This window comes from Neodiprion fabricii, chromosome 7, assembly GCF_021155785.1.
Source record: "Neodiprion fabricii isolate iyNeoFabr1 chromosome 7, iyNeoFabr1.1, whole genome shotgun sequence".
Taxonomy (NCBI): domain Eukaryota; kingdom Metazoa; phylum Arthropoda; class Insecta; order Hymenoptera; family Diprionidae; genus Neodiprion; species Neodiprion fabricii.
Window position 1 is genome coordinate 5,119,562 of NC_060245.1, and position 223,959 is coordinate 5,343,520.

The window sequence follows — 223,959 nt, forward strand, 5'->3', positions numbered from 1 at the left end:
AGGTGCTCTCGTTAAAGGTACACAGCCAAGATTGAGCGTTGTTAATTTTGACTCTCCCGGTCGGATGATCAAGAATGCAAATATTAATCAAGGCTGAAGACTGGTATCTGCATCCATTCGAATAAACAATTTTTCTCATTTTTCAATCTTGGATATCAGTCAACGTTCCGTCGACCCGTTTGCTATTTTTCGTTGATGATCGATCCGCAATTCATACCGTAATTGTACAGGTGATATTCTTCTGCCGCTTAGATAGGTATCGAATTTATCCCAACTCAGTGTATGGCAATAAACGGATTGGCCGAAAGGGATCAAGTGCATGGAATTAACAATGCTTTCGAGTACTTCTAGGGTGGTTTTTATTTAGATTGTTGATGAAATTTATCCACTCCATCCCCCCAAATTAACTTCGACTAATTCAAACACAATTTTCTAATTTTTTTCAGATTTAGACCACAATTTTAAGATAGTCCGCTTTGTGGTCGAAGTTTCTTGTGGAAATGAAATGGGAAAAACTTTTTTTTCTCAAAGTATATATTTTATTGTAAGAGTAATAATGTTCCGAAAAATCTGTAACTTCGAGGTCTTAGTAGGTATTAGTGCTGCTATATGAAAAAAAATACACATCATCGTATCAGGCTATCTTCACGAATTGCACAACCTGGAATTTAAGTTTTTTTTTTTTTTTTTTGTACTTAGAGGGTATTTTTCCCATGTTATTTCCACAAGAAACGTCGATCACAAAGCCGACTATCTTAAAGTTGAGGTAAAAATAAGGACCACCCTAGTGTACGTCATAACTGCAGTGATTTGTTAACGACTGGATGGTCCGTCGTCTGCCACAATTTAATGCGCATGCACGACAATTGCCAGGGTTACCAACCGCCGGGAATATAACTTCAAAAATTGTCACTGTTGTGCTCTAGATCGACAGGTGTAAAATTTTTTGAGGTTACGTTCGCGACGGTTGGTCACCCTGGCAAACAACTGCTTTCGAATTTCAGCGCGTGCGCGTTAAATTTTAGCAGACGACGGGCCATTCGGTCGTTAGAAGTTCATCCTGTATATTTACAGGTATACGCATCACCCAGTGTTATTTCCGTAAAGCCAATCGAACAGTTCCCGATCTCGTAGCTATGACAACGCAATCAAAATACTAGGTACCTGTTAATACTGCGCTACAAGGGAGCTTTGTAGTCTTAGAGTAAATGTCTAGAACGAATCAGTGTCGGATTTCAAGTGATTTATCTTCGGTTTGAGTAGGTACGATTATTTTTACGGCGTCGAAGAGTTTCGCAGCAAATTCGCATCGTCTGTGACAACGCCGTGCATTCTGTGATTTCGAATACTAATCGTGAGCATTTTCAACCTTTATTCGTTGACTGTAAAATTCGGTGATATTTTTATCAGGAAATTTTCGCAACGCGTGTTGCTTATTTTCCAATACCGAATAACGCGACAATTACCGACTGACGAATGGCTCGTAATATCTACTTTTACTTTTATTTGTACTAAGGCGTATAACCCTGTGGTACCAAAATTGCATCCTCAACATTCTATCTGGTCTCGCCTTTGTGATTTGAAAGAAATCCGTGTGTTAGTTAAGTGTTAGGATTTGTCAAAACAGTGTAAATTTCCTGTAAATAAAAAGAAAAAAATTCTATCAAGTATATTACATTATTCACATTATATATAAAGTTAGAATGAAATCGAATCGGTTGAAATAGTTTGAAAACTTCTGTATCGTATTTGTTATACGATATTAGCTATAGTATTATAAATAGGTAATAATCAATTATGCTTAGTAAACTGCTTGTCAATTTAGTCTTTTTCTATAAACGGTATACGTGAGTAAACGCGAGTGAATGATAAATAGGCGAATCAATATATTACACGAGATGTGTAAACTTATGTAGTTAAAATTAGGGCATTTTTCGACCAATAATTGTGTATCCTGTATAAATTATTCTAGAAATAAACAAATGAAATCTTTGCATCATAAGATTGTCCTGATTATGGGATATTATACTTTTATCGATGACGTAGTTAATTCTCTAGAGCTGGCGTACATATATCTATACTATATTAGGGTGTTCTGAAAATGAAAAGTTTTTTTTTGTCTTCAAACTTTCATCAAAATTTTGATAGAATATCGCAAATTAAATATCTTAACCAAACGTGAGCTTTTAATATTGATATTTAGAAGTGCTTATTTTATTTCTTTCATTTCCCATTTAAGTAATGCGTGAAAAAAGAAAATCGGCAAGCTTCTGAATTTTTTTTTCCTCTTCAACAGCTTTACTCATAAACCATCTAAATACACGTTCTTGTAGCAAATTTTACGCTCTATTAAAAAATATAGAGATAGAATTTTCCTAACTCTAACTAATTAACAGATATTTAAGACGACTCAATGTTTACAGGCGAATATCTCTTAAATCGATTAAAGTCAGAAAAATTCTATCTCGGTACTTTTTTATACAGTGTAAAATTTTCTATAAGAATCTATATTTAAATAGTTTGCGAGTCAAGCAGTTTACATAAAAAAAAAAGTCTAAAATTTCCCTTAAGTTTCTTAAATGAAATACGAAAAAAATAAAATAGGAACCTCCAAATATCAATATTAAGAGGTCATATTTGTACGAGATATTCTACTTGAGATGTTCTACCGGAATTTTGGTGCCCGTTTGGAAAAAGAAGATTGTTTTTTTTTTTTTTTTCTATATATATATATATATATAGTGTACACGTATAAAATATATAAATCATTCCTCAAAAGACAATCATTTCGACACTCGTTTTAGTAGTTATTGCATAGTTACATTCCAACAACTTATTAAGCTTGCTGGATACAAGTCGATAGAATTTTAACGCTATTACGATAATAATAGAAACGGTGGTTATAATAACAATAACAATAATAATAATAATAACAATATTATTAATAATAATAATAACAACAATAATCGACAAAAAAAAAATAATAAAACGGCATTTGAGAGGCATTTTTGCTATACATAAGTACTATTGCATACGGAGTATATTGTATAATAACAACACCTTGGCCATCCGGTAAGTTATTGTATTCTGCTGACAATGAGGCGCAATTTCTTCTCGTAGAGGGGCTTGCCTGGGTATTATTATCGTTGCGCGTGCATGATTTACAACTTCGCATCCAACGCTGGGACGACGGTGTTCTCATAGCTGATTATACGATCCTGATGGGGTTGCGGGTGAGAATCCCTGAGAGATGGAGGAATTTCTACGATGCAAAGTTAGCTGAATCGCGGCTTTTGGCATCGTTGAAACTTCAAAGTCTCAAAATTCGAGCCTAATTTAGAACAATTTACGTTTTGTCACCTCGTTCATTACGATTTGTTGAGATTAATTGGGTCAAACTTTTCACATTTGGATTGTACGGAAACAAATTAACGACACCCGAAAATAACACACGTCTCGATTAAACATTGTTTTTCATTATTCCAATTTTTACAATTACCTTAGTTCGCCTTATCGTTCGGATTCCGAGGGTGGTGGTTGAAAAAAAAAAAAAAAACGAAAACAAATTGTAACGGATATTCCACCCTCAGGCAGCGAAAAAGTTGTTGGGATCACTTTAGTATTCATATAGATTTTGGTTACCAATTTTATTTTATTTTTTACTGTATAATAAGCAGAAGTTACTGAACAAAGTTTGAACAGAACTGTTTGTTATTGGCGAATAAACGCTTCGGTTGTATTTGCGTTGTTACAAATTGGATGAATTCTCTTTTAATCTCGTTTAATAATGATAAATTCGGCATGATTTTCATGTCACTTATTAGGTATACCTTTTCTCAGATTCTGTTGTAAATTGACACGAAATTCCGTATTTTATGCATAACCGCAAAATTTTACAAGATCTTTGAAAAGAAAATTTAAGGAAAGAATTAAAGGGATGCAAGTGTCGTTTTTTTCAATATAATTTTAGAAACACCGAGAGCGCACAAATAACAGTGTTCCAGTTTGGTTTTTTCTGAAACGTTTTGTCGACAATAGTCGATATATCATTTTGAAAATTCAATGGCTTGCTTTTTACAACCGAAATCAGCTTCTTCTTCGTTCAAATTCCTGCATATATAGCAATATTTTCTCATATATATTCAAAATCGAAACTTTGTTAATCAGGTTCAGTTATAGTTTTTTTAAACGAAGGAACGTCTTCCATGTTTTTTCAGGTATGTCACGCAGCTCAAATACATATTCATAGCAAACGAGCATTCAATCATTATATACATACAATACTGTAAATTTATGTTAGTCAATTTGATGAAATAATTGCACCGAACGTCTGGACTATTAAAAAATTTCACGTCATGTGAATAATTTTTTTTTTCTTTTAATTTATGACACGGCCTTTGATAATCCCAATCTCTGTTTACCTGTATAATTTTTACTTGATCAACTCGTGAGGAGGAGCTCATAAATTCAATTTTTATTCAAGTTTGTAGAATAGTCTCCGAAAAAATCGTTGAGAAATACATTAACAGATTTCTTTACAACCCATGTTATACGATTTGACTTTGCTTTCGAAAAGTACTGTAAGTAAAAGAAATGTACAACGAGCATAAATACCCGTTCGTTCATAATTTCCCTCTATGGATTTTAGGTAGTTTTGAGCATAGTAATTAAAAAAAATCTGTGTTAGCTTGCAACGTGATTCTAGGTCTTATACGTAGCAAATGACACCTATTACCTATCCTAGCCAAAAGGTAAGAGATCTTTTTTTATTCAAGTTACGAAGCGAGAGAAAAATCGTCCCTTACAGTTTTGAACCGAATTAAAATGCTGCGTTATGTAATTGTTATGGGAAATTTTTATGGGAATGTGCAAAGGAAAGTTTAACTTTTTATTTCTTTGTTTTTTTTTGCCTCTTTTTCTTTACAATGATCGATGCTAGTAAAAATAACCAAAAAAAAAAACAATTTCAAGTCGGTTTAGTTGGTACCACAATTATTGACCCGCGGTACAATTATTACTCGAATGGAAATAATTGTTTACCTGTAACTGACAGTGAGAGAGGCTATCTTACTTCGGAAGATGAAATTCAATGTTAATTAATTAATTATCCTATAAAAAATTGTATTTAAGGACTATTTATTTTCATAGAAGCTATTAGATATTAACGATTACTGTACATAGTATAATAATAATAATAATAATAATAATAATAATAATATTAATAATAGTAAGGTCAGACATGAACAATATCTTGACTCGAGTTGTAATCGAATATAAGCCATGTATAAAAGTGGCTTTTACAGGTGAGATCGTCAAAAATGCCCTAGCTTGCAAATAAGAAATACGTATCTCTGTATATCAGTATGATGAAAATAAAAATGGACATCGAACGTCTAGCCAATTCTAAATTTATCTACCGTTCACTACTCGGCATTCCTTCAAATCCTTGAATATCCTGTGATCGGTAAAGAAACCAACTAGCATTAATAAATGCTTTTAAATTCCTGCCAACATTTTTTTTTTTTTTTTACATTGTTACGTAAACCTGGTGGTGATATTTTCGTCTTGCTTTTAGCAGAATATTGTAAACGAAGTTCTTCACGGTTGTTGTCTTGAAAAAAAAAAAAAGAAAAGTAATTGAAACATTGGGAAGTATATCCTTCCCGATGATAGATATTGATTTACACGCTGGTAGTTGACTGAAAATTTTTGCTACCGATTTTATCACGTTGTCAGGATTATATTTACACCGAATAAATCTTTCGGCAGAATCATTAATCGGTGTTTGGGTACCGGCCAATAAGTGCCACATTTTGTTTTTATTTATTTTTTGTTTTCTTCACGAGCCGACCAGAGATAACACTTAGTACGAAATTGTGATAAATTATTCGAGCGTTCTCGGGTAAGTGCATTTCATATTTTTATTTCGCTACGAGACTTGTCAAGATTCAAGACCGACGCGGCAAAATTTCGACACATGATCCTGAAAAGCCCTGCATAGAGTTTTTGGACTAGATTCAATCGAATTGCAATTTTTGAAATCTGATTTTAACAATAAAAACCCTAGAATACCGTCTTGTTATAAATGTTGGCTCAGCACAATAGCGTGTGACTCAAAGGGTTGAGTCGAATGACGCGGCTAACTTGGCCAGCAGCGACGATTATTTAAATAGATCGTCGACCAGAGTTGAAAAATTATCATCGACAGCGAATTCTGCACGAGTAGAATAACCGGAGGTAGAAATTAACGGCGGTGGCAGTGGATCCATTTTTCTGAACCTTTGACATGTTGTACGTTATATACGACAAAGGATACGTGACTGGCTGTAAGGAATTTACGAGACCCAGAGGCATGTAATTCAGACATTAATTGTAGCGCAGTGACACAGCCCCGAAATTTCCTCGTTAAGCATTTAGTAGGATAATAAATTGTATACGTATATTATAATTTCAAGTTTATCATTTGCGAAGAAAAGAAGAATGAGAAAGTCTAGCCTCGTTTGTTCCCACCTCAAGGCCCATGACAGACACTCTGATAAATCTTTTCCTGCAAGAATTTAAATCAACTTCTTTGCACGATTTCACCGACAATGCGTTGGGTCGGTAATATTTGAATGATACTTTGTAACGTGCGTGCAATGACGATATTTATTACAGTTTTATCGCAAAATCGAGGAAAATAATGGTGATACCATTAGCTTCTTGAGTGATTGAAATTTCTTCGTACCAAAATCTTTTCAGAACTTCACCAACTTCCGATGGCAGACTTTGATCGATCCCTGTGTTTGATGGACGTGAAAATTCAGTCTTCCAATAGTTCATAAATAATCTGAAAGAATTATGTCACCGTGATACGAATCTCATATTTTTTTTTATTAAAATATACTTTCACAATTTGCGTGGCGATGTGAAATTAATATTGTACGGTTTCAATTGTGAGTTCAGTTTTCATGCTTAGAAACCATTTTGTGAAATATCACGATGAGAAGAAAATATAAATAAATGGTTCAATCTTTGCAGCTTAAAAGCAGCTGCAATTCTTAGTCAGAATAACGAAAATTTACCGACCTTGTGAACTTTATTAAACATCGTATAATTTTTTGCAAACACATTGATTATGACGGCGGTGAATTGCCGTCGGTTTGAAGCTCCGATTGCTATTTTATACGGTACAAAGAGCAATTTTCACTGTTGGTTTATACAATTCGACATCCCTCCGGTGTTTTATTGATAATGACAAAGACAATATCTGCTATGTGCGTGTGTTGTATAGGACATGCGTAACCCGACAAGCATTTCACAATCCGATTATTCACGCTCAGGCTAATGTGAATCGATTCGCTTGGATTTACGTTACTTTCACGGAAGGTTTAACGGTCGGTGTAGGAGTAATTTCATTTCGGTTCTCCCTTGATACACTTGAACTTTGATCAAATAACGTATGAAAAAGTTAATCCCTGATACGCGGAAAAACGAGTTAGAGTAATTAAATTGACGAAATACTCTGAACGACCATTTTTAGCTAACAAAAATCGTTACCGTTTTATCTGTCGATATTATAAATAACAAATGTATAGTGACAATAGAACGGAAGACTGTTATTCCCTAATTTTCGCCTAGAATAATTCAAACAATCTATTGGAAAATATCCTCTCATTAATTGGAACACATAAATTATAAATTATGATTTACAATCCGAATCAGTAAGTGTACCCAGTCTAATTGTGAGAACGAATTGGGCAATGGTAAAAAAAGTGAATTTAATTTTCTCGCTTTAACCAAGTAACGAATACTTTCAAATGAATTTCTTTCCTCGCAATTTCCGTCAGCCTGAGACGCGCGATGTATACAAGTAATGTATAGATCCGCTTTCCAGGATAGGCACCTGCTTCTTCTTTATGCATATTTGATCCGTCTGCACATTTCCGAATAATAATGGTCGGTTCTTGGCAAGAACGAAGCGTCGATAAAATATACAATACCTGTGGAATCGTAAATCATTCGTAGAGCTAGACGCCACCCTAACGTAACCATTCTTCAGCTCAGAGTTTGGAATCGATGGATGGAGTGTGCGGAAAAAATGGAAAAAGGAAACCGAGCGGATTTGTGACGCGTGTTGACGATTACCGCTGTTCATCGACTTTGGTGACGCAAGAAGAGTATTGGTTTCGGTCAAAAATCACTTTCTTCGAATTTCAACGAATCTTTACGTCTTCAAACCTCTAGAATCCGAAGAATAAGTTTTTAGAAAAATTTTGGCTTCGATGTTTGACTGTCGGTCTGTACGACAAACTCTCCGTGCTCGCAACAAAGAAATGACGGATTGACTTTTTTTTTTCTTTGGAAAAAACAAGTTTTATCGGGACCTAAACGTATTACATACCTGATTTATTTGGCAGGAGGAAGCAAGTTTCATTCGATAAGATTCAAATTCATTCGGATAGGTAAAGTTTTATTCGGGCGAATAAGTTTTATACTAAATTTGTAATAAATTCAAGACTTTTCCTGGATGAGAAGCAGGAAAAAATCTTGGATTTTCTTGAGTGAGTCAATTCGTAACTAATCTGGAACTATGGTTAGATGAATCCGGTTGTAATTAAAGTTTTGAGAAATTCAGGTGAATGAACTTAATCTAATGATATTTCCTGTGAGGGGTGATTATCGGTTTCCCTTCCATAGTTCGTATTTCACGTTTGAACATGGCACGCGAATACTGCAGAAATTATCGCAAATGATTTTGCGATAAATCTGCGAATGGCGCAAAATGAGAATGAATTAAAAAGCAGTGTTTTTTGAAAACATTTGAAATATGCCGTGTTTTCTCATACGGAATATCTTCATTCGGAGGGGATAAGAATATCACGCGTGAATGTAGCACATCCATGGACTTACGATAAGATGCAATCCTTCTCATATCCATAAATCCCAGCCTGTCATCTTATCTGATCACACGTGTATGTGCTTTGTCAACTTGAGTTTCCCAAGTAAGACTTTCTCGGAGAGGTTAGCTAAGAAATAAACAAAAACTTTCTCGTACTAGATTGGCACTCTCAGCAGCTCAAGAGATTTGCACTTCAGGAGAAGAGGAATCGAACTTGACTTCCTGAAATATTCGCGCCAACTGAACCATTATTTTCATGCAGACACACTTGGCGTGAAAACAATGTACACGTATCGTTTTCTAAAGTGGATATACATACGTTCACGAAAAACACGTAAGTTTGGATGTGTTGGTTCTGATATGTGTGAAAAGTAGTAATGAAGTATGTTTCTCAGCTTTCCCAAGGAAAGATGTGTGATTGGTCAACCAAAGATTGATACGTACTAAATAATAAAAAGCTAAACGACACAAGAAAGTATTTGGGAAAGCTAAGAAATCGTTGTTGTTATACTTACCATTGTACTTATCATCAAATCCTGTAGATGATATTTTACCTTTGCATCACTGACTTTGAAACAATGTATAGTATTAATTGATGAGTATCAGATGAAAATAGTAGAGTTAACTTTTGAAATGTCCTACCATTTCCGAACACCTCCAACCATCCTATTTACCTATATTACTAGATTAGCTATTATATGAAAAGAGAAGAATTATTCACTTCGAAATGGGATTCTATTCGACGCGCGCTCGATGTATTCCATAACATTAGTATTCCTAATTATTTCAACAACTTTTCATTTGCTCTCTCGATCTTGAATTTTCGTAGGCATATAACCAAAACGCTGTTCTAGCTAGTCGAGAGTGAAGTATCTACGTTGGGTAGAGAAGCAAAATTGTTTTTCGAAAAGTATTCGGATGGAAAAAAATTCAGAGTAACTGTAATACATCACGGATGCGCTAATTTTGAACGAGATGAAATGGATGCTTCGTATATGAGATAGTATTTAACGCTGCGTAATGATTTAAAGACCTAAAAAGGTGATAGGAAGAGAAAGAACGAAGCTTCTTAACACTTCGAGTGTATTTTAACACACATTTGAAAGATACGAGCAAAATTTTTCATCATCCAACTGTCGCAGAACGGCAGCGTTATCGGCTGACCCGTTAAGTAAAGGATATATCTTCAGTCAACGGCTGACCATCGAAGGGCCTGGCCGCTTGAGTCTGGAATCGGCAGGACAGATAAGGTGTGTATTTCTTGTATGAAATGTGAACACTAGAATCATTATACATCATATCATATCATCATACATCATACATCATCATACCTAGTATTACAGTTCGAAACCAAAGTTTGAATTTTCGGATGTTCGGAAAGTGACGTCACCAAACTAAAATCGGCTAGCCGAGTTCCTCAGTCTGGTAACAACCGCGCAGTAGAGCGGACGGTTGAGAGTCGCGCTCCGCAAACTTCGAGTACCGTGTTCTCAACCTCCCGGATCCCGCGCTTCGGGTCCGCTACGCGGTGAAACTCGACTTCCAGGATAAGCGCTCCGTGGTTCCTGGTTCACGTTTACAATAAATTATTTCAATTCGTTTTTCGCGCAAGCTGAAATTCAGTAGCTGTCGGTCCGCTAATAAAATTTCTCGACTTCCAGGATAAGCGCTCCGTGGTTCCTGGTTCACGTTTACAATAAATTATTTCAATTCGTTTTTCGCGCAAGCTGAAATTCAGTAGCTGTCGGTGCGCTAATAAAATTTCTCGACTTCCAGGATAAGCGCTCCGTGGTTCCTGGTTCACGTTTACAATAAATTATTTCAATTCGTTTTTCGCGCAAGCTGAAATTCAGTAGCTGTCGGTGCGCTAATAAAATTTCTCGACTTCCAGGATAAGCGCTCCGTGGTTCCTGGTTCACGTTTACAATAAATTATTTCAATTCGTTTTTCGCGCAAGCTGAAATTCAGTAGCTGTCGGTGCGCTAATAAAATTTCTCGACTTCCAGGATAAGCGCTCCGTGGTTCCTGGTTCACGTTTACAATAAATTATTTCAATTCGTTTTTCGCGCAAGCTGAAATTCAGTAGCTGTCGGTCCGCTAATAAAATTTCTCGACTTCCAGGATAAGCGCTCCGTGGTTCCTGGTTCACGTTTACAATAAATTATTTCAATTCGTTTTTCGCGCAAGCTGAAATTCAGTAGCTGTCGGTCCGCTAATAAAATTTCTCGACTTCCAGGATAAGCGCTCCGTGGTTCCTGGTTCACGTTTACAATAAATTATTTCAATTCGTTTTTCGCGCAAGCTGAAATTCAGTAGCTGTCGGTCCGCTAATAAAATTTCTCGACTTCCAGGATAAGCGCTCCGTGGTTCCTGGTTCACGTTTACAATAAATTATTTCAATTCGTTTTTCGCGCAAGCTGAAATTCAGTAGCTGTCGGTGCGCTAATAAAATTTCTCGACTTCCAGGATAAGCGCTCCGTGGTTCCTGGTTCACGTTTACAATAAATTATTTCAATTCGTTTTTCGCGCAAGCTGAAATTCAGTAGCTGTCGGTCCGCTAATAAAATTTCTCGACTTCCAGGATAAGCGCTCCGTGGTTCCTGGTTCACGTTTACAATAAATTATTTCAATTCGTTTTTCGCGCAAGCTGAAATTCAGTAGCTGTCGGTGCGCTAATAAAATTTCTCGACTTCCAGGATAAGCGCTCCGTGGTTCCTGGTTCACGTTTACAATAAATTATTTCAATTCGTTTTTCGCGCAAGCTGAAATTCAGTAGCTGTCGGTGCGCTAATAAAATTTCTCGACTTCCAGGATAAGCGCTCCGTGGTTCCTGGTTCACGTTTACAATAAATTATTTCAATTCGTTTTTCGCGCAAGCTGAAATTCAGTAGCTGTCGGTGCGCTAATAAAATTTCTCGACTTCCAGGATAAGCGCTCCGTGGTTCCTGGTTCACGTTTACAATAAATTATTTCAATTCGTTTTTCGCGCAAGCTGAAATTCAGTAGCTGTCGGTCCGCTAATAAAATTTCTCGACTTCCAGGATAAGCGCTCCGTGGTTCCTGGTTCACGTTTACAATAAATTATTTCAATTCGTTTTTCGCGCAAGCTGAAATTCAGTAGCTGTCGGTCCGCTAATAAAATTTCTCGACTTCCAGGATAAGCGCTCCGTGGTTCCTGGTTCACGTTTACAATAAATTATTTCAATTCGTTTTTCGCGCAAGCTGAAATTCAGTAGCTGTCGGTCCGCTAATAAAATTTCTCGACTTCCAGGATAAGCGCTCCGTGGTTCCTGGTTCACGTTTACAATAAATTATTTCAATTCGTTTTTCGCGCAAGCTGAAATTCAGTAGCTGTCGGTGCGCTAATAAAATTTCTCGACTTCCAGGATAAGCGCTCCGTGGTTCCTGGTTCACGTTTACAATAAATTATTTCAATTCGTTTTTCGCGCAAGCTGAAATTCAGTAGCTGTCGGTGCGCTAATAAAATTTCTCGACTTCCAGGATAAGCGCTCCGTGGTTCCTGGTTCACGTTTACAATAAATTATTTCAATTCGTTTTTCGCGCAAGCTGAAATTCAGTAGCTGTCGGTCCGCTAATAAAATTTCTCGACTTCCAGGATAAGCGCTCCGTGGTTCCTGGTTCACGTTTACAATAAATTATTTCAATTCGTTTTTCGCGCAAGCTGAAATTCAGTAGCTGTCGGTCCGCTAATAAAATTTCTCGACTTCCAGGATAAGCGCTCCGTGGTTCCTGGTTCACGTTTACAATAAATTATTTCAATTCGTTTTTCGCGCAAGCTGAAATTCAGTAGCTGTCAGTACGCTAATAAAATTTCGGTAACTTTACAATCTTCTCATAATCTTTCTGGTAGATAATATCGATAAAAAAATTATATCAAACCTTACACATTATTTTTGATTTGTTCTCATGCTGAAAATATTTATTAGTATTCGTGGTACAACTCGAGGTGGTTGGCGGTGGTCGGAGGTGGACGAGGAGGAGGACGAGGAGGACGAGGATTTGTGCTGGGTGAGTAAAACACTTTTATAATATTTGATGGCAATTGTAATTATATTTCATCTGAAATATTACAAACTTGTCACGTTTACAATAAATCATTTCAATTCATTTTTCGTGCAAGCATATATTCAGTAGCTATGAATAATCTTATACAATTTATTATATTATTAATTAATTAATTAATATTCTTATAATATTTGATGGCAATTGTAATTATATTTCATCTGAAATATTACAAACTTGTCACGTTTACAATAAATTATTTCAATTCATTTTTCGTGCAAGCACATATTCAGTAGCTATGAATAATCTTATACAATTTATTACATTATTAATTAATTGATTAATTACATTAATCCTTACACAATATTTTTGATATGTTCCTATACTAAAAATATTCATTACTATTCCAGGTATTACCCCAGCTGGTCGGAGCCGGACGAGGAGGAGGACCAGGTGGACGAGGAGGAGGACGAGGTGGACGAGGAGCAGGCGGGGTGGGTCGTGGGAGAGGACCTCTCCTCTCCTCAGAGGAGGGGAGGGGGAGGGGCAGGGAAGGGCGAGGTGGGCGGGGAGGGGGAAGGGACGGGAAGGGAAGGGAAGGGAAGGGAAGGGGTGGGGCGAGGAGGGGGAGGGGGACGGGGCGGGGGAGGGGGAGGGAGAGGGTGGGAGGGCGGGAGGGCGGGAGAGAGGGAGGGCGGGAGGGCGGGAGGGAGGGAGGGAGGGAGGGAGGGAAGGAGGGTGGGAGGGCGGGCGGGCGTGTAGGGGGGCGGTACTGCTCTATTAACTCTAACGGGCTTGCATCGACATCAGTCCTCCACTCTCTCCCTCCCGCCCACCCTCCCACCCTCCCTCCCTCCCTCCCTCCCTCCCTCCCTCCCGCCCTCCCGCCCTCCCGCCCTCCCGCCCTCCCGCCCTCCCGCCCTCCCGCCCGCTCCCTCCCCCTCCCCCGCCCCGTCCCCCTCCCCCTCCTCGCCCCACCCCTTCCCTTCCCTTCCCGTCCCTTCCCCCTCCCCGCCCACCTCGCCCTTCCCTGCCCCTCCCCCTCCCCTCCTCTGAGGAGAGGAGAGGTCCTCTCCCACGACCCACCCCGCCTGCTCCTCGTCCACCTCGTCCTCCTCCTCGTCCACCTGGTCCTCCTCCTCGTCCGGCTCCGACCAGCTGGGGTAATACCTGGAATAGTAATGAATATTTTTAGTATAGGAACATATCAAAAATATTGTGTAAGGATTAATGTAATTAATCAATTAATTAATAATGTAATAAATTGTATAAGATTATTCATAGCTACTGAATATGTGCTTGCACGAAAAATGAATTGAAATAATTTATTGTAAACGTGACAAGTTTGTAATATTTCAGATGAAATATAATTACAATTGCCATCAAATATTATAAGAATATTAATTAATTAATTAATAATATAATAAATTGTATAAGATTATTCATAGCTACTGAATATATGCTTGCACGAAAAATGAATTGAAATGATTTATTGTAAACGTGACAAGTTTGTAATATTTCAGATGAAATATAATTACAATTGCCATCAAATATTATAAGAATATTAATTAATTAATTAATAATATAATAAATTGTATAAGATTATTCATAGCTACTGAATATATGCTTGCACGAAAAATGAATTGAAATGATTTATTGTAAACGTGACAAGTTTGTAATATTTCAGATGAAATATAATTACAATTGCCATCAAATATTATAAGAATATTAATTAATTAATTAATAATATAATAAATTGTATAAGATTATTCATAGCTACTGAATATATGCTTGCACGAAAAATGAATTGAAATGATTTATTGTAAACGTGACAAGTTTGTAATATTTCAGATGAAATATAATTACAATTGCCATCAAATATTATAAGAATATTAATTAATTAATTAATAATATAATAAATTGTATAAGATTATTCATAGCTACTGAATATATGCTTGCACGAAAAATGAATTGAAATGATTTATTGTAAACGTGACAAGTTTGTAATATTTCAGATGAAATATAATTACAATTGCCATCAAATATTATAAAAGTGTTTTACTCACCCAGCACAAATCCTCGTCCTCCTCGTCCTCCTCCTCGTCCACCTCCGACCACCGCCAACCACCTCGAGTTGTACCACGAATACTAATAAATATTTTCAGCATGAGAACAAATCAAAAATAATGTGTAAGGTTTGATATAATTTTTTTATCGATATTATCTACCAGAAAGATTATGAGAAGATTGTAAAGTTACCGAAATTTTATTAGCGTACTGACAGCTACTGAATTTCAGCTTGCGCGAAAAACGAATTGAAATAATTTATTGTAAACGTGAACCAGGAACCACGGAGCGCTTATCCTGGAAGTCGAGAAATTTTATTAGCGGACCGACAGCTACTGAATTTCAGCTTGCGCGAAAAACGAATTGAAATAATTTATTGTAAACGTGAATCAGGAACCACGGAGCGCTTATCCTGGAAGTCGAGAAATTTTATTAGCGGACCGACAGCTACTGAATTTCAGCTTGCGCGAAAAACGAATTGAAATAATTTATTGTAAACGTGAACCAGGAACCACGGAGCGCTTATCCTGGAAGTCGAGAAATTTTATTAGCGGACCGACAGCTACTGAATTTCAGCTTGCGCGAAAAACGAATTGAAATAATTTATTGTAAACGTGAATCAGGAACCACGGAGCGCTTATCCTGGAAGTCGAGAAATTTTATTAGCGGACCGACAGCTACTGAATTTCAGCTTGCGCGAAAAACGAATTGAAATAATTTATTGTAAACGTGAATCAGGAACCACGGAGCGCTTATCCTGGAAGTCGAGAAATTTTATTAGCTCACTGACAGCTACTGAATTTCAGCTTGCGCGAAAAACGAATTGAAATAATTTATTGTAAACGTGAACCAGGAACCACGGAGCGCTTATCCTGGAAGTCGAGAAATTTTATTAGCGCACCGACAGCTACTGAATTTCAGCTTGCGCGAAAAACGAATTGAAATAATTTATTGTAAACGTGAACCAGGAACCACGGAGCGCTTATCCTGGAAGTCGAGAAATTTTATTAGCGCACCGACAGCTACTGAATTTCAGCTTGCGCGAAAAACGAATTGAAATAATTTATTGTAAACGTGAACCAGGAACCACGGAGCGCTTATCCTGGAAGTCGAGAAATTTTATTAGCGCACCGACAGCTACTGAATTTCAGCTTGCGCGAAAAACGAATTGAAATAATTTATTGTAAACGTGAACCAGGAACCACGGAGCGCTTATCCTGGAAGTCGAGAAATTTTATTAGCGGACCGACAGCTACTGAATTTCAGCTTGCGCGAAAAACGAATTGAAATAATTTATTGTAAACGTGAACCAGGAACCACGGAGCGCTTATCCTGGAAGTCGAGAAATTTTATTAGCGGACCGACAGCTACTGAATTTCAGCTTGCGCGAAAAACGAATTGAAATAATTTATTGTAAACGTGAACCAGGAACCACGGAGCGCTTATCCTGGAAGTCGAGAAATTTTATTAGCGCACCGACAGCTACTGAATTTCAGCTTGCGCGAAAAACGAATTGAAATAATTTATTGTAAACGTGAACCAGGAACCACGGAGCGCTTATCCTGGAAGTCGAGAAATTTTATTAGCGCACCGACAGCTACTGAATTTCAGCTTGCGCGAAAAACGAATTGAAATAATTTATTGTAAACGTGAACCAGGAACCACGGAGCGCTTATCCTGGAAGTCGAGAAATTTTATTAGCGCACCGACAGCTACTGAATTTCAGCTTGCGCGAAAAACGAATTGAAATAATTTATTGTAAACGTGAACCAGGAACCACGGAGCGCTTATCCTGGAAGTCGAGAAATTTTATTAGCGGACCGACAGCTACTGAATTTCAGCTTGCGCGAAAAACGAATTGAAATAATTTATTGTAAACGTGAACCAGGAACCACGGAGCGCTTATCCTGGAAGTCGAGAAATTTTATTAGCGGACCGACAGCTACTGAATTTCAGCTTGCGCGAAAAACGAATTGAAATAATTTATTGTAAACGTGAACCAGGAACCACGGAGCGCTTATCCTGGAAGTCGAGTTTCACCGCGTAGCGGACCCGAAGCGCGGGATCCGGGAGGTTGAGAACACGGTACTCGAAGTTTGCGGAGCGCGACTCTCAACCGTCCGCTCTACTGCGCGGTTGTTACCAGACTGAGGAACTCGGCTAGCCGATTTTAGTTTGGTGACGTCACTTTCCGAACATCCGAAAATTCAAACTTTGGTTTCGAACTGTAATACTAGGTATGATGATGTATGATGTATGATGATATGATATGATGTATAATGATTCTAGTGTTCACATTTCATACAAGAAATACACACCTTATCTGTCCTGCCGATTCCAGACTCAAGCGGCCAGGCCCTTCGATGGTCAGCCGTTGACTGAAGATATATCCTTTACTTAACGGGTCAGCCGATAACGCTGCCGTTCTGCGACAGTTGGATGATGAAAAATTTTGCTCGTATCTTTCAAATGTGTGTTAAAATACACTCGAAGTGTTAAGAAGCTTCGTTCTTTCTCTTCCTATCACCTTTTTAGGTCTTTAAATCATTACGCAGCGTTAAATACTATCTCATATACGAAGCATCCATTTCATCTCGTTCAAAATTAGCGCATCCGTGATGTATTACAGTTACTCTGAATTTTTTTCCATCCGAATACTTTTCGAAAAACAATTTTGCTTCTCTACCCAACGTAGATACTTCACTCTCGACTAGCTAGAACAGCGTTTCGGTTATATGCCTACGAAAATTCAAGATCGAGAGAGCAAATGAAAAGTTGTTGAAATAATTGTGAATACTAATGTTATGGAATACATCGAGCGCGCGTCGAATAGAATCCCATTTCGAAGTGAATAATTCTTCTCTTTTCATATAATAGCTAATCTAGTAATATAGGTAAATAGGATGGTTGCCATTTTCTGTAAGACCTAAGCGAATCGGAGAAATTTCAGCGAAAATGACTCCTGGTATCAGGAGCACAGGAGAACCGAGGAGCTCTTTCAAAAACAGGGACACATTGATTGAAAGGGCTCGTGAGCGCTTGCTGAGCGAACCACGGATCAAGAGTAACGGTTGAAAAGAAGAAAATATGCACCCGAATTATTGAAGAGGAGAGGAAAATCAATTACAACAGATAGGTTTCAAGTTTCAGTTTCAGTTTATTCAATGTTTCTATCGTAGTGCAATTGTTTTTGTGTCGGTGTATAGTACTTTAAGAAGTTGCGAAATTGTAGTATCATGGTCCAAGTCAACAAGAAATGGAAAAGAGTGATCCATTACATAAGAAATTCAACAATTATATGCTAAAGAAGAAGTGCAATACACACAGCCTCAGGCAGAATATGAAATAAGTTATACGAGATATTTATCATTGTAGTTTGTAAGAAGAGATTATGCTCTGGTCTGCGTGCAGGTGTACTGAAAGGCTATCTGTAGGATATGGTACGTATAATAGTATACTGTTACTATCTGATGTAACCTGTTATAAAACAAATCAATCTAGAATGAATTGATTTCTCTGTATTATCTTTGTTTTTCCTGAGGTGTTTGTCGCACGATTTCTGAAATCCGTTGTTTGCTATGCGCTGAATTTAATTGTTCCAATAAGGGTCATGTGAATCGATATTAAGGTGAATAGCGTTTTATTACAAGATGAAAGAAAAAGCAAGGCTTGCCCCTCTGGATTACTGGTGAAAGTTCTAATGATTTTGAATAATGCTTAGATGCACTATTGCGACCTTACTTGCCGAGAGAAATCGTTTGCGCGCAATGGATGAAAATCACAGCCAAAGAACTGAAGATTTCCCTCGTAATTTCTCTGCTGTTGGTCCTAAGCGTTTCTTGACGTCTTTAAGTCTCATAAGACTCAAACTTATCTATGTTTGAAATTGACCCAAGGTCAACGTACTTATTTTTATTTCTACTATTCAGCTCAACGAAATATCACAGTTATTTCTAAATTTAATCATCGTACATATTCTTAGTATACGTGGATTTTGTAATACGATAGTATTATTTTACAATGTTTATAGCATAAATCTTACATCAAATTCTATCAATAGCATCACATGGTAAGGTGTAACCGTTCATTGTATTTACATCTTGTAACGATTCGGAAGAACAAACTTACAAATGGAATTACAGTATCTACGGGATAAAGCTTATAACAAACACTATCAATATTATCACCTAATACGGGATGCAATCATTTATTGAATTCACATCTTTCAACGAAACAGAAATACAATTTTTTTATGACCAAGTCAATAACAAATAAAATCAATATCATCTCATAAATATACCATTAATCTTAAATCAAAAAAATATATCTCATAAACTTATCATTTCTTCAAAAATAGAAACTCATAGCAGGGTAAAAAATTCCCACTTCCGTCAATCTATCAAAATTACTGATCTCAGCTCCACTTGCATGGAACTTGCGCAATGAACTTTGGTGTAAAAAGAAATAATCCTCAACTTTACAGATCAATTTTCGATCAGTGAGATACTTATATTCATTATGTTAATCATTCAGATTGAGATATAAACACAAAGCAATGTTCATAATTGTTAGTCTTCCGTTTCAGAATATTTTAAGTTCATTTTTATATCCACTGTTATAAGCCTTCTGTCTTCTAATGTCGCAGCAATTCCTTTCAGTTCGACTTTCCTTTTGCGATTAATGTGTGTATGTGTGTGTGTGGTCGAAGAGCTCTAAATCATCTGCAAGCATGCAATACGTCGGCCATCATCGTTAGAATTTAATGGAAATTCCATGAACTCTGTGTGAGTTCCGGGCAACAGACGTATTGCTGGCTAGAGGAATGCGATTATCCTATACCAGCGAACGGTCCGGCATTATATGCAGTGTGTATGTTCGATTCCTATATCTTACGGAAGTTTGGTCGAGGTATCCAGGAAACTTATTTCTGAAAAGTAGAAAATACATACGACTTTAATCTCGTGGTCGACTACTTAACCCTTCGACTGTTCCAGTGCCAGACATGTCAACAGAAAGAAGTCGTGCCACTTTTGTGTCATGTCACATATGTTGGAATTTTAAAGAAACAAATGTTTTTACTACATCGATTTGACTCTAATTTGGTAAAAGATCGTTTTTAAGCTCGCTAAATTATAGAATAAATCTATGAAATGTTTTTTTCAACACAAAAGTGGCACGAAAATCACATTTTCGTCTGACTGATAAGGGGTCGATGACGGAATCAAAATATCGATATGAGTACGTATATTAATTCACACGATTGTTCCCATAGACCAATGAGCATTGGTGCGTAGAAATACCTGCTCATTACGTGACGTCATTAGTTTAGCTGTGACACTCCATAACTTCCGGCGCTCGGACTCCGTGGGGCGAAGCTTTTCTAGGATTCGGGAAGCTAGGACTGGTTTCCAAATGCGCCAATCAGGCAATCGCTCGTTATGCTGCGCTGATTTGGTGTGAAGGCTGATGTAATCCTGTGCTGATGCAATATGGATTCACACGTATATAATATACACCAAGGCGTGTGACGAGATGGCGCGGTCTGAGGTAGAAGTTAGCGCACCAGAAGTTATGGAGAGAATCCATCGTACTAACTTTTGATTAAATTAGTCCGCAAATGAATAGAGTCAGCGAAGTAGCGATCTGATCAGTCTGCCAGCAGTCTGTGCGCAGATCTTTCTGAGGTCACTCATAGTAGGTAGATAGGTACATTAGATTCTTCGATGTAGGATGTTGAGTAGATTACCATCAGACCTTCGCAGTAATTACCTATAGCTGACATACCGTCTGGGAAGAACCAGTTTTAATTGGAGAGATGGGGAATTTGTAGTCTCTGGTTTTTTTGCTGGAACGTGAATGAAGGGTTTTTAAAGTAGAAACGACAGACTGATCAGACATCTGTATAATGTATTTCGAATACGACGTTGGAATCAAGTATTCAAGGGTTAAACACGGGATTACGTGTAACCTGATGAAGCATGAATCGCCATCCATTCAAATGTTTGTTAAATATTCACGAGGCGTTTCCCAGAACATGCATAACGTGTTTCTGACTGACCTCCTCATGGCACCCCACCATTATATATCCGTTTTAAATAACGCGAACAGAAAAACGCGAATTTGTACCAACAATGAGTGTAACGAGTGACGTCTGAAATCCCCTTTCCGAGTTACCCGAAAATACGTTCGGAAATTCCTTTACTGATCTTTCTCAATTCCTTTCCAATTAGCGATACTTGATTGATTACACCTTGTTAGGAAAACCATTGATAGTCGATACAGGTGGCGTTGAGAAGTTATTGCTTTGAAGATAATTACTCATTTATCAGTCGAGATGACTGTCATCTTTTCACAAGATCCAATAAGGCCTGGAGTGTAATGCGACTTTCGTAATTGCAGATCATATTTGGACAGTTAATCGATTCGATAAGGTGAATCTTCTGTTGCACGGTATAATAATGATTGTGAAACGTTGCGTCCCGTAACGAGCTCACAAGTTATAAAAGACTTCCTTGTGAAATGTACCACGACTTTATAATTTTAATAAATTTCTATCATGCGCCCCATTTCTCCCTTCCTTTACATATACGCTAATTGTATTTTATTCGTGGACAGAATGTGTTTTCTTTTTTTTTTTCAACAACAATCTTCCGACCCTAGGTAAAATAAGTAGGTAGACAACAACAATGGAGAAGTATGAGAAATCAGTTACCTCTCTGATTTTCCCGAAGTATTTCACTTGGCAAGTTCCTCTTTCATTCTATTTTGTGTCATGACGTGGCTGCCCAAATTCAATACTTGCCGAACGCGTAGAATTTTCTTCGTCTTAGATAAAAAAAAAAGGAAAAAAATTATTTTCGTTTCCTTGCTAAGCATACAGGTGTCTATATATATATATACATGATAGACGGAGGATCTTCGCAGAAGCACGGATGAAAGTATGAAACAGCCCGGGGAGTGTGAATGACTTCCCAGGATTGAATTTAGTGAATTATAAAAACGAGCCGCGTGGCTAGCAATCTCGGAAGTGAAAGCCACGCGAGTTGAGGTTACATAGAAGGTATGGGGGTGACGGAAAAAGTAGAGGGACGGAAAATAGAAGCTTACTCAGGGAGAAATGAATGAAGGAAAAAAATCGATTCAATTCCTTCCAGTGAGAAATGAAAGTGGTAAAGTCACCCGTCGTTGATTACTGTCCAATTTATTTTACGTGCCTGTAAAGTCGAAGTTGAAGTAATCAACAATTCTGTCACTGAATATTTTTTCAGTTTCCAGTCAACGTTTTTAAATGTTTTTAAACACCTGATGAAAAGTACGAACTAGAGAACAAAACAACATAAATCATGCCTTGAGCGGACAAGTTAGATTAATAATGGAACCAATCAATCCCTGGAAATGGTCAGAGGTACATGAGTGTCGAGAGAAAGGAAGTGGATGAATGAAAGGAAAAGAAGTGGAGAGGCTTAACGGCCCTTTTTGATTAGCCTCGACCCGGTTGACAAGCTTTTTGCGTGGGCGAAGCTTCCATATCATGCTTCTTATAGCGTTCATTTACGTTTTTTCAGTTTGTTAATTTTTTCCTTCCCCGTTTGCCTGCTTTCTTTGTCGACTTATCTTTTCACTCTATTCATGCCAACGTGAATATTACAGATTCGTGTGCCGATACAACTTCGTTATTTGTTTTCCGACGTGTCTTTCACCTCGTCAAGTGACGTAGTCATGGAAATTTTTTCGTCATTTTGAACTCACTCTTAGCTGAAGGGACAGAGAAGTTCGACAACTCGCATCGTGCGTCGTTCTTAGCCAATAGTTTGACTTTCCTTAACCTCCAAGATGGCGGTGCTGTCGATTGGACAACGTGACGTGGAATGATGATATACCTCGGATTGCGAGGATGGGCTGAAACAAAGGATAATATTGTCAAACAACTAACTCATCAAATTTAGAAGTTATCTCAAGGACGGAAAACGCGAGGCAGAAAGCTACGTGATTAATTAAACCTTAGCGCGTTTTCCCCGGTTCCAAATTTCAAACGGTCATCGCCTCACCGGATTCTCCTCAACAAAATTTACTTATTTTCAAGCTTACCGAATTTCATCGCAAATGAATAAGCACATAAACACATGAACGAAAAAGTTTCCAGTTGTTTGTATGAAAGTTGCCAAAATTAATAGCAAAAACAAGTAATATTGGATTAAAAAATCGAGCGCATAGAACAGAATTGAAACCCAATTAAAAAAGGCACCTCTGCGCAAAATTGTACCATTTTATTGTCCCTCAGCAGGATATTTCCATTGTTTGCGTCAAACTGGTTTTAAGCTTTTGCAGTACAGTGTAAACCTAATGTCATTGCTGGTAGTGAATTTTTTACCGGAATATCGTCAAGACCGTACGATATCCTTCGTAAAATATGGAACCGAGTAAAGACGCATATCATAAGCACCGTGTTACGAAGACTCTGTGATTGTATGCTGAAATGATATTCGACGTTGTTGTAAAATTCCGGGAATAGCCTACTTTCCTTTCAAACGTTCGCGTCATGGTACGATGGATAAAAAATGTACCATCAACCGTTCCCTTTCTTATACGAATGTATCCGATAGGCCGCCCATCGCTGTCACGTGTCAATTCAAGGCTCCCTGTTCGGCGGCCATCTTACTTTCACTCCAAGGGCTAACGGACGGGGTTGATTGATGCCAAGAGTCCTATAACGTCACTTTGACAAACGAGGACCGCGCGGAAATGCCCGTGCCGAAGAGAGAAAATCCACGTGGTGAAACCGATATAATTCTCATATATAAGTTATAGAGGTATAAAGGAAGCTATCGGTAATGTCCGATTCAATGAATTCAACACATTCGGTAAGCACGAAAAATTGCACAGAGTTTGATAATCCGGAAAACCTTGTTCAAGGTATCGGAAATAATGTGTTGTTCAAGTTGATTGAGAAAAAACCCGATAATACATATTGTTAAACCTTACTTGCCAAACTTCTGTAAAATCACCTACTTGCCGGACTGGCAAAAATTGTTATAAAAAATAAACTGTTCAACATTTTTAGTTGAAATTTTTTTTAGAACATATTGAAAGTTTACTTAGGATCACGTAGTTAATATAGTCAAAGATTAAATTTAAGAATACTAAAAATAATGCAATATAATTCTATAGGAAGAAAAAGAAAAATAGTAATTTTGACACAAAAATTGACAATTTTTTTATTGTTCAATATTATGAGCTGAAATTCTAACTGGGCCGTTTAGGTACTTAAAATTAAGAAAAAAAAGCTTGGGTTGGTCTGTACCCCGAGGTGGCAAGTAACGGTTAATTTTAGCAGATTGGTTATAAAAATACACAAGTAGAAAATACTGAAAGTATAAACACAAAACTTCATGATACCGATACTTCCTTTCGTATGGTTTTAGAATGGTCAAATCGTGTTAAATTTGTCCAGTTTCATTCTGCGATGGTTAACTTCATTCCGAAAACTACTTTTTCTACAAATTTACTGCAACGCTTTTCTTTCCTTTTTTTTGTCGCTTTGTAAAAACATTCGGCATTGTTGTTCTACTCAGCAATATGACTTCACGTGTTCCTGCAGAATTAAGCTGGTGGGTTTTTCGCTTCATTGAGGAAAAGTTACACAGATAGTTCTGATAAGTAAACACGCCAAAGAGCCAATATACGATTCCAATGAAAGCGCGAGGCGAGAATAAGGATGGCGTACTTACACAAGCAGATACAACGGCGTCAAATCTCCTATCCGAATGAGACTGAGGTGCCAATCGATAGGGCAGAACCTCGCGATTGAACTTTACGCTTGGAATTTATTCTCTGTAATAAAAGCAATACTTAGAAATTTGTATGGAATTAGTGGTAAAATTTTGGAAAAATTCAATTTTTCGAAATCATTATAACATTCTAGGCAATGTGGTTTCAGGTTTCGTACGAAATAAAATCTGGCAATGCCGATTAATTTTTTTCACAAAATCAAGTCCATCAAGTCAAGGTAGTCGTTTGAAATTTTTAAACCTTATAATTTTCGATTGTATGAAATCGCGAAATCGACGAGAATCATCCTCTTTAGGCAAAGTATAAATTAAACTTTACCTGTCTAAAATAGCACTAGTTAAACTTGGACCGTCTGCAAACTTTGCATACGGGTTTTATCGACTGGCATATCTTGAGAACAATTGAAGATAATATCTCAACGCGGTCTGGTTTTCTATTCGAAACCATGAACAAGAGAATTTCGACTTGGCATCGAGAAAATAGTTTATAACATGCAGTATATAGAATGAGTAGTTAAGGGTGGAATGAATGGCCTAACGCGCATGCGCTAAAATTCTAGCGCAAAAGCTGTTGTTTTGTCAGGTTGACCAACCGTCATAAGTTCGAACGACAGGTCGCCGCGATGTACGTAACCTCAAAAATTTTTACAGCTGTCGTTGGCAGTTGTGCTCAACTTCGGTCATTCCCCGATTAATAATTTTTACGAATAAAAACATTCGCAATCCGCTCATTCGATCTTCAAAAACAGTTCCATCGACCAAAATGTTTTATCTATTACAGATGCCGTAAATATTTTTGAGGTTATATACATCGCGGCTACCTGGCATCCGAACTTACGACGGTTGGTCAACCTGACAAAACAACTGAATTTGCGCTAGAATTTTAGCGCATGCGCGTTAGATCACTCGATCGTTAAGTTATTCGCTCTGTAGAAATGTAGCTTTTCCGAAATGCATCAAGACTTGAGAAAACTGCAGAGGATCAGGTTGACTCACTTGAGGTAACTTGAGCTGAAAAATAGACGCTTCTCATCGACTGTCAACGCCTTACGTTTGCCTCGTAAATCGAGCCCGCAACACGTCGGATTGATGCAGCGTTTAACGAGCACTGCAGTATAAGTTACGATGTTCCATCAACGGAGGTGTAAATCGTCAAGTAAACATTATGGATTACCTTGCTAGTAGATTACGGTGAAAAATTGTTTGGTTCCGAATGAGAAACTATGCGACAATAATTTCGTAGATCGAATCGAACAATGTTTAACAGAGGGTAAAATTATTCGATGTATCGTGCTAATTCTAGGATAATTCAGAAGTGAGTATAATAATTATCGTCGTTGTCAGGGAAACTGATTCTGTTCAGAATCATACATTGCCACAGCTGAGAAAACAAACGTAGCTTGCCTCGAACTCTATATCAGTTAACATTATTGATAGTGATTTTACCAACGTTTAATCAAGTCAAAGTTACTATCACCCGTTGATAGTCCATTAGAGAAACGATGTTGTAGGGACAAATTTAAATCTTCAAAGAACTGGGAAATAGATGATCTCTTTTCAGAATAATCAATGATTGGATGTTTTTCATTCGTTTCATGGGGAATGTATTGGTTAAATACTGTTAACATACAATTATGATTAAAAAATAAACCAAGATGTAGAAAAAGCGTTTGACTGGGTGTAATTTAGCAAAATCTCTTTTGATGTGAAGAAAAAAAAAAAAAACTTTTCATTTTCACTTTGGCGCTATTTGCATGAAGGAATTAATACACGGGTCTCGCGATAATGCATAAGCCATGTAGATTTTGAAGCGCCACGCCGGCATAAGAGATGATAATTAATTCTGCCTCACACTCGCCACATCTGTAGTGGTTATATTACGATTATTATAAATTTAATATTATTTCATATAATTGTGGTGCCGTTTCATTTTCACCACCCACATCACCGTGACAAGTATAAAAAAAAACACACACGTAGTAGTTGTGGAGTTAAACAGAGATAATCAGATCATCTGCTTTGTATCCTTCATACTCGCTTTCTCAAACTAAGACGCGTAATGATCCATCGTTGTAGTACAGTAATGGATATATTTATCAACAACGTATCTTTTACAAGTTATGAAATGATTTTCACTGTTTCGTTTGATCTTGACACGCTTAACTGGCCCATCTTTTGATCTGATATACCTCTGACAAACACACGAGCTTCGCAGCTACGATCAATCATGCGCATCTATCTTTAACTGAACGACTTTAATGAACATTTTAATAAAACACGAATAAACCAAGCTAGTTCGACGTGGTAAATCGATGCTTACGACACCACGATTCTTACACCATTATTCCTGACTGACTGCAATCACCCAAACCAGAGTTGTCGAAATCAATCGAACAAGGAGTATTTGATGGATCCGTCGAATAGTGGAATTGGAGATTGTAGAGGCATCAGTAGCGAAATAGAGAAAAAAGTTAATTTCTTCAAAAACGATTCACTGCCCGTAGACGAACATGGCTGAACACTCTGATAATATCCGGGTATTGCACACTTTTCAAGAACCGAAGAATAGATCACTCTAGAATTATTGGGACCCGCAGTCTTGATCAAATGTTAGAAAATGGACAAAATCCAATCCAAAATATCTCCATCAATGTTTACCAAATTTGTACCAAGGATAGTAAACAGGGATGAAACGGAAGTAAAATGTTCAAAGTGATTAAACTCTGCAGTGTTTCCGATTCGGTTCCAACATTTTTGGACGCGGTTTGAAATGAAGGTGCATTTTCAACGATCACCCAAAACTAGTGCATGCCAAATCGTCACTTGACATGCCTTACTTCGGAGGTTGGTTTCACTCCGTCAATTGGCAATGTACGCCCTCGGTGTGAAGGTTTTGCGAGTGGCGGCGGTTGGCGGAGCTTAAACTGGGGAAGGACGAGAAGGCCGACGGCTCGTTTGTTTGACGCCTGAGGAAAGGTCGAAGGTCAAAGGTAGCTGGCTGACCGGGAAATTCTCTGCTTCAAAGTCGCAAACGGGGGAGATGAACCCGGCCACATTTGTAGGGTAAACGCTTCATATAATCTCGATCCCTTCATAACAGCCTCAGATATAACTATGAACACTCCTTAACTCTTAACCCCAACAATTACAAATTTCTTCTATTGGCATGCCGTTGTACCAACGTTCAGTACACGAAAACTATATCTCATGTCTTTGGTCGGATGAGTCTTGTCCTTTAATGACTTACAGTTTCGATTTTGAGAACTGAATACAACTGTTGTCGATGTAGTTGGGACAAATGAGACGTTGATTCATGCTGTATCCGCCGACTAACATTCACGGTTAATGTAATGGTGCCTGTTAGTCGGTACAACATGAAGAGAATAAGAACGATTTGAAACGAAGTTGTTCCTTGCCAGAAGCGGAGCTGTTGAAATGCCTGGAAACACAGGAATAACTTTCGCACTTTACGATTGTGTTTTCGTGATAAAATTTTTACAGTTGTGGTCGCCGTGCAGAGAAGTTTATGCCATATCGACTTTTGCGGTAAAGACATGCAGTTGCCCATTACAAAAGAAGAAACATTCAAACATGTGCCTTTCGCTGCGACGTCAACGTTACTCAAGATAATATAGCCCCGAGTTTATTGACTCGATTATGATTTGAAAAACGTCATGGCGAGGGGTTAAACACTCATCAGTTTGCGCGTACATTTAATTTCACATGATTTCAATAAGACTTCAGAGATTTCAAGTAGTATTAAAAAATTTCAAAAAATGTCACAGGGTTTGACAAGATTTCAAAGAATTACAAAGGATTTCGAAATAATTCATGGGCTTCAAGAATTCCAATGTGCTTCCAACAGAACCTCAGAGATTTCAAATGATTTCACAAAATTTCAAAAGATGTTACAGGGTTTCAAAAGATTTCAAAGAATTACAAAGGATTTCAAAATACTTCATAGGTTTCAAGAATTCCAATGTGCTTCCAATAAGAATCCAGAGATTTGAAGTAATGTAACAAAATTTCAAAAGATATTACAGTATTTGAAAAGATGTCAAAGAATTACAAAGGATTTGAAAATATTTCATAGGGTTCAAAGATCCCAATGTGCTTGCAATAAGACTTCCGAAATAACAAACGATTTCATGAAATTTCAAAAGAAGTTACATGATTTCAGGATTCAAAGTGTTCTAAAAATTCCATGTAATTTCAAAGATTTCCGAGATTTCCGATGATTTCACGAGGTTTCCTATTATTTCAAAGGATTTCATAAAATTTCACGAACAATGCGGAGCATATTTCGAAGCGAGCCAACCTCTCGCCGTGCATCGCACTGAACATGCAGCACAGAAGCCGAGCATATGCCGCCAGGCAAAACCCTGGTAGTCACCAGCTTCCTTTTATAATTAACGAAAGCGTGAGTAGATACGTATACGACGAACCGTGTTCCACATCCTTGCTACGATGACATTTACGAGGAGAGCATTTGTCTCGTCGGTTTTATTTGAAAGGTATTACTTGTGCCGAGGTATGGCATCGCGTTTCTACTTCATTAATAATTGTTTCATCCAGGGCATGCCACAGAATTGCCTCATTCCAACCTCTGACGTAGGGTAAGTGTGTGTATTGCAGCATATCTCGCGACACGGAGAGTAACGAATACATGTAATATCACAAAAGCCATTCGCTTGTTCTTGGATCACCGCGACTTGGGTCACACACTGTTTTCCATTTCGACAAAATTGCAGGGTTATTGCACGACACTGTTCACGTGCCGTAAGTTGTTTCGACCTTGTTGACCATGGAAAGGGAGACAGAAAACGAGAGAGAGCGGTTTCTGTACTTTATAAAAGAACCCGATCTATTCACCCGTGCAGAAAAAGCCTGTATTTCATCCCCGGATGGAGGCAACTCTGCTAACCCGACGTGACGTAGGAGAAAAATTCATATTTCACCACGGCAGCCAAGCGGCATGGACAAATTGTGGAGACCCATTCGGCTCCGTGTTGTGCAATGGACATATGCTCACCGGGCGAAACGACCGCGGTTCACAGAACAAGAAAAACGATTCGTTGGAAACGGGAATGTAGTGTATAACCTGACTTGCACTATCAACCTTTCATATATGTATTGCGAAAAATCTGCACCCAAGTAACGTACACTGTGGACTTATTGTCGTCAGGAAATGGACTCAATTTGTCCGAGGATGTTGATGAAACTCTCCTATCTGGAACCAATCCATGGTATCCAGTAAAAAATCCGTAACAAATTCGAGGACATTGAAAATAACATTTTTGCGGGACACAAGAAAAATTCAAGATCATTTCCAAGACCACTGGGCGCCATGCAATCGATCCGACTGTACGTCAAATTTTGGACACTGGTGAGTGTACATTAACTATCAGCTAGTCTTCGTTTTGAATTTGTCTGGATTTCGATGTTTTCAAGAACATTCGTCAACTTATTGAGGGATGTTTGAGGACGACAATCATGGATGCGTGTAAGAGATACCGTTTCCCGCAGGGCGGGCTGGATTATTCATGTAGAAAAGGCTCTCGAGGCACTTAGGGGAAATCTGAGATAGGTACGCGATGTGACACGGGGTAACTCACAGTCCGTATCGACAACACCGAAACATTGAACATAATAGATTGCTCGATTCAAGGATCGTCGATCCATTCTTCTACATTTGACGCCTCTGATAATAAGCTTCGAGGAAATTCCTTTCACGACTTTGCGATGTCGGGGGAAATTATATTCGCCAGGGGTGAAACAATATTCCCTATCGACCGCCTTTACATGAGACTTAAGTGATCATCCCGTCCTCTCGTTTCGCAGTGGTCGTTCATAGCCTGCGGATTTCTAGTGCATATGGGGTAATTGATACGCTGATCCGAAATATTCCTATGAGGATTCGGTCCGACTTGGAACACCAGTCTTAAACGGTTACATACCGGGACAATCTCTCGAAACTTGAAAATCAACAGCGCATGCGCCAAATAAATCAATCTCATTGGTCGGCGAAATCTTCTCGCAGCGATATTCTTGTCTGCGATGCAGGCCGGCCAACGTACGAAAAATGCGTAAGTTTGAATTTTCAAAGAGCATGAGCATTGAATTCCGACCGTTCTTTGAAGAATCAACTTTTCGACTCGACAACAAATGCTTCCCGAACCTTTCCGAGTCGCTATCTCAATTATTTGAGATTTTGACCTCGAAAATTCGTATCAGCAATATTCAATCGTTCGCCTATTTTAATCCAAAGACTACCATTATCCGAAAAAATAGAATTTTTAAATTCCTCGGCTCGACAAGTACTAGTCTATCTACTTTAAGAAAGAAAATTTTCTTTCTTTTTTCAGATAAAAAATGGCGCAGGCACGTCTGGTACCGCAAACGCTATCAATAACAACATGTCCTAGGAAAACGACTGCGACTTTTTTACCGTTTCAAATCTTTTGTCGTACTTTAAAAGATGTATAATAGTTGTTCAATAAAATTCAGTTTTATGGACGAAAAAAATTCTTAAACATGACCCTAGTTTTAGCCGTTCCTGCAGGTAAACGTAACTCCTTAAGCATTATCTTGTTTTATGTTAAATCTTTACCCGTTCCATCACGTTTGTATCATTCCAATCCGGTTGTGTAATTTAACACAAGCCACAAGCATCTTACAATAAATGGTCGACGTTACCCAAGATAATCATTTCAATTTAATGTATTTTTTGGGGATCTTGTTCTGGCGATGTATTCAAGTTACACGAAAGAATATAGTAAAAGTTCTCTTCTTGGAAAAGCTCATATGCCTCCAAGATTTTCTCACCGATAATATTATCCTCTTGCCTGATAAATAGTCTAGAAAAATAGTTGATAGTAAGATCTAGTAAATGAAGTTTCAACTTGGAGGTCGTGCTTCTACTTCCTTGCCTTGAGGCAACAGCGTGACGAGTAAAGAAGTTTGAATAAGTAGCAGCTTGATAATTTATTTCGATAAAAGTTACTACATCAAGGCACATGATATTCCGATATTGAGTAAATTGAATCAGCGCGTCGCTTCAGAAACGCGATACACATGTCATTTTCACATGGCGTTTCTATTTCAGGCGGTATTTTATACCCGATTCGTACAAAATATACATATTCCATAAGCAATTTAGCCTCTCGAGCGGTACATTATTCGATATCGAATATTTGCTGGACAATGGTATAAAACAAATTGAAACATACCTGCGCGAACAACCAAAGTTTCATTTTTCACATAAGCACAGTAAGGAAAAAAAAAAGCACCACAATATTCCCTCCCTACTAACAGCAGCTGATGGAAAAAATTGGCTATCGCACGTCAAGTTCTATTACAACAGAACTTTGCCACGTAGCTCGGACAAAAGGGATCGTATTAGTTCAGTCATTCCGAATGGTTTATTATCATACGTATAACTACACGTGTATTCTCAAATTGGTTTCACCAATGTGCCCAAGAACCCGGCTCATATTGCCCACCGAATGAGCAACTGAGTCTGACAGCTTATTTTATACAGCCTGACAGTTGGATATAACTGAGAATACAAAAAATAAAAATGAAGAAAAAAAAAGGCACAATTTCTAATTCCCGAATCGACTGTTGGACGAAAATTCAGACGTTTGAAATTGGGAAATTTTTCTCCCATATACGGAAAAGGGAAAACAGCGTTACATATTTATCCAAAAGGATGTTCTCAAGTTTGCAGAGATTCGAGGAAATTTTTGTCCAGAATTAAGGCAAAGCTTTTTATTTTTATACACTTTATCATTATTCTAGAGGTACTGAGAGAAATTTTTCGTTACGGTTATCGCTCAGTATTTAACTATTTTCATTTTTTACCACAATCGAAAAATATAGTTCTTGGTAGAAAATGAAAATTAGTTTTCCAACCGTTACCGGAAAGTCTATTATCCGTTGCTATTCTTTCTCATCACGATCACTGTTGCTAGATTTTCTTGCAACTGTTGGGAAAATTTAATGCTCGTGCAAGAATAAATTGAAAAATCACAATGTTTAGACGTACCTCGTTTTTCGTCCGTTCCAAAAATATTCAAACAGTATTTTTAACGATACATGTTTTACTGAACTTTTCTAGTTACTGCAACAAATGAAATTTTTCTCAATGGAGGGAAAAAAGAAATAAATCGTATAACTTGTTCTGGAAAAGCTGATCAGAACCGCGAACTAAGGGTGAAAAATCCTACATTTTTCATGAAAATTTATCGGAGCAAGGTTCCAGGTGCCCATCTATCAAGTATATAATCACGCAAAACATCACTTACGTCAGGTGAAAAATGGCGTCGCTATCTTGCGAGGAGGCGGAACGTAGAGCCGCTTTCAAGGAACCGAGTATATCGTAGCTGGTGTAAAGAAGTTCGAAGGGTTCAACGAAGGCTCGCGACAGTCGTCGAGGCCTTAAATAAGCTTCGCAAAATCTCCAGGGTCAGACGACTCCGGTCTTAATTTTGAAGACAAGTAATGTCCGCCTAACGACATTCGTAACAAAAAACCGGACGAAGTTAATTACGTTAGCGGTAAAACCGAAAGGCGACTGTTTCCTAAACACTGCCTTTGAAAACCGCAGACAGGAGACGCGTTGTTTTACGCGTACGTAAGAGGCGAGGCAAATATATCGCTGTCTGTAATTTCGCCTGTATTAAACGCCAGATTTACAGTCCTGTAAATTCGTGAAAAAGATTTCAATGTTTCACGAGACGTGTATATTTTATTTCATTGAATTTAAAGCATTGAAATAGAAATTTTTTGTCCGTAATTGTGATGTGCGATTAATCGATTAATGAAAAATGGCGTCATAGAATAATTCAATTTTTTGGTGTCTCGGGTGAATATTTACTTTTGACAACAAATGAAATTTTTCTCAGTGTAGCTACTAGGGAAATTATTTTTGTCTATTTGTTAAATTAATTTTTACACAAATTTTCGCGTTTTGTACATAGATTTCGGATTCTATCGCTGTCGCATAATTCACCAAGTCTTTTTTGACACGTGGTGACCCGGCGTATCACCGCGTACGGAATTATTTGCGTCCATGATTTTCACCGCCACGCCGGTATCGTGAAACGGACAAAAAATTAGAGCTAGCCGCGTGACTTCCGATATTTGTCTGACAATCAGACAAGTTTCGAGTGTCAGACACACACCGCCTGAAAATTCACACCTGCGTATCTCAAAGTAGGTCACGTGGGCGAGGAACTGCGAGAATTAGACCGATATAACAGAGCCGGAAATTGCGGCTCTCTCTATTTCTGTATTTCGAACGTGAAACCGATCTCTCTGGTTTACCCGACGATTTGATTAAAATTCTTCGTCAAAGACTGAATATCGTGTGACAAGTTGGCTCGAAGTTCAACGCGCGTGTTAAAATTCATCTCGTCAAAAAAATCCATCCAACGTACGGAGATCGACGATTCTCCTCCTGCGAAGTGTTTCGAGTTGTTACTGAAGGTGAAATGACCTGTCAAGAGACAAATTGTCAGAGGTACTTAAATACTTGAGGGAGATTTATGGCCAGACAAAAGCGCATCTCCGTCGAAGCCAAACCGTGGCTAATTCTAAATGAAAAATATAACCTTAACAGTTTGATTATTTTTTACTTCCGTGATAGCTCAGAATTGCCTCGAGTTGTTTTCTGCTCTTTTTCGCTCAGCCACGCGCGAATAAGTGAATTTTGGCTTTAATCATGGAATCAACAAAAATTTATCTATTAAACTACTTTTTTGGAAACAACTACCGAGTTTTTTGGTTCCACATGGTCCCTGAAATATTTTCTAAGTGTTAAAAAAATAAAAAATTCATTTATTTATTGAAAAAATAGCATATGTAATCAAATGGTCGAAATTCGAGCTTTTCCTGTCATGAAAATCACACACCAAAAATTTTTACCGACCTATTTCACGATCTTTCTTCTTGTTGTTTTTGTTTTTCCGCCATATTGGATCCACCATTTTGAATTTTCGATTTTCGACTTCAGATTCGTAATCAGCGATCCTAAAAACCCATTTATGTAAAATTTCAACCGAATCGCAGGCAAGGAAAAATATATGCATAAAATAGTTATACAGAGAATTTTATAACGAATTTCAAATCTTCTAGAAACCTCTTTCATTAATTAAAACGTAATTCATTCAAAGGTGAATTGAACTTGTAACGTTAAATTCAAACTCACAGCTGGTCCGTATGAGAGAGAAAAGTTCAGCCGTATTTAACGATAATTATGCTCCTAAAATTAGCGATATTCAAACACTGTTTTGAATATTGACATAAAAATCTATTTTCTAGTCACGTCTTGATTTTATTACTTTTTCTTTTTTTTATCGAGACGTTAAACATTTATAATTGCCTTGAATCAGGCGATATGGGCATTTCCTTAGCCAGAGCATCTTGAGCTGGTCTTAAACAAATCTTAAAACTAACCACGTGCACCCTCCACTCTTACGTAACTTTAAGCTCCCACATTGCCTCCCGAAAATATCGGATACTCTTTCATATTTTCATTTAATCAAGTCTCTAACGTCAATTTATGGTTAAACTAACGTCGAATTATCTCAATAGTTACACGAAAATATGTTATCTCGTAATTTGTTGCTAAAAATTTGACATCCGAACAGTTAGTTGGAGATATCGAACGCATAGATTAAACCAGACGTCCATGTTTTCGCAATAAAAATGAATTTCGAAAGAGTCGAGAGGTTTCAAGCTACCAGATATTATAGGTATTATAATAATAATTTACCGCTTTTGATTCGAAGTCCGATAGCAAACCTCGCAATGCTTGTCTAGAGAAATTTACGACAGTTCAGAATTTGATTCAAGATATTCTCCCCCGCTTGCGCTCAATCGGATCGTAAAATATAAACCAATCGTTCTTCACGTTCATATATATATATATATGCCTGAATGTCGAGGTACGTATCTTGGGTAGTAAAAAAAAAAAAGATAATACGATCAAAACCGATTCTAAAAGAAATTATCGATCGCAAACTCTGACTGGGGTGACGAAATTTTTTTTTCAACTTTCAACGTGACGAGAATCTCAGATAATATTCTCAGAGTAAATTTTTGAATCGTTGAGAATATTTGGTCAATGTTTAAAACTTATGATTATTGCAATTCGTCACGTTTCTTCAGTCTGCGAAATATATTAACGAAGAATTAACGAACGATCGGTCAGTTTGAATAAACTTTGTTCGCAAAATAAGTTACGTTCGATTTTCAAAGTATCGAAGAAACGCTCGAACAGTTGGAGCGTCTGAAAATTGAAAATGAGCGGCTAACTACTGCTGAGTGACTTTTTATTTTCTTTTTTTCTCTTTTTTAACAATGGAGCAAAACTTTTTTACGTTCACCAGTAATGGGGGGAAAAAAAAAAACTGTAATTTGGAATTCTCGAGATATGAAAATGAAATTGAGGTCGCCTGCTCTCCGAGACTGAATTCGAAATTCTATGCCTCGAGAATGGACAAGACAAACATGTTTAAATTCAAGCCTGGCCCTTGTGATGCATAAACAAACAATATTATAGAGCTTTGTGAACTTTATGGCGTTTCACCTGACACGTGAAACTTCTGAAACATACTCTAACCGCAGGAAGAGATGATTATACATGCGTTCTCGACGTTTGCTTTTTCCTTCGGTGGAACGAAAATCAGGTCGCCATGGATTTTCCGAAAGTTAAAAAACATGTTGATGAAAAATTTGAAAATTCGTTGGGAAAAAGTCGGTGAATTTTCAAAATTTATGTTCGATCGGGGTTTGTCTTATTCAAAAATTACGTAGGCTGAGCCTCGTTAAAATACTGGTTTCATTAAAATCAGTTAATTTGAAGTATCGTTAACCTTTTGAAGCATACATTTTTCCATGCAATTAAATTACTTGAAACTGGGTATTTATAAAAGTTCTCGAGCTCGGTGATTTCGAAAATCGAGTTGGATCTGAGAAATTTTTAAAAATCAAAAAACTCGGATCTTACATGAGTGAATTGAGTCAATTTTTTTTATTTTCAGTTCGTCACAGCGGATCCGCCATTTTGAATTTTGAAATACAGACGTCAGATTCGTTTTCAGCGATCCCAAAAACCTTCATACGAACAAACTTCATACAAATCTGATCAAATTTTATATTCTGGGTCAGCCATTTTGGATCCACTATTTTGTAGGGATCCAAAAACCCAAGATTACCGAGTTTCACTTTTCCAGTCCCCGTAAACTTCCCACAATTACATCTATTCTGTAAAAACAGGCATTTTCAACACTCATCAACATTGACATCTTAGAAGTCCAAATATGCAAAAAAAAAAAAAAAAAAAAAAAAAAAAACTACAGGGATAATATGTCATAAATGGAATCTAAATCATGAATAACCGAATGGAAAAATATGTCTCGTATATGAGACGCTGTCAATTCATTTATTAAGGATTCGAAATCGATGTACGACTTCCTAAAATTTAGCCACTTTTTAATTCGTCTACTCGTTTGTTATTTTCTAGTCTTACCAAAGCTTGACCCTGACGGTAATGTATAAGAAAATTTAGGGCAGTCAGTCTGATGGATTTTACTGTTCTCCTAAGTGTAAAGACACGATTTACCGAAGCGATTTTCAACCGACGTGACCTACTCCAAAATGTGATCGATTCTCACGGGGCAACGGCTGCAGGTTCTATGATAATTCGATTAAAGTTAGAAGCAAGCAAGAAGACTGTATAACAGTTTGAATTTCCCACCGCGTATCACGAGCCCAAAATAGAAGGGAGTTCTTCAAGTTCGAGGTCGCGGCTTCACGTGATCACGGGTGATTCCCAAGTATAAACTGCGAAGTAACTTTCTATATAAAAGGGGCGCCTAAGAGTTCACGCAGCCTGCTGAGTGCTTTCTGACAATAAAATTTTATAACTTTTTTTTACAACTTTTTAGTAAAAACTGTTTGGCATACTTTGCAAGGCTTCTTAAAGAATTCCAGTTTTCGATCTTCGATCGAACGATACACCTGAGAGAAATTTTTAGTTCCGGTTAACGCTGAGTTCTTGACTATTTTCATTTTTTACCACAATCGAAAAATATAGTTCCAGGTAGAAAATGAAAATTAGTTTTCTAGCCGTTACCGGAAAGTCCAGTATCCGTTGCTATTCTTTCTCATTAAGATCGCTGTTGCTATATTTTCTTGCAACTGTTGCGAAAATTTAATGCTCGTGTAAGAATGAATTGACGTTAAAGCCTTATTTAACTAATAAAGTACAGTAAACCGAACACACTGATTTTGCGTTGCAATTAGCAAAAAAGGATCGACAATGTAACTTTGCCAATCGGTTTGAAATATTCTTCAAGAATAACTTCGAACCAGGTGTTTCAACACTTTTGTCGATGGACGTATAAGACAGCTGTGATAAGATCTTGTGTAATGAAACATTTAACGCAAGATATGAAAAGTTGACTTGAGAGTACCTTTGAAATCGTTTAAACAAATCTAGTCGAAAAATTCATACCAGCGTGCAAAATTGCACGGGAAACTCTGTAGCTGATTTCCCGTAAGAACTTCGTTTTTCAACTCAGTGAACGTGAAATATCTTGAACGAATCTTGAAATTTTTTCCCAGCCCGGTCTGCTCCGTCTCTCATATTCACACTGTCTCGATTTTCATACATCAAAAGATTCCAATTACGAATAAAATATAAAGTCTGTCTGCGTTGAATACTTTGGTAAAAACCGTTTGTAACCATATCTTGGAATGTCCTTTGGAATATTGGTTGCAATCAAACGTCACTCGCGCGTGATTTTCTTTGACTCTTGAAATTGTACTTGGTTGCATATCGCGTCTCGCAGCGATTGTTCGTTTAAAAATAGAAGAAAACATCGGCTTCGTTCGTTCTTAAAGTAATAAAATTCGAAATAAGAGATCCGTTTTTCATCGTCAAAGAAGTAGGGATAGATATACCAACTCCCAGAGTCAGGTTCAGGTGTCACATTGATTCGCGATCAGGATAAACTCACCCCATCGAACGTCTCGTCAATCAAATTCCAATTTTCGAATACCTTCGATCAGGCCTCGAGTTTTTATGCCTGAGAAGAAAGCTACCGCATGTGATTTTTCATCCCTAGGCAATTGCAGTGGGAATGGCGTGACCGACGGTGATGTAAAGCGTTTATCATCCTTGCGGAACGTTCAGGGTCTTCGCTTAGCGTCCTACGTTGCAAAGGTCATGCAAGAGATAACCGTCGAAACAGTTTCTCCGTTAAGGGAATACTCACGGCTTGGGAAATCAAGCCTCTAACCAACGATTATGAATAAAATATCATCGACTCTTTCGCCCGAAAGAGACCATATTCGAAATACCACTGCGTTGGATCGAGGAGACATACCAGCTGGGGAATCCTACGTTGAATTACTCTGCAACACGAGTGCTCCGTATTGTCCACATGCAATTATGACGAGGATTTCCTCTCGAGCATTCCATTTCCATACTTTAAGCATTATACTAGTCACCAATCATCTCTGAGATACCTACCAGAAAAGGTAAGAGAAACTTGATATTCTTTCAGTCCTGACGACATCTTGTTAAAAGGAACCTGACCAGCAGTGAATACCTACGTAGGATATCTAAGTAGAAAGAAACTCGATACTGCCATCCAATTATTCGAGCAGGAATCCAGACGTGGTACTTTCAATGTCTGCATAGTTCACAATGTTGCATTTCCTTCTATGCTGCTACAGCTAATCACAAGTCTCGTTGAGAGTCTGTTCACAGTCCAGCTGAACTTTTCAATCTTCGGAAAGACCATTGCACCGAATGGTCATGAAAAATGGTAGCGTTTTGAGTTTTGATCTTTCAAATTTTGACCATTCGGTGTAATGGTCTGTCCGAACTTTGACGCGCGTCCGTTAAATGAATGTCAGACGGTGTTATACTGACATCAGACAGTGTTGGGGTGACACTAAATTGTAGTGTACAGAGTCGAAACTACATTTTTCCAACAGTATATCAACTTTTCGAACTGTGACAGATCTTTCTTGGTATCAAAGACCGATGATAAAAAACATCCATAGATGTTAACGTTTCAGTCCTTTGGTGCGAGAGCCTCCTCAAAACGGTGAAAATTTTATTGAACATGACTTACGTTATCCGTGATCCATTTGACAACAATCAAAAACAAAGAAAACTACTTTGGCCATATGGCACAACAATTCTCAAGAACCAATAGGCGTTACAGATAAAATAAACAATTAAAAAACCAATGGTATACTTACTAGTTTTGACATAAAAGGACCATTTAAGGTCAATCGCTGAACCTACTATTGCATTCTTACATGTAAACAAAACCAACATCCTGAAGTTATGATCTTTGATCTTGGATACCAAGAAAAGTCTATCGTATAAATAAAGATGGTCGATCGATTCGTCCATATCTTCAAACTGTCATCGAATAACTAATACATGGCAATGGTTGACCTCTGGTACCCTTTCCAACGTTTTCAAAATTCAGAGACGTTTGAAAGTCGTCCAAGACATGGAAGAGTTGGGAAATATGGAAACATTTCCGTGGTTACAGTGACGGTATTTCCATAAGATATGGATCAGCATCCCTTGCTGTGTGCCAAGTAGTGTTAATAAGAAATGGTCGGATACACTTCGTTGCATTCGCGTTCACTCCCGGTGGAATAGAGCAGGTACGTACCGCGATAACGTGTAGCCTCGACAGGTTGGTAAGAGGTTCGTAAAGTGTATCACGTCCAGAGGGAGGAGGTCGGCAGTGGAAGCTCCTGGAGCAGTTGGCGATACTTTGAAAAAGTCTTCGAGAAAGGCAATCGGTATTCGGAACTTAGTTTCCCCGTTCGAGTAGAGAAAGAACTTTGTGTGTCTGGTGCAACTGTTTCCAGTATAACAAATTTAGGATTCAGTATTTTGTTTTTCTTGCAGAGTCATGTGACGCCCGCTTTCCTGATCTCCTTATAATTCCTCCGAAGCCCCAATGGTTCGATTCGTGAGTTTTCCCCTCAGGTTCGGGGTAACAAATGGCGGGGCAAACGTTTCGCCGACACCTTTTAAATTGCATGTAGATCGGACGCGTGGAGGAGAGTGACAATACCCTCGATCGTACATTAAACTTAATCTTGATGAATTACCAACTACTGGCCATAAACCATCCGGAGTCACGACGACGGAACTGTTGTTGGTGAGGAGGGGAGGGTGTTGAGCTTAAAAACCCATTTTCACTATACCGAGAACCCTGGAGCCCTTTATAAAGAAGGAAGAAAACGCGGGTGTCGGAGATAAATTGAAGGTGATGGAGAGAAAAAAAAAAAATGGTAAATTCCAGACTCCCGGGATACTTACGGTATTATTCGCAATTTTAGACGAGCTTGGGGAAAGTATAAATATTAAAAAAATATACATATATACATATACATGTATACATTTATAAAGAAAAATTACGAACGCCGAGGCATCTTGAGACGGGTTTAATCGATACCGCGCGAATCTGTGCGGGTCGTAATTTTTCGTCAATTCAACTAGCCGATTGCATAATTGGCTTGATGCCTTTAGCCTGGCTCTAATTCAAAGATTAATGCGTTGCGCGGTCTGAATCGAGAATTGTATCGATAAAAAAAAGAAAAGAAAACAATCAAGACGAAGTTTTCGTACTCAGAATGTTCGAAGTGATTAAGCTTTGGTCTTTTTCATCCGATTACAATGTTTTTCGGCTCACTTTAATCGTTGACAAAATTTCCACAAATTTTCTGAAAAAATTCAGAAACATGGGTTGCATCGTGCTAACACTAATCTAATTTTACTATTTCTCTCCTTCTCTCTGGAGATAAATATTTGTAAAATTTCTATCGCACAGTTACAGGAATGTTCTTTCATTTCTACTCACTGCCATCAGTGGAAGTAAATAGATTGCTGAAGATTTTTCGAACAGTTCTTTATCTCTTCCTAACTTTTGATTCCGTCGGTCCGGTCGATTCGCCCTTGAAGCACAGCAGAAACCTTGGGAAATAAATCAGGCGTTTCCTGTTAACTCAGCCTCCGATTGATAAACAATTCGAATCTGAGACGGCCATGGTTTTTTTAAACCGCAACTCCATTCGTTCGACTCGTGCCTCGGCTTTCGATGAGGTAGACATTTTTTTTCGACCATTCGACATCGAAGAGATGAGAAAAATTCAAACGAGCAGAAAAATTATCGTCGAGTGTTTTTTACTCCCATTTTAATGGGGGTCAAGGGTCAAGTTAGCCCGGAGAATCCTCTTCCGTCCAAACGAGAAATAAATTCTGACGACGTTGTTTTACAGGCACAAATACGGTGACTACCGGATCATCCAACGTCCATGAAACGTCCATTGCTGCAGGGTTTTCAATGGGATTCGCGAACGATATGCTTCCCTTTCCGAAATACCGGAAATTGAATTACCTACCATGCGGAGAGAGGAAATGGCGGTCCGGTCGTCAAGTTACGATGTAAACAGAAGTTATTCAACTACTCGAGTCAAACACGCCGATTGTTTAAATTTGATCGCCACGATCGGCATAGTGCTAAAATTAATTCAGAATACTTCCCGCAACTACGTGCAGTTACATGTGCACTCGGAAAAGTATTTTGCCACTTTAAAAATAAATTATGTAGACTTACGATGCAACGTATTATTTGATGGCGGTAATCGATTTGTAGCTCTTGTAATTTCGTAAATTTGACTAATCTTTATCCACCGAATAAATTTAGCGAACTGTACAAAGCGATTTAGTTCAATTTACCAGAAGATATTCGATATTTTGATAATAACATGGAAAAAAGTATCACCTCATTAAATTGACTAAACAAAAATCTAGACTTCGTATTTATAAGTATATTTTATTCAATAATTTTTTTTTTTTTCGTTTCTGAAACAATCGCTTCGTTAATTTTGGCATGTGGAACAAGAAATTGTCTTCTCGCGAGAAAATTTTCTACAAAATGCGTCTAAGAATAGATTTTTTCTTAAAAAAAAAGGAAATATTTTATCTCCGAGCGTGATTTTACCGATGACGATTATTCATCTTGTCGCAGTTTCTATTTATGTCTACGTTCACTGTTTTACCAGGGAATATTCCATGCTCGTTTTAGACATGAATTCACAAAATCTGGCTGAAACAAGAAGAAGTTCGTCTCGATGAAAGAAAGACCGTATCCTCACGGGGATAGAAAGCTCAACACCGAAGCACTCGACATTATATTCCTGCGCTTCAGGGGAAAACTTTTCTTTATTTTTTTCTCTCTCTCCTCCCCCGTCCCTCCGCTCCGTGTTTTTTGTGGGTGTAGAAATCTCTCGCAGTGATTTTATACAAATGGTTTTCATTTCAGCTCGCAGTTGAAGATTACATTTCGTCGGTTGGGAGAAGAATAAAACCATTTCAAGGCACCGTTAACCGTTCGATGCCCGTATTGAAATAGTGTAATCGTCGAATTAAGCCCAACGCAGTTCCTTGATCAAGATGGCGAAAAGCCGGAAGTATGCTCACCGCTGAAGAAAGTCACTTCAAAGCGTCATTGCAAGAACTTCCGTAGTTCCGAGCTTCATTATTCTCGTTCAAGCTTTCTCCGACGTTAAGGTTCGAGCATCCGAATAAGGTCTTTGCTTTCCATTCGCGTCGGCGGTAATATCCAACAGCAAAAAGCGTGTAGCTCATATCCCGCGGAGCCTGGAATTTTCCACTAGGGAATAACTTTTATATTTACGACTCTTGAGTGATTTTCAATATAACCGAAAGTCGAGTAGATCCAAATTATTCATACTACGACGTATTTTTAACGGATTTGGCAACGTCCCTTCGGTACAAAATGTCGAAAATATTGCGTCGTATGCTGAGAAAAATTTCATTGCCTACAGTAACTAGAAAAATTGAGTAAGACAGGTATCGTTAAAAAAAAAAAAACTGTTTGAATATTGTTGGAATCGCGAAAAACGAGGTACGCGTAAACATTTTGCGCTATCGTCGATCCTTTTTTGGTTATTGCAACGCAAAGTCAGTTTCTGAGGTTTACTCCACTTTTTTAGTTAAACAAGGCTTTAACGTCAATTTATTCTTGCACGAGCGTTAAATTTTCGCAACGGTTGCAAGAAAATATAGCAACAGTGATCGTAAATGAGAAAGAATAGCAACGGATACTAGACTTTCCGGTAACGGCTAGAAAACTAATTTTCATTGTCTACCTATAACTATATTTTGTCGATTGTGGTAAAAAATGAAAATAGTCAAGGACCGAGCGGTAACCGGAACTAAAAATTTCTCTCAGTGTATGCATAATTTTACCGATTTTATTCACGTAACCCAAAACTGTTTGGGTACACTAGGATTCGGATTTCGTTTTAAAGTTCGGATATCAGTTTGACCCGCTTCCAAGTGGACAGATGGCTGGATAACATTGAGAAAAAATGCCCGTTCGTTTGAAGTATCAACCTAAAACTCGGTCCTTGCAAAAGTTTTCCAGATGGTTCCCATGGGGGTAATCAGAATTGAAAATAAGCAAAAAAGTTGGGGAGAGAAAAAAATGGCAAAGATTCAACAGCTCGCAAAGTTTGATCGTCTGGGTCCATTCAAGTATCAGCTAACGCTAAAACAGGTGTGGACCATTCTGAAAAACGTTATCAAATGTTAGCCTATAGTAGCAGGCATTTCAGTCAAACATTAGCTAATACTTGAATGGCTCCGGAAATCGTTCGAACAAACTTTTGAAAACAAGGCCAAGTTAACTAATAATCTTCGATGTACGTGGTTTGAATAATTCGATACAAGAAAAAAAAAGAAAACGGTGATAGAATATTTGTAGATCGGTATGACAGAGCGGTTTTTAATGTACCGTGTCTACCCTTCGGACTAGAAACTCGGGAATACGTGGTTGGATTACTCGGTGAACATTTTTTTACAACCCCTAAAAATATGGCCGAAGTTAAAGCTTGGGTTTAGCACGCATCGCAGTGCTCAATTTGGAAAGGTCCTAAAGTCGGCTGTCATGTCAGCTTATCGTCAGCGCCAAGACGTGCGGCTCTCACAGAGTGTCTGAACCTCGCCTCAACCATCTCACCTAAAGCGGATGACGAGCCGTGATCGATCAGCCCAATATGGCCCGAGTATAATGTCTTTGAAATTGGATTTCTCACACACGATGCTTTGATTCGTCTCGATTTTATTACCGAAAACACGATCGGCTCCGGCCGTTTGTACAAAAGTATAAAGACACGTCACACATCTATATACTGTTTCAAATCGATGTACAAATAACAAACTAAATTTTTCTCAGTGTAGCTAATTGTCGAATGATCTAACGCGCATGCGCTAAAATTCTAGCGCAAATTCAGTTGTTTTGTCAGGTTGACCAACCGTCGTAAGTTCGGATGCCAGGTAGCCGCGATGTATATAACCTCAAAAATATTTGCGGCATCTTTAATAGATAAAACATTTTTGTCGTTGGAACTGTTTTTGAAGATCGAATGAGCGGATTGCGAATGTTTTTATTCGTAAAAATAATTAATCGGGGAATGACCGAAGTTGAGCACAACTGCCAACGACAGCTGTAAAAATTTTTGAGGTTACGTACATCGCGGCGACCTGTCGTCCGAACTTGTGACGGTTGGTCAACCTGACAAAACAACTGCTTTTGCTCTAGAATTTCAGCGCATGCGCGTTAGACCATTCATTCGACCGTCAGCTAACCACTCTGTGCATTAATACCCGATCCACATTTCCTATACACTGTAAAATTAAAAATCAGTTTGCAATAATTTGGTTTTATCGATAGAAAGGATTGTCATCTGTTATTTCATCGAGATTATCGTATCAGTTGAAATTTGGGGTTTGCAATAAAGGTTTTTAAACTATTCGTTTCCACGATCGAAGGAATCAGCGCGACTTCCGGACACATAAAATGAGGGGAAAAACAGTGATCATTATACTCATACACGTGAAATAGATTCTCCTCTTTAATTTCCATACAGGAATAAGCTTTCAGCCTCGTGACATTGATGAACCGTACCTACTCGTTTTTCAGGTATTCGAGAAAATTTACGTCACATTGACGATCGGCTTGGTCATAGGAGCCTCAGTTTACTCCGGTGTATCAACGTCAAACGCAGACCGTGACTTGCAAAACGTATTAAATTGATATAATTTCACCATGAAATTTTTGCCAAGATTCTGGATATTCTCCGGACAACGCGAGAAATCAAATTCAAATACACGCGAACGAATTAATCACACGAGTTGAAAGAACGAAAGAAGAAAGAAAATAAAAAATATGCCAAGTCCGGAAAATAAATGATAATGAAATTGCGTGGCAACTATGCCAATGACGAAAGTCATTCACTCTGTTCACTTACAATAAAGACCTAACTTAAACCGAATCTAAATTATCCTGATATAATGATTGCTAATTATGCATACTAAATATTACTGCGCTGTTTTTTTTTGTTTTTTTATTTCAATACATACTACGAGACTCGATTAATTATTAAATTATAACAAAGGAAGGTACGTTAAATTCCATATTATATTGCATCCGTGGCTTGCATATTGATCCACTTATGATAAATATCGTTTATAATATGAAAGCCACGCGTTTCAACCAAGCACGTATATGTATAATGTATTATAAATAACGTAAGAATAAACTATCAGCATCGCGATAAGAATTTTCATCGCTTCTAATGACCTGTGTGTTCAAATTGTGACTTAATATAAATACATCACTTGATTCACGACGGTTTGTGATGAATTCAAAACCTCTGTGAAGTTAGCTAGTCGTAAAATTCTCGGGTGCAGAATATGCGAGAATGAATATCGAGGGAATTATATTTCCCGCGTAACAGTTCCAGTCTTGATAAAATATCGATTCTATGCTTATACGATACACTAACACAGTTCGTATAGTTTGACTAAAATATTTCATCAGGCTGAATATATCTGGAAAAAAAGGGAAGGGCCTGAATCGATTTAGGTATCCTGTTTCCATCCATCCCCTTAAGGATAGATCGGGGGAACGTCTTGATCAAAAGTTAGCGTAAATCAAAAATAACTTTTCAAAAAGTTTTCATTATTTTTTTATACCTGCGCAAATGACAATATAATAACCACGAATGAAACAACATTCTCAATATGTACTAGAAACGAGTCTGAACTGGTCCGGATAATATAAGCTTATAAAATATCAAAAATTTCGTTACTGTTTTGGTTTTATATAATTACAACGTCAAAAATGATGAGACTCTGGTCATTTTCATCGTATATAATATAAATGATATTTTTAGGCTTACTCTGATCACTGACCAGATGACCGTAAATTATCTGAAAGGAATTGTAAAAAATTTCACACTATAGTTTAGTTATAATCCGCAAATGGAATCCCTGACGAACAACGTTTGTTGTAACGTAGTTGTAAGAATCTATTTTTCTTCACTCTTGAGATATCTTATTTCGAAGAACAAAAACAAAAAAAAAAAAAACAATTTTAAACGATCTCAAGAGATGTTTATTGTGAAGAAATTAAGTTCAAAAATACTAAATTCTGATTAAAAACGCCAGGGTTTTAATGATTTTTAAATTTTTAATTGTAAAACCTTTTATAAAACAGTCTACATCTTATCTTGTCTTATTCGCATTTACTCAGATTCGATCCCGTCATATCATTGAGATGTCTTTCCATCCGTTTTTACTGCGACTAAAGCAATTTTTAAAACGGTTTTATCACTCTTCCTAACTTTTTACTCAGACTTCCCACCCCGATATATCCTTAATTTGATATTGCAGAACAACCTTAGGTGTAGCTTTTCAAGGCCAGGTGCCGACGTAAATTTTAGCATCCCCTTTCAGCGTATCCATTGAGCTGTGACATCGAGGAAAAAGACTGGCATAAATTGGAAATCGTACGCCTAAACCGGAGAGCACGCACAATAAGACACCTCGACTGGAAAGCGTGACAAGCATTTTGGGCAAAGACGCAAAAAGAGAGAAAAAAAAAAAAAAAAAACCACAATTCGCCACCGTCTATGAGGATTCAGACCTACTTTTGGCGTAGTTCAAGTGTAGCGATGAGAAGAATCCCTGATAAAAATAACTTCTACGCCAATGTGCAATAAAGTGGACTTCGTTGAAAATCGTAGGAAATTTTCCAAAAGCATGGAACATTGTGGAAAATCGTCGAAAATTGTATTGTTTTGCATAGAAAATTACAAATTTCTACTAAGAATTATAAAAATTTACAATTTTTTGTAAAAGATTGATTACAATTTCCGACACGGACAAGATGCGTTTTGTTTTTTTTTTTTTTCTACGTAGAAATTCGTAGAATTTTGTTAAAAGAAAAGTACCAGCTTTGATGAAAAAAAAAAAATTACAAAAATCTGCAATTTTCTGTTGCAATTTCGAAAAAAGACGACAGAAATTTTTTTATTCCGCAGTATTGTAAGAATTTCATTGAAAAGTACAAGATTTTATGAATTCCTGCGAAAAAATTGGATTGATCGACAATGTTAGAATTCGATTTAGATCGATGAGATTACGAATATGTACAAGAAAGTACAAAATGCTATTTTTGAACCACCGTCAGACGTCGCATTTCTATGATAAGGAAAACTTATTAGAGACAAGTTAAGTATCGAGAAGAATTCCGGTCTTCACTCAAAGAGTAATTTTCTCATCTTTTGAGTATAATCTATTCGAATTTAAATAATCCATCGTAGATTTTTGAGCTCATCTTGTATCAATACGCGATTCTTATGAAAAACCTAAGGTTTGTGATTTGATTAAACCAGGAATTTTACGACATTCTACAACAAATTATAATTATTTCATCATATGATATGAGAAAAACGATCATACAAATGCAAGCTATTCTACAGGTATCTATAATATACGAAAATAATTTTTGCAAAAAAAGTACAATAGTTACTATATTTTTCGATTATGGTGAAAATTGAAAACAGTTAAGGACTGAGCGGTAACCGAAACTAAAAATTTCTCTCAGCATAATTAATCGTAAAATCAAATTCGTAGTCACGCGTAGAAATCATTTCCACGAGGGATAAGACTCGCCAATTTACAGGGTTGGTCCAAATTCGCATAATGATTTTCAGACTCGAATACCGCCTACGTGGAGAGAGCGAATAACGCCCACACTTCGGGTAAATATTATCATTTAAGGTTACTCGAGCAGCTGGGTCGAAGTTACCGTTCATTATTAAGTTTGATGCGTGATCCTCATGCCTCAGCAGCAAATTCGACGCACATGCCAGATTCAATACTTCTACTTCGATGGTACCACAGGGTGAAAAGAAAGGGAGAGAGTGAGAGGAAATAAAACGGGAGTCAAGCCTCAGCATTAAAAGCTTTGTACTTTTCAGCAATTTTTACTTTGAGACCTATCGCTGCGAGCGTGTTTTCTCCCCACTTTATAAAAGTTTCCGTAGATAAAAAGACCAAAAACGAAAAAGAAAAGAGAGAAAGAACAGCAAAGAATCAATTAGCCATGTTAGGAGTGAAATTTGATATAAGGATAATGCGTACAACAATATTTTCTTCGATTATATTCTTGTTTAACGAAACTCTCTCCAGATGAGATTAAAACGAACACTTTACAACGTAGGTACAAGAATGGAGGTCGCAAGGAATTGAAATATCAATTTACATCCCCTCTTTCCGTCTCACCCATCCCATCAATTTTCCTGTTCACCTAATGCACTGTGAAATTATAATATATAATAACAAAGCTGGTTCCAGTTCACAATTCCGATCACGCGTCTGCGACACCTCAAGTTATTCTCATCGAGGTTTGACAGGCAAACATAATTCATCGGGAGCCCGATTTACGCCACAGCTGTTCATTTACCTATTAACTATTACTGAATTTTTCTACTTACTGTAACAAATGAAATTCGTTAAATTAGACGTGAAATTAGACGTTAGACCGCCTCGTTATAAAATAAATAATACGCATCGATATTTGGTTCAACGTCCTCTTCAACAGTGGTTATACTGGGTACCATAACGACCCAGACAAGGCCGTGCAAGCACTCAAAACGCGACACGCCTGTTTTCCACACACGATTTCCATTATTTGCAAGCGTTAAAATTTGCATCGCGGAACGAAAGTAACTTTGTTAGCATATATTACCTTGATCCTCACGCTAACCAGGCACTCGTACATCACCCAATCAATCTTCCACACCATGGCAGCCGTAGGATCTCTGATGTGGCCAGCAAGTAGCCGGAAACAAAGGCTGCCTGATCCACGTCTTACCTGGTGGTTTAATCTGGAATGGTTAAACGGCAGTTGAATCAAACACAAGTTTAACACCATCAGCATCGAATACCGGGAAATGAATTCTCTGTCTTGGTATGCCAATAGTCAAAGTAGAATGAATTTCGTATGAGATGTGGAATCGCAGTCAAGATTTAACAAACTGTTGGGTATATTTCACCGGTGAATATAAGTATAATAATAGTAATAATAATAATAATGTAAGAGGCATCAACAGTTCTAAAGAAATATCAAATGGGTAGGAATGATACCGAGAAAGCGATGGAACTAAAATCGAATTCATTGTTGCGTCGCTTTTTGTGATACGCGTAGGTATATCGAGTGGTTGAAGAAAGTGACACAATCTTGAAATGAAACTTGAAGCAATCGATTTGAGCTGACTGGTAATTGAATTCTATGTATATACATTTTCATTCAGAGTTATAGTCGACGGTGGAATGAAAAAGTTGCGAAATATAGAACGTTGGCGAAGTTTCCTGAAACGAGTTTCGAACGTGAGTAAATATCCGGAACCTTAGCTACTTCGTATTTGGCATGTACCGAAGGTCTTCCAATTCGAAGAAAGTAGTTATAAACGCGTATCACGATGAGGTTTAGCTTGAAGTCTTTCAAGATGAGAAAGTCTTTGAAGATACTGGTAAAGGATAGCAACGTTAAGCTTCTTCTACCAATGTGCAATTACGGTAGAAACGACAATCGGACAAAAAAGAATCACCCTCGTTTCGGCATCGAGTACCTTATGGTGTAGGTAAGATTCGTGTAAAACGCTGAGCCGAAGCCTGAATGAGAATAGGTTTCAGCAATGGACGGTTAATGTTATACCATTGCGAAAGAAGATACATCACCCAGAGTTCCATTTAGACGGACAGTGGCGTAGGTAGGTTTAATTGAAAACAAGGTGTCACTCGGTATAATATATCAGAGTTTCTAGGTCTTCGAGGTAAAATATGACCGTCCAAAAGGCCGGACGAAAAAAGCATGACAAACTGTTAAGAAGACATCGTTACCAAGGTTTGGAGTGAAATAATAGCTGATTGAAACTGTCTGACTGGGGAAAAAAATTTAATGTATAAATTTCGGAACAAGGATGGAAGGCTGAAGACTTGGATCCACTCTCAGTATAGTTGGAACAAATCAAGTGACATCAGGTCGACACTGTGCAAGATTTTGAAAATGAGTCGCCATTTTGACAGGCTGTAAACTTCATTCAGGGATTTGTCGTTAATCGAGCATAATTCATGAAAACGCGAGTATATTTGCATTTTAGGTCAAATTCTGGAGAGGTAGGTACCGATAATGAGTGGTATTGAGAAACATTAGAGTGGGAAAATATAAAAACCAAGCAGTATCGATATAATTTCACTTGGGAAATACTGCTGAAATATCTGAATCTCACTTTAACATTTGCTGAATTCTTCTGGGATTCTCTGAATACCTTTTTCCGAGTTAGGCGGAGCTTTTTTCACTCCTGAATCTATTCAGACTTTTCCAAGAAATATTACACATACCATGCGTAACTTGGATTAACCAACATCGACTTAGTTGTGATATTTTACTACCGCGTCTTTATCCATCTTGGAATTTGGAAAAAAAGCATCTTCTTTACAAAACCAGTGTTTGCAGTTAACATCTCGTTGGATTTTGTAGCTTCGCTGAGCTATGTAACGTATTGTTGTAATTACTTAGGGTTCAATGTAATACAGGGGCGAGTTCTTTCTCTCTCTCTCTCTCTCTCTCTCCCTCCCTCTCTCTCTCTCTTTCTCTCTTTCTCTCTTTCCCTCCTTCTCACTTCGGTTGAAACGTCAATACGCATTGTTTGAATGACCCAGATTTCCAAGAAAGCAACAATGTAAACTCTGCAAGTAAAACCGAGACGCCTCCCGCACTTTGTAAGTGATATCGCTCTGCAAGTTCAACACGCAACCCAAGTTCTCGTTTAAGTAAACTGTTGTACAGAAGCCAGACCCATAATTGAAGTTATATACAAGCTCAAAACCTGATTAAAAGTGCTAAAAATATGAAATTTCAAACTTGGAATAATTAACGGTGTTCATTTTCACATTATCGTCTCATTTTTACAGTTTGTTTTTATTGTTCCGTTTTTTATTTCAAATTCAACTAGCAGTCAATTATTCAAACGATGAATTGGAATTTCTTTCAAATGCAAAACGTCGTGTTCAATACGGCGGTCAAAATTGAAAATTTATTCTTCTTACAATTAGTGCAAGTTTTGAAATTCAAAAACGAGTAATTTTTGTTCTCGAAAAACACTTATTGCGCATATATTGTGCAACTCATTGAATCGATTCATTCGACTGATTTTACCGGAACTTTAAATTCTGGGGAAGATTGCAATTAATACAATATAGATTTCTCTGTAATCTTAAAGCATATCATTTTCTAAATATTATTAAACCTTTGAAATAAATGTACGTCAGCTTGACTTGTACAGTAAGATTTAAGTGGCGTGAGATTTTTCAACGCCTTAATTTGTCTCCGCAATTGCGAAAGCAATTTGTTCGAAAAGAATTGAACCGCAAATTTTCCAAACGTATCCGGATGAAATAGGTAATCGAATCGAGTACAGAGATCCAGCTTCCCACACTGGTATTCTCAATTCCTGCAAAGGACAACGCAGCAGACTTTTACGATTAAGCTTGAGCTGATCCAAGCGAAGCACTTTTACGGTATAGAAGTAAAAGAAAAAGAAGAAAAAGAAGAAGAAGAAGAAGAAAACGAAAAGGACATTTTAGTCATACATTATAATAAATTCCAAGTGGATACGAAAAGCGGGCAAATCCCAATATTATTTCACTCAGAAACAATGCGACTGTCTGGAAATGCAAATGTTTTTCATCTGAGCCATCGAGTGGCGTGACCACGTTCATCTCACGCCAATTCATTGTGTAGACCTTACACCCAATGCACTTGAATTTTTCATCTCTTGATTTCAACACGTCCTGATGCTGCTCGTGTAATATTTCAATAAAAGTGCGATCATTCTTTTCATGAAAAACTCCTGACTCAATCGCCACTTTGATTAGGTATGCGATTATATTTCACGAATGATAATCGATCATCATATTGCGAATCAATGAAGAAAACATTGAAAGACCAATTTGAATGTTCGAAAATTCTCGCATAAGCAATATAGAAAAGTTTTGTTTGGAGTCGCGTTTTGGCCACGTTTCAGAGGCCATTTCTCAAGCTTCATCCACCTTCATCTCTCGGCAATTAATCAGGTTCCGTCAACTCACTGTCTGATCCTTTCAAGGTCCATTTCCACCCACACTCCGACGTATCAATTCCCATGCCTGAGTCCTATACCCATGTGTACGTCTAGCCCGCTTCTATTCGGCATTTCGGAAGTCGATCTCACCGGAGACCAAATCAGTCTTAACAGTGGACAGCTGGTTAAGTTCAAACACATACGACCGTCCTAGCACCGTTTATTTACTTCCGTCCTGCGGCGCCCAAGCTGTTGCTACTTTGTGACCCAAGGAGGTGAAGCGAAAATCAACTTTCCAGGTCGAGAGGCTATGGAAGTACATGACCAAAAGCCACGCAAATCTTCGTCTCATTATGCTTTTAGGAAACAAAGTCTCTCCAAGATGATAAATTTCAAAGTTCATTCCATTCTTTGGGGCCAGTTTTCGTCTCCAAACTTTCACCGATCATATCAAAAGCCTTTGTGTCAGAGCTCCGCACCTCCCATGGGAAAAGACTAACGCAACGAGCTGGCGCCGGTCGACCAGAAAGAGGACCCAGCTTAATTTCCCTCCCATCACTGCAGACCTGCTCGAGAATATCCCGTATAGGTAGTAGCAGGAAACGGCCGTCTGTCTTGGGAATCGATAAACTGGCAAGTGCACCGTGATCGTCTCATTTCGACTTCCACATCATCTTCTTCTTCGCTGGTTTTTATACTCCCCCATAACATTCCTTCGGCAGTAGTTTCTTATCGATGTTCACAATTGCACTTCCAAAGATTTGATCGAACCGTTTACTTCCGTCATCCAAACTCTCTCTCTATTACTCTGTTTCACTCTCGCTCTCTACCTCTCCCTATCTCTCCGACTTTATTCGATGTTCAGTGACCGTGGGGCGTTTGATTTCCTTCACGTCGTCATTGGCAAATGCTCACTTTCACGCTTGTTTGCATCGATGATCGTGGCACGGTATCAATTCCTCCGCTTCGAGTATTTCATCTGCAGCCAACCTCTTCCTCATGGTCTTGAAACTTTCACCATTTCCATGACGTGTGTTCGTCCGTATGCATCAACCCCAAAATATATTTTCCCTCGCTCAGCCCTTGTCTTCAGAGATATCGAGAATCGCCATCGAGGCAGGGGATCAGAACGTTTTCCCTGTGCCTTCTGTTTTCGCATTTTTTATCACTATCATTCTTTATTCTGTTTTTTTTTTTCGTTTCACTTTTTCCCTTCCACTTTTCCTCGAGGACTGAGGATCAAGATTGGGAAAACTGTGCGGCTTGGAAAGCATTTCTTCCTCACCCTCTCGACGCCGTTGAAAAATTCCGTAGAAGTCAGAAGTCTTCCGGTCGGCCCTGACATCGTTCTCGGTTTCCTTATGGCCGCTCAGTTTTCTCCACGCAACGATTTTACAGCTTAAACCCTTTCTCCCCATCGCGCAAACTGCCCTTCGTCGTATTATCGAACGCCATTTGCCACCCTCGCGTAAAGGACACACAATTCGCCGTCTGTTTATCCTCACTGACAAAATATTGTACCAATCTAGGTCTGCTGGTAAGCTCGCGAACACTAGGATACGCCTTTGTCCGTGGATCCAGGTTAACCACATTACGACGGTGTATGATCAGTAATTGCCCAGATCTAGTGGATGTCAAGTTGTGGCGTGAGGGTAACTCTCAGGTAATGACATGGCGCTAACGATCGCGTTCAACCAAGGTACCTTAGTTGGTAAGACAGGTGGCTTAGTTGATAAAACAGGTATCTTAATTGGTAAAACAGACGGCTTGATCGGTAAGACAGGTGGCTTAATTGGTCATATAAATGACTTTTTTTATCTTATTAACTCACTTGCCTCCGCTGTATCATGCAAACTAGTGCTGAACCAAGATATCCGGAGCGATAATTCCAGCTTCTTGGTTCAATGCATAGTTAGTATAAATTGTCGAATGTTGTCGTGTCTGAACTTCTCACGGAAACATGATGATACCATTATTCGTATCTTATATTTAGGGATATTGATCTCACTTCGAAGTCAGTGAGATAAAGCTGCAGGTTCCACAATTTGTTTTGTTTCGTTACTACGACGCATGTCTCGCGATTTTGTATTGTGTTACGAAATTGAACTCCTGTACCCGTTCGAGCTATAAGAATAACTCTCCAATTTTTCTCATCCATACGGTTACGCCGCGAGGCTGTTTTTCCATTTATCGAAGGGAAAATCCAACGAAGTCTTCTTCGTAAACAAAATACAGAGATATTTGGGGTAAAGTATAAGAGGCACTACGACCAAGTTGAACGTCTTTAACCTCGTCCAATATCTGATTGATTTTTTCTTTCGATACGGCCAAAATCAATGTCAGTAAAATGAATTCCGTTAATAACCTACTGTGGAAAACTTCAAATTCAGGACTATTGAACGGATATGGTATTCCGAGTGTCAAGTGACGACAAATCAAGGTTTCACAGCACGTATAGGTCTTACAATTTTAATGGTCTTGGTCGATATTCTTGAAGCCACAAGGTGCGTTGTTATTTCTTCCAACTTCTGCAGTGAAAAGGCTATACCGCCATCTCCTTTAAATTCGCGAGTCAGCAGATCGTGAATTATACGATAAGCAGGATAAAAGACTTCACTTGCCCCAAGTTCCAGAAACACTGACGAATAGCATTAAAATTATTACCAACCTTAAAGACTCGGTCCGTAACGTTCATTTGAAGAATTCTTGTCTTTCGTTTCTTTATTCACGTTCTTGATATTTCACAATTCGCGTACATTGTGAGTGGAACAAAACTCATTGCGCTTCATCCATCTATGTTCAATCCCTCAATTTGAGACAAGAAAATATAATAAACCTGCTAATATTCGATTGCACTTGATCAAATACATTGAAAAGGTACACCTTACGTCCGACCGTCATAAAAAATTCTTTCAAATCAAAATTCACACAATTTCTCTGACCAATGGTTGACCATTCCTAACAGTAATGCTGTATCTTTGATATCGTCTCTTAAACATCGTACAAACGGCATAATTTCTAACTAGACTATACAAGTTGAACTCCCTTATAACAATTTCCTCTGCATGTTAGCATTGAACCGTCCGTTTCGCCTCAGGCTGATCTCACGCATACACGCACAGTAAACGTTGCAGGTACGTTTACGCTTCATGGATGGTGTGCGTCAGACTCGAGAGTATTGTAAATAACAAATTCTGACGTCAATTTCTACAGCAGCGTGTCAACCGGGTGCATGGCTGGTTAACCGCGGGGTGAGATCAACCACATTAGGTTGAACTTGGAGCCCGGCTGTATTTACCCTCTCTGGTTTTGAGGGAGGGCGCCGATTGGTAAACACGAAGCATACCGCCCCACAAGTCAGATGAGCAATTTGTTGGCACAGTTTACGCCGGGCAAAGTTATTACGGCTTATAATAAATTCGGATTAGTTCTCTGCTAAGATTCCAAAACAATTTTGGAAAATGGAGAGTTTAGGATACCGGAACAGTGTTCGGATGGATATTTATTTCGTTTTCACAGCACGCAGCCAATGCAATTGGACGTACCACTTGAAGTTTGTAGAATTCCTAGGAAACTTTGACAATTCAAGCTTGAAGCTTGAAGTATTTGAATCGTATTTATCTATTTATCCATTTTATCATTTCACGCAACGAGTATATTTCTGTCGTTCTCAACGTCTTAATCACATCGGAATTTCAGAGGCTTTCCCACAATTAACGCACACCCACGATTTTCTGATGAAATACACTTCGACGGATGAATGAAAGTAATAACAGCGTGAGTTAATTTTATTCCGTGAAATTTGTGGCGGCATAAATTGTGTTGGACTAAAGTTGCAGGTTTCTCTTGGCTAAACGACGTTCAAAATTAAATCCTGCGTTACGATCTAACGCCTACATATTTACGTTGGTTGAGTTAGAAATAAATTTAGAATTTCGTTAAACGGTGCCTAAGACTTAGAAAAATTCAAGTTTGGCACGAGATGATTGAAAAAATGCTAATTTTAGATTAATTATCGACGTATTAATTCTTCGAACAAGCTGCTAAAAATTCTTTAATAGAACTCACCAAACCGTTGCGAAGAAAAAAGTCTCACATCAGCAGGCTACGTACATAATTATACATTATATATATATATATATATATATATAAACTTTTTTTGGATCGGATGTAGGAAAAAATTGTGCAACTTTTTCATTACTGGTGCGGTATCGAAAAAAGTTACGTTATGTAAGGATTATAGTGAGAACTCTGTGAAGCTGTTACAAAACTCTTTCCAGAACTCATCTCGCTGCTTCATCCGGAAGAAATTCAACCAGCTAAGGAACTTTGGAATTGTGTAATATAATGTTTAAAAGTTTGAACTATCTCATTCTAAATGTGATTGACAGTGAAAACTGTTTGGCCGCGAATCGATACAATTTGCATTAATTTTATTACAAAATAGCCTTACATTTTTTGGGGTAAAAAAATATAAGGTATAGGAATTATAAACAAAATTTTCGTTTCAAATCGCTTCAAGATTATTAGGAATCTAGCAGATTCTTTCGATTTCATTCTGCGATGAATGGTTTTATTCACATGATTACTTTGGAAAAATTCACTGAAACCTGCCGAAAATGAATTTCAGGGAAATTTCACTCCGTACAATTATGAGAGATGAACCGGAATTCATGGAGAGAAAACCACGCCAACCGATTCAACGATGAACAACGACGAGAGTACGAAGCCTTTTTTGGTTTAATTGATCTTGAACATTAACGGAGATAAAAAGGTGGTTTTATAGCGCAGTAACATCAAAGAGACAGAGTTGAAACAAAAAAAAGGTACGGCACTTTTTGTTTGAACGTTGAATAATAATTTACAATTAGATATTTCTTCTGTATTTTTTTTTCAGCCTCAAAAAGATACGCAAAAAGTAATTTTCATAAGATTCGCTTGCATATTAATTGTCGAAAGAAGCAAGAATCCTTTTTAATGAAACACGACCGTCAGTATTATACGTCTTTATTTATTTTTTTCGTGCAATAACTTCCGCCACTTGAACATATATTTCCTATCCGCTGACGTTTCTTCTTACTTTTTTAATATTTCACTCCATTTTTTTCTCCCCCGTCGGTATCGTTTCTTTCTTTTTTCGCCTTTCTCTGCATGGGTGGGTATACCCACATCGTGACTCAATCTCCGTGATACCGAAATTACAATAATTCTCTTTTTTCCATAGCTGCGCAGCGAGCGGGGTGGTGGGAATCTCAGTCCATTCGTAAGACGGTGAAACGGCTCGAGTTACGCTTCGCGGGAGCTCATTTCTTGGGAAAAGTAAATTTCAAGAAAATCTACTTCAGTCCGGGAAAAGACGACAAGTTTCCAAACTCTTGCACCGTCAAAGTGCATGAGATCCAAAGTTACCGTCCGTATGCAAAGTTTACTTCTACGCTGCAAATCTTACATATTATATTAAGCTGCACGCGGCGGCGTTCATTACACAAACTGGTTCAAATATTCATTAAGAGTTTTGCAAGCTTCGAGGACGGTTGAGAAAACTGCCGTAGAAATTTTGAAAAACTACTAAAATTATGCACCTCTCTGAGATAAGAGATTTGCAGTTGATTGGATGCCTCGACGTTATTTGAACAAGTTTCATGAAATTCGATTTCATCAACTTGCAAATATAATTATCATACGAAGTATCGACGACTCGATACTCTGAAATGGATGGCCAATGTTTTCAACGCTTGAAAAAAATGTCTGCGAATGTTTCAAGATAATAAGAAATATCCATATACATATAATATGAACATAAAATATATCACAAATATATTATCATGCTTGCAGGATAAATTAATAAAAACTTTGCAATTACAGTTTGAATTTCAATGAGAATATTGTGCTTCAATTTCACTGAGTTTTAGTTTTTTTTAACCATATTTTACTACTACCAAAAACACAAACACTCAATTTTCGAATGAATTTAAGGCTTAATGGATTGACATTAAATTTTTCTCGTCAATTTTTTAATTAATAAGAAAAATTTTTGGACAAAGATAGAAAAGCGGGCAACTTCTTGGTTTAAAAGCTACAAGCGAATCAAAGGATTGAAAAGTGAGAAAAATCGAATTGAATATAAATTTGAAAAATACAAATTCACGTTCAATTTAATTTTTCTCGCTACTGTGCTTTTGGTTTAGAAGCTACAGGACAAACAAGTTATCGTAAAGTAAGAAACAAACGTATAAAATATAAATTAGTATATTGACGTCAAAATTTTGGTTTTTCAACAAAGAATTCATGAAATTTTTTTTAAGTTAATCGTCTCGCGCTGTTTATTCTGGGAGCAGTTGAAATAAAATCCGTGGTCTAAAAATTCTAAAACTCGGTAAAAAGATGATTATTTCTACACTCTATACCACAGTTGAAAATTTTTCAAATCGCCGATGGTGAGGATCATACGTAGGTCGGTTAAGTGTGGAATACCTCATACGCATAAATCAATCGAAACGAACTAGGAATCAGTTCTTTCAGCCGATACTCGATTATTAGTATCGTGACATTTTCTTCTCTTAGTACCGGATTCACGGCGGATATTCGGATCCCCGGATTGGATAAAATTTCTCCGCTGCAACTGGTAATTTCAACTAATGCTGCGCCATATATTGCAAATCTTCAGAGCACGCTTTGAACATCAAGGATTTTGAATAAAAGATCTTGAAGCAGGTAGGGAAATTCAATTCACGGTGAATATACCTAAATAGAAGTACCCTGCACGTAATTTCTCTCGGAAGTTACATTTACTCTTTTACTTTTCATACGATCCAAAGAAACTGTAGATTTTTTTTTCCTTCAAATAACCGTTACATCAAATTTAGTTACATATAGACATTTTTCAGAACGGGCAAAAGTAAACAAGCGATTATCAAGTACCTAATTCGTTTAAACTACATATCCGAGTGAAGTAATAAAACTTACTGGAAAGATTTGGCTACTAGGTTGTCAATCAATGAAATGGAATGAAATGAAAAAAAAAAAAAAACTCCGCAAGCTCAGACAAAGTGTAGAAAAGAATTTATTTTTTCATCGTCTTCGAAGTTGCGTCGTAAATAAATTTTCGCACTACTTGTGTGTTTTCTTTTTGGTCGATTTTTCTTCTGCCGACTTTCGTCATTTTCGAAAGTATTAAATCAATTTTACTCTATTTACGTAATTCGAAAAAAGAATCTCTTTATTTCTTGGAATATAAGTTCACTCCGTTGCGTTACTTTGGTTGGGCCAAAACTAGAAGAGAATTGTACAAAAGAAGGAGTGGAAAAAAAAAAAAGAAAACAGACGAAAACAACGAAATTGAACTGCACAAGACGCGAAAAGTCTTTCTTCGTTCAGTTGCAATAACGGCGGCATATTTGAACCCCCTGCAGAGGAGCAATATTACGTTTCAATGGAAAAATCGTTTTTTTTTTTTTTTTTGGCGGGGCGGGGGGGGGACTTTTTCTTCCCTTGTGTATAAGTTGAAATAAAGCAGAGCCGCATGTGCTGCACCGCAAAAGTTGGAGAAAGGCAGGCTGGGATTTCAGTCCTGCAGACGGGATCAATTTGGACTTGAAAAGCTAAAGTGCTTTACACCCCATGACCCGCTGAAACTTCGCTTTGTACAGCTCGTAGAATAAAGTTGAATTCATACATATCCGTCGGCAGACGCAATTTCACACGATATCATCTTGCTCCATCGGCGTAACCGAATATATGTATATAAACGTATATGAAAAGAGAAAAGGAGGAAGTAAAAAAAGAAAGAAAAAAAACAAAAATTAAAAATGAAAAATAGGGGGGCATTTGTCGAGCTCGCGGATCGTCGGACTCTAAAAATACGCCAATTAGTGTATTCAAAAAGTGATCGAGTCGATTCTTTCCAATTCTCGAATCTCTGCACTTTTGAAATTGTATTTACATTATATGTATGTGTGTGTGTGTGTGTGTGCGGGTATGTAATAGGCAAAAAACGTGCGATACCTCTTCGGAATATCAAGTAGAACGAAACAGTGACAACTTTTCTCCGAAAATATGCAGCGTGGTTCACTGAGTTCAGTCTAGAATTATACTATAACATAAAAGAACATTGTTGAGAGACTCTATATTCATAAAACGTGCTGACTTTAATTACTTCGCAGCGATGAAACAATTGAAAAAGTATATTAAAATATATATACCTATGGAGGTATATCGAAATGCAATTCGAGTGTTCTTTTTTTTACCTTTTTTTTTCTTTTTTTATCATAGGATGTTTCTGAACGGGGAATTTCGGCTATCCTAATTGCGTGGCATGCTGATTATACGTACAGGTTACCCTGAAATTTCTTAACGCCAGATTAAGAGTGACACACCAAGGCTAATCGGCGCTCATTAGTGGGATTCACAGGCCCGTAACTCGCGATGCCTCAACCCTTTGTGCCCCAGAAAAATATTTCACGAGAACTTAAACGACACGTGATTTTATCACGCAAAAATGCTGTGTGAATTCTGTACAACCCAAAAACGAGTGTTTTTCTGAAGAAGAAAAAGAAAATTCATGTATCCAACCTTTTGCAAGAAGAACGAAGAAACAGACGACTATAGTTGATATTTAAAGGTTGCAACTCATTTGATGCCAGTAGAATGGCAAAGCCGGTTCTGAACGCAGATTCCTTTACAGACACTTAGCCAAGACTCAAACTTTTTGCCAAAATCTTGGGCGATGGGTGGATATCCGTTACAACAATTCAAAACTCTGGAAAAAGGTTTGTGTCTGGGCTAAATGTCGGTAAAAGGTCGATAAGAGGAATCTGCGTTCAAGAACCGGCTTTGTTATACTACTAATACAATGATTACTATAGATTTTGTAATTTCTGCGCAGATTGTAAGAATAAAATCTCAACCACTTGTGTCTTGTTGAATATTTGTTTTTTCTTCTCATTCCCTGTTTCAAAATATATTGCGTTATTTCCTTCATTACAGTAAATTGTCAAATGATTTGAGCTTCACAGAATTTGCAATCATATGTTTACTTTCCGGGCGATGCGGTTGAACCGCTTACGTCTTACCGCTTAGATGCGGAAACTGAACCCCTGAAAGTTTGAGGCACCCGTGCATAAAGGATTTAAGTAAAAGTTTTCAACCCCCCCGTCGGTTGGTAAATGAGACAGCTAAAAGTCTGCGCGATGTTCGCAAAATCGCTTTATTATTTCACCAAGTTGTTATAACTTTATTTCTCATTCGCGGAAAAAACTGCACGTTACAATTTTATGCTGCTTTACACAGGTCTATACGTATATATCTGTTGAAATTAATTACCTGCGCGCTCTGATACATGATCAAAGAAAATGTAATAAACGGACCCTTTGAATATGTTTGAATGAAGAGAAATTGTATCCTGGATTTCCATTCGCTGCTCATTTTACTATATTTGTTAACATCGTTCGGCAGTTCCGTTCATCCCTGCTGCTATACCGTGAAATATGATGAATTGATAATCCATCCTCGCAGCGATTGGGAATCGCTTATACGCGGCAGGATGCAGTGTACGTACACATTGTACAATTACGAGAGAAGAGATTTGAATTTGCCAAATAATCGATTCGCCCGGATGTCCGCCATAATAACACGTCACGCGAAAACGGAAATAAGGTGAACGTCGATTTGCAGGTTCCAACGACCCGGTGAAAAGCTGAGCAAAATGTCCACCGATCGTATTCAAGAGTAATGGAACCCACAGTCGGAATCAAAAGTTACGAATAGAGAAGAAAAAGCTTCAAAAAAAATATCCAACATGGATGGTGAATCTAACGAAATTTCAATAACGCAAGCTAGGATATTAACTTGATATTTGAGAAAAAGTTTTACAACAAAAACGAAAATGATTAAAGCTTGCTGTTCTTTTTTAACCGACTTTGGTGTTCTATTTTGACTTTTCTAGTCTGCTTACGGTTGATTCGTATTATGAGACCCATTCATCCTTAACTGAGTAATTTGAGTGAGAGACAGATTTTTTCTTGAATTCGTTAGTTTGTAAAAAAAAAAAAAAACTCCATACACACCATTATAATAATTTACAAATTTTGAATTTGTTATTTAACATGATATACGTTATTGTTGATCAAAGTTTGACTTTGATCTTATTGCTAATTAGGATCAGACAGATGGATTCTTCGGTGAAAAAAAATAGTAGAATAATAAGATTTGTACGATGTATCTGGAATAATGAAGTATTTTTAATTCAATTTCAGTATTTAAACATTTTTGTCCTCCATGGAGGTAACTTTAATGGTCGAATTTTAACTACATTAGCTTCAGTGATACTATTGAAAGCTCTCTTTCATTAGGATTTCGTTTCAATACTTTTTCAACGCAACTGTACTCCTCGTACATCCTTAAGACTCGTTGTTTATTTTCTAAAGTGTGAATATTGAAGCGTTTAAGGTGAAATTCCAAGCCAAAAACTTGGGTGAACTTCAGCGACGAAGTGTTACAAGGATAAGAAATACGCGTCCCAGTAACACCGGAATAAGAATATATTTCAGAGCAAGACGAATAACCCTGGAAAACACGACGGCAGTTAGAACAGCGGGTTGATAAATTGATAAATGACCATAAATAACGTTTCAAACTGTTAGACATCTGGCGTTAATGCGCCAGCTCCAACCTGAAACGAGATATGATGTTAAACTCACGTGCGTCTGCTCGAAACATTTCCCTAATCCTGATTAATATCATCTCGTATTATAAAAACACGCCCTGCGCTGCCGCTTCTGGCCCATTTTTTGCCAATAATGTAAGCAGTAGTTCCGCAAAAGAATATTAAACGCGAAATTCCTCGAAACTTTTCGTTTCTTCGTATCAGCCAATTTCGCGATGTCTTCTCAGACCAGAAACTTATTATTTTTACTAGTTATACCCAGGAATCTCGGCTAATTTCAAATTCTACAAAAACAGGAATTTTCTGGCAGCTGTTGCGAAAATTTAATGCTTGTGCAAGAATAAATTGTCATTAAAGCCTTGGTTAACTAAAAAAGTAAAGTAAACCTCACAAACTGATTTTGCGTTGCAATTGCCAAAAAATGATCAACAATAGCGCAAAATGGTTACGCGCACCTCGTTTTTCGTAATTCCAACAATATTCAAACAGTTTTTTTAACGATACCTGTTTTACTCAATTTTTCTACTTACTGTAACAAATGAAATTTTTTTCAGTGAAGAAAAAAATTTTTACCGGTCCGGAAATACGTGTATTGGAAAATGAACGACTTCGCTCGTTGTATCAAACATATTTCTATTCATTTCTACCGCATCGAGTCCCGTATTGCGAGTACCTTGAACAACGCGCGAGGAATAAAGAAATCGGTACGAGTTGCACGTATTAAAGGACAGCAGCGAGTAATCTGAGTTCAAAGAAACACCGTGCAAGGATCACGCCTGAAATTTCTCCCAGTAAATCAAATTACGAGATTCAAGTTTGTAGCTCGTTTGATGCCAGCTCTGTCTGGAGGCACTAGACTCTCGCAAAATCCGATATAAAAGCTAGAAAAGCTGTACAGCTGTTGAATGATGCATCGACTGCTGATAAAGAAGACATCTAAGCCGTCAAGGGGTTATACCAAGTCGAAATTTTTCAAGACGGTTTTTTTTTTTATTTCATTTTCTTCATTTTCTTCGTGTACATATATTGAAGTGTACGGACAGAAAATCTCACGAGGATTCAACAAATATTCTCAAAGTTACGAGCACATTTTCAAACACGCCCCGGAGCGTAGAAGTGCTTTTGAATCTTTGAACGCGTCTTTCTCAAAACTATGTTTTCAAAGTCGGTGAGCAGGATTTCTCGGAAACGGCTAAACCGATCAGTCTCAAATTTTTATATAAGCTTTATGAACATGTTATTCAGTCCTTAATCGAAGGTTTTTCCTCGTCAATAAATTTCTTCCATTTTATAAACAAATTAAGGCGAAAATTTTTGTGGTAACTCCAATTTTTTAATTTGTGTTGCCGCCGTTATGATAAAAATTAATATTTTGCTTACTCCTTCGATCAGAGACCAGATAATATCTTATATTAACTAAATCTGTTTTGATTTTTCATTTCCGACGATCCAGTTCAGAGATATTTTGCTCACCGCAAAACGCCTTTTTTTAGAGCTATAAAAAATATCAGAATGAGGTTCAATGTTACCCTCTTAACCTCTTAACGAAGTTCAGTTGTTATTGTTGAAGTACTGTCTAGTTCTAAATACAAAGACTCTAAACGATCTCTCGTCTCTCGTAATTAGAGTATCGATTCTTAGCCATCCAGGCCCCTTCATAAACGCTTCACGATTGCGGTAGAGATCTGAAACTGGGATATTATTTCAGTGATCTCAATGAATTCAGGGAAGTTATTTTTCCTCGATCAATCAGACACGTAATCCTTTTCAACGAAGTAGTCAATTTTCTGTTTGTGATTCCAATCGCCGTGAAACCGAGATAGGGGTTGGAAAAAAGAAGACCAGGATTTCTTGAAGGTAAACACAGCGGGCCGAAGATCGGTTCGAGTATTCCAGAAACCGAAGCACAAAGGGATAACTGAAGAGTTAAGAATCGGATTCGATGCTTGAGCAGCGATCGTTCATGCGCAACTTCTTCAACAGAATAATAGATAAACCGCACAGGCTTTCCGAAAATCGAAGAGCAGCTTCCGACTTTTGCAGCTTTCGACATTTATCTGGACATTAATTCTACGGGGTCGATGTTAAACCCTCGCGATATTTCGCCGTGGAAAAGATGCGCCCAAAACTGATTCGAAGGGTCGAGTGGGTTTTCAGTCCGAATGCCGAACTCACGTACCAATAACGTCTCGCCGAGTGACCGGAGGCTTTCAAATCCCCGAGTATATTGTTGGGTCAACAAAGTTCCTGTCATCGCTACGTATACCAATAATTGAAATTGGTCAACAATCGCGACATTGTTTCTTTTACCGACACTGTTGCAATTGGAAAACGAATTCAAGACTCCGATGGGCAGTTTTACTTGACAAATAATTCCAATGAAAATTCATCTACCGCATGAAGTACTATTCCTGATTTCTCATTTTACTTTTGGATGCTGATTTCACTCGCAATCAGCTTGATAGTTGTTACGACGTATAGCAGGTACGTTAAAACGCTCGTCACAGTGGAAAATTAGCGTGGCATGTGAAGCCGAATACCCGAGGCATGCGGGGGTGAAGCAATCTCTGGGGTCCTCTTACGCCAACGCAACGTCCTCGATGCTTCCCTTTACACGTGCGTACGTACACGTAATACGTGCACGTATACGATACGCCGGGATGTCTTGTTTCAGCCCCGTGGCTCGGAGCTACCATACAAGAAGCCCCGAATCGACAAGACTGATCTCCGCTTATCTACCTGCACGTATCAAGGCATCCATAATATAATACAACGCGGCATAATAAATTATTCAGGGTTCCGTATACCGAGCTGAGAGCCCGACCGTCGATATCTAATAAATTAACACGTCAACCCCTGTCTGCCGTATCATATTGCGTATACGTACGTATAAACTGTAACCTTATTAATCGGCTTACGTCCACATGTATATTATACACAAGTTGCGCGCAGTTGAGTAAGTTTCCACGTTGAGTCAAAATGAGCAAACAAACTATACACACCGTGAAGATACTCAAATTTTTATACCGATCTTTGATCATTCGGTCAACGCCTGCGCGCAGAGTGACTTGCGTCGAAGTACATTTGTTCGGTTATAAATATTTACCAAGAATTTCGGTTCTGCCGTTTCTTTCATTTTCACATCGTTTTCGTTCACAGTTTCGACCCTTCAACCTCCACTCCACCGTCCAGTATTTCTTGTTCCAGAACTGGTATATAGTAGCTTAGCATCCTAACTCCCAACTTCTTATTCACCCTTAGGAAATGGTGTACCAACTCTGTCTCCCCCTCGCAAAGCCTTGGGGCTACCCTTCTTCGTTCGTTGAGACCCAGGATTACCTTGCTTTTCCTTTCTCACAAAGGCTCCATCTAGATTTTAACTCCCAGACTAGTGTCATCGTATCGTTTGCCAAAGACTGCTGCAGGCGGATTGACGCAAAAATTATACGAGAGCACATGATTTTGTTTCGAAATATTCAAAAACGCGACACTTGATATGGTTTACGTTGAGAAAAATTTCATTTTTTACAGTAACTAGAAAAATTCAGTAAAACAGGTATCGTTAAAAATAACCGTTTGAATAATGTTGGAATTACGAAAAACGAGGTAGGCGTAATCATTTTGCGCTTTTGTCGATTCTTTTGTGGTAATTGCAACGCAAAATCAGTTTGTTCGGTTTACTCTACTTTTTTAGTTAAACAAGGCTTTAACGTCAATTTATTGTTGCACAAGCCTGAAATTTTCGCAACGGTTGTAAGAAAATATAGTAACAGTGATCGTAATGAGAAAGAATAGTAACGGATACTAGACTTTCTGGTAACAGCTACAAAACTAATGTTCATTTTTTTCCCAGACCTATATTCTTCGATTGTATAATAGTAAAAAATGAAAATAGTTAAGGACTGAGCGGTAACCGGAACTAAAAATTTCCTTGATGCGATCAATTCCAGTGCAGATAATTTTCAGGCGTGGTATATAATTAGAGGGAAAAGAAAACTTAATCAGCTTAGGAACATCTGCAAATTGCTGGATTAAATATCGCAGTACTTTACAGCAGTTTGGTTAAATACTGTGTAAAAACTTGTTTCCCCATCGACGTTGTTTTTTTCGCACATGTGCTGAATGCAGGACGAAAATTTACTATCATAAAGTTTAATTGGATACACTGTATAAAGATAAAGTTATGCTGTGCAGGCCTTTTAGAAATATTCTAGAACGTCGCTGCGTGGCGTTGACAACGTTACTGAGCTCGTCTGAAGTTGTTCGTGCAGGCAACTTATGTCAGAGTCACGATTTGTCCCGAAAGTTGTTTGTCTTCACCTTTTGGCGTCGGAAATAGAGATCACGAATCCTTCACCTTCGAAATTGTTGTACACTTCTAATTACAAGAGAAAATAACCAACGCTATACGTAGACTCAAAACTAAGTTTGATGAGCGACTGGAAATTTGTTAGAAAGAAACCGCAAACTCACGGGGCCGCGTTGAATAATCCGCTGAAAATTTGTCAATGATAAATATGGGATTTGATTCGTTTGCCCTGAAGCATCACTATTGGAAAGAAAAGTTCTGTAACTGAGACTTTCCATACTATTTCCATGGTGAAATCAATTTAAAATTCTATAACAACCATCGATTTGATGGCAAAGAAAAAAAAGCGACATTGAGTGGCACGTGGAAGAATTAAAGGGGAAACTGAACCGTGTAATAAAAAAATGATTCTTTGCTATCTCATCTTGACTGTTGATAAAATCACGCTGCTTTTGTGATTGATGGAATGTCAGTGGCTTTTTATTGTATGGACAAAATTTTTAACGGATATTAGGGGATATAGTTCCAGAAGCACCGTTGTCACTGTCCTTATCATCTGTACAAGAGGAACACTAAGATTTTCATCGTTGATTTATTACAGGCCTGAAAAACTATGCGCCAAGGTTCATATAAAAGAATGACATACTAACACACAAGTAACACCATCACCAGCAGCAGCAGCAGATTAATTATTGTGAAATGAACCCAGAGAAATACGACGAAATGAAAGAATTGCCGACTTGAGGTCTTATTGTTAGAGATATGAAGAGTAGAGCAACTGTCTAATGATTCCAAGATCGAATCTCTGAAAGGTACTTCACAGACAGAGGAGACTTTACGAGTCGTTATTAAAGCGGAACAGGCATTGTCACTCACTCTTGGGGACAGAGATTGCTCTCCGCGGTCTGTGTAACGAGAAAAGAACCTGTGAAGCGTTGATGACACTGACGGTTAATCGATGATGGAGAATATCTTGAAATTTACCCTCTCAAAAATGACAGACAATTTTGGTTTGGTCAGTCCATGGCCCGATCCTTGGTCTTCGGGGCTTTTAGGAACATTTATGGTCGATTGATTGGAACTGAAACATCTCTATTTGAAAATGATTTCTCATGGATTTAAACGTGCGCTTCGTATTGTGTGCAGACAAAAGATTCTCAAACGCTTCCATCAACGTTGGCTTCTTATGCGATTTACACAAAGGGTTTCTAAAACAGTTCCACGTATTACGTGAAGGAACCTTCTCAGTGAATCGAAACTCCAACGAATTTCACCAAACAAAGCCTACCGGGACTCGCGGTGGAGTTGATAGAATGTCAAAGCGGTAACTATGCATTTGAAATCTCTTTTTTTGCTCGTACCATCAGAACTCGAAGGGCTAACTTTCAGAGAAATAAAACGATCAGCTTCCATGTAATTTTTGCCGTAACTTTGTCCATTGTCCTGGAACCAAGAGAAACTAGATGGTGTATTTTTCTTTTTACTTTAGAATATTCTCCGGACAGAATGTTTGACATCAAGACAGTACCCCGTTAGCAGAGTTCCAATAGGTTCATTTGACTACAAGTGTTCCATCTACCTTTCTTTCCATTAATCGTACACATCTTAATTCTCATCGTGCTGGCGAGAAATAAACCTGTTCGAGCATATCCATTTTCATTCATTTGGACGTCTCTTGAAAGTCGAGTTCCCCTGGGAGACGTCTCTTCCCGGCAACGGAGCTTGAAGTATCCATATCAAATTTCCCGTGTCGTTCAAAAGTTATAATAAAACGCTCTCAGAGAGCGAGAGACGGTTTATAAAAAGGACACCCGGCTTAACCATGCCTTCGGCATCGGATGATGGTGGCTATGAAGCTGACATAGTGTGAAGAAGGTTTGTCAAATAAAAAAATTTAGAAAAAAATAGTCTTAAGATATTCCGGCAGCTATGAAGTGATTTTCTGAAATAAAATCGACGCTTTCAAATTGAAACATTCCTCGTTTAGAAAGAATGTTATTCTTTCAATCTTGAAAATATATTTCTCTTTCACTTCTTATTCTATACAAGAAAATTGGTGATACTTCAAATGGTCGCTGTATATGACCAATTACTCTCACTTTACGGAGATTAACGTGTTGCAGGCTGCGCGTGGCATTTGTGACATTCATGAGTCTGACTGCTTCATCTTTCTCAGCCGCAACAAGCCAAGAAAATGACGCCAGAAACTCTAAGTCCTCTCTGGTACAAAAGATTTAATTATACAAGCTCCACGATCGGCAGTGGTTGCCATCTTGAAGCTTATACTTGGATGAACAATCGACTTGCGATAGATTTCAGCGGTCAGACTGTATGAAGTGTGCTTTATCTCACCATCAAAAGTATTTCGAAGACCTTTTTTTACTGCATGCTCCGAGCAACCTAACTAAACCACGAATCATGCCTGTCTTGTATAACCTCAAATTCTGGTTTTCGAATTTGCTCACAGAGTGCGAGTTGTGCACCATGAACATCTAATATCAGCGCATTCGCAAAGAGTCAATCAACACTTTCCAAGTCTATCGTCTCACAATCTTATTTCAATACGCTCTCGGAAGATCGAAAACGACCACCAGGTACACCATGTCCGTAGACGACCCGAGTGAATCCGCTTGCGTTCAAACGGATTCAACCTGCCATGTTCTCTGCGCTAGAAGTGCAAGGGGATAAAGTCCGATGGTAAGTTTACCGCTCGTAAAGAGCGAGTGCAGCAAAGCAAGACCAACTGTGAACAACTATTACAGGTACCTGCGAGTAGCATCAATTCTGAGATTCTGCCGTAGGTATTCCATAATAACAGTTCAACATTGCAGGTATTTAATTACTACAGTCAAGGTGTCGGAATCTCAACGTAATTGTTGCTTGCGAAGGGTGAATGGAACATTGTTGATGCGACGTAGTCCATGAATGACGCTTACTACATCAAAATACATAAGCCCTTAAGTGTCTGAATTAGGATTTCCGCGACTATGGCATCATCGTAACTTGACAATGCATTTCGCCTTTCGCACCGCCTACCAACACTAAAGCGTTTCATGGGTACCTACATAGATTGTTACAGAACCCAGTGAAGTGGTTTTGACGATGATGCATACTTGAAACGAACGTAGGGTGAAAATGATCTGCTGAGGCGATATGCACACATCCATATAATCGCATTCACGGAGAGAATGTCGACACTCTTTTTAGGCACTATAACAGCACCTTCCTTGAGGGTGAAGGCTGCCAAACCTCCTGCACGGTCTTCAGTCCGTGTTCCAAGATTCGAGTCACGATCGACACTGATCGTCTGCTGCCGAAAGTATCCGTCCAGCGAATCTCCGTCTAGTCAACCTTAAAGATAACCTGATCCCCTATCCCACAGACTATGACATTGAGGTGTGCGCGGCGATGTCGCCGTGTCAACGGAGGATATTCCGCGACCATTTCCCTGCTGGGAGTTTTATAAATAAATATATATAGATATACAGAGGTATGTACACGAACGTGAAATCCGTGTGTGATGGAATCTCAGCGAGGATGATGAAGGGATTTCATACCTCTCTGCGCCACCTTTCTTAACCGAATCACGTCACCTGATTCAATTATTTCCAGGTGAACTGACTATCGATTCCTTCCCACGGAATTCAAATCCAACCTTCGCCAGTAGAACGAACATCGATTCACCCTTATTACAATAATTGCTTCGAGATCTTGAAAGCATTGGTACCAAAATGCGCAACGGTATACATTTATCTGATTATGTATTGGGAATCGATTTCAACGGAAGTTCTTTCTCATATTATATTTATGAAGAAACTTCATCCGATCATTAAACCGATGGTACACGTATCAATGTATTTTGATCACTGAGAAACATTTATACAGTTGTTCTTGCTGTACAGTCCACAACTATGTTCATTTTTTTTTTTTTTTATATGTATATATAAGCGAAAAATGAAGCTCTGGGTATAAAATGAAAATAAGTTTTCCGAGCCTTAACCAGTAAATCTATTACGCATTGACCTACTCATTTCCAAACAAGGTGTGCAAAGTACGCTTTTTCACTATGTGGGATAAGAGCATTTTGCGCGCTCTAATCCGTACGCAAAACCGAATTTTACGCACACTGTTTGGGAAAATAGTACACACAACGAGTGTTCAAAGTAGGTGATTTTCGCACTAGTGTAGTTTATTGCCGGAGCGAATAACTATTCAAAAAAAAATGTAATAAATTACAACGATACAACGATACAACTCATTTTACTGAGATTTTTTAGTAACTCAGTAAATCAAATGAAACTTTTCTCAGTGATTAAAGAAGAGCGGCGAACGGCTAAAATATCAATTTCCTGACCATTCATAGATTCGGTCATGCCTACAGTTCACGCAATCCTAGATGTCTTACATCCGGTTTCTGGACCTCCGGAATGAATTAGATTGATATCTAGGAACTAGAGCTGACAGCGGGAACAAAATAATGTATGAGGATGCTTTTGTAATTAACGATGCCGCAGTATTGTTAGCGAGTTAGGGTGAGTCTCGAGTAATTTCCTGAGCTTATCTGGACGCCTCGATCATCTATATTGTCTCCCGCATCACCATCGTCATTGCTTCTCGCTGTTAAAAAGCTTTTCTTGCTTGCCATGGTGCACGAAACGCGAGCTAACGAGCAAGTCGTCAAAAGTTCATGCCGCGCCTTCAATTAAGCTCACAGGTATTCGCCTACTTTCAGGCTCCAAGAAACAACACCGAGCACGCAAATTCAGCCGGGAGTACCCGTTAATTTCGCATTACGAATTCATCCCGAGACGGTGCTAAAATTCAATACAAATTCCAACAAAGTTTCATCAACACAACGAATTACCTCGTACACAGTGTGAATTGTTAACGACTGAATGGTCCGTTGTCTGCTACAATTTAATGCGCATTCACGCTACAATCTGAGAACAGTTGTTTACCAGGGTAACCAACCGTCGTGAACGTAACCTCAAAAATTTTCACACTTTCCACTGGCAGTTGCGCTCAACACACAACAGTTGTCAATATGTTTGAGGTTAAATTTATGTCGGTTGGTCAGCCTGGCAGACAACTGCTTTCCAATTGTAGCGCATGCGCATTAAACTATAACAGCCGACAGACCATTCTATCGTTAGCAATTCACACTGTATACGTATGAGGGTGGTTTTTTTTTAAACTATTTTCTTTCTTCTTATCCGTGAAACCAGAACTCGGGAGCAAAGTTTGAAACGGTGACTCATCCGTAATACGAACGTACGCAAGCATCTTCATTCATTTATTCAATGCACCCAACTTTAAACGTTGATATCAAATACAAGATGAACATTCAGGTGCATAGTAGTCTGGACATTTTTTATAGAAAACTTCATTATCTCCAAAATGAAACCAAAAACAGCTTCCCAACTTGTATAGTTTTCAACATATTTCGGTTAGAGTGTTCGAATAATTCAAACTGGATGAGTCAACATTTAGAATTTTGCTATCGAGTTCCGGTTTCACGGGGCTTCGTTCGAGACAAAAAACTAATTATTCGAAAGGTACGTAAAAAGAAAAAGAAAAGTTACAATAAAAACCACCCTGATATGTATATATACATTTATACATGCAAAAAGTGCATGATTAAAAATTGTAAAATTTCATAGCAAATTTATCGGTAATAAGAAATTCCGAACGGGATTATTACACATATATTTAATGCAACGTGAAGTTTTCTCCTTTTCTGTAGCAATCTTTTTCGCGCATCGCTAGGTACAGAAATCTTTATACTACATACATGTTCGTATTATACATATAAAGATACGCACGTATATATATATATATATATATGTATGTATGCATGAGCTTTGCAACGGAGACCAGTAAATTGAACCGGCTGAATACTCAAATCGTAGGAGGACTTTTCACTGAAATCATATTAGAATTTCAAGAGGTATATAAGAAGCTTGTATTGATTTTTTTCCGTCATGTATATTTCTTGATATTTATTCGATTTTTTATTCACTCCTTCAATTTTCCGAGAGCTCAAATATGTAACGTTATTTATTCTAAAAATAGTCCACATTCTGAGAGCTGGAATTTCGGGAAGTTATGAAAAGTCAATAATCAAACGACTGTGTGAAATTCAAGTACTTACGGATAGTTGTCGGAAGAATAACACTGAGAAAAATTTCATTTGTCATAGTAAGTAGAAAAATCAGTAAAACAGGTATCGTTAAAAAACCTGTTTGCGTAACCATTTTGCGCTATTGTCGATCTTTTTTTGGTAATTGCAACGCAAAATCAGTTTGTTCGGATTACTCTACTTTTTTAGTTAAACAAAGCTTTATCGTCAATTTATTCTTGCACGAGCATTAAATTTTCGCAACGGTTGCAAGAAAATCTAGCAACAGCGATCGTAACGAGAAAGAATAGTAACGGATTCTAGACTTTCCGGTAACGGCTAGAAAACTAATTTTCATTTTATATCTAGAATTATATTTTTCGATTGCGGTAAAAAATGAAAATAGTTAAGGACCGAGCGGTAACCGGAAATAAAAATTTATCTCAGTGAACCTGACTAAAACTCAAAAAATGTCAATGAATAATACTAGTTCAGAATCTCGTACGATTTCGACATTTTGAAATAGTTTGTACAAATCTTCTTCTACGAATCTGGTACCCATAACACGCGTACCTGGAAACTAGATTTCAGAAAAATGATAGAATGTTTCTTCATGGAGGATAATACAAGGAAAAGGGGCAATAAACTTCTCCGTAGAAGTGCGCCGACATCAAAGAAACCCTGCGTTCTTATTTTTCCTTTTCCTCTTTTTCTCGCCCTCGCGGGTCTTCTTTTCTGTGGCTATTTCCTTTCATAGAGACGTATGGGTGTACAGTCACGTCCGGACGGGGTCTTTATTCGAAATTCCGCGTCTCCCGCGATGCGAGCGTTTCCAACAAACGTGCCTGATGCAGGTATATGTACCTTACGTACAACTGCGGAGCTGGAAGCCGGCTGAATCAGAACTCGTTAATTTCAGGCACCAACGTCACGGGAAGCAAAGAAACGAACATTTTGTTGCCTCCTTCAATCAATATAACAGAGCTCAAGGGCTGCTCGCGTGAGCCTCGAACCAAAGTTTTCCTATTGGAATTTGAGACATGATTGCTAGGAGTGTGTTCCTTATTATGGTCTTAAAGTTCCTTGACACCGATATCGATACGTGCAAAAGTCTTCGCTTTTTTCATTCCGAAAACATCGTATATATGCTTATGGATCAATGCACATGGTGTTTATATATATATATATATATAGCATAGGAAAAAAATCCCTGTCAGAGAACCACTACGACTAGGTATATTTATTCCTCACCATAACCGAGTGACACGTTTTTGCAAAGTAGGTAAGAAATGAAATTTGATCTTTTAGAGCTGATTGTCACAGAGAATATATTACAAGTTATTATTCTTTTTCCCCCCCATTAAGGAACGTTAAGGAATTCTCATTCAAGTTTTTACAGTGTGACTGCTGCAGGTGTTTCATGATTATATAATCACTTTATAATTAAACGTCAGAAACTTTTTACCCAATTCTCGTTAAATAACGTGCAATATAGATGTACTATACGTGCGATGCACGATTAGCTTTGCTTTGATAAAAACAATCGTATAACGTATAATAATTATCGGGTAAATTTTGTCTCCCGGGAAGTCTGAGGCGATATTTATGACAAATGCTGTGCATACAGAGAATAATTTTGTTACAGAGTCAACTCGAGTCGTTTCTAAGAGTAATTTAATTCGGTTTGGAAAGCTTTTAGTAATTTTTTTCAAACTTGTAATTCTCGACAATTGTTATTGTTTTACCGAATGCGAAAAAATAAAGAGATGGGATGGTTTTTTTTTTTTTCATCAAACTGACACGTGGGTGAGATAATTTTGAAACGAATGCTACACGGAAGATAATATATTTAATCCAGCTGTAGGTTTTGGCTATAAACGATTGGAAAAGTCATTCCCAACTAGATTTGTTGGTAGTTTAAATCACTTGTCCGCAGAGGCGAAGTAGAAAGGCGAATCGATTCATCCAAGTTAAAGGCTTTTTTTCACTCCATATCTCTTACTTTTCCCGGTTTTCTTACCACCTACACACACACATAGCACTAGCAGACGACTTTCCACCCTCGAGCTTGTAAATTACCAAACACTTGTAATACATTCTCATTTTCAACTGTATAAAAGAAGCTCGGAAGAAGAAGAAGAAGAAGAAGAAGAAGAAGAAAGAGAAGAAGAAGGACAAAAATCGCAGACTCGAAGCCGGTGAGTGAAAAAATGTTACCTAAAGAGACACACTTCGATATTTATTCATTTTGATCTACACTTGTTAGAGTATTCGTCCAACTTTTCTCTTCGCTGGAATAACATCCATCTGAAATATCCCATCAAACTTGTAACATATCCCATCGACACGCGATGGACAACTAATTCTGAGTTTCCAACTATCGAATGGAGTTCGGAATGACTTTATGAGTCTGACGATACACCGCGAAGATCATTGAAATCCCCAGGGTGCAGAATAGGCAGGTTCACGTCCTGGAATCGGTATCTTCAACAATATCGCAAGTTACACTTTTCCCAAGTTGAAGATAAATTGGATGTAAAGAATTTGCGATAAGAATCAGACATCTAAATTTGAGAGTTAAATTGATTATTTCCATGAACTAATTTAAAGATATGCAGTGGTCATTATAATAATAACATTGCCTTGGTATCCACTGGTACTCTGCGACTAATCTATTCGTCGATGAAACGATTAATCTAAGCTGCCGATTGATCGATCAATCCAACAGCATTTGTACCCACAGTATTTGCCTGGTAAATGTACCGTCAAATTTTTTATACAACGGGAACTGCACTGAAAAAATGTTTGTAGAAAAAATAAAATTTTTCTCGGTGTGTTTCCCTACATGGGTGAGGGTGGTTTCACCCCCTTAAAGCGTTGTTTAATAGCAGATAAAGAAAATACGCGTCACCGAGTTTTTAGTCTACTATAACATATTACAAAAGAAACGAAGTCGGAGAGATCGACTTGAGATATCTTCCTAGTCAGTCCAGACACGAAGACGTGAATCCTATCAAGTGCGAGAACGGATTATATCGTGGAAACAAACGCGTGATGTGATAAGAAGTGACGAGTGGTGTAATAACGAAGTTTCATTTAAAACCAAACACACCGTATGCGTGGGACAAGGTTTGCGTGGTTGAGATGCCGTAGCAGGAATTAAGCCCGGAATGAAAATCGCCACTGCCAATTTGGCCTCGCATTTAGGGTCCAACAGGGTCGATGAAAGTTGGATGGTAACACAAACTGGCACTTGCACTCTGTCTGGTTTCATATTTACTGAACGTGTCAACGTATCGCGAAACGTCTCATGAAGTGGCACTTTCGTATCGACCCGATGCCCAAGAGTCCTCAGAAAATCTCCTAATTGCGAAAAGCCGGCGTCCCTCTCCTTGGACTTGGCTCGATTTTACAAGCTACCAAATTATAACACTTTCCGTTTCAACAAGTTTTGTAGAAATACACTTTCACGAAATGATCACCAGGAATAATTGAGCCTGATTGAAAGCAACGTCGTCTACGGTATTCAAAGTCACTGATGGTATTCTGGTTTTGTATGAACCAAGGAAAATGGGGACGGATCCTAAGAGTTTCACAAGACAATAAACAAAACAGACGTTCCAAGCAGACGGCTTGAAGGGAATTGGAACGAAATGTGCCAGACAGTGAGACTGCAAGCTTCGGGTGTATGTAAGCCGGTTGCGGATCGATTTTAGCATCCGGTTTGGTCCTGGCTGAGGCCATGGAGGTCAGCCAGGACCCCGTGGCTTCGTGAGAAGCTGATTTATTCCAAGATCCAAGGAGCCATCGTATGAATTATTTGTTTCAATTAGGGCGATGAAATGCATGAGAGAATCCAGCGCAATTAAAACCGCGTCATTATTATCTGACAGTAAGATTTTGATCACCCGAATTGATAACGTTTCAATTAACCCTTTAATTCGGACTGGGACGCTCAGCGTTCCGTCTTTGTTTTTCATACAGCTTTTTATTATTAAACTATTTTTTTGATAACAACCGCCGAGATTCTTGTTTCCACACGGTTCCTAAGATATTTCTAAGCCTGCAAAAAACGTGAAATTTATTTATTCATTTATTTATTACGAAAATATCATGCGTTAACAAATGGTCGGAATTCCTACTTTTCCACGAAAAAAAAACCATTATCTGACTAATCTGCCATTAAAATTCGAATGCCAATTTTTAGACCAACTCAATTCACACCAAAAAAAATTCACAGCATTTTTTCCAAATTTTTCCTTTTGTTTTTGCTTGTTCGCTATATTGGATCCGCCATATTGAATTTTCGAATCTCGAGTTCAGATTCGTAATCAGTGACCCCAAAAGCTCACGTATGTAAAAAAAAATGAAAGGATTATATAACCACTATCCATGAAGTGCGACAAAAATTACTTTAACGCAGAAAAAATACTTGTGAATAATTTTTACAGACACGGTAAAATCATCTCTGTAACGTTTTCAGCACATAGTAAGAAGCTTTCGTAGTTCTCGAATGCAGGACTTGATGTAAAAGGATGTTAAAGTTGGTACTTACTTATTTCAAGAGTTAATTAAACACTCTAGGCACGAGCCAACGCAACTGAGTAAACTTTTAAGTAACTATCCGAGTAAATCCTGCAGCTATTGCGTACAGCTTTAAAGCAGTAATAGCATTCGAGGGACATAAACAATTGTGTGAATTCTCCACGTTTGATAACTTATATACTTTATGAAAACTCACTAGAAACGGAATGGTATGAATGAAGGTATTTTTGTTGGGATTTTTTGATTCGATTCTGATTCTGATTGAAATTCTTTACGCCAATCATTCGCATCGAGTTTTGTATTCCTACCAAGTAAATTCCGTCGGTCACTTAAATTTTTACCTGCAAATGTGCACTGAGAAAAATTTCAATTGTTACAGTATGTAGAAAAATTCGGTAAAACAGGTATCGTTGAAAAAACTGTTCGAATATTAAATAAATTTTCGATTGTGGTAAAAAATGAAAATGGTTGAGGACTAAGCGGTAACCGGAAATAAAAATTTCTCTCGGTGTGTCCGTTCGTTTATGTCTCTCAATGCGTGGCGTCGCCTCTTTCCGCTTCTAACGCGATTATATAATCTCCCTGCCAGCTGACTGACGGAAAACGGAAGTCTGCAAGAAACCGGCTGTCAGAATGTCAGAGCATCTTTCAAACTGACGCCCAAGCTATAAACAGAGAAAAAAGTGCATTCCCCTCGGAAACGTTACGATATATATATAATATTTGATCTCTTTTATGTATAGTTCGAATGTTCTCCGCTCGTTGATTCTTCGCTGTTGAAAGTGAAATAATAATATCTCAAGTCCCATGAGTAAAATTTTGGAGATCGTAAAGGTTGGGGTTAATTAAGAACCCATGGCATGAAATGCGAACGAAGCTTTAGAGACAAAGTCCAAAAATAATAAAACTAGAATGTTAAAGGTCCCAGTTGAAATTATTTGACACAACGTCTCTTGGATCTTGTTTAAAAAATTTGCAAACTATGAATTTTACTGATTTATTTTCCGTGTTAGCGTAAAAATCATATCGTTCGAATAATTTTTATTAAATCAAGCCTCAATTTTGTTCTTGATTAAATTCTCAAGAAATCGTTAGATAAACAATGTTTGTCATACTGATAAATTACGTATTTTATAATAATTAGAATTTTTTTAACTCAACGGTTCTTAACCTAAAATTATATCACTTATCACGTTTTCCTGATCAAATGAGAAGCTCGATGGAAAATCCGGCTTTGGCAGTTTGCAGAGAATTCAATTGCGACAAAAATTAACTATAAGCCATGACAAATCAACGAAAATAAACCAAATTTTCTTTTTCTCTCAAAAAGTTATTCCAATACAATGAAACATCTTCCAAGTTAGTGGCAATAAAGTTTCAGTTGAAATTAAAAAATTTCAAACTATTCTCCGAGTTCGAAGTGATATCCTTTCGACTAAATTAAACTCGATTTATGCCTACATTTGAAAACACAAAAACTCGATGCAATCGTATTTTTGTCCCAAACTTATCTCTCGTTCCGTGACGACGATAAATATAAAACTCTGCTTTGAATGGATGAGATCAGACCATAGATACTATGAAATACCCGCAGATAAAAACGTTGATGGAATATAAATAAAAATGTAAAGAGTCCGAGTGCCGTCGTTACTCTTTTTTCTTCTTTCGTGTATTCCTATTATATTTTCAATTTGCGAACTCGACGCGAGACGTTCCGCGAAGTTTCCCCGATACCCTCGAAACTGTATAAACGCTAGTATATTTTATTTTTATTCTTTATCAGGTAACGCGGTTCGAATGTAGGAATAATCCGCTAAAGCGTGTGCGGAATTAACCGGTGCCTGTTATTCGCACTCTGAATAATAACGGTCAATATCCGGATTTTAATCAATGTTAATTAATTTCGCTGCACCGATACTACATGAAATATAAATTATATGAGACTATAAATATTTAAATCTGAAATCACAAAGTACTAAAAAAAAAAAAACAAATCTCTAAAGTGGCGGAATTTGCAAATCAACTCGTACCAGCATTATCTTCCAATCTCAAAATCCTCCAGGTTTTTTATGAAACGTTTTCTTCTATCCCTTCTAATTTTCGAGACATTCGTGTGAGATGATTGAAAAATTCCAGCCTGTATATTTACACGTCACTAAAATAGCACGTAAAAAAGGCAAATAGTCACCGACTAGTCCCTTCAATTTATCGGCAGCGTCAAAGCCACGGGGTTATGTACCTACAACATATATTGCTCCAACAACCCTAGGATCAGAGGGGCAAACAGATATTTGCTCATTTGCCTAAGCTCCCTAGGATTTGCCGGTTTGATCAAGGACGACACTTCGAATTTCGTATCGATTTACTTTTTCACTCCCCACCTTCAACATTAAATCTCTTTACTTATGCTTCGCTATATTCTTTTTCTTTTTCTTTTTCTTTTTTGTAGCAAAATAAGGTATCTACGTAAATTTAATCTACCACCACCTTCGAATCGTCGCAAAAGTACCAAGAAAGTATAATACGAATGACCGTAATAAAAAAAAAAAAAAAAAAAAAAAGAAAAAGAAAAGAAAATCATTCTCATTTTGTACGTAGAAGTGTATATTTTTCGAAACTTCTAAAATAACCATTTGAATTAGAAATTTCTCTCGGTATGGTATTGACTTTTATTTCATTCTTAATTATTTTTTTTTTAAAAATCGATAACCCGCAGGTAAGAATGTCCTTTCATTTCATATATATAATTGAAAAAACAGCGACATATCTACTGCGCAGAAACTGGGGAGTTATAGCAACTTTTTTAATTAAAAAAGGTGGTGTAACTGCAGGAAATGCGACCGCCATTCATTCTTATCTTTTCAAAGTTCTACAAGGTGCAGGATGTTGCCATTTACTAACCTCGTACAACAGTGTCGGAAGTCTCATTCTCGCGGTTTCTGGATAGCGCCTCGATGCTCTAACAACCCTATTTTCTTCAAAGCTCTTCCGTGCTACTTATTAAATGTAGATAATTGACTAATATCATTTTCGAATGTATCTGATGATATTGTATAAATTCCGCAGTCGCAGATGATGAATGAAAACACTCTGGAGCTCTTTACCAGTTAAGTTACAGGTGCCAATTTCCTGCAGTGCAACGAATTTACGAGAACATATAGGAGTGGCTAATGCACAGCTTTGACATGGCGTTGAAGGTAACATTTCCGTAGTTATTTCGCAATTCTGTGTATAGGTAATTCCCACGTAAGTAGAGTCGGGACTCGAGTGAGGTCTGCGGTGAATTTAAAAACTCGAGTTTAGTGAAAGCGCTGCACGGGTTTCGTGTATGGTCCCAGTGAAAATGTGAGGCGGTAATTGGGCCGTCCACCTTCTGCATTTTTCATCAACACCGAATGATCAAAGGGCTTTCTGTACCTTTACAGTACTGTGAATACCATTCCTACGGGGAAACGATTTCGCAAAGTCGTCATGATTTATTAGCTCACTTGTACCGACTGCAACGATGCGTTGGCGCGTGAAGAAGCGCCCGGTCAAATGACCGTCTGCAATTCAGTAGCGACTGCAGCGCCGCTGACGGAAATTTCACGAGTTGAATTACATCGCTTCGCGCCGATAATCGCCGAGAAAATTTCTCGGTGACTTCGGATTTCGGAAAAAATTACTAGGTGAGGAGACACGGATGGCAAGAAAGTACAGCCGAAGTTTTGAGTTGATACGTCAAACCGTTCGGGAGATATAGAGAATCTCGGAAGAGGAGAATCACCGTGAGGATCAACAAGAAGGAGCAGAAGATGAGCGAATTGTGTGTTCGATAAATCAACCGTCACTGTTCGATATTATTTCGGTACAACGGAACGATCTGATTTCTTGTAAAATTTTCTTTTCTCTGTTTTGTTTTTTTCTTGTGTTTTTTTTTTTAACGAGAACTCAAGGCTAGGTGAATTCCATTAGAAAATAGTCAGTGGTTCGGTGTATATCACATGTGATGACAGGCATCCGGTAATTCATTCTTGGCTACGAATTCTTGGCTGGGAATCTTGATGTACGCATAGTCAAGAGAGTCCGTATATTACGCAGATTGCCTAGTCACTAAGTCATTTATAACTTAGTACCCGGTGAGTGGCGGTATACCGGTAGGGCTGGAAAGCTGACAAAAAGCAGCATCAGTTCTTGCGACAGAGCCTGCAGAAGAAGCTTGAAAAGAAAAAGCACCCCGCCCGTCACCCCATACATTCCCACGCCCAAGACCAATGGGGATTAATTCTGAGGGAGGCTTTCCAACGGCGAATAAAATTCCGGCTCAGACGTCGCCACCGCCTGCGTTTTAAGTGAACATATATTGTAGTATAAAAATTAACCGCCATCTTCGAGTTTTTACCAATTATCTGTAACGTAATAATCATCAATTTTCTTTCTTATTTTCTTTTTTTTTTTTTTTATTTTGTAGACTAGACGGTGAAAAATTTATCATTTTTAGTAATTTTATAACTAGATAGTCGTGTATTGAGTATATTGGTCAAGTTATTATATTTCTAAGCTACACCGAATATCTCGGCAAAGAGCAGAAAACAATAGGATTACAAAGGAAAGATATAACGTATCATTGAAACCGATTTTTTTTTTTTTGTCAGTAATGAATTCGATATTGTCATTTGTCGATGATAAACAATATCGGTGCGATTTTGTAATGTTAAATATTGAACTATTCCGATATGATGCAAATAAAAGTGTTTCGGTAAATTTGCATAGGAAATAGTTTTCTGTATAAACGATCCAAGAATTGTATCGAACTGATTATCTACAATGTTTTTAAACATTTTGAAGCGATTTGAAACAAAGCATCTGTAAGCTAAATCTTATAATTTCATTGTTTTCTACATTTTTGTATTATCAACGAAATCTTCGTAACTTACGAATATATGTATTAGATTTGACAAAAACTCAAATGTGAATGTCCGAATTGAATAAATAAAAAGCATCGATTTCTGGCGAAAGGATCTCCTTGAAATAATTTTATTCACTGGTGTATATTAAATAAATAATTTAGAAAATTGCAGCCGTCGTTGCTTCGGCTTTTTTAAACTTACTTATTTATTTTGTTTTATTATTTTTATGAAGCCGCGCCGCTCTGAATGATGGTTATGAATTTGGCTTAAATGAACCAATTTATCAGAAAGCGTCACCTGCGTTACTCTCGTGCTTATCTCAAACCTTGGTATTTGTGTTTCAAGTTAAGCAGCCTCGGCGCGTCTGCGTACGAGAAAACGTCGAGTTATTGGGATTGTCACTTTGCAATGCGTCGTCTGGTGGAAAAACATCAAACTAATGCAACCGGGCTCGAAGGTGATCGTTGACCGTATTTTTTCGCGTGTGGATAATAAAACAGGTATGTTATTGATTGCGTTTAATTAATTTATGTGGCATGAGTAATTCAAAACCTTAAAAATGACGATTTCCCTCCATTAGAATAAAAAACTTATGTTAGAGTGGCGATAAAATGGCGCCGACAACCAGGCTCTGAGATCACGAGGACATTTTCCAATACCGATAGCCTACCTTGAAATTATTGCCCAGAAATTTTGATTCACCTACAAAAATTGCGATCGTCAAAATCCACGAAATTTTTATTCAGTAAAACCGAGGCGCCATCTCGCGGTTATTTCCGGAAACGAATTCCAAAATCGGAACAGGAAAATTTTAGTCTCATCGTGACGTAACAAGCTTCATTGAAATCCCCCTCTTTTTGTACCAAAAACTTGACAACGACGCCCTAGCTTTTGCCTCTTCCCTTCGCTTGATAATAATAGAGAACCTTATTAAACTCAGAGCTTTAGAAAGTCCCGTTATATTGAAAAACTTTTTGCGAACGGCTTGGTAGCTGTGTACCATTTACTCGCGTGTTATATTTTACTTGTTGGAAAAAAAAAAAGAAATAAGAAAAAAAAAAAAAACTCTCGCGTATCATCTTCTTGCCGCTTTTACTCGATGACAAAAATTCGAGACACATCGAAGTAATATACATGGATGTTGATAACCTCGTTTCACTGAGACGTCATTACCTTATAAATATCCAACCACGTTATCGAATTATGCGCAGATACATTATATGAAGTGGTTCGTTTCATGCGTACGAAAAGTTTGTCATGTTTCGAAGTTATTTACATATAAAACGAAGCAGTTTGTTGGAGCTTCGAAGTTATAAAGGACAGTGTTGAATGTACCTACTAATGCCGGTTGAGTGAATCCAAAAGGATATGGTCCAACCGAAAAATTAAAGAGAAAAAATACAAGCATGAAAAGAATTGTCGTTTGCTTCAAGTTATATTTGTTAATTATTGATTTCCAATAGTCTTCCACTGAATTAAACTCTGCCTACATCGGTAGCATCATTCGAACTATATCATCAAGTTAATTTGATAAATGATGTATAAACTCACTTTTTTCAGAATTTTTAAGAAGTTTTTGATATACCCACATGAAAATTTAGTGGTCAGATCGTTCAAACCAGCAGGCAGCAAAGCCGTTGCTAAAGGTAAGTGGAAAGTTTGAGCCTAGGTGTTGAAATTATTAGGGACCTCTTAAATGGGCCCCAAGACGAGTCTGTCTCACGTAACGAACACCAAAGAGCGAACCAGGAAACGTGTTTCAAGTTTGGGGTAATACGGGGTAAAGAAAGAGAGTCGCCGAATGAAACATGATTGTTTGGAAAAAGGACGGTCCAATCGTGCTCATATCAGATCCGTAAAAGCTGCGAGTTACACTCTCGTGCAAAATGTTCGCTACAAGTGTAACATCCCATAAAGTTCCTACGAGTATCTTGCACCTTGCACCCAACTTGATACCTTAGAGCTTTTACATACATATAATACTCTGTGTGTGCCTGCGAATGACATGGCCTGGTTCCCAGCTGCTGTGTTCAAGTGTGCATAAGACTCTTACAGCATAGAACTTATGCTTGCGAGAAATACGAGTAGAGTATAATAGAGAGCGGAAGGGAATATTTGCATTAGGGAAAAGTTCCTTGGGGCAACAGAGATATTAAATACACATTTCTATACATGTATACATGTATACTTGAGAGATAAAAGGATGATACTTACACAGGTATAAATTCGTTGTGTGTACTTTGTTTTGAATCTGGGAATCTTTGTGTCAATTGATTCTCTTTGAGACGAAACACTTTGGATAAGAGAAATAAAACCGTTTGGAAAATCTACGGCAATATTGATATTCAAACAAAAGTTGAGGTGAACAGGAATGAAATAACGTCTCAAGTATGAAATAAAAACAATTCTTATTAAATTCGAACGGTACAAGACAAGATATCAACAATTTCAGAAAAGTTCTTGTAATTAGAACGTTGAAAATGATCGTACAAGATATATAAATAAATTGGATGTTATAAAATATGCAAAGTGCTAGCGACATAGAGCCGTAATATATTATTTTTGTTTTAATGAATCGCTCTTGTTACCAACGTTCCTGTATCTGAAATTCAAGAGGCATAAAACCAGCAAAGCGTAACGAGCTGAGAAACAAATTTTCTGCGAACGCTGCTCAATTAGCGTTGCAAAATTGAAACCCTAAGTGGCGAACGCTTCTCTCTTGTTACAATTTTGATAACTGAAAGTGTCAGTTTTTGGACGACAAAAATTGAGGTCATTAATGAACCTTGTATCGGGGGTACCGAAGCCTCGAGGATTTTGTCAGAGATCAACGTAACGAGATTACTAATTCCAAGAGGGTTGTATAACGAAAACGAAGTCATGAAACTTGACGAGAGAAATCTTTGTTCTCCAGAATTCAAACATCTAACTGATTTAACGAATTGAATCACGGTGAATTGGAAGCATGCGATGAACCCTTCTATTACAGTTAACAACTGTTGCACGTCGTACATTTCGGATGATATAGTGTCGCGGATCCTCAGAAACGTATCTAAAAATTTCATCTTAATGGGTCGAATAGGTAATTTTTATTCGCAAATTTGCAAATCATCCTTCAATCCGCATTTTGAAAAAAAAAAAAGGAAGAAATTCGAAATTCCGTTGCACATTCGTCAACCAAATGGATCATTTGAAGCACTAGCATCACACGTGTTTCATGTTATTCTATGTGATGCCCGACCCGCTCTTTGAGCTCCAGTTTCCACATGACTTATACCATTGAAATGCTACATGATTTCACAGTTTGCAGTGAAACTGATTCCGGCTCAATTTGAGGTAACAATGATTTCGTCGAGACGTGTAATACTCTATACTCTTGTAATTGGATATCATTGATTGATGGCAAATGCGGTGACGTATTGACCCGGATCAAGCTGTGCAAGTCAGCGCAGAAGAAGATCAAACACCTTATACAGGGTGTTTCCGAGTAAACGCTGCGGTGTGTTGGGTTGCCTAGCACTAAGGAGAACAAATATCGGTAATACAGACCTACGGAGTTACCGGTAAGTAGCGCGTTTAAAGGCATCGCTAGTGAGCTGCACGCAAATTGGCAGTCCTGGCAGTTCCAGCTCATTCGCAAGGACTTTAAAATCGCTACTTGCCGATGAGTCAGTAGGTCTGTCTTAAAAAGAGTTCATCACTTTTGGCCAACTTATACAGTCACGTTGAAACTGTCATTCGTGTTAATTTGTGAAGAATGGCGCAGTGAAGAATTCCAAAAAAATTCAAGTAAATTCATTGAATGGTTAAATAATATTATAATATAAAAAAAAATATATTAAATAAAGTAAAATAGATTATTAATAGATAAATTTACATTCTGATTATTTTAGGAATACAGTGCAGTCCGATTGTCCGTCGGATGGCGTTACTGTCGTTACCCAACTACCTTGCCGACATTTCTGCCCCTTAGTGGTAGGCAACCCAACACACTGCAGCGTTTACTCGGAAGCACCCTGTATACCCGTTTGGCACGATTTTTTGCGTCATTTTTTAATCGTCACGACGTTAATACGGGCTATATTTCAGCTATTAAAGTTCGGAAAAAAGAACCCGGGCACCGGAGCTTTTTCTACACCTCGCAGCTGCGAAGCCTGATATGGATAAGTTAAGAGGCGAACGAGACTCGACTTGCTAACTTGGGACGAACCGCAGTGAAACTGAGCAAGAGGTACGTTAACTTCGAGTATGATACCTGCATGGAAAGTTTTACTTGCCGAAACTTTTATATTTCGTGGAATGTAATATTTGGTATATAAATACTTTGAAAAGTACCGAGCGGATCTCTTCCTAATATAATTTCTATTCCTCAGGAGCCGTATTCCAAAATTTCATCACTTTTGTCACAGCAGAAGGGTGATGGGCGTGATACAAGTCAATGTTTTCTGACTGGATAGTATCTTCGCATGCTTTCGTCAGAGGTAACATAACCTCGATATTCGTTTCAGCTGTTTCAAAGCTGAAAACTCGATCGTCATTATATTTAAAAGATCCAAATAAGGTCCTGCAATCATGAACGACCTTTTTTTTTTTGGATAATCTCTGTAAAACAATCCGTAGTTTCCACTCGGAAATTTTTATCACGTGAATGTTTCATCAGCTCAAATTTCAGCAATCAACGATTTCTTATCGCTCCATAGAATCGAAGGGTGAAAAATCGATTCAACAGACCTTTTACTGTCGATTTGTTTCAATTTTTGATTATCAAGGTTGTTTCAAGCGTAACGTTGACGCAGAAATATTATCCAATCCGAAAACATTTAACTACATCATTTGTATCACCGTTTTACTTGCGCCAAATCTTTATTGTACATTCTCGTGATCCTAATTTCCTCATGCCTGTCTCCTAGTATCGCACACACGCCATCTTATGTATATGTATTTAATTTCAGCAGAACTCCCGATCCGTTAGTCAATAATCAAACAGAATCCTGAATGCGAATTAGCTCGTCATACAGTGCAATATTAAACGTTGGTATATTTACGTGTTTCAAACGATATTTTCCACCCTCAGATTCAGCGCGAAAGAGAATTTGAAAACATTGTTGACAAAACTGTACTGACAGCAAAGACTCACAAAATGAATTCAAAAATAATGAATCACTTCAGATTGTTTTATCACATAATTTATCCATGATTTGGTAAACTTTCGACTAAACCTTATAATATTTAATCCGAAGAAACTTTTTCTTGTAACTATTAGGATTAAAAAAATATCAACAATCATCTAATATAGTCCGAAATGAAGTGATTTTTACATGAAATAATCGTTGATTTTATCGAAAATGAAATAAATCCGTTGAAAATAAAAACGTTTATCAAGTCCAAGCTACAGTATTTGAAATTATCCTTTTCAAAATAAGTTTCTGAGGTTTTTAACAATAAATTAACTCACGATAGAGCAACAACGAAACATCGCATGTTTCATGTAACTGTTTTAAGCAACATTAATATCGTTCTGACTAAAAATAATATCTTTCTGATATTAAACCGTATATAAGTACGTTACGCGTGTGAAGCATCATATGTGGATGGATTGGGATTAAAAGAACCTTCTGAAATAAGACGTTCCGAATCTCTGTATGCGGATCAGGAAACGATTTTACCGTTGAGATAAGGGTTTGTTGGTTTTCGTGATTGGTTCGGTGTATTCCTTTCATCGCGGAAACAGCAATCGTCCTAACGCAGCCCGGAGACCCGGACGACTCAGTGCGTTACGCCTTGCGTAAACCTGATCAGGACCAAATTGATTATCCGGTTGATCCGGGGTAATTTCAACTCGGAAATAAGATGACGAAGAAGCATTGAATCAGTCCGAAACTGGGCGGAACGATGCCCGCAATGCATCAATCGATACGACGGCGTATTTAACTACATACGAACTTGATATTGGTAGAATTTTTTAGAGAATTGAACGCTGTAGATAAAATTTTATTTCAATCTTCACTCCAAAGTTTATCACTCAGCTACCAAAGACGTTTGAAGACGAATTCTCACATTGAATTTATCTTCAAGACTGATAACTTGAGAACCCTCGAACCTACGAACATTGCTTCTAGGAGATTTTTGCAGAAAATTGAATTGCCTGATATTTCGTCATGCAAATTTTTCTTGCAAAGTCAATGGTTTAGCCACTGAAACCATTTAAAGACGAATTTTCTCATAAACTTGACCTTCAAGACTTTCAACCTCCGAATCGTTAAAGCTACAAACGTTGCTCTATGGACATTTTAACAGATGATTCAATTGTCTCCAATTTTGTGGCATCAAGTTTTGTCATAGAGTCGATAGTTCAGCCACTAAAGTTGATGATTAAAAATTCTTATTTCCATAAGTTTGACTTTCGAAGATTATAACTTTCGAACTGTCACCGTGGCGAATTTTTTAAGGAATTCTATTCTCTGCGAAAAGCTTCCAGGGTTAAGTCCGTATCATTAACCCTAGTCACTGACCCGGAATCACTTTACTGACCAGAATCGACTTTATCGTACAATTTTAAAGTCAGCGTGCTTGAATCGGGGTTTTTTGTGCAAGTAAAACGAAGCATGGTTGAAAAAACGTTCGGGTTTCAGGGATCCCGTGTATACCTATATTGCATATTGTGTTACTTTTTTAGCTTCAATAATTTCTTCGACATCCTCAATATTTTTTTGCAAAAACTAAGATCAGAGTCTCTTCCTGAATAGTTCAATTTTGGCCTCAGAATTTTCTTCGAGTCGTAAATGTGAGTAACGTAATGTTGTGTAGAGTAATAACGTTTCAAAGTTAGCTGGGGTCTGGATAAACCCGTGTAAGTAATGTGGAAGTTTTCATAGATGTAAGTGACTAGGGTTGGTTTCGCCTGAGTGGTAACAATTTGATAGAACAAAAATTACACCCTCTCCGTGTAATTTAAAACTTCGCGTCCCGAGAGTTTCCCTTAAAAATTGAATTCAAGATATCCTCCCTTCGGGACTTCTTTTTCGACACGTGAAGCAAATATTCCAGCTATTATATCGGATAAAATAGAAACTTTCCTACGAAACGAAAGGCACCCTACACTGAGAAAAATTTCATTTGTTACAGTAACTAGAAAAATTCAGTAAAACAGGTATGGTTGAAAAAACTGTTTGAATATTATTGGAATTCAAAATCAGTTTGTGAGGTTTACTACACTTTTTTAGTTAAACAAGGCTTTAACGTCAATTTATTCTAGCACAAGCATTAAATTTTCGCAACAGTTGCAAGAAAATATATAGTAACAGTGATCGTAACGAGAAAGAATAGTAACGGATACTAGACTTTCCGGTAACGGCTAGAAAACTAATTTTCATTTTCTACCTAGAACTATATTTTTCGATTGCGGTAAAAAAATGAAAATAGTTAAAGATTGAACGGTAACCGGAACTAAAAATTTCTCTCAGTGTATTATAGGAGGTACCTTCAGAAGCAACCTTGATTATTGTACTTGTGTCTAGGGATATATGATTTATGAATGATCCCTGAGTCGAATTACATTTTTTTTTTTTTTGTTTGTTTGTTTGTTTCTGCTTCCGAACACCGCCAGATTTCCGCCGCTGCGGCGCTTCCGCGATCAATATGTACCTACATGTTCGTGTCGTGGATTCCAAGTGGGGCCAATATTGCGGAGATAGGGTGCATATCGAGATATACAGAGCTTCTCTATATGTTGTGCTTTCACAGTAAGTCAAGGAGGGCTGCTGCTATTACGCGATATGGAAGCGCTTCGAGTGATCGTGAAAATCGATTCAGAGACGATTCGAGCTAAATTTGGCCATTGGCAGAGTAAAGGAGTTCGTTGAGGTATTTGTAGAGGTATATAATGTACCCTGTCATGCGATTAGAGTGCACTGATTTTTTATCAAAAACGGGTCCCTAACCCTCTGGCAATTCGTTTTAGTCATCGAGAAATTGACAATTTGTGTCGTAAATTTATAATTTTGGACAATGGAAGGGTCGGTAATTGGGTCTAATTAACGTATCAATAATTGGTACATTTACCTTAGTGATAAAAAGCAACGAAACTTGACCCGAAGCAGGAGTTGTTTATTAATTAATTGGGATTTTCGACAGTTTTTTTTTTCCCTCGAATAGCACCATAAAGAAGTTTAGTTTTAGGTCTAGATAATATTACAAAATTTCACCCTGATTCAAATTTACCGTTACAATAAAAATTCTATGCAAATATTGTCGGAAAATTCGCAACTCCGTTGCCTAAACTAAAAATGAAACAATAATGCTTTTTTTTGCGATGCATTCAACAAAGACTATCAAAATTTTCAGCCAATCGTCACGGACATAGTTAATAATATCATAAATTGACATAGGATTGAAGAAAGTTGTATAACATTCGGTTAATCTTCAATTGGAGATTGAATTGCTTGCGAAGTTCGAACTAGTAATCTTCTCTAATGAATCAACCTCACTAATGAGAAATATCGTCACGGGATGTATAGTAATAGAGAATCTGTAGCAATACTGTCCTAAAAATTTCTCCAACTTTAATCTCTCACTTCAAAATGCAGTATATAATATGATGCAGAAATTACACCAAGGGACAAATTTATGTACGAAAAATCAATTTTCGTTTTTTTTTTTTTTGGCATTTTCATACACCAACATCCCTCCTCTGAATGGGTAAATTTTTTAGGGTCAAAAACCTTTAATTTTTATGAGGTTGCATATGGCCAATTTAATATCCGAAAAAGTTTAAATTTAAATACATTTTTCTCCACTTTTGATTCTTCAAAATTCCGCGCAAGGTTTCTCCTACAGTTACTAACCGATTCACCTGAAGTTTTTAAACGTCGTTTTTTTCAGAGTATTTTTCATACAGTGTCACAGGATTCTGCCCGAATTCTCAACCAAGAGTGAGATACCTTGAATTTTATATTGAAAAACGACTCGTTTTTAGACGTGATTTTTAAAAATGATGCATTTTCTTTCAAAATGAAGCTATTGAAAAAATCTTATGGCAATTTGTCGGTATTTGCAAGCAGATCATACCAGAAAAACCCGTATTCTATGCTGCAAATATTAAGTAAGAAACCTTGCGCGAAATGAATTTTCAGCTTTTTAGACTCTATTCAAATTGCATCACCCTGATACATTTAAATGAGGATATGATGAGGTAAATTTACTCTAAAAGACGTAAGAAGTGCATATCTAAAATCTCTAAAACTTTATCCTACATGAGAACAAAAATGAACTGAAATTCCTCTAAGCGCAATCTCAAACCTAAAGCATCGGAAAGAAGAAAAATCTCCAGGAATTTGATCCGCGGCGATAACACAGCGAGAAAAAATTTCTCAAAGTTTTTCCTCGACTCGTAATTTTCGACTCAAACGATCCTGACTAATCGTCGCTTCATTAATCACAACCGAAATTAAGGGGCATCTTCGGAACATCGATGTTTTTATATACGCCGTTCACACTTAAAGCGAATGGAGGAATGCTCGGTTTGAAAACGACGCGATCCGTTCGTCATTTAACCGTGTCTCTCGAATTGTCTATATATTGTGAAAAATGTCGGGTAGCAAACGATCGCCCCAAGGGATTACACGTAGGGATTCGAATTTTAAACGAATGGTGAATTGATGTTCGATTTACATTGATAAACGGCAGAGGGTTTGCTACGTTTCATCACCGATATCGCCGTGCGAGAATTCGTCGATATTCGCGTGATTTTCGGACGAGAAAGAAGGAGATAAATAAATACTTTATTTAGATAATTTGCGATGATGAATAAATGATTTAGATAATCGTTTACACATACCGGGACGATCTCTTGAAACTTGAAAATCAACCGCGCATGCGCCACATAATTAAATCTCATTGGTCGGCGAAATCTTCACGCAGCGATATTCTTGTCTGCGATTCAGGCCGGCCAACGTACGAAAAATGTGTACGTTTGAATTTTCAAAGAGCATAAGCATTGAATTCCGACCGTTCTTTGAAGAATCAACTTTCCGACATAACAACAAATGCTTCCCAAACCTTTCCGAGTCGCTACCTCAATTATTTGAGATTCTAACCTCGAAAATTCGTATCAACCACATCGTCGCCAGAAACAGTTTGACAGCTGAAAACTCGGGATGGCCAGCCTGCAACGAACAGCTGATAAAACTCGCGCATGCGCGGTTGATTTTCAAGTTTCAATACGATGTCTCGGTATATTCGTACACGGAGAATATAAAAATTATGTCACGTGTTTAGTACACGAACAAAAACTTCTTAATTGAATTTAAACGAGATTTAATCGAAACGAGTTGCATTTTACGTCGTATCAGTTCATGCCTACAATCATCAAAGTAAATTCAAATTAGAAACTTGAACACCAATTAATTCTGCAGATTCAATTAATTTCAACCACTTATAACCTTAAGACTGATTCACTCACTTGAACAATGCCTCGATGTAAAACTACTTTCGAAAAAGTAACGTGTATGCAAAAATTTTCATTCAGGATTGATTTTGGACTTTCCAAGCTGTACCCTCGGTAAAATATCGTAGGTTAATATCTTTCATTTTCTGGTTTCTACATGTAATAGATAAAGTGGATGCACTCACATGTTTTGTTGTTTTCAAGTCAGGATGTTCGCAGAAAATATACGATCTCAGCAATAGTCGAAGTTTTCGATGTGTGTTTGCCTGAAAGCAAAAGTAAATAAATATTACATACATATTCTCTTGAAGTATGGAAAGAATTAATTGTGGACCGGACGAAAGCAAAAGACTGCACCTTGAATAAATGATGCGCAATTGGTACTTCAAGAATTACACTGAGAGAAATTTCATTTGTTACAGCAACTAGAAAAATTCAGTAAAGCAAGTATCGTTTGAACATTTTGCGCTATTGTCGATACTTTTTTGGTTATTGCAACGCAAAATCAGTTTCTGAGGTTTACTCTACTTTTTATATATTTTTCGATTTTGGTAAAAAATAAAAATAGTTAAGGACCGATCGGTAACCGGAACTAAAAATTTCTCTCGGTGCAACAAGATTCCTACGAGATGAACGAAAAATCGAGCGGCTCTAGTAACTCGAAGACGAAGTGACAACCGATTGCAAAGTCGAACCATTTCACGTAGTTCCTAATAATTTCACTGGATTCCGAATAAATTATAATAACCATAAACTCAATAACAATATTGATATGTTGGTTATAGCTCGACTTTATCGCTAGACGTTCACGCTCGTACTGATCACTAATCGTCTTTTCACCCGATCGGTCTCTCAGGTCATTCAAATCGTACACATAATCTGACGCACACATGTTACACGTACACAAGAGCAAAGATACAAACATACACACTCAGCGACTTCACAACAATGTACGTTACGCCAACCCCACGTCTCGACAAAATCGATTCGTTCAAATACTGTCAATTAGTAAATCGTTAACAAAGATTCCTAACCAAAAATGTGACTTTGGTAAATATTTCGAAATGAAGATTTCTCAAGTTTTCCGTCAGAATCATGAAATATCTTTAGAATCGCAGGTAACTCGGAACCCAAGAAAAAACCAAAAAAATCATCTCCGCTGAATAAAGCTTCGAAAATCTTGCTGCCAAATTTGGATATTGGAATCTTCTTCGATTTGAGTTTTGATTGGTTAGTAAATCGTTCATATCGACGGTAAATTCTAGTGAAAAGATTTACGATTTTGGAAATGAATATCAATATCTATATTCGACACGTGCATCGACGACGTCGACCTTAAGGATGAAAAAAAAAGTTCAAGCTGTTCGTAAGATTTATTTTTCGTCTCAACAGAATTTCTTCGTATAAAATGCAATTCGATTGTTGAACAAGAATCGAGCTAAGCTAATTTCTCATCAAATTTTCACACTTTTGTACACAGTTGTACATACTTCGTGAATACGTTTCGACATACGATAAAAATTGCGGCACTTAATTCAGATCCATCAACAAATTACTGTCGATAAATCACCAAACTGACAGCCAAAAATTATACCAATTATCGCACAAATTGTAACCGTTCAATTCGACACGAGCTTTATAAGTTTCTATCGTTTTTAGACACCTAATATTATATCGTAACTTTATCCGTTGATTGCTCCCCTTGAATAATTAAAGAGGAAAATTCAAGAAGGCTGTAATTACCTTTTTTTTTTTTTTTTTCCTCAAAGACCAATATTTTCCGAGGAAAATAATAATTTTGTATCAACCTTTTCTGATTCTCTTCTTCAATTCTAATGCATCGAAAAAAAACTCCTAAAATAGCGAATATACGACATAGTTTTTAGAGAAATATAGGTTTGTGCAATGATTACACATAAGCTTGCACATTTTCCCGTGGACTGCAACGAATTCAGGATTTAGTCTCATCGTCAGATTTCCCGGCACCCTCGTCATACACACTACATTGTATATACCGAATACATATATGTGTTTATAATACGCGTATACACTGGCAGCAAAGGTAATGAATTAATTCCCATCACGTTTCGGTGGAATTTTGATATATGCAAATGACTCACTCTTGATGGCCCTGCACTCTCTTCGCCGTTCTCTCTGCCCCAAAGTTGACGTATGATTATTATATCTGCTGGATGTGTTACTGTTATATATATATAATTTTATATTTTATCGTAGCTATTTCGGTAATTCGATTTTGTTGCAGCGATAAATTGATGTTATTGACAACTTATTTGATCGAGAAAAATTTGTCAAACTAATTATGGAACAGATTTGACGTTATCTTATAACCATAAAATGTAGTACTGACAAAAATATACACGTAATTGCAGTAAATAGTTATTTGTACCACATATTATTGTAATTTTTATGAAATTTCCTAGTAAATTAATCCGATGAAATTCCTCTCAGTTCTTTTGTCGCGAGTTTAGAAAAATGTCCGAGAAGCAAAAATACCGTCAGACAAGTATTTGAACGAATACGTAACAGTTGAAATAAGCCTCGTTTTATGTGCAAAGAAAGTAATCGAAAATGTGTAAACTAATTTTATGAAAAACCAGTTTCTACATCGTGTATTAATATTTTCCGCTGGACGATGCAATTTCGATTGATCGACAAGATTATACGAAGAGACTTTGAGATTAGGATTAAGGCACGAATTTGGCCGATGTTCTTGGAAAAACTGCTGAGTGTTATTTGCAAAAATTCTTCAAGATAGAACGATTAAATAAATAATCCCTCACCGGATTGCCGCAAACAATTTCTTTACGGACCTTCGTCGATCAGTCTCGAAGGTTTTTAATAGCTTTCTGCGATTTTTTGTCGGCAGTTTTCCGACCCGCCGAAATATCTCCACCCAGGTATATTTTTATTTTATTTTTTTCTATTATTTCAAAAATAATTACCGTTATACGAATTGACAATGTATTGTTTGTAAATACGGCGAAGGTTGGTAATTTGGAGGGAAAAAAAGTCCGGGATAAAAAATGCAAAGTCCCCTCCAGACCGGAAGTGATTTTTTTTTTTTTTTTTTATCGACTTAACTTGTCATACCTTTCGACTAGAAAAAGTGAGGAGGGGGGATTTTATGCTTACATACATTGAACGATCTTATGACTCTGGAATCTATGAATCCGTGAGTATGTGACCTACCAAAGCGGTGGCGATAATGGGAAATCAATTATTCAATATTACTGTGCCAGTCTGTGCGCGGATTTTTGCCCCGCTAACCCTGCTCTTGAATTAATGAATTATGGAGCACAACGTGATCGGATATACAATTTTCGAAAACTATTGAAACTGGAACATTAATCCTGTTGAATCGTTTATTTATTTGTTGATTAGGAAGTTTGAATGGCAAAAAATTGATACCTTTTATTCATTTTAGACACGATTTTTGGCCAATCAAACTACTTGAGAATTTAAAAATCCTGAGTTGGGAACGTAAACGTTAGGATTTTCGTTTAAACTAACGATGCGGAATGTTAAAGTGTACGCTGATTTTATCAACAATTATTTCAAGATTATCCAACATCGATTTGTAACTAAACTTTGACCTCTTGCCTGAGGATATATATTAAATATATACATTATAATCTTGAAATTTAATCTTATCTGCGGTAATTTAATGGCGCTAAAGCTGCATTCGTGCATGAAAGAATTTGCATTAAAAATGCTTGAAGGACTTTCAACATTAAGTATCACATTTTCGCACGAGAAAACCATGATTGTTCATAATTTTATTCGTTATAGTTACAAGATTTTACGTAAAATTTTTCAGTATGTACGTTACAGTAAAAGTTTAATTATCGTTCGAATTGAAAGAAAATGTGTTACAAGTAACTATTTAGCGTGATTATAATTGTTAATGATAAATTTTCTGTTTATTAACAGGTCATTAGAATCAACTCATTGTCGTACTAGCATCAAATCATCGCAACAGTAGAAATCTCAGTATGTAACGGACTTTTTCATTCGTCTGATATTTCCTGAGCATGTGGAATACAAGTGTAAACGAGTATCTGCATGGGAAATTTTTCTTTTTTTTTTCTTTGCCAAACACATGCTAATACAGCGGACGGATCCTCCGCTTGAATTGTTCAACCTTCAGTCCCGCATAAACCAGACCCTTATACTGTAAGCCCATGGCAAACAGCAAGAGCGTGAGGATCTTAAGGTGACGGAAGATGTTTTCGTGGACAAGGATCTTAACCATCCGATGGTGGAGGAAATATTGAATATCTGATATCGTGGGAATGAATATTTAGGCGAACGACAATATTAATATTCATTACATGCGTTAAAATTAACTCCAACGTGAATTTGGAGACATGAAGAGAGCGAGCAAGAGAGAGAGAGAGAGAGAGAGAGCTGTGATATAATAGCAATAAATCAGAGCAATGCCAATGATTTGAAGAAAGATAGGCACAACGTGATTCTTTCGGAAATAATAAATCAATCTTCTGTCTTACAAGTCAAGCATATATGAGGTATACCTATAAGATATTATAGACGTAAAGTGCGTGCGGGTTGAAATCTATATTCTACACCCGATACACGTTTATCATGCAAACTGTTATAAATCATCGTCCACTATGCTAAAGTTCGATCTGCTACCTATAAAGTCAAACAAAAATAAGTCGACCATGCATTTATTTCAACCAGTCATGATGTATTACATAAACGCATCGATGAGCTCCGTGGGGTGCCTAAAAGGGCGCTATTTGTCGAAGCTAGTGGGAACACAGCCGAGCTTAAAGACTCCCAAAGAAGCTATAATAAATGCCCCTCAATTTAGAGGCTCTCTACCCTTTGTCTGTTTTTTTTTCTCTCTTTATATCGTTCTATTTTTTTTTTTTTTTTCCGGCACATTTATTTATAGTTTTTAAAGAGCAGAATAAACGCTGTTACGTGGACATACGTTTATACCGAGAGGTTCTCTTTGAAGGACCTGCTCGACAATTGAAACTTGTCTAGTTTACACGCGTAGCCAACTGGGCGAAAAAGTTACTAGCATGGTAGGCAGAGTGACCGATGCGTAGTGGATGGCAGTGGCGCCGTGACCCGGCCATTCCTATTACGAGAGAGGTTATGGTCGACTGTCACTTGTCAATCGATCGATTTTAGGGAGATTGGTCTTGTCAGCGAACGTTTACTTCATGCTGCGAGAATAGGTGTCAGAAAATCAAGATTAAGGAGTGGAAAAGGAAGGATATGCTCGTAGCGCGTACGATTCAACTTTGTCAATTTCGATTGGCTGACATATTCATTCTCGAAGCCTGAAACAAACTTTGTCCGACAATAAAAAATTCTCTAGAATCGATCGGTTGGCAAGTGACAACTCTGACTAGCATGGGTGCGTTTCGATATTATCTCCCATTGCTGTCAACAGTCTTTTATCTCTTTTGCGCTGCCAAGTTCGCGAGTAGCATTGCCTCTGTCCTAGGGAGTTTTTACCGTTTCAAGCTAATTTAGGAACGCCCCTCTAGATAGTAACATTTTTACGAAGTTGGCTACGCATATAAACTAGACAAGTTGCAATTGCCGAGGAGGTCTTTTCGAAAAGAACTCTCCGTATTTAAATGCGCCGGAAATTGGCTACGTGGTAAATGACTTAATTCCATGGTGTAATTAGTTAATTAGCATCTGCACTTCGCTGCTTAGATTATGTGTACAAATTGCTTTCAAATTAATTACACCCAGCAGGGTTAGCTGAGTGAAAATTATCCTAGACGACAATATGGCTTAACGAAATGTCGGTGAATGTTTCGTACCGTGTAATATACTGTGATGAAAGAACACCCCAAATCCCTGTACATCATCGTTATTGGCACAGAAGATTTCTCTCGGCATCAATATGTGTTTGAACAAAATAAAAAAAAACAAAAAAAAATACTACAAAAGTGTTCATTTTTCTTCGGGTCAAAATTTGACCTATTTTTTTTATAATTTATTGAAAATTCTTCTGTCATATGAATCGCTGTTTATACCTTTATCATACGTGGATTACAATATTTGACGAATATTTTTACATTTTTACAACACCTGCATGTTATACCTAGACTTATCACACTGTTGCTGCAAGTGATTGCGCAGGTCACCGACGCACTGATAATATCCAATCTATAAATCACGTTGTTTGCCTGCTTAAAAGATTACCGTTTGTACTATGCGTTATCAAACGAAATATTAATTCCATGAAAGTGCAAGAGTCGCAAGCTGCGATATGTATGTATATACATATCCTACGTACAAAATAATTCGAAAGCATATTTTTTTTTTTTTGTTAGAATGAGATCTTTTATGTTCTGATTAAACTCTCAATCGCATTACATAAGCAGATTTTTGTTCTGTATAGAAAAATCAGTATAGCCGAGAAATCGATTGACCTAAAATATCGAATAATAACAGAGCTATGAAAAATGTCTACTCTCCTTCAAACTAACGACAAGATATTTAAATTGCCGGTTCTTGTACTTACAGAATTCTAGTTTCCGCTGAAATTCCCTGAATGATCGTCTGACGTCGTTGCTCAACTAAGGCTGACTCATGATCACGTCCGAGTTTGAAGTTGATCCTATGAACATAAAATTCATCTATTTGAATCTTATTGAACTGGTTTCGGAAATGTGTAACAAAAAATTGACAAAGGCAAATGCGCACTGATGAGAGTAGTTTCAGTTATTATGATTATTTAAAAATTCTAGTAAAATGATTACAGTGATAATAATAACTGTTTAAATATTGTTTGAATTACAAAAAAAAATAGCACAAGTTACTGTTTGAAGTGATTACAATTTTTGATTTATTAGAACATTAAATCTGTTCATTCAATTTTTCACATATTTTCAGTCAAACAAGATCCTAACATCAGTTGATCGCTACACCAACACAAAATTGTCGTTACATAGTAACAGAAAAAAATATAGTATCAAGTATACCATTATCAAAGAAAACTTTCTGCTCACAGATGTAAAAAAATAATTTTCAGTTAGTGCCGCGTAGAAAAATATCTTTCGGTTCCGGGAAAAATTGAATACAGTTCAGGACTGTAAGGTGTGACCGCAATTGGAATTTTCTCTTGTGTTTCGTGCGAGAGAGCGCAGCTGTCTCTATGCCATTAGTCGAATACTCCGACGTAATTAGCGGCATAGACACGGGCATGGGAAACGTATTCCATAAGTATAAGGGTGTGAAATTACGCGGATGTATACAAAGCTGTGCAGTAGTTGTTGATTTATTTCGTGATAGCAACAACAGCAGCCGCGTATAGTTGTAACGAGATAAACTCACAGCTGCGGGAAGACTTAAGACTAGGTTAGGTTTCGCCGGGAGAAAATTAATCTCCGCCATATTAAAATATCTCGTTGATATATGTATACGGAGTTTATGACGTCACTGGGAAGTTTTCAACAAGCAAAAGGTGCCTTTATATACCTTTACGCGGAGTAAATATACCCATCAACCGACCCCATATCGCGAAATGTACTAATTATATACCTAGGGTACACCATATTTCCTCTAGTTTTAATTATGTAGGTAGGCCTGATGGTAATAAGATCGGCGATATAAGTTGGGCAGCTTTGTTACACAAACTTCACTCGTTACAGCATCGCTGCAAGTTTGATCTTACAATATAACCTTTCACAAGTAATTAACTTTCATCGATTAAAAGGAGGAAGTAAAAAAATTATAACGAATTCGGGAAGAAATTAATCACTACATTTGTGAGCTGCGAAGTTGTTTGCAAAAAATATACAGAAATAGAAGACATTCGAATTACAAACAAAAGCTTAGGTATCGATTCTACGTATCGAAAGGTATCGACCTTTTTTTTCAAACTAACAGTTCGTTCCTATTCACTTTATAACCGCTCATTTTATTCAAAAGACTATTTTCTACAAAATCACTGACACACATTTTCTTTTTTTTCAGCAGTCAATTCAATATTTACATATTTTATTGGTCGTAATAAATATCAAAATACAATGTTATAAAATTAAGTAGTCAACGATGCCAACATAATAAAAAAAAAGTGTTTTTGCGAATTTAACGAAAATAGTCTTCGTGAGTGAAATGAACGACAGTTAAGTAAAATCGAACGAATCTACCAGATTTTCAACAATTTTAAAGCATTTTGAAATGAAGCATCGATATCTAAGCTTTTCTCTATATATTTCTGTATTTTCAAAGGTAGCTTCGCAGCTTAAGACTGTGATGATTTGATAAAGGCTCATTGTACGATCATCTCGTGATAAAATTAATAAAAAGTATATCTATTTTGGATTAACCAACTTCCTCAAGTTCTGAAAGTATTATGAACGCTTTTTCAAATATTTCGTTTAAAGTAAGGTGTATCGCCGCACTTTTGGCCAATTATATATCCCATTATTACAATGTATAAAGTTTAGTATATTCCACATAATTTTCGTCAATTTCATCCCAGCGGCGCTTCATATATTCGAGATCGCCTCGTTTTCTTACAAACACTGTTTTCGAATTCGATAGATGAACAGGCAATAGGCACCTAATGGGGTTCAGGCAGACTGCAGGAAGTTAATATTTTTTCTCCCCGTCATAAAAGGTAGCTCCATAATATCACCTTACGGTTTTACCTTCTTTTTTTAAATTTTTTTCCCTGAATCTTCACTTGTATTCATCATTCTCCTGTATTAAGCACTTTTTTTATTACTATTCTCAAAACGCATTCTATTACACCATATTACCGTAATTATTTCGTGATACAAATCTACTCATCAAAAACGTATAAATGAATAAACATATTATAAAACTGTATAAATATGTATAAGCCAGTGCAAAAATCTTCAGACATTAATTTATTTTACGAGCTGACTTCGGTCGGAATAAAGTTCGCGCCCCGTTGGAAAATGAAAAGGCGTTAATTAAAAGTCAGAAGTAAGCTGTCGCAACAGTCTCGTATCTCTGCAATCGTGCTGATGGGTTCTTAATCAGCTTTATCTCACTTCCGAGCTGGATTTCTCAGTACTAACGATAAATTGCGAAGCTTATTTTTTATCCCACCAGCCATTCTAGAACTAATTAAAAAATCTCAGAATATTGGAGGTTGTTGGACATTTAGTATAATAAAATATTCTTCGGTATAATCACACTTAATGGCATTAAATACCGACAATTGGCAAGCCGTGGTTATAATAATCACGAATACTGACAGTCGTTCAGGTGTGCTTAACGGATACAGTCAAGATGGAGAATAGAATCTAATGTATCGATCGTCGGTAACGTAAATTAAAGTAGATAGTTTTGAATTTCGATTTCAAGAATGAAAATACACGTTACATATTTCCAATAATCTGTCACAGAGCGACATTTAGCAAATGGAATTTTTTTTGACAATCGTTTGTTACAAGTATGCAATAAGATTGCGTTCTCATCGTCACTTGCGGTTCCATATTTTACAATTTTTTTTTTTTTTTGTTCTTCTAAATTTACCATTAATCACAGTTTAGGCTTTTTCTCAACTTTTCACTGTCAAGATTTCTAAAATTTTACTTGCGCTTCGATTTTGACGGTGGGCAAAATTTTTGCTCCTTGTATTCATCATTATCTATCAACTCGGTTGTTCGAGGTACGTTATTACCATGAGGACAAGATGACTGTGTTTGACTTTTGCGTCTTCTGGATTTAATTCGCAATACCGAAGTGCCCGGGGTTTTTATTTGTCTTCTAGAATTTGGACAGTGTAATCCAGATGCTAAATTACAACCGATGACTTTTACATCAAAAGGTGGTCTTGACGCGGAAGCCTTAACGGTTGGACGATTGCTTAGTTCTCTGGATTTTTTAGTCAAGGGTGAACCTTGCTCTTGATTGCATCTCCGTCTTCTATGTGCTAGAAGTTTCAAACAGTCGTTTCAAAATATGACGTCATCACGGAATTTCGGCCATGATTAGTTTTCAACTTTCACTGTGTAAAGAGAAATTGAACTACAAATTTCCTTTCTCTTTTCACCAAGTATCGAATTAGGAAACAATTCTTTGAATGACATCAATACCCTGGAGTTTGCATGCTTCATCAATACATCTGTAATAGCATGAAATTTACCACCGTGACTGATCGGTGACATAATTTTCATACGAATGCCCGGATCAGAGTTGGAGCTGGATGATTGACGAAGAAGAGATCTGCTCCTTTTACGAATAGCAACTCGATTTCTGTATGCCACACTGCGTCTCCTCCTCTGCTTGCAAACCAAACGCAGCCTTGACTCGGAACCGCTCAATTCGTCTTCGGCCCAAAATTGACGGTCAGTATCGTCGGCTGTTGGTGGCATTGGCAGTGCTGGCTTTGACAATAACTCTGATGAACGATCATTACAGATTTCTATAGCTAATGACAAATTTCATGTACGAAAAATCGATTTGGAGGAATTGAAAGTAAGAAACTAAAGTTGTAATTGCTACAGTTTGATTATTTGAAAAACAAACTTACTGCTTCTCCGGATGTTCCTGGTACGGGAAATCTCTTCTCATTGATGTTTAAGTGCGCCATCATTGCATACGTGATAGGAGCGACACGTACAAAGTTGTTGTAGACCCCCTGTTGAAGTTCTTCTTCTTCGGAGCTGCAGATTGCCTTTTTACAATCTCCTCTAGCATGGTCACCCATATCTCAGAATATATTTATTAAACAATTGTTCGCTACTGTAGAAACTTTATTTTCGGTTTTCAGTCATTAGTAAGAGAAACTTGTGAATTTTGACATGTCCTAGAATCATCTTATAGTCTGCCAAAATCAGTATTCAAGAATAATTTCTGTTGATTCTTTTTTTTTTCACTGCTTCATGAATTGTGACATTTGTGGTCACAAAACTATGAAGGGTGTTCGATATGTAGAGATGGAATTTCTTCACTTCACAATTACCTCGTTCCGTTTTAGAAGCATTCGATGCAATAGAAAAAATCACGAAAATCGTTGGCCAGAACTCGAATCAATGTAAGTACGCTTTCATAATTTTCACAAGTATTGAAATAATTGAAATATCCATGGTTCATATTAATGAGGAAAAATCCTTTTTCGACGGCTGATATCAGAATATTATGAATCAATAAAAAATGTAACACAAGTTGTGGAGATAATTCTTCTATATTATGGTATATACAGCTGTGACATATTGTCCATGAGGCGTATTACACTTTAACACCTTGCAATACTGTGGACAGTGCAATTTTCCCGATAATGTTTTTGTACCTTCAATCGGCCGCAAGCTATCAACTTTGTCCACAAGTTGGTGAAAGGAATTTCAACACGATATACGTGAAATATTATCAAGCAACAGATCGGCACTTGACTGTTTGAACGTATTAATCGTTCTCCGATTTTCTTCGTTTCTTAGTGCGTGCACTGTCAGAGTCATGTGGGCTAGGAGTTATGTGACTTCTTTTTCGCTGCGGTTTTGCAGACGAATCGCCAAAATCGCTACTACTGCTAGCAGCTGTTCTTGTTTCTCTTCTAAACGGTCCCTCGCCGGTGACTTGTACTAATATCTGTCGAAAGGCAAAATAAAGCACTAAATCAGTGATCTCAAGTTTCCAGGCTTCAAATAAAAATGATTCATGGCGTGGGTTACTCCCGTGCCAAATCCAAGTCAGAGATACATGCACAGATATACTACCGTGTTGAGTGTTATGGCTGACTGCCAAGCATTAGTCTATTCAATATTTGTCAGTTGTAAAGATAAGTCATTTTCTTATTTTTGACCGAGAAGAGACTTTGCAAGATATTTGTTTAAACTGAATATTTACATCTGGAATTGAATTTATCGCCGTTGATTGGAATGCTGTACGACACGTACTGATTTTAAAGAACAAATCCTCTTTTGAAACTTTCTTTTGATTCTAAGTATTTTCTCTCTTCTGGAATAGCATAATATAGGTAACTCGTACTCTCAATTACTTCGCATAGTTATGCATCATTCCACATTAAACTTGACAACATCGCAACACCCTTCGAAATTTTTTTTTCCGGCAAAATGGCGACCATTTGAAGTTGAGATTCGATTTTTCACTCATTGTTGATCATTTTTTTTATTCAATAAAGAAACAAAACTCGAATGTTGAGAATAGAGAATTGTAGAGATATAAATCCCCAAAATTTACCTGCTTTTGCAGCTGTCTGCTCGTATATATCTATATCCCCTTAAGCTTTGACTAATACCAAAAACAGGTTAATACAATATTTTTGTAAACACACCTGCATGTGTTGCAAGCATTCTTCTTGCATGGAAACAGCCATTTTGTAGACAAATGTATCTTGTTTGTTGTACATAATGGCGTTTTGGAACATCAGCATAACGTCTCGCTGGAAGTGCATTGTAGACCTGATGGTTCCATTGTCAATGTTCTTTTTAATGGTTGACAAATCCATAGGACGGAAAATGACCGAATGATAACCCGGCGCTTGATCTTCCGTGATGGGCCTCAGAAATACAGACGCATATTTGTGTGTGACCAGTCTATTAAATACCAACATAACAGCTTTCTTCCAAGCACGGTAATCGGCGCCCTCCCCACTTCCTTCATTCTCTGGTTCACTGTCTATTGTAACAACCGGCCTCTTGGAGTAGGTTTTCATGGTGCGACCACCACTCAATTTACTCAACGAAGATTCCTCCTCGTCAAGGTCTCCATCGTCTGCGATTCCAGTGACCGGCTCTTTTTTGACATCTGGTTCAGGTTCCAAGGTTTCTTTTATTTCCGGTTTATCCTCTGGCATTTCATTGTCTCTTGCCACCTCGTCGTTCTTCTCCGTAACAGATTCTGCATCAATTTCGACTTTAATTTTGTTTTGTTCTTCTGCTTCCATAGTTTTCTCAATAACCGTTTTCTCTGCCTCCTCTTTCAATGTTGACTCTTCGGTCTTCGTGGGCTCCGGAACATCTGCTGCTTCTTCTTTCACAACCTCCACAGCTTCCGGTATAGCAGGAGGATTTGGGTCAGTCCCTGATACGCCGCCTACCTCTGCCTCCTTGTCGTTGACTTGATGAACTATCACGTCGATAGAGTCTTTAAAGCTCTCCTTCTTGTCTTCTTCCTTTTCCATTTCTTCCGAAACATTGTCCTTGGACTCAGTTGTTGATTCGTCCATGACGATTGGCACGTTCTCGGTGACTTTTACCACCACATCAGGTTCCTCCTCGGTTGAAACGGTGGATTCCTCAGGACACGACTCGAAAGTGTCCACCATATCTGATACCTGTTCTTGCGGAGGTGTTTTGTCCTTGTTTTGCGACCCTTGCGAACTTTCATCATCTTCTAAAATCAGACTTATGTCCTGAGATTTCTCCGCTTCCTCTGCACTAGCTCCGTCATTTGAAGTTTCGGACGATACACTGGCGGGCGCTGCCTCAGCCGATTTGTCTTGTGGGTCCCCGGTTATCTCAGCAAGATCCATTTCCAGTTGATCTATTTGCGGTTCTTGTTTAATCTCCGATTCCTGAACAGGCTCTTTCTCATCACTTGTACTGTCGCTTGTTGTATCCTTCTCAGCTTCGATGAGGTCAGTTTCTTCCTTTATCTCGTCTTCCGTCACCTCCGGTGTGGCACTCTTCTCCATATTCCGGTCTTCCGACCCTTTTGTGTCCGTCGGCGTGTTTTCGTTGCTTTCAGACTCTTTACCTTCGCTTTTGGGACTCAACTCCACTTCTTCGGTAGTATCGTCTCCTTCATAAGGGGAATTCCGAAGTTCCTCTGCTAACGATTCGTTACCCATGTTTTCCTCATCCGCATCCCCAGCCTCTGATTTGGTTTTCTCCTCAACCTTCGGCGATTGGCAAGTGACCATTATTTTCGACTCCGTAGATTCTACAGCTACAGTTCCAATGATTTCTGCGATATTTGACGTGCTTGAATCGATATCTTCTATTGCTAGTTCACTTTCAGGTGAATCCGACAATGATACTGGCTCATCGACGTTACGAGGTTCTGGACGAGGTTTCGGGCGAGGTTCGGGACGCTTTGAGACAGTTTCTTGAACCGTTTGTACAGTCAATGGTTCCACAACAGTGGCCGTGGGTGGAGTCTCGTTCGTTCTTGGGCTTGAAGTGATCTCCTCTTTGATCAGCTCCTCAATATCTCCAATGATTTCGTTTATTTCGTCTTTGTCAATAACGTCGGCCATTATATCCTTCCCAATAACTTCGTCTATATGGTCTATTATCTGTACCATACTCTCTGTTACCGGGATATTCTTAGATACAGATACCGGCGGTGGAGGATTGATTACTTGCAAAACGCCTTCGGATGTTGACGGTGCGTTGGTTGGTAGAGAAGAATGAATTTCGGGAGGCATACTAAGCTGCGTTGTTACCGTAGAGGACGGTTGCAAGTTTGGTAACGGTCCTCGCTGTGGATTTGCCGGCAATTCCAAAAGCATAGAAAGCGTTGGCGCACCAGCTGAAGGTCTTTCGGGTGGCGCGTTTGCTATTGCGGTAGAGACCAACTGCTGCAATTGGGAAGAAACGTTTTGTGCCAGACCACGATCTAGCTGGGAACTCGGGACCTTTGGACTCGAAACTAGGAGACTGGCTATGGTAGGGGAGCTAGCTTTTGTTGGCGTCGGTGGTGTTTGTACTTGAGTCGTTGGGCTGGTGGACTTTAATAAGCTTGTCAGGAGCGGCGATCTGCCCCCTCGTTTCTTTTCATCCTCGTCATTATTCGATGACTCCGATACAGAAGCATCGTGGTTTTCCATCACACTGTCTACCGCTTTTCGTTGTACAGGTGGTGGCGGTGTTATCATAGATTCTTGCTTCTGTTGTCGTTTGGTTAGCCATGCGGCGTACGCTCTGACTTTTTGCTCCTGTTCCCGCTCTTCTTGTTCGATGACTTGCCACATTTTCTGCAGCTTATCGTCGGATAAGGGGCCGCATTTTAAAAGGTTTACTTCCGCTTTGAGCTGTTGATATTCGTCTCTTTGAAACGCAAGAATTTGTTTCAGTTCCGCAATTCTTTCCTGTGTTAATCTATTCACTATGGATTCAGCTTGCGTTTCTCCGCTCTCCCTTTTTTTCCTTTTCGGAGTATCCGCTGTTTCCAACAAGTGTGAATATTGAACGGCACAAGACTTTTGAGAAAACCAATCAGGTGGTCGCAATGCTTCTTTTTCAGCAAACGGCTCCAATGATTCGGACACGGCCTTCCAATTCTGAACATTCTCCCCAGAATACAATACGCTTGCAGCCAAGCATAGCTGCTCTCTTGTGCTCCATGTATCGTACGGAACACGTTTTACTTTCATCCCTACGATTGCAATAATTTATTAATAGTTGAGGAATAATCATCTCTGGAGACTTCCATGCAAGAACAGCAATCCATTTAAGTAAGCTCGGCAAGTATCTCCAAAAATAAATTGTACTTTCAAGCATGTCTCCAATGATTATCATGTTTAATTTCTTACATAGATACATTGATTCTCTGCAGTGATGATTGGCAATGCTTTAGAAATACAAGAAAAACTTGTTGGTGTGTGAAAATTAGAGATTTAAAAATTTTGTTTCCAAAATATGTGTGAGTAAAAAAACTGAAAGGAGAAATGGTTGTCTATAACTACGGCTTGAACCTGGAAAATATAAAGATTCTCGAAACATCAGTCCAATTTGGAATACAGTTAAAAATAAAAGCTTGGTAAAGTCGTATCAATCGCCTTTGTCATCCAATTCGAATGATATTGTGGTTATGTTTGCAATACACAAATAAAATCGGTTTCGCGTGGAAATCTCCATCTGTAAATTTAGTCTAAATGATTTCGGAGAAACAAATACTAGGATTAATCAGTGTTTTGTGACAAATAAAACCGTGAAATCACCGTACACAGTTGAATAATAAGTCGTTTGTGTACTCTAACCTAAAAACTGTGAGTAAACCAAACGGCAAAATTAGTGAATATACAGAGTCTAGGCGATAACTTACTGTCCTGTGCAGATGCCATGTTGCTACTAGTTGTTCTTACATGTGTGTCTCATTAACAATTCACTGAGTTTCTTGGTCATTCATGTTTTGATACAAAGCGTACCGCAATTCTCGTTCAGTTTCGTGCACTTCTCAGTTTTCATTTACCACCGGGAAATACAATACACTAATGCAACCACACAGAATACAGCCCAGTGCTGAAGTTGCGCAGACTGATGCGCAAGAACTCTGTAGGACAGAGAGAGAGAGAGCCAATGGTCGACTTGATAGTGTAAAAGAGATACAAGATGACTCATAGAATTCAGAACACTGCAGGCAATCCCCTATTTTCGTTATAAAAAAAGCACTAGATTTAGTTAAATTGTGCTGTAGTGGCAACGCCGAAACTGTTTTAAACTATACATGTCCTTCAAAACCAACGAGATAGAAAAAGACGTACATGCATGCATAGATCATTTTCCGGACGGCTGTTTCGATTACATGTACCTGGGTGTGTTATTTTGACAATTGAGTATGACAAAAGTCCATTTAAGAACTATGCAGTACCCGTTTATAGAATATTGTATGCTTGAATAAGGAAATACAAGGGACAGCTGTATTCCTGTTTGCAACAAAATTCAATCAATCGTCTTTGATCTTCAGAAATAAAGAAGTACAACATCTTGACATCTCCACTAGGTGAGAATAAGTAAAATATCAAGAAGTTCTAACCTCTGATAAAAATGTGTTTTATGTTTATCGAGTAAACATAATTCATTACCTGCCTCCTTGATACTTACATATGCTTCGCATAGCAAGTAAAACTTGTGACATACAATTGACAGAATTACAGTAAAATGTAAATAGCTTAGTTGGGCCAAGAAACCACAAACTGAAAAGAAATTAAATAAGCAGATGACTCATTACTGCGTATATTTTTTTCATTGCAGACTATGTAAAGCTATCGAAATGGGCAAGGCAATTTTATTTGTTTACCTCATCTCGAATTTTCTAATTATCGCACGATGCAGCGACATAACATCAACGGTATATGGAAAAATTTTGGACAAGATGCCTGCAGCGTTTGGCGATTTCAACTCTGACGAATTGACGGATGTATTTGTGATCGACACGGATGGTAAATCCGTTGAAATTATGCTGGCAGCCGAGCAAGAGCCTCTTCTGAGGCCTGGGGTAGGCTTAAAGTGTACCTTTAATAATTCAGTGACCAGCATTGTGCCTGGGGATTTTGATGGTGACGCATTTATGGATGTTTTCGTAACAACGATAAAGGACGGTCTAACCTACGGACACATTTTGTGGGGCAGAAACGGGCAGTTGAATTGTACACCTGAGTCGAATCCAGTAATTGTGATGTTTGGACAGCCATTAGCAATCGATTACAACCAAGACATGATTATTGATTTGTTTGGACTTGATGCAAATCAAACAAGAACATTTTGGATATTCAATAAGAATAGAACTTCACCAGCAGTTGTAAAAATGCAATCTAAAAATGGGGATAACTTTGCGCTCATAAGAAAACCACATTCCAACGCGTTTCTAGATTACAATGGCGATTTTATGCCTGATTTATTTATAACAACGGAGAATGGATTTGAAATTTGGCTGGGAAGCGAGGAAAACTTCACTCTTCATCAAAACATCAGCTTGCCGCATAATTTCGCCGTCGTTGGTCAATCTTTATTCTTGGACGTCGAGCTCACTGGCAAAATGGACCTGATTCTACCCGCATGTTATGATGCCGCATGCAAGAACAGCACTATTATGATACACTCAAATGGGTGGCACAATTTACAAGTAGATTTCAAAGATCCTGACAACATTGACTGGGGTTTCTGTAAACCTAATGGGCGGCGTTACACGGATACAATAACTCTGAGAGGCGGCGATTTCAACATGGATGGGTACCCAGATTTACTGGCAACTTTGACAGTTGCCTCAGAATCTGAGCCCAGAACATTCTTGCTTGAGAACGTACCTTGCACAAACTGTAAAGAGTTTAGTCGAAAATTTTCTGTACAATGGACAGCTCTGAATCCCTTGAACAACAAAACAGTTATGGCTGTCTTCTATGATTTTTATCAAGATGGCATATTGGACGTGATTTTGGTAGAGCAAGAGGGAAATGAATACCGAACTCTGGCGTTCAAAAATAGCTTGGACTACGATGCTAATTTTGTTAAAGTCATGGTTTTGACTGGGTTATCGAACAGCCTGTATCCCATCACGCCTGGAACACTTGGCAAGAAGAAACGAACCTATGGCACAAATCTACCAGGCCCATCGATCGCTTACAAAACGACGACACAGGATGGAAGTATGCGCATGGCAGTAGCGGCACAATTACCGCAGAGCGCACACTTCTCCCTCAATTTGCCATACTCAACGTTTGGGTTGGGTCGCACTCCAAATTTTATTGATACCCTCACAATAGGGTTGAGCAACAAGTCCCGAGAATGGACACAAATTATTCCCAATTCCCAGATGGTCGTGATTCCGACGCCAATCTCTGAACCTTCTAGATGGAAAGTTCAGTTATTTGTAACACCCAGTAAACTGATCCTATTGAGCGTTGCTGCATTGACTGCAACTTGCGCTCTGATAATTGCCATAATTTTTGGACTATATTGGAAAGAAAGGAGAGAGGATAAAATTGAAAAACTTCAGGAGGCACACAGATTCCATTTTGATGCTATGTAATAAGCTTTTATCACTGTTAATTCAGCTTAAGTTCTCACTAAAATATATATTTCTAATTTAAAACATACTTTATCCTGTAGAACGGAATTATACGTGTAACTAAATGAATTGCCAAGACTGTTTTAAGTGTCCTTCTTATGAGGGATGCAAAAACAAGGGTAATAAAAATATGCCGAAACCGAGATTGGGCAAAAAAGTTACTCGGAAAGAAGGGATCTTGTCACAAATTTTAGGCCTCTAAAATTTCGGTTTTACATAACTTATACTGTATATTCCATCAAAGGTGTTTTTGTTTCTGATAACCAACGCACGTTAAAACGCGATACGAAACTTTTGTATATTTTTTTGAAGTGTTATTTGTAGTCGTCATTTATTTCGTTCATTTAGTCGCCTGTAATATGTATACGAGGATGACAGTTGAAATATGTTTCTTTCAACAGAAAAATGTACATATATATACATGTGATATAGTCGAGATTTATAATAAATTTATTTTATTCGTTTTTCATTGTTGAGAGTGTATCTGTCATGTTCCTTGTTATATTCATTATTTGAAAATTTTAACAGAGTATATACTGATTCTCTACTGGCATTTCAGAAAGATAACAAATGAAAATTATGATTACTGCAAGTTCCGAGCTATTTTGATGTAGATCAACTTAAATATTTGCAACCAATTCTAAAAGTGAAATCGCGCTTTTTGTTTTGTATTTATTTGTAGCTGTTTGCTTAGCATTAGCTTCATTTTTATTTTAATCATATGTCCAAATTTAACGATAAAAAAGTTTTACCTCTGTATTCCTTATTTCATAATGTAAGTGGAAACATGATAATAAAGTGTCGTTCGAATTTTCTTTAGAGTTAAAAAAATTTGAAATGAATCACAGATAATCATACTGAATTTCTAAATATGACCGGGACCGTCGATTCAAAAAAATAATGTTTTTATTTGAGTGTGAAAAAAAGGGAACATGAGAATGATTAAATTGAACAACAGTAAAATTAAAGATTTATTCACTTATTATGTTATACCTTAACTATAATTGTATATTGATAAATAATATGCATACGCACTTACATTAGATATATGTGCAGAGAAACACATATATACTCACACACACACGTCCACACGCTGGAATACCTAAACAACACAAGACATTGTACTATTACACATAACTAGATTATTGCACGTTCATATATAATAAATATATCATTACTGGAGTGTCAAGAATATGAATCGTAAATAAAGCCAACCAGCTATTGACAGCGATCGTTCTTCACAGCTGGATTTAAATCGGCAAAGTACGAGTGTGCCATCGCCTCGTCAGCAGATAGACGTAGTGCTGGGTTACAAACTAATAATCTCTGAAAAAGAAAAAGGTGTTGTAAATTGAGTAATTCACATCTTGATCAGCAGATTCAGTTTAAAATTACCTGCAGCAAATCTTTGCCTCTAGAGTTTAGCTTTGGCGCAAACTGGGGTAATCCACCTAATGTTGGATATGGAGGGAACGATTTATAATCAGGCAATGTAGTTAACCCGGGCCATGTTTCTTCAGTCGGAGTGCCCAGCATTTTAAAAATTCGTTTCAACTGATCCTCAACGTCTGACCCCGGAAATAGTGGTCTGCCAGCATTTGCTAATTCTATGCGATAATGATTCGTGGGTTCATTATTAAGCAATTGACCAACAATTTGTTCAATACCATATCAAACAATATGAAGCTTATCGTGATTTCAAACATTTGACAATTTTTAAAAAGGAGATCCATTTTATCAGATATTTTTGATAAGATTTACCGCTGCCACTATTCGGACTTCAAGATGAAAATTACTTATCCAAGTTGATAATTGGCACGATCTGTGCAAATTTTTACCAACAAGTAACGACTTACCAGCAAATATACACCCTGCACTCCACATGTCTATGGATGTCGTGTATAATTTTGCTCCGAACAAAACGTCTGGTGGACGGTACCACAAAGTTACTACTTCTGCAGAGTAACATTTTACTGGTATTCCAAAGGCTCTAGCCAATCCAAAGTCGGCTAATTTCAGCTCTCCGTTCTAAAGTATCGAGGAATATTAACATGGAGCACATGCATAAAAACTGACTAGCTTTAAGAACACGAACTCGTTGTACCTTGTTAATAAGCAAATTCTGTGGTTTAAGGTCCCTGTGAAGAACATTGTGGCTGTGGCAAAACGCCAATCCACGCAATAACTGGTACCTAAAGGCAACAAGACCATTTTTAAAGAAAGACTCGTTGGGACGAAGTGTATTTTTAGAATTAGACGAAAATACCATCATTATAACTAAATTTAGACAAATACTTACCACACTTGTGCTCAGTCAGCCTATCAAATTTTGAATCAACCGTCTATCCCGTTTCTTAGGTTAGTTGATCGAAGGGTTTCAAGATTTCAACATATATCCTTATGGAAAATTGACCAACGGCCAACAACAGTTTTATTAAAAAAATTTATAAAAAAAAATTTGAAACATTTAAAAAATTCTCACTGATTTCACTGCACAATTCTGAAGAAATTTAGAAAATATAAAAGCATAATGTATGCAGTAATACGGTGACATATATTAAATTAACGCAGTTACTAAATATTTATTACAATCAGAAAGTACGCGATTCCGAAAATTCATAGCGCAGGTTTTAAAAGTTGCATACGTGGCGATATTTTATCAGTCAAACATTTTCAGACTTTACGAGTTTTTATCTCCTACGATGTGACCAAATATCCTGAAACGTACCAAATTTGAAAATGAAGACACTTACAGAAATGACTTGACGACATCCAAGTCAATCTCTCCGTTAAGACTATCGAAATACTTCTTAAGGTCTTGATCACAATGCTCAAAGACTAGAGTCAGTTTTTTGTCACTATGAAGAACGTCGTACAGACGAACAATATTCTTGTGTTTCAACTCTTTGAGGAGGCAAATCTCTCGTAGGGCAGAGGATGGAACACCCTAAATAATTGGAATGAAATTAAGTAAAACCTTTCAAACAGCTTAAATGGAGTTGGAAATAATACCTCTTTGATTGCTAAATAATTGCTCGGTTTGTGTTCACTTACTTCATCATCTTCATCTAGCCGGACTTTTTTCAGAGCTACGATTTCGTGCGTTTCACGGTTCTTCGCTTTAAATACGGTACCGTATGTTCCTGTATTAGATATAAGCAAACCGTTAATATAAACGTACCACCGGTCAGGAGTAGTTCGATACTGTCAATTTCTGACAATGAGATTACGTTCATTTGTTTCTATTGTTCGTAGACTGATTTATAGTTTTAAAAGTTGACAAATTGTTTTTCCACATGTGTGAAATGAGTATTAAGTTCCGAATCGTACCTTCCCCGATTTTTTCTAGCTTCTCATATTTTTGCATATTTTCACTGACTGTGTCAACGCGTTTGACGGCGTATTTATGGTATTTATTTTTATTTTTTATCTAATCCTAATTCTCTCTCATGGCATCGGGATGGTTTATGGTTAGCGCTGCAGCCCGGGTGGAGGATTTGTGGATCACAACAGCAAAAACGAGCCCGACTGCGTTTTCAACTGGCTGTATTGAGTGCGCTAGGGAACAACTAGGGAATCCCACTCAGCGTGTACTCGGTGCAGCCAGTTTAACATCCGATCGGAAAAAATTGTAACCCGAAGAAATTCTCGAACCATAAAGACTATAATATCATTGTATTAGTGCTAAAATTGACTAATAATATTATTTGACAACACGGAGTATAGAGCCGTGTTATAGATAATGCGTATCACGTCATATAACCTTGTAAACAAGACAGGGACTGCAAGCCAACAAGCGTGTTGTCTAAACAACAGTATCAAATATCTAACCACTAGATTATAAAGACGTTATGGTTTATACCAAAATATTACCCAAACAACAATCGTAGAGCGTCTGAAGCCGTAACTCGATTAATTTAACATGAACCAAAGAATCATTCCTATACAGATTTTGAAAACTGGAGGAATTATTCGCAGTGCAGCCAGTTGAAAACTCCACTAGCGAGTAATTGGTTGGCCAATCAAGAGTGCGTTCCAAAATTCGCTGGCAACGCTAAAAACTCCCTAGGACAGAGACAGAGCTACTCACGAACTTGGTAGCACAAAAGAGATAAAAGATTGTTGACATCACTGGGGGCCAATATCGGAACGCACCCCAAGTACACACTTCGTGTGGCAGGTTGACGCACGGCAGAAGAGAGGAATCGGATCGAACCATTGAGTACGAAGCAGTTTTCAAATAAAAATGGCGATGGCAACAACTCAGGTAAAGGGCAGTGGGTGGCCAAGAAGGGCAAGTAATAGCTCCTTTGAAGGGAAAGTGGTCACAAATCAATCAGTAACCATCAACAGAACGGTCAACTTGTAAGTGAATATCTAAATGTGTTTATCGAACCTTAATTAATCGTTAAAAACACTTCCACCTCAGCTCGGTATGAAACGGACATGGCCGGCTTGTCGACGACGCTAATGATACTTACTTTGACAAAATCTAATTTACCTGTGAAAACGTCAGGATTCTAACGCCGTTTCATTCGCTGCGCCAATCTTCGAATTATTAACGTTTATTACGCTCTCTTTCTCCCTAGAAACGATCGTCTTCCTCAGTCACTGCTCGTTGATTGTACAGGGAGCGTCACTATGTGTTGGTCGATTTAGATATATCGCTGTTCTTTTCTGTAAGAGAGTGTTGAATATTGACTGCCATTGTAAACACTTCCGCCAATGCGGAACTTTGATTACTTTAAGCTGATTAATAGATGATACACTTGTTTCGAAATAATTCCCATTTGCTACTCGTTTGAAATGTCCGTGCTTTAATTCAATAGAATCACTTATACGAAATACATCCTTGAATATAAATTAGCTCCGATTAAGAACCAATCGTATCACCGGGTCAGAAATATTATATGTAAACACATATGAAGAGTACAGAAATAATGGCAGAAAATAATTTTTCTAGTAATTCACTATGCTATACAACATGTAATTATCTTAAGTTTTACAGGCATCAATATTGACCTGCCCTCTTACGTGACTTTTTAGGGACTCGAAGTAAAATTTGGTTCATGAAAAATTTAGAATTTTCAAACAATGCTCTCTGATAACTTCTTTGCAATTCAACAGAACGTTGGTTTACAGTGATTTAAAAAAATATATTCTCATTTTCTATCTAGCGTCAAAGTACACGCAGCCTAGAGTAGTATTTTTTTCAAATTTCAAATTTTTGAGAATTCCTGGTGAAATCTATATTCTTTAGACATTTAGCTGTAAAACGCTTGCCGGACATTTCAAATGGTTAAGGAATTAACGCCGTGAAAATTTCTTTTAATATCAGTCATATTGTATTACACATGTTTTTTTTTCCCAGAGAAAATTAGCCTCTTTCAAAACTGTCCCCAATTTCAAATACTATAGAAGAAAAGAAATGAAAAATGTTCAAATAAATTACAAATATTTTCTTTCTGCTCAAAAATTCCTCACTCGCTAAATAACTTTGGTTTTCATAAATGTTATTACTCAACTAGCTATATTTATGTTCAAAAGGCCGTGAAACTTGTAATATCGTTTAAAAAGAAAGATTGAACGGCAACAATTAGTGTTATTTTGTTGTCAAAAACAGACTATGTTTAGGAATCTTAAATTTCGATGTAATGCCATTGTAAAATTCAAATCTAAGGATAGCGATGCGTCATGGAATATTATAAATCATTTGTTTGTAGAAATTTGCAAACTCAATCTCTGATATTCTTTTCTTGCAATTGCCCGATCTGAAACATCATCAATTTTCAAACATTTTTTCATCACTTAAATGAAAGGACAGTACGATAAGAAATCATTTGTTAAAAGACTTTCGTTTGTGAAACATTAAGATGTATATATTCATTTACGTTTGTCTAAGCAGTTTTAGGTGACTTTAGTTTAAGAGTAAGTCTTTTCGATCTTGTCGCTACATTTTACGGAACCTCGTTATGTAATACTGCAATAACCGAGACAATTTAGTTTCATTTATAATCATTGTAACTGATAGAACTTTACCAAGTCACAACAATAACATACAAATTGTTGATATTTATGTACCGCAATGACAGTGATTATTGATTAATTGTAAGCTGAAGCATTGACAACTACATTTGAAAAAAAAAAAAAAAAAACAATAACCAACTTCCGATTAAAATTTCAAATAATTACGAATGTAGGGATGCCTGTAATGTGCGTGAAATGAATTTATGTTCATTATTTGTTTGATGTTGTTAGAGGCTTTGCCATTTCAGCATTAAATTTAATGCATTTCTTTGCGTGTGAATAATCCCAAAGAAATAATTATATCATCGAATGTTATATGTATGAATTGATATAATTTTATTATCTTTGCATTGCCATTACCATGGTGCATCAATTTTTCGTCTATGCAATGTGATTAGAAAAGTTTTGCGACGACAGAGAGCTACATTAAAATATAATTTTTATGGCATAGAGAGCTATAAAAATGAAACACTTCAATACTCGAACATATATTTAGCATCGATTTTCAATAAATTGCTTCTAATTAATATCGAATTTTATTCAAACTACCATTTGCAATGGTAATCTAGATATCGATGCGATCATTGCGATTGTTCCTTGAATAAGGAATTGGAAAATGACTGTGAAAAATCGTAGTTGGTCTTATATGTGGAATATCTATTGTCGGATTTCAGAATATGCTAATTAAATGTGAACTAATTACATTTTTTTTATTTCTTTTTTACTCATTAACTAGCGACTTACCACGCCACTCTGTTATATAATCATTCAACAACCTAATGCATCAATTATATATTTTCATTGTAAAAGTTTATGATAGCTTATCAAAGTTCAGTGTACGCTTTACGTGAAACTATGACTGAATGGACATTAATATAATGTTACTAAAATAATGTATATTTTTTAATGCTTTTTTTTTTTTTTTTTCTCTTTTTTTTGAGTAACAAAAAATTTGCAAACAACAGCCCAAGTAAGAATACAGTCACAAGCAATAGCTATTGATGTGGTTTATTCTCTGCATTAAGCTAAACGCCAAAATGTCTCTCACAGTCGTCGCTATATTTATTTTCGTATCATTAGTCAGGTGCTTTTAAATTTTATTTGCTCATCTTTTTCATGCACATTTCACTTATTATACATGTGAGAGGCTTCCCATCAATTATTGGTGTATGATCAACCGGCAATTTAGCGTATGCACTCAACGCTCATGCGTCCTGAAATTCCTCGTTCCTACTTTCGAATGAAACTTTCAATTATTCACCATTTTGCTATGTTTGGAATGAAGCTTTATTCAAACAATATGCAAGAGTCCATACTCGGATAAATTTATGTCCAACCTCTTTGCCCTTGTTAAATGAAATAAATTTCGTCTAACATTGTTCCAAGTACTGAAATTTTATGTAAAAAAAGACAAATAACGAGTAAATTTCAGTTGCCTGGATCTGATCGTTTACTGGCAATTGGTACAAAGCCTGTGTTCACATTTTTTCACACAATTTTTATTCACTAATCTTTTATATTAAAATCTATAATTGGAAAATAATGATTAGCTTCTGATATTTGTATGAAATTTTATCATACCGAAGCGAACGAATTTTTATTGAGAAGAATATTAAAAATAATTGTGCATAGAATTTTGCAAATAGAGTTAAACACTCGTTAGTTGTGATAAATAACAACTTATATTACTTATAATTTTTATCAATGAATTACGTATATTTCCTCTTCTGTGTTATAAATAGTTATTTTAAGTTGTATACGCATCTTGTGAAACATTTCCAGTGTATCTATCCATCAGTTTTTCTCAAAGTGTGATCTTTTATTCTTGTTATATTGCTTTTTATCCTCCTCAAACTTATACAGTAATTTAGAGAATTTTTAATAATTGCTGTAGCAACCATGTGCGGTGATGGGATGTTGACTTTTTGAAATGATATTCGGTCTTCTGAATGACGTCAGAATTTTAATTGTTAAATTCTTTTATGCGTAAAAAGTAGACATCCCAGATCCTACATTCTCATCATTTTATTTGAAATATTCTGCTCACTCGGATCAATTAATACGGCGAAACATATTTTCCGTCAAAAAAGAATTTGAGGAATACTGGTAAATTGTTGTTTATATAATTTTAATCGATTGTAATTAAAATATAACAAGTGTTGGGGAAAATGTCTGACATAGAAAAAAAAAAATAAATAAAAATTTGTTCACCATCAAATTGCTTGATATTTTGAGTATAAATTAAATAAACCAAATACATGCCTTGCTGATGAAAATTTTGGTTATCTAATATCAAGATATGATTCTTCAAATTGAAATTTGTATGAAACTTTTAAAATGCTTTAGTTATGAACGTTGATAAACGTTTGTATGTAGCGGTAAATTAATTGCGCTGAGAAGATTAATTATGCTGGTTTATCTGTATAGAAAAAATTACATTTGCTCGTGTTATTCTGTAGATTCAAAATGGAACTTTAATAACATCATACTAGAAAGGTAAAAGTTATTCATTCAACAAAATCAAATCAATTCAAAAATTGCGACAAAATTCGTTTGTCCTACGTATTGTATTTGCCGTAAAAAGCCTTAGTTTCCGAAGTGGAATTCATTCGTAAAAAAGAATACTACTGTACTCTGTAGACTTTCATTTTGTGCGTGATAGAAAAAACACTGTTCAATAGTTGAGAATCAGAATTATACTTGCAGACTATTAATTTACAAATTGAATCTGTTTGATCGAAAATTGAACCTTTGCAAATGAGGATATGAATGAAAATTTCTCAGAGCCCCGTTAATAGATTTATTATTATGCTATTGAAATCACACATCATTCTTGAAGACGCATGTGTGAGTCAGTATCACAATTCGTCATTTTATTTAACGATACCTTATTCACATATTTATGTCAGATGTATATGCCGTTAAAATTGAGCTATTCCTGCTTGAAATCGAAGAAAAAAACTGATTGCAATGCGTATATTATGTAAAGAAATTTTTGCTATAGCTCAAGTTTTTAAGTATTCAGTCTTAGAACAGACATGAACAGTCTTTTGAAAGACCGTGACACAAAAAAAAAAACAAAGAAAACAATCCCCAACACTTTGTACTCGATGCTTAAAATAAAATTTGTAACAATAGAAATTTCATGTAAATCAAACATACTGTGAATATCTCTGTAAGTTTCTTACTTCCAGTATATCCAAGAATGCATAGTTCAAGATGTTGGAACTAGGTACTTACTTAATAGTTACAATATCCAGATAAAAAAATAATCCTAACCAAAGAAATACAACTCATTTATCATAGATATCCTTTGACAAACTATACATTTGGAACGAAAGAGCCACTATTTGAGAAAGACCCGTCAGTACCAGCCAGGTTTCAGCGAATGAGGGATGAATTTGACAAAATTGGAATGCGACGTAGCGTCGAAGGTGTCCTCTTGGTACACGAGCATGGCTTGCCTCACGTACTGCTCCTCCAGCTTGGTACAACATTTTTCAAATTGTAAGCATTCTTTTTTTAATTATATTCTACACGCGTCATTCTTATCACGAATATTTAGAGTATCTCGTGTGCTGAAAGCAGGGAATTCGAATTTCCACATTTTTTCCTGCCCAACTATTTCAATCAGATTCAATAATTGAAAATCATGTTTTGCAAATTACAGATGTCCATTTTTTACAGTATAAAGTTAAAAAGAAAATAATGAGTACATAAAATTTAACAACGTGACACACAGAATTATGTACTAATGATGGTAATTTTTATTGGTTCGCAGACCAGGTGGCGAGTTGAATGCAGGAGAAGACGAGGTAGAGGGCCTGAAACGGCTCCTCACAGAGGTAACAGTTAGCGCAGCGCCTTAAGCTGCCCTCCCGGGCAGCTAGGAGCAGCACTTTGATTTGTTAGACTGTACTACTGATTTGATGAGCCCTCTGTAATAAATCCTATGACTCTGTAAAAACCTGTTTGTAGAATCGATGTAACCGGGCCTGTAGCTCAAATTAGTTTGTTTTCGTACACTGCGTTATATTGTTGGATAATGGTTTCTTTCAATGTGCTGCATGCCCGGACACTTTCATGTCAGTAGAAGTAAACCGAATGGAAGAATTGTATATACACTGGTTAGCTAAGAACATTGTTAAGTGTATCTAAATCATTCACTTTTGAATCCAGGTCTCAACGTTATTGTAGATAAGACGGAAGATTTCAAGACTGTAATTATTTCTCCTATTTCGCTTAGTAAAAACATATAAAAAAAAAGATGAAAAAGTACTTCCAGTGGTTGCAACTAAAATTCTGTCAAAGAACAGAGAGATATTAAGTTATACGCTTGTTACTTTGTTATTTTTAATTTGTTGTGCATTAGCTTTATTTGTATATATTCACTAGTATGCGTTTTATTTTGTGACTTTGGAATGTTAAAGAAAGATAACTGTATAAAACGCCAATTATTTTTGTTTACACTTATGATGTGATATGAATGACACGATTGTAAGTAGGTTCTTTTTCGTAAAATTAAATTATCTATGTCACTCGAGTATATTTTATAAGTAAGAGACGTATTTTTTAATGGGTTGAATGTTTATTGATTCCACATTGTCATGATGTTGTACGAAATATGAAGAATTCACAATTATTTTGTAACCATGTTCTTAGTGAACTAAAACGAAGAAGAATGTATTTAATCTTGGGTATTTGAACTATCGGTACTAACTTGGCATTAATGAAGGTGAAATCATTTGCAGACTCTTGGGCGGCAAGATGGAGTTAAACAAGAATGGGTAATCGAGGATACAATTGGTAATTGGTGGCGACCTAACTTCGAACCACCGCAATATCCTTACGTACCTCCACACATTACCAAACCCAAAGAGCACAAACGACTTTTCTTAGTACAATTACAGGAAAAAGGTATTTGTACTTTATCTATTCTGCTAACATCATTTGTCTTGTTCCAAGTAACCGAAATTCTTCAACTAACTTTACCGTTTTTCCCCCAAAGTTATTAACTTCGATGTTGCTGATAATTTTCAGCTCTATTTGCTGTACCCAAGAATTACAAGTTAGTTGCAGCTCCATTGTTTGAACTGTATGACAATTCGCAAGGATACGGACCAATAATTTCATCCCTCCCACAATCACTTTGCAGGTACAGAATAAATCTATAAATTACCAAATGCTTGATATTTTATGCAGCTTCTTGCATCTGGAATTCAAAATGCTAGGAATTGAATGTAAAGTAGCACAGCAGCGCCCCAATTCATGAAAGTTAAAATCATTCTAATTTTTAAATGTATCTTCGATATTGGTAACGTTTTAATACAGCATTGAAATAATAATGATTTTATGGATTTCAGATTCAATTTCATTTACATGTGAACGATACCGCACGATGGCTGAGAGATTAGCCGGATTTTAATTAAGTTAACAAGAACAACATTGATAACGAAGTTACGTATGTATGTGATGATGAATGCAAGGTTTTGAAAGGTCTGAGTTCTCTGTATAGTACGACATACCCAACATTAAATCATTTTTGTAAGTAATACTTGTCATATTGTTTTTCGTTCGTAATCCCACCTTCAATGTTGTGCGAGTATTGTCAACGAAAACCAGAAGTAATGATTAAAATTGTAGATTCGTCACCACTACATATTTTAGTCTTATGTTACCGGCATGTTATTAATTGAGTCGGTCACGGTAAGTTTAAGAAACTACAATTATTGCAGTCGTGCCTATCAGATTATTCTAATTGTTTGGATACAAGTTTTTCCTCGCAAGAGTGCAGCTCAACTTGAAATACGCGCGTATACAATTAACGTAATATGGTTGCGACCAAAATTCTTATACATTTGATATCAGACTCCTGTTGAATAATGAGCCATTCCCGTATTCCGAATTCCCTGATATTTAAGAACCCACGGTGCGATTTCTTTACTTCGAGTGTGGATGCCTTACTCAAGCATTCTACATTCTCACAGCCTTTCCAGCTGTAGTTTCGATCGTCCGCTTACAATTAGTATAGAAATTACGCGTATCGAGTCACTATTACAGTTAGTCGAAGTTTGATATTCGTGGAAATATTTCCGTCGAGAAAATACAATTTACCAAATTATCGGGCAAGCCTGGAGCGATTTAAGAGGGTGCTATAATCAGTCCTTACCAACTGCGTCAAATGCCTTCTATTTTGAATATTATCAGAAGCTATGCGTTGCAATGCAAGAAAAGGGCATAACGAACTTATTCTACGTGCAATTTTGAACGGCAACACGCTAAAGAATTTTGATTTTATACAAAAATAAAGATATGGCATCAAAAATATGAAAGCGTGATCGCGATTTCTTATTCTTCACGTCAGTTTTTTTATCGTTTCCCGAAACATAAATAGGTATATTGGTGTATTTCAGAATCGCATGTAGAATACCACTGTCGTGTTTTTATTTTTTTTTTTTTTTATTTTTGAATTGCGACGCGGAGTCTTTGATAAAAGCCAAAATAAGAGACATATGACGCAGTCGGTAAGAACTGACTGTAGCAACCCCTTAACACGTTCGAAAACCGCTGAGAGGCGGCACTGTGTCGTGCGCGTCTGTAACGGTAAACGGGATTAATATCTGTTTACATACACAAGGTTGACACGGTTTAAGAAATAAAAGCAGCTGAGAATCAAGGATTAGGAACGGAGCGTCATTGTAGCAACAAGAAGTGAGAAGAGACCGGGGGAGCAAATTTAACGCGAGTCTGGCGACTCGTGTCGTGAATTAGTTGAGAGTTAAAGGAAAACGCAGTTCGTCGAAGGGAGGTATAAACAAGGGTAAGGAAGTTACGTATATGAGCAAATTGTTCAATGGAACAATGAAAGATCGGCAGAGGGACAGATTCCTAGTTGAAAACGAGCGGAAAATGTTCCGGACATGTCACGCAGCGATATGACTAGAAATCGAAACAGTTGAGAGGCGACGAACAGCTGATTCACAGAGATTGCGGTGGTTCGTGATTGTACTAATCGTAAGTGCAGGACTAGAGACAACTACACGCCTGTCAGCGAAACAGCAATAAAGTAAGCAGCTATAACAAGGCGGAGGAGGTATATACCTATGTAGTTTTCTTTTTTCTCCTTCTTAATTTTGTAACAGAAGTGTTATATGGAAAATCCGAGACACCCAGCCAGATATAAACATGGTTTCGCCGTCGGTTTGCAACCCTTTGCCCTACGTCGTGAACAGGCAGATACACGATCACTTCAATTTTACCAAACGTCTCGTCAACGCCAGGCTTGGCTGCTCCGAGAATTTGTTTAGAAAAGATCTACAGTCGCATTATGGTTGCGTTAATGCGATCGAGTTTTCCAAAGAAGGGGAGTTACTTGTCTCCGGTAAGCTTGCTACTATCTGTATGCGTGTATGTATGTACGTTATCAAATTTTATTTATTTCAACCCTCACAAACCTTTGCCCATATCATTATAATATCATGCAACTTGTACGAGTATTTATTTTAACACTATACAAGTGTAATTTGTCTAGCGTGCATTTCAAAATTTTTTTCTCTGTTTTGCACGTTTCTTTTTCAACCCCAGACATCAGGCAAAAATATATAACACGTAGAAGTTTCTTTTCTTTTTTTTCTCTCTCTATCTATCTCCTTGAAATAATAATTGTACGAAATTATCAAATACAAGTTTCCTGAAACCCAACTTTCTTTTTCGCCGCGTCGTCTTATCGTCGAGAATTTTTCCCCTGCCCTCAATTCGTAATAATTCTGCAACATTTCTCTGTTCCAATATTTTTACAATACATGGGAGGGTAAATATGTAACTTGCAGAGAATTTCAAAGTTTTCATATTTTTCCTGTTGGAAGTTGATTGCAATGCGCAAAATATAGATTTCTTCGAATCCAGGTCAATATTATCATTTCTTGGTCATATAGTCATTCATCTTTTATCTTTCCATCTTATTTCAAGTTCAATTCTGAAGCAGAACAGCAGCTTAACGATATCCTAAATCTTCCTTTCGCCTTTGCAAACTTCGGCCTCTTTTCAATTATCACGTACAGTCGAGTGATCCAGTGCAAACATTAGATTTTTATTTGACTCTGCTGTAATTGTGTACTTGCAATGTAACACAACCATGCATATAACGAAATAAGGATTCGTGCAGGAACTTGGCATGCAAGAATTTAAGAAAATTTCGTACATGGAAAAAGAACTCACATTATCTAAATCAATTAGTTATTTTGATTTCAAACCATGCCGACAAAAGATTTTCGTCGTTTAGCCGATGAATTTCATGATAATAAATGATTCATGACAGATTTTTTTTTCAACATATCTCTGTAAAATTTTTAATGTTTCATTTTTTTTACCTTCGATATAGAACGTACATAATTTCAGATTATCATACCTACATTTATCAGCTGTAATACTTTTGAACAATTACTTTTTCAAACACACTTCGGATTCAGAATGTAGTCAAGATAATGTCATACATTATTTGCGTTAAGTTGATAAGAACTTGCTAGAATTACTGTAAAAATTGTCGTTGTTATTATTGTTGTTGTTATTATTATTATTCTTGTTTTCTTAAAGCTGAATCAAAAATTTAGTATCAGTAATAAAATTCTTACACAATATCATTTTTTTTTTTTTTAATTTAATTATCTAAGCGGTCGCATCCCTGAAGTGACCTATGAAGTTTCCCCGGTGTTTCTCTTGGTAAAAAAGTTACAATTGTAGCTGATGATAGAAAAATTGGCATTTACCATCAATTCAATTTCAATGTCTACATGAGACTAAACTTTGCTGTCCCAACAATTTATGACCATAAAGTCTGTTATTTCAACTATTGTAAATTGAAAAGATGGCGAAAAAGAGATATCCGTAAAAAGCACGTAAGAAATTTTATACTCATATATTTGGCCATTTCAGATAATTTCAAATCAGGTTAGAAATTCTAACAAACTTGTGTGAAATGAAAATTCTTGCGTATTCTGTCACCCTAACAAATATGTATTTTTTTCTCTTTCTTTCAAATCTCAGCAAGCGATGAAACTTCATAGACGACCCAGATTTGTGTCTCACAATATTTTATAGATAATTGTAAAATCTTTACTTGCATCGAATACTGATTATTATTATTGCTATTCTATAGACCGGATACATCTTGTATCACAGATATTTGGCTTGTAATTATACACAGGTGGCGACGACAGAAGGGTTTTATTATGGCAGGTCGAACAAGCGATCCAGGGTGTCGGAAAACCGGCAGTTATGAAAGCTCAGCATGGCAGTAATATATTCTGTCTGGGATACGACAGCACAAAAGCAAAAATATTTTCAGCTGGAAACGACGACCAAGTCATCGTTCATGACTTAAAAACGTGAGAAAATATTATCGCTGTAGCACATTGCACTAAAGAAATATTAGAGGAGATCGTATTTACTGAAATTGAATGCATTTCCCATTTCTGCTTTGTCTTGCACAATTATTCAAGCTTGTGAAAAATTGAACTTACTTCTGTGTAACATTTCTCCTTAAAATCGAGTTCATTTACAAGTCAAGCAAGAATTATTATCGGCCATTTTAATTATTTGTACATTACAGTGGCGATCCGCTGAATTATTTCCTTCATGAGAAGCCAGTGTACGGCTTATCGATCCATCCACACAACGACAATGTCTTCTCGAGCGCATGCGACGACGGGAGGGTGCTCATATACGATATCAGAGATTCTTCTTCTACGGAAACCTTTTGCCTTGCTCAGTACAAGTCGGCTTTTCATTCTGTTATGTTCAATCCGTCAGAGCCAAGGATGCTTGCCACCGCGAATGCCAAGGAAGGTGTTAGTATGTGGGATGTTCGTAAGCCTCTAGTGTGAGTAAAAATTTTATGAATCAAGTCCTGGTTGCGACATTCGGAAAGTAGCATCTAATATCAAATCTTGAATCTTTTCATGTTTTGTCTTTGAAAGGAGTATGTTTCGGAAACGATTGCATAAAAGCTGAGAGCACTTCAATTTTCTATGAGATGAATGAAAGTCTAGATTCGTTTCGAAGTCGCCGAATCCCTCTTTTTTTCATTGCACGAATTCATTTCAGGGCTGTATTGCGATATGGCGCAGAAGGGACGTCGCAAAGCTGTATGAATGTCAGGTATAACGCGGCTGGTACAAAGTTGTTGGCCTTGAGAAGACGACTTCCTCCGGTATTGTACGCCGTCGAATCTCCGGCAAATCTTTGCCAATTTGATCATCCTGGTTATTACAACAGCTGTACAATGAAGTCTTGCTGTTTTGCCGGTGACGACGACCAGTACGTCCTCTCAGGTACAAACGCTCACACCGATCGATTCATGCTTCGCAACCACTTCTAAGATCTGAATTTTTCTTGTTTAAATTGGCAAACACAAAATTCGTACGACAAAAACGTTATTTTAAAAATATTGTCAAGTATCTGTATCAATCATATCTAAATTATTTTCTCAAGTTGATCACTTTTCATTTATCAAATTTTGTTATTCCTTATATTAATGTTACAGGATCAGACGACTTTAACCTGTATATGTGGAAAATTCCAATGGATAATGAGAAATGGGTAGACTCTGCGCATATGGTTCTGCGTGGGCACAGATCCATTGTAAATCAAGTTCGTTTTAATCAGTCCAGCTGTATCCTTGCCTCCTCGGGTGTTGAAAAGATTATAAAAATTTGGAGCCCATTTCCGCTTGGCAATGGTTGTCTCGGTGGTTTGAAGGTAATTCATTATTCTATTAACAATGAATTTTTCTCTTTATTCATATCGAACATCAACCAAAGAATATTCTATACTGTAAAAATCATTATCTTTCAAACTTCCTATGCAGACCATAGTTTTCCTGTCTAACAGGCTTATCTTGATTGACTAATTAAACAACGGCGCCAAACGTATGTCAAAAGTCTCTTTTTCTGCGGTGCAAAATATTCGTGCGATTTTTTCCTCCAAACGCTTATTTCGCTAACTTTTGCCATTTATTTCATCCATTTTAACTAACTGGAAAAATATTACACCGTCTGAAGAGGGATGCTGGAAAGCAGGAGAGACAACGTAAAGTGTTCACACACAATGAGTATGTTAGCCTGGTACTCCGTAGTGGTCAATTCATGACCCACGACTACAGTCATCAGTCAACTCGCGAAGATCCTCGTATGATGGCCTTCTTTGATTCTCTTGTTCAAAGAGAAATAGAGGGTTGGAACTCGGAGGACGCACTACCTGCTCCCCAGACTCCAAGTGACTCGGAACATCATCCGACGATAGGACGCACATACAATGGCAGTGACTCTGACGGTAAATTTTGAAAACCGATTACTATTGGAACTCGAGGGGGTCTTATCATATATATGTATAGAAGGTCAAAAAAGTGAAAAAATTCCGAGAATTCATATCTCGACAACCAATTATTCAATTTGATTAGGTTTTATTTTATTCAAAAGTATCTAGAACGAGCTTCAGTTGATTATATTTTCATTAGATTGAATTAGTAGTAAGCATTGTTATTCACAATAACATCAACCAATTTGCTCGATGGGATGTTTTGCAATGCCCGCGATATCTCAAAAACGGCTCAACCGGTTTACTCGAAATTTGAAATTAGCATTTTTGGATAATTTATCCGCTTTGTCACGAATCGGTGTTTGTATTTTGTTAACAAAATTGCCACCGTTTGAAGATGAAGTTCGATTTTTCTTTCAAGATTTACAGCTTTTTTTAAATTCAATTCAGTAAAAAATATGATAAATGAAAGATAAATGGGCTTATAGCACAAACTAAAAAAGGAGAATAACTTCTAGTATATAATTGTCTCTTAGACACTGTTATATTAAGATTACCGATACCTTAAACAATGGTAAAATTTTTGTGCGAATCAAAATTTTTTCACAGACTCGACTGCCTCAGACCGTCAGCTGTTGTTGAGTATATTAGGCTCTGCGATTGGTAGTCGCGGTTTAACAGGTGGTGTGGTACCAGAAAGACCTTCGGAATCACCAAATCGCATTACACAGTTGATAGCAAACAGAAGAGAGAAACTCATGAGGTTAGCAGCCCTGGAAGGCGGTGCGACTGTAAATGCCTCGACGAACACCGTAAATCATATAGACACAGTTACGGACAGTGATAAAGATGATAATAAAACAAAGTGTAAGTCTAAGAGCAAATCGAAAGGTGCTAAAGTAAAACATGGAAGAATATCAAGAATCAAATTTCGGGTCAAGAGAAAATTAGCAATAAAGAAAGAGGATAGCGACACGCACAGCGATGCTCAGCCATTGGACGCAGAGCAGCCCAGTACAAGCTCCGGTGTTGTTTCACGCAGATCAAGATACGCAGCGAGATCCATCGGCAATGACAAAGATTCGACTACCACCAGCGAAGATGAACGACCCGCGGAGAAGTGTAGAAAACAAAAAACTGACTCGGATTGTTCGACCAAACTTCACAGACTGAAAAAGTGGCGACGCAAAAACGTGAAACATGAAATATCGGCGGAAAACGGCGGTACGCAGTTAAGAACAGACAATGATACGCAGAAAGATGTAGTTTCTAAGGCTCAAAAAGATATTGTAAATAACTCGAGCGTGCGTAGAACACGAGCGGAACAATCGGTAACGCCGCATAAAAAGAGGTCGAAAATTCCTCCAACTCCGGATAGCGGAATTTCGGGAGTCTCAACGGTCGAAAAATCGCTGGAAGAAGTTCGAAAGGCGTGGCTAGGAGGTGACAGTTCTGATCACGAACAAAAAAAGAGAAATTTGGAATGTTTTAGAAAAAAAGTTGACATTGCACGACAAAGCTATCGACATCGCTGTAATCCGTACACAGAATTTCCTGGTAACAGTAGTGATTCGTCTGATTAAATGGATCTTTGTCACCCGTTTCCTCTTGTAAATATTGAATCTGTGATTCCCTAAAATATATATTTTTATAATATTAAGTTTGATGGCTCCGAATTTTTGAGCAGAATGATTGTTTGTTTGTTTGTTTTTTTTTTTTTTTTTCTTCTTTCTTATTTCTTTTTCTAAACCCATTTGCAATGTTATGAGTCTTTTTATTAATAACTGTGTCATCGCATCCATTTGATATGTGTATATTATTATAAACGTGATTCGTGCATACTAATTATTCGGTTTGGTAGTGAAAAATACGTCTAAATTCTTTAAATACGTATCAAGCCTATTACCGATAGCTGTGAACGGAGTCGAGGCATTCTTTTAGCACAATACAAATATGTACGTACAACCGTTACTCTTTGTATGAACTCAATTCTGATACTTGTAACTTTGGAATGAGAATAAATTGTGATTTAACAGGGCTGAATTTTCACACTCATCGTGCTTTCAATTACTAATTTTAAAAACCTGAATTCTCACGTTATTTCGTTGAACTGTACAAAACAAGGATTAACGAAAAGAAAAGGTTTCTACATAAATTTTCATTCAAAAATATGTTGAACGTTTTCGCTGAGTGAAGGAAAGAAATATTACCGACAAAATGGTATAAACAATTTGAGCGATACATCAAGAAGCAGCTCAAAATTGCATTTGCGATCCTAGAAAACTTTTCTGGATACCATAAAGCGATGCAACTGTTTTTGAATGGAATACTACACCTGTCTTACTTTTTTTTAGTAATTGAAACATTACGAGCGATATGTTTTTCGGCTCGTGAAGCCGTCCCAGATTTACCGCGTCTTTTGGAAGCCGAGAAATGGTAGGGAATTACGTGGATAATCAAAAAGTTGAGAAATATGATAATTATTCTGAAAAAAATTAATATTTTTCAATATTTTGTTGAAGTTCACGTGAAGATTCCCGTTCGGAGTTTATATCGGCTGAAGTTTTGTAAATTCAGTAATACTTGAGTGTGTGTGGTGATGAAGTGCATTGCATAATTTAATATCCAACCTTTTCAGATATCTCTTTACGCTGAGGCTGTTTTATTTAAGGAGAACACCTGTTTATTCATATGGTGATAGAAATGTTATACAGGATTGATAATTTATTTTCTTGCAGGTAACCTTTTATACTCTGTGAAACGTCGAAAACTGCAGTAAACATAACATAATATTCGAAAATTTTTGAATTGTTGAGTGTAGAAATAATGAAAGTATCGCAAAATCCGTACTCTTATTTCATGGAAACGTCAAAAAAAATGTCCTGATTTTAAACTCTGTTTTTACGATTTTTGAAGCGTTTTTGTCGAATATCTCTACAGATATATGTTTCTCGACGAAACATCCCTCCACCAAAGTTGTAGATCTCGTCAAGATGCTTCTTTTTGTTCACACAAATTTTTCACGTTTATCTTAATTATAACTATATATAACTAAACGTAATTCTTTGAAACCGAGGTATAATATTTTATTTACTATTTGCTACCCGGAAAACGTGAATTGTACGACTTGAAAACCTGGAAAAGTCTGGAAATTTTATAACGAAAAGTAGTGGTAACCCACCGTTTTAAAATTGTTTGTAAAATGTGTTCCATTGCTTTGCCATTTCTGCAGAGTTAATTGGAAAAATGAAAATCTTTTCAGTTAAAGGACTGCAGGGCCTTTCTTTCAGGCCTTTCGATTTGTCTTGGATAAATTTTTTTCCGTTCTTAAAATTTTAATAATGTTCAACAACAGCGAACGTCATACGAATACGAAGTTATAGGAGACCAAAATACGTAAGAATCATCTTACAAATTTTTGCGCACGTTTCCGAATCTTCAGCAGTCGTTTTAAAAAAAAGTAATTTACGGAAATTTAAAGTTTGATAAATGTACAATATATGGCAATGGTTGTACATATTGCACAGTGTGGAATCATCCAGTACGCATTTCCATATTTGTAAATGAACCGCAATACCAGGATGTGACCTCTTCCTGTGGTTTTTTTTTTTACCTTCGGTGAAGGAATTCTCAGTCAGTGTTCGACCTGCGTCAATACACGATGAATACCTTGGGGAACTTTTACTGTTTCGGTTGTATTTTGGTAAACGTTCTAGCGCGCATTGCGGCCCATCAATTTGACGTGGATAACGCAATATTGTACGAGGACCCAACTCCTGTTACTGAAAATTCCCGGGAGAACTATTTCGGGTATTCAGTAGCTCTTTGGAACGAAGATTCCAAAGCGTGGATTTTTATCGGAGCACCCAAAGCCAATTCATCGCTCTACGAAGGAACCACCGAGACAGGAACTGTATTCAGATGTCCGATTGGTCAAAAATGCACGGAATGGCCTATAGACAAGCATCTAGTAAAAACCGAGCAGCGTCAAAACGGATCTTGGCTGAGTGGCACAATGATCGTACAAAATTCGAACCCTCCAAAGCTTTGGGTATGTTGGTCTTTGATTGCCATCCACAGTTTTATTATCTTTTTTATTCAATTCTTACCGGATTCTGTATTAATTACCGACTCAATTTTTTGACAAACAGCAAATGACTGAACCCTTGCAAATCTGTTGTCTGAAACTTTTTTACTGTTTCATTATTCGAGTGAGCAAAATCCATGTGAGGTAATTTAAAAAAATAAAAAAAAAAAACATGTCTGCAGTTCACACCTGGTAGAAGCGAAACATTCAAAAACTAAACTGCGAAATAATGAGGAGAATACAGTATCAGGAGTGCAAAAATTATTCGTTTCATCGATAGTAACTTCATATCGTTTTATCGAGTTTCAAATCACTCCCCTGCTGAAGAAGTTTTCACCAATGGCGCTAAAGAAGTTTTATTTTCAAAAGGAAAAGAAAAACCACAAACGAATATTGAAATAAATATTTTCAACACAAAGGCCGGAATTGTCCTTATCAGCCGTATAGACATACATGTAAGGAAAAATTAACAAAATGTATCGCCATTTATTACCATTTATCGATGGTCAAAAACAGTGTTGAATTGTAAAATTCCATGTATATTACGCATATTTATACCGTAGTGAAAGATTTCCTCTAAATTTCTGCGTAAGCTTGTACATCGATATCTTTGTCGACATTCTAGTATCGCGATGAAAAAATATCGTTATGACATTTTTTCTAACTAATTAACAAGTGGTAACATTTTATTTTCTATCTCGAATTATATAGAATTATATAGAATTTGGACTCGATTCGACTTATGAACCATCTGCACGCAATATTTGAGCATGATCGGATAGAAATAAAATAAAACCTAGAGTAAGGAGAAAATATAGAATTAGAATGGATGACAAAAATTAACGATCAGGAAATTTTAATCCTGTTTACTATTGCGAATTCGTTACTTTTATATCGGATTAACAAATACTCGAACGTAATAGAATTGGAACGCATTTGCTTCAAGTTCAGCGCTACCAAGTGTTATCAGATTTTGTTCGGTCTACCGCAAAGCCGTGCACCGCTCAATTCTACATAGTTTATACGAGCTAGCAGTATAGCAGGAATAATTGCCCAATTCAGATCTTGGTTTTGTTCTGACTAATGTTTAAGTTGTATAGATTACCGCCAGGCGTGGAAAAGATTCTGGTCTATGCCTTAGGAGAAAAATGGTATTGTAGATACGACATAGAGGTTGAGTGAGGTGCTAAAAAGGGTGCCGTTGTTACTTACTATCTTTGGCTGCATGAAATCGAGGAAATGATTAAGCAACCTCTATGTTGCTAAGCGTTTTGACTGACCGAGGACAGCATATAACACAAAATGTTTGAAGTTTTCAAACAAGAGGGAAATAATTGTGTTTCAATTGCTTTTGTTTAATGCTTCTTCATCTTGTGGAATTCCTTAGGAGGGTGCTTTACAGTCAGTCTTTACCGACCGAGTGAAATTAACTATAAGCAAAATTTTTACGTGCAAAGCGGTGCACATTATAACAATTAGTATTCAAGAAAATTTTTCTCTCACACAAGAATAATGAAAGAAATGACATTCTTGAATTTCAATTTGTGTAGGTATTGTTAGTTCACGAAAAAAAAATATTTTCGATTGTTGAAGTGAAAACTTCTTTAGCGCCGTTGGTGAAAATTTTTTGAAACTCTATGTAGCGAAATGAAACGACTATCGATGTAATGGAGACATCGATGCAACGGATATGCAAAACTTAACTTAATTTGCGCGGTAGTGATTTGAAACTCGATGAAACGAAATGAAACAACTATCAATGACACGAATAATTATTCCTTTTTCATTCCGTAATTATTGACAATTTGCGTTCAGGTATGTGCCCCACAGTGGATGGATGATTCAGATCCAGACGAAACGACAGTGCCTATGCACGGCAAGTGTTATAAGGCATCTGTCGAAGATGTAAATAAGAATGAACCACAAGGGAAGAATATCAAACTATTAGATCCCCCCAGGGATTATTATAATACCGGAAGTCAGAAACAGTTTCTTCACTTGCTGGGACAATGTGGTTTCTCCTTACATGTCACTCAAAATGAGTTGCGGCATAAACTTGTCTCGGGTTGTCCGGGGGTACGGGCTGCGCATGGAACATCGATAATTGAGGACTACTCCGAATCCAGCTTCATTGTTCCAAACGCTGCCGACGACCTCGGGAGATATTCCGATCAATTTGGTTCGTTATTTGACTAAATATCGAATCACGATGCATCGGTGATACAATATAGTACACCATTTCTGCATCAAATTGATATTCGTTTTACTTGAAGTAACTCACTCTTGTAATACACATTTTTTTCATGTGTGAAAGAAAAAAAAATCGATCAAGTTATTGTTGGCATATGAAAAAATGTTTTTCCTCAACATCAGCAATACTTTATGTGAAAAATAATTACCGCATGCAAATACATCTATAGTTAAAGACTTTCTCATCGCTATACTATATATACTTTACATTTCCGCATTGATTGAAAATTTTACATCACATACAATTTATCAAATGTTTAGGATATGCGGTAACATCGGGTATATATTTTGATGATGACGAGCATATTGACGTACGTGGCGGACCAAGAGGCAATAAATTGCTTGGCGAGGTCCGTCTATTCCAATTTCCCTCGGAGACTGACGAAAGTAAGACAGTAGAGAGTCTTTTGGATCTAAATGGGGAGCAAATTGGCGAATATTTTGGTGCCACGTTGGCTTCTTGCGATATTGATGGTGACAACAAACAGGATATATTGGTGGGCGCTCCACACTGGTCGAAAAATATAGAGGAACTCGGACGAATCTACATATACAGACAAGGTTACGGAACGGTAAGCGTTAAGTAAGACAGTAGTACCTTAAAGCATATACGACTGGAGGTAGCTAACCATACCGTTAACCTCACAAAAACTGCAGCCGAAGTGATGAGAGAGGAGATATACCGGGAAAATCTCTTGAAAATTGAAAATCAACCGCGCATGCGCTAAATAATTCGAATTCATTGGTCGGCGAAATTTTCCCGCGGCGATATTTTTGTCTGCGATGCAGGCAGGCCAACGTACGAAAAATGTGTACGTTTGAATTTTCAAAGAGCATAAGCATTGAATTCCGACCGTTCTTTGAAGAATCAACTTTCCGACCCAATAACAAATGCTTCCCAAACCTTTCCGAGTCGCTACCTCAATTATTTGTTGTTCTAATCTCGAAAATTCGTATCAACTACATCGCCGCCAGAAACAGTTTGACAGCTGAAAACTCGGGATGGCCAGCCTGCAACGAACAGCCGATGAAAGTCGCGCATGCGCGGTTGATTTTCAAGTTTCAAGAGATTGTCCCGGTAAACTCGGGATACTCCGTCTCTCTCACTCTGCATTTGATTGGCTGGAAGGAAACGTATTGACCAATTAAATGTAGAGCGAGAGAGACAGCTTTTAACGGGCATATACCTCTCTCTTTCTCTCTCTCTCATTCTTCTGCCTTACTTTCTGTACATGAAAAGCTAACTCCGGTAGTATATGCTGTAAGAGTAATACCTAACCGCAAACATATAATTATACGAACAAAAAGAGAATATGGATAAATTGGTTAAATTTTCAGTGCTATAAAAATGTCAAGCGTTGCGGATTCAAAAAATTGGAGCACATCGCTGGGAAAATTTCTGGAGGAAGATTTGGCACCGCTATTACTTGTCTTGGAGACATAAATTATGACGGCTTTGCAGATGTCGCTGTCAGCGCTCCGTACGATGGGAATGGAGCCGTTCATATATATTATGGTAGCAAAAACGGTCTTGACTTGGATAACAGGCGTAGAATCTCCGGTCCTGAGAACACCAAAGGGTTTGGTTTTTCGATCTCGGAAGCAGTTGACATCGACGATAACGGATACGTCGACATTGCGATCGGAGCTTATTTGTCTGGTCACGTGATGTTGGTTCGATCTAACAGCGTTGTAAACCTGACTGTTAAGTTGTCCAGCAATCTGACAAGTAACTCCGGTCTCAGACGAAACGCTGGGTTCCTTTCATTGAAAGTATGTTCCGTCTACGAAGGTGTACATGCACCCCCAAATATTAGTGAGTTTTACACTTTTCATGGCTCCAATTATTTTCAAATGTCAATCTCTCGACGCTTTATAGAGCTTTGAAATCTCGCAAGAAATCGTCAAACTTGATTCTCAATACGTGTAGGGTCGTGCGATTATTTGATTATTCCAACGATTCATTGATAAACAATTAATTGGAAGTTGAGTAATCGATTGATCGATAGAACAACTAATTTTAATCTGAATAATCGATTTATCGGAGAAGCGACTAATTGAAAGGGCTAATTAATCGATTAATCGGTCGAATGAGCAATCGACTAATGAGAATCGATTAATCGCACATCCCTTGCTATGTAAACTTTGCGTAACTTCTTGCTCGCTCACTTCCAGCTTTGACCCGCTTTTGATAGCACCATAAATTCGTGAACACCCTATATAACTTTTCGATTCTCAAAACCACCCTATTTTCAGAAAACCGACGACATAAAGTTATAGAAAGTCTGTTAATTCAGATACATGTAGTTGGGTGCAAAATGAAGATACTTCGTCAATTGTTAATAACTAACTTTTCACTTACATTTACTATTATTATTATTATTGTTGTTATTATTATTATTATAATTATTATTATTAATTTTTGTCCGTAGTCGTGACTACGGAGTTAAAAATCGATGATGAGGGTCAAAGAGCAATATTTTTTGACAAAGAAATCGACGACCTAAGCAAAACAATATACAAATTTAATACTACCCTGAACGCCGCACAGGAATGGTGCCACAATTATACAGTAAAAATAAAAGAAGTGAGTATAAACAATTTCGTCGACTGATTTTTAACTCGACGACACGGTACAGCTTGCCGTTTGGCTTATCAATGCTTCAATTTATGTAATTGCGTTTGTATAATTTCAGTAATAGGGTGAGAATAATCGGGAGAATTTTTTTTAACCGCAGTAACAATTAATTCAATGTTGCATAAATAACTTGTAGGTATAATATTTACAAACTCAATTAAATCTGCATGTATAAATTTATTGAAGCTAGTGGAGCGATTCCCCGATCCGTTGAAATTCTCGGTGAGACAGAATTTGCCAAAACATGGAAGTAAGACTGGGCTGTTGAAGGTGAATGGTATTTCTAAGGATAGTGACAATTTCTGTAAATCTTGCGCTGTATTGAACGAGCTTCGACCACCACCTGAGGATCACTTGGAAGTAGCATTTGCGCTGGAATGCAACGACACGATCGAATGTTTATCAATTTTGTCGATCAATATGACGACCAATTGGAGCGATGGAAAACCTTACGTGATTGGTTCCTCAGAATTTATTGAATTGGACGTAACCGTCAGAAACGACGGCCAAATGGCATTTTACACCAAGGTTAAAATCTCTATGCCAAGTTACATTGAACTTCATAATTCCGCATCATTGATGTACGACGAGGTAGAAACTGTTGGTGAAATTCGCACGGTTACTTTTAACATCTCCAATTTTCTGGATCAGAATGAAACGGTGAGTAATTTAGTATAACTTCCGGTGCGCGTACTTTCAATGCCGGGAAACCGATATCTAGAATTTGAAAAAGGAAAAAATCATTTTTCGTACCATCTCGTGGAAATTCTCCGTGTGAAATTACGAAAATTTACGAGTAAGAATGAAAATATTATTCTCTAATCGCCGTTAGATGTCGCATTTCTCTCACGAGGGAAACTTATCCGAACACTGCTTGATTTTCTACCTGCAAATAATGGCTCTGCATTTGAATGCTCTCATTTCATTTATCTCATTATGTCAACTCTGGATGTATAAAATTTCCAGGAATCTATGAAAGTATACTTGAACGCATCTACGCTGCGAACCGATTTCGAGATGATAACCCTGAACGCAACAGCGGTAACGTCCAGCAACGATACAGGGTCGGGAAACTACATCGCTGATCTGTCGATTAGATATGTAGTGCAAGCAGCCATCGGAATAGCAGGGTAAGCGATTGCTTCCTATGGGTATAGAGGGCATTCCACCTCAATTCGACTAGGGTCTGTTGTTTCATCTCTAAAAACCATTCGAGATTTTTTCAGATTCTGGCAACACCCCTGATTTCTCCGGAGCTCTTCAAACGATGATGTTTTTACAGTTATTGCGACATTTTTGAAAATTATTATAAAAATTACGTCAATTCTGTAACCAAAATCAAAAATATTCCAATCAAAATTAAAATGGCCAGGCAATAGAGTGATTGTTCATTAATTTTTCAATCAGTTATTAATTTTTATTTTTTTTAGAATTTTCAACGTTCAAGATATCTTTCCTGACACAACAACTATGACGAAGTCTCAATCAATGTTCAAAAATGACATATAGAAATAAGCGAAGAAAAATGATTTCAAATTTAGAATTTTTTTTTCGAATTTCAATAGAAACTTCAAGATAACCGTTATATTAGGAAAGATATATGGAACCCTAAAAATGCAATAAAAAAAAAATAAAAATATTAATTGGTTAAAAGATAGATAAAAAATTACAGGCAAAACAGCCTGCCTACTTTGATTTTGGTTGGCTACAGAAATGATGTAATCATTTTCATCATTTTCAAATACATCGCAATCACTGTCAAAATATCATCATTTGAAAAGGTCTGGGGGCGTCAGGATGGGTTGAGAATATTTGAAAAAATTAGAAATGCTTTTTAGAGTTGGAGCAACAATATAAAAAATCGCGGACCAAATCCAAGAGGATGAGGGTAAGACCCGAGTTGAATTGACGCAGAATGTCCTGTATCCAAATTTCTGAATCATCGCTGACAAGGCTGTTTCTTATACTTTTGCAATTCGATAGGGCGTCAGAAGAGGCTTTGTATCCTTACACGTTGAGCGGACCTGCGGAAGAGTTGCCGAATATATGGTTCCGACACACCTTCGGATTGAGGAACGACGAGATTACTCCGATAAGTCTAGCGCTGCTCAGCGTTTCTATTCCAACGCATTGGATCGCGAGTGGCGACAAAGAGGTCGAAATTGTCAGACTGAATGAAATGATGGGCGGAATTTCAAAGCCGGGGGAGGATATCGACAGCAAAATCCTACGACAAGATACGAATGAGCCCTTGAGCAGCGATGCGACCACGATGAGCAACTGGCTTCCCAATGATAATTCTTCGAAAACAAAAAACCATTTCATAAATTTTAACGGAAAAGTACTCGCGGCTTCTGCAGAGAATAGAACCCTCTACATGAATTGTACCAATCCGGCGTTCAAGTGCACAACCGTCAGTTTCAAGTTTGGACCATTGGAATTGAAACGGACCACAGCCGCACTTGATCTCCTCCTCGAGATGCTCTTCTCTAACATTAAACGTAAGTCAACTCATCCATTTTACTAAGTGATATGTTACTTCGAAAACAGTTGAACTGATTGAATCGAAATTTGGAGATAGTATTTCTAAACAGAATATCCTCTTTGCCACGATTCAATTTTTGCTTATTTTATCTTTTTAATTTTTGTCTTATGAAAACTTCAACCTTTTGAAGTTGAAATTCGGTTTTCCGTACAAAACTGCTGATATTGTTATTCAGTAAACATGAAAAATATCGTGAGCAAAATAAAGTAGGATCGTAGCAAGGAACGTAAACTATTCGAAAATACTGTCTCTAAATTTAAAGACAATTCGTTAAGCCGTTTTTGAAATATCGTCAGCACCGTGAAATATCTTGTTGGTAAGATGGTTGACCTTACTGCCAATAACGATCCTTTCTACAGATTGAATATTACATTTAAAAAAATGTTATCAAAGCGTTATCTACATATTTTCGAGGAAAAGAAACCCTGATGGAATTGAATAATCGGCTGCCGACACAAAAATTCCACAAAGGTCATCCACTTTTCCAACAGTTTATTCCTATGCTACGAAGCCTCAGGAAATACTCGTTTTCGTTTTCAGCTGACATAATCGGAAAGAAGGATATTATATTGTTTGTTACAAATGCCAGTACGAAAATTCTAACGCCACAGACTCAGTTAATTGCCAATATGAATCCGGTTTCGATGATGGTTGGCACACAGTTCGTTGGATCACCGCAAGATCAACATGTAGCTATGTGGGTTATAGTAACGTCGAGTTCTGTGGGACTACTACTTCTGTTATTAATTGTCCTTGCACTCGTGAAGTTGGGTTTTTTCACGAGAACTAAAAAGGCAAAACTCGAAGCTTTGAAGCAACAGAATGGCGTAAGTATTAAGTATTATTTCCAATTCTGCCTTTAGATGCGTATGTATACATACATAACAGTTAACACGTCCAAATGTTCGCGAACGTCAATTTCCACAAGATTATCTAACTTAAAGGCATGCACTGAGAAATTTCATTTGTTATTATAACTAGAAAAAGTGAGTAAAACAGGTATCGTTAAAAAAACTGTTTGAATATTGTTGGAATTACGAAAAACGAGGTACGCGTAAACATTTTGCGCTATTGTCGATCCTTTTTCGGTAATTGCAACGCAAAATCAGTTTGTGAGGTTTACTCTACTTTTTTAGTTAAATAAGGCTTTAACGTCAATTTATTCTTGCACAAGCATTAAATTTTCGCAACGGTTAAAAAAAAATATAGCAACAGTGATCGTGACGAGAAGGAATAGTAACGGATACTAAACTTTCTGGTAACAGCCAGAAAACTAATTTTCATTTTGTACCTTGAACTATATTTTTCGATCATGGTAAATAATGAAAGTAGTTAAGGAATGAGTGGTTACCGGAAATAAAAATTTCTCTCAGCGTGGAATTGGTTGGTTGCACCAATTCTTACCGAATATTCACGTTCCTACCTTAAACATATGAATAAGGTCATTATCCAGTTGGGGTAGCTTGATAAATTTGCAATACAAATGCTCAGATATCGTTTTCCAAGCTCTAAAGATTTTATTATAAAGAATTAGGTAATTCTGCAGCTTTCGCACCAAAATTCACTTTGGCTGGATGGAATTTTTCATCTTTCTAGAAACACCCACCGCCGTCATCATGAACGATAATTAAAAATTTGACCATTATTTTCAGGCGTGTCCCAAACTTGTTTTAAACACTACATCGTCAACAGAAGCTTTGGACCAGCCGTATTACATAAGTAATTAATTATAATCAACTTTGAGTATCTTATACAATTATGCTAGTTTATAGTCTCATTATTTATTACAATTATAAAACTAATCGACTACTGGTATTCAGCTCAGAATGGTTTTGTGATTTAGCAGAATAGAGAAACTAACAAGTAAAAGTTCTGTTTCATAAAAAAAATTCTTTATCGAATCGATGAGCTAGTCTAAAACTTAAACGATCCGCATCCGGTTAATTTAAACTATTGATTGATCGACCAATCGGTAATACCATCGAATGAAATCTCTGGTTAATCCGTTGATCGTTTATTTATCGTGTCTAGGGATTTAAGTTACTTATTTGTATGAAAAAACAGTATAAAAAAGGTAAAAGATCGTGCAAGGAAAACTTTCTATCATAATTAATAATATGTGTAAGCAGTGAAGTTACTTTCAAGAAGTAGTATAACAATACATACAATAGAAAAAATTGCTATCACCAAATATTAAAAAATGGCCACACCAGAGCCATTATTGCGAGACGCGTTGAATTCCCCGGTACGCGGTGTATTTGGTGCAAATTTGAAGCTGGAAAGAAAAAAAAACCACTCGAACCAAATATTAACAGCTACAAAAATACGTAAGGGATTTTGAAAATATTGATTTTCATATAATTGGCGAGTATTTGAATGAAAATGTTCAAATTTTTAAACAGATAAAGATTACTTGTTTGTTAATAAACAATGTTCAAACTAGCTTATAGAAAATCACCCACGTATTTCACTATCTATCAATACGTAAATTAAGTGTTTTTCTTTTATTTTTTTTTCCACCGATCCAAATTTGCACCAGCGTCGCCATGTTTGAATATTTATGAAGAAAATTCTATTGTATTGTATACTTAAATATATGCCTAATAACTTCCTTGAATATTATCAACTTTTTACCTTTTATTTCATCCAGAAGAGACAAAAAAAAAGAAGGCAATTTCTTAGATTCTTACACCGGTATTATCCCTTAAAGAAAGGTGATTCCCTGGTTTCGTCGCGGATTAGATAATAAAAAGTTGTCCGTCCGAATTCTTGGTGCGTCGGAAGAATATGAAAAGAAATGGTAAAAATTTTTTAATCCAGATTACAAGATATTATTATTATTACTATTATTACCATTATTATTATTCATTGTGAAATTTTTCCACCTCAAAAAAGAAAAAAGTGCCCCCCCCCAGAGCTATTTTTTTTTGGTCAAGTGTGATGCTGCCTGTGTCCTCCTGGCACCTTAGTCAGTACCAGCCAAGAGTCCGAACACATAAACCTTCGAGCGCTAAGCCATCATTTGTACCGAAAACTATATCGAATAAAACCTGGTTGAAGTATAATTATGGTTCCTGTGTGCACCAGTTAGTAACAATAATAACATCCTTCCTCCCCTAACGGAGACTAGAGTCCGGATAAGCCGTGCAACTCCACCAAACCAAAATGAGGAAAGTTCGTAACATGAACAGACTGTAATACTTCTTATTCCTTTACCACAAACCACATATTGCGATACAAGAATGCGACTCGTAGAGCTGATTCAAGTTTTTATCTAAAAGAATTCAGCTTCTACATCAGTCAGCATCACATTCGACTTTAAATCCGTAACAGTGAAAGATGTTTTACTCGGGACGATGTTATACTTTTTACGTAGCCATCGTTATTTTTGCCGTTGCGCCGAAGCGCGTCGCGACTTTTAGTTTCGACAGCAAGAATTTAATTCTCTACGAGGACGCGGTTCGATCGAATCAGCGTCGATCGAGCTATTTTGGGTATTCTTTGGCACTCTGGAGTTCGGGGAACAAGGACTTGAATGGATCGTGGATTTTTATTGGAGCGCCAAGAGCCAATTCGTCGAGATACCCGAACGCCAGAGAACCAGGAACTGTGTTCAAGTGCGAAATTGGCAAACCATGCACGGAATGGAGCTTCGAACACAGTTCGATTAAACCTGGAGACGGTTCTTGGCTCGGTGGATCAATTATGACGGAAAAGCGGTCTGATGCAAACGTTCTGGTACGTTGATCCGAAATATTTTTTCTTTCATCGTCGGACGTATTATTATTAAAAATGATTCTAACTTTAGTGTAGAAAAGAATTGTCGAATTACTAAGTCAGGTTGGAAATTTGCGAATTCAATTCAATGTACTTTACAACATTTGTTTAATTATTTAATCAGATATATAAGTGAAATTCGAGAATGTAATTTTAATTTACTACATTGTTTAGTCGATTTCCTTTATTTGTAATTTGAACAAACAGTAAACGTATCGTAATTTCACTGTTTCGTTTACGAGTGAAACTTCCAACGCAGCGTAGAAAGTTCCATGAAGAATTTTTTAACAGTGATAAGAAATCGGAATGCGGTGCTCGCTACGTGGTGAATTCAATCGAAGTCGATAAAATCTTTTTTGATGGTTTTACAAAACCTGCTCAAACCTTCCGAAATGTTGCACGAAATATTGCAGTGACATTTCTTATAACCCAATATTGAAATCATTATAATTACATTGAATCTCTTCAATTTCCAAAATATCTTGGGATCGAACTTGGAATTCTTGAGAATTAGATTGAACCTTTTTAATGCTTACGATTGGAATCAGTCATCTGGTTAATCGAACACCTCGTGGAATATAAATTGTATAGTTGCTCCTATCCTAAAAATAAATTTAACTGTAATTACGCTCCACCGCGGGGTCAAAATGACCCCGGCACATCTTCGCTGTGAATTTCGTATAAAAAGCATCGAAAATAATCTGATTTGATGAAAGATAAGTAATGAAATATGGTAAAAATCGTTGGTTAATTCTTTTTCAAAAAAATTCAACTTCACTGGAACAAATAAATACCTACATTTTTCTCATCACGCAGTATCGCTATATTTTTTTTCTCAAATATCTGTGCCTTGATAGTTATTAATTTTCAGCTCAAACTATTAAAAATTCCGTGAGTCATGATTTTGCTGGTAGAATAATCGTTGCTTTATGAATTTGTTCGCATCATATCCAAAATTTCATTTCACTAAATTCAACTAATTTGCTTTGAAATATTGAAGTTGAAGAGTATCCCAGAATTTTTCAAACTCAAGACAACGGCCAGTACTAAGTTTTTCTGAATTCCGATACTTATTCATCTGGGCTTGGCTGCTAACGTCGACTTTTACGTCTTTTGATAACTGGAAGGCATTACTCGCGTTAAAAGCCATAATAATGATTATATCTCACAATTTTTATCTTGTGTTACGCCACTCGTATGCCATCTGACTCTGTACATTAACATTGGTTTGTCTGAGTTGCGGTCAGGACTGCAGGATATGAGGCGAGGCATGACAGCAACCACAATATATCTATACAAGGATTAAAAGAAAAACTGCGTCTACGTTATCACTGCGTCGAAAAGAAGAAAAATGTTTCATTACCGATGTGTAAACGCATTTGAAACTCGACTGCTTGACATTGCAGGTATGTGGACCAAAGTGGCTGGATGTACTTCATTCTAAAACCAATCAAGCCATCCTGATGAGAGGCGTTTGTTACAAGCGTGCAGCGAAAGAAAATAATTCGAATCAGCATAAGACTACGATAGGTATCAGCGGGAATGGCGAATGGTATAACTCGAATGGACTCGGGGCTTCTATTCACATTCCCGATGATTCGTTGAGAAACGCCTTTATCGGTGGTCCGGCACAATATTGGGGAAGCGGAGCACTGACGGAGATTCAATGGACGTTTGATGGAAATCAAAGATCCACCTTGCTGTCATTCACTTCGCTAGAGAACTACGCGTATGCCGGTATGTACGAAACGATTGCAGAATACAGAATCGTCGATGATCTAATTGTGAGTTAGGATCGAGATGTATAATGTATTGTTCCGGTGGGATGGAATGTCTGTGAATGGTTAATTATTCGTTTAGGAGATATGCAGTATTGCGAAGCAACAATCTCATTTCAAATTGCAGGATACGCTATAACATCGGGAAACTATTTTAAGACAGGTGAACGCATTACTGTGACCGGGGCACCAAGGACTGCGAAACTTCGTGGCTCTGTGTTTCAAAGTAATTTTAGGGCCGGTATTATATCCAGCTTGGGATCGGGAGAGCAGGCTGGGGAATATTACGGATACGCTTTGGCGTCTTGCGACGTCAACGGTGACGGAAGAGACGAGCTGCTCGTCGGCGCGCCTCAATGGACCAAAGACGTGGACGAGGGAAGAGTTTACGTTCTGACGGGGAGGCGAGATGTGAGTCGAATGGTATTTACGCGGTGCCTGGACGAGGCGGAAGCCGGTGGTCGATGGTCGAATTGTCCGATTGAATTTTCGCAGAGAACGTTCGCGGTCGCAAGTCGTCTGGAAGGAAGGACGCCGCGCGGAAGATTCGGATCGACGATCACCTGCCTCGGAGACGTCGACTTCGACGGATACGCGGACGTCGCCGTCGGTGCTCCGTACGCCGGAAGTGGGAGCGTATTCGTATACCGCGGAAGCAGGAGTGGATTGTCGAACGGACACAGTCAAGAGATCCCGGCCCCCGAAAGCACCAAAGGTTTCGGGATTTCGATTTCCGAACCAAGGGACGTCGACCACAACGGATACGCCGACATCGCGGTTGGCGCTTATTTGTCAGGGCACGTAGCTTTGATCCGATCGAAACGCGTCGTTACTACGAAAGTTACCCTGAAGAGCGACACGCGACAAATAACGCTTCAATCGGTTCCCTTCGTCTTCACGATAACAGTCTGTTCTTCTTACAAAGGAGTTCACGTAGAAAAAGAACTGAGTGAGTATGAAGTGAACTTGCTCGCTATTCGATTCGAAACGCATTCCCAAAGTGCAGCGTGCACGGAGCCAAGTAATATTCATACCAATGGATCTACCCGATACGTGATTCGTTTGATAAGCATTGACGGCACAGTATCGAGAGAAACGATCACAATACTCCATATTCCGTCATGTCGCGACAGTTGGCAAAAATTGACATTATTCGACATTTTCTGAGAATCCATTCGTAAGTACCTTCGATCGTGGTTTCGGTAATGTTTCTTGATTATTCTGCGAAAATTGTCGCGAGTTTTCTACCTTGCACGGTTCAACGTTACGTTATTTGTCGTAAATCGAGACACTGATAAGTCGCGTCTGAATGAAAATCTAAAAACTCTATGGAATTGGATCACTCGTCTACTTTTCGTGTATCAGATTTTTAAAACTATTCGTTACTTTACACGAGCGATGAAAGTACCAAGTAAAAAACCAGCCGTAAAAATCATTCAATACTTCGAAACATATAACACGTTGTACTCACGATTCTGAATATTGCCGGTGGTTGCTCGGGCTTCTAAGCCTATGACGCAGGTTACCAAAAGCCAATAATTTGACGAGTCCACTTTACTTTCCATCCGCAGGTGTGGAAAACGAATTAACGGTTGACGAAGTATACAACAGAGCAAAAGTTGTGATTGCCAAGGAAAATAAACAAAGACATATTTTTGTTCATACACTTCAAGAATCAAAGCCAAACTGTGAGAATTTTCTAATCAATGTGGTGAGTAGTTTCGATATCACGAATTTATTATTCATAGATTATAGTAGAAGAAGGAAAAATATTTTTTAATCCCATTCAAACGTAAAAATCGAATATGAGATTCGATTTGGAGAAAATGATGTATCATCCCGGTGAAGGCCACGTAATGGACATATTTTTTTTCACGGAAGTGTGTCGACTTTCCGTAAATTAAGACAGTTCCATGACGAACCCTGATGCCGATATAATTTTTTCAATTGAACTTTCAGACGAAGAATGACAATATTCATCAGGCGATCAAACTCTCCGTAACCCAGACTTTTAATGAAAGTCCTACCGGTGGGATCCTGCGGATTGGCAAGAACAAGATAATTGGCAAGGATCTTTTCTGTCACGATTGCGTCGTAATCGATCCTATTTGGTCGACAGTCCGAGCCGAGCACGACGTAACATTGGCAGCCAAGTGCGGCAGTGACAGTCACACTTGCCGATCGAAGTTAAAAATTGTTCTGGAAACCGTCGACGAGTTTGTAATCGATTCTTCGCCAGGCTTGACGTTGAATATCAGTGTGAAAAATGTCGGGGAGCCGGCGTATCACACGAAGGCGATGATCCGTGTTCCGATTTCATTAACCGTCGTCGACAGTGTCGGATGTACCGATGGAACGGCGACGGGCAATTACACGGAAATTACATGTCAAATTGCAAATCCCTTGAAAACCAACGAAGTGGTGAGTAACTTCGCAATCCCGAGTTTCCGATGCTGCTGACACGATACTTGAATTTTCCCACGAAATATATCTACTGGAACTGAAGTATGCGGTAAATAATAATATGAGCTAAATTCTCCCGCATCGGATAATTCAGAAAGTCCATTGTCAGTATCTGAGATTATTCTTGTATCGATAAATTTTTCCGGTAAAACTATATAACGGTAATCGTGTAACGTGCGCCTATCGTGACGCGATTTACGTGAGTGTTGAATTATTTGCAGAAAAATATAAGTATATACTTGGATGTGTCAACAATTTCATGGGATACGGAAAAACTTGATTTCACGGCGGAAGCAACAACTGAGAGCGACGATATTTCGGAGAGAACCAGCAAAACTCATCATTCGATCGCGTGTCGAGTGGAAACTGATGTCGGCATTTCGCGGTAAGAACTGACGTTGTAAACTGCTCTCCGAGTGAATACTCGTGTCACAGAAATGACTAGAATTTGTAGCATCTCGGCAGCCCGGATTCCTTAATTTTCCGAAATCGTCCGCTTACTATTTCGGAATTCCCGAGCGCCAAAGGAACCTACGTGTTTTTTGTTGTTTGCAGAAAAAGTACAATGGACACGATCGGATTTACTCGGACAGACCAAATAGAGAATTTACCGAACAAATCGTTTGAACACACGTATCTGGTGATGAACTACGGACGGACACCGATTTCGAAAGTCATGCTCGGCGTCTCTGTTCCAACGCATTGGATCCAAGCCGACGAGGAAATCGAAGTAGTCAGAATCAGCGAAATACGTAGTAAACTGGACGGGAATCAACTGATCTGTGAGAATGCGACCGAAAACGAAGGTACAGAACCGTCAGCCAGGATCGACGCAACGACGATGACCGAGTGGCTGGACGAAGACTCGCCTTCGACGAACACGAAGTTTTCAGTCATCGAGGGCAAAGTGTTCAGCAGTTATCCCGACAACAGGACGATATACGTCAATTCCACGAATCCTTCGTTCAAATGGAGGACGATAAACTGCGAGGTGGCGCCTTTCCAAAGCACGCAATCGGTAGCCGAAGTTACTTTCGCGTTCGAGTTGATGCTGGCGAAGTTTCCGCGTAAGTTTATACGATAAACCTCTGTTGGGAATGAAGTTTCTCTTTAGTTGTAATACAATCAGACCTGTAAATAGTATACGATTAATGTATCTTGATCAGAATCGTTTCCATAAATTATGAAAATATTTTTAATAATTGTAACAAAACTCGGTTACCACGAAATTCAAGCGAGCCAATCAAATTGCTCGTTTAGAAGTGAAACGCGAGAGTTTCGTGTGATCTCTGTAATGTTGAAATTTCAGCCAAAGTCATCCAAGCGAAAGATATAATATTCTTCGTAACGAATGGCAGTATCGTGATTTCGTCACTCAACGTCATTGACCGTCAAACTGTGAACAACGCATCCGACGCAATAATGATTGGCACAGTGTTGACTGGAACCCAAATTGAACGTCGTATAGCCATATGGATCTTAGCCTTGGCTGTATTTTTGGCTCTGTTACTTTTGATCTTGATTACACTTGGACTACTGAAATTCGGCTTCTTCAAGAGAAGCAAGAAGCTGGAACTTCAAGCTCTACTGCAGCAACAAACCGATGTAAGTCACTGTTACGGTCGTTCAAAATCATTTTTGGTTTTTATATACGCTGTTATAACCGCTACCATATTTTTCTCCCATTTCCACACCGTTGTAAGACTGCCACAATCACATTTCCGATTTCTCGGTCAGTGCTGAACATTGTTGCAGCAACAAAAATAGTTGTGTTTTCATCCTTCACTAAAGAACCAGAATCGGGAGGCATTGTCAATCCCGTTGACATACGTGTCCATCTCTTAGACAATTCTAAATTTGTCTCTGAAAGTCTGCAACTCATATTTTTGGCTGTTTGAACAACCGAATCGTTTGCTTTGGATTCCAGGAGTCTACTGGAACTGCTGGTCAAGCCAATAATGCAACGGAATAATCGTCCGCCATTAAGTAACAGGTACGCAGTATTTCGTACATTCTATTGTTTATTTGATTTCCGTACGTGTATACAATACGATGTACGTGATGCAAATTGTGCGTTTACAAAATATTTCACGTATCGAAATTTGTAAGGCAAACGTTTCGCTTAATAGACTAATATTAGCATTATATAAAAATTAAACAATTTGTACAAAATAACGAGAGCTTTGTTACCGGAGGTGGTACTGTGAATAACTAACAAACACATTATTAAAAGTAATTTAATCATAAACCCATGTAAACAATTCTGAGAATACGTTATCAGATCTTGTAAACTTGTCAACGGTATTTTTCGTTCTCCGTTTATACGAATAGTTCGATTTAAAACACTTATATATTATATATTATAAAATCTGTAACATTGATACTGATAAATTGCGAAAATGCAGAATTGAATTGAAAGCTCATTTCATGAAAAAAACATCTGTTTCAACGATTAAAATTCATTTCAAACTTACGTGGAAATATGGAATACTTCAACAATTTGATAGCCAACAGTGGTAATATTTTCGAGTGATTCAGCATTGGGATAGTATATAATATACGTGTATGTCACGATCAATACCTATAAAATTTCAACGTTTCTCACATGTAAAAGGTCAGGGGACCTGCCCTGCCTGTTTCAACGAGCGTGTAACAGCTATAACAAGTTTATTACATGCATATAATTTGTGCTATTATTCGTACACGGTAATTAATTTTATAGAATTTATGCACCTAATCCAAGCAGAGATTCTATGCGTTACAGATACTTTTAATATCATATTATAATTTTTTCAAGGCCTTGTTCACACTCCGAATATCTGATTCTTACCCAACTTACTCGATCTTTTAGGTATAGTGAAAAGTGTTCCATACTAATGATAATTTATCCTCAATCTCCGATATTCTTTGTATGTATGCTTGCACACTGAAAATGTATCTTATATAAGTAGAAAAATTTTTGCCGTACTAATAATTTCCACATGGATTCCTCGCAAATATACTAAAACTAGTTTCCACAGAAATTCCAATGTATTTTAATAAATTACCTTTGACCTTTCGCAAGGTATTAATGTACCGACTACTCGCTGTGAAGAGATTTGTGGTCGAGGTAAATCTCACAGACGTATATTTTATTATAATTCATATCATATTGTATTATTAACAGACAATTTTTGCACAACATTTTCAGCAGAAGACTCAAAAGTGACGCTCTTGTCCTGAAATTTTAATTTCGGTATGATACCACCTTCGACGAAATTCTGAACACTAAGAACTCAGCGTATACACATAAAATTATTCACTCCACTATGTGCGTATCGACATCCTGCCTACGATCATTCGCTTCTACTAGCCAGGAGTATCGACGTTTCAATTAACGTAGTAGCATAATATCAGTATCTTGTTGTATAAGAAATGGAAACATAGACGTGTGGACACTTTTCATTGTACCATCAAGAATGTACTTATTAGTCCTCGTCGTCGCCAAGACCAAGTCCACGAGAAATTTCTGCAGCCGTAAGCTTGCTACCTCCGCCAGACGAAGGGGGACCTGCCGGACCTGAGGCGGGTCGAGGGCTGGGAGAATCATTTTGCATTCCGTAGTTGACTGGCCCCTGCGGCTGGTTGTTGTATCCTTGAGGCTTCTGCAAGTACATAAATGTCAATTTTAAGCTAAAGGTACTTGTGCCATTCCCTTGCCAACAGCGTCATGATCTCTTCAAGCAGGCCTAATTCATGGAACCACTAAAAGTAACTTTCTGTCTCACATTAAAAGGCTTGCTTCAAAAGATCGTCTGTTTATTCAACCCTTTTCAACATCTTATTAATGTTAATGAAATATACTTCAATCTAGTAAATTCCAGATATTATTCGAATACTTTTTTTTTTTTTTTTTGTTATTAAATTATGTTCTCTGTGATTATGCATATAGATTTTTGCTGTATCTAACTATGAAATACGATACCTCATGCGCATGTTATACATTCTTAAAAACATTAGTAAAACCACTGCAATGAAAGTGAGATATTGTTACATAGTTCCCTCGCAATAGTTATACAATCATTCGTACAAATTAATTCCAGTTTTATAGTTCTGACTGTTCGTTTAAAAGCTACTTACTAAAATTGACAATCTTGATTCGTTGCCATTGCACAGTTTGGCAATATAAACACAATTCTTTAAGCCTATAAATATTCAATGCAATGTACAACACTGCAATAATTATACAGTACACATATCATATAGATTAATTAGTTCAGTTTTTAGTTTCTTGTTGCTTTACTACTTACGTCCTTGCCATGCTTGCTTAGCCCATCTAGAGCGGAGTTGAAGAGCGATGATCCAATGGCGGAACCGATTCCCGATAAAAGATTAGAACCATCAGAACCTTGGTTAGAAGGGTATCCACCTGATTGCTGATAATTGTATCCCCCGGACGGCTGGTATCCAGGCTGATAACCTGGCTGGTAACTCGGTTGCTGGTTTCGTCCTGCTCCTCCGCCTCCAAGAACGCCACCCAGGATTGAGCTCAAGGCTCCACCGAGCGGGTCGCCTCCTCCAGATTGCTGTGGTGCATACGACGGCTGATATCCACCACCGCCGCCACCACCTCCACTGCCTGGATTTTCAATATGAAATTACAGAGACGACTGAGAAGAGTAATGTACGAGAACCGTGGTAAAAAAACTTTTACAAGTTTCTTTAAAATATGCCATATATTCAGTGTTCAGAGAAAAATTCTATATTATTTCTATTGAATTACTCCCATGATGCGTGAACTGGTATTTGAAGAAATTCTCAGAGCTTCCAGAAGGAACTCGAATATCTTTGAGAGATTTCGTTTTCTATTGAAAATTTGAATAATTCTCAGTTTTCAAGTTTCCGATTATTTTAGACTAAATCTAGTTAAGATGTAAAAATTAAATGAATTTCTGAGAACAATCAGATTTAGATTTTTGTCTTTTTATCTGTTTCTAACCAAGTCAAGTTATATCAACGAGAAAATACAACTAATTTACTTAGTAAAAAAAACTCATAAGTTGTACCAGAATTCTGAAAAATTCAAATGCCTCCCGATTCTGCGTATTTTCTCACGGTATCACGTTATGGAGATGTGAGGTGGACTTTTGAGACAAATTAGAAAATAATGTTTTTTACAGTGCAGCTGAAAGAATTTGGATATTCCTACGAAAGAATATTTTCAATGAAACTAGATTTATGAAACGTTTTTGAATACCATTCTTGCCAAGGAATTATGATACATTTAATTCAACTATCAGTTTTGCGAAGAATCAGATGCGAGTCTACATTTTGTATAAAAATACAATTCGTACAATCCATTCAGGCATTTGCCTGTAAAAATTATCTATACATACCAAGTGCTCCTAAGATGGATCCCAACACGCCACCGCCACCACTATTGGAATCATGAGGCGGATAGCCACTCCCGGGATAAGATCTGTTGTCACCTTGTAAACCACCAGAAGCCAGCGTGCTTGCCAAAGCGGAGCCAATTGAGGCCATATCAAAACCGCCAAAACCCCCTTCTCTTTCTGATTGCGTTTTGGACGCATCTGATTTCTCATGATCTTGCTCCTGTTCCTTTTTTTTCTGAATCATATAATGTTAGCGGAATGAAACACATGCTTTGGGAAAATTAATCGACAATTTCAACTGTATCTGTCCCCGATTCGCAGATTCAAACTCACATTCATGGCATGCATAGCTGCCGCAACACCACCAGCTGCAACAAGTCCACCAAGAGCAAGGCCCACTTTGTCCATACATCCTCCAAATGCATCTTCTTCTTCAGGCTTCTCGTAGCCCGGCTGATAACCGTAAGCCCTTGGTGGATTGTATCCGCCGGGTCCACCGTAGGCATCTGGATGTGACCCGTAATTACCTGGAGGCTGGTAGCCACCTCCCTGAGGTCCCATAGGGTCCTGATTTTTCAAGGTTGGATACAGGCCTCCTGGACCTAGAGTGAATCATTTCTTAGAATAAAAATACTCGCAGTATCCATGTTTCTTGATAGATCACATCGTCAAGAATGTGATTAATATTAGACACCTGCAATAATTGTTTCAGTATCGCTTTCAAGTATGTTTGTTGCAAACAGTCTTTCAAGTATAATTGATCAATATTGTGATTTCATTTAAACACACATATTTAAAATCACATGCATTGTACAGACTGAGTCTGTTAACCTGTTAATAGCGACGCTCGTCGATATATCGGCCAGCAGTTAACTTGGGGACTCGAAAGAAGAAATACATTGAATTTGTTATGAATTTCACGCTTAATGAAAGGTCGATTTGAACTAATATTTCCCAGCTGTTAACAGGTTAAAGAAGCGTATTGTTCAAACGACCAAAAAGTGATTGATCATCAAATTTACATCAGGTTTTTGTTCGGCGATGAGAACTCTGTTTGAGAAGGCATCATCCGGAAATCAAAAGAGGGTTTCAACAGTAGAAATAGTCATGATATAATATTGTTGAACAGGTCCTAATGTGTTCATATAATCAATGGCAGTTGACAGCTCGACGATAATGTTTTTGGAATAACTGGGTTCCTCTTCTAGAGAAAAGATCAGTGTGACCGCGACAAAGAAATAATGCTTACCCAATGCTTTGTAAGATGATTTATAACAAGTGCGAGAGAGAAAAGGAAATCGAAAGTCACACTTTCATGGCAATCCTAGTAATTTTTCATATTCTCTTTTCCATAACAATGAGCAGATCGATCAGATACAAGGTAAAAAACAGTATATGTACCTGGTGGTCCAAAATCAGCTGCGGGAACATCTGGCACAATTGGTGCACTTGGCGACTGTGGTGCGGCTGGAGTGCCGCTCTCGTATCTGATGGAAGCGACTTCGACATCGCCGTCGATGACCAAGTGAGTTACTTTTTTATAGGGTAGACGATGGGCAAACTCCGTGAAGTGCCTGCCATTGATAGCGATCTTGTAGCAAGGCTGCTCGCATAATATAATTATCTCGAATTCTTCACCCGGTACTAGCCAAAGGGGACCTTCATTTTCTTCCCTGCCCCAGCTCATCGACTCTATATGATTTCTGGTAACAAAACCCTCTGGGAATCGAGGCGATACATGAATAGCTATATCATCTCGGGGGTTTATGTTCGGCCCCAGCTGGTAATTTATTGCAAATCGAACTGCTTGCGGCGGTATTTTTCCCTGGACTTTGACCATTTTGCCAGGAAAGAGTCCACCCTCTACCTCGCCAACATAGGGAATATCCTACAAAAGTATCAAATTTTCTTTTTGATTGTGAGATCATAAATCGTTTGTCGAGTGCTTCCAGCTGATTGGAAACAGTGTGGAATTCATGTGTATCTGACAGAGTATAAAGAGAGACGATTTTGTGTTCTGGACGAATTCAGGGTGCTTACTTAATTAAGGTCTCTGTATCATTTTATTTTTAACATCAGGCCTTTCTAGCTGTCTATGAGTCAGCCGAGAATAGAGTAAAAATACATTGGATTTTTATCATCAAAGATAATCTTTTGAACCAAATTTTTCAAAGATGCTATAATTCATCACTTTGTCATTTGAATTTACTAGATAGAGGAAAATAAAAAATTTGTCCTCATAAACTATAATAAATTTAATATCTCTTCATTCGTTTTGAATCATTTATATCTTTCTTTTTGAAATGTAAATTTTTTTAACCACAAAAACCATGTCATATTTTTAACTCACGATATTTATTTTTAAATTTATCTTGTATTTTTCACGAAAATATTACCACTGATAACAATTATATTTTATAAGTGTGTTCATGTTACGAATTCCAATCTCATTTCTCTAAGTAACATATTTTGAGTATACAGCGTTTGCACCATTTCAAAAGATGCTGAGTATCGTGATAACTTTGTAAATAATCAGATCGTTAAAACATAAAACCTGAAAATTTGCAATGACATGTGTTTTTTCATCAAAGGCGTTGAAATTTTTATTGCTTGCGGAAGGTCAAAAATGTTCACATACTACAAACGGAAAGTAACAAAAAGTCACAGCTCAGATGTAGAATATTTATTTATAAATGTTTACACCCATTAAAAATTCATGTATAATCTGCAATAAATCATGTATGATATACTATTTAAGATGGGGTATCTAAAACATCGTTGTAATAATTTTTCTTAATCAACAGTGAAAACATATATTTCGCAAATAGTTCACAAATCGTGATACGAGTTACGTAAACCCGCGTTCAGTCATTGAATTGCTCAAGGTCGAGCATACGAAAGATTTCCGAGCATTCCCATAAACAAGGATGGCTGTGTAAAGTTACAGTCAATTATGGTACAATCAGAATTTCCGAGGTAGCTTAAAAGGCCTTCAGGGCATTCTGGGCGCAATTTCAACCAATCACAATAGTTGTATAATGCCAATAGTTACGGGACCTGGGTCTAATAATCGTCCGCTGGTCAGTTCGAAAATTATAGTCGAATCTTTTTAGTAAACGCATTATTGTATCGATTTATCGTTTGACGCTCGCTTGTTTTTTTCCGCGAAAACTATAACATTTTCTTATTCCAAGCAATAAATAGTTGCTATCTACATTTGTTTGTCAACTATGAAATGCATTCGGATTTGTATTCTTGATTTCATCATATAATTACTTTTTAAGAGCATCGATAATATTCTGCGTCAACAACTCGTTTGGAAATGGAATGTGACCCAATTACATTCAAAACTGATTCGGTTTCAAGATAGAAATACTCGATGAATTTTGTGTTAACTTTGCGAAATGCAATTGGAAAATTATGTAACAGTAACGATTTATGAAGTACAGCGATATATAATCATATTTTTAGAAATTAGCTATCTACTATCCAGAGTATTAAAATCCAATTTATATTCCGCGACTTTTTGCGCATGCAGTGGCATAATGCCGCAATTAAATGGAAGTGATTTGTAACTGTTTATTGTCTATATTGTATACTCACGGGGTTTAAAACTGGAGACGAGGCCATGTTAATATCGGGCAATGAACACGGCTTGAATTGAACACAAATTTTTTTGTTCCGTGCGGATATGAAGACCTGGAACTAGCTCCGAGGAATTCCTACCTCAGTATTCCTCAGAGGCGCTCCGCACTTCTATTTACAGTGGTGACGTATACTCTATAATGACAGCTTGCTGACTGTCGTATATATTTACAGCGTCGACGCGTAAAAGTTAAAGGCTAGTCTACGATAAACGGGCATTGGTCGAGAGGCCGGCCATGATAAAATCCCAAACCACTGTGCGTCCTCTGAAAGTGACGCACAAACGTGCTCAAGATTAAGATCTATAGCTATAAGGCCATTTTTCTGACAAAATTCATATATGCTCATCATTTTTGCAATTCAATGGATTGTGTAATGATAATATGTGCATAGAAATTCATGTGGAATTAAATAAGAAAAGATAATTCTAGACTGGTGAAATTTTTGAGAAATTCTAAGGATAAATTACGAGTTGCTTCGCAAATTCCTGAAAATCTCATTATAGCCATGTAAAAGAACAATTCATTTTCCGATATATATATCTGTTTGTCTCACTCCTCCGCTACACTTTCACCCGAAACTACCACCAGTAGTTTATGCTCTAAGGGTAGTACTCAGTAGTACTAATTAAAGGGTGCGTTCCGAAATTAGCTGACGGCGCCAAAAACTCCCTAGGACAGATGCAGAGCTAGTCACGAACTCAGCAGTGCAACAGAAATAAAAGACAGTTGACAGCACTGGGAGCTAATATCAGAATGCACCCAAAGAGTAGACTGGCACCGTGACTGGCACTCATACTATTTCATTCGCTAATAATCTTGCAGCAATTCAAATTCCGCCGGTAGTTATTTCGGACGGTCGCACGAGATAACCTTTCATCGTATTTATGTCTGGTAATAACTACTCGCTACTTCTTTAATTTCGTGAATTTCATTCCTACATCAAGTGAAATTGATTAACAAACAAACTCGTTTCGTATTAAGACTCGACGGAATATTCTGGTACGTATTGCATACAAACAAATATTCGATCCTCTGTATAAAAACATTTGAAATACACTACATTGGGATTTCGTCGCATAACTTCGTTTGTTTACGGATTTTAGAGGGGGGGAGGAAGACAATATTTATACGCCGAAGAAATATTTAAAAGTACTTGGAAGTTTTGTTAGAAAGTAAATCGAACATGTTATCTCTGAAATGAACAAAATTCGTTGCTTTCACTTTTTTTGTATTCGTCGATATAAATAGTTTCGAAAATTTCCAAAAGTGAAACCTTTGCACATATTTTTGAGCAGCTCGCATCTGAACTCCAATTCATTTGTTATTGTTAATGTTATTTTATTTTCACTGGGAAACAATTCTGAATTAAAATTGTTTCGTTTTTTGTCACAAAGCTTACATTTCAAGTCTAGGCCCACACAATTATTTTCTAGGATAGTACACAGAGATATTTACTTACTAACTGGACAGAATCAAATTCTATTTTTGTATTCTAAGTATATACATGTAATAAATCTATAGGCACATAAAATACAGCTGATATGGATTGCAATCAACCGATGCACCCAGCGTTGAAAAGTCTAGCTTGGCTGGAAGGTACATGGAGAGCAGAGAATACAGGAGAAGGCAAATTTCCAACGATAAAAGCATTTAAATTTTGCGAGGAAATCAGTTTCTCATCGATTGGTCAGCCAATGTTAAACTATGTGGGTCAGAGCTGGCATTCAGAAAAGAAAAAGCCGATGCACAGAGAAGTTGGTTTTTTAAAAATAATTCCTGGTTCAAATAAAGTTTCTCTTATTCTGGCACATAACTTCGGCTTGACCACAATCGAGGAAGGCCACGTCAACGATTTTAAAATAACATTGAAAAGTACAAACGTTTCCAGAATGTCTGAGGGATGCAAAGAACCTGTGGTTCTGAAGGTAATTTCAAACAATTCCCAAATTACCTTGATGCAGTGAAAAAAATGTGCACGACAAAGTTACTCATTTGATATGACTAAAAATTAAATTTTTTGGAACATTGATTAGCCGTTTACAATGTGTACTATTAGTTGGAAATGATATTCTGTAGTGTCTTATCTCTTATAGCCATATTCCATAATAGTTTATTGTCACAGAAACATCTACGATGAATCTGAAATTTTCCATGCGTTAAATCATTTTAACTTATGGTTATAGACTGAACGAGAATTTCGACTGGTTGGATCTATGCTAGAGCAGACAATTCGTATGGCCACCACAAATGTAGGAGAAATCGCAGAGCATATTCGTACCGTTTACCAGAAGACTGAAAAGTAACTTCAGCTTTCAGATTGAAACAAAGGTAACAACATCATACACTAAATCGTGTCATTTTATAATTAAGCTTACATCACTCACTTGCTTAGTATGTAGGTACAGGTGTATTGAGATCGCATATTTTGATTAGGCAAATATTTATAATTTAGGATGTAATGATGGAAGTATGAAAAGTTTACCGTTATTATCTTGGATACCGCATATTTGTGTCATCACGAAATCTGACAAATTTGTCATCTGCTGGGCAGAAATTTAATCATCTTATCTTCCTCGATGTAATATAATTAGAAAATACTCACTCTGCAGACAGTTTTAACATGAGTAAAGAATTTTGCATTCTGTTGCTGAAAATCCAGTGTGATCTCCTGACAGTGAGATCAAAGAACAAATTCCTCACCTTTAGTGTATTCATGCCATACACGTGTTGTCACAGTGAAGAATAACCTTGACTTAATATCCGTGGGTCGCTAAACGGTAATCTATATCACCGACCTTGCTTCACTTGATAGATCGCCTAACATGGCGTAAGAGTTATAATAAGCAATACTGGTTTGATAATTACATATATTATCGAACTCGTATGAAATGAGGACTATAAGTTAACTACACCGTCTATTCATTAATTCATACATCTATTGATAATCAAAAAATATCACTGCAATTCGTCTGATTTTTATTTTGGCTTGTTATTATTAGATACCGAAGCTAGTTATTTTTTTTTGAGGTCATCTTGGGCCTAGATTTTCTACACAACAATCTGAACGTCTTGCGTATTAAAATGCACGTCAAGATCAGTAATAGCAAGATTGCAAATCCTACATCGAGCAAAAAATACTGGATAAAATTTTGCTCAGTTACAGTTGCTTTAAGGAGCTTCGCGCCTCCGTTTTTGAGAACGTATTCTACCCAATGCACAGCTACATCCAAAGGATGGTTCATTTCACCCTTCCAGTAGGCTGATACCTGAAAATGAAAACGGACAGTTTTTGAAATTGGTTAGAGGCAATACATAGCCAAGCTTACAACAGTTACGTGTTACATGTTAACCACCTTTTTCACGTTATCTCGGTATTTTGGATTTGTTGCAACATTCATTATGGCATTGTAGACTTGGTTTTCCGTCAAAGTTAGAATATCCACAAAATCGGCGTATCCTTTTGACTCTGCAATTTTAATGTTGCGCCTTTGATCTCCGAAGAGAGGTATACCAACGATGGGTACTTCATGGTAAACCGTTTCCATTAAACTCGATATCCCGCCGTGAGTAACAAAGAGTTTGAGATTGGGATGCGCTAATAAAGTATATCAATTTTCCATTAATACGTGTTCACGCTCAATCTTGGTGATTCACGTCTTCGGTACACTTATCATATTTTTCCTTACTGAGTATGTCACTTTGCGGAAGCCATTTTCCTATCCGAACATTTTTCGGCTTGTTCTCCATGGTGTCATTTTCCCATTTCCACAAAACGTCGTAAGGAAGTCTTTCGAAAGCTCCCTTTAGTGCCTTGATCTTGTCATCTGGCATAAGTATACTTTGCATTGCCGAGCCCAAGCTAAACAGAATCACTCCGTTTTTCGAGGAGTTCATGTATTGTTGCAAGTCCTGCAAATAATTTCGAATCTCATTATCAGTACAACTCGCCGAGCTTTGTCATTTTGTTTTACAAATCAATATCATATAACTTCTATTCACCACTCATTGTCGATTCAATCTTTTACTAAACTCGATGTGCATTGAAAAAACCTTGAACATTGTAACTTACGATAGAAGCTGTAATGCATTTGAGACACTTTGGTAATTGCCATAATTTTGAGTCAGAAGTCTTTTATCAGTACTTGTTTCGGTTCCCTGATAAAACCAGCTATTTTAAATGACGTACCAAAGGCAGCGGTTTTGATGGCTTCAGGTGCATTCCGGCGACGTTTTTCATATTTTCCATATATGGCCGTGGGGTAGAAAATATGTGGTGAGAATTCAGGAGAATTAAATCCGCTTGGCTCTCGATTTCTTCTAATGACGGAACTTCCTTTCCAGTATCCGATAAATATTTGTTCGCGAGTGCCTGCTGTTGGGGCATGTAGTAATATTTTCTACTACCGTCAAAATATAAATTCGCGATGGTGTTTTCAAGTCTTTCAAAAAACGTCATTCTGTCTCCAAATCTGGAATATACAAAGAGATGAAAGTTCACATGCCTGATTAATGTTGTATCTTACTTACCGTTAACTTGTAGAACTTGATATGTCAGTTTTCATCATTGAATAATTGAGAAGTAATCGAGTAGACGATGTTCTCTTTATTGCAATTTACGTTGTGTCATCGAACTTATATTATTCATGTGAAAAAAACTCACGGTAAAAATTCAGACGGCACATAGCTGTATGGTGCTGAATTTCCAAAGATTCCATTGATTGTAGCTGTGGGTCCAAATGCGCCGATTAAGACAAAGGGACATTTGAACTTATGGACATAGGCGAGGAAAGCCTCATTGAAGAATTGCTCCATCACGATAATATCGAACTTCTCTTCTGACTTTATTAGAGCTTGAGCTCCAGTTGTATTCAAAGCCATTTCCGTGGTTAAGGTTCCCATGTAGTAAAGGAAAATATGTGCCAAAAATATATTCATATTCAAGTAATCCATGATGTTCCCATGTTCTTTGAAATGGAAAAGAGGGTTATTTATTTTCACTAATCATATGTGTTTTGTCCTTTACCCTTACTTTTCACTGAACATATTTTTATACTAACTGTCTAAAGGAATGGAGTCGTACGTGATCTCTCTGTAATTTGATGCGTTGAAGCCTGTGTGAAACGGCACAAACACCGTAACGTCATGTCCTTTTTTTGCAAGGGCATGCATCAGGGACGAAGTTAACGAGAGATGAGATTTTCCAGGGAAAGGAAAAAGTCCCAAAATACGGGCACCTTCTCCCCCCCCGGCTAGACCGAGAACGAAGCATGTCGCGATCAGATTCATCTGAAAACCACATATTACGTTGTCGTTAGATCGGCTAAGACGATGTCAAGCTTCGATACTGGATTGACGTGCCTCATGGTAGTGGAGAAAATGCTGCTGACGCAAAAGGGGGATAATTTATATGGTTAGACGGCTGAAGAAGAGGCTGAAGTTTCAGAATACATCTCTCAACGAGCAACAACTCAATCCGATTAGGGTTTGTTTTACTCGAAAGTATGTAGATCGATCTTCATTCGCATATTTTTTCCTCTACAATCAATTAATAGAAAGCATTGTTCTGGACAATAATATCAACCACTTTGCTCTGCGATATGTTTGGAGATATTATCTGTGCCGCAAAACATGTTTCCTATTAGTTGTTTCTAGTAAAAGCTCGATCAACACAAGTTTGAATAAAACAAACCTCAACAGAATTGAATAATTGATAATTGATTTTCATCTCCTTCTTCATCCGTCGATTGAAAACATATTTAGAAATTGGAGCAAGCGTCAGGCTACGTAGTGAGTCCCCTATCTCCCAAAAAGTGAACCCCCTCTATTTTTGCCAGTCAGATACTTTTCTTTTCATAAACTCGAATGAATTAAAAAAATCGTCCCATACTTGAGAACAATGTTTATGTTTCCAAACTGTCATAGAAACGATATAAAAAAAAAACTATATTGAATCTCAAATTTCTCTTATATTCCACAAAACCGTGCACTTATCCCAAAATATTCGCTTCTTACATTTAGTTTGAAATATAAACATTGTTCTCAAGTATCGAATTGAGTTGTTCAGTCCATATCAGTTTATGAAAAAAAGAAAAGAAAAATTGAAATACATAGAAAATTTCGGTATACTTTACATTCAAAATTTAAATCGCCCCCCAGGACTCGTTAATTTTACCCGGAAATTTATTCACAGGGCGTATTTTTTCCTTTAACTTGAACATGTTTTTTGGGGTGCAATCGAAAACATCCCGAAATTACCAAAATGCCGGACACGTTAGTGTGTACCTCATTTTTCTCTACTTGGTCAGTACTATGAAAAAATAATGGAATCCTGATACCCCCTAATACTATTTTCACAAAGCTTTCCCCAATTTCCCCTAAAATTACCTGGTTCGATCACTGTGAAGCCTGAGTATTAAAATTCACACTTGCAACGATTCTCACCAATAATCTGATTGCACTGTTTGTTCCTTGGTCTGAAAACTGAACTTTCTTTATAGTACACTCCTCATTTTAAATAATTCATATAGAAATTATATAACTCAAATTGCACAGTCGCAATCGTAGACTAACTATGTTAAACTGTTATCCACGTCAATAAATCGTCTTTACAAGATTTCAGCTCTAGTAATCAGTCACAGCGTTTCACAAGATAACGATTAATAGTTGCACAATAATCTCTGCGATGAATCCGCAACTTTTTAGTCTACCTAGATTTGATAGTTTAAAATTCTCTTCCGATATGTTATGTGCTAACCATTGTTCAATTATTACATACCTTTATTCTACGACGTAGGAAAGCCATGAATATCTATACTGCTACAGAAATTATCGGTGCAGAGATGATAGAAAACGTTCCTGAATCTTATGTGTAAAAAGGAATACTAATCGTCGAACCATTTTGATTATACCTTTCGAATCAATGTCAATATTTTCACAAATTTGACACTCTGGAATGTTTCAATTGGGTCGGGATCAAAACTTGGAAGGGTCGATATTTCGAATGACTGATGTATCGAAATTTCAAACATGCGAAAATAAAATGACTAAAATTAAATTGTTCGAAATTTTGATTGCCGAAAGTGTCACTGATTAGAATGACTGCTAATCCGTGACTCGATACTTCGAAAAATTTATCTTTCGTTATTTTACTTTCGCATATTTGAAATTTCGCCCACTCGAAATGATGAACCTTCCAAGTTTTAACCCTGAACCTTTTAGTTGGCAGTATAGTGTCTTATGTCAAAAACCGCTTGAGGAATGATTGACGTCTTGATTTCGGACATGAACACTAGGATGACTCGTTTACAGTCTCGTTTGCAAACTCGTTAGTTTTTTTACGTAGAGTAAACCCTTCCCGAATTTTAGGTCAATTCAAACATTTTTACGGTTTCCTCAAGAATTTTAACAAGTTCAAAAATGGTCAAAAATTGAATTTTACTTTATTTCCAAAATTTTTTTTTCTCGTGTTGGCAATTATTTTGACATTGAGAAGAAATTACATCGTAAGAATTTGAGCTCAAAATATGAATTCTTCTTGAGAAGTTCGCGTTTTGAAAATGTAACCCGGATTTAATAAACGTCGCTTTTAATGTTGTAGACAATTGTCAATTCTGCTTGTAAATTGAAATCGTCGGAAAAATGTCACGTTAATCATCATGAGATAAAATCATGAGAAAAGGGTTTCATTTTATTTCTGCATTTACATTTGGTGAAATAATCTTTCAATTCTGAAACAATGATTAATCATTCAAAATTTATATCGTTTATAGTCAGAATTTGTTTTCCACTTTTTCACCTATTCATCTGTAGTTGATGAATCGCTTGACAGATTTAATAACAAAAAAATCTGGCTTTATCCGTGGTATAATATTAATTTCAGCAATAAATAACAGCGAAAGCGGACCAAAACGTAACCAGGATGACTTCGTTTAATATCGTCAAGCTTTCCTGTATCGAGTAATCGTACTCTACCTGTTTTTGTGCCTCTTATAGATGATGGTTCGATCCAAATCTCAAGCACTTTCCAGCGTGTGCGTTTGTAGATTCGCGTCCGTAGCTTAATTTCATACACTGTCGAGTGGTTCACTAAACCTTTTCGATTAGAGCATCAAGAAAATCTGAGCCTTGGCATGGTGTCGTCTTTCTATTCGTTCAAATTGGTATTTTAAAATGTCTTGTTTCATTGAACCAGCCTGCGGTGTTCAATTACGCGAAAAATATTTCTTCAAACAATCGTTTGAGCCTTAAGCCATAATATGCCTTGGGCGATGTGGAATGTCTATTTCATTGCTGAATCTGAGTGATGGACCACTCGAATTATAACTTCAGATGATGGAAAATTGGTTGTGCTTATATCTCCTGTAAGAACTCTTTCAAATTATTTCATCGTGATATAATTTGCATCGACGATCGAGTTTCCATTTGGATTAGCTGAATTATATTCAGAATTATAAAGGTCTATCGTATCGTTGAAACCAATCGTTATACAAATACAGCGAGATTGGTATACTAATTATAATTAGAACATTTGAAATGTATAAACTTTGGTGTTTTTGATTCGATTCTGATGTTTTTACCCCTTGTCGGATGGTTTCGATTTTCAATTCCGGCAACATAAAAAAAAAGCTGTGAATTATGAGAATTTAACATTATCAACGAAGTCCAGGATATTTATTTCACAGTCAATTTCAGTGGGTGGAATCCGTTGTGTGAGACTTGAATTTACTGAAATCATTAGCTTTTTGCCGATCGAATTACACAGAACAACATGTTCTATTAGTTCCTGGTTTGAATAAATATGGCATCGTTCACGTAGTAAAATATAATTTATTTTTGTATTATCTACAGGTATTAAAGAATCTAATGTCTCAATAAATCGAAGTTGCAGTCGTTAGTTTGTTATAACAGCAACGTGGTTTTTCAAGTTGCGCAATTTTGCCAGAACTAGTCAGTATTTTCGGAATGTTTTTGCGACTAGTTCATCGTTTTTGCACTTTTATCGGTAACGGTTGGTTTGTTTTAGAGCTTTTCTCGTTCCTAGTTGATCTCTTTCCGTGCTTAAGTTGGTACTAGTTGGTTTCATTTCATCGTTTATTGGTACGAGTTGGTTATTTACAACTTGTATTGGTACTGGTTAGTCTTGTTTGAGCTCTCATTGATACTGGCTGGTATTTTTTTGAGCTTTTCTCGGTACTAGTTGGTCTTTTTTTGAGCTTTCCTCGTTACGAGTTGGTCTTTCTTCGAGCTTTTCTTGGGACTAGATCGTCTGCATACAAGCAATCTACACGCTGCGCGTATTAGAATGAAGCCCAATATCAGCAATACCATTATTGTGAGTCCCACGTCTAGCAGGAAGTACTGAACAAAGCTTTGCTCAGTTGCAACTGATTTCAAATGCTTCCCGCCGCCATGTCTAACGACATATTCCACCCAATGAACAGCCTCATCTAGAGGGTTGTTCATTTCATCCTTCCAGTAGGCGGATACCTGAAAAATAGATTTTTTAGTTACACGCGCAGAGAAAGCATCCATTGAATTAACCAAATATAGCGAAGAAATGTTTTTTTAAACAAACAAATTTTAATTTCATCTTCAAACATATTACCCGAACAGCAATTTCGGTTATCAAGCGAAGCAACAACAGTTATTTTAATCGACAAAACACTTTTCCCGTCATATTCGGTAATTTTAACATCAAAATTTTTGTCTGCAGTTCTGTTCCATGATCTTTTATCATATACTAAAAATAAAAAATAAAAATAATAACGTTCTTCTAAATTTGTTTGAAACAAAAAGATTTTATTTCAGTACGAACTGAAGTTTGTAAACAAGAAAATTTGACTTGTTTTCATTAAACATTGATTTAAATCCAATAATTTTCTCTTTCAGATTTCTTTTTCTTCAATATTATAGGTTCGTATTGAAATACCTAGATCGTTTTTTTTTTTTTTTTTTTTCACTTTTTGGGCACCGACTAATTTCCATACCTTCTTCACGTTTTCCCGGTACTTCGGATCGCTCGCAACCTTCATAATATTATCGTAAATTTCGTCTTCCGTCATTTCCATCAATTCCATCATTTCGGAAAATCCCTTTTCCCTAGCGCAGATTAAGTTTCGCTGTTGATCCCCAAGTATCGGTATACCGACAATCGGCACTCCGTGATAAACAGTTTCCATCATACTCGATATGCCGCCGTGAGTCACGAACAATTTCAAATTGGGGTGCGCTGAAAACGTTTACAAGATTTTTCCCATATAGTTAACCAGTGCATTTTTAAGGAATTCCGAACAAAATCACCCGGCGAAAAAACTTTTACGTATGAAAAAGATTTCACGCAATCAAAATATTTGCATATGTTCAGAATGAAAAAGAGTAACTCGGAAAGTTTCAACGAAATAAGAAGTGGTATGGTTCACAAACCTAAGAAAAAAAATTATTATAAAATCTAATAAAACCGAAAAAAAAATCGACGTCATGAGAGACAATACTTGATTGATCTTACACCGAAAAAAATATAATCAACGAAAATAGGTGAAATCTTGTGAATCAAAATTCTGATCAACGTTCAAAAATACTAAAGTCTACATTCTTACTTGAAACTAATCTTCATCTAATACCCTAGTCGAGTGTTTTTTTTTTCTCTCCTTTCTTTTATCCACACGTAAGTTGTTCCGCCATTTTATACCTAAGATTGTACAGGTAATATGTAATAACTTAGTATATCATTCTGTGGTAGCCATTTCCCTATGCGAACGTTGGTCGGTTTGTTGGTCATGGTATCGTTTTCCCATTTCCAAAGAACATCGTAAGGCAGACGTTGAAAAGCTCCCTTTAGTGCGCGAAGAGGCTTTTCCGGTATATGCACGCTCTTCATTGCTGATCCAAGACTGAAGAGAATTACACCGTTTTTCGAGGAGTCAAAGTATCGTTGCAAGTCCTGTGAACGATGTTTAAAAGAGGTTAAAAAAATCGTTTGAAGCACAGAGATAAATTTATAGTTGTTGTTACTACGTATAAGGCTTGAAATAATTTTATTTATAACCATAAAATTTAGTTTAGGCAACTCAAATATATCACATTTTTTTGATATTCCAATGATATATTCGAACCGTTAATGTGGGGATGTTTATTACACGAAAATTTTCTGGTAACTATGAGAAATGGAATTTCATTTTCATACTTCTTGTAGGGAAAGAGAATTTTGTTGAGTTGATGATTTACCACAGACAGCGGTTTAGCTGGTTTTAGATGCATTCCGGCGACGTTTTTCATGTTCGGCATGTAAGACCGTGGGGTGGAAAATGCGGGGTGTGAATTTATCAGAATGAAATCCGCGCTCCTCAAAATCTCATCCAACGGTGGAATTTTCTCGTCGGGACCAGACAAGTATTTTTCTACTAATGCCTGCTGTCGTGGGATGTAGAAAAATTTACGGACAAGCTCGCCGTAAATATACACCAGAGTATTCTGAAGCCTTTGCGCGAAAGTCATTCTATCGGAGAATCTGGAAATTATACGTAGAAAACAAAACAATTAAATTACAGAACTTATCGCTGGTTGTAAAAGCGTACTCAGAAAAATTCCATTTTTTTACAGTTACTTGAAAATTCTGGTAAAACGGATATTATCACAATATCAATTTCAATCTCTTTAGACTATAACAACAAATTTTACAACAAGTAGCTATTTAGTCTGATCATAGTTGGCAACACTACATTTTCCGGTTATCGCAACGTTAAGTCTCTTTGTTTGAATTACCAAATCTTTTTCACGAGTATGAAATTACCGGTCGCACGTATAAATACGAGAAAACATTTAACCAGGAAGCATAATAAAAAATAACAGTAACGCAAACCACATCTTTTCTCTTTCAGTCACAAAATTCATTTTTATTTTCCACCCAGAACTTATTTTACGGTTATGATAATGATAATTAAAAAAGAAAATACTTTTGAACTCTATTTAGTGACCACAACTGGAAAGTTTTCTGAGCGTGCAGTAACTCCAGAAAATCACGATACCTCAGGAAATTTTCGAAGATTGAAAAAGTTGGTTTTGGAAAAATAGAAAAATGCATGACTCACGATAGAAATTCGCTGGGTACGTAACTCCACGGTGCCGGATTACCGAATATCGAATTTATCGTCGAGGATGTTCCGAATGTGCTTATCAGAACGACAGGACATTTGAATTTGTGAACGTAGGCGAGCAAAGCGTCGTTAACAAAGAGCTCCGTAACTATTACATCGAATTTTTCATCCGATTCCCACAGTGCTTTTGCCTCGGGTGTTTCCAAAATCGCTTCCGTTGTCGACATTCCCATGAAATAGAACCCGAATGGCTTCAACAGGATGTTTACCCTCGCGAACTTCAGGACGTTCATCTGATCTTTGATTAATTTTATTAATAACAAAACTATTCTACAAACTTTTCTAATATCTATCTTATAAATAAATTTGCAATATTTTCGAGCTTTCGTATTACTTTGATCTCAACAGTGTGCTTTCTTACATCATTTTTAAAACATTTATCATTGTTTTTTAGGGCACGTGTTTAATTCTTTTTTACTCAACCTGCACTAAATGAAATAATTTTATTTACTGACTTAAATGATCTATTCTATATGGTTGCCGAATTTACTCCAGATGTGATTTATAACACTCCTTGCGCCTGACGCACTGAGAAAGGCAACCGGAATTACTATCCGTCATTTTCAGGTTGCGAACCGCATCCCGTGGACTTTGAATTTGATAAATAATAAATGACGATTGGGATGCGGTGTTTAACCTGAATATGACTGATAGTAATTCCGGTTGCCTTTTTCAGTGCGTCAGGCGCACGTACTTCGGCGCCTGCAGATCGGCAACCGGGCGTTACAATTTCGATTCAGAGTTAGATAATTGTAGGTCCGGTTGTCTATCTGCAGGCGCCAAGATGACTCCCACGTTTAGATTCGGTATACAGAAATACACGATATGATACGAATAAACTTTTTATTTACTTATTGGCGAATCTTGAATAATGAAATATTCGTTCAGGAAGCATTTAATGTAATAAACTAATTAAGTGAACGTTTTTATATGTAATCTACTTGTAACTGCACTGTGCAAAATTGTAAAAAAAAAAATATGAACAGTGGTTGAAGTGTCGTACTCACTGGTCATCGGAACGGCGTTCCATGAGATCTCTCTGTAATTCGAGGCGTTGAAGCCGGTGTTGAACGGCACAAACATCGTAACATCGTGGCCTTTTTTAGCCAGGGCATGCATAAGGGGCGAAGTTACGGTGAGATGAGATTTTATCGCGACAGGAAAAAGTCCTAGAATACGGGCGCCGAGTACTTCTTGCCCTGCAAGTGAGAGAAGCACGCATGCTGCGAGCAGGTGCATCTGAAAATTGATAGAATATTGTTATTTCGGAAAACAAGTTGAGAAGTTATTATTGTTTCGATTTTAACGCATTTAGCAAATAGCCGATGAGCGTAAAAATTTGAAAAGATTAGAGAATAGAGAGATCATAAGATTGAATTTCGAAAAGCGCCTAAATCGCTTTTTTTGGTAATATTTAAAATAGGGAATATCGAAGTACAGAAAAGTTAAGATGTGATAAAAAAAAATATCGTACAAATTCGGTCATGTTATTATTCAATCTAATGATGCTATTTTATGGCTCTCTATACCTCTCATCTATATCTGACCTTTCTACATTTTGTTCTCTATCGACGAATCAAAAAATATTATGACTATAAAATAATCAGTCTGAATGAGTAAAGGAGTGAAAACACAATGAGCTTTAACTAATTGAGATTGATAAAATGATACGCTTTCCTAATCCTACAAATGATTCAGCAATCACATGATCGATTCAAAATTATTCACAGTACAAATTGCGCTTTTGCAGTTAAAGTCTGCGATTTCCTAATTTTCTTTCAGATTGAGGAAATTATTCAGTTTCATTGACTCTGTAATCGCACGAAGATTTTTCAAATATTAAGCTGTGAAAATTCCACGTTTTAGAATGTGATGATGAACGTCATATGTATGGCGTATAACGGGTGTAAATCTTTGTAACAAACAACACAATAACACATCACGCGATAAATTATCCCGTAAGAAATACTCAGCATTTAGAATTAACGAATTTGATTAACGAATTTTTCTGACCACAGAGTATAAAGTCTGTAAACAAGAATATTTTGTTCAAAAAAAGAAGCCTCAAAGAATGGAATATAGAATAAAGACGCAGGGACAGAAGAAGATATCTAGAAGTCATTACGTACCGAAGAATTCTTGTACATAGCGAGAATTTCGTGTTTATTTAACTAAACTGGCATCTCTTTTCTATTCGGAATGTCGTTTAGTTTGGTGTGCGGCTTGCCGAATGATCGAATCACGCAAAATTCACGCTCACACTTTACACTAATCAAATTTACAGCGTGGAGTGATGTAATTTTTACCGTTGATCTGATTCCTCGTCAGGGATTCACTGCTCACTAACCAGAGCTCTGAGCATCACTGAGACTAGTGTTCAGTAATTTTTTTCCGGCTGTAGTATACCTATTTAGAAATTCGCCAATCACGCTCCGAGTTTCTGTTGGAATCGAGTATCGTATACGATAATAACAACAGCAGAGATAAACGGATATATGTAACGCAAGAGATAAAGTGGTCAATGAATGACCGAGCTTCAGATATTACATTCGTATGCTGCGAAGATCTCATTGGAAAAATCGAAAATACAAAATACTGAAGTTGCAAACAATACTGAGAGAAATTTTTAGTTCCGGTTACCGCTCAGTCTTTAACTATTTTCATTTTTACCGCAATCGAAAAATGTAGTTCTAGGTAGAAATTGAAAATTAGTTTTGTAGCTGTTACCGGAAAGTCTAGTATCTATTCTAAAGTTACTATTCTTTCTCATTACGATCGCTGTTGCTATATTTTCTTGCAACTGTTGCGAAAATTTAACGCTTGTGCAAGAATAAATTGACGTTGAAGCCTTGTTTAACTAAAAAAGTAGAGCAAACCTCAGAAACTGATTTTGCGTTGCAATAACCGAAAAAGGATCGACGATAGCGCAAAATGTTTACGCTTACCTCGTTTTTCGTAATTCCAACAATATTCAAACAGTTTTTTTAACGATACCTGTTTTACCAAATGTTTCTAGTTATTATAACAAATTAAATTTTCCTCGGTGAATGAGCATCGACGTCGTAGCTTCATTTTTTATATTTAAAATCTAGCCGGTAGGTTCTTCTGATTTTACGTTTATGCGATAGCTCAATTTATTCAGACTATTATACAGATTTTAATTTTTAATTTTTTTATATTTTCAGCTGAAATCAAACGCGAATGACAAAGATTTTCCAACGATCCATTCATAAAAAATTAAATATTCACCTGAATTTTAATCGCGTCTTACTACAGATCGTGGAATGTTTTATTGTTAGTATAATTAATGTATTCCTGTTTCTAACGGATTCTCGCAGCTCTCGTCGAAGGTTGTTGAACCGAAATAATATTTTACATGCAAATGTCGTCGCTGAATATTGTGGGAGAATTAACGTGTTCAATGATAGAATGAAATACTATTCAGTAGAAATAGAGTAACAACAAATTGTACTTTTTTTTTTTGTAACATTTACTCGATAATTGAACTACCAAACTTCATCGCGATTATTTATCTGCATTGTTGAATAACTGCGTGGAAATCGTTTCTACGGACTGATCGAAAATATATATTTATAATATTCTTTCCTTTTTTAAAGTACAAAATCATATTATCCGGCAATTTTCTTTATTAGATTACTGCTTCCGTAGAAAAACGACTGTTTGAAGATTTTATAAATAGTGAAATCTAATCATATTAGCTAACTCTTTTCCAAATATTGGCATGTAACATTCTATTTTCCGTCATATATTTCAATTCGTGCCTGGTACCATGGCTTCATTGATCCAGCATAAATCGATCGAATTATTACGGTGAAAAAAAGTTACAAAATTTGTGTTAATTTTATACTCAAAGTTTTAATTTTCGGTTGTTTTTAATAATGAAAATATAGGCATGAATTGTATGGTCAAGAGACGTATAAATTTCACTGTGTCACTCGCACATTCGTCAACTTACATTTATCTGAGAATTTTTTTGTTTTGAATTTTTACAAAAAAAAAACTGAGACTAGTTATCTAAAGCTTTGACGATTTTTTGTGATACGCATTACTAGTGAGACTTGAAAAGTTGTCTTTTTGCGTCTCAGATAAGGCAATCGCAATATCTATTCACGATACGTAAGACGTAATTCGTTTTTCAAGCATGTCCGGAATCAATAAACTACAGAACACGTGACAACAATTGCAAACCTGTTTTCTTAAAAATTTAATCATGCCTATCTTTGCTACGGATGAAATAAACTGGAAATTATCCAACTGTATATCCTTGTCAAAGATAATAAATTTCAAATTCTCACTCATCTCTATCAGACAACCTCTAATCAATATAAGCTTATCTTCCATGATAGCAGATGTTACTGTAAAGTTACAAACCTATTTATTTAAGAATAATTCGAAAGTATATAACTGGGAAAACATATCAAGGAGCTCTTTTTGAAACCTATTTATTAGAATTTTCGTGATCAATTGTTCACAGAGAATATATTTTTAGAAACTTTGAACGCATTATACTGTCATAATATTGAAGATGCAGTATGAAAAGGAGTTTTAAATTAAATTATTATAAAATATTTATTCAAGAGAAGTTGAATCTGCGACCGCTAAGCATCGTTCTATCAAATTCTCCTAGTTCACACGTGTGATAAAGTAATATTTTACACCTTGTCAAGATATGCATTATTTTGTAATTATAATTTGTGTCCACCGATTTAATTTGGCACAGAATAAAACTTGATATTGAAAATTTTGGATTACGATCTTTTGAGGTATAAAATTGAAAACAGTGGGAACAATATGAGGAGAAAATGAACTAATTAAACTCGAATAAAAGCTTGAACTTAATTAATTTCTGTTGCATCGGTGTTTAAGAAATTGGTTAAGTAAAAATCGATACATTTTAATTTTTTTATTACGAGATATCCGTATATTGAGTATTTATCAAATGATTATGTTCGTAAAAGCTTAGCTTTCGATGCTTGATTTAAAATCACTTGAAAATTGTTAAAAAAATCTAGCAGATTCGTTCGATTTAACAATAATTATTATATACGATTGCTTTTTTTATTAAAAAGGCTATTTTTTACGAAGTGAGAATTCGACATTGCTACACGTTGATCATAATCAATCTCTATGCAATGTTGTAAAATTAAATATACAACATTGGCAACAGAATAAAAAAACACGTATTTAATTCCAGAATTTGTAGAAAAAAATCTAATGAATAAAATACAGCGATCCATAGTATAATGAAATAGAATAAATTAACCAAATTTTCAGCAATTTTGAATCGATTTGAAACGAAGCATCGATATGTCTAAGTTTTTGTTTATAACATCAATATTTGATATTTTTTTAATTTTAAACAGATTCTCGTAGTTTACGGTTACATTAATTTGAAAAATACTAAATGCTCGACTATCTCGTACGAAAATTAATATAAAAAAAAGCTTCAATTTTTGTCTGCAACCAAGCTCATAAATCTTTTGTCATTATTTTTAGATGCAGTTTTTCAGCGTAGACTAAGCATACATTTACCTACAAATCCCGGTGCAGATGTACCTGCAGAGCTCTTGCGCACCTGGCGCACCTGCGAATAGAATCGAGGTTTTCCTTCCACCCCTGGAGGGTGCAGTGAAGGCTGCTGTTCGCAACACGCGACAGTTGTTTTAGGAAGTTTCATCGGAGAACGTCAGATTTCAAATTGCACCGCAGTGAACATAGTCGTGAATAAAAGAGAGTCGCGTCTGTTTTCCCGATTGAGAAAAAGGCAAATGCACCCCACAATTAACTCGAGGCCGAAATATGACGCCGTTTTACGACTCTCAGGATTTTTATAAGAAGATGATTGAGCTGCAGGAAAGGTTGCGGAAAAGGTGCGTCTCAATTCGGCCTTCGTCTGTCTATTTTCTCATTTCATTTATTCTTTTATTCTCCTATTTTTACAACTATGCCTAGATCGACACGCGATACACAGATAATAATAAATATCGTTATTTTTTAATCGTATTGTTCATACAGCGAAGAGGAGAGAATGAAGCTGGAGGAAAGATTCAATTTACTATCGCAGGATTCTCGTAATAGGTGAGTTTCAATAACAATCATATTAATGAGTAATGATTTGAGAAAATAGGAGATCCTTTATTTTACCCCAGTATTTATACATCCTTGATGAAGAAACATTTCATCATTGCAAATATTGGTGCAGTTTTTAATGAAGTGCGTACTATGTTAATTCGTATAGTACACTATAAATAAGAATGATCACACGGACAGTAAATACTTCAATTACTGTACGCGGTGATGAAATTTTTTTTATCCAGATTCGTTCAGCGTTTTTCATATACGAAGAATTGATTATCGTAATAGCATCTCCCGAGATGTATACTTGGTTTTTTCTGCTCGATTCTCATGATTAAAGGTTTTTTTTATTATCCGTCTAATGACGTCTTGTCCTTGAACCGATCCTGTGTATAAATGTAAGGAATGATCAGAGGCTCTGCTCAGATATTACGAACATTCAGTTTATTCCTCTAATATCGATCAGGTGGCCACCAGGTTTGGGGAATGTATACAATCGATATTCTAAACATAACTCTGGTGACACGCGTTCAGGGATAGACAAAAGTTGTGAAGCAGCTGTTAAGCGATGCAACTGCAGAAAATTCCTCGCTGTATAATAGGATTATTGTATTTCGTACAGCTCGGAGAATTTGGCCATTCCGTGAATTTCGATCATTTGTATATAAAGTATCTTTACATACTGTACAGTAAATAGGAATTTGGCAGCATTATTTGTTCGTGAAAAGATATCTGAAATGTTTCGCAGGTTTCTTAAACCTCGAAATTTCCAAGCCATCCCTCGACTTGACAGAATCGTTAAGGAATTTTTTTTCACAACAGTAGGTACAGTTTCTTGAAAGTATTCTTCTGGTCCAAGATACGTGAATTCGGTGATCAATTTTTGGTATTCCAGACGAGAAGCCTGTATCAACAACCTTAGAATGAGATACATCGAGTTTCTCGAAGAACAGCGTCTTCGCGATGAAAGAAATCACGAAATTCTAGGAGCGCTAGATAAGATTGACGGTAGTCTAGCACGCATGACCGCCAGGACCGATCGCTTAGGAATTTTGCGGGTAAGTTGAAGGTTTCAAATATTACTTCTTAGTCGCGTATCGAAGCAAACAACTACGCGATCGCATTAGACTATTTCGAAATTTCAAAGCGAACAGAAACTTTTTCGCCGGCATTAATGCTAAATGTCACCGACAGTCGGTAACCCTTTTAGTTCAATTTGTCGAGAAAGATGTCAGTTTTGTCCGACTATTTTCATCCCAGTATAGTTTTACCGATGGACATTGCAGTGCGGCTTGACTGTCGTTTGTTACCTGTAAAATCGCAACTAACACATTCCGAGTTCCTATCCTTTACAGAAACAGCATGAAGCCTATTTGCTACGTCTGTACGCGAACCGAAGTGCAGGTGGAAATGGCGACAGCGGCGTTGGCAGCCACAATGATGAGAAACCATCGAAAACCGGTGTCCAGCAGACAAGAAGAAACCGTGGTCCAACGCAAAACGCTACAGACAACCCTGCAACCTTCATTCCTCAGACAAACTATCCCCAGAGTTACCTCGGCTCTTCGAACACGTCGCAGTTCAATGTCCCGAGATACGCTGGGGGCCAAGAAATCCGTCCAGAAGTTGAGGTTTTCCAAAAAAGTGGTCAAGGCGATGGTCCCAAGGTTGCGCAATCCGGCCACACACAGCAGCTCTTCTGCGGTACTAGAAATTTGAACTTGCAAAACATTCCCATGTCTCAAACGCAGCTAGCTAAACAGTTCTCTGAGCCTCAATTCCCAAGACCGAGTCACCAGTTTGCATCTTCGACGAGGTTCCGGGACGTTTCCAATCCGTATCTGGAGGAGAATCCGAGGTCACCTTACCTGGTCGATCAGGTTGATCCGTCGATGGTTGGTCTGAGGTCCGATAGAACGAATGCGAGGATGGTACCGGAATTTCCGATCGACTTAACAGACGAAAATTTCGGGCCGTACAGACACAGCACGCCGCTTCCTGGTTATCTGGACTACTCGACTCGGTACTCGAGAAACCCTTCGGGACATGAAGCAATGAACCTTGCTCTCAGGTCCGGATTCACCAGGACCGATTTGGAGAACGTTGTTCATAGAAACGAGCAGATTTTACCTAGGGATTATCTTCACAATTCGGAGACTATCAAGCCTTCTTTGCAAACCTCGAAGTTGGCTTCGGAAAAACGAAGAACTTTGGATCACAACCCGAGTGAAGAAACGTACGAGGATGATCTTGACCAGTACATAAACAGAATTCGAAGTCTCCATCGGGAGAATAATCAAAGTCTGGAGGTGCTTGACATTGAACAAAACACTAGCGGAGATCTACTCAATGCTACACTGTCGGAAGATGGACCATTGGAACCCTTGGCGCTTCACTCGGATGATAAAGTCAAAATCAAGAAAATTGATGCACCAGGAGTTGCGGATAATTTTGAGGCGGCAACTACAGCGGTCTTTTCAAATGATCGTGGTATTCCTAATTCCAAGTTGCAGCAAATGATGAACGATAAGAATTTTGCCGTAAAGCCAAAGCTCGTAGAATCAGACGTCGTTAGTCAGGCGGCATTGGAGTCCGATGTGACACTTGACAATTTATCTATTTCCGCGACAAGAGATGACATACTTTCGGAAACAGCTTCTCTCGGCGTAAGCCATATCCAAGATAAATCTGCAGTGGCCAGTGATAAATTTAGACCGAAGGTTGAGCCACCCATCACAGATTTGAGAGCTACGGATTTAAATATCGAAGTGGTTGCGACAGTGTCTAAAAATAGCCCTGCTGATCTAAATGTACTTTTGCCAAATAAACCTGGTGAAATTCAAGTATCAAACTCTGCCCGGGAGGAATATTTAAGTATGCTGAAAAAGAGTCGCGAACTTGACAAAAAAATTACCGCAGACAAACCAACGCTGGAAAACGTTCCGACGAGAGATGAGGATTTTCCACCCGAGGAAACGGAAGTTCACGAAGATATCGAAGGAGACAAGGTGACGCTGATCAAACCGGAACAAGTTGACGAACAAGTAATCGACGTTGTTAAGGAATTGCGGCCACCAAGTTTGCAGCACTACGAGAGAAACATTGTTGAAGTTCACGTTAATGATGAAGACAAGAAAGATAAAAATACGCCAAAAATATTGCCTGATGATACTGGGAAACAAATCACTGTGTTAGACTTACCCGAGAACGATAAAAAGCAATTGGAAGCAATTCCAGACGCTTCGTATCAGGATGACGCATTGGAAAGACAATTTGAGCAGAATCCAGATCAGGAATACTCAAATTACGACCACTACTCTGCACAAAATCTTCCCCAGGATGTCAATGAAAGTCTTGACACCGGTCAAAGGTTTGAGCAGAATCCTCAACAGTCATACGATCCTGACACGCACAAGCAGCTTGATTACGATAAGAAACCAAATGACAATGAATTTGCTCAGGTGCAGCAGTCTTACGGTCCTGAACCCGATCAACTGGAAGATTCTAACCAAGTCTGTAACACTGATCAACAATACCAGCCGGATACGACGCAACAGTACGCACAAGAATCAAATCCACATGATCCATATGGACAGTACTCAACTGACCCCAGCCGACAATACGTGGCTGATCCTAATGAAGAGTACAGACATGATTCTAACGAACAGCACATAGCTGGTTCTGATGAACAGTATGTGGTTAATCCCAACGATCACTACACAGCTGATCCAAACGAGCAGTATTCAGCTGATCCAAATGATCAGTATTCAGGAAATGTGGATGAAAATTATCCAACTGATCCAAACGCACAATACGGTTACTATGACGATAAATCGTACCAGAATGATCAGAATGCAGCATATGATAATGCTGGAAATGAACAGTACGATTACGGGGATAATCAAGGCTACGAGCACGATCCAAATCAGCAGTATGAACAGGACCCAAGTCAGCAGTATGAACAAGATCCAAGTCAGCACTATGAACAGAATCCAAGTCAGCAGTATGAACAAGATCCGAGTCAGCAGTATGAACAGGATCCAAATCAGCAGTATGAACAGGACCCAAGTCAGCAGTATGAACAAGATCCGAGTCAGCAGTATGAACAAGATCCAAATCAGCAGTATGAACAGGACCCAAGTCAGCAGTATGAACAAGATCCGAGTCAGCAGTATGAACAGGATCCAAGTCAGCAGTATGAACAGGACCCAAGTCAGCAGTATGAACAAGATCCAAGTCAGCAGTATGAACAGGACCCAAGTCAGCAGTATGAACAGGATCCAAGTCAGCAGTATGAACATGATCCAAATCAGGAGTATGAACATGATCCAAACCAGCAGTTTGTGCATGAATCTTACGCGCGGGATACTGACCAGGAATACAAAGAGCAAGGATATGGAGAAAATCAGGGCTACGATCCAACCGGCTACGAAGAGTCCGAACAGCATGGCAATCTGGAGGTTGGTGATGATCCGGACGAAATTTGTGAGAACCGTAACCTGAATTTGGAATCGTCCGAGCAAAATTATCCCGCTGTCGATACCGAGAAAAGCAACAGGACTACAAGTCACGAGGTAGCAGAGTCCGATGACACCAGAGTAAAAGATCATTCTGTCGAAGAAAAGAAGAAAGATAAGGATGTGATTAGGGCTCTATTGGAATCGGACACCGAGAGTACCATTGAAAGAAATCCTTCAAACAACACTGAGAGTGATTTCGACTTTAATTAATATCTAATAATTGTTCCGTTGAGATCCCCTTCATTCCAAGTATCTATTATTCGTTTATCGTACCGTTACACAGTGAAAAAGAGTATTTATTATATATATATTTATGTATTGAGATATGATATTTATCAATAAATGTTACAGCCAGCCTCGAAAGAGGCTGTGAACCACAACTGGAATTGAAGCGAAACATTTTCGTTCATATCATGAACTTCGATGACCGATAGTTCAAAAAATTCTCCAACAACAGTGATTGACAAAAGTTTTCCACCCTACATCTGGTTATGGTGAATTATTTCCGTCTGGATCGATAGCAAAACGTGGAAGAGTCCGCGGCGCTGGTCATGTTCATACGTTCAAAGCTGAGAAGCTGGTTTATAATAATAAACAAATATGAGGCGTCTGTTCTTATTTCCAGCAAAAGCGTCGACCGCCGCAGCTGGTTTCTGGTTCTTATGGATTTTCCGTCGGCCAATCGCCGCGTCGTTCGGACGATACGCGAAGGCGAGTTTGCGCCAATCAAACGTTCCGTTTCCGCGTTTCGCATCGCCATCAATTCCCGAGTCGTCGTACCGGCGGTATTCCGATGTTCCTGGCTTCAGTGTACATTGTATACTCTCCGAATGGGCACCGACTATCCGACAACCGTTCAACTGCAACCAGGCCTTGCATCAAATACGCACCTGCAGTGTGACCTTAGCGACGACGCCGATTCGCCGTTGTGAGACGCATTAATCCGTTTGGCATTGTGGCTACCTATCCTATCCGCGAAACATCGCGTGCTGTACAATAATTAACCCGGTCACTGAGGAGAAGAGAAAAATTCAAAAGTTAGTAACAAGGCGGAAACGTCAGGAGTGCAGCAGCTGACATTTGTGACTCCAGGGCGTGTGTTGCTCGTCAGTTTTATGGGGCACCATGCAATCGGACCTGAATCCTCCTTCATCTGCTTTTCTCACACCGTCGCATTTCACACTATAAACATTCGGTGCGACGTCTCACAATTCTCTCCCTCTCTCTCTCACATATTTAATCTTCGTAAACACAAACGCGGGGAGATTAACGAATTGTTATTGGACACTATCAGCCACCGTAGCCACGCGTTAACAACGTCATCGCTGTAACGTGTTTGTTTCCGTTCAGCTGATATAATCATCCAAGGGTCATTCCAGCGTGGTTCGAATTTTTCCAGAAAACTCTCGGCCTATATTTATAAACAGAATGCGGTTACGACTCGCGACGTATACGAAGGCTGATCGTTATTACACGAAGAGGGAACTTAATGTTGTTAATTTTTTCGTTCACATCGTGACATTCGAATCTTCAAAATACAGATAAGCATTCTGCAAATTTGGGTAGAATACTTTATCAGCAATTTTGTAACGCATTTTTTTTTTCAATCTGCGTGATTATTAGTTTATTCTGGAACATTAGATTTATTTCATTCGCTCAATTCTTACCAACCATTTTAGAATTTGCCATGAAGTCGATAATCGTCGGATAACGCGAATAATTTATATGTAACACAAGTGCTACAGAAACTATAAATGCTTGATTGAACATTTCTTTATAAATTCTAAAACTCTAAATTGAGTTAATCCATTCTACGACGGTTCTAGAAAAAAAATTAGTAATCTTGTAGAAGAAAATTTTACAGAATAGCGCCAAAGTCGGTCTTTAAACTTTGTACAGAACTCGACGTTTTTTCCCCTGAAAAGTATTGTCGAAAATGTTAATGATTTTGAGTCAAAACATATCAAACCAATAAAAGTCGAATATTTTTGAATTGAACTATTACCGCGAACTAAAAACAACGAACACATTTTACATCAACTTTTGCACATAACTGGAAAAAAACCGTCACACATCACTTTAGAAATTGTCGCAGGTATCGAATTGATTATTATCTTATCGTTAGTTGTGATAATTAGCACCGTGTAGTTCTCTTCTAAAGCGGTTAGTTATGCAAAAAAGAATTTCCCCGATAACTTGTCAATGCAAAATACAGGTCATGCTTTTTTTTCAATTCGGCGAGAAATTACGCCTGCAGCGAATTCGATGTGTTTATTACCGTGAAAAGCGTCGTTAGACCAAATACGGAATATATCTCGATCACGCGATCATCGTACCTTCGTTCAATGTTTAGGCGCGATTTTTAATGCTCTGCCCCAGAAATCACCGCCACGATTCTTATTAGATATAAGGCTTTATTGAACAATTTACAGTCATGGAAACTTCGGTTTCTACAAACGCTATCAACGAGTCTAACGGAACTGCACATCTTTGCTTTGAACTTGACGGCGAGGGAGATGCAGACAGCTCAACGACACCTGGACACAACACCGATCTTCATTGCGATGATCGTGAGTATTGACCTGATTTACTTTGCACCGTAGCCTCGATTGAAATTTCAAAAATTGTTGTTTTTTTTTTTTTTTTAATGCTATTCGTTTTAAAAGTCACTTAGAGGTGGCAGGAGGACAGAATCTACATGATCGTCATTGAGAAAAATTTCATTTGTTGTAGGTAGTAAGAAATCTATTAGAAGTAGAATCGGTATCGGAATTTTTTTTTTTTTTTTTTTTTTTTATTGTACTTTACTAAATATTTTCGGTTAGAAAATATCTTGTGACCAATTTATTGCTACATCAACGTCATCAAGTTATCGCAACAGTTACAAGAAAATATAGTACGAATAACGATAATTAATCGATGAGAATAAAAATTTATAATAGATTTTCTGGTTACAGTCGTGAAACATTTTTTCATTTTTTATCCAGATTTATATTTTTCTATTATAATAAATAATAAAAATGGTTATGAATACTGCGTAGTAACAAAAACTGGAAATTTTTCATGCACTGAGTGAAATTTTTAGTTCCAGTTACCGCTCAGTCCTTAACTATTTTAATTTTTTACCACAATCGAAAAATATTGTTCTAGGTAGAAAATGAAAATTAGTTTTCTGGCTGTTACCGGAAAGTCTAGAATCCGTTGCTATTCTTTCTCATTACGATCGCTGTTGCTATATTTTCTTGCAACTGTTGCGAAAATTTAATGCTTGTGTTGTTAATAATTTTTACCCTCGATTACCGGGCTCTGAGACCCTGAATTTTTGCATTATATTAATAACACTGTAAACACCGGTTCCGGTACCTCGGGTGAGGATACAAATTGGCCTCACGAATCGCGTGTCTCTGCAATGTCATGCTGCAGGTGACGAGCAAACTTTTCCACTCCAATCGCCCCGAAAGGGTCGTGAATAAACAAGGCCGAGCTAATCGAGCTGTTTCTCATTCGTGTTGGAATTGGCGTGATGTCGCATGTTACCATGCTGCAAAAAGCATTTATCCAAAAGTTCGTCGTCGGTGTGAAATTACTTAGAAAATTTATAATTACGCTCGTTCGTTGGATTCCCGTAAGGTAAGTGTACCATTTATCGACCCCGTCTCAATTATTAAACTCTTTTTGTTATATCTGTTTCATCTTTCTAGTTCTGAAATAAATTTGCAACGTCTAACCCTCTAGCAATTTGTTTTAGACATCGAGAAATTCATAATTTGTACCGTAGATTAATAATGCTGAAAAGCAAAAGCGTCAATAATTTGGTCTAAACGTGTCAATAACTGGTTGACTTATCGTATACGAGGTTTAAAAGTTTTTGAATTTAGATTAGATTAGAAAAACACTCGATTTTGAAAGAATAAAAATTCATCAAAGTCCTAAGCTCAATTCATTAACGCGTATACTTATATAATGGATGAATTGTTAGACTCTGTTTTGCCACATAAAACTAACGATTTGTAACTGTATATAAGAATAAGTGTGACGGAGTTATTATCGAACGCGTAAACCTTCCGGCCTCACATTTGTCAGTGAAATGATATCTTATCTATCGATCAGCTAATGGCTTGAAAACACCATTCGCGAAAAATTCGATTTGTGTTAGTTTTCCGGTTGAGTGCTTTCAATCATTTATAGAATAAGACTTATTACGTCAAGACTTGAGTTCGATGAGTCTTTGCAACAAAAAAAAAAGATGGCAAAACGTTTTGCATTAATCACAAAAACAAGATTCAGAGAAAACAAGATTCACGATATCCGTCAATTTTGTTTCTACTTTGACTAAATTTTCTCACCGAGTCAAGTAGAACGATGATCTATACTTTGATCTCGACTCCGTGATCCATCCGATGATCGCATCATCGATTGAAAGGGACGGGGTTGAAGTTCCGAATTTGAAAAGTTCCAAAGCGCCTAATTCCGAATTATTTGGTTTCAAACTTAAAGTAAAGAAATCAAACTGTGGAGACCCAACAAAGTTTTGAATGGCCGGAAACCCGACGGCTCAAAGTTCCGGAATGCAAGATTCTGAAAATTGAAGTTACAATAGAGCTAAGTTTTGAAAAGTAAAATAAAGTTGCCATAAAGTAAAATTCCGTAAATTAAAATTTAATCGCACAGCGTAGTTCACTCGACGAGTGGGTGTAAAAAATCAAAAAAACCAAAAATCAAAATGACCAGGATTCCGAACGTAAAATATCGAAAATCCAAAACGATGACAGATCGAATTGGTGAAATTTTAGCAAACCCGAAATTCACAGAACTGAAAATCGTCGATCATTCGGAAATTCGTTGCTAGAGATTTAAAAATTTTCTCATTTTCGTACTTTCGGAACTTTGACGTGTCGCAATTACGCTCTTTCAAAATTTCGCCCATTCGTAACTTTGCATTTTCGGAACTTTAAGCGTCGGGTTTCGGATCGTTCAAAATTTCGCTGTTCCGTCAAAGTTCGACTTCGTTACTTTGAGTTTCGCCGCCATAAAATTCGGAATTTCACGCTTTCGAAGCTTTTAAAAATCGGAATACGAACCCGGCCCCGATTGAAACGGCGGACAAACGTACAACTCGACAATCTGATTTCGATCCACGAATGCATCTCTGGGTAGGTAATTGAAAGATATATACGTAGAATAAGCGAAGGCGAAGCCAAGAGTGTTAAAAGTGTTTGTTGTGCACCGATTTAAACGGGCTTTCAAAGTGTGTTGGCCAGTTCGTTCACTGATTGGTTACGCGAATAGAAACACAAGAAAAGACAAGCATCTCTCACTCAGTTTAGCCGCCTGCCAGCCGCGAATAGGACACTGTCTGTTTTTCGACAATATTTCGTTCAACTATTACGCAGCATATCGCGTTACCTGATCGATTTCCGATGGGGTTTAAATCCTCAGAGATCGTGATCGCCTGATAAACTTCTCGTCTTGTTTGAAATCTCCCTCCGGCAGTCAGTGCAACGTCTGTAATTTTGAGTGAACAAGTTCGCTGGGCGTAAATATCGCCCTGTTATTTTACTAAAAGTGATTTCACCCGCCGTTTTCCCGCCTAAATAAATATTCCTCTCGTTATACGCAAAACCCTGTTTTTCCAAATCGCATAATTAATCTAATAACACTCGCGCAGATTCGTTAAACATCGAAATATGTACGTGTAAACGTTGATTGTTATTACATGCATCCAGTTTCTATTTAATTGGAATTACCGATGCCCAAAACTTCAAGCCAGAAACAAAGTCTCGACATTTTTTTTTTCCAGTCATTTTGCCAATTATTATACGAAATTAATCTACTCGTTACTTTTTAAATTCATGGTGTAGATGATATCACTTTATTGACACAAGATATTTGGAATTTCAATATTTCGTTTATCGGAATTTTCCTGCAAGACAAAGAGGGAAAAAAAAAAGAAAAAAAAGTGTACATAATTCAATACACGTACTAGTTGTTTCTGCAACACTAGTGCCTTATTTTTAGTGCGCAAAATATATTTTTACATTAAATTCGTTCCTCGTTGTGGATGTGCAACGGTTCGTTGAGCACACTTTTTCAGCTGTGTTTTATTATCATTGCCGCATTCTCGTTTAAATTCTCGTCTAAAGCCGCAGTTATTGCCAGAATTTTCTTCGGTCTAGACGAATCCATTGCGGATGGTTGAAACTTTGTTTTGTGGACAAGTGAAGAAGACGGACAATCAAGTGTACTTTGAAACGTTGTGACCGAAGTATACTATAAATATACAATTTTGCAACAGAACGGTGTTTGCGATTAACAAAAAAAAGAAAAACATTAAAATCAGCCGAATCGTGCAACCAAAGGCCGAACGAGCCATCGAACCGAAAAGTTAGAGACAATTAACTAAATTTGGCCACATGTCGAGCAGAGGCGTCGTCTCACAGGACAGCGAAGCTTTTCGTTTAGGCCATGGGGTCCATAAGAACTTCTTCATCGACGTGGACGAAGGTATTGCGCTCTCTGATAAACAACACTGAGAAGAATTTCATTTGTTGTAGTAACTAGAAAAATTCAGTAAAACAAGTATCGTTAAGAAAACTGTTCGAATATTGTTGGAATTACGAAAAACGAGGTACGCGTAAACATTTTGCGCTATTCTCGATCCTTTTTTGGTTGTTGCAACGCAAAATCAGTTTGTTCGGTTTACTCTACTTTTTTAGTCAAACAAGGCTTTAACGTCAATTTATTCTCGCACAAGCATTGAATTTTCGCAACGGTCACAAGAAAATATAGCAATAGCGATCGTAATGAGAAGGAATAGTAACGGATACTAGACTTTGTGGCAACAACTGTAAAACTAATTTTCATTTTCTAAATGTAAGGTAAAAAATGTAAATAGTTAAGAACCGAGCGGTAACCGTTACTAGAAAATTTCTCTCACTGTCAGTGTATCTTATAAAAGTTGACTCGGCACAATAACGAGTGACTCAAAGGGTCAATCGTTTGTTGCAACAGAAAAGAAGTTGAACGTACCTTGGATGCGATAAAGCAATGAGTTTTTTTTTTTCTTTTTTTTTTCTGCCCTTTCGATAACACAACTTTTGTAACACAAGTACGTGGCACCTGAACCTCCGTTAAGATACTGTCAGAGCAAAGTCGTTGCTTCTCCAGTCGCGGCTCTTAACCAGCACTTAATGAAAGTGACATTGGTACTCGTTTACGGTTACGAGTCCCGATAATGGCGATAAACGATTGCGTAACTTGACTCGTTGAAGAGAGCAGAGAGACAAAGTGTACCGGACATTTAGTTTGAGTATATCCATTATTACGTACACTGTCGCAAGTATATTACAGCTGCGAAGAATCTACCGTTCTTTCGTATGACATCCGAGGACAGTTTTTGATACCTTATCGTGATCGGCTTAAGCCTGTAATGCTACAATAGAAACAGCGCACAGCAGAGACCTCAGACTTTGCCGGGCTCTTCGCTGAGAGCAACTCGCTGTGAAATCGGTTCGAAATTATTGTTCTCGATTGGGTTTAAAGTGCCAATCCGCGATCCAAGATCAGCGTCCCCGTTCGAATATTGACCAAATCTAGGATCGGAGGATCCTCAAGTCTGACTTTTGATTAATTGTGAGTGCAGGAAGAGAAATGAATTTAAACAGAACTGTCAAGTCGGTGTCTCAGCAACGGAAAAGGGGAAAAGGTAAAGCGGTAGATTTCTGTTGGTATTAGTTATTAGGAATGATCTGAAACGATACTTGGACTAATTCAAGCGATTACGATGATTGCAAAAATACTGGACGTGTACTTATAACCAAGATGTATACATAAATATATCGTATCTCTGAACTACAACGAGAGGAATTTTTATTTCCGGTTACCGCTCAGTTATTAACTATTTTCATTTTTTACCACAATCGACAAAATATAGTTCCAGGTAGAAAATGAAAATTAGTTTTCCAGCCGTTACCGGAAAGTCTATCATCCGTTACTATTCCTTCCTAAAAGTTTCAAAATCTGATTAGAATCTGCAAAAGATTTTGAAAATTATTCGTTTTATTCTTCCAAATCGTTACACTTTTTTGGTCGTTTTCTATACGCTTGAGATTAACCAATTTTTGAACTTTTTGGAATCTTGGCAATAATTCTCGCACCTTCAAAAAGTTCGTAATAAAGCAAATCGACGAATACAAAATTGGTTTTCACAATACCGAGAAAATTGCGAATTTGTAATCATCAGCATCGTTATTTCAATGTCACGTGACTTTACGGCATTAGATTTTTGTCGAAATTACCGATAAAGACTGCAACGATTATTGAAAACTTCGGTAAAATAACAGTTGGACTCGGGATTGTCAGAGAACCGATAAAAATCTTTTCTTCACGGAAATGAGCGAATGATATTATTGCGAAACAGTGAAAGCTCGCCGAATGTTTTCGAAATAACGCTGGCTTTGTGCGGAAATCTAAAGTTGATATTTAAAATCTGTTTTGACGATGTGCCAAAGTTGGTTATTGCTAACTGCAGGGAACAAGAGAATGGAGAGTAATAGCCTGGGCAATAAGTTGGCATAGAACCAGCTTTCAGATCGTCATCGCGAAACGTGCCAAACAAGTTATAGCTGTCATGCGATCGATAACTTTGCAGGAATTTCGTATATACACGGGGTGTTCCATTTGAAGTTAAGGAAATGTAACCGGATCAAAACTTCGTACAAGTTTGTTTTCAGCGAGTTTGAAGTTAGTAACGTGATCGTAATAATTCACGTTTCGGAGAAATCGGCGTTTCTCAAATTTAGGAATATCCGAAATGCAGTAAATTGTAAGAAGGCGAAAGAATTTCAAATTGTTTAAACTTGGCCGCTTCAAAGTCACTGTAAAATTATAAAATATTGACTCCCCCCTCCAATGTTTCCGTTTCCCTCACGTTACTAACTTCACTTCGGTATCTCAACAACGTCCATTTTTTTTTTTTTTTTTAATACAGAAATCGATTTTCATTTTATACAGTGAAAATTCTCGTCAATATTACATCTATCAAACACGTGTTCAGTGTAACTAGATACGAATGGCTACGACTGTCTGCATTCGACTATATTCTTATCCAGCCGACTTATCGCGAGCATTAAAAGCGTACGTTGAGACTCAAATTACTCATTGGCTTGCCGTAAAAAGTTACTCGACGACTTATCTTCATTCTTTGTAATCAATTTGTCGCCATTTGGGGATACACGTACACTTTTATCTGTAATAACGTTATTACTTTTTCCTACGTATGCAATTCCGCGACTATTGTATTGGAATGTCGTTCTTTACTTTGATTGGAATTGATTACCTGCTTGATTCGTCCTGTTTGATCGTGTTAAAATATCTTTGAAAGTCGTTTTTTCATCGAATCGAACGAGCATATCACAGGTTTAATCATCAATTAAGAGTCGCAAGGCAAGATCAATTGTGGCGAGCCGAACATTTCACAAAACACAGTTTTCTTTTTTTTTATATTTTTCTTTTTAACCGTCCATACGCATCGACCGGAATATTTTCGGTTAATCATTTGGTACCAGCGCTCCAATAATTCATAAAATCGCCGCAAGAGGTCGGCAATTGTTTCTTCTTATCTCGCGGATAAAACACAGCTGTTGTCAAATTTCATCGAATTTTAACATTTCGAAACGTTTCGGGGATCTGACGCGATAAAAAAATTCCACACATCGTTACAACTTTTGAAATACGAAAGAAATTTTACATCCGTGTAAAATTTATTCACAACTTCTTACCCCATACACATTATTATTCTGTCATATTCGTTCCCAATTTCACGGTATTGCTGTAATTTTATTTTAATCGAAAACTGTTGTGTTCGAGACATTTTGAAATTGTAAATAAAAACCGTAACCGCACCGGTCGTGCATCCAAGGCTAGTTCGGAACGTGACCGATGAATGTTGCATAGCCTTCTTACAGCCAACCATCAATCTCGATCCCATCTTTCAACGGGTCTTATTTTTTTTTTTTTACTACGAGCCTTGGCGAAGCTTCGAGTGCGTTGCTCCATTTACTAAAAAAATATTTGGATGCTTTCCAAGAGGCTGACAACGGGGAGAGAGACTAAAATCAACCGCGAACACGTGTATACCATGGGTCAAGTTTCCTCGATCAACCCTTTGCTCTCCGTTCACATCAATTTTTTTTTTGACACAGGCTTAGCGCATCGTTTCAATCCAATTTACCAAAATAAAATATCAAGGCACGAAAAAGATCGTGCAAGCTGTTGTATTTTGATTTTTGTGACATCAAGTCAATGTGGATTAAAATTTTTTATATGAAACCAGTACCGAGCAGCATCCAATTACATTTTGTAATTAATTACATTCAATTTACAAATTACAATTCGGAAAAATGTGCTAAATACTTTGTTAATTCGTAATTGATTCGAAAAAAAGATGTGTCAATCACACTTGTAATTTGTAATTGTCTTTTTTTTTAATTTCAATTACAAAATACAATTGTAATTTGTAATAAATTTTTTTTTTTTTTCTCTTCCATTACAAATTACAATTGCAGTTTGTAATTCATTCTTTTTCAGTTACAAGATGCAATTTTAATTTGTAATTTGTAATCTGTAATCAATTAATTACAAATTCGCCCAGCACTGATGATGAAACCACTTTTGAAGTTAAATACTACCCGGTTATCGTATTATTTTATTATTTTTTATATTTTCGAACCAGACGGCGTCTTATGAATTTTCGATGCACAGCCAATAGAAACATGGCGTCCGATCGGTGAATCAGCTGATCGTTTTAAGCGAATAAAAAAAAAATATCAAAGCAGCGAAAATATCGCGCAAGCCGTTGTACTTTAATTTTTGCGACATCAAGTCGACGTGGATGAAAAAATTTTGATACGAAACCACTTTTGTAGTTAAATACGACTCGGTTAGCGTGTTTTTATCTTTTTATTCTCCTCTAAGTGGAATTTTTCGGATATCGCGCAGTACAGAGATTTTCCCCCCTCTCCACGAGTAATATCGCATCTCGGTTTAAACTTCTGACGTACATCCCAACTCTATATCCTTCTTGTGCACGCGGCTGATTCATGCTTGTGCTTGTTACAAGTTTACGCGACATTTAACACAAGGAAACACAGATGCCGGGAAGCCACGTGATCGTCCCTTGCAGCTGCCGCCACTTACTTTCGACAGTCTTTCGATCTCTCTCGCGGTGATTGTACCTCGTCGTCGATTCGTCTATAGATCGCTGTTATACCGTCGAGAGATGCTCGTATGCTAGTGTTTTGTGCGCGTATTTGGCTACCTGTCACGTTGACACGTTTCACTGCCGCTTAAATCGAAATAACGCGAACGTTTGATTCTTTTTTATTACAGAGTTTTCTTTCGTCAAGGTGGGATTACTGTGCAAACTTTGAACAAGTTCATTAGCCTACTAATTCCAACACGTATTTCATTCGTACCACGTCTAAATCAGAGTTCAATCATTGGCCATTTATCGATGTGTAACGGAGAAACGATTTCGATTTGAGAATTTAAACAATTTTTTAAACTTTAAACAAAACTTTACACGCGCGTCATATTTTCTGTTAATTAGATTATAGATCAAGGTGTGAAACTAGATCATATTTAAAAATTATTAGAGCAACTCGCTGATGTTATAACCACGTTTTTAGACTTTGAAAACGGTTCTGTTAATCAGTTGACGTACGTATATAAGCGTATAAATCAATCGTCAATCCGTTTTTATAATTATCTTGTACGTTTATCAACCTCAAGTGTCGAGGCAATGAGTTATTGATCACTGATTATCGATCGTCGATGCGAGCTATAAAGATACTTTAATTTTAATAACAAACGTATTTTTAGACACGTCGACGCGTTCTACGATTCTGGATGATTATAATCCGAATTCTTATTTATTGGTCCGCGTAGCGTGTAAAATGATAAAGACAGATCTGATTCTAAAATTTATCCCGCAATATCTTGATTATTAATTCGACACTCGTCGTTAGCTATAAATAAACTCTCTCTGATTTCAAGTCGAGTATCGAATCAAAATCGTGTGCAAATTAACAAATTTTATATAATTTTAGCAAATTTTTCGAATTTAAATCGAGACAGTCTGATTAGCGTTGTTGATAATCGCATTGTTTTTTTTACCGTTGCAACAATTTTTATCGAACGAATGATCAAAAGATATTGGATTTTAAAATTTGGTGAAACGTTTCAGTGTATATCGTATATAGCTACTGGCTCCAGTGAAAAAATGCCAATTTCACACAAATGTTTATCAACGTTTTCTGGGTCATCGACTATTCGTCGAAGTCATATCTCGAGTTGCGATACTTAGCAGTACGCACGGTATTATCATTAATTCTCGCTTTTTTTTTCTACCACCTCGGAATTCGCAGTTGAAAATATCAAATTTTAAACATGCCAACTTTTTTTTTAGAACTTTCAACATCTCGTTCAGGTTCTGTTGATGAAAAAAAAAGCACGCACACCTCGATCTCTAGAAATATCACTAAATAAATAACAACCCAAAATTTCGAGCTAGATTTTAAACAACAACAACTATTGAGCAATGTGCAAGAAAATCACTCGATGCGTATGTATAATCTAATAATAAATAAACCGTTTATTCGATTCACCGACTGTCTCATCAATCGAGGAATCTATTAGAAAATTAAGTTATTCACGTTCGAACGACTGTCCGCAGACTATATTAACAGCCCGACTCTCGGAGAGGGAAATTACTTTCGATATTGATCGGTGAGCACAGCTGAAGCGCAATTATCGGTTCATCGACGCCACTTGCGACCAAATATTAGACGAGCGTACGGTTTTTATTCAAGCAATCGACTCGCCCGAAATGAAGATAATTACGGAGCCCGAATTACAGGAAAAAAACATGTTTTTGTAATTGCTTTCTTTTTTTTTTTCTTAATTATTAGGGATTGTTTTACCTCGTAGATAGCGAAATTTGATTAGAAAAATTTTTTCACTTGAGCTGTAACGTTAAGATCAATGGTCAATGATTGTAATTCTTGATTACTGAATATGTAATATTAACGCGGATATAGAATTCAGACATTCTTCGTCAATTCAACAAACGTATTTGTTCTCTGACCCAGATCTTCGATCTCGTTGCCGTCGAAGAAAGATGGACAATTTACGTCTTTGAAAGATGTCCAAGTAAACTGTTTATCGAAGTTTGAAAATATTTTCACTCTCTTTCGCATCGCGTGTACACGGTTCTAAAAAATTTTCATAAACTTGACAGAAATACGTTTTTTGTCATCGAAGAGTAAAATTCTGTGTAAAAGTATTCGTCATTTTTGTTTCCTAATGAGAAATTGCTCATGGTTGATAAAAAACACGACTGGTTGATAAAAAAAAAAAAAAAAAAAAATCACCCACATACAAACACGATTCATTTAACAATTCTTCGCAGAAATAATCAAACAATTCCACAAAGTCGGCGGCATTTATTTATTTATTTTTTCTTATGGTCCGGTTTGATAGACCAATTTGTTGAATTGCGGAGGAATGCAGTTGAAACGCGATTGATCTCGAATCATTTATAGTCGAGAAAATTTTAGACTGATTTTAAAACATTCACAGTGAACGGTGTGACAAAGACTGCAAATAAAAAATGGTGCTTGGAAAGGAAATAAAGCTGCTCGGTAACATTGAACATTCCACGGTTACCGAATGGCTTGAAAAGACGGGGCAGGCTGACCGACATGGTAACTGACACATGTTACACAATAATTTTTAACCCCAAGGCATTACGTCCAGTGATTTGTTTAAGCTCGTTTATTCCCAGCTTATAGTAATTTATTGAAATGTTGTGTAATTACAGTATCGTCGGGAAGTTTCCGCTGGAAAATTTTATCACAGTGAAGAAACGAAGGACTATTTTTCATTCCAAGAGTTCATATGTTGTCGGTTACTGTTATTTTGGAAATATCCATTTCAATTGACTCGATATATACTAGGATGATTCAGATTTTATTTGTTTTTTTCTTCCAAACAGGTTCAAAAGTTTCATTTAGGTGTACAAAGACACCAGTTAAAATTTTAGATTTTAATATTAATATTTAGGGGTGGCCCATCGCACTTTTCGATTTTCCGTGAGAATAACATAGGAAAAATGTTGTTTGCTTCTTCTAGTTTTTATAACTAGCTAACGAAGTGTCGTAAAAAAACCGTAAAGACATAGTTTTGTAGGAAATTGAATGCTCTACAAAAAAGGTCTCTTGTCAAAATTGCGTAAAACTAACTGTGTCAAAATTACAGCCTGTCAAAAGTTGAGTTACTTATAATTTGACCTTTTTTTTTGAATATTATAGCGTAACTACCGATCTTATAAAAAAGTGTACCTGAGTTTTTTTTTTGTAAAGCATACACTCGACTGTGAATAGACTGATAATTCATTTTTACAACAATGAAAAAAACTATCTCTTACCATTAAAAAAAAATAATAAAACGAGAAAAACAGATTTCTGCTAAAAATTCACAACAAAAACTCATGCACACTTTTTTTTATGAGACCGGTAGCTACGCTGTAATATTCAAAAAAGGTCAAATTATAGGTAACTCAACTTTTGACAGGCTGTAACTTTGACACGGTTAGTTTTACGAAATTTTGACAAGATACCTTTTTTGTAGAGCATTCAATTTCCTACAAAACCATGTCTTTAGGGCTTTTGTACGACGCTTTGTTAGCTAGTTATAAAAACTAGAAGAAGCAAACAACATTTTTCCTGTGTTATTCCTACGGAAAATCGAAAAGTGCGATGAGCCACCCCTAAATATTAATATTAAAATCTAAAATTTTAACTGGTGTCTTTGAATATCTAAATAAAACTTTTCAACCTGTTTTTTTTTTAATCACCCTAATTTATATAATTTTTTTTTTTCGTTTCTTTTCAGGCAGCGAGAGTCCCGTATTCGGTTTAGAAGGAGGCGCGACAGGAGTTGGCGCAGGTGGCGGAAACTCTCTGAGAATAACGTCTCACGAACTTCCCAACGAGATATCAGCCCCTTATGAAGTTCCCCAATTCCCAATCGAACAGATCGAGAAGAAACTTCTCATCCAGCGACAGCTGACAGTAAAGTGAGTAATATTTGACCGATCGATTACGTGCCCACTTACCAGAGATGGCCAGTAAACTAAAAATATGTAATCGATCGATTGATCGATTGATCGAGTCAAAAAAGAAGAAAAAATAATACGATACGAGTCGTAACTCGATTGGATCGGTAAAAATTAATCGATTAATCGATAATTTCGTATTTTTTGCTTAAAACGAACCTCATGAAATCAAATTTCGTAAATTTTAGTACGTAGTCTTAATAGCGGAAAAGTTTTTTTCATAATTTATTGTTTAATTCGAAATATTATTTAATTTCAGGTAAAAACATTCATTTATCTTTCGCTAATTATATCGATGAGGTAGTTAGTAAGTAAGACAGTGATGATAATTGATATTGCGTTGCGTTGTTCGAAAAAGTAAAAAGGAAAAACCGATCGTGAGGAAATATAATCGATTTAATCGAGAATGGATTATTTTTGGTCATTCTTAGCCCATTCTGCAGTTGGTCAGGACTGATTCATTTGTTTACGAGATTCTGTTCTCTTACCGAAAACGATTCATCGTTTTAGAATTTAGGCGCTCATGTGTTGCCATGTCTCAAAGAAAACGTGTCGATTTTTTTTTTTCACGGTCAAAGGTCAATAATTAAACCACTTATTATTTTGACATTTCGTCGCTACTGAGGGAGGACCTTTCTCATAACAAGAGTGCATATTTATTACTAATATACAATACAATTTAGGCCTGAGAGATGGTTGAAAAAATGAAGAAAAAAAAAATCCGCAATCGAACGACACAGTCTGAAAATTATTCAAGAAAAATTATGCGTGAACAAGCAGCTCAAATAAAGCAGTCGAGTAAAAAAAACAAAAAAAAACTAAATTTATTTGGGGATTAAAACGAAAATATTCAATTCTTTGGACAACTTGTTAGTTTTAGTCGTCGCGATACTAATGGTGGTGTAATTGTTGACCTTTGATATCGAAAAAAAAATTGATACATATTTGGAATGAGGTTAAGAAAGTTCTTTTATTTTCATGAAAATAAAAAAAAAATAAAAAATCGAAGCTACCTTTATTCTAGCTGCGCACATGTCGATGGGCTGAAAGTGAGTAAGTAACGAATATCTCTTGGCAGAGTGCAGAGTGACCTACATAAAGCCGCCTTAGAGTCTCTCTTTTTATACTTTGCGACCTTTTTTTTTTTTTCTTTCTTTCTTTCTGTCAAGCATTCATACACGCGTTATTTAAAGTCTGAGGAGCGGCACGGCCGCGTTTACATATTCATGGAAAGTTCAATATTAAATGACGCATCGCGTTCATTAAGGGGCACACCTAGTGTGACAGCCTGAACAAAAAGCGATTTTTGGAAATTAAGAAAAAAAAAAACTACTGTATCAATTATTTTAAAATTTTAAGGGTATATTTATACATATTTTAAGAATACACGGTAAAATTTTTTAAGAAAAAAATTAAACATTTTTCGAGTTACTCGCGTTACCGGCGATTTCCGACGGCGTTGAAAAAAAAAAAGGTCCCCCACTGCTGCAGTGATTCCGGCCTTCTCCGTGGATGAAACCTAAAAAAAAAAATTCTTGTTAAACTAGAAGATATTGTCCGTACAATGACCTACCAGTTTTTTGATCTGATCAAAAATCGAATTTTGGCAGGCCAAAAACGACCAAAATTTTTGGTAAAATTGAACTTTTTTTTTAAAAACGCTGCCATTTTGTCAATTTTTGATTTTTTTTTTTCAACCGTAAGTCATTGTACGGACAATATCTTCTAGTTTAACAAGAATTTTTTTTTTTTGGTTTCATCCACGGAGAAGGTCGGAATCACTGCAGCAGTGAAGGACCTTTTTTTTTCAGCGCCGTCGGAGATCGCGTGTAACTCGAAAAACATTTAATTTTTTTCTTAAAAAATTTTACCGTGTATTCTTAAAGTATGTATAAATATACCCTTAAAATTTTAAAATAATTGATACGGCAGTTTTTTTTTTTTTTTTTTTTTTTTTCAATTCCCAAAAATCGCCTATTTTTTAGGCTGTCACACTTGGTGTGCCCCTTAAACGCCCCTTTCTCAAGACTCGTGAAACTAGCCTCTCGGCTATTTTTTCTTGGAGAATGTAAAAAAATTCGTGGTTAATAAAGAACTGCTAATTTTTTCCGGTACTATGACGTTATTCTAAAGCTTCGTATAAGCTGATGCTTTTCAAGTGTGAATAATGTATTTATTTTTTACGAGCTTCATTAGTCATTCTTATCGTATTCTTTTCTACGGAACCTGAAATCACGTGTCGATTCCATTTTTTTTTTTTTTCGAGAACAATACTCGGCAATTTTTAGAATTCTTTTATCGGGTGAATTAGAAGCTCAAGCGTCACGTCGGTTTCATTCATTCAGAAAGCTTCACTGTCATCTTCGTATGGCAAAAAAGGGGGAAACATCGTTCAGCTTATCGTTAGGATGGAATTACTGACCATATTTGCGTTGCTTTTGATATCTTAGATCAGTGATTTCACAACAGTTTGATAAATGGAACGGCTGTATTTGTCTGTCTTGATTATCATCATGGAAAAAAAAAATTTGATGTGGATTTTACATCTCTTGTGGTCAATAATCAACATCAATTGTGTTAGATTTACCTAACCATAATGTTACTCTTGCTATGTTGAGTTTTTTTTTTTTTTTTTTGGAAATTTTGCCACAATTTCTGTATATTTAACTCCAAAAAAAAAATCCAGTTTCACGGAATTAGGGTAATTTACTATGTCTTATTAATTATAATAATATGTTATACGCTGAAATTCAGCCATCGCGATGTTGTGTAAACAAACATGGTTGCAATGTATGTATGCCTTTATATTTGTACACACAGATAAGCAACGTTCGCCGAAGTTGTTTATCCGGTAATTCTACTTGGCACCAGTTAACAAACAAATTTTCGCCACTGTTGCTGTATCATCATCACTCGAATGTTCATTATCTGCATGTAAACAACTAAACAAGTCGTTCCCTTTATTCATTGTCGGATGCCTAAAATGCACATCACGTAGCCGATTTTGAACTTGGATTCCGACGTTTTTTCAACTTCGTAAAAAATTTTCTCTACGTGCAAATAATTATAAAACGAGATAATTCAGTGGTCAAATTAAATACGATAGACGTAAGAATTAATATCGCATGACGGTGGAGGAAATTTACAATTACTAATATTTACTAATCATACGTAGTGTCTAATTATCAACAATTTTAGAGAGATTATAGTTATTTACGATCATTTAAAAGCTGCAAGTATATATGTATAAATATGAATCGAAGAAAAAAAAGAAAACAGAAATGAAAAAGAATAACGACTTCGGTGATGCGATATTTATAATTTTGTAAATCCTCAGGCTTTATCGGTTATATATGAATGAATAAATTTAAAAAAGAAATTCTGCAAACGCCATTTTTTGTAAAGCTGAAAGAATTCACAGAGATTCTGTAATTTGAAATGTGATTTTCAAGCACCACGCGATAATGGGATCTCAATATTTAATATTTACTTCGCATAGTTTTAGTTTTTCCATGTCGAAATTGTTTTTGCTTTTTTTATTTTTTTACATACCTCGATTTAAATAGAGAAAAAAATAAAAATCATATTACTTTCATGATTCTGTTGTCCATGTTAAGGTCGGGGAATACAAAGAAAAAATTCCAATTCCAACATTGAAAAACTAAAAGCTTACCAACAAAAATAATATAAATATTGAGATCCTATCGTGCGATGCTTGAAAATCACATTTCAAATTACAGAATCTGTGTGAATTTTTTCAGCTTTACAAAAAATGGAGTTTGCGGTATTTGTTTTAAAAAATTTTTTTTTTCTTCAAATTTCAAATTAAAAAAATGGTGAAAATCGAAAAGTATGAGGTACGTGGGCTGCTAATTTGACATGGAATGCCCGGTATACTTCTGTACGAATCGCAAGCTCCGTGAAAAAAAATGATCGACTAAAGACGCAGTAGAGCAAAAGAGAAACGTTAATGTATAAATAAACGTACCTATATGACGTATCACGATACGATTATACATCACATGTCACTGCACGGTGCAGTTTGTAGTTCCTCGGCAAGTCGTGTTGATCAATAACTCAACGCAACGTAACTAACCGACCTTAGCGTTGTTTCATCACGAACTTGCCTAATTCGATAAATGTTAATTAGATATAGGCTGGAACAAGGCCGTTTCCCACAAGCCCGCAACTCGCGAAGCCTCGTTTTTTCTGCATGCAGTCCTCGGACGATATTATTCCCATTAATGTAACGCATTTTGTGAATGTCAGTGACGATTGAAAAAAGGGCTCCAAGTGCGATTTTACAACCAACAACCATGCAGTGAAGGAAAAACAGTTTTTCTCCATTTTTGGCTGCAGCCATTCACAGCCTTTCTCAATTTTCCTCTTCAATTATCACTGATGAAAATAAAATGCGCTCGACATTTCTTCTTGGATAGATTCTCACTTGATACTTATATGGTTGACTCGAAGGCGATCGGTTTGCCTTTGGGAAAATCGTTACTTCTTGCTAATCTTTTATTATATTCATAAGCTAAGAAGACGACTACTTAGAAATCCAAGAACAGAAATTAATAATATTTCTAAACAAATGCTCATATTTCGATGCTTCATTTGTAACAAAATTTTTTGAAAGCTTTAATTTCTAACCCCAGTGTTTTCTGTTTTTGCACTTTCGAATGGATCTTCGTGACTCACGTGAATATGATAATTTGATGAATACTAGTGAAGAAAATTAATAAAAGTATCGATTTTTCGTCAAACAGTCTCCTGACTTACAAACGTATCAAAATCGATTCGAAAATTATTTGCTTGCGTGGAATACTTGATTCAATTTTTGTTTTCAAAATTGAATATCTTTCAAAAAAATTTGGATAACTCAACGTGTTTCTCGTACAATGTTTAGAATCATAATTGTAATCTGTAGCATATCAGTATCATTCATTAGAGAAATCTTAAAATGTTTACCATATTGTGACTGACTGCAAGGAATGTGAAAAAAATTATTTGATCGTTCGACAGCAGCGATAAACTTTGATAAACTGTCACTCGTGACAGATAAACAAGTTTCCAGTTCCCTTTGTGGTAAAACACGTTATACTTTATTCCAACAATCGTTATACCGGTCAGAATAAAGTTTTCTCGGCAAAATTTATCACGAGAAATTTCTCTAAACTTTGTACATACAAAACTCCGATAGTTATAGCAAAGAAAAAATATGTCAAATTTTCGCGAATCTTGAATTTCCATGAATCTCGTGTATAATAATGTAGGAGGAAAGAAAAAAGATTACACGACAAAATTTACTGATTACATGATATTGTCTAATTTGTTGACAGGGAATTTTCTATTTTTACTATTCAGACGCGGATTTCGAAAATTTTCTGTTTATATTATCGTCGTTTCGCGCAGGGCGAGTTTGCTGTTTTATATCACGTCGCGTTTACTCGAGCCAAAATTCTCCGCCGATCGTTACTTGAACAGCTACTTTCAAGATAAGTATCTCGTTCTATCTTCAATCACGATTCACAAAGTAAAAAAAAAAGAAATATGTATATTCGTAATTTTTGCGTAAAAGACGCTCACTTACGAGGAAAAGCTCTTCCGTTAAAACTAGTTCCTTAGCTACAAAGTTCGTTTTACATTTCGCATAATTTAGACAATAAATGTATGCCAATTTTCAAACGACGAATCTGGAATTCAGTAGGAGAAGTTTGCAAAAAAGATTTGCTACGTTTTGCTTGACAAAAGTTAATTTCAGCTATCGTTAGTTGGAAATTACGGATTCTAAGAGGAAGATCGATTTTTTAAATCAAAATTTTGTTATAAATAAAGCCAAACACGAGCTGTAATGTTTATTGCGTGAAAGATTGTGAAAACGATTGAACAACATCTGTACCATGTTATAGAAATGAAACTAAGCAAATTAGAATAAAACAAGGTAAGATACGATCAAAATATCTAAATTGAGGATAAAAAATTTGCACATTTTTTGTATTGATCAATATCTGAAGGTCACTACGATGATCAAAATCTAGAATTATCCAAAAAACGACCTGATACCTTACCGCTTGCGTAATTCAAAAATTTTCTCAGAGTCGTTTCTGTAAGATAATATAAAAATGTTGTTCAACCGATTTTAACTGTAGTAAATTTCGCAATCAATAACATTTTTTAAAAGTTTCTTCTATTTTTCTATTCGCTTCAGAGACGATATGCTGGAAACGACGATTCGTCTTTAAAGACGTCATTCGATACTTATTAACTGTTTGAGTCAACTGTTGTGTTATCTATCCGTTTTTCGAATATTTAGAGAACTTTTCGGTATATTTCTTTGCAGTTTTTTTCTATTTCTATTAGTGTACTAATAGGTTTCTAATACTCGAGAGTAATTATTGCGATATAATGTAAATTATTATTGTTAGAAACAAATTGATTGAAAAAATGGTAAAAATTGAAGAAATAATTCATTTCCGAGAAAGTTACCCCGTTACATATATACATGTCTTACATAAACCGATCAGAATTTGGATTTTAAAAATTTAAAATGGCGGATCCAACATAGCGGACGAAAATTTCATATTCGATCAAATTTGAAATTTTCGTCCACCATATTGGATCCACCATCTTAAGTTTTCAAACTTTAATTTCAGATTCGTAATCAGCCACACCAAAAACCCTTGCATTGAGTTTTCCGACCGTACTAGATCAAATTTGAAATTTTCGTCAGCCATATTGGATCAACGATATCGAATCCACAATCTCGACTTTTTCAAATATGATTTCAACTATGTAATCAACGATTCCAAAAACCACCGCACAAAGTTTCCACGACCGTATTTGATTGAATTGAAATTTTCGTCGGCCATATACGATTCGCCATTTTGAAGTTTCGAATCGAGTCAAAAAGCCCGAGAACATCGTCTCGTTATAAAATTTAACTCTCCCCAATAACGTGTAATTCAAAGGGTCAAATACGTCATTCGATACTCATCAATGTAGTCGAAGATAAAGCACCCCGGGTACCTATGTACGTTACGTCTATAATATAGCCGTACATAGACCGTGTGTATGTACACGCAGTGCGTCAGAGGCATCGGATCATGCAGGGGTGGCTCTCTCACTCACAGCCAACTTCACACACTCTCGGACGCTCGGCTTTGCAAGGGTGGTTACAGGCGTATATGCATACTAGTATAGGGGCAGCGGCTACCTGCAATAACGTCAGATCGAACGCTGGTGGAGAACCTGCACCCCCCACGTGCTCAAGGCGGTTGTGAATTCTCCAGGCCGAGGCGCTCTGAACGGCCGTTATATCAGCTCAGTGTTCGCGTGGCCACCGTCTGGCCATACGCGTCGTGCCTCCGTGAGGTTAATGATTTTCCGAAATCCCCTTTTCGATTGAATTATAAACCTTTTTTCTTTTTTTTTTTTTTTTTATTTATTCATTTATTTTTCCCCTACTTCCAACACCTCGGGGAAAAAAGAGAAATGAGAGAGAAAAGAAAATAGACAGAAATACGATGAAAAGAACGTGAAAGATTCGAATTTTCAAAATTTACGAATCATAATTATTTTTCGGATTACATCTATCTTTTTATCTATATATCTAAAATGCAATGCTGGCAATATGTAGTTATTTCGCGAATGGGAGTATCTAGTGCATGTAATTAAACGTTATTCGTGGCAACAAAACTTTACGTATAATTGATGACGTCGAAATGTAATATTGCAGGTCTTTGTTAATGTCTCTATGCGATTTTATACATAGAATCATCGCGTCTCGTTGTCGTTGTGGAATATATAAATGTTTAACATGCTCGACACGCTGTGTCTTGCGAATTATGTATGTATTGTCAATTTCAACAACGGATCGATTGATTTAATATTATATTCGCGACGAGACTGATTTGAATACAAGTTGTGAATGCACTGCGGGTACATGACGTATTTCAATAACTGTCACATCGATTAAGAAATTCTTGTGCTTTACACACCGAGTTGACGCCGAGTCTTTGGTGCGTGTATATGTCTGTGTAGATAATATTATTGTTTATTCTTCGACGCATTTATATGCGACTGTGATGATGATGATGATGATGAAGATTATATAAATATTATGTGCCTTCGAGTACGGTTGTGTCCAACATTCCATTAAACCTATAATTATTTATAAACTTAGAATAACACAGCAGTGGCTTAATTAAATATTTCTGAAATCTTTTTTTTTTTTTTGTATCTCGTGCTGAATAAATATCGAATTATGTTCGCCAACGTTCGAGCATCAAAACGATGGCAACGAGATAATATGGTCACACTCAGGTATGAAACGAATTATCACGTCGACATTTATTTATTTATTATTATTTATTATTATGCTTAAATTCAACGTTTAAAATCCATCGAATCTTACTTTCAAAAGTTTTTAATTTCGGCAAGTTTTCACCTTGTTTTAAGCAAAAAGAAGAAACTAGACTGATGTTAGTGTATTCAAATGACTACGATGATGACTATACTTCAAAATTATTGTATTAATTTGTGTCTTATAGAACGAGTTTCTTCGTAATTTTTAGTATAAATATATAACACACGAAATAAAATTCATTTTTCTAATGGTACGACTAATTTTAATTGCTCAAAGTGTACAGATTTGAGTCACGCGTTATTATTACGTTGGTAATTATTTCGTTCAATCGACGCTGTTTGTAATTAGGCACATTTTGTACTGATCGTTCTCTACTATTCGTTCAACAGCGAAGTATCTCTGCACAGTATTTTTATCTCGCAATAAAAGCCATACTTGAACAATATGAAACAATGGAATAATTTTTCACGATACATGTTTATTTATTACGTGATATATCCGAAATTAAGTTAACTTCACTTATAATAGCAAGAAAAACAACTGCTGTTTAAATTTTATCAAATTTACGTCGAATTTCGATACGTCGTACGTGACTTTAATTGAAGTTAAATTTAAAATCAATCGATTTGAATAATTGCGAAATTAGACAAGCGAACTTAATTGTCGGTGCTTCAACCTCGACAAATAAATAATAGTAAGGTTTATTAAGTAATAAAATAAACTCGATCAGCATGCGATCTATAATTGCGTGGAACTTAAATGGATATGCCAATGCTTATTTACAACATACGATGTAAGAATACGAATGAGATAAGCCTGTTATTCGTGGTTAGAAATATCCTGATTAATTCACGACTCCTCCAATCAAATACAATTAATAGTACAGCAACTGATAATTATGTTGTGTGAAAAATAATATTCAAGTCAAGTTTCATGGCAATGCGTTTTCTTCTAGACACATTGCATTTTCTTTTTTTTTTTTTTTTTAACTTAAAATAAACACAGTATCGCGAAAGAAATTCTACGTAATAATTGTAAAAAATCACGTGCAATGATTGTGTACGATTTAACAGTTTTTCAGAAATGTTTGTTTATTTGATCAATATTGTACGCATTTTTAATCCGATTTGGTAAAATACTATCTTCTAACGAATATCGTTCAACATAATTGTTAATCGGTTTAATATCTGAAATTATAATTATTCTGCGAAAGAATATTGCCCTGAAAACCCAAATGTTGAAACTATCCTTTTTTTCGTCACTATAGAATGAAACGTTATTCATTCTGCTTCGATATTCCTGTCACACAGCATTATTTGCGCTAACAGCTGATAACCCTGTGGCATGATTAATATAACGCGATCTATTCTGGATTTAGAAAAAAGATCTTTCTTGCCAAACGTTATCATTGCGAGTCAATTAATTATTATTCGAGTATTATACGTGATCCACTTTTCGAACGATAAGAAACAAGTTAATAATTATGTCGTTTTTATGTGTTATACATGTCAGGAAATATTGAAAATCATTAATACTGAGATGCTTGCGTGAAAATCACGAATACGTAATAATTTTTTTACAAGTTCTTTCATATTGCGTTTAAGAAAAAAAAAAAAAAAAAAAACGCATTCAGTTGTAACTCGAACTTTGTTGTTCCTAGTTATTATCCAACGGTGTGTATAAATTCAACTGTCTACAAGTCAACTCGTTTTTAACGAATTATCGAATCTTGTTTTTGAACCTCGTCGAAATTCTAATGATAAAAATTAAGACGGCGACCATCGCAATGAAATTCTACCAGATTTTATAGGTGTTTAATAACTATTCGTTAATTCTTCGTGACGCCTCGTTAAAGTCTAATAATTCCCAATTACCGAGCCTCTTGTTTTCCGATATTATAAATAGTTAATAAAATATTTCAATCATTGAGGACGGTATCTGGATTATTTCACTGAATGAAAACTTTCACCCAAGATAATTAGCGAGGATATGTTTAAAAATAAGTCAATATAATTCGGGCAAGGTCATTAATTATAACGTCCTACAATACGTGACCTGGGTCTTTGATTCAATTACTGCACCCTGCAGGTTTTTCGTTACTTCAACGTTACGTCGCTCATCGTATGGTTTCAGTCACTTGTATGATAATATTTTTATACCTACTCCACTGAATTCCACGTTTGTTTTTGCACGAAACGATGCCTTGACATTTATTTATCTGTTTATAAAACTGTAGTTTACTTCCTGTATTTCCTCATTTATTTAACTCCCGAATTTAAAGAATAAAAAAATTTTGAACAAGTTGCGCGTTCTCCTTTATATGGAATAAAAAAACTTGTACAAACAACTTTTTCAATTCATCCGGATGCTTTAAATACACCTCCATGAGTTTATTTAGCAACACATTTACCGAAACATAAGTTTATGTAAGAAGTAGATTTAAATTTCAGAAATGAAGTTTGATTTCAGAGAGAAATTTTTAATTTATATATTTTGTATGCCAAATGAACAAAAAGCTTTTCTATCTTCTTTCAACACATGTAAGGAATAAAGAAGCCCTATTTTAATCTCAATTGAGCTATCGCCTTTACGACTAATTTAATAGAACCTTCTCATTTATTATACAGTCGATTATAACAACAGGATGATTTTTTCTTCATTATTACAGAGCTGCGAAGGACCTTGAAGAGCGACGCAGTCATTACGAACCATCGATAGGTCCAGGAGTACCGGATGAAAATGAACACCCATTTGGCCTTGAAGAAAATGATTTTGTTCCACACTTTCAACGTGTTTCGATATCCGGCGAGGATACCTCGGGGGTAAGATAAGACATTTCAATCAAACTTTAATGACAAGTAATTACTCTTAACAGTAAAGCAAATGTGTAATATTTTTAAAACTGATCAGAGTACAAGAGAATCTTTTACTTGTAAGAAAATTAATTGCCGGAGCATATTCGAAGCCTCTAGGTTTGAGTTTAAGTTCGACATTCTTCTTTATCCAAAATCGAGACTAATAATGCAGATACTAATCAGCGTTGGATGTTCATAATTGGTCTCTGACTCATGATCGATATGCACAGTAACGCATAATTTATTTTAAAACCCTTTGTAACCAGGGAAAGTTTTCGACGCACTATATTAATTTTTAATAATCAATTTTTGATGCTTCAGGTGCCTCTTGAGGATTTACAACAGGCGTCACAGATGCTTGTACAGGCTCTTGTTATTCGGGAAAAATACATGCAGAATTCAAAACAAAGCTTTCCCTCAATTACCTCTCGGTTTTTGAGAGGTGCCGATAGGGCGCCTCACAGCACAGTCGAGGAAGTGATACATGATGATCGTAAACCGATCGCAGGTATGTTTGAAACTTGAGCAGTTTGCCTGAGCTGCATCGACACTTGATCCTTGATCCTGAAATGTACTTTTACTCCCACGCAGATTTCTATAAAATCAGTGATGACACATCTTTTTGATGAATTTAATATTCACTCCCATTCAAAATTAGCCACACTTTTTATTCTTATGTCTTACAAGTTCTGTAAAGATGTTAGTCAGTCAAAAAACGATAACTTTTTCTCAATTTTATTGCGAGATAGTCGTACGTTGAATAGTCGTCAAATTACTATATTCGTATGAACTTCGAAGATCTCTTAAAAAATACAAAAACAGAATATACTGGAATTATAAAGAAAAGCTCTTCAATACAATCGATACTTCATTTCAAATTGCTTCAAAATGCAAGAATATAGCAGATTTGTTCGATTTTGTTCTAAGACAGCAGAAGAAGATCATTTTCTACAAAGTAGCTGACATAAGTAATCTTTCCTTCTCAGAAGTTAATTCGATATTGCTATTTGAACATCATATAGAATTTCTGGAAAATAGTCTTCTGAAGAAAATAAAGTATATCCAAGGTTTTATTTATAACTCCAGTATTTTTTAATTTAACATTTTCACGATATCTTTGCAGATTATGAATATAATAATTCGATAAATACTCAATGCCCGACTATCTCATAATAAAAGCACTAAAAAGTATCAATTTCTGGCCACCGAAGCTTCATTGAAATTATACTTGTTCACAAGAACGATCGTCGGACGTGGGTCTGAAATTGCAATTGATTTAGAATGTAATTATGGTTAAAGAAACCTTACGTCAATCAGGCGAGTTGCAATCAGTTTCGAGTTACACAATTTTTTGCGTTCTCTCCTAAGGAATGCTGTCATCCTCCGCAGAAAGTGATCTACTCGAAATTCGGTCTGATGCAGATATTGATGCCCTTATTAAAGATGTTCCCTGGCAAGGTTCTAATCCATTTTATCCTTGTTTCCCCGTCCATTACTACAGTCCATATCACAAGTCCAAATAAAACCAATTCTTTTCTCTTTGCAAAGTCAATAATTGTACGTTGTAAATGACGTCAATACCAAACCCACCACTAAATTTATTTTCACTTTACGCAGATCATCCAGTTCATGCACCAGCGTCGCGTGGCGATCCATGGGAATGCGTTTTTCCGCCTCCAAAAAATTACCTCATATCTGCTGTGAACGGAGTTTTTAACGTCTATTGCAACGAAGAAGATCTCGCGAATGGAAAGCCGGTTCCATACTCGTATCCGGATTTGGCTACGTTTGTAGGAGACATGAATCTTCTCTGTACGATGATAGCTGACGGGCCGTTGAAATCCTTTTGCTACAGGAGATTGAGCTATTTGTCCTCGAAATTTCAGCTCCACGTACTGCTGAATGAACTTAGAGAGCTTGCGAGTCAAAAGGCTGTCCCCCACAGGGATTTTTACAATATCAGAAAGGTCAGATATATGAATTCGTAATTTTAGATTTTGAGTCTGACAATCGCCATAAATTTATAATCCCCTGTGCAAGTTATAACATTAGTCGATTCGTTACAGGTTGATACTCATATTCACGCAGCGTCTTGCATGAATCAAAAGCATCTTCTTAGATTTATAAAGAAAACATTGAAAAACCATGCAGACGAGGTGGTGACGTGTGCAAGAAACGGAGAAACGATGACTCTGCGAGAAGTATTTCAGTCCATGAACCTCACAACGTATGATCTGACTGTGGATATGCTGGATGTGCACGCTGTAAGCATATAAAACAGTCAGCCATTGTGTTCTTATAACGTCAAGCCATTACATACTGCATACATTTTTGCATAAAAATGAAAGTCAATCCGAAGTCGCCAGCCTTGAATAAAAATTATTACGCTATTATTGACAAGATGAGAATGATGATTTTGAAACGCCCTCACTGAAATATCACATTATGGAAACTTATCATCTACGAATATATTTCAGGACAGAAACACCTTTCACAGATTCGACAAGTTCAATGCCAAGTATAATCCTATCGGTGAAAGTCGTCTTCGCGAAGTCTTTCTGAAAACTGATAATTATTTGAATGGAAAATACTTTGCCAGGATCATTAAAGAGGTCGCGAGTGATCTTGAGGAATCTAAATACCAAAATGCCGAACTTCGTCTGTCCATTTATGGAAAAAATCCAGAGGAATGGGATAAGTTAGCCAAATGGGCAATCCAAAGTGATGTTTCGTCGGACAACGTACGGTGGCTGATACAAATACCAAGGCTTTTGTAAGTTATCGAGATATACTTAATTTAAAATACCATTTACAGTAGATTTCAAACTGCATTTATTCCTTAATTGATTCTGACTGGATGAAGTAATCGAATGGGTATCAAAATACCAAGGTTCAACTTGCGTCGCAACGTTGTACAAGAGTATGTGTGAACGATGTTAATTTTTTACAGTGACATTTTTAAACTCAACAAATTGATGACCAACTTCCAAGAGTTTTTGAACAATATATTCTTACCTCTTTTTGAGGTCACTAACGATCCGACAACTCATCCCGAACTTCACAAATTTCTACAATATGTAAGTATCGCAGTTTTGAAGTATTTTAAATATCTTTTAATCGATCTCTCAAGATGCATTATACTAACTAAACACCTTGCGGTAGAGACCAGATTAGAAGCATTTGAAACTGGGCGGATATTTTTGGTACAAGAAATTTCGATTGCTGATTATCTTGAAATATATTCTTGTCAACAGGTAATAGGCTTTGATTCAGTGGATGACGAGAGTAAACCAGAAAACCCGTTGTTCGACAAAGATGTTAGCCCGCCAGCGGAATGGGATGATATTGAAAATCCGCCGTACGGATACTATCAGTACTATACCTACGCTAACATGACAGTGCTAAACCAATTCCGAGCGTAAGTTATCGTTTGAGTATAATTTTTTGAATCGTTGAAAGCACTTGCACAGCTGAGATGGGTAAATCCAAACTGTTGTCAATTATTTTTACAGAGAACAAGGCTTGAACACATTTGTTTTGAGGCCGCACTGCGGAGAAGCCGGACCCATCCAGCATCTCGTGTGCGGTTACATGATGGCCGAAAATATTTCTCACGGTTTACTGTTGAGAAAGGTGCCGGTGTTACAATATCTGTATTACCTTACCCAAATCGGTATCGCTATGTCACCCCTCAGCAACAATTCCTTATTTCTCAATTACCATCGTAATCCGTTACCCGAATATCTGGCCAGAGGACTCTGCGTCAGCTTATCGACGGACGATCCACTACAATTCCACTTCACCAAGGTACATACAGATAGAATTTTGCTTTCGAGATAGTTATACCAACTATAGGACAAAGAAGCAAGGCTTTCCAAATTATTTTTTTTTACTGCAAAAGTAAATAAAACTGCACATTTTTTTTCTACATGATTAAATTTTTATTGAGGTGTCGCGTGTCTGGTGAAACTTCTTATTCTTTCATGTTTCCAAAAAAAATATTGGGCAAATCTCGTAGCAAACTATAAGCGTTGCGTTTAACGTTATGAACGATGCAATTTTTCAATTCAATTTCTTGATACAGGAACCTTTGATGGAAGAATACAGTATCGCTGCTCAGGTTTGGAAACTCAGCTCATGCGACATGTGTGAACTGGCTCGAAACTCGGTTATCATGAGCGGATTCCCACACAAAGTGAGTTTAAGATTCAGCTGTGTCGTGAAATTTTTTTTTATAAATGAATTGTTTTTTGTTCATTGAATCGTGTTAAAATACGTTAAATTTAACGATTTTGATCGAATCCACGACGTTTTTACCGTGAGATTTTTTGGTGTTTCATTTTAGGTACGGCGTAATGTTAGATGTACTTGTATATAAACGATTTAGAGATAACACGTGTACGTTAATATTTACAGAGCAAGCAGTACTGGCTGGGGCCAAATTATACAAAAGAAGGAGTAGCGGGTAACGATATAACGAGGACCAATGTCCCCGACATTCGTGTCGCGTACCGTTACGAGACCCTACTCGACGAGTTATCCAACATCTTCAAGGTTGTCGAGAAACCTGATGCATTTTAGGTTTCTTATCGTGATTTTCTGCTATGAAAAAAAGAAACTGTTTCACTTAATCAAGATTTGATTTCCCCACAGATGGCGTCACTGAACTTTCATGCCGCATCTTTCAATACTATCGATACAGTTGCTTCCCCGCTTATGTGATCATTATCCAAATACTAATTATATCGAGCCTTGTAATAATAAAAAAATAGAGGTCCATTTTTCTTATAGATGGTCGTGAACATTCAATCTTTTCAAAGGGCACGCATATAAACTGAAAAAGCTGTACAGATCTCGCGAGAAAGAAATTGTAGACAAGATTGCTTAAAATATCACACAAGTGTTAAGTTGTCAGTCTAGTTTTATCTCTCGATAATAATAATTGGTACAGTTTTATTGTCGCGCTTATAATCTTTGATGCGATAAAGAGTGATGGTATGATAATCGTCAATGCTTGTCGCAATGAGAGATCTGTCTTCCAGCGTTATCAGCTCTTACGTAAATAAACGAGATTATCAAACTTAGACAATGTCTCAATCAAGTCATTTTCATATTAATTTATAGCTGTGTCAAACATTACACTTGGGACTTTTCAATTTACAACAATCGATGACTCCTTTTCGTTTACTAATAAAAATTTCGGACTTGATTATTCAAGTTGCTCGTAGTACAACGACAGTTTAAGTTTAATTCTTTGTTCAATTTTCCAAGAGTGGTATATGAAATAACAAAAGTTTGAGGCAGCGCCATTCGCGTACTTTCACAAGCATGTTATCAGCGCGTGTATAATACGTTATCTGTGCACGCGTAACCCTATCAACGCCACCTTACTTCAGTTCAAGGCGCAGCTTGGAATCTTGGATGTCAATTACATGCATGTATATAAAATAACTCAGGCCTAGTTCTGTACTTGTGAAAGTCTACAATCTGCATATTCGAAAATTCGAATACGCTTCCAAGTAACTTTTTTTGTGAACTGTGTTTGTTATACATGTATCATCACTTAAGCCCATATCCGATGATCTAGATATATTTTAGTCACTTTTTGCCTGAAGCAGAAGTACTAGGAATTTCGTCTGGCTTGAAAATATGTAAGCTTAGAATACGAAATCTAGCAAGAACATTGACCAATTTAAGAGTAGCGTAACTAGATGAAAGAAAAAAATAATAAATTCTTCCCCGTAAATACAATTTAGCTTCTAAAATTCATTACGTTCGTTGAGTTAAATACTGCGATGAACTTTTAGTCAAGTAAATAAAATGTTATAACTTGCAAGTAATAACAGAAGATAGGAGGTCACTTTAGGTCTCGACTTCGAGCCTTTGTTATATTAATATATCTTAAATTTTATCGTTTTTGTTATATTTTTGTACGTTTATACCATATAATCGTGTATGACATTTAATTATTTTAGTAGATTTTTTATAGCAATTACGTCGGATTAGCTGTCATAACATGTCATCGACTTTAACAATATTTTAGTTTTTCATATACAAATTTCTCATTGTTTCAGTTGGTATTTGGTATTTGAAAACAACCTGAGAAGCTTTATTTGGATCCATTTAAATGATCGTAGTATTGTACGTAATAATCATTGTCATTCATATATGCTCTTCAGTTAGTTATCTATTTATCGATTATTCGTGATTATGTTTTTCAACATTGTAAAACGAATTTACAATGTAAACATCCACATTGTACTTTGAATGTAACATTACAATAACTTACCGATAACTATGACGTTTTTTAGGCTCTTTTGAAGAAGTTGTTTGACGTTACTTTAATCAAATCTGCTTTCACTAAAAAACTAAGATACTATATCTTTTAGAAGATCTCTTGAAGGGAAATTTTTTTTTTAGAAGAGAGAATATAGAGTTTGCCATTTCTTGTTTTCTTGAAATTCCTTAAGACTAATTGTCGTGACGGCAGGTTTAGTAGTATATAAGATTGATTTGAGGATTTTTTAAGAAAGATGCGTTTATCATGTAGATAATATCTTGACATCTTATATTCTTTTTCATCATGTCTTGCCGATTTTTCTTTAGCTACTATTGTGCATAGAAAAAACGCATTATTTCATGTGTTATGTAATTAACGATTAAAAAATGAGTGGGTAGCAAAACAACTTATATGCAATTTTCTAAATTTCCAATTTTCAAAAGATCCAACTATAAAAACCTGCTATATGCTATTTAATTGACAATACAATACAGATTATTTAAACCACAAGGATACACGTCATTCTTGACGATAGTTGACGCGATCCTTCGCAATTTAATAGTTGTGAAGAGTTGCGTCAACTATCGTCAAGAATAATGGAAATATAGTAAATACCAAAGTGCGATACTTTCGCTGCTAAACTTCTTTTTTTTTTTTTTTTTAGTTTATACTATATTGTCTACATGCATATATTGGTCATACTATTCATAAAATCTAAGGATGTGATATGTAATATTTGAATGGAATTATTGTCAAATTGATAGAAACGAATTTATTTATTGTATAAAGCGTAATATTATATTGTATAGGAAAAATATACCTGTATCGTTGAAATATGATTTTGGTATCTGTTAATGTATATTAACATTAACGTCGCTTACATATTGTAACATACCATTAATTGTAATAAATTAAATTTGTTTTTTCATTCGCTAACAGAATCTCTGATCGTCAAAAATGTACTCAATATACATATAGGTATGTATATTTCTTTACTAAATTTTTCTATATTATTGTAGTTACTATATTAATCTAATTACACAACAAAGTTTTTCAATTTCAAACAATAATCATGGTAAGCAAATGAGTTGCATCATCTATCCGTACACAGATACACGTAGTAAATAAGTATAAGTATGCGTGATGCGTATATATTTATTAATATAAATCTGCTGTATAATGATGAAAATAATGTTTCTTTAGATATGATTAAATATGATATAATTTATTATAATCTAGCCTCTGTCAAGATGGTGCGATTTCTGAACTAAAAACACGTTTAGAAACATAATTTCATCAATATTTCAACTTTTATAATATAACTATCAGTCTGATTATCACACTTAATCCTAAAAAGGATGTCAACCTTTGTTTGCAAACGTTACATCTATAATCGTTCATTTGTCAACTATCCACATGTATGTGTATATCATACATGGAACTCTAAAAAGCGAAATTTCCGTTTAAAAAAGACGAGTTTCAAACGGGCTTTCCGCAAATAAAACCAACTTATCAAAGTTTCTGAACTCATTTTTTCATTATCTATTTGAGCCTGCAGTTTAAACTCTATTACTTTTCTGTTCGAAGCAGTCAACTCTAGGAAACTCATAGTAAACCGGAACGAAATGATCAATTCCAACTTACTAACGTTTCGCATTAGCAAGAAATCATTTGAAATTAAAATTATTCCAAGTTATCAGAGTGCTGATTGTGGAGTTGTAATCGTACAATTTACACGCTACTGTAAATAATACGCATATATCAACAAAGCATTTATGATTACCACTTATCATACGCCATCATGAACATTGATGTTACGTAATTGAACGCCTGTAATATTAGTTAATCGTTTCGGAGTTCAGAGTCTTACAATCTCTCGTTTCCTACACGTAAACATATATATATATATATATATATATATTCTCGATTTCATTCATGATAATTAATTTCTCTGAATTCAATTATTGTAATGGTAATAGGAAATGTTTCAATTGTATAAAAATTACTCATTCGAAAGTTTGATGAACTTCAAGTTTGTACAGAAGATTGTGAATTATTTTGTGGAGAAAAACCCGAAATTTTTCTACAAAACCATCGAATTCATACTCTTATTTTTTTTTTTTTCGAATACCGGGAATTTCTCTGAGACTTTCTTTCACTATAAACTTTCAGAGAACTTTCTTGACCAATGTCTTCACCCTAATTTATGTCGTCTTCACCTGTAATTATTTGATCCCGGAACAATCAGCTTTCCTTGAGCAATTTGAATAACTCAGGATAAATCGACGTACCTCAAATTGCTCTGAAACGAACTAGACATTGCATTTACTATAACGACGTGTCACGATGTTTCTTCCATAGTTGCCAATAACTTTTCTTCTAAAATCTAAAAAAACAAAAGGATACTAGATAAATTTTCTACTTACAATAATTGTTCGGAGACTTATTATATACAAATTATCATAAAGAGTATTTCATGATTACGTTAAGTTCTATATAATTAAGACTAATTGTAAGTCCTAATAAGGCATGATTTCAATTTGAGAAGCTAATTGAAAAAGCACATTAAACATACAGGCATTTATCGCATATCTGACCAAATAAAATTAAAATATAACTAAACACGCAGGATACAATTAAAGTATCAACTCAGCTTCATCACTAAATATTTCCAAGACATTTTTACCAGGAGACATCAGAATAAGCGTGACGTTTTACAAACGAAAAAAGCAACAGTGTGATCCACATATCCACGACCTCGCACTTGACGATGACACCATCTCGCTATTACAGTTGAGTGTGTATTTTTTCTAATAATCTTAATTTTTATTAAACAGAATAACATTGGGTCGTTTTACATTATGTAGGAATTACATTGGATTTTGGGAAAAAATTCGGGATGGTTGATATAATAATAATCATATGACTATAATTGAATATCTTATATACAATATATTAATTTCGGATACACTCTTGTTAAAAGTACAAGATTGGTACTGTGATATGTGACATCTTGACATTATTATGATCATTTGTTTAATTATTACCATCATATTTTTTTATTGAGTTTTTTTTTTTTAGCTATTGTACAATAAAAAACGTTTCCTGCAATATTATCAGAGCGACAATTTAGAGCATATAATAAAGTTTATTCCCTCTTGTAGTGCAATGACTAGAATTGAAGTTTATCGGTATACCAATTTACTGTATAACGGATATTACGTTATAATGTAATAATGTTTGGTAAATGTAATAAAATGCCGTATTTTAATTACATTACACTGATGTTCCCATCAGTTGCGGTAAAACTGTAAGTAATTGTTATCTTTCAACAGTCACGAAAACAAGTAAATCCTATACTCATTTTAAAAAAATTCGTGAGCAAATCCAATTTCTATGTTGTCCAGGTCAGCCTGAAATATCTAACGAGTTTCAACAAAAAAAGAAATCAACTACCTAATCTTTATTCCATATTGTATGAATTTATAATTAACAATGACATCGTATATGTCAAAAATATGGAATCTTGAACCACGATGTTGTGATTTCAAAAATCATGTGGTCAAAATAACAGATAACACACGTGCGTCTAAATTTTTGTCTATAAGTTTTTCTCTTTATTCTTAGAATCTTTATTAAACGCAGTAAAATATGAATTGTAAAAATTGATGTACATATCTGTGCAAATCTCCCCACGATTGAAATTTGGAAATGATTAACGTGGCCCTGGAATAAATATAATTATGCATTTATTACCAGGAGACTTGGTAATATTGTTTCAATTTGCAGGGTAAATGAGGAGCGCAGGTCACAAATTTATAAGTGAATACGCTGAAAAGAATAAGTGTCAACTTGTATAGCTAATTACGAGATCCTGGATGGGATCGTGAAGAGCAGAGGAATACGATTGGCTGTCATAAACAAAGAATTGAAAAAATACTGCACATTGTTCACATATATCATAGTGCTTAGAGCAAGTTTTGTTATAAATCAATAAACAAAGACACACAGAACTTCCCCACCCTATTTATGCTCAACTATTGTACTTTTTCTCCTTTCGGCGGTGCTTGTAAGCTTTGCTGAATTCTGGGAACGACTTCTGTGAATATAATTGTTCCAACGAAAACCAGGGTCGTTCCGATCCAATGGTACAATGTGAATGGATTTTTAAAGTACAGTATAGAAAATAGTAGCGACACAAATTTCCTCAGCGTCACCACCAGCGTCACTGTCAACGATGTACACTCCGTTGTCAGTACATAAACAGAGCTGATGCACATGTATCTAAGATTTTGGTAAGGAATAAAGCTCGCATTTTTTCAAAAAAAATTCGATGTAACTTTGTATAATGTACATAAAAATGTTCATTCAGCTACAATTTTTAACCATAGCTGCCTGAATGTTCGGCAAATATTTTATCAAGGTTTATATTTTCGTCTCGAAGTCTATGAGTTTGTGCTTGAAGCATAAACAGTACAACGACGGTAGAATTTTGCCAGTGTAATATTTGAATAACAAAGATATATTGTAATACTCCAGTATTGTATGGACAGGTGGTTCTCACGTGTATTTACAGTTACGTACGACAGATAATTGTTTTCATAACTGTATTCGTGAATTTCACCTTGGCATGTAGAACCTAAAGTTTAAATTTGTTGGGTAACAGTCTGCAACGAATTATTCAGACAGCTTTGCGCAGCAAATTTCTCTGTCCGAGTAACATATCCATCAGTAAAATTTGCTCTGTAAAATCTCATAAATTTGTAAACTTGCTTGCTAAGAATTCGAGGAAAATAGTAAATAAGTTATAGGTTTTGCCAAAAGTTCATAAAATATTCCAGGGCGAAGAATCTGCAAATAATGAAATTGCTACATAATCAAAATACTTGATATGTGTAAAAAGGATACTGTGTCAGTACATTTCCTATCAGGTATACGAGTGTTTTGGGCATTGAAACGCCAATGAGAGGTAGCGTTAGAGGATCCGAATTAACAGCCAAAAGAGTATGATTCCAGATATTTGGTAGTAATGTCAGAAAGAAGGGTAGTGGCAATAAATGCTGAAAAACAAATTATTATTCACAATAATATTCGCATGGTCGTATCTAATATTTTGTTAATTCAAGATTCCTGAATGATTGAATTCCAACATGCAGGCTGGAGCAGCGATTCCATGGGAGAAAAAACGTGGGGATGTTTTACCGTATAAAACAGGGCTTCTTTGGCATGTTTTCCGTAGCGTACGTACAAAACCTCTTGGTAAATGCCCATCCTGGCGGATATAAACAGAGCAACAGTGAGCAGCGTAATGCCAAGAATCCACCAGAAAAAGTCATCCCACGGAGTAGTCGGTAAACTGTCCGGGCGGACGATCTGCGTAGATTTGACTTCTTTGCCACTGATTAGCGTGCATAAAAATATTCCCGAACTTATCATGAATACCGAAAGATATTTGCTAAATACATATTTTTTCTTCAGTATTATTATTCCCATGATCATATTCGCTATTAGAGAACCCTGAGGACAATAAAACAGTGGTGAGAAAATATTCCGATAATCTCTACGACAGCGACGCAAAGCTGCAACAGAGCCAAAGTGCAAACTATGTTCTTTATTCTGTTGCAGTTTAAGAAATGAAGATACTTACAGCTCTGAATATCATGTGTAAGGGCATTGGTATGTTGAAATCAAAAGCATAATTGTTGCAAACGCTAACAACGAAGAACATTGAAACTAAAATCGTGTAATCCTTTATTCCTATTGTAGGTTTCACCGTTCCAAACTTCGAAGTGAATATGAAACCTTCAAGTGCAATAAATGCAAACTGCGAGAAAGTAATTAAGTTCCCACTGCCAGGGTCTTCTCTGAAAAAAATTATAACCAGCTGGAAATTATTTTTTTGAAAACATGTTCACTAGGGCTGTTGAGTGATTGTTCTTGAAATAAAGCGTTGAAAATAAATTCGATATTTCTTTATGCCTAGCTTTTATTTTTCGAGAATATTATTGATAGCCAAACAGTAAGGAAAAAGAAACATTCAATCAAGTGATGGGTTTTAATATATTAAAAACAAAATTTTTATCAAGTTTTCGATGTTTTTGTTCCTCTAGTTATAAACTTTCAGCTGCAATTGTTAATATACTTGAGCATAGAAATGAAACAGTCAGCAGAAACATTCAATCAGATAATATATGAAGGTCAATTGGCAATTTCAAGTATTTGGGTTATCAGAATACTCAAGCGAATGGATATATATTGTAATTCTCGCATGCCATAGAAATTAGAGAATGAATGAATCAAAAGTGGATGAAATTCAGATATAACGCATATTCCAAAGTCCTTTGTATATAATAAACATTGATTAATTTATTACAAAACTGTATTCTTAACAGCATTACAAGGATGTGAAAAAGGGATAAAATTGCTATACAAAATGTAGAGTGAAATTCAAGAATTTATGTATTTGAACAAAAAGTTGCTTGTACTCAGTTCTGACAAATAATGGGTTACTTTTATTCTTCCGATCTAGCTCACTAACTTCTGTAACCTTGTGGATAGTAAGTTAGAGTTAGTATGAATACCAGGGAGCTCTAAAGAGAGGACAAAACATAAGTCGTATGACAATAACATGACTTGATAATTCTTAATTCCTCAAAGCCTGCAATAAGATAGATAAGAAAAACTACTTTGCTGCGATGGTTGAATAAATTGAATCAATTACACAGAAATGGAAATCTGTGAATTGAGAATTGATTGTTCTTTTACACTTTCAATTATCGATGTCTCTAGTATACATGAACATTCGATCGATTTAGCTCGATGAAAACTCAAATTATCGCCAATATAAAGTTCCAATATTGAACTGAAACTATTTGGGACTCTTAAGCAACTTACCGATTTTTATTTTTACCTGAGGATTTCATTATCAGAAATTAGTGTGAGCGACAATTTTGGTTTACAGAAAATATTAATCGATCGAAACTTCAAGTAGACAAGATCTAACGTTTTAAGGGCATGACTAAAATTATAGGTACATTGTTAAATCTCTTGCTGTACAAATACAAGAGAATATAAGCAATTATGTGTGAAGAGTGAAACATGAATTCTGTAAAATATTTATTGTTTGTAATAAATTGTGCTGGATGATATTATATAATAAAGTACAGATTCAAGGATCGAATACTGTATACAATTATTTCTGAACACTATAAAACTTCCGAAAAGACAACTGATACGTAGGACTTGATAAATAATAGGCATACATACTTGACCAAAAGTTCCAGGAAAACAACATTTGTACAACATCCTAAGAAGACGAAAAATATAGCAAGAGGAGCCTGCATTTTTGACAAACTGTTCTCAAATAGTTAACCTATAAATGAATTGACTAAATTTGGGATAATTCAACTAATGCCGAAGATATTTTCGGAGACGGAACTAAGCTGCCAATAGAATTCTTGACATAATATAACGGCGGTCACGATATCACTAACGGAAAGATTCTACTTTCAGTCTTATCTCTGAGCGGACAAATTACCGCCACGAACGCCACGTGAAGGTTGTAGGTAGTTTGCATTGAACGAATGCTGACAATTGCTCAAAATTGAGCAGCAATTCTACGTAGCCACGGCTAACGGTTGAATGCGCGCTTTATACTAGGGTTTAAATTACACGATGCGACATGTTTGCAGACAGATTGCCGTTGTACCACTGAATAAGTTCATGTTAAAGCTTCGTGGTTTCATATTTCATAATGTTGCCTGTAATTATGTGATAAGGACTTCTATGACGTCATCAATGCTGAATCATGCATCCATGCCGCTTTCGGTCAGCAAGAAAGATAGCAGGTGGAGAGGGAAGTTGATATTAGTTGAGAATCTGAGATTCTGTTGCTTTTTCTGCCGTCCACACGTTTAATTGGTTGAAAATAAGCTAGTCATTTCTTCCGCGGAGAATTGAGCTTCGCTGTCGTCTTAAGATGTGGCCTTGTAAAGACTCACACCATCGTGGCTGAAAACTCAGTAAACGCGACGATTCCTCGTCGCATATCTCTTCGAGCATATCAGCTCTGTAGAAACTCAGAATTTTCTACGTATTGTATGTCAATTATTTTGATTCTGAATTACTGTAGAATATAGTGATCTGACGTTTTGTATGACATATTTAGGTTTTTTTACGTCGAATTTTGCAAACGTAGTCCAAAATACTTGGGAGTCCTGTCGCAATTACTTTTTCAGCATACGATTCATAATGCGAATGCCTGCTGGTTACGTGCTATCGATAGAGGAGAATCGAGGTGATTTTAGCGTAAAACTGTTACGGATGATAGCAGAACATCAGAGCCCAGAAGGTCGATTAAGATCGGGGCTGATTGATTGAATGCATGTGATGTCGACGCTGTATGATTGAAGGCATACCTGCTTGCTCGAGAGGGCATGAGATCGCTAATTTTCGTGCCACTTCTTATTGGAACTAAGCAAATCGGAGAAATTTCAGCGAGAATTACTCCTGGTATCAGGAGCGCAGGAGAACCAAAGAGCTCTTCTAAAAACAGGGACACATTGATTGACTGCATGTGATGTCGACGCTGTGTGACTGTGGGCATGCCTGTTTGATTGAGATGGCATGTGATCGCTTATTTTCCCGCCATTTTCTCTGAGACCTAAGCGAATCGGAGAAATTTCAGCGAAAATGACTCCTGGTATCAGGAGCACAGGAGAACCGAGGAGCTCTTCTAAACACAGGGACACATTGATTGACTGCATGTGATGTCGACGCTGTGTGACTAAGGGCATGCTTGCTTGCTCGAGAGGGCATGAGATCGCTAATTTTCGTGCCACTTCTTATTGGAACTAAGCAAATCGGAGAAATTTCAGCAAAAATGACTCCTGGTATTAGGAACACAGGAGAACCGAGGAGCTCTTCTAAAAACAGGGACACATTGATTGATTGATCGACTGCATGTGATGTGGACGCTGTATGACTGAAGGCATGCATGCTTGATTGAGATGGCATGTGATCGCTTATTTTCCCGCTATTTTCTCTCAGACCTAAGCGAATCGGAGAAATTTCAGCGAAAATGATTCCTGGTATCAGGAGCACAGGAACACCGAGGAGCTCTTCTAAAACAGGGACACATTGATTGATTGATCGACTGCATATGATGTGGACGATGTATGACTGTAGGCATGCATGCTCCGAGTATCAGGAGCGCAGAAAAACCGAGGAGCTCTTCTAAAAACAGGGACACATTGATTGACTGCATGTGATGTCGACGCTGTGTGACTGAGGGCATGCCTGCTTGATTGAGAGTGCATGTGATCGCTAATTTTCCCGCCATTTTCTGTTAGACCTAAGAGAATCGGAGAAATTTCAGCGAAAATGACTCCTGGTATCAGGAGCACAGGAGAACCGAAGAGCTCTTCTAAAAACAGGGACACATTGATTGATTGATTGACTGCATGTGATGTCGACGCTGTATGATTGAAGGCATGCATGCTCCGAGTATCAGGAGCACAGAAAAACCGAGGAGCTCTTCTAAACACAGGGACACATTGATTGACTGCATGTGATGTGGACGCTGTGTGACTA

At 36.9% G+C, this 223,959-nt stretch overlaps 15 protein-coding genes across 39 annotated transcripts; 8 read left to right on the forward strand and 7 right to left on the reverse strand.

The window, feature by feature from the left end:
- Positions 1 to 18,838: 18,838 nt before the first annotated feature.
- Positions 18,839 to 104,983, reverse strand: LOC124187151. Of its 4 annotated transcripts, XR_006871778.1 has the most exons (9): positions 104,807 to 104,936; positions 100,817 to 100,912; positions 94,464 to 94,544; positions 49,935 to 50,073; positions 22,721 to 22,870; positions 21,684 to 21,796; positions 20,567 to 20,816; positions 20,272 to 20,450; positions 18,839 to 19,898 (listed from the first exon to the last, which is right to left on the reverse strand). XR_006871778.1 is itself a non-coding variant. In XM_046579445.1 (5 exons), the coding sequence occupies exons 1-4, from the start codon at positions 104,981 to 104,983 to the stop codon at positions 100,872 to 100,874; spliced, it is 711 nt and encodes a 236-aa protein (XP_046435401.1). In that variant the 3' UTR covers positions 94,480 to 94,544; positions 100,817 to 100,871. The 4 variants fall into 4 exon arrangements, 2 of the variants coding, with proteins under 2 accessions (XP_046435401.1, XP_046435400.1); XR_006871779.1 differs by lacking the exons at positions 49,935 to 50,073; positions 94,464 to 94,544; positions 100,817 to 100,912; positions 104,807 to 104,936 and adding exons at positions 24,700 to 24,802; positions 33,066 to 33,145; XM_046579445.1 differs by lacking the exons at positions 18,839 to 19,898; positions 20,272 to 20,450; positions 20,567 to 20,816; ... (1 more) ...; positions 22,721 to 22,870; positions 49,935 to 50,073 and adding exons at positions 103,955 to 104,206; positions 104,420 to 104,660 and having other exon boundaries at positions 94,480 to 94,544; positions 104,807 to 104,983.
- A 458-nt stretch (positions 104,984 to 105,441) lies between these two features.
- LOC124187147 (bromodomain-containing protein 8-like) lies at positions 105,442 to 110,499 on the reverse strand. The gene is made up of 3 exons (XM_046579437.1): positions 110,284 to 110,499; positions 106,568 to 109,614; positions 105,442 to 105,861 (listed from the first exon to the last, which is right to left on the reverse strand). The coding sequence occupies exons 1-3, from the start codon at positions 110,300 to 110,302 to the stop codon at positions 105,679 to 105,681; spliced, it is 3,249 nt and encodes a 1,082-aa protein (XP_046435393.1). The 5' UTR covers positions 110,303 to 110,499; the 3' UTR covers positions 105,442 to 105,678.
- Positions 110,500 to 110,651: 152 nt separating this feature from the next.
- On the forward strand, positions 110,652 to 113,489 carry LOC124187149 (T-cell immunomodulatory protein). 2 transcript variants are annotated; one of them, XM_046579438.1, is made up of 2 exons: positions 110,652 to 110,773; positions 111,213 to 113,489. In XM_046579438.1, the coding sequence occupies exons 1-2, from the start codon at positions 110,727 to 110,729 to the stop codon at positions 112,984 to 112,986; spliced, it is 1,821 nt and encodes a 606-aa protein (XP_046435394.1). In that variant the 5' UTR covers positions 110,652 to 110,726; the 3' UTR covers positions 112,987 to 113,489. The 2 variants fall into 2 exon arrangements, with proteins under 2 accessions (XP_046435394.1, XP_046435395.1); XM_046579439.1 differs by having other exon boundaries at positions 110,697 to 110,961.
- Positions 113,490 to 113,967: 478 nt separating this feature from the next.
- On the reverse strand, positions 113,968 to 116,583 carry LOC124187150 (cyclin-dependent-like kinase 5). 2 transcript variants are annotated; one of them, XM_046579441.1, is made up of 8 exons: positions 116,356 to 116,583; positions 116,080 to 116,168; positions 115,779 to 115,972; positions 115,130 to 115,217; positions 114,882 to 115,053; positions 114,421 to 114,632; positions 114,241 to 114,351; positions 113,968 to 114,127 (listed from the first exon to the last, which is right to left on the reverse strand). In XM_046579441.1, the coding sequence occupies exons 1-7, from the start codon at positions 116,390 to 116,392 to the stop codon at positions 114,244 to 114,246; spliced, it is 900 nt and encodes a 299-aa protein (XP_046435397.1). In that variant the 5' UTR covers positions 116,393 to 116,583; the 3' UTR covers positions 113,968 to 114,127; positions 114,241 to 114,243. The 2 variants fall into 2 exon arrangements, with proteins under 2 accessions (XP_046435397.1, XP_046435396.1); XM_046579440.1 differs by having other exon boundaries at positions 113,968 to 114,351; positions 116,356 to 116,582.
- A 607-nt stretch (positions 116,584 to 117,190) lies between these two features.
- LOC124187152 (cleavage and polyadenylation specificity factor subunit 5) lies at positions 117,191 to 124,604 on the forward strand. The gene is made up of 6 exons (XM_046579446.1): positions 117,191 to 117,390; positions 122,359 to 122,559; positions 122,834 to 122,897; positions 123,804 to 123,969; positions 124,093 to 124,207; positions 124,416 to 124,604. The coding sequence occupies exons 1-6, from the start codon at positions 117,272 to 117,274 to the stop codon at positions 124,435 to 124,437; spliced, it is 687 nt and encodes a 228-aa protein (XP_046435402.1). The 5' UTR covers positions 117,191 to 117,271; the 3' UTR covers positions 124,438 to 124,604.
- A 1,044-nt stretch (positions 124,605 to 125,648) lies between these two features.
- LOC124186382 (DDB1- and CUL4-associated factor 5) lies at positions 125,649 to 132,403 on the forward strand. 2 transcript variants are annotated; one of them, XM_046578030.1, is made up of 8 exons: positions 125,649 to 126,118; positions 126,195 to 126,433; positions 128,255 to 128,435; positions 128,660 to 128,929; positions 129,154 to 129,380; positions 129,593 to 129,807; positions 130,110 to 130,380; positions 130,975 to 132,403. In XM_046578030.1, exons 2-8 carry the CDS (start codon positions 126,238 to 126,240, stop codon positions 131,946 to 131,948), a joined length of 2,334 nt encoding a protein of 777 aa, XP_046433986.1. In that variant the 5' UTR covers positions 125,649 to 126,118; positions 126,195 to 126,237; the 3' UTR covers positions 131,949 to 132,403. The 2 variants fall into 2 exon arrangements, with proteins under 2 accessions (XP_046433986.1, XP_046433987.1); XM_046578031.1 differs by having other exon boundaries at positions 125,649 to 126,433.
- A 1,592-nt stretch (positions 132,404 to 133,995) lies between these two features.
- LOC124186050 (integrin alpha-9-like) lies at positions 133,996 to 144,950 on the forward strand. Of its 2 annotated transcripts, XM_046577398.1 has the most exons (11): positions 133,996 to 134,416; positions 136,268 to 136,631; positions 136,964 to 137,274; positions 138,041 to 138,518; positions 139,135 to 139,289; positions 139,527 to 140,000; positions 140,307 to 140,470; positions 141,324 to 141,841; positions 142,426 to 142,712; positions 143,538 to 143,604; positions 144,536 to 144,950. In XM_046577398.1, the coding sequence occupies exons 1-11, from the start codon at positions 134,027 to 134,029 to the stop codon at positions 144,565 to 144,567; spliced, it is 3,240 nt and encodes a 1,079-aa protein (XP_046433354.1). In that variant the 5' UTR covers positions 133,996 to 134,026; the 3' UTR covers positions 144,568 to 144,950. The 2 variants fall into 2 exon arrangements, with proteins under 2 accessions (XP_046433354.1, XP_046433355.1); XM_046577399.1 differs by lacking the exons at positions 143,538 to 143,604; positions 144,536 to 144,950 and having other exon boundaries at positions 142,475 to 142,622.
- A 107-nt stretch (positions 144,951 to 145,057) lies between these two features.
- LOC124186591 (integrin alpha-PS5-like) lies at positions 145,058 to 152,324 on the forward strand. Its single transcript, XM_046578422.1, has 10 exons — positions 145,058 to 145,623; positions 147,069 to 147,399; positions 147,568 to 147,851; positions 147,936 to 148,389; positions 149,012 to 149,151; positions 149,400 to 149,861; positions 150,125 to 150,288; positions 150,459 to 150,970; positions 151,213 to 151,508; positions 151,831 to 152,324. The coding sequence occupies exons 1-10, from the start codon at positions 145,225 to 145,227 to the stop codon at positions 151,873 to 151,875; spliced, it is 3,087 nt and encodes a 1,028-aa protein (XP_046434378.1). The 5' UTR covers positions 145,058 to 145,224; the 3' UTR covers positions 151,876 to 152,324.
- LOC124186051 (spidroin-2-like) lies at positions 151,907 to 159,077 on the reverse strand. The gene is made up of 6 exons (XM_046577400.1): positions 158,882 to 159,077; positions 156,680 to 157,166; positions 155,612 to 155,880; positions 155,279 to 155,513; positions 154,193 to 154,521; positions 151,907 to 153,547 (listed from the first exon to the last, which is right to left on the reverse strand). The coding sequence occupies exons 1-6, from the start codon at positions 158,906 to 158,908 to the stop codon at positions 153,371 to 153,373; spliced, it is 1,524 nt and encodes a 507-aa protein (XP_046433356.1). The 5' UTR covers positions 158,909 to 159,077; the 3' UTR covers positions 151,907 to 153,370.
- A 597-nt stretch (positions 159,078 to 159,674) lies between these two features.
- Positions 159,675 to 161,253, forward strand: LOC124186766 (peroxynitrite isomerase THAP4-like). The gene is made up of 3 exons (XM_046578750.1): positions 159,675 to 159,924; positions 160,447 to 160,850; positions 161,109 to 161,253. Exons 2-3 carry the CDS (start codon positions 160,467 to 160,469, stop codon positions 161,226 to 161,228), a joined length of 504 nt encoding a protein of 167 aa, XP_046434706.1. The 5' UTR covers positions 159,675 to 159,924; positions 160,447 to 160,466; the 3' UTR covers positions 161,229 to 161,253.
- Positions 161,254 to 161,348: 95 nt separating this feature from the next.
- Positions 161,349 to 165,516, reverse strand: LOC124186764 (UDP-glycosyltransferase UGT5-like). 4 transcript variants are annotated; one of them, XM_046578748.1, is made up of 8 exons: positions 165,469 to 165,506; positions 165,367 to 165,405; positions 163,983 to 164,211; positions 163,586 to 163,889; positions 163,112 to 163,394; positions 162,612 to 162,834; positions 162,279 to 162,520; positions 161,349 to 162,191 (listed from the first exon to the last, which is right to left on the reverse strand). In XM_046578748.1, exons 3-8 carry the CDS (start codon positions 164,209 to 164,211, stop codon positions 161,934 to 161,936), a joined length of 1,539 nt encoding a protein of 512 aa, XP_046434704.1. In that variant the 5' UTR covers positions 165,367 to 165,405; positions 165,469 to 165,506; the 3' UTR covers positions 161,349 to 161,933. The 4 variants fall into 4 exon arrangements, with proteins under 4 accessions (XP_046434704.1, XP_046434701.1, XP_046434700.1 ...); XM_046578745.1 differs by having other exon boundaries at positions 165,310 to 165,405; positions 165,469 to 165,486; XM_046578744.1 differs by having other exon boundaries at positions 165,310 to 165,516.
- Positions 165,517 to 167,731: 2,215 nt separating this feature from the next.
- LOC124186762 (UDP-glycosyltransferase UGT5-like) lies at positions 167,732 to 200,953 on the reverse strand. Of its 4 annotated transcripts, none has more exons than XM_046578741.1 (7): positions 200,857 to 200,953; positions 172,085 to 172,316; positions 171,012 to 171,315; positions 170,149 to 170,431; positions 169,642 to 169,864; positions 168,912 to 169,153; positions 167,732 to 168,411 (listed from the first exon to the last, which is right to left on the reverse strand). In XM_046578741.1, exons 2-7 carry the CDS (start codon positions 172,314 to 172,316, stop codon positions 168,118 to 168,120), a joined length of 1,578 nt encoding a protein of 525 aa, XP_046434697.1. In that variant the 5' UTR covers positions 200,857 to 200,953; the 3' UTR covers positions 167,732 to 168,117. The 4 variants fall into 4 exon arrangements, with proteins under 4 accessions (XP_046434697.1, XP_046434699.1, XP_046434698.1 ...); XM_046578743.1 differs by lacking the exon at positions 200,857 to 200,953 and adding an exon at positions 188,723 to 188,860; XM_046578742.1 differs by lacking the exon at positions 200,857 to 200,953 and adding an exon at positions 173,384 to 173,478.
- Positions 176,635 to 182,073, forward strand: LOC124186760 (cytadherence high molecular weight protein 3-like). Of its 4 annotated transcripts, XM_046578727.1 has the most exons (5): positions 176,635 to 176,968; positions 177,114 to 177,176; positions 178,069 to 178,231; positions 178,529 to 180,929; positions 180,978 to 182,073. In XM_046578727.1, exons 1-5 carry the CDS (start codon positions 176,898 to 176,900, stop codon positions 181,901 to 181,903), a joined length of 3,624 nt encoding a protein of 1,207 aa, XP_046434683.1. In that variant the 5' UTR covers positions 176,635 to 176,897; the 3' UTR covers positions 181,904 to 182,073. The 4 variants fall into 4 exon arrangements, with proteins under 4 accessions (XP_046434683.1, XP_046434682.1, XP_046434684.1 ...); XM_046578726.1 differs by having other exon boundaries at positions 176,636 to 176,968; positions 178,529 to 182,073; XM_046578728.1 differs by lacking the exons at positions 176,635 to 176,968; positions 177,114 to 177,176 and adding an exon at positions 177,296 to 177,994 and having other exon boundaries at positions 178,529 to 182,073.
- LOC124186761 (AMP deaminase 2) lies at positions 182,402 to 214,774 on the forward strand. Of its 9 annotated transcripts, none has more exons than XM_046578730.1 (14): positions 182,402 to 182,730; positions 184,126 to 184,263; positions 196,646 to 196,829; positions 207,902 to 208,055; positions 208,410 to 208,596; positions 209,706 to 210,055; positions 210,155 to 210,352; positions 210,566 to 210,861; positions 211,039 to 211,165; positions 211,343 to 211,506; positions 211,601 to 211,895; positions 212,173 to 212,283; positions 212,505 to 212,642; positions 212,742 to 214,774. In XM_046578730.1, exons 2-14 carry the CDS (start codon positions 184,128 to 184,130, stop codon positions 212,808 to 212,810), a joined length of 2,409 nt encoding a protein of 802 aa, XP_046434686.1. In that variant the 5' UTR covers positions 182,402 to 182,730; positions 184,126 to 184,127; the 3' UTR covers positions 212,811 to 214,774. The 9 variants fall into 9 exon arrangements, with proteins under 9 accessions (XP_046434686.1, XP_046434693.1, XP_046434689.1 ...); XM_046578737.1 differs by having other exon boundaries at positions 214,163 to 214,774; XM_046578731.1 differs by lacking the exon at positions 182,402 to 182,730 and adding an exon at positions 182,767 to 182,888.
- A 2,991-nt stretch (positions 214,775 to 217,765) lies between these two features.
- Positions 217,766 to 222,087, reverse strand: LOC124186765 (UDP-xylose and UDP-N-acetylglucosamine transporter-like). The gene is made up of 5 exons (XM_046578749.1): positions 221,635 to 222,087; positions 220,016 to 220,232; positions 219,571 to 219,885; positions 219,277 to 219,428; positions 217,766 to 218,652 (listed from the first exon to the last, which is right to left on the reverse strand). Exons 1-5 carry the CDS (start codon positions 221,709 to 221,711, stop codon positions 218,406 to 218,408), a joined length of 1,008 nt encoding a protein of 335 aa, XP_046434705.1. The 5' UTR covers positions 221,712 to 222,087; the 3' UTR covers positions 217,766 to 218,405.
- Positions 222,088 to 223,959: the final 1,872 nt, after the last annotated feature.

Excerpts from the sequence above, each read along its gene's own strand:
- LOC124186050 (XM_046577398.1), top strand. The coding sequence starts at position 134,027 with ATGAATACCTTGGGGAACTTTTACTGTTTCGGTTGTATTTTGGTAAAC. Across the intron at positions 137,275-138,040 it reads ACAGACAAGGTTACGGAACG|TGCTATAAAAATGTCAAGCG; the intron begins GTAAGCGTTAAG and ends TTAAATTTTCAG. Across the intron at positions 140,001-140,306 it reads TTCTGGATCAGAATGAAACG|GAATCTATGAAAGTATACTT; the intron begins GTGAGTAATTTA and ends TAAAATTTCCAG.
- LOC124186760 (XM_046578726.1), top strand. The coding sequence starts at position 176,898 with ATGACGCCGTTTTACGACTCTCAGGATTTTTATAAGAAGATGATTGAG. Across the intron at positions 176,969-177,113 it reads CAGGAAAGGTTGCGGAAAAG|CGAAGAGGAGAGAATGAAGC; the intron begins GTGCGTCTCAAT and ends TTGTTCATACAG. Across the intron at positions 178,232-178,528 it reads ATCGCTTAGGAATTTTGCGG|AAACAGCATGAAGCCTATTT; the intron begins GTAAGTTGAAGG and ends TATCCTTTACAG.
- LOC124186051 (XM_046577400.1), bottom strand. The coding sequence starts at position 158,908 with ATGGCCTCGTCTCCAGTTTTAAACCCC. Across the intron at positions 157,167-158,881 it reads CGTCTCCAGTTTTAAACCCC|GATATTCCCTATGTTGGCGA; the intron begins GTGAGTATACAA and ends ATACTTTTGTAG. Across the intron at positions 155,514-155,611 it reads CAGCTATGCATGCCATGAAT|AAAAAAAAGGAACAGGAGCA; the intron begins GTGAGTTTGAAT and ends TATATGATTCAG.
- LOC124186766 (XM_046578750.1), top strand. The coding sequence starts at position 160,467 with ATGGATTGCAATCAACCGATGCACCCAGCGTTGAAAAGTCTAGCTTGG. Across the intron at positions 160,851-161,108 it reads AAGAACCTGTGGTTCTGAAG|ACTGAACGAGAATTTCGACT; the intron begins GTAATTTCAAAC and ends TTATGGTTATAG.
- LOC124186764 (XM_046578744.1), bottom strand. The coding sequence starts at position 164,211 with ATGAATCTGATCGCGACATGCTTCGTTCTCGGTCTAGCCGGGGGGGGA. Across the intron at positions 163,890-163,982 it reads CGACTCCATTCCTTTAGACA|AACATGGGAACATCATGGAT; the intron begins GTTAGTATAAAA and ends TCCATTTCAAAG. Across the intron at positions 162,521-162,611 it reads TCCGCAAAGTGACATACTCA|CGCATCCCAATCTCAAACTC; the intron begins GTAAGGAAAAAT and ends ATACTTTATTAG.
- LOC124187149 (XM_046579438.1), top strand. The coding sequence starts at position 110,727 with ATGCATAGATCATTTTCCGGACGGCTGTTTCGATTACATGTACCTGG. Across the intron at positions 110,774-111,212 it reads TTTCGATTACATGTACCTGG|ACTATGTAAAGCTATCGAAA; the intron begins GTGTGTTATTTT and ends TTTTCATTGCAG.
- LOC124186761 (XM_046578730.1), top strand. The coding sequence starts at position 184,128 with ATGGAAACTTCGGTTTCTACAAACGCTATCAACGAGTCTAACGGAACT. Across the intron at positions 184,264-196,645 it reads CGATCTTCATTGCGATGATC|GCAGCGAGAGTCCCGTATTC; the intron begins GTGAGTATTGAC and ends GTTTCTTTTCAG. Across the intron at positions 211,166-211,342 it reads TTCACAAATTTCTACAATAT|GTAATAGGCTTTGATTCAGT; the intron begins GTAAGTATCGCA and ends TCTTGTCAACAG.
- LOC124187152 (XM_046579446.1), top strand. The coding sequence starts at position 117,272 with ATGGCGATGGCAACAACTCAGGTAAAGGGCAGTGGGTGGCCAAGAAGG. Across the intron at positions 117,391-122,358 it reads ATCAACAGAACGGTCAACTT|ATATCCTTTGACAAACTATA; the intron begins GTAAGTGAATAT and ends CATTTATCATAG. Across the intron at positions 123,970-124,092 it reads AGTACAATTACAGGAAAAAG|CTCTATTTGCTGTACCCAAG; the intron begins GTATTTGTACTT and ends GATAATTTTCAG.
- LOC124186762 (XM_046578740.1), bottom strand. Across the intron at positions 171,316-172,084 it reads GAACGCCGTTCCGATGACCA|ATCAGATGAACGTCCTGAAG; the intron begins GTGAGTACGACA and ends AATTAATCAAAG. Across the intron at positions 170,432-171,011 it reads GTACCCAGCGAATTTCTATC|ATTCTCCGATAGAATGACTT; the intron begins GTGAGTCATGCA and ends TATAATTTCCAG.
- LOC124187151 (XM_046579444.1), bottom strand. The coding sequence starts at position 104,983 with ATGGGTGACCATGCTAGAGGAGATTGTAAAAAGGCAATCTGCAGCTCC. Across the intron at positions 104,661-104,806 it reads CAGGAACATCCGGAGAAGCA|CCAGCACTGCCAATGCCACC; the intron begins GTAAGTTTGTTT and ends TTATTGTCAAAG. Across the intron at positions 104,207-104,419 it reads GTCACCGATCAGTCACGGTG|CACATAGAAGACGGAGATGC; the intron begins GTAAATTTCATG and ends TGAAACTTCTAG.
- LOC124186591 (XM_046578422.1), top strand. The coding sequence starts at position 145,225 with ATGTTTTACTCGGGACGATGTTATACTTTTTACGTAGCCATCGTTATT. Across the intron at positions 147,400-147,567 it reads AGAGAACTACGCGTATGCCG|GATACGCTATAACATCGGGA; the intron begins GTATGTACGAAA and ends TTCAAATTGCAG. Across the intron at positions 150,289-150,458 it reads ACTGATGTCGGCATTTCGCG|AAAAAGTACAATGGACACGA; the intron begins GTAAGAACTGAC and ends TGTTGTTTGCAG.
- LOC124187147 (XM_046579437.1), bottom strand. Across the intron at positions 105,862-106,567 it reads AATGCTTGCAACACATGCAG|ATATTAGTACAAGTCACCGG; the intron begins GTGTGTTTACAA and ends GCCTTTCGACAG.
- LOC124186765 (XM_046578749.1), bottom strand. The coding sequence starts at position 221,711 with ATGCAGGCTCCTCTTGCTATATTTTTCGTCTTCTTAGGATGTTGTACA. Across the intron at positions 219,886-220,015 it reads TACACATGATATTCAGAGCT|GGTTCTCTAATAGCGAATAT; the intron begins GTAAGTATCTTC and ends TATTGTCCTCAG. Across the intron at positions 219,429-219,570 it reads AAGAAGCCCTGTTTTATACG|CATTTATTGCCACTACCCTT; the intron begins GTAAAACATCCC and ends TTTGTTTTTCAG.
- LOC124186382 (XM_046578031.1), top strand. The coding sequence starts at position 126,238 with ATGGTTTCGCCGTCGGTTTGCAACCCTTTGCCCTACGTCGTGAACAGG. Across the intron at positions 129,381-129,592 it reads CGACCAGTACGTCCTCTCAG|GATCAGACGACTTTAACCTG; the intron begins GTACAAACGCTC and ends TTAATGTTACAG. Across the intron at positions 129,808-130,109 it reads GTTGTCTCGGTGGTTTGAAG|AGGGATGCTGGAAAGCAGGA; the intron begins GTAATTCATTAT and ends CACCGTCTGAAG.
- LOC124187150 (XM_046579441.1), bottom strand. The coding sequence starts at position 116,392 with ATGCAAAAATATGAGAAGCTAGAAAAAATCGGGGAAG. Across the intron at positions 115,054-115,129 it reads AGAATTTGCTTATTAACAAG|AACGGAGAGCTGAAATTAGC; the intron begins GTACAACGAGTT and ends TCGATACTTTAG. Across the intron at positions 114,352-114,420 it reads GAGGCAAAGATTTGCTGCAG|AGATTATTAGTTTGTAACCC; the intron begins GTAATTTTAAAC and ends TTTCTTTTTCAG.